Below are 288358 nucleotides of genomic sequence, written 5' to 3'. Positions count from 1 at the left end.
GGACATGTGCTGGTGCTGATCCAGTCTCTGGTTCTGGACGTAAGGCCACGAATGTGGCCTCTCTACAAGCACCCTGTATTAGACATGGCTTTGAATAAGGAAGTGGTGAAAATATAAGCCCTCTTAAACCCAAAAAAATCTTTGGATCACTCCAAATCACGCACCCCTGAACTGCAGAGACTGTCCCCTACAAGAGGACATGTGCTGGTGCTGATCCAGTCTCTGGTTCTGGACCTAAGTCCTCGAATGTGGCCTCTCTCCAAGCACCCAGTATTAGACATGGCTTTGAATAAGGAAGTGGTGAAAATATAAGCCCTCTGAAACCCAAAACAATCTTTGAATCACCCCAAATCACACACCCCTGAACTGCAGAGACTGTCTCCTACAAGAGGACATGTGCTGGTGCTGATCCAGTCTCTGGTTCTGGACCTTAATCCTCGAATGTGGCCTCCCTCCAAGCACCTTGTATTAGACATGGCTTTGAATAAGGAAGTGGTGAAAATATAAGCCCTCTGAAACCCAAAAAAAACCTTGGATCACCCCAACTCACACACCCCTGAATTCCAGAGACTGTCCCCTACAAGAGGACATGTGCTCGTGCTGATCCAGTCTCTGGTTCTGGACCTAAGGCCACGAATGTGGCCTCTCTCCAAGCACCCTGTATTAGACATGGCTTTGAATAAGGAAGTGGTGAAAATATGAGCCCTCTGAAACCCAAAAAAATCTTTGGATCACTCCAAATCACGCACCCCTGAACTGCAGAGACTGTTCCCTACAAGAGGACATGTGCTGGTGCTGATCCAGTCTCTGGTTCTGGACCTAAGTCCTCGAATGTGGCCTCTCTCCAAGCACCCAGTATTAGACATGGCTTTGAATAAGGAAGTGGTGAAAATATAAGCCCTCTGAAACCCAAAACAATCTTTGGATCACCCCAAATCAAACACCCCTGAACTGCAGAGACTGTCCCCTACAAGAGGACATGTGCTGGTGTTGATCCAGTCTCTGGTTCTGGACCTAAGTCCTCGAATGAGGCCTCTCTCCAAGCACCCAGTATTAGACATGGCTTTGAATAAGGAAGTGGTGAAAATATAAGCCCTTTGAAACCCAAAACAATCTTTGGATCACTCCAAATCACGCAGCCCTGAACTGCAGAGACTGTCCCCTACAAGAGGACATGTGCTGGTGCTGATACAGTCTCTGGTTCTGGACCTAAGTCCTCGAATGAGCCCTCTCTCCAAGCACCCAGTATTAGACATGGCTTTGAATAAGGAAGTGGTGAAAATATAAGCCCTCTGAAACCCAAAACAATCTTTGGATCACCCCGAATCACACACCCCTGATCTGCAGAGACTGTCCCCTACAAGAGGACATGTGCTGATGCTGATCCAGTCCTTGGTTCTGGACCTAAGGCCTCAAATGTGGCTTCGTTCCAAGCACCCTATATTAGACATGGCTTTGAATAAGGAAGTGGTGAAAATATAAGCCCTCTGAAACCCAAAACAATCTTTGGATCACCCCAAATCACACACCCCAGAACTCCAGAGACTGTCCCCTTCAAGAGGACATGTGCTGGTGCTGATCCAGCCTCTGGTTCTGGACCTAAGTCCTCGAATGTGGCCTCTCTCCAAGCACCCTGTATTAGACATGGCTTTGAATAAGTAAGTGGTGAAAATATAACACCTCTGAAACCCAAAACGATCTTTGGATCACTCCAAATCACGCACCCCTGAACTCCAGAGACTGTCCCCTACAAGAGGGCATGTGCTGGTGCTGATCCAGTCTCTGGTTCTGGACCTAAGTCCTCGAATGTGGCCCCCCTCCAAGCACCCAGTATTAGACATGGCTTTGAATAAGGAAGTGGTGAAAATATAAGCCCTCTGAAACCCCAAAAAATCTTTGGATCACCCCAAATCACACACCCCTGAACTCCAGAGACTGTCCCCTACAAGAGGACATGTGCTGGTGCTGATCCAGTCTCCGGTTCTGGACCTAAGTCCTCGAATGTGGCCTCTCTCCAAGCACCCTGTATTAGACATGGCTTTGAATAAGGAAGTGGTGAAAATATAAGCCCTCTGAAACCCAAAACAATCTTTGAATCACCCCAAATCACACACCCCTGAACTGCAGAGACTGTCTCCTACAAGAGGACATGGGCTGGTGCTGATCCAGTCTCTGGTTCTGGACCTAAGTCCTCGAATGTGGCCTCTCTCCAACCACCCTGTATTAGACATGGCTTTGAATAAGGAAGTGGTGAAAATATAAGCCCTTTGAAACCCAAAACAATCTTTGGATCACCCCAAATCACACACCCCTGAACTCAAGAGACTGTCTCCTACAAGAGGACATGTGCTGGTGCTGATCCAGTCTCTGGTTCTGGACCTAAGTCCTCGAATGTGGCCTCTCTCCAACCACCCTGTATTAGACATGGCTTTGAATACGGAAGTGGTGAAAATATGAGCCTTCTGAAACCCAAAACAATCTTTGGATCACCCCAAATCACACACTACCGAACTCCAGAGAATGTCCCCTACAAGAGGACATGTGCTGGTGCTGATCCAGTCTCTGGTTCTGGACCTAAGTCCTCGAATGTGGCCTCTCTCCAACCACCCTGTATTAGACATGGCTTTGAATAAGGAAGTGGTGAAAATATGAGCCTTCTGAAACCCAAAACAATCTTTGGATCACCCCAACTCACACACCCCTGAATTCCAGAGACTGTCCCCTACAAGAGGACATGTGCTGGTGCTGATCCAGTCTCTGGTTCTGGACGTAAGGCCACGAATGTGGCCTCTCTACAAGCACCCTGTATTAGACATGGCTTTGAATAAGGAAGTGGTGAAAATATAAGCCCTCTTAAACCCAAAAAAATCTTTGGATCACTCCAAATCACGCACCCCTGAACTGCAGAGACTGTCCCCTACAAGAGGACATGTGCTGGTGCTGATCCAGTCTCTGGTTCTGGACCTAAGTCCTCGAATGTGGCCTCTCTCCAACCACCCAGTATTAGACATGGCTTTGAATAAGGAAGTGGTGAAAATATAAGCCCTCTGAAACCCAAAACAATCTTTGAATCACCCCAAATCACACACCCCTGAACTGCAGAGACTGTCTCCTACAAGAGGACATGTGCTGGTGCTGATCCAGTCTCTGGTTCTGGACCTTAATCCTCGAATGTGGCCTCCCTCCAAGCACCCTGTATTAGACATGGCTTTGAATAAGGAAGTGGTGAAAATATAAGCCCTCTGAAACCCAAAAAAAACTTTGGATCACCCCAACTCACACACCCCTGAATTCCAGAGACTGTCCCCTACAAGAGGACATGTGCTCGTGCTGATCCAGTCTCTGGTTCTGGACCTAAGGCCACGAATGTGGCCTCTCTCCAAGCACCCTGTATTAGACATGGCTTTGAATAAGGAAGTGGTGAAAATATGAGCCCTCTGAAACCCAAAAAAATCTTTGGATCACTCCAAATCACGCACCCCTGAACTGCAGAGACTGTTCCCTACAAGAGGACATGTGCTGGTGCTGATCCAGTCTCTGGTTCTGGACCTAAGTCCTCGAATGTGGCCTCTCTCCAAGCACCCAGTATTAGACATGGCTTTGAATAAGGAAGTGGTGAAAATATAAGCCCTCTGAAACCCAAAACAATCTTTGGATCACCCCAAATCAAACACCCCTGAACTGCAGAGACTGTCCCCTACAAGAGGACATGTGCTGGTGTTGATCCAGTCTCTGGTTCTGGACCTAAGTCCTCGAATGAGGCCTCTCTCCAAGCACCCAGTATTAGACATGGCTTTGAATAATGAAGTGGTGAAAATATAAGCCCTTTGAAACCCAAAACAATCTTTGGATCACCCGAAATCACACACCCCTGAACTCCAGAGACTGTCTCCTACAAGAGGACATGTGCTGGTGCTGATCCAGTCTCTGGTTCTGGACCTAAGTCCTCGAATGTGGCCTCTCTCCAACCACCCTGTATTAGACATGTTTTGAATAAGGAAGTGGTGAAAATATGAGCCTTCTAAAACCCAAAACAATCTTTGGATCACCCCAAATCACACACTCCCGAACTCGAGAGACTGTCCCCTACAAGAGGACATGTGTTGGTGCTGATCCAGTCTCTGGTTCTGGACCTAAGTCTTCGAATGTGGCCTCCCTCCAAGCACCCTGTATTAGACATGGCTTTGAATAAGGAAGTGGTGAAAATATAAACCCTCTGAAACCCAAGACAATCTTTGGATCACCCCAAATAACACACCCCTGAACTCCAGAGACTGTCCCCTACAAGAGGACATGTGCTGGTGCTGATCCAGTCTCTGGTTCTGGACCTAAGTCTTCGAATGTGGCCTCCCTCCAAGCACCCTGTATTAGACATGTTTTTGAATAAGGAAGTGGTGAAAATATAAGACCTCTGAAACCCAAAACGATCTTTGGATCACTCCAAATCACGCACCCCTGAACTGCAGAGACTGTCCCCTACAAGAGGACATGTGCTGGTGCTGATACAGTCTCTGGTTCTGGACCTAAGTCCTCGAATGAGCCCTCTCTGCAAGCGCCCAGTATTAGACATGGCTTTGAATAAGGAAGTGGTGAAAATATAAGCCCTCTGAAACCCAAGACAATCTTTGGATCACCCCAAATCACACACCCCTGAACTCCAGAGACTGTCCCCTACAAGAGGGCATGTGCTGATGCTGATCCAGTCTCTGGTTCTGGACCTAAGGCCTCAAATGTGGCTTCTTTCCAAGCACCCTATATTAGACATGGCTTTGAATATGGATGTGGTGAAAATATAAGCCCTCTGAAACCCAAAACAATCTTTGGATCACCCCAAATCACACACCCCTGAACTCCAGAGACTGTCCCCTACAAGAGGACATGTGCTGGTGCTGATCCAGTCTCTGGTTCTGGACCTAAGTCCTCGAATGTGGCCTCCCTCCAAGCACCCTGTATTAGACATGGCTTTGAATAAGGAAGTGGTGAAAATATAAGCCCTCTGAAACCCAAAAAAAACTTTGGATCACCCCAACTCAGACGCCCCTGAATTCCAGAGACTGTCCCCTACAAGAGGACATGTGCTGGTGCTGATCCAGTCTCTGGTTCTGGACCTAAGGCCACGAATGTGGCCTCTCTCCAAGCACCCTGTATTAGACATGGCTTTGAATAAGGAAGTGGTGAAAATATAAGCCCTCTGAAACCCAAAAAAATCTTTGGATCACTCCAAATCACGCACCCCTGAACTGCAGAGACTGTCCCCTACAAGAGGACATGTGCTGGTGCTGATCCAGTCTCTGGTTCTGGACCTAAGTCCTCGAATGTGGCCTCTCTCCAAGCACCCAGTATTAGACATGGCTTTGAATAAGGAAGTGGTGAAAATATAAGCCCTCTCAAACCCAAAACAATCTTTGGATCACCCCAAATCAAACACCCCTGAACTGCAGAGACTGTCCCCTACAAGAGGACATGTGCTGGTGTTGATCCAGTCTCTGGTTCTGGACCTAAGTCCTCGAATGAGGCCTCTCTCCAAGCACCCAGTATTAGACATGGCTTTGAATAAGGAAGTGGTGAAAATATAAGCCCTTTGAAACCAAAAACAATCTTTGGATCACCCCAAATCACACACCCCTGAACTCCAGAGACTGTCTCCTACAAGAGGACATGTGCTGGTGCTGATCCAGTCTCTGGTTCTGGACCTAAGTCCTCGAATGTGGCCTCTCTCCAACCACCCTGTATTAGACATGGCTCTGAATAAGGAAGTGGTGAAAATATGAGCCTTCTGAAACCCAAAACAATCTTTGAATCACCCCAAATCACACACTACCGAACTCCAAAGAATGTCCCCTACAAGAGGACATGTGCTGGTGCTGATCCAGTCTCTGGTTCTGGACCTAAGTCCTTGAATGTGGCCTCTCTCCAAGCACCCTGTATTAGACATGGCTTTGAATAAGGAAGTGGTGAAAATATAAGCCCTCTTAAACCCAAAAAAATCTTTGGATCACTCCAAATCACGCACCCCTGAACTGCAGAGACTGTCCCCTACAAGAGGACATGTGCTGGTGCTGATCCAGTCTCTGGTTCTGGACCTAAGTCCTCGAATGTGGCCTCTCTCCAAGCACCCAGTATTAGACATGGCTTTGAATAAGGAAGTGGTGAAAATATAAGCCCTCTGAAACCCAAAACAATCTTTGAATCACCCCAAATCACACACCCCTGAACTGCAGAGACTGTCTTCTACAAGAGGACATGTGCTGGTGCTGATCCAGTCTCTGGTTCTGGACCTAAGTCCTCGAATGTGGCCTCTCTCCAACCACCCTGTATTAGACATGGCTTTGAATAAGGAAGTGGTGAAAATATAAGCCCTCTTAAACCCAAAAAAATCTTTGGATCACTCCAAATCACGCACCCCTGAACTGCAGAGACTGTCCCCTATAAGAGGACATGTGCTGGTGCTGATCCAGTCTCTGGTTCTGGACCTAAGTCCTCGAATGTGGCCTCTCTCCAACCACCCAGTATTAGACATGGCTTTGAATAAGGAAGTGGTGAAAATATAAGCCCTCTGAAACCCAAAACAATCTTTGAATCACCCCAAATCACACACCCCTGAACTGCAGAGACTGTCTCCTACAAGAGGACATGTGCTGGTGCTGATCCAGTCTCTGGTTCTGGACCTAAGTCCTCGAATGTGGCCTCTCTCCAACCACCCTGTATTAGACATGGCTTTGAATAAGGAAGTGGTGAAAATATGAGCCTTCTGAAACCCAAAACAATCTTTGGATCACTCCAAATCACGCAGCCCTGAACTGCAGAGACTGTCCCCTACAAGAGGACATGTGCTGGTGCTGATCCAGTCTCTGGTTCTGGACCTAAGTCCTCGAATGTGGCCTCTCTCCAAGCACCCAGTATTAGACATGGCTTTGAATAAGGAAGTGGTGAAAATATAAGCCCTCTGAAACCCAAAACAATCTTTGAATCACCCCAAATCACACACCCCTGAACTGCAGATACTGTCTCCTACAAGAGGACATGTGCTGGTGCTGATCCAGTCTCTGGTTCTGGACCTAAGTCCTCGAATGTGGCCTCTCTCCAACCACCCTGTATTAGACATGTTTTGAATAAGGAAGTGGTGAAAATATGAGCCTTCTAAAACCCAAAACAATCTTTGGATCACCCCAAATCACACACTCCCGAACTCGAGAGACTGTCCCCTACAAGAGGACATGTGTTGGTGCTGATCCAGTCTCTGGTTCTGGACCTAAGTCTTCGAATGTGGCCTCCCTCCAAGCACCCTGTATTAGACATGGCTTTGAATAAGGAAGTGGTGAAAATATAAACCCTCTGAAACCCAAGACAATCTTTGGATCACCCCAAATAACACACCCCTGAACTCCAGAGACTGTCCCCTACAAGAGGACATGTGCTGGTGCTGATCCAGTCTCTGGTTCTGGACCTAAGTCTTCGAATGTGGCCTCCCTCCAAGCACCCTGTATTAGACATGTTTTTGAATAAGGAAGTGGTGAAAATATAAGACCTCTGAAACCCAAAACGATCTTTGGATCACTCCAAATCACGCACCCCTGAACTGCAGAGACTGTCCCCTACAAGAGGACATGTGCTGGTGCTGATACAGTCTCTGGTTCTGGACCTAAGTCCTCGAATGAGCCCTCTCTGCAAGCGCCCAGTATTAGACATGGCTTTGAATAAGGAAGTGGTGAAAATATAAGCCCTCTGAAACCCAAGACAATCTTTGGATCACCCCAAATCACACACCTCTGAACTCCAGAGACTGTCCCCTACAAGAGGGCATGTGCTGATGCTGATCCAGTCTCTGGTTCTGGACCTAAGGCCTCAAATGTGGCTTCTTTCCAAGCACCCTATATTAGACATGGCTTTGAATATGGATGTGGTGAAAATATAAGCCCTCTGAAACCCAAAACAATCTTTGGATCACCCCAAATCACACACCCCTGAACTCCAGAGACTGTCCCCTACAAGAGGACATGTGCTGGTGCTGATCCAGTCTCTGGTTCTGGACCTAAGTCCTCGAATGTGGCCTCCCTCCAAGCACCCTGTATTAGACATGGCTTTGAATAAGGAAGTGGTGAAAATATAAGCCCTCTGAAACCCAAAAAAAACTTTGGATCACCCCAACTCAGACGCCCCTGAATTCCAGAGACTGTCCCCTACAAGAGGACATGTGCTGGTGCTGATCCAGTCTCTGGTTCTGGACCTAAGGCCACGAATGTGGCCTCTCTCCAAGCACCCTGTATTAGACATGGCTTTGAATAAGGAAGTGGTGAAAATATAAGGCCTCTGAAACCCAAAAAAATCTTTGGATCACTCCAAATCACGCACCCCTGAACTGCAGAGACTGTCCCCTACAAGAGGACATGTGCTGGTGCTGATCCAGTCTCTGGTTCTGGACCTAAGTCCTCGAATGTGGCCTCTCTCCAAGCACCCAGTATTAGACATGGCTTTGAATAAGGAAGTGGTGAAAATATAAGCCCTCTCAAACCCAAAACAATCTTTGGATCACCCCAAATCAAACACCCCTGAACTGCAGAGACTGTCCCCTACAAGAGGACATGTGCTGGTGTTGATCCAGTCTCTGGTTCTGGACCTAAGTCCTCGAATGAGGCCTCTCTCCAAGCACCCAGTATTAGACATGGCTTTGAATAAGGAAGTGGTGAAAATATAAGCCCTTTGAAACCAAAAACAATCTTTGGATCACCCCAAATCACACACCCCTGAACTCCAGAGACTGTCTCCTACAAGAGGACATGTGCTGGTGCTGATCCAGTCTCTGGTTCTGGACCTAAGTCCTCGAATGTGGCCTCTCTCCAACCACCCTGTATTAGACATGGCTCTGAATAAGGAAGTGGTGAAAATATGAGCCTTCTGAAACCCAAAACAATCTTTGGATCACCCCAAATCACACACTACCGAACTCCAAAGAATGTCCCCTACAAGAGGACATGTGCTGGTGCTGATCCAGTCTCTGGTTCTGGACCTAAGTCCTCGAATGTGGCCTCTCTCCAAGCACCCTGTATGAGACATGGCTTTGAATAAGGAAGTGGTGAAAATATAAGCCCTCTTAAACCCAAAAAAATCTTTGGATCACCCCAACTCAGACGCCCCTGAATTCCAGAGACTGTCCCCTACAAGAGGACATGTGCTGGTGCTGATCCAGTCTCTGGTTCTGGACCTAAGGCCACGAATGTGGCCTCTCTCCAAGCACCCTGTATTAGACATGGCTTTGAATAAGGAAGTGGTGAAAATATAAGCCCTCTGAAACCCAAAAAAATCTTTGGATCACTCCAAATCACGCACCCCTGAACTGCAGAGACTGTCCCCTACAAGAGGACATGTGCTGGTGCTGATCCAGTCTCTGGTTCTGGACCTAAGTCCTCGAATGTGGCCTCTCTCCAAGCACCCAGTATTAGACATGGCTTTGAATAAGGAAGTGGTGAAAATATAAGCCCTCTCAAACCCAAAACAATCTTTGGATCACCCCAAATCAAACACCCCTGAACTGCAGAGACTGTCCCCTACAAGAGGACATGTGCTGGTGTTGATCCAGTCTCTGGTTCTGGACCTAAGTCCTCGAATGAGGCCTCTCTCCAAGCACCCAGTATTAGACATGGCTTTGAATAAGGAAGTGGTGAAAATATAAGCCCTTTGAAACCAAAAACAATCTTTGGATCACCCCAAATCACACACCCCTGAACTCCAGAGACTGTCTCCTACAAGAGGACATGTGCTGGTGCTGATCCAGTCTCTGGTTCTGGACCTAAGTCCTCGAATGTGGCCTCTCTCCAACCACCCTGTATTAGACATGGCTCTGAATAAGGAAGTGGTGAAAATATGAGCCTTCTGAAACCCAAAACAATCTTTGGATCACCCCAAATCACACACTACCGAACTCCAAAGAATGTCCCCTACAAGAGGACATGTGCTGGTGCTGATCCAGTCTCTGGTTCTGGACCTAAGTCCTCGAATGTGGCCTCTCTCCAAGCACCCTGTATTAGACATGGCTTTGAATAAGGAAGTGGTGAAAATATAAGCCCTCTTAAACCCAAAAAAATCTTTGGATCACTCCAAATCACGCACCCCTGAACTGCAGAGACTGTCCCCTACAAGAGGACATGTGCTGGTGCTGATCCAGTCTCTGGTTCTGGACCTAAGTCCTCGAATGTGGCCTCTCTCCAAGCACCCAGTATTAGACATGGCTTTGAATAAGGAAGTGGTGAAAATATAAGCCCTCTGAAACCCAAAACAATCTTTGAATCACCCCAAATCACACACCCCTGAACTGCAGAGACTGTCTCCTACAAGAGGACATGTGCTGGTGCTGATCCAGTCTCTGGTTCTGGACCTAAGTCCTCGAATGTGGCCTCTCTCCAACCACCCTGTATTAGACATGGCTTTGAATAAGGAAGTGGTGAAAATATAAGCCCTCTTAAACCCAAAAAAATCTTTGGATCACTCCAAATCACGCACCCCTGAACTGCAGACACTGTCCCCTACAAGAGGACATGTGCTGGTGCTGATCCAGTCTCTGGTTCTGGACCTAAGTCCTCGAATGTGGCCTCTCTCCAACCACCCAGTATTAGACATGGCTTTGAATAAGGAAGTGGTGAAAATATAAGCCCTCTGAAACCCAAAACAATCTTTGAATCACCCCAAATCACACACCCCTGAACTGCAGAGACTGTCTCCTACAAGAGGACATGTGCTGGTGCTGATCCAGTCTCTGGTTCTGGACCTAAGTCCTCGAATGTGGCCTCTCTCCAACCACCCTGTATTAGACATGGCTTTGAATAAGGAAGTGGTGAAAATATGAGCCTTCTGAAACCCAAAACAATCTTTGGATCACTCCAAATCACGCAGCCCTGAACTGCAGAGACTGTCCCCTACAAGAGGACATGTGCTGGTGCTGATCCAGTCTCTGGTTCTGGACCTAAGTCCTCGAATGTGGCCTCTCTCCAAGCACCCAGTATTAGACATGGCTTTGAATAAGGAAGTGGTGAAAATATAAGCCCTCTGAAACCCAAAACAATCTTTGAATCACCCCAAATCACACACCCCTGAACTGCAGATACTGTCTCCTACAAGAGGACATGTGCTGGTGCTGATCCAGTCTCTGGTTCTGGACCTAAGTCCTCGAATGTGGCCTCTCTCCAACCACCCTGTATTAGACATGTTTTGAATAAGGAAGTGGTGAAAATATGAGCCTTCTAAAACCCAAAACAATCTTTGGATCTCTCCAAATCACGCAGCCCTGAACTGCAGAGTCTGTCCCCTACAAGAGGACAGGTGCTGGTGCTGATACAGTCTCTGGTTCTGGACCTAAGTCCTCGAATGAGCCCTCTCTCCAAGCACCCAGTATTAGACATGGCTTTGAATAAGGAAGTGGTGAAAATATAAGCCCTCTGAAACCCAAAACAATCTTTGGATCACCCCGAATCACACACCCCTGATCTGCAGAGACTGTCCCCTACAAGAGGACATGTGCTGGTGCTGATCCAGTCTCTGGTTCTGGACCTAAGGCCGCGAATGTGACCTCTCTCCAAGCTCCCAGTATTAGACATGGCTTTGAAGAAGGAAGTGGTGAAAATATAAGCCCTCTGAAACCCAAAAAAATCTTTGGCTCACTCCAAATCACGCACCCCTGAACTGCAGAGACTGTCCCCTACAAGAGGACATGTGCTGGTGTTGATCCAGTCTCTGGTTCTGGACCTAAGTCCTCGAATGTGGCCTCTCTCCAACCACCCTGTATTAGACATGGCTTTGAATAAGGAAGTGGTGAAAATATGAGCCCTCTGAAACCCAAAACAATCTTTGGATCACCCCAAATCACACACTACCGAACTCCAGAGACTGTCCCCTACAAGAGGACATGTGCTGGTGCTGATCCAGTCTCTGGTTCTGGACCTAAGTTCTCGAATGTAGCCTCCCTCCAAGCACCCTGTATTAGACATGGCTTTGAATAAGGAAGTGGTGAAAATATAAGCTCTCTGAAACCCAAAACAATCTTTGGATCACCCGAAATCACACACCCCTGAACTCCAGAGACTGTCCCCTACAAGAGGACATGTGCTGGTGCTGATCCAGTCTCTGGTTCTGGACCTTAATCCTCGAATGTGGCCTCCCTCCAAGCACCCTGTATTAGACATGGCTTTGAATAAGGAAGTGGTGAAAATATAAGCCCTCTGAAACCCAAAAAAAACTTTGGATCACCCAAACTCACACACCCCTGAATTCCAGAGACTGTCCCCTACAAGAGGACATGTGCTCGTGCTGATCCAGTCTCTGGTTCTGGACCTAAGGCCACGAATGTGGCCTCTCTCCAAGCACCCTGTATTAGACATGGCTTTGAATAAGGAAGTGGTGAAAATATGAGCCCTCTGAAACCCAAAAAAATCTTTGGATCACTCCAAATCACGCACCCCTGAACTGCAGAGACTGTCCCCTACAAGAGGACATGTGCTGGTGCTGATCCAGTCTCTGGTTCTGGACCTAAGTCCTCGAATGTGGCCTCTCTCCAAGCACCCAGTATTAGACATGGCTTTGAATAAGGAAGTGGTGAAAATATAAGCCCTCTGAAACCCAAAACAATCTTTGGATCACCCCAAATCAAACACCCCTGAACTGCAGAGACTGTCCCCTACAAGAGGACATGTGCTGGTGTTGATCCAGTCTCTGGTTCTGGACCTAAGTCCTCGAATGAGGCCTCTCTCCAAGCACCCAGTATTAGACATGGCTTTGAATAAGGAAGTGGTGAAAATATAAGCCCTTTGAAACCCAAAACAATCTTTGGATCACCCGAAATCACACACCCCTGAACTCCAGAGACTGTCTCCTACAAGAGGACATGTGCTGGTGCTGATCCAGTCTCTTGTTCTGGACCTAAGTCCTCGAATGTGGCCTCTCTCCAACCACCCTGTATTAGACATGTTTTGAATAAGGAAGTGGTGAAAATATGAGCCTTCTGAAACCCAAAACAATCTTTGGATCACCCCAAATCACACACTCCCGAACTCGAGAGACTGTCCCCTACAAGAGGACATGTGTTGGTGCTGATCCAGTCTCTGGTTCTGGACCTAAGTCCTCGAATGTGGCTTCTTTCCAAGCACCCTATATTAGACATGGCTTTGAATATGGAAGTGGTGAAAATATAAGCCCTCTGAAACCCAAAACAATCTTTGGATCACCCCAAATCACACACCCCTGAACTCCAGAGACTGTCCCCTACAAGAGGACATGTGCTGGTGCTGATCCAGTCTCTGGTTCGGGACCTAAGGCCACAAATGTGGCCTCTCTCCAAGCACCCTGTATTAGACATGGCTTTGAATAAGGAAGCGGTGAAAATATAAGCCGTCTGAAACCCAAAAAAATCTTTGGCTCACTCCAAATCACGCACCCCTGAACTGCAGAGACTGTCCCCTACAAGAGGACATGTGCTGGTGTTGATCCAGTCTCTGGTTCTGGACCTAAGTCCTCGAATGTGGCCTCTCTCCAACCACCCTGTATTAGACATGGCTTTGAAGAAGGAAGTGGTGAAAATATGAGCCCTCTGAAACCCAAAACAATCTTTGGATCACCCCAAATCACACACTACCGAACTCCAGAGACTGTCCCCTACAAGAGGACATGTGCTGGTGCTGATCCAGTCTCTGGTTCTGGACCTAAGTTCTCGAATGTGGCCTCCCTCCAAGCACCCTGTATTAGACATGGCTTTGAATAAGGAAGTGGTGAAAATATAAGCTCTCTGAAACCCAAAACAATCTTTGGATCACCCGAAATCACACACCCCTGAACTCCAGAGACTGTCCCCTACAAGAGGACATGTGCTGGTGCTGATCCAGTCTCTGGTTCTGGACCTTAATCCTCGAATGTGGCCTCCCTCCAAGCACCCTGTATTAGACATGGCTTTGAATAAGGAAGTGGTGAAAATATAAGCCCTCTGAAACCAAAAAAAAACTTTGGATCACCCAAACTCACACACCCCTGAATTCCAGAGACTGTCCCCTACAAGAGGACATGTGCTCGTGCTGATCCAGTCTCTGGTTCTGGACCTAAGGCCACGAATGTGGCCTCTCTCCAAGCACCCAGTATTAGACATGGCTTTGAATAAGGAAGTGGTGAAAATATGAGCCCTCTGAAACCCAAAAAAATCTTTGGATCACTCCAAATCACGCACCCCTGAACTGCAGAGACTGTCCCCTACAAGAGGACATGTGCTGGTGCTGATCCAGTCTCTGGTTCTGGACCTAAGTCCTCGAATGTGGCCTCTCTCCAAGCACCTAGTATTAGACATGGCTTTGAATAAGGAAGTGGTGAAAATATAAGCCCTCTGAAACCCAAAACAATCTTTGGATCACCCCAAATCAAACACCCCTGAACTGCAGAGACTGTCCCCTACAAGAGGACATGTGCTGGTGTTGATCCAGTCTCTGGTTCTGGACCTAAGTCCTCGAATGAGGCCTCTCTCCAACCACCCTGTATTAGACATGGCTTTGAATAAGGAAGTGGTGAAAATATAAGCCCTTTGAAACCCAAAACAGTCTTTGGATCACCCGAAATCACACACCCCTGAACTCCAGAGACTGTCTCCTACAAGAGGACATGTGCTGGTGCTGATCCAGTCTCTTGTTCTGGACCTAAGTCCTCGAATGTGGCCTCTCTCCAACCACCCTGTATTAGACATGTTTTGAATAAGGAAGTGGTGAAAATATGAGCCTTCTGAAACCCAAAACAATCTTTGGATCACCCCAAATCACACACTCCCGAACTCGAGAGACTGTCCCCTACAAGAGGACATGTGTTGGTGCTGATCCAGTCTCTGGTTCTGGACCTAAGTCCTCGAATGTGGCTTCTTTCCAAGCACCCTATATTAGACATGGCTTTGAATATGGAAGTGGTGAAAATATAAGCCCTCTGAAACCCAAAACAATCTTTGGATCACCCCAAATCACACACCCCTGAACTCCAGAGACTGTCCCCTACAAGAGGACATGTGCTGGTGCTGATCCAGTCTCTGGTTCGGGACCTAAGGCCACAAATGTGGCCTCTCTCCAAGCACTCTGTATTAGACATGGCTTTGAATAAGGAAGCGGTGAAAATATAAGCCGTCTGAAACCCAAAAAAATCTTTGGCTCACTCCAAATCACGCACCCCTGAACTGCAGAGACTGTCCCCTACAAGAGGACATGTGCTGGTGTTGATCCAGTCTCTGGTTCTGGACCTAAGTCCTCGAATGTGGCCTCTCTCCAACCACCCTGTATTAGACATGGCTTTGAATAAGGAAGTGGTGAAAATATGAGCCCTCTGAAACCCAAAACAATCTTTGGATCACCCCAAATCACACACTACCGAACTCCAGAGACTGTCCCCTACAAGAGGACATGTGCTGGTGCTGATCCAGTCTCTGGTTCTGGACCTAAGTTCTCGAATGTGGCCTCCCTCCAAGCACCCTGTATTAGACATGGCTTTGAATAAGGAAGTGGTGAAAATATAAGCTCTCTGAAACCCAAAACAATCTTTGGATCACCCGAAATCACACACCCCTGAACTCCAGAGACTGTCCCCTACAAGAGGACATGTGCTGGTGCTGATCCAGTCTCTGGTTCTGGACCTTAATCCTCGAATGTGGCCTCCCTCCAAGCACCCTGTATTAGACATGGCTTTGAATAAGGAAGTGGTGAAAATATAAGCCCTCTGAAACCCAAAAAAAACTTTGGATCACCCAAACTCACACACCCCTGAATTCCAGAGACTGTCCCCTACAAGAGGACATGTGCTCGTGCTGATCCAGTCTCTGGTTCTGGACCTAAGGCCACGAATGTGGCCTCTCTCCAAGCACCCTGTATTAGACATGGCTTTGAATAAGGAAGTGGTGAAAATATGAGCCCTCTGAAACCCAAAAAAATCTTTGGATCACTCCAAATCACGCACCCCTGAACTGCAGAGACTGTCCCCTACAAGAGGACATGTGCTGGTGCTGATCCAGTCTCTGGTTCTGGACCTAAGTCCTCGAATGTGGCCTCTCTCCAAGCACCCAGTATTAGACATGGCTTTGAATAAGGAAGTGGTGAAAATATAAGCCCTCTGAAACCCAAAACAATCTTTGGATCACCCCAAATCAAACACCCCTGAACTGCAGAGACTGTCCCCTACAAGAGGACATGTGCTGGTGTTGATCCAGTCTCTGGTTCTGGACCTAAGTCCTCGAATGTGGCCCCCCTCCAAGCACCCAGTATTAGACATGGCTTTGAATAAGGAAGTGGTGAAAATATAAGCCCTCTGAAACCCCAAAAAATCTTTGGATCACCCCAAATCACACACCCCTGAACTCCAGAGACTGTCCCCTACAAGAGGACATGTGCTGGTGCTGATCCAGTCTCTGGTTCTGGACCTAAGTCCTCGAATGTGGCCCCCCTCTAAGCACCCTGTATTAGATATGGCTTTGAATATGGAAGTGGGGAAAATATAAGCCCTCTGAAACCCAAAACAATCTTTGGATTACCCCAAATCACACACCCCTGAACTCCAGAGACTGTCCCCTACAAGAGGACATGTGCTGTTGCTGATCCAGTCTCCGGTTCTGGACCTAAGTCCTCGAATGTGGCCCTCCTCTAAGCACCCTATATTAGATATGGCTTTGAATATGGAAGTGGGGAAAATATAAGTCCTCTGAAACCCAAAACAATCTTTGGATCACTCCAAATCACACACCCCTGAACTCCAGAGACTGTCCCCTACAAGAGGACATGTGCTGGTGCTGATCCAGTCTCTGGTTCTGGACCTAAGTCCTCGAATGTGGCCTCTCTCCAACCACCCTGTATTAGACATGGCTTTGAATAAGGAAGTGGTGAAAATATAAGACCTCTGAAACTGTTGCCAAGTAGGCCCCCTCTCCTGCTTTAAGGCCTGCCATGAATTGTGTTCAAGTTTCCTGCATTGCTGTTTTATTGCTACACAAAGATTGCTTTGCACGTGTGTGCTCTGATACACGTGCCAGTTTCCTGCCTGCGTGTCAATTACCTTGCTGCTGCAACAGACTGTGTAGTTTACTGACTCCATGTTTGGTTAACTGCACAAAGGACTCTTTTCCTGGGCAACCCTGCCCTGACCTGTATCTGGACTTCCCAGTGTGTGTTTGGACTGTGTTACAAGTGTGCCCCGTGCCTGCATTGCCATCTGCCGCGGACCGTGCCTGTTCCCTGCTTTGGACTGTGTTTTAAGTGCTGTTACCCCTGCCTCCATGGAAGCCTGCCTCATATGGGCCCAAGCCGCTGCTAGCAGCCGGGCACCTGCCGGGGAAACCTCCAGCGAGCCTGGCTAGGCGCTCCCTGGTCAGTTCCCGCCTGGAGCCTCCCGCGGGTCGATCCCCAAGCTTGCCCTCGCTACCGGGCAACCTGCAAACCAGCCCCAGCTATGCCCAGCCGGCATCCATGTTCTCAGGCAGCCAGAAGACCTAGGGAAGAAGCCTGCTTTGGGAAGCCATTTCGGCGAAGCGGGCACACCACGTCCGCAGCGAGAGTACCTCGCCCCGCTCTGCATATCTTAGGAGCTGCCCCGGAGAAGGAACTAAGTGCCGACCATCCCAGGCACTTAGAGAATGCATCTCAAAGAAACCTCCGCATTCCAGAGCTGATGACATCAGGACAAGCCCTGTCCGCTGGAACATCCATTCAGCCCACTCGGATTTCCCCCTCCCTCTTTTGTCCCCTCTTCCTGAGGTGTCATTTATCACAATCTGATTACCAAAGTGGCCCATCTAAGCCATTCAGTAACCCATTAGAACCTTTGTTTTAAACTGTGAGAACCACCAAGTACAGCACCAGCCCCAGGGTACGTTTTGGGGTATTTAAGCTGGTCTCTCAGACCACACGGTGCTTAGGCCATTCCTATCCAGACCCCCCCCTTGCTGTCCGTGGCTCAGGCCATCCTATCCAGAACCCCTTGCTGTCCGTCTGTGGTCCCAGTGCTGGCATTGGGCCACCCTCGCTGTCATGTCTCTGCTTCGCTCCAGGATTGTGAGTATTTCCCTAACCATCGTTGGGAACCAGCTAATGCGAAAGTCTCTATATTTCCTACTCTGTATTTCTTAGATCTTGTGTGTTCTCTTGTATGCTTGTGCAAGTTTAGGCTTACGCCACACTAAATACACGTGTTTGGAACTTATTTGTAGTCTGCCTCTTTTTCACTAGAGTGTCTGGAATCGGGACCTCCGTAGACATAGGTTAAGATCCGCGCTAATTTTAAGTTACAGACTGCTAAAGCTAATTTCCCCCTTATAATAAAAAGCAGTTCTGGTAACAGTTTACTGGTGGAGAATGCGGGCATGACCCAGTTCGTGTGAATCCACGTGAGTCGACACGCGTGTTTTCAGCGAACTGACGTAGAGGAAAATTTTCCAGACCTCTGTGTAAGGAGCGCAATTTAGCTCAGGGAATTAAAAGTGTGAGTGTGTGTGGCTCTAGCGAGCATTTCTATCTTGTGGGTTGGCTTTCCCCCCGTTTCCTCCTTCAGCCAGCTTTGGACTACTTGCCTTTTGTGGTGCACCGCGAGGCCCTCCAGCCGTTATAACCGGTGTACTGTGGGTGAGGACCTCTGAACTGGTGAAGTTTCTGGCCACCTTCCGGGCCGCCTAAACGCGTCTATGTGGGTGGGATCCCAGAAGTAGGCTATAGATATATATACTTCCTGAAGCAGCACATATAAAAATCTTTTCCACCCTCCCCCGTCTCTCCTAAGTCCATCCCAACCCCGTTCCTGCCAGCACTTAGGCTTCAATCCCCGCTCCGGAGGAAACGTGAAGGGATCGATAGTCCGTTTGTTCAGTCAGTTTAGCTTTGGGAATCTAAAGCCAGGTTCCTGAAGCCCCGCGGCAGCCGGCCGCACTGTGCTTAAGAGTTTTAAGTTAGACTCTTGGGCGCCTTTCGCTTGGGAGTTTGAAGGCAGACTCTTGGGCGCACCTCGCTTGAGAGTTAGTAGGACTCTTGGGCACTTTTGCTTGGGAGTTGTTTGAACTCTTGAGCGCTTTTCCGCTTGGGAGTACAGTAAGTTTTACTCCTGGGCACTTTTGCTTGGGGACTTGCAGAGGCAGTCCTTGAGCGCTTTTTGTCTTTTGGTCGAGGCTTGGAGACAGTTTAACCGTTTGTCTCTGAGCACGAGGCCTGGGGACACTTTGAGTTTAGTTTTTGGGCAGAGAGCTTGAGAGCATTGTAGCTTCTGAGCAGAGGCTTGGGAGCATTTCTGGTTGCCTGAGCAGAGGCTTGGGAGACCCCTTAGTTGCAGTTTCTGAGCAGAGGCTTGGGAACACTTTTTGGTTTTCTGAGCGCATAGGCTTGGGAGACCCCTGAGCTTTGGCTTCTGAGCAGAGGCTTGGGAGCACTGAGCATTTTTGTTCTTGGGCTTAGAGAGCTTGAGAGCACCCTCTGAGCCAGTAAGCTTTCCTGGTCCCGTGGCTTGTAGGCAAGCTTGAAACGGGAATAGGAATTTTCCTTCTCCCCCGGTGGAGAAGAACCGAGTGTAGGACCCTTAAAAATACCCTTGTAAACCTAAAAGTAGGACCCTTAAAACCCACCCCTGGCAAAAACCTGTGTAGAACCCAGTTTAAAAATCCTTGAGGACCGGAGGGAAGGATAAACCTCCCAAAGGAACATAGAGAGGAAAAAGTTGTTAAAACCCCTGAGTAGCTTCAATCGCCCCACCCCTGGTGTCGCTGATCCACTCTTTAACCTCCCCCGAGATCAGCCTTAAACGAAGGAAAAGGAAAATGTACCGGGCAGCCCCCACCGTGCCCCGCCTGGAGAAGTGGCTAGTTAAGAAGGGAGATTGCCCTTGGGAAGCAGGTTCCTTCAAGGGACCCGACCCGCTCCAGATAGTTAGAAGCGCCTTCCAGGATTTCTGTGACAAGGAGAAACCTAGGTCTAGCAAGAAAGATAGATATGGAGCTTGGGCACTTTTCACTGCCCTACAGGACAGCGTGTCCCTAATTAGTAAGTTGCAAACAGCACAGGAGGAGCTAGAGGAGAGGTCAGAGCGAGAGCAGGACGCCTTGCGCCTAGAAATCCAGACTCTCAGGACTAAGCTCACCGAACAGGAAAAAGAGTACGAGAGAAGAGCAGTTGAGTGGCATGCCGAACGCGTCAATTTAACTGAGGGACAAGAGGAGATTACTAAGCTCACCCATGCCGCCCGGTTCATGGCGGACCACAACCAGTCTAAAACCGCAGCCGCGGATCATTCAGCTTGTAAGAGGGAGCTAGAGGCCCTGAAGCGACACTTGGGGATGCAACAGGCCGTAATTTCCGCCGTGCACCCCTCAGCCCTCTTGGCCCTCCCAGAAGATAGTAAGGATAGCTGGGCATCTCAGTCGCTCCAGCCCGAGGAAGCCCCACAGCCCCTCCATCCGATAGCTACTAAAGAAATAGTATCCATGGACGAGGACGGCAAGAAGACAGACCGGGTCGTTAAGGAAACCCGCAATTGGAGGCCCGATGAGCTCCAAGCCATAGCCGATCACATGGGGCCCCTAAACCGAGACACGGCTATCCAGTGGTTCACCCATGTGACCACCTCCCAGCCCTCCGCTAGTGGTTCCGATGTGGCCCAACTGGCCCACCACTGCGCCAGCCTCGAAATAGTCACAGCCCTTAATGCTTACGTGTCCAACCGGGCTAGCCACCCGCAGCCAGTACGGAGCCATTAAAGAACTGTGCGCATTCCTATGGCCCACCAAGAGTTTAAAGGCCCTGTACATTGCAGAGTCCCAAAAGCCCGGAGAGGACCCAGAGGCATACTTAGCTAGGAAGCAGCTTCTCGCTGAGCTAGCAGACGAAGTGGACCTAGATGCCAGCGATGTACCCGATTTCGATGAGCTAGAATTCAGAAGGGCAGTCATAGATGGTCTCAACAGCACTACCCGCCTAGCCCTGGCAGGAGTAGAGCCCGGGAGCATCTCATGGGGAGACCTGGAAGCTCGCATCAGGAGCATTGCTGGCCTGTTGCGAGAGACCGGCGCCATCCGCCATGTGAAATCCCTGGCCTCCCATAGGAAAGAGAGTGAGCCCATCAACACAGTCACGTATGCCAACCATGGTCCCCACTCCCAATATCGGCCCCAAGGGCATAGCTCGTACTCAGAGCCTAGAGGTGGAATCTTGCGTGGGAGAAGTGGTAGCTTCACTCGGGGCCGCAGCCAGAGGGACTCCCGTCCAGGAATGACCTTTGCGCCCACCCCCAGTCACTACCCTTCCTCCCCACAGGGACCCTCTGAGCCCTGGAGACCTGCGCTGCCCTCGGCACCCCCGCCCCCTCGGGCACCTCACCCCTACAATCACCAGGTCTACCCTCCCCCAAGTCAGGCTGACTCCTGGAGACCGCAGCCAAAGGACCATGAGGAGCCCTCTGACATAGGAGAACCGCCACCAGCTGGGAACCCCTTTTTCCAATAGGGATGCCCGGGGGTCACACATTATTCTCCCCACTTAACTGCCCGTGGGAGAAAACCAAAGGTTGAGGCTAGCCTTCGACCTCCGGGAACTAAAAATAGCTTGGAACTTAAAAGAGAGAAGGAAAGATTCCAAAGGGTGATTCGAACCCAGAACCCAGCACCAACTTTGCCAGACACCTCTGAAAGAAACCTGGCAGAGCTGCAAAATAAAATTCAGGAGCTCATAAGTGTAAATAGGGAACAGAATTTAAAAATAAATGATCTTAATAAAGAGAATGAGGAATTAAAAGAAAAATTAAAAGCTTGCACAATAGAGAAAGAGCAGCTCCACAATAAATGCCTTAACATGCAGACTTTGCTGGAGAACCAGAATAATGAAACTGCCACTTTAAAAACCCTGATGCAAAATCTCCTGGAATCCCAGAGACTCACTGAGGCCAGATTAAAGACTTTAGAGGAACAATCAGTGATTGAATCAGCACCCCGCCCCGCCAAAGGCAGCAAAACATGTAGCCAGTCACCTTTGCCTCCAATTTCTGCCTCAGCCCCCATGCCCAAGAAGCCAGAATTCACTTTAGCCTCTGAGCATGTGCAGAGTTTAAAAGTCATTCCCCAAGAAATTGTCTTGGCTCCCATAGAATGCCCCCAGCCAAGCTATACACAGCCCACCGTGACTGTGCCCTCTTGCAATGATCCCAAGAACCAGATAAACAGGAGTAAAAATGCAGATCCTTTAAAAGATTTAAAATGCTTTGAAAATCCAGTGCTTGCAACTACATACCAAATAGCTTTCTGTCAGCCTTCCCTGACTAACACCCCTGAAGAAAACCTCATGTTGGGCCTGTGTGGTTTAGTAGTGCTTGAGCTAATTCAAAGACATTTGTGTATCTGTTTCCACGTTTTAAAAGGCTCAAGCCCAAAACTTAATGAAAAGGTAGAGACTCCAGCAGTAAGTGCAGTCAGGAATGTAATAAGGCAAGTGAGCAAATTCCAGAAAGACTCCCAGTTGCTAGCAGCATCTAAAACAGACTGTTTCCACTCAGCGCTACACCCCCACCCCTCATTGAAATGGAAAGACTGGTCAGACCAGGAATCCGACCTCCTCCCAGTTCTTCCTTTTGTCCTCTCCCAGGCTGAAGTGAGCCTAAATAAATGTAATCACTGGTTCCCTGTCAGAATTTGGAAGGGATTGGAACCAGGAGTGGAAAAGCCACCTTGAGGAGACTTGAGTTCAAGTCCCCGCAGCCCCCGTCCCTTTTCGTTGTGCAGTCTTAACTTTATGTGTGTGGTTACCTGAAGCCCAATTCCCTTTTGAATTTAGATGTAAAAAGCCAACTTAGCTTCCTATAATCATTTAGTGTTTTTGTTATTTCTTGTCAGCTCTATCCTTTAACTTTCTTAGGCAGGCCCCACAGTTGGGACCCTGAGTATAGGGGAAACACGGCAGCCAAAGCCAAATAGGACCACCACCGAAAGTGATTCTTAATTGGATTTAAGCCGCATGTTCGGAAAAAAATTGCACAGGCAAAAGAGATTTGCTGTGTGTGAAAGTGTTTGGAGAGGCTTTAGCCCAAAAGTGAATGCAGTCTTCCAACGTTGAAACCACCAAATAAGGTGATTTCTTTGTTTGAAAACATTTCACAGCCGTGCTGGTGAAGATCTCGCATCTACGTAGATTCGGGGTCTCACCTGCCAGACCCACGCTTTCGCATGATGGTCGGCTTTGGCTTTGAGGGCCGTGCCTCCCCTGAAGGAAACCCCCATCCAGCCCGCCAACCCCCTCTTTTACTAATGTTCATATTCGTCATGGTGAGTTGCTATACGGCGCCACCATCTAGTACGCTTTAGTACAAAGGTAAAAGACCCGCCAGTATTTTGTAAATATGTGCCCTCTGGAATGTGTTATTGAGGTGCGCTCGCTACGCACAAAGGGCAGCGTACCTCATTTACATAGCCAGGATCCCCCGCGCCAAGATGACCCCCGAACAACCCAGACTCAGCGGCGCCGAAAAGATTTCCGCCGTCTTCGCCGCTTTTCGATAAACGCCGCCGAGCGCCCTCGGCTCCACTTCGGCCCTTTCCGCCAGCAGCCGCCAACCCCGCCTAATGTTATCTTTTCCCTTGCCCGTCCCGTATAAGGGAAAAGAAGGGGGGGAGACATATTGAAGTTATAATGAAGCCCTGCCAGGCCCTCCAAGTGAGGGCAACCTTAAAAATATCCCACACCCGTGTGCTTTTGCTTTGTGTGTTTTTCTTTCTTTTAACATGAAATTGGGGCCTCCCGAGGGAGTCCCTCCAAAAATTGATCCCAGGAAAAAATGGTCCGCTGAAATACATACATGAGGTCCTGCAAAAAAGCAGAGGGAAAAAGGCAAAGCAAAAGCAAACCATCATAAAACATACCTTCAACCCTAACCTCATCTACTTAAAAATTATTTTAGAAAAATAGAACGAAGGTCTCCTTTAGCAGCAACCCTTATAGTTGCTGGATACCGCTCTCTAGTTTTTTCCTTTTAAAGCGGCAAGGCCAGGCCGAGCCGGACCGATAGCTCTCAGCCCGCAAAATAAAAGCAGCCCGCCACCGAGCAAGGGGCACCTGAAGGCCACATAGTCCAGGCACCCAGGGACCCCTGGGGCGAGTTTGCATAATCCCGCCTAACGCACAGCCGACCCCTGCCTGACGCAAAGACGTTACCCTCTGAAATATACATGCTTTAGGAAGAAGCCTCCGCATAGGAGTCCCCCAGAGCAACAAGCTGGAAGGCTCGCTTAATGCTCCGGGACTTCTCGTTCGAACCCCGCTTAACAGACAGTGCTGGCAGAAAAACACCCTCCCTTTTACCCCGCTTCACTTCATTTATTTTGCTGCAACAAACTCAGGGAACCTGTACTTATATCCGCAGGTCTCCCCAGGATATTTTCACTACAGAAAGGAAAAGAAGGCCAGGAGATGAGGCACCTGGCTACTCTGTGTTTGCTCGTGCTGGCAGGCACCCTAACAGAGGGACGCCCGTCCAAATTAATGCCCTACCCCCACTGGAGATGTATTAATACACTAGCAGGAAATGAAATGATGGTCTCCAAGGTTGTGCAGCAGAGCAATATGACCACCCCCACGGATCGCACTAACTTCCGCAGTTGTGAAGAGCAGTGGATCCAACCTCCAGAGCTTGTTATTTTATGTGTGGGAGTAAAAACTATGTCCCAGGAGCTAGTATGCTACTCGCCTACCGATACGGTTTCACCACTTGCTCCAATTCCATGTATGTTCCTTCCCCGCATCAGGCCAGCCCCCACCGCAGTCCCGGTGGTAGACAAATATACCACCCCTGCCAACTTCGAAACCTTGCCATTTGTCACTGAGGCTTTCGGACCATACTGTGAAGTTATCTTAGTGTCGGCCGCAGTATGGAAGGCAGGAGACCCCTTTAGAATGACCATCCTACTAGGCACTACTACCACTGAATCCGCATCAGTCACCATCATGCCCCCTTCAGGCGCAGTTCTCTCCTTTGCTATAGAGCGCTGGGAGAACCTGACCTGGATTGTAAAAGAGGAAGACCTAGCCAAACACGGCCCACCCGATTGGATACTGGTTCAGCAGACGCCCGAATGCCAAACCAAGCCCCTAGTAGAAAAATTTCACCGGCTTGGACTGCTCTTTGTAAATTTGACTCACGAACCAGGCAATTATTCCCTGCTGATCCGGACCCAGGAGACCCACACCATCCAAATTGACCCCTTGATTGCTAGCAATGAACAATTAAGCCAAGGCGGCACGCATATAGTGGGCTCCCATGTTTTGAAAACTGACATTCGAGAGAGAGTTCTAGTCCGCCCGCAAATGTCTTTAAAAGAGATCCGCATAGACTTAGCTGAGCTAAACATAACCCAGAGGCTGCCGCAGTCCGCTCCCTATCTGGAGGCCGGTAGCAAGGGTTGGAATGCATGGCTACAACTGTGGATCGATCCCTCCCCCTCTCTCTCACGTGCCAGACGAAGCATTGCCGACTGGACTGCTCCTGCAGCCGGAGGCTTAGCGATCATGGATTCGGTCAATATTGAGACTCTCGCTAATAAGTTTGCCCATGTCACGACTAGCATCTCCGACTTAGGTAAACCGGTGGTGCAGTCCCTAAATTCCATTTCAAATGGGCAACATGAGATCAGCTCCATTTTAGTTAACTGGGAGAGTCAAATTGAAAGAGATTTTTCTCTGCTGCTCAAAGGAACGCAGTCTTTTGAACGCAACGTGTCAATAGCCATGGCATGTATGCAGGCCCAACAATTAAACCAGGCTGTGGCCATGGGGCTAATTCGGCAAGCCACGGACGGGCACTTGCCCCTGGAAATTAAAAGATTGATTATGCCCAAATTGTCACCCATAGAACTGGAGCTTGAATCCTGGTGGTCTCTTGTAAATTCCTCATTCTCACCGACCACCCAGGAGCTTAAATTATTTTTATTAACGGCCAGTGCACACGAGTCATTCCATGTGTATCCAGTCGTGCCTCTGGGACTCCAAGTCAGCGACACCGAAGTCCTCTACGCCAGACACCCCGACCATTGGGCTCGCTTCACCCCGAACGGATGGCAGCTCGTCAGCCTCCAAGGGTGCCAGCATCGAGACCAGACCGGCTTCATTTGCCAAGACCAAGCCTTTGCACCTGTGTAGCCCCGCAAGTCGACGCCTTCAACGAATGCCCTTTCGAGGTCGTCCGGGAGAACAGCTCTGCTGTGGTCTACCTTGGGAAAGGATGTGCCTGCGTGCGAACGGCCTGCGACTTTGTGATCCTGAACTCGTTCCAGCTCAAGCCCGTGATCCCAGGAGTCAATCGCTGCTTCTGCAACCTGTCTTCGGTGGCAGCCTGCGACTTCACCTACATGGTACCGGTCTGGACCCAAGAAGAGATCCTGGTGGCGCCCTCCATCTATCGGTATGTGAAGCCAGTTTCCCTTGGCATCAGTCTGGAGCTAATCCACGAGCTCCTGGCCCACCCGCAGCTCCACCGCACCCTCCAGAGCATCCAGAGGGATGGAGATACTACTGCTTTGGTCGTGTCCCACAACGGCAAGGAAATCTTGGACCTTGCCCAGCGGATCAAGACCACCGGTGAGCATTCATGGTGGGAAACCCTCTTTGGTTGGAGCCCCACTGCCACTGGAATTTACAATTTGGCCTTGCACCCGATCATTGTTATTTTGGCCTTCCAAGTTTTGTTATGTGCCTCACTACTTTATTTGGGCTGTTGGAGCCGCCGACAGCTCCAGCAACTCCAGATGTCTCACCGCTTGGATCGTTATAATCCCGACCTCCTTTTGCCTTAATGGTTGTTCTTGGCGCCCTCTTTTAACCCTTGTTCATTCTGTTGTTCATGGTGTTATGAACTATGCTTGTGTTTTCATGATTATGTGTACGGATCCTGAACCAGCCCCCATGGACGCTCTGCTGCTGGACACCGCTCCGAGGCCCTCTTGTGGACTAGGGGGGGACATATTTCTCTGCCTCCCAGCCCACGGCCCGCCTACGACCGACCAACAGCCGCGCTACCTCCATGAGGACTAGAACTGTGTACCTGAAACCCTTCTTGCCGCCAGCCGACCCTGCTCTGCGGATTGACACAGACAGCAAGGGGGGGTGGAAGTGTGTTTTGGAACACATGGACTAAGCTTGCTTGTTCTTGTAAATATGCAACCCAGTCTAGCAGCTATACTGCGGACTGAGCCGTCTGTGATCTTTGCTGCTCCATTGTTTTAAGCTCTCTATGAATTTCTTGCCATTGCCTTCATGAATTTCACCCCTATGAATTTAGCCCCGAATTAATCCCTCACTCTATCTATTGCAAGTGCGCCCATGATCCTCCCATGAACTGGGATCTTTTAATCACCCCCTATCAATTTTATTCCTATGAATTTGCTTTTAACCTTATGAGTTGCCTTTTAACCTGACTCCCTCCGCCGAAGTGATTTTAGCCTATTTTTCTATGAATTGAGTTTTAACCGGGACCCCTTCTGAACGGTCTCTTTTATTGGGTATTTAAACATTGGTTTTAAACTCTATGAATTTGGTTTTAATCTGGCTGCATGAGTTGGCCTTTTTAATTGCGAAGTTTATTTTTCTGACCCCTTATGAGCCCTTCCGCCGTTTGCCCCTCATGAATTATTTCCTCGCACTTGCTTTTATCACTGCTGCTTTATCTATGAATTGGTTTTAACTTCCTGAATTATTGTTTTAATCCTATATATATATGTATTTATGGTTTTAATCACCTGTGAATTGTTCCACCCTCGATGAATTGGTCTATGCCTTGCTTGCACTTTTCACTTGTATGAATTATTCCTTGCTTTTATTACCCATCTATGAATTGCTTACCTGTATATGAATTTGCCCACTTTTAATCCGGCATTCATGAATTGGCTCATGAATTGCCTCTGCTATGAACTTTATGCCCATGAATTCATCGCTATAATGCTCATTGCTATGAATTGTTACTGCCTATGAATTACTCACTACTGCCTATGTAACTATGAATTATTGCTACGTATTCTGACGGTTGCACTTAGCACACCTCCTGGTGTGAACCCAGAGACCTGCAGCCCATTGGCTGATCTAAATTGCACTTATTTGGTTAGGTGGTTCTCCAAACTAAATTTTTGAGTGACGCCTCCCCCTCCTTCCCTTCCCACTCCTTCTTCGCTCGAAGCTCGACCACCGGACATTGCCGACCACCTCGCCTTTGAAGTCAAGTTCGGAGACCCACGCGCCTGACGTCACGTGGTCTCCGAGGGGGGGAATTGTTGCCAAGTAGGCCCCCTCTCCTGCTTTAAGGCCTGCCATGAACTGTGTTCAAGTTTCCTGCATTGCTGTTTTATTGCTACACAAAGATTGCTTTGCACGTGTGTGCTCTGATACACGTGCCAGTTTCCTGCCTGCGTGTCAATTACCTTGCTGCTGCAATAGACTGTGTAGTTTACTGACTCCATGTTTGGTTAACTGCACAAAGGACTCTTTTCCTGGGCAACCCTGCCCTGACCTGTATCTGGACTTCCCAGTGTGTGTTTGGACTGTGTTACAAGTGTGCCCTGTGCCTGCATTGCCATCTGCCACGGACCATGCCTGTTCCCTGCTTTGGACTGTGTTTTAAGTGCTGTTACCCCTGCCTCCATGGAAGCCTGCCTCATATGGGCCCAAGCCGCTGCTAGCAGCCGGGCACCTGCCGGGGAAACCTCCAGCGAGCCTGGCTAGGCGCTCCCTGGTCAGTTCCCGCCTGGAGCCTCCCGCAGGTCGATCCCCAAGCTTGCCCTCGCTACCGGGCAACCTGCAAACCAGCCCCAGCTATGCCCAGCCGGCATCCATGTTCTCAGGCAGCCAGAAGACCTAGGGAAGAAGCCTGCTTTGGGAAGCCATTTCAGCGAAGCGGGCACACCACGTCCGCAGCGAGAGTACCTCGCCCCGCTCTGCATATCTTAGGAGCTGCCCCGGAGAAGGAACTAAGTGCCGACCATCCCAGGCACTTAGAGAATGCATCTCAAAGAAACCTCCGCATTCCAGAGCTGATGACATCAGGACAAGCCCTGTCCGCTGGAACATCCATTCAGCCCACTCGGATTTCCCCCTCCCTCTTTTGTCCCCTCTTCCTGAGGTGTCATTTATCACAATCTGATTACCAAAGTGGCCCATCTAAGCCATTCAGTAACCCATTAGAACCTTTGTTTTAAACTGTGAGAACCACCAAGTACAGCACCAGCCCCAGGGTACGTTTTGGGGTATTTAAGCTGGTCTCTCAGACCACACGGTGCTTAGGCCATTCCTATCCAGACCCCCCCCTTGCTGTCCGTGGCTCAGGCCATCCTATCCAGAACCCCTTGCTGTCCGTCTGTGGTCCCAGTGCTGGCATTGGGCCACCCTCGCTGTCGTGTCTCTGCTTCGCTCCAGGATTGTGAGTATTTCCCTTACCATCGTTGGGAACCAGCTAATGCGAAAGTCTCTATATTTCCTACTCTGTATTTCTTAGATCTTGTGTGTTCTCTTGTATGCTTGTGCAAGTTTAGGCTTACGCCACACTAAATACACGTGTTTGGAACTTATTTGTAGTCTGCCTCTTTTTCACTAGAGTGTCTGGAATCGGGACCTCCGTAGACATAGGTTAAGATCCGCGCTAATTTTAAGTTACAGACTGCTAAAGCTAATTTCCCCCTTATAATAAAAAGCAGTTCTGGTAACAAAACCCAAAACAATCTTTGGATCACCCCAAATCACACACCCCTGAACTGCAGAGACTGTCCCCTACAAGAGGACATGTGCTGGTGCTGATCCAGTCTCTGGTTCTGGACCTAAGGCCGCGAATGTGGCCTCTCTCCAAGCACCCAGTATTAGACATGTCTTTGAAGAAGGAAGCGGTGAAAATATAAGCCCTCTGAAACCCCAAAAAATCTTTGGATCACCCCAAATCACACACCCCTGAACTCCAGAGACTGTCCCCTACAAGAGGACATGTGCTGGTGCTGATCCAGTCTCTGGTTCTGGACCTAAGTCCTCGAATGTGGCCCCCCTCTAAGCACCCTGTATTAGATATGGCTTTGAATATGGAAGTGGGGAAAATATAAGCCCTCTGAAACCCAAAACAATCTTTGGATCACCCCAAATCACACACCCCTGAACTCCAGAGACTGTCCCCTACAAGAGGACGTGCTGGTGCTGATCCAGTCTCTGGTTCTGGACCTAAGTCCTCGAATGTGGCCTTTCTCCAAGCATCCTGTATTAGACATGGCTTTGAATAAGGAAGTGGTGAAAATATAAGCCCTCTGAAACCCAAAACAATCTTTGGATCACCCCAAATAACACACCTCTGAACTCCAGAGACTGTCCCCTACAAGAGGACATGTGCTGGTGCTGATCCAGTCTCTGGTTCTGGACCTAAGCCCTACTATGTGGCCTCCCTCGAAGCACCCTGTATTAGACATGGCTTTGAATAAGGAAGTGGTGAAAATATAAACACTCTGAAACACAAAACAATCTTTAGATCACCCCAAATCATACACCCCTGAACTCCAGAGACTGTCCCCCACAAGAGGACATGTGCTGGTGCTGATCCAGTCTCTGGTTCTGGACCTAAGTCCTCGAATGTGGCCTCTCTCCAAGCACCCAGTATTAGACATGGCTTTGAATAAGGAAGTGGTGAAAATATAAGCCCTCTGAAACCCAAAACAATCTTTGGATCACCCCAAATAACACACCCCTGAACTCCAGAGACTGTCCCCTACAAGAGGACATGTGCTGGTGCTGATCCAGTCTCTGGTTCTGGACCTAAGTCCTCGAATGTGGCCTCCCTCCAAGCACCCTGTATTAGAAATGGCTTTGAGTAAGCAAGTGGTGGTAATATAAGCTCTCTGAAACCCAAAAAAATCTTTGGATCACCCCAAATCATACACCCCTGAACTCCAGAGATTGTCCCCTACAAGAGGACATGTGCTGGTGCTGATCCAGTCTCTGTTTCTGGACCTAAGCCCTACTATGTGGCCTCCCTCGAAGCACCCTGTATTAGACATGGCTTTGAATAAGGAAGTGGTGAAAATATAAGCACTCTGAAACCCAAAACAATCTTTGGATCACCCCAAATCATACACCCCTGAACTCCAGAGATTGTCCCCTACAAGAGGACATGTGCTGGTGCTGATCCAGTCTCTGGTTCTGGACCTAAGCCCTACTATGTGGCCTCCCTCGAAGCACCCTGTATTAGACATGGCTTTGAATAAGGAAGTGGTGAAAATATAAGCCCTCTGAAACCCAAAACAATCTTTGGATCACCCCAAATCACACACCCCTGAACTCCAGAGACTGTCCCCTACAAGAGGACATGTGCTGGTGCTGATCCAGTCTCTGGTTCTGGACCTAAGTCCTCGAATGTGGCCTCTCTCCAAGCACCCAGTATTAGACATGGCTTTGAATAAGGAAGTGGTGAAAATATAAGCCCTCTGAAACCCAAAACAATCTTTGGATCACCCCAAATAACACACCCCTGAACTCCAGAGACTGTCCCCTACAAGAGGACATGTGCTGGTGCTGATCCAGTCTCTGGTTCTGGACCTAAGTCCTCGAATGTGGCCTCCCTCCAAGCACCCTGTATTAGAAATGGCTTTGAGTAAGCAAGTGGTGGTAATATAAGCTCTCTGAAACCCAAAAAAATCTTTGGATCACCCCAAATCATACACCCCTGAAGTCCAGAGATTGTCCCCTACAAGAGGACATGTGCTGGTGCTGATCCAGTCTCTGGTTCTGGACCTAAGCCCTACTATGTGGCCTCCCTCGAAGCACCCTGTATTAGACATGGCTTTGAATAAGGAAGTGGTGAAAATATAAGCACTCTGAAACCCAAAACAATCTTTGGATCACCCCAAATCATACACCCCTGAACTCCAGAGATTGTCCCCTACAAGAGGACATGTGCTGGTGCTGATCCAGTCTCTGGTTCTGGACCTAAGCCCTACTATGTGGCCTCCCTCGAAGCACCCTGTATTAGACATGGCTTTGAATAAGGAAGTGGTGAAAATATAAGCCCTCTGAAACCCAAAACAATCTTTGAATCACCCCAAATCACACACCCCTGAACTCCAGAGACTGTCCCCTACAAGAGGACATGTGCTGGTGCTGATACAGTCTCTGGTTCTGGACCTAAGTCCTCGAATGAGCCCTCTCTCCAAGCACCCAGTATTAGACATGGCTTTGAATAAGGAAGTGGTGAAAATATAAGCCCTCTGAAACCCAAAACAATCTTTGGATCACCCCAAATCACACACCCCTGAACTCCAGAGACTGTCCCGTACAAGAGGACATGTGCTGGTGCTGATCCATTCTCTGGTTCTGGACCTAAGTCCTCGAATGTGGCCTCCCTCCAAGCACCCTGTATTAGACATGGCTTTGAATATGGAAGTGGGGAAAATATAAGCCCTCTGAAACCCAAAACAATCTTTGGATCACCCCGAATCACACACCCCTTAACTCCAGAGACTGTCCCCTACAAGAGGACATGTGCTGGTGCTGATCCAGTCTCTGGTTCTGGACCTAAGGCCGCGAATGTGGCCTCTCTCCAAGCACCCAGTATTAGACATGGCTTTGAAGAAGGAAGTGGTGAAAATATAAGCCCTCTGAAACCCAAGACAATCTTTGGATCACCCCAAATAACACACCCCTAAACTCCAGAGACTGTCCCCTACAAGAGGACATGTGCTGGTGCTGATCCAGTCTCTGGTTCTGGACCTAAGTCCTCGAATGTGGCCTCCCTCCAAGCACCCTGTATTAGACATGGCTTTGAATAAGGAAGTGGTGAAAATATAAGCCCCCTGTAACCCCAAGTTGGCAAGTACTGTAAGGAGGTGCTTCAGACACCCCAGTTGCCAATACCCAATACCACCATTGTCTCCAATTTAGGTAAAATAGGACATATGAAGTTCAGCTGAAATGGAGGGAGATCTCCAGGTACGGCAATCATAATATGGAGGGTCCTCAGTGGGGTATAATTCCACAGGAGCCACACTCCAAAGACACCATTGTGTTTGAGATAATTTAAACTTGTCATTTGAAAGTCATTTGTAAGTCTCAGAGTGCTCTAGGTTGGTTGACATCAATTGTCAGGTAGTTCCTATGTGGGGTATAATTCCACATAGGCCAGCCTAAGAAGCCTCCATGTCTTGGAGAATGTTAAAATCTGTCATTTGGAGATCAGTTGTAATTTGTGGGGATCTCCAGGAGGGTTGGCAACCACAGTGTCATCAAGACAGGTGGCCTTAGCATGGACCTGCCTGCTGCCAGACCTGCCACTGTCTCCCAAAGAACCCCAGGAGCAGCAAAGGCTGAGGGTAAGGGCAGAGGCATGGACCAAGCACAGGAGCGCATGCCTGGCAGCCCACAGCCTTCCCCCTGCTGAGGAAATGTCAGGAGAGCCATTATAGGATCTGATCTACTCCTCCTGAGTAGCAGAGATGAGCCAGCTTGGAGAAAGAAGCTTAATGAACCCAGCCTCACCTGTAGGAGAAACTCCCTTTATAAGGCCGCAGCTAGCATGGGATTAGCTAGTCACAATTGTGGTATTCTGGACTTGGTTGTTGGTGAGTTCTTAGGTTCTGGCTGCCTGAGCCTTGGTGGGTCACAGTCTTTGATTTTGGAATCTGTTACTTGACCATGGAGTTTGACCTGAGAATCTTTTTTGTTGGCCCTGTTGTTGTCAGAACTTGCCTCCAACCTAGTGAGCAGGATATTTTTAATCCTTCTGTTTCTATTTGTTGCTTTCCATTATACTCTTAGATTATGTTGCTGCTCTTTCTGTGGGTTTGTCATGAAAATATGGTTTAAAGCACATTATACTAAGTGATACATGCGTATTCTAATGAACTTTGTTTTAGAATTTCATTAGGCTGTCTTGGCTTGGGGCATAAATTTAGCCAAATGTGTAAGTTTGGTTTTCTGTAGTGCCTTTAATAAATATGAATCTGCATTTTGGATCTCTTAGTGTATCTTTATGTTGGAAGGGTAAATATTTTTATTTTGCCCTTCCAACATAAATCTTAAATTTCAGGCATGGGAGAGATGGAGCTCTTTCTTTTTTTTTTTTAAACTTTTTATTTTGCATTTTTATATAACTTTTTCCAAAACTACAAATAACCAAATTAAACAACAGCATAATGGGCAATACATGGAAGAGATGAAAACCTTGATGTTTTAACAAACAGCCAATATTAACATTGAAAACAATACACTGAGTATAAGAAGTCACATTATAGCAAAGAAGCTAAGTGTATGTAAATCTACGTTAGGTAACTGATTGGTATTATGACAATAGGTTAAAAATGGTAGCCATTGTACAAGAAAGCATGATTGATATTGTGGATTATCTAAGCCTTTAAGGTGATCCGCTATTTTTTCCATTATGAAAATGTCCCATAGTTTTCTGAGCCATTGTGATACACTTGGAGTTTTTTCCTGTCTCCAGGTTGAGGCTAAAAGCAATTTTGCCGCAGCAATCAATAAAAATATCAGATTTTTCCTAGTAGATGGGACCGTCTGATCCTCCCAGAGTCCTAGCAGGATTACTTCAGGGCACTTGGGAATTGCATAGTTTGTTATTGTTTTAATTTTTTGTATGATTCGATCCCAGAACAACTGAATGTTAGGACAAGACCACCATAGATGAATATAGTCTCCATTTTGTCCACACTGTTTCCAGCATAGTGGATTCGTTTCATGATTAATGTGGTGGAGAAGAGTGGGAGACAGGTACCACCTCGCCATTATTTTAAAGGATGTCATTCTGATGCTCACTGCTTTAGATTGCAAGCAGTTTCCTGACCAGATGGAAGACCACTGAGCATCAGATAAGATTGTATTACAGTCTCTGCTCCAGTTTGCTTGGTATTTCAATGTGAGCTGATCATTCCTTGAGTTTAAAATAGCATATATTTTAGCTATTAAACCTTTCCTATGAGATTGTGTTAATTTAAGTAAATATTCAAAGTCAGTTAGTTCACGCTTTAATGAGGTTACAAGTGGCTGACTTTCTAGTAGGTGTCTGATTTGGAGGTATTGAAACCATGGGATCGTAACATTTGTATCCTTTTCTATTTGAGCCTTGTTCAGGATAATCCCATGTTTGGTTATATCAATAATCCTGTTTTGTTTAATTACTTTCCATAATTTAAAAGAATTTAAGTCCATGCCAGGTGGGAACCAATTCTGATCTATAAAAGATGATAATGGCGAGATGGTTGGAGCAAGATGTTGCCTTAACTTGTCCCATATGTCTAAGGTGGTTCTTAGAAAGGGGTTAGTATGAATTTGAGGTGGTCTATTCTTAGGTTCAGCCCATATCACATCCTGTAAGTCGTGTGGGTAGATGTGTGATGATTCAATTTGTGGCCAACCTGAACCTTCTACAGTATTTAATAGTATTACGATGTTTGCTAGTTGGGCAGCTATGTAGTATTGTTTTAAGTCTGGGACTGATAATCCACCTTTCTTAGCAGACCGTTTCATGGTTAAATAGTTTATCCTAGGGCGTTTGCCATCCCATATAAAACTGTTTATAATTTTTTGCCAATGTTGGAAATCTTGATCTGTAAGTTTAATTGGTAGCATGCGGAAATTAAATAAAAATTGTGGGAGAATCATAGATTTTACCAGATTAATCTTTTCTGCCCACGACAACTTCATTTCCGCCCACTCTTTAATTTTGTCTTTTATCTTTTTTTGTAACGGTTTAAAGTTAGCTTCTTTTATATCCAGTAAATCAACTGGTATCTTAATGCCTAAATAAGTCCATTGCTTATGGGTCCATTGATATGTAAAATTAGAAGCCATCTCTGACCTAATGATTGGAGTTAGGTGAATAGGGTAAATTTCTGATTTGGTTTTATTAATTTTAAGACCTGAAATGTAACCAAAATCATGCAGGGTTTTTTCCAGGGCTGGTAATGAGGTGCATGGATGTGCAAGGTAAAGGACCATGTCGTCCGCAAACAGGGAAATTTTATAAACGCGTTTTCCAATAGTGATGCCACTAATGGCGTTGTTTTGCCGTATAGCCTCAGCCAGAGGTTCTATGGATAAGGCAAATAATAATGGGGAAAGCGGGCATCCCTGTCTGGTTCCTCTTGTGAGCTCAAAGTCTTTTGATTTCAATCCATTGAGTTTTATTTGGGCCTTAGGAGAAGCATATAATAGTTTGATAATCTGAATAAAAGAATGGCCAAATCCCATCCTAGAGAGCAATCTTATTAAATAATTTGTTTCTAAGCTGTCAAAGGCTTTTTCAGCATCTAATGAGAGCAGGATCGACTCTATTTGATTGGTTTTACAGTGATTGATAATGTTTAGAGTTTTTCTTACATTATCTGTAATACTCCTGTTTGGTATGAAGCCAGTTTGATCAGATTGTATGTAATGACTTATGATTTTATTCAGACAATTAGCCAGTACTGCTGTAAATATCTTTGCGTCCTGATTTAGTAATGATATGGGACGGTAAGAAGATGGGAGGGTGGCATCCTTCCCTGGCTTAGGGATTACAATAATTGTAGCTTCATACCATGTTTTTGGGAAGTTGCCTTTTAAAAGGATTGCATTGCAAGTTTGGCGAAGGGGTTCTGTCAGAATGTGTATAAACTTTTTATAAAATTCGGCAGGGAAGCCATCTCTGCCGGGAGTTTTATTTAGTTTGAGATTTTTGATGACTTCAGTGATTTCCTGAGAGGAGATCGGTAGATCTAGGGAAGCTTTATGCTCTGGAGTAATTTGTTTCAAGGTTGTAAGAGAGCTTAGGAAGTCCTCAATACCAGATGGTGTTGGATTCTTTGATTTATATAAAGTAGAATAAAAGTCACGAAATATATCTAGGATTTCCTTATTATTGGAAGTGTGAGATTTACCATTTCTTTTAATTAAAGAAATTTGGTTGGAAGAGGATTTCTTTTTAACTTTCCAAGCTAGGAGGCGTAACGTTTTAGGGGTTTTGTGCCAGTACCTCTGTTTTAAAAACAGTAGATTCTTTTGTATGGAAGATGTCTCAAGTGCCTCCAGCTTTTTCCTTTCTAAAGTCAATTGATTATAGTCTTTCTTATTGCAGTATTTTTTGTGTTTGTTTTCAAGAGCATGGATTTTGGATATAATTTCTGATCTAGTCTTCTCTCTCTCTTTTTTATAGAATGAGGCTAATGATATGATTTTACCTCTGACTACAGCCTTCATTGCTTCCCAAATTATTGCTTGAGAGACTTCACCTTCTGTATTCTCTTTGAAATAATTTTCCAGTTCTAATTCAATTTCTTTTTTAATTGTTGGGTGTAATAAAAGAGATTTGTTCAGTATCCAGTGAGTGTCTTGTTTTATTTTTTCCGGAAAGGTCAAAAAACAGTCTACCCAGTCATGGTCCGTCCAGATTTTACTGCCTATGGTGGAAGAGATTATATTATGATAAATTTTGGGGGAAGCCAATATGTAATCTATTCTAGTATGGATTTGATGACGGGCAGAAAAATAGGTAAAGTCTTTCTCTAGGCCGTGCTGTGAGCGCCACACATCCTTAAACTCAAATTTGTCAAATAGTAAATTGAGGTTTGATCGATTTACTTTGTTTCTCTGACGTACCCTGTTGTTTTGGGATCGATCCAGGTTTGAATCTGCTATGCAGTTAAAATCCCCCCCTGCCAAAATTTCACCATCCGCATACAACCTTAAATTAGATAGAGTTTCATGAAGAAATTCAATTTGCTTGTCATTTGGAGCGTAAATAGATGCCAAGGTTATTTTTGTTTCTTCCAGAACCCCTTTGACAAAAATAAAGCGTCCCCTAGGATCTATTTTTGAGTCTTCACATTGGAATCTAACATTCTTTGAGATTAAGATTGCAACACCCCTGGCACTGGATGAGCCTGGGGCTTGAAAGTGCACATTGAAACGATTAGACTTTAATACCTGAGGCATTTCTTTCCTATAATGGGTTTCTTGCAAAAACAGTATGTCTACCCCTTGCTTCACTAAAGCTGTAGTAACACGTTTAAGTTTTATAGGATTGTTTAATCCTCTGCAATTTAGAGTAATAATTTTGATTCTATCTGTCATTAGTTATGTGTTAAATAGAATGATATAACGGACAGATAAAACTCTGTGAGCATGAGGAAATAAGGCATCCTCTGAGTCTTTGATAACCTATTTTCAGCTACTCTGTATGGTTCCTCCAATATTGCATAATATATGTTGTCAAACAGAACTGTAACATTAATACAATAACCCCATCCCACCCCCTTGAACAAAAACAAAACACCAGTTAACATAATACTGCTCCTTCGTGTGAAGGAGCAATCTCTCCAGAGGCACAGGTCTAAACTGCCTGTGTTAGCACAAATAAGGAGAATGGTTAGGTTCTCCCCTTTTCTGGAGGATCCTATACAACTGGGAACTAAAATGAGTACCAGGTTTAGCCCCCCTCCCCCCCCCCCCGACTGAAGAAGTAGAAAAGAGATGAGGACTACAGTTACAGAAAGGTCTGAAGCTACAGATAGAGAAGAAGAAGAAATGTTAGGGGCAAGAACAATATTGACAGACAGAAACGCTAGAGAAAAACTCTAAGAAATGATGGTTGCTTGCATGCATTTTCTCCCTCAGGCAGTTGTTTTCATCGGTATCGTGGCCCATCCCGTCATAGTGGAGGATTTCTGTGCGACAGTAGAGCTTTTGTTCAGATCCGGTGAGGATAAGTTCAGTTCCTTAAGAAGAGATGTGCCAGATAACAGATCCGTTGCTTGAAGAGTTCTTCCCTGATGTACTACTTGGAGTTTAGAGGAGGCCACCCATTTGTATCTGATGTTTGCGCTGTTTAGTTGAGTGGTTATGGGTTTAAGCTCTCTTCTCTGCAAAAGGGTTTCGCTTGACAAGTCCTGGAAAACTTGAATTCTCTGCCCTTGAAAAAGGAAAAAGCCTCTTTTTCTAGCCTCTTGAAGGATTTTCTCTTTAGTACGTGAGTCCATAAACGTAACAATAATATCTCTGTTAGTGTTTTTTCTTAAGTTGCGGAGGGAGCCCATCCTATACGCAGCTACAATATTTGGTGCCACACCGTCTTCCAATTGTAGTTCCTGAGCCAGCCATCCTGAAAGGAAGACTATTAACTCAGTTGAGCCTTCTTCTGATTCTGAGAATCCGCGAAATTTTAAATTATTTGATTTCCATTTATTTTCCAGGTCCATGATTTTATTTCTCATCCAGCTCTCGCTAGCCTGCAGAGTGCGTGTTTCTTTTTGCAAGGACAAGCTAAGCTCTAAAGCAGAGTCTGCAGTGCGAGTTACTTGCTGGAGAGACTCAGATATTGCAGTCAATTGATCCTTCATAGGTTTCAGAAGTCTCTCCATTCTATTGGCAATTTTATCTTCCAGTTGATCTATTTTAATACTTAGGTTTGTTTCTTGTACCTGGGTTTCTGTGTCAGTTATTTCCTCAGCAATGACGGAGGCCATTTTGGCTGTAGAGTGGGGTTCAGCTGCAGCGCTGTTTCTGTGCTCTCCCGCCGAAAAAAAGGTTTTTACTGATTGTGAAATCGGCTCTGAAGATTTATTTTTATTTCCTCCTGTCTTGCCCATAGTTGTAGCTTGTTAGGATCACTTTAAGGAGCTAATAATTCAGTCGGGGGAAGGGAAGATCCAGGAGCCTGAAACTCACGCGTCTAGCATACACGCTGACGCCCCGCCCCCTCTCGGAGCTCTTTCAATGTGCTATCATTCTCTTCAACACCGACACCACACCCTCCGCTTTTCTCCATTTCTCAGCTTCTTCTGGTGGTAGCTAGGATAATTCACCCCATGAAGTAGGTTCAGGTATTTCTGCTGTTCTTAGTGCAGAGGTAGTCAAGTCAAGTTTATTATTACAGTCTGTGACCAGTACATATAAAACCATTTGCAAATCAGTTTAAAAACAGTCGAGACTGGATACAGGGGAAGAACGATGAATAAATATAAGAGTAAAAAAATAAGATCATCATAAATTAGTTGTTTAAAAGGTTAAAATACATTCAGTCTGCCTTATGCGATTTATGTTGCTTGTAGACCTGGCCACAGAATCTTGCTACTTGATGTGTTGTCTGGTGATTCCGATCAGACAAAAGATAATCAAGTTTGATTTTATTTGAACTTCCAGGGCATCTTTCTACTAATGGACTGATGGTTTCCGCTCTAATTTTACTATGACTTGGGCAGTTAAAGAAGATGTGCTCCATTGAGTCAATTTCTCTTAGGGGATAGGAGCAAAGCCTAAGAGAGTAATGGACAGCTTTAAACTTTCCTTCCAGAATGGCAGAGGGTAGATTTGAACTTCTAGCCCTTCTGAAGTTACTGGATTCAAGAAAGTAAAAATAGGCTGCAGGAGTGGCAATATATTTAGTAGTATCTGAAGAAATAAAACCTGGTGCTCTAAGTAAATCTGTTTGTCTTTCAATGTCTGTCGCTCTCTGCTTAACGAGTGATTTTGCTCCGTCTAACCCCATGACTAGCAAACTTTGAGGGGAAAGACCCAATTTTCCCAGGGATTTCAGAGTCGCCTTTTGCCAATTAGATTGAAATTTGTCTTGGAATAACAGAGGGAGCAGACCTTGCGGGTTTAGACGTCCTGACAGCCATTTGAAAATTGAAAGGATGGTGATTCTGGCCTCTACCCTTAACATTCCTGTTTCCAGTCTAACCCATGAGTTAGGCATGCATTTGGGCACTTGTAATAGGGCTCTAAGGAATTTGGACTGCACTCTCTCAAGTTGAGAGAAAGTGGAGGATGGCAGCCCTAAGAATGATCCGTATACTAATTGGGCCAATGGTTTGGCTTTAAACAATCTGAGTGCAGCCGGTACATACTGCCCCCCTTGTGATCGATAGAATTTCAGTATACTGTGTGCTGTTTTTTCTCCCACATCAGCAATGAAGCTGCTATGTGTTATTTTGGTACCTGAGGCTTGCAAAACTACACCCAAATATTTGAAGCTGGTAACTTGTTCTAACTGATGCCTCTGAAGCTCCCATTGTCTGATCTTTGGATTTTTATCGAAAGCCAGGATCTTAGTTTTTTGGTAATTAGTTAGAAGTTGTTCAGTATCAGAGAATTGGGAGAATTTTTTTAGGGCTCGTTTCAGCCCTATGGGGGTCCTAGAAAGTAATACAGCATCATCTGCATAGAGCAGTACGTGAATGTGCCTATTTGATCATTTGGGAGGGTGCAATCCAGGGTCATTCAAAAGGTTTACCAAATTGTTGATGTAGAAGATAAACAGAAAGGGGGCTAGAAGGCACACCTGCCTGTAAATTTGAATGGGGTCAGTCAAATGCCCAATTCGGCTGCACCTTACTCAGGGCAGTTTGCTTGTGCATAGCCCCAAAAAGGAACAGCAGTCGCCTATCAATAGAGGAGGCCTGCAGTTTCCTCCAAAGTCTATTTCTAGAGACTGTGTCAAAAGCTGCTTTTAAATCAACAAATGCCTGGTAAAGTGATGCTTGGTCTCCTGTAGCGTATTTCTCTACAAGGTGTTGCATTACTAGGCAGTGATCTATTGTTGACCTGCCAGCTCTAAACCCAGCTTGCTCATCAGCAATTATATCCTCCTGTTCTAGCCAGTCTGAAAATTTCTCCAGCAGATGTTTTGTAGACAATTTGCTTACAATGCTTAGTAAGCTGATGGGCCTATAATTGGATGGATCCTCCTTCTTTCCCTTCTTATGGAAGGGGACTACTATAGCCATTCCCCAATCATTGGGGATGTAGCCGGTTTCATCAATATAAGTAAATAGGGAGGCTAGGAAAGTTGCCCACCAGTCCTTATTTGTTTTTAGTAATTCTGGAGATATTCCATCAAGCCCAGGGGCTTTTGCATTCTTTAACTGGCTAATATAAGCTTTTACCTCTTCGGCATGAACTGGGGGGCATTTGGCCAGATTTTCTATTGTTAGGGCAGGAGGGGGTTGAATAGGATCATCATACATTTTTTGGAAAAAAGAAGTCCATTTATCTGGGGGGATACAGGAAGCCAAGGAGGAGGCGGCTGTGGAGGCGCGGTTTGACACTAGTTTCCAGAACACCACTGAGTTTTTGCTCGTAGCTGCTTCAATTATATTGGCCCACAGTTTTCTGGTATGTTCTTTCTTACAGCGGGCAACCAGTGATTTATATTTCTTTTTTAAAAATGAACGAGAACGATATGCATCCTGTCTGGTCTTTTCATCAGCTCTCAGTGCTAGCTTATAGGCATAGATTAAAGCATTTTTAGCACAAATACAGCTTTGATCAAACCAAGGTTTAGATGACAAATTGGTCTTGACCAGTTTTCCCTCTCAAGCACCTACCGAAAGTGGCCTTAAGGATTGGATGAGGTCATCATAACTCTTTAAAGGATTTTCAGATTTTGAGGAAACCTTAAAAGCTTGACTATATAGTTGTAGGTTCTAGTGCAGAGGTATTTTTCCCTGCACTTGTTCCTCTGCAGCAAGTATGCTCTGTGCATTGCTACAGTAGAATTTCTCTACTTTCCTCCCTTTTATTGCAGCCATGAAGCTGACTTTCTGCCCATTTCTTTCCAGACACAGCAGAATAGCTGTGAAGATTTAGTGTTTTCCACTCTGCCGCTTCTCTTGGTATTGCTGGGATACAGTTTGCTGTATGAAGTGGGGTTTTTTCTTAGCTCTGGAGGCAGTTTCCCACCTTTTCCCTTTTGTTTTCCTTCTCACTTCTTGCTTGGCTTCCTCAAGTTGCTGAAAAGTTTCTTTTTCTAGCATTGGAAGCTATTTCCCCACCTTTTTCCTGGCTGGCACAACAGAGTGTCTTCTACTCCCACCCCCTTCTCATGTTTGCTGTGAGACAATGAGAGAGAGAATTATGTTGTACTTGAAAAGGAGATACTTTTGTCTGCAGTTACTTTGTTTGTTTGCTTTCTTCTTTTTAGCTGGCTCTCTGGAGAGCTAAAAAGGAGTAGTTTCAGTAAGGATTGTTCCTCTCAAGTTGACTGAGACTTCTGAGATAACTTTGAGTCTCCTAGACTATTTTGAGATGCAGCAATGACTGGCAGTATTATCTGAAAGCAGGATGATATAACTCATAAGGTTTGCCTTTTTTGAGAGTTAATGATCTCATATTGCCTATCCAAAGCCATACCATACTGCTGTTATTCAAAGAACAATATACACGAATCGCTAGCATCTTTTTCACCTTAATAATTACTTCAACTGGTCCACTTGGTTGGGGAAAAAGGTTAAAAAATAGCTTTTCTTCAGAGGTGCAATGGATCTTGAATCAATAGAGAGTCAGCACACGAGTTTAGCTTTTAAAATCATTTACTTCTAAAGGAAAAAGGTTAACAGGATTGCCTACAAAATAACAAATGCCTGGAGCTACATTCTCACTACTGGTTACAAACAAAGAGCTGGGATAACTGAATGGAGAATCTTCTTATTTCTCTGTCTTCTTGACCCTGAAAGAAAATCACCTGACCTGTTGACCAATAACAGTTTACAAACACTCTCAAGTTTTCCGGGCTTGCAGATTATTGACTTTGAGCCAGGTTCCCCTTCCAGGTCAATCTAAACGATAGCATGGTAGGTAAACACATTAACCCCATAATGACTGAATCTCAGACCTTGCAACACACATATATTCCAACACATTTATGGTACAGGTTTCTCATATTTGTTTTACATATTGGGAAATGTCTTGTTGGGGTAGAGGTGCTCATTCGAGAGTCTTTCTCCATCAGGCTGCTCCCCTTGCCAAAGATTGCTGGCATTGATTGTGTGGGCCTGGTGTGGGATGCCGAGGAGAGTATAGCCATCTGTCTGGCGTACCGATCGCTCAGCGCACCAGCAGATGCTGTGCCAGGCCTGTTAGAGGCGGTGGCTGGCTGGGCCTTGGAGTACCTCAGGCTTCTGGTCTTAGGGGACATCAGTGTCTATACTGATGATGCTACCTTCTCACAGGCCATGGACATGATAGCCTCCATGGCAGCATTAGGACTCTCCCAGTTTGTATCAATGCCCACACATCGAGCAGGACACACACTGGATTTGATCTTTGGGTTCGGGATACAGGTGGATCTGGATGAAGCTATAGCAGTGCCATAGTCAGACCATCTCATCCTGAGGGCTTGTCTGGGCACCATGACCGCCTCCTGCTTGGGCAACAAGCTGATTTATGCTCGCCCGTGGAGTCAAATGGATCCAATTGAATTGCAGAACGCTCTGCAGGATCCGATGCCCCCTGGTGGCTCATTGGATGAGCTGATAGAGGACTGGAATGCCCGTTTCTCTGAAGCTATTGATGAGATCGCTCCCCGTCGCTCTCTCCACCCCCGAACTAGAGTAGCTCCTTGGTATACTGATGAGGTACAACAAATCAAATGGGAGCTGAGACGGCTAGAGCGAGTGTGGCGGCGACTTCATGATGAAATGACAAGAACATTTTATAGGACGTTTATGAAGGCCTATGAGATGGCACTGAAAGCTGCAAAGAGAGACTACTATGCAGCTTCCACTGCGTCCACTAGTTCTCGCCTGGCACAACTCTTCAGAGTGATTTGGTCTTTAACGTCCCTCACGCATGGGACAAATAAAAATGTAAATTTGGTAATAAGCTGTGAGGCTTTTGGAGACTATTTTGCGGATAAGATCTTGTCACTCCGCCGGGATCTGTCCACCACAGTTGATGCAGTATATGTACTGGAGGCCCCTTGGTTGTCCTCAGGGTTGATATTAGATCAATTCAGGCCACTCTCCCAGGAGGAGGTGGGCAGGGTCCTGCATGCTGTGAAACCTACCATGTGCCCACTGGACCCATGCCCATCATGGCTGGTGAAAAGTGGTGGTGATGGGATTTGGGCACCATTAGCTGACATCATTAATCTTTCTCTGAGTTCTGGGTTTTTTCCAGACTCACTGAAAGAGGCAGTGGTGCAGTCCTTATTAAAGAGCCCATCACTGGATCCTGCTGATCCAGCCAATTATCACCCAGTTTCGAATATTCCATTCCTGGGTAAGGTAATTGAGAGGGCAGTAGCGGAACAGCTGCAGGTATACCTGGGTGATGCCTCTATCCTGGATCCATTCCAGTCCAGCTTCAGGCCTGGCCATGGTACAGAGACGGCTCTGGTTGCCCTCACAGATGATCTGCGGCGACACCTGGATCGGAGTGGGTCAGCACTGCTGATTTTTAGATCTTACAGCAGCATTTGACATGGTCAATCATAATCTTCTGACCCACTGCCTTGCCGATGTGGGGATTCGTGGAACAGCCCTGCAATGGCTGAACTCCTTCCTTCACAATCTAGGACAGAGGGTGGCACTCAGGAAACAGATGTCTGCTTACCATTCTTTGGTATGTGGCATCCCTCAGGGGGCGATTCTTTCCCTGATGCTATTTAACATCTATATGTGCCCCCTTGCCCGGTTAGCCCGCAGCTTTGGGCTAGGTTGTCACCGGTATGCGGATGACACTCAGCTCTATCTGCTGATGGCTGGTGTTATGACTTTTACTTTCTTTAGGGTAGATTTTTCTTTTAATCTATCCCTTAACCCTCTGGGTAGTCTGCTGCCACCAGGAATATTTTATTCCAAAATATTTTATTTAAATTTTCCCTTTGGTAACGTTCCTAAGCGTCAGGCTCCTTCGTGATTCTATGTGGCCCTGAAGATAGGAATGGGATATAGCAATAACAGCTACACTGGGATATAACAAAACAAAAAAACCCTTTTATTTAGTCAAGAAGCGTATCGGTTTCATAAACGTAGTTCTCGGTTCTTAAAGTTACTTCATTTACTCTCATTCACACAGCTGGCCTCTCTTTCCCTGACTGAGTGTCCTTTCACAAACATGCTCAGTTCAGGTTCCACACAGGTTATATTTCTCTCATAAACACTTCAACATATTCAGGCAGCACACAGCTAGCCTGTTTTCTTCTGACTAAAAATTTTCTCTCTACTCTCAGTCTCAAACTGCATTCACTCCACCCACCCTCTCAGTCCTCAACCAATCATATCACTCACTCATCCATCTCCTTCACCCCCCACTCTTCACCTATCTCATCAAGCATTTAAAGATACATTTACTTGGAATCATTACAGATGGCCAGTCCGATCTTGCTTTGGATTCCTTGGTCAAGGGTCTTGAGGCTGTGACGGTATGGTTACATCAGAGTCACCTGAAATTGAATCCCCTGAAGACAGAGGTTTTGTGTCTGGATCATGGGGCAATCGAGCTGGGAACCGGCTCCCAGCCATTGATGGGGTACAATTGAAACCTTCGCTGATGGTGAGGAGTCTGGGTTTGACCTTGGATGCTACACTTTCAATGGAGGCCCAGGTCATGACTGTTGCCAGGTCTGCCTTTTTCCATCTTCGACAGGGCAGGCAACTGGCGCCCTATCTTTCACCACAGGACCTGGCCACAGTAATCCATGCAACGGTCACCTCCAGGCTAGACTACTGCAACTCACTCTATCCTGGACTGCCCTTGGGCCTGACCTGGAAGTTACAGCTGATCCAGAATGCAGCGGCACGCATCCTTACTGGAACGCCCATCCAAGCGCACATTCATCATGTGCTGTGCCAGCTGCACTGGCTTCCAGTGGAGTTCCAGATCTGGTTCAAGGTGTTAACCTTGGTATTTAAAGCCCTTCATGGACTGGGACCTCCATACCTGCGGGACCGCCTCTTCCATTACGTCCCCTGCAGGGTGTTGTGCTCTGCAGACAAGCAACTCCTGGTGGTCCCTGGCCCAAAGGACATCCATCTGGCCTCAACCAGGGCGAGTGCTTTTTCTGCCCTGGCCCTGGCCTGGTGGAATGCTCTCCCGCTGGAGATCTGGGCCCTGTGGGACCTGTTACAGTTTTGCAGGGCTTGTAAAACGGAGATGTACTGCTGGGCCTTTGGCTGAGTGCCAGCGAGTGTCCTTCTTCTTCCATCTAAGACCACCATTTCTTCCGGAGCTGCCCTCAGCCATCTGCCATGCCTGTATACAGACTCCCAATATTTGTTTAAATAGCCTGCTCCTGGGCTATTTTAATCATTTTTTAAAAAATATTATTGATTTTATGTTTCTGTGATTTTAATGTATTTTTTAATGTTGTTAGCAACCCTTAGCCCATCTGTGGGGAGGGCAGGGTATACATCAAATAAATAAATAAATAAATAAAGTTACGGTGAGCTTTTGAGCTGCTTGATGTCAGGACCATTTAGGGGGTGCTCAATAGGTTTTCTCAGTTGCATTTTTTTCAAGAAAGTAATTTGTATAAAACTATGCCCCTCTTGAGGTCTGTGCCTAAGGCGGCTGCCTAGTTGGTCTAATGGTAGCACCGTCCCTATCTATAGTTATGGCAAACAGAAATGGGGAAAGGGGACAGCCTTGTCTAGTTCCCCTTGCTATATGGATATCTATCGAATGTACATTGTTAGTCCTAACTGTAGCTTTTGGAGAAAGATAAAGAGCATTAATGGCATTTTAGAATTGGTCGCCAAAACCCATTTTTTGAAGTAAAAGTTTTAGATATGGTATTTCCACTTAATCAAATGCCTTCTCTATATCAAAGGTCAGAAGTAATGCAGGGGTTTTGTATGCTACACAGAAATTAATTATAGTTAAAGTGTTACGTGTATTGTCAAAAAGATTCCTTATTGGCATAAAGCCAGTCTGGTCAAGGTGAATGTAGTTGGTTATTTAAATTTAGACAATGTTTTGGCAAATATGCTTGTAAAGATCTTTTGGTCTTGATTCAGTAAGGGTATTGGTTGAGAAGATTTAGTATTTGTAATATCGTTGTCCTTTTTTGGAGTAACTACTATTTCAGCCTCTGACCAAGATAGAGGGATGCTACCTCCTATCATAACAGAGCTGCATGTGGCAGTTAGTGGAGTTGAAAGTAGGTGAATGTATTTTTTTGTAAAAATTTGGCAGGGAATCCATCCCTGTCTGAAGCTTTGTTATTTTTTTCAAGGATTTGATAGTGACTGTAACATCTTCTGTTGTGACTGGCTGGTCCAGATATTGTTTATGTTCTTGTGAGTTTTTTTCCAAATTTCCTGTGATGATAAAAAAATTAAAATATAATTAGTGTCAGGATTGTCTGATGTACAAATGGTTTGGTAGTATTCAGCAAATACATCGGCTAATTTTACAGAATTAGTTTGGGTTTTTCCTGGGTGCCTTTAATAGCTTGTATAGAATGTGAGGAGGTTTTTCCCTCTAATTTTATGCAAGTAAGTTTATAGATTGGGTGGCCTTTTTTGTGTTCATATTCTAGTTTTCTTATTCTAGATATCATTTCATTTCTAATGTTTTCTTTTTGCTCTTCATGACAGGAGGCAACGGAGATTAATTTCCCTCTAAGTACCACTTCCATAGCATCCTACACATGGATTTGAGGAATGCCACATAGTTTGTTTCTATTGTTTAATTTCTAAAGAGACTTCAGAAGAAATTTATTTGTTAAATAAAAGTGATTTATTTAGTTTCCAATTTGTTTGATGTCATTTAATCTCAGTGTACATTCTGTCCAAGCATAATCTGTCCACAACTTGTCACCAATCGTTGATGTAAGAGTTTGACTAATTAATTTAGGAGATAAGAATATGTCATTTAAATATGTAATTTAGAAGATAAGAATATGTAATCAATCCTTGTGTATATAATGTGGATAGAAGAGAAGTATGTATAGTCTGTTACCAGTGGGTTTTGAAGATGTCACTAGATCAATAAATAAAGCCTAAGAGCCATTAATTGATCTTAGCAGCTTAGTAACTGTATTGTTAATTTTAATCGCTTTGACACGATAGGCAGTAAAATTTAAAAGGTCATTCAGAGAGGAGTGATACAAATGTTTACTGCTGACACATTGATTTACCCATGCTGAACGAAAGCAGAATTGAAAGCCAAGAGAATCAAGTGCGCTCTACATGAAGACAGCTCGCCAGGTTGTTTTGATCTACAAGCAGTTCTCCACACTGAAAGCAGTGAAAGCAGCTTTCTCAGTAATCATGCTTTGCAGTATTATCCAATACAATTTTTAAAGTTTGTATATGTACAGTCACACATTATGCAATGCATTTATATTTTGTATCACTTTCATCTTTATCAAAATACTTAATTTCACAGGTCAAGGGATGGTGTCATGGAAATATAAATAATAATAACTGTGCTTATATACCGCTCTTTTACACATATTAGCGCCTCACCCAGAGCAGTGAACAAGTTAGTGTTATTCTTATCCCCACTATGGAGCTGGGGCTGAGAGGAGTGGCTGACCCAAGGCCACCTACTGAGCTCATGTCAGTAGTGGGATTCAAACCAGTAGACTGCTGATTATGGTTTAGAACACATACTTAGTGAAACATATGCATTCTAAATAATGCTGTATGAACTTCACTGTAGTTCTTTTTCTAGTATGGTGTATAACTGGTGCTTCTTTATCTTTGACAGCCAATTAAAAATAGTGAACAGTATCAAATACATGTTCTTTAATTGTTAGCAGAGACCAAGGATGATCTGGTCATGTAACTTTTCCTGTCATTTTTACTATCCATATCTCTTATCTTGCAGCTGGGCATAGTGGTACTTTTGGCTAGGTAGAATGTCACATGATTGGAAATAGTAAATAGTGGTTTGATATTTATCTATGTTATCATATGAAAAGATGTAAGATTTCTGCATAAAATAATATATAAAAATGGTAATCCAAATAGCAGATTAGGGTTTTGGCCAAAAGAAATCTCATGAAGATCTAGGCAGGAAACTTACACTTGTAATATGTGCTACGGTAACTTGAATGCATTTCATCGTTAATCTGACTGAGTTAGATTTCATTAAGAAATGTTAGGAAACTTAATTCTTGTTGTGTTCATCTGTTCTATTTTTCTGTTTCATTTAAATGAACATTGATATTTTGATACCTCACTTAATGAAAACAACTAGTGTTTGTTAATGAAAGAAGCCATTAAACTCTTAGGAGCAGTCTGTCTCCTGGTTGGGAGCAGTCTGTCTCCTGGTTGGGAGAGTGCAACAAAAACATAAATCCCATATATTTTGTACTGAAAAACAGTTTCTCTAAAACAGAGAAACGTGTTTTCAGTTCTCACTTGAAGGTTTCAAGCTGTTCAGGATTTAAGATAAAACCTTCAACCCATCTCTACCGAGTATTTAATACTTTTTACTTAATGTTTAAAAGTTAAGTTTAATATTTATGCATAATATGATTATAGAAGCAATACTGTTTGAATTATCTATATACTTATTTGAGATGGATTGTTAGTAAATTTACAATTTTATGAAGTTTTTACCATTTTATAACATTACAACTTTGTACCACAAAAGTTTTGCTTGTAAAAATATAATAAAATAAAATCCCCCATCCCCCGGAGGGGCGGACGAAGACGAAGACGAAGACGAAGACGAAGACGAAGACGAAGACGAAGACGAAGACGAAGACGAAGACGAAGACGAAGACGAAGACGAAGACGAAGACGAAGACGAAGACGAAGACGAAGACGAAGACGAAGACGAAGACGAAGACGAAGACGAAGACGAAGACGAAGACGAAGACGAAGACGAAGACGAAGACGAAGACGAAGACGAAGACGAAGACGAAGACGAAGACGAAGACGAAGACGAAGACGAAGACGAAGACGAAGACGAAGACGAAGACGAAGACGAAGACGAAGACGAAGACGAAGACGAAGACGAAGACGAAGACGAAGACGAAGACGAAGACGAAGACGAAGACGAAGACGAAGACGAAGACGAAGACGAAGACGAAGACGAAGACGAAGACGAAGACGAAGACGAAGACGAAGACGAAGACGAAGACGAAGACGAAGACGAAGACGAAGACGAAGACGAAGACGAAGACGAAGACGAAGACGAAGACAAAGACAAAGACAAAGACAAAGACAAAGACAAAGACAAAGACAAAGACAAAGACAAAGACAAAGACAAAGACAAAGACAAAGACAAAGACAAAGACAAAGACAAAGACAAAGACAAAGACAAAGACAAAGACAAAGACAAAGACAAAGACAAAGACAAAGACAAAGACAAAGACAAAGACAAAGACAAAGACAAAGACAAAGACAAAGACAAAGACAAAGACAAAGACAAAGACAAAGACAAAGACAAAGACAAAGACAAAGACAAAGACAAAGACAAAGACAAAGACAAAGACAAAGACAAAGACAAAGACAAAGACAAAGACAAAGACAAAGACAAAGACAAAGACAAAGACAAAGACAAAGACAAAGACAAAGACAAAGACAAAGACAAAGACAAAGACAAAGACAAAGACAAAGACAAAGACAAAGACAAAGACAAAGACAAAGACAAAGACAAAGACAAAGACAAAGACAAAGACAAAGACAAAGACAAAGACAAAGACAAAGACAAAGACAAAGACAAAGACAAAGACAAAGACAAAGACAAAGACAAAGACAAAGACAAAGACAAAGACAAAGACAAAGACAAAGACAAAGACAAAGACAAAGACAAAGACAAAGACAAAGACAAAGACAAAGACAAAGACAAAGACAAAGACAAAGACAAAGACAAAGACAAAGACAAAGACAAAGACAAAGACAAAGACAAAGACAAAGACAAAGACAAAGACAAAGACAAAGACAAAGACAAAGACAAAGACAAAGACAAAGACAAAGACAAAGACAAAGACAAAGACAAAGACAAAGACAAAGACAAAGACAAAGACAAAGACAAAGACAGCCAGGCCCCCGGGGGTCGCGGCTGCGCCGCTCCCCCCGACGCCCCCCGCCCCGCCTGCGGCGGGCCGGGGGCCCCCGGGGGTCGCGGCTGCGCCGCTCCCCCCGACGCCCCCCGCCCCGCCTGCGGCGGGCCGGGGGCCCCCGGGGGTCGCGGCTGCGCCGCTCCCCCCGACGCCCCCCGCCCCGCCTGCGGCGGGCCGGGGGCCCCCGGGGGTCGCGGCTGCGCCGCTCCCCCCGACGCCCCCCGCCCCGCCTGCGGCGGGCCGGGGGCCCCCGGGGGTCGCGGCTGCGCCGCTCCCCCCGACGCCCCCCGCCCCGCCTGCGGCGGGCCGGGGGCCCCCGGGGGTCGCGGCTGCGCCGCTCCCCCCGACGCCCCCCGCCCCGCCTGCGGCGGGCCGGGGGCCCCCGGGGGTCGCGGCTGCGCCGCTCCCCCCGACGCCCCCCGCCCCGCCTGCGGCGGGCCGGGGGCCCCCGGGGGTCGCGGCTGCGCCGCTCCCCCCGACGCCCCCCGCCCCGCCTGCGGCGGGCCGGGGGCCCCCGGGGGTCGCGGCTGCGCCGCTCCCCCCGACGCCCCCCGCCCCGCCTGCGGCGGGCCGGGGGCCCCCGGGGGTCGCGGCTGCGCCGCTCCCCCCGACGCCCCCCGCCCCGCCTGCGGCGGGCCGGGGGCCCCCGGGGGTCGCGGCTGCGCCGCTCCCCCCGACGCCCCCCGCCCCGCCTGCGGCGGGCCGGGGGCCCCCGGGGGTCGCGGCTGCGCCGCTCCCCCCGACGCCCCCCGCCCCGCCTGCGGCGGGCCGGGGGCCCCCGGGGGTCGCGGCTGCGCCGCTCCCCCCGACGCCCCCCGCCCCGCCTGCGGCGGGCCGGGGGCCCCCGGGGGTCGCGGCTGCGCCGCTCCCCCCGACGCCCCCCGCCCCGCCTGCGGCGGGCCGGGGGCCCCCGGGGGTCGCGGCTGCGCCGCTCCCCCCGACGCCCCCCGCCCCGCCTGCGGCGGGCCGGGGGCCCCCGGGGGTCGCGGCTGCGCCGCTCCCCCCGACGCCCCCCGCCCCGCCTGCGGCGGGCCGGGGGCCCCCGGGGGTCGCGGCTGCGCCGCTCCCCCCGACGCCCCCCGCCCCGCCTGCGGCGGGCCGGGGGCCCCCGGGGGTCGCGGCTGCGCCGCTCCCCCCGACGCCCCCCGCCCCGCCTGCGGCGGGCCGGGGGCCCCCGGGGGTCGCGGCTGCGCCGCTCCCCCCGACGCCCCCCGCCCCGCCTGCGGCGGGCCGGGGGCCCCCGGGGGTCGCGGCTGCGCCGCTCCCCCCGACGCCCCCCGCCCCGCCTGCGGCGGGCCGGGGGCCCCCGGGGGTCGCGGCTGCGCCGCTCCCCCCGACGCCCCCCGCCCCGCCTGCGGCGGGCCGGGGGCCCCCGGGGGTCGCGGCTGCGCCGCTCCCCCCGACGCCCCCCGCCCCGCCTGCGGCGGGCCGGGGGCCCCCGGGGGTCGCGGCTGCGCCGCTCCCCCCGACGCCCCCCGCCCCGCCTGCGGCGGGCCGGGGGCCCCCGGGGGTCGCGGCTGCGCCGCTCCCCCCGACGCCCCCCGCCCCGCCTGCGGCGGGCCGGGGGCCCCCGGGGGTCGCGGCTGCGCCGCTCCCCCCGACGCCCCCCGCCCCGCCTGCGGCGGGCCGGGGGCCCCCGGGGGTCGCGGCTGCGCCGCTCCCCCCGACGCCCCCCGCCCCGCCTGCGGCGGGCCGGGGGCCCCCGGGGGTCGCGGCTGCGCCGCTCCCCCCCGACGCCCCCCCGCCCCGCCTGCGGCGGGCCGGGGGCCCCCGGGGGTCGCGGCTGCGCCGCTCCCCCCGACGCCCCCCCGCCCCGCCTGCGGCGGGCCGGGGGCCCCCGGGGGTCGCGGCTGCGCCGCTCCCCCCGACGCCCCCCGCCCCGCCTGCGGCGGGCCGGGGGCCCCCGGGGGTCGCGGCTGCGCCGCTCCCCCCGACGCCCCCCGCCCCGCCTGCGGCGGGCCGGGGGCCCCCGGGGGTCGCGGCTGCGCCGCTCCCCCCGACGCCCCCCCGCCCCGCCTGCGGCGGGCCGGGGGCCCCCGGGGGTCGCGGCGCCCCACGGGGGCTCCGGGGGAGAAATTATAAGCCCCCTGTAACCCCAAATCATCTTTGGATCACCCCGAATCACATACCCCTGAACTCCAGAGACTGTCCCCCACAAGAGGACATGTGCTGGTGCTGATCCAGTCTCTGCTTCTGGACCTAAGGCCTTGCATGTGGCCTGCTTCCAAGCACCCATTATTACACATGGCATTGACTATGGAACTGGTGAAAATATAAGCCCCCTGCAACCCCAAATAATCTTTGGATCACCCCAAATCACACACCCCTGAACTCCAGAGACTGTCCCCCACAAGAGGACATGTGCTGGTGCTGATCCAGGCTCTGGTTCTGGACCTAAGGCCTCGAATGTGGCCCCCCTCCAAGCACCCAGTATTAGACATGGCTTTGAATAAGGAAGTGGTGAAAATATAAGCCCTCTGAAACCCCAAAAAATCTTTGGATCACCTCAAATCACACACTCCTGAACTCCAGAGACTGTCCCCTACAAGAGGACATGTGCTGGTGCTGATCCAGTCTCTGGTTCTGGACCTAAGTCCTCGAATGTGGCCTCCCTCCAAGCACCCTGTATTAGACATGGCTTTGAATAAGGAAGTGGTGAAAATATAAGCCCTCTGAAACGCAAAAAAAACTTTGGATCACCCCAAATCACACACCCCTGAATTCCAGAGACTGTCCCCTACAAGAGGACGTGCTGGTGCTGATCCAGTCTCTGCTTCTGGACCTAAGGCCTTGCATGTGGCCTGCTTCCAAGCACCCATTATTACACATGGCATTGACTATGGAACTGGTGAAAATATAAGCCCCCTGCAACCCCAAATAATCTTTGGATCACCCCAAATCACACACCCCTGAACTCCAGAGTCTGTCCCCCACAAGAGGACATGTGCTGGTGCTGATCCAGGCTCTGGTTTTGGACCTAAGGCCTCGCATGCGGCCTGCTTCCAAGCACCCAATATTAGACTTTTTTTGAATAAGGAAATGGAGAAATTATAAGCCCCCTGCAACCCCAAATCATCTTTGGATCACCCCGAATCACATACCCCTGAACTCCAGAGACTGTCCCCCACAAGAGGACATGTGCTGGTGCTGATCCAGTCTCTGGTTCTGGACCTAAGGCCTCGCATGTGGCCTGCTTCCAAGCACCCAATATTAGACTTTTTTTGAATAAGGAAATGGTGAAATTATAAGCCCCCTGCAACCCCAAATAATCTTTGCTTCACCCCAAATCACATATCCCTGAACTCCAGAGACTGTCCCCCACAGGAGGACATGTGCTGCTGCTGATCCAGTCTCTGGTTCTGGACCTAAGGCCTCGCATGTGGCCTGCTTCCAAGCACCCATTATTACACATGGCATTGACTATGGAACTGGTGAAAATATAAGCCCCCTGCAACCCCACATAATCTTTGGATCACCCCAAATCACACACCCCTGAACTCCAGAGACTGTCCCCCACAAGAGGACATGTGCTGGTGCTGATCCAGGCTCTGGTTTTGGACCTAAGGCCTTGCATGTGGCCTGCTTCCAAGCACCCATTATTACACATGGCATTGACTATGGAACTGGTGAAAATATAAGCCCCCTGCAACCCCAAATAATCTTTGGATCACCCCAAATCACACACCCCTGAACTCCAGAGACTGTCCCCCACAAGAGGACATGTGCTGGTGCTGATCCAGGCTCTGGTATTGGACCTAAGGCCTCGCATGCGGCCTGCTTCCAAGCACCCAATATTAGACTTTTTTTTAAAAAGGAAATGGTGAAATTATAAGCCCCCTGCAACCCCAAATAATCTTTGGACCACCCCAAATCACATACCCCTGAACTCCAGAGCCTGTCCCCCTCAAGAGGACATGTGCTGGTGCTGATCCAGTCTCTGCTTCTGGACCTAAGGCCTTGCATGTGGCCTACTTCCAAGCACCCATTATTACACATGGCATTGACTATGGAACTGGTGAAAATATAAGCCCCCTGCAACCCCAAATAATCTTTGGATCACCCCAAATCACACACCCCTGAACTCCAGAGACTGTCTCCCACAAGAGGACATGTGCTGGTGCTGATCCAGTCTTTGGTTCTGGACCTCAGGCCTCGCATGTGGCCTGCTTCCAAGCACCCAGTATTACACCTTTTTTTTAATAGGGAAATGGGGAAAATATAAGCCCCCTGCAACCCCTAATAATCTTTGGATCACCCCAAATCACACACCCTTGAACTCCAGAGACTGTCCCCCACAAGAGGACATGTGCTGGTGCTGATCCAGGCTCTGGTTTTGGACCTAAGGCCTCGCATGCGGCCTGCTTCCAAGCACCCAATATTAGACTTTTTTTGAATAAGGAAATGGAGAAATTATAAGCCCCCTGCAACCCCAAATCATCTTTGGATCACCCCGAATCACATACCCCTGAACTCCAGAGACTGTCCCCCACAAGAGGACATGTGCTGGTGCTGATCCAGTCTCTGGTTCTGGACCTAAGGCCTCGCATGTGGCCTGCTTCCAAGCACCCAATATTAGACTTTTTAAAAAAAGGAAATGGTGAAATTTTAAGCCCCCTGCAACCCCAAATAATCTTTGCTTCACCCCAAATCACATATCCCTGAACTCCAGAGACTGTCCCCCACAGGAGGACATGTGCTGCTGCTGATCCAGTCTCTGGTTCTGGACCTAAGGCCTCGCATGTGGCCTGCTTCCAAGCACCCAATATTAGACTTTTTTTAAAAAAGGAAATGGTGAAATTATAAGCCCCCTGCAACCCCAAATAATCTTTGGATCACCCCAAATCACATACCCCTGAACTCCAGAGCCTGTCCCCCACAAGAGGACATGTGCTGGTGCTGATCCAGTCTCTGCTTCTGGACCTAAGGCCTTGCATGTGGCCTGCTTCCAAGCACCCATTATTACACATGGCATTGACTATGGAACGGGTGAAAATATAAGCCCCCTGCAACCCCAAATAATCTTTGGATCACCCCAAATCACACACCCCTGAACTCCAGAGACTGTCTCCCACAAGAGGACATGTGCTGGTGCTGATCCAGTCTTTGGTTCTGGACCTCAGGCCTCGCATGTGGCCTGCTTCCAAGCACCCAGTATTACACCTTTTTTTGAATAGGGAAATGGGGAAAATATAAGCCCCCTGCAACCCCAAATAATCTTTGGATCACCCCAAATCACACACCCTTGAACTCCAGAGCCTGTCCCCCACAAGAGGACATGTGCTGGTGCTGATCCAGTCTCTGGTTCTGGACCTCAGGCCTCACATGTGGCCTGCTTCCAAGCACACAATATTAGACTAATACAAGGTTCTTGCCAGCATGCCACATAGGAGGGCTCAGCTCCAAAACTAGAGAATGGATCAGAAACAGCATATGAGCTGCGGCGGGGTCTCTGGAGTTCAGATCTGTGTGATTTGATCCAAAGATTATTTGGGGTTGCAGGGGGCTTATATTTTCACCAGTTCCTTATTCAAAGAAAGTCTAACATTGGGTGCTTGGAAGCAGGCCGCATGCTTAACATCCTGGAGATGTTAAGGGTGAAGCCTTGCGAGGGCAGGGTTCAGGGAGGCGAGGGAACTCAGGGAGGTAGAATGCAGCAGAGTGCACCTTCCAAAACAGCCATTTTCTCCCAGTGAACTGACCTAGGCACTTCTAAAATGGCTGAAATTCTTAATGAGCATCTCCTCCGATATATAACTGCACCCCTCAACACTGGATTTGTTTCAAACCCCCACTGCCACCCGTATCCGAAACCTCTTCTCTCATGTCTCTTCAAAAAGAGTCCAGTAGCACCTTTAAGACTAACCAATTTTATTGTAGCATAAGCCTTCGAGAATCACAGTTCTCTTCGTCAGATGCATGGAGAGCCAAAAGAAACTGGTCAGATATAGAGGAGGGGGGGGGGAGGGCGGGGTAGATGCAAACATCTCCTGATATGCTACTACAGACTAACACGGCTAACTCCGCTGGAGCTCATGTCTCTTGTTGCTGGACGGTTGCCATTAATAGCGGCACCTCTGCTCCCTCAAGTTTGACGGACGCCCTTTCTCCATGCACAACAGTCAGGCGAGAGAAAGCGCTTGGGAAAGGGCGACTCCGCCGGGATTTGAAGGCGGGGCCAGGGGGGAAGGAGAGACACTAGATGGCCCGATAACCAATGAAAGTTTCCTTAGCGTCACTGGTAACCAATGAGCTGTCGGGGGTACGACGGTGGGAGGAGGGCTGAAGAGGTTGCCAAGGAAGGAAAGGGAAGGGAAGAAGCTGCGAGTGAGGTGAGGGCGCCTTAAAAAAAAGGGGGGGGGGTTATAAAGAGGGGAGGTATGTGGGGAGAATATACTTAAGGAAGGGGAATGGCCTTTGGGGTGGGGCCTTCAAAGCATAATTTATTTTATGTTCCCATGCTGTACAGCGCCGAGCACAGATAATGCACCAGCAACGGGAGAAAGCAAGTACTTTGCGCCAAAAAACCCCTATCCATCCACACTAGAGTTGCCAACCTCCAGGTGATGCCTGGAGATCTCCGGGAATTACCACTCATCTCCACCCTATAAAGTTCAGGCTCCCTGGAGAAAATGGCTGCTTTGGAGGATGGACTCTAATGCATGATGGCCCGCTGAAGTCCCTTCCCTCCCCAATACCCCCTCCCCAGGCTCCATCCTCCGGATCCCCAGGAATTTCCCAACCCAGAATGGGCAACCCTAATCCACACCCTTAATTATGGCAAAAATCTAATATTGATAATAAAGCTTTAATAAGAATATGGAGGAAATTAAGGAGGGGAGATCAGAAATTGGGGTCTGAAAGGGAGGGGTAAGATAACTGAAACTTGTCTTGAAGGATGTCGTCCAATGTTGTTGCTGTTGTTTGTTTATAGTATTTCTCACTGAGATCCAAGGTGGATTATATACGCAAGTGAAAACAATAGAATCAATAGCTAGGACATTCACAGAGCAAAAATACGATATGATCAACAGTTAGGAAATTATAGTGAAAGAGCCACTTCTGTGGCACCTGAGGTGCATTTCTGTGAAGGCTTTAACATGTCTGTATCGCTCTGTGTCTATGTAAAACGTGTGCTGCAATAAATCTATTAATATTTTAAGGTCCTGTAAGACACATCCTCTTTCTCTCCATTTTTGGTGTGAGCCAAAACTGGGTGTGCTTCCAATGTAGCTGAAGATAGATTCGGGGCTGAGGGAGATTGTAGCAGCAAAAACACAACACAGCAAAGTTTTTTCTCCTTGCGCCTTTTAAAAACTAACAGAATTAGTGTGGTAAAAGCTTTTTGTGGTCGTGAATATGCCCTTCGTGAACCCTGTGGCAACAATCTGCATTTGGCAACTATATGCATACTTGGGCATAGAGGGAAAATGGTGAACGCTGTAAAGGCTCCTTTACTGAGCACGACTACGGTAACATCAAACTTGCAAATGACATCAGACTTGGATTTAAGAGAGAGTGGGAATGTTTATAAGCTCATTTCAGAAAGTGATTGTATGCTGTTTCTCAGCCCCCTTGGCTGCTGGAATCCTTTCTGTGCTCTGCTGAATACATCTTCTAAAGCCTTTTGGCCTTGCTTGGAAAAAAACTCCCATCTTCTCCTGTCTTTGCTCAATGTTGTTGTGTATTTACACATTTATGTGCCTTCTGTGTAATGGATAATTAGATCCATACCACTATTTAGCATTAAACAGATTTTTTTTTAGAAAAATGTTATGCCACCTGTTCAGGGAACCGGTCTGAGGCGACCTACAAAATAAAACATAAAAGAGACATGAAACATGAAAATATATTAATTAAAATCCAGCATTAAAAGCCCAGCTAGAGCATATAACCACCAGCAGCTTAAAATGAAAATAACATCCAGGCAAAAAGCACACTGTAAAAAGGTGTTTTGCATTATACATAAACAAGAGATTCTCTTATTATGTTCAAGGACCTTAATAATAATGACAAAAATGTTTATTGCCTGTTTTTCTGTAATGCATAGTCCTAAAATGTGTTACTGCTCCATTAAAACAAAATAAAGAGAGAATAAAAATGAGTATGCACATTGTAATTTTAAAACTGTCTTCACCTTGAAATATCTTCTAATATACCAAGGTCTTGTGTGTATGCCATCAAGTTGCAGCTGATCTATAGGGACTCCTGCTGGGGTTTTCAAGGCAAGAGACATCCAGAGGTCCCTCCACCAAAAAAAGTCACATTTATTTCCATCCCTAGTATGAGACTGTCAAGAGGACAGTCGTTTTCTGAAGCGAGCTTACAAACACTCCCAATCTCTGAGAGTTGAAGCCTGGTGGAATCCTATGTATGTGAGGAATGGTGGAATAAAAATGAGAAGGTTGTTGTGGATTTTCCGGGCTATACAGCCCAGAAAATCCACAACAACCATCGTTCTCCGGCTGTGAAAGCCTTTGACAATATAAAAATGAGGACCATTGGTTCTCCTGCCGTACTGTCTACACTACTCTCAGTATGTGATATTTCAACTGAGGGCTTGTAGCTCAATGGTTAAGCACCTGCTTTGCATGTAGAAGGTCCTAGGTTCAGTCCCTGGCATCCCCAGTTAAAGGCTGTGGAGATCAGCTAGCTGGGATATATTGAGCAAGACTGCTGGTCTATCTAAGCTTCATTTGTCGATGAGAATAGTCAAACAATTTTTTTAATATCCTTTCTAGCTCTCCATGGGTTTCTACAGACTTCAGCTATTTGGGCGCCTGCAATTGTAATGAATTCTGTCGACTGAAGAGCACCCAAATCACCCCGTTTGGTCCCAGCCCTTCCACAGCACCCTTCTTCAGCACAACAAAGATGAAGGTGCTGCTAGCCAAGGTGCTCTGCCTGCTAGGGGTGTTTGTGCTCATGCTGGGAGGCTCCCTCTTGCCAGTGAAGCTCATCGAGGCCGACTATGAGAAGGCCCATCGCTCCAGGAGGGCCCTGGCCCTTTGCAATTCCTTTGGAGGGGGTGTCTTCCTGGCTACCTGTTTTAATGCACTGCTTCCTGCCGTGAGAGAGAAGGTAGGCTGGGGTAGGGTCTGGCGGGGGGGGGGGGATCTGGCTGCTGTTCCCTGAGGGGAAACATTTGGTTTGACTGTCAAAAGTGTAGGGGAATCGGATTGGATGTGCTTGCAGCCGTATGACTGATCCTCTTCAAAGATTGTTGTGACAGTTTTGCAGAGGAGGGTTTCGCTTGCACTATTAGCCACGATTGTGAAAAGGAACCTCCATGTTTAGAGGCAGTCTGCCAGGGTCTGGAGACATAGAACGGCCATCACGTCCTGCTTGGGGCTTCTGTTGATTGATCAAGACTGCCTTGACAGGTCACCTGCCCAAGAATGCCCTGGCCGGCCACCTTTTCCTCATGACTTGGCACTATTGGTTCTGTGGGTCAGCTGAGGCCACAAGAGTGTTTCGAAAGATGATGGGCAGCCTGCAGTACCAGCCAACTCCCTCTGCTTGTTCTGAGTAGCTTTCCGATTAGGTCTTTCCATCATTACTGGTTAAGTGGTTGGGTTGCAAGTCAGCGTTCTGCTGGTTCGACTTCCACAACTACCATGAGCACAGCAGGTGGCCTTAGGTCAGCCAGTCCTCTCAGCCCCTGCTGTATTGGGATAATTATAACGCTGACTTTGTTCACTGCTCTGAGTTGGGCACTAATCTATCTAGAAGAGCAGTATATAAGCGCACTGTTGTTGTTGTTATTATTCTCTGACCCCTTTCTGTAACCTGGCCAATCACTCACATGAGGTTTGCATATGTACCGGCCAAAACTGGAACCTCTGGGTCTGCAGTAAAAGAGCAAGATTCGAGTCCAGTTGCACTTTAAAGACCAACAAGATGTCCAGGGTATAAACTGTCAAAAGTCACACTCCGTTTGTCGACACTTGAAAGCTTATACCCTGGAACTCTTGTTGGTCTTTAAGGTGCTACTGGACTCGAATCTTGCTCTGGGTTTATTAAAAACTAGAGAGAATTACGGAAAGACCAGCAGAAAGAAGCACAAGCACCGTGAAAAACCTACTACAAAGTATATCAATGTATATGCAGTGAAACCGTATATCCAAAAGTATCAATAAACATTCCAAAATAACAGGCTTGTATTACAATCATTTACAAATCATGTACGTATTATATGGCTGCACTAAAAAACCTCAGAGGCAATCTCATACATGTATATCATTTAGGTCACATAACATTTAAGAATATCTTATGAAAGAATAATACAATGAGCTCAAAAAACATAGACCTAAAGTGACCCGTGCTTCCAATACAAAGTGTCAATGCCTCGAGTTACAAAAAAGACAAGTCAATATAAGAGAAACGTCTTCATGAGGAATTTCCCCATGCATTCAAAGGAGGAAATGTTCCACGGTGGTGGTGTGACTGCAACGGGGTGCCAGTATTGCCTTCCCGTTTCTGTAATCCTTCTTCTGGCAGTTATCACGAAAACCACTATTCCAAAAGAGAACATTTCCAAAACGACTCCTGGCTGCTGCGATCGACACAGGAGTTGTGTAACTCGAGGCATTGGCACTTTGTATTGGAAGCACTGGTCACTTTAGGTCTATGTCTACTGTTATTGAGCTCATTGTATTATTCATTCATGAGACGTTCTTAAATGTTATGTGACCTATATGATATACATGTATGAGATTGCCTCTGAGGTTTTTTTGCGCAGCCATATGATACATATGTGATTTGTAAATGATTGTAATCAGGGCTCATTTTGAGGGGGAACGCACTGGAATGCAGTTCCAGCAGTTCTCCAAAGAGGTCACATGTCAGGTGGCCCTGCCCACCTGATGGTCGGCCATTTGGGGCCTGTTTTGGCCAGGATTGGTCCCGAAACGGCCAGGATTGGGCCTCTGACGGGTGGTGGATCACTCTCCTGCTCAGCAGCAGCCTGATCCTGACCACTCTGGGCCCTTTTTTCGGCTGTTTTCAGCCCCTTTTTGCCATTTTGGGCCCAGTTTCGACCCTGAATGGCCAGGATTGGTTCCAAAACAGCCAGGATAGGTGATGTCAGGGGGTGTGGCATGTGCAATTCAGTTATACTAATGACACACTTCTAGTGATGGCAAGGGGCATGGCATATGCTAATGAGTTATGCTAATGAGTTCCTGCAGCTCTTTTTCTACAAAATGACCCCTGATTGTAATACAAGCCTGTTGTTATGGAATGTTTATTGATACTTTTGGATATACATTGATATACTTTGTAGTAAGTTTTTCACGGTGCTTGTGCTTCTTTCTGCTGGGTTTATTAAAGTCTGCAGAGATGATAAAGGGGAACAAGCCAATTTTAAAAGAGAATTGAAAGGCTCAAGCTGTCCTGCCTCCTATAATGGACAAATATTCAATGGAGTCCAGGTGTCAGCATCTAAGGTTCCAAAAAGGTGACAGTTTTCTTAAGCAGAAAGCTTGCTTTTCAAACCCTGAGGAGAAGAGCTTGTGGATCAGTCAGCTGCTAGGAGGTGGGGAGAAGTTGTTTCCATCAGGTGGCCCAATGAGACAAACCTAACCCAGGGTCAGCTGGGCCTACCTCTTGGAGTGGGGGGGGATCATATTAAAAAAGTGTACTGCCTCTGGCTCCCATGTCCTAACCACCTCTTGCTCCCACTGTTGCAGCTCTGGACCTAGACATTTAGCAGATCAGTGAGATTCAGAGGGAATCCGTGTGACTCTCTCTGTTTGGGGGTGAGGAGGGGAAAGAGTTTCATCTAGATAACTTAACTAAGATATCTCAGGAAAGAGCTTTGTGTGCAAAAATTCAGTTGCTAGCTCAGCTGTGTTTGGCATAGCGTGGACCTCTCAGCCCTAATGAATAAGCCAATGAGCTGTTATCCAAAGAAAATCTCTTTGCTGGCTCCGTAAGTCCTTATCATGAAAATAACGCTACAGCACCACCAAGAGATGATTTACAAGCACTACATAATCTCACAAGTGAAATGCAATAACAAAGCGCAGAAGGGAAAAAGAGGCACCTCTGAGCAGAAGCCCCCACCTAACCTAGATAAAGATGCCACAGAAAACCGGCCAGATGGCTGGATCGTGTCAACACACAGGTTAAATGGTTTATTATTATAAAATGTGTGACACAGGGACGCCTCCCAGTCAACTCGATCACAAGGTCTGCCTTGCTAGTATGTCATAAGACAGACCAGAACTGTTTTCATACGTCCCCCAGCTTATATTTCTGTTTCCAGAAGTTTACAATCCGTCACCCTGTTTCCACAAATAACTGAATGGTGTTTTTCCATTCATGTATTCGCATGGAATACTCATTGGCCAAGGTACTCGGGGCAGACCACCTGCTTTGCATGTAGGACACCCTTGGCTCTGTCTCCAGCATCACTTAAAGGGCCTCAGGCAGCAGATGCCAGAAAGGACATCATAGCGGGAGGCTCTGAGGAGCTTCCATCTGTTGCACCATAAAAGCAGGGGAAGGCAGTGTTGTGGCTTCTTGAGGAAACCTCTTTTGCTGTGGTTGTTCTGCTTTTAGCCAGCACGTGGCATAGTTCTGTTGCAGAGTTCATGGCATGCATATGTGATCCCCGGGGACCATTCCCTTGCATTTCTAATTGAAAACCCAAGCAGCAGCTTCTAGGAAAGATCTTCCTCTGACAGACACAGGCTAGATGGAGCAGAGGGCAGGCTCAGTACTGGACAGCTTTGCATGTCTCCTGGCTAAAAAAGATTGATTTTACTTTGGTAGCAGACAAGAGACAGAGCAGATGAGGTGCAGCCCTTTCCTTGGATGTACTTATTTATTTACTCGAAGAGGCTTTCACGGTTCTTTTCTATGAAGGCTGGAGGGGCTTCTAAAGAGAAGCTTTACCCATGTTTCAGGAATCGTGTCTGAGAAGAACAGTGCGATCCAAAGGAGAGTTACACCCATCTAAGCCCGTTGACTTCAATGGTTTTAAAGGGGTGTAACTTTACTGAGGATTGTCCTGTGAGAATACTGGAATGAGCAGGCTGGAGTCAAACCAGAGGGTCCATCAGAACCCCCCAAGCAGGGCTAGGTAGAGATAATCTGCCCAGCCCTGCTGGTTTGCTTTGTGCTAGGCAGTACTTGCCTTCTTCATAGCCATGGCCTTTTCCTTTAAGGAATCCAGACTTTCTAAACAGCCGTCTGTCTAGAGGGCTGTGAATTTCCCAGTCCTTGTGTGAAGAAGGCATCTCTTTCACTCGCTCAGTGGCTTGGATGGATTCTGAGTTGTTTTTTGTTTTGAGGGAGAAAATAACGTTCTGCCTTTTGACTTTATTCCACCTCTGGCATCTGGTGCCTCTGTAGTTCCAGCTACTTAAGGAAGCACTGCTCTGCTGTCCTTCTCTTTTCTGTACCCCTCTTCCTAATTTTGCCGTGTCTCTTTCATGACAAAATGGCACAGACAGATCCAAATCCAGGCACATGGTGGAATATTTCTCCACTTCTGAGGATTGCGTTGCAGAGATGAGATGCATTGTAGCGTGGACTGAGGTAGAAGAGTAGTAAATAGGGAGGCATGGCATCAGAGGTGTTTCAGGGCAGGACAAGCCAAGAAGGCCTCTTACCTTTGACTCCCTGGGAGACAGTGAGGTGTTCTGGCTGGTGGGTTTGCCTGGGTTTGTGTTTGAAATCCTTGCACGCCCTGAAAAACGTGTAGGGTGGCCTTGGGCTTTCCCTACCTCACAGAGTTGTTGTGAGGGTTAAATGGAGGAGGAGGAAACAGCATATGCCACTCTGCCCTCTTTACGGGCAGGACAGGCTTGAAATGTAATACAGCAGTGAAGATCTTGTTTGCGGGCTTACCGGATCGGCTCCAGACCAGCCACCGTGAGGAACCAGATGCTGGGTTGAATGGTCTGCTCCAGCAAAGCTCTTCGTATGTTCTCGGACTGTGTGGGGCGGTGAAGTATTATGTGGGTCAGGGCCCCTTCTGGTTTCTGAGCTTTCACCAAAAACAGGCACTGCGAGGGCTAGAAACTTGGCATTTGAAAAGTGACGTAAAGGGCTGGCTCTGTTGCCGCATCTTGATTTGGCGCCTTTTGCTGCTTTGTCTTTCCAGCTCAAAGGAGTCCTGGCAGGTGGGAGCGTGACTACGGACTACCCTCTGGCTGAAACCATCATGCTGATGGGCTTCTTCCTGACAGTCTTTTTGGAGCAGCTGATCCTGACTTTTCGGAAGGAAAAACCATCCTTCATCGACCTGGAGACCTTCAACGCTGGGTCGGACGTTGGCAGCGACTCCGAGTATGAGAGCCCCTTCATCGAGACTTCCTGGGGGCGGAACCACCCCGGTGAGCATGGCCACCACTCCCACAGCCACGGCTTGAACGTCCAGGAGCTGTCCAGATCCAGCCCCCTTCGCCTCTTCAGCCTGGTCTTTGCCTTGTCGGCCCACTCCATTTTCGAGGGCCTGGCTCTGGGCCTGCAGGAGGAAGGCGACAAGGTGATCAGCCTTTTTCTGGGCGTGGCCATCCATGAGACGCTCGTGGCGGTGGCCCTGGGCATCAACATGGCCAAGGCCTCCCTGGCAATGAACGATGCGGCCAAACTGGCCATCGTCGTCAGCTTGATGATCCCAGTGGGCATTGGAATCGGCATGGGCATTGAAAGCGCCCAGAACGTGGCCAGCAACGTGGCATCGGTGGTTTTGCAGGGCATTGCGGCAGGCACCTTCCTCTTCGTCACTTTCTTTGAGATCCTGGGCAAGGAACTCGAAGACAAGAGCGACCGTCTGCTCAAAGTCCTCTTCCTGGTCCTGGGGTACACGGTCTTAGCGGGACTTGTCTTTTTCAAGTGGTGAGGAGCGGTCTGCTGGCCCCCTCCTCGCAAGCAGGGTGAAAAATGGGACCCTGTTCCAGAATACACAGAAGCATCAATCCAGATGGAACAGGAGACTGTGGAGGAACCGTTGCATACCAGGCCCGTGTGGTTTACATGCGGTGCCTCCTTCTGTTGGGCCTGGTGCCATTGGGACACTGGCCAAGATGATTGGAAGCAATGTTTCTACAGCCACCTCTAATGCCCTCAGGGAGACATACTGATTACATCTCTTCCTTTCATTCACACCAGAGAATACCTGAAAAAAAACGAAGCCACCAGGCAGCGCTGATGTATCTTGGAGTAACACGCCAGTTCCACAATCCTCTTTCACTTTGCCGATGGCCAAAGGAATCTGCCGTTCTGCAGTTAAAGACAAGCAACTTCTTAAATTTTTGCTCAGGACCAGTGAGCACAAGGCTGTTCCCCTCTTTTTCTGGCTGAACTTTTTTCTCTTAGGCAACAACCCAGTTCTAGCTTTTTGAAATCTGACAAAAACAGCACGGGGCAGTTTGAAAACCCTCTCCCTGCACATACCCACTTTGATGTAGGTTGCACTTAGACAAGGATTTTAGGAACTCTGCCCCCTGCCCCCCCCCACAACCCTTGCTGTGCCAAACTGACCCTGCATCTCACAGCCCTCAAAGCTGTCACAGTTCTCAGCCCTACAACATTTTGCTGGTGTGGCCAGATGTTGCTAAAGTGTGTTCTAGGCTGGGGCCCAGTCCATGAAGGGTGCAAAAATGGCTTGTTGGCTGGGGGAGGTTTTCCTTCCCAAAAGTCATTGAATGTCCACTTGCTTATGCTGAAAAAGATCTGAAAGTTTGCTTTTTGTAGTGTCCACTGAGGCTTTTGCTGCTGCATCTTGAGGCTGGGCTGTGTGTTTGCCTTGGGACAAAGCTGAGCCTCCCCCCCCCCAGCAGAATTCACAGCGTCCTCTCGAGATGACTTTGCTCCGAAGTTTGCATACCAAGATCTCATGTGCAAAACTCTCCTAGAACATCATTCTGATTTGCTCCCAGTTTGGAACTTCCTGGTTTGGGCCTGGATGTATAAGAAAGAGAGGGTGGGGGGACAGCAAGCTGTTGAAGATTGCAGCGTTAGTGTCTTGGTTTTGCGGGGGTCAACGTCACCTGAAGACTTTCCAGGATTCTGCTTCCTTTTTAATTCAGCACATCTGTGGGGGGTGGGTGGTGGGTGGTGGGTGGGGACGACCTGTTTTCCTTGAAAATCCATTGCAAGCCAGCAGAGAGGAGAACAGCTATCTGCAGTGTTCTCTCTTCTGTTCCTTGCTGATGCAGGCCTCGGGGGAGAGCCATATGGGAGCAGGGCCAAAGTGTGACTCCCACAGCATCTGCGCCATCTCACCGTGACGGGTTCTAGCTCTGGGAAAGTGCTGTGGAAGCCCCAGATAGCACATGCTTTCCTTGAAGGAAAAAAACAAAACAGAAGTGGGAGGTGTGCGTGCGTCTGTGGGTGTAGCTTGGCTCTGAAAACAGCCGAGAGATTGGAACAGAAATAAGCAAAGAGCACTGCCTGTTAGTCCCAAATGTTGGGAATCTGCCGGCCCTTCCTCCTCCTTTCGGCTTTTTTAAAATGATAACTGCCAAAGTAGTCAGCGATGCGTAATTGGAAGGATGAGCCCTTCTGTTGTCCATCCAGTGAGCAGTCAAGTGATGCAAGCTGCAAAGTTCAACCAGGCTCTTCCTCCCCTCAGCCTTTGCCCCAGGACAGAGGGAAAAGCTAATTTACAAGTAATCTCCAATGTTCTTAGTGGTTCTCATACATCTCTAAACAACAGCCAACACTTCCTGTTTGACTTCTTCACATTTTAAGCCTATTCCACGGCTAGTGATCCAGGGATGACACTTAGCTGATTCTGCGTCTCTCCAGAGTCTTTTATATATAGTTTCTCAGCTAGCCTGTTAATACGGGCATTAGCGAGCTTCTGTCTTTTCCTCCAAAGAAAATCTCTGTTCCTTCCAAATTTTTTTCTGACTCAAATCCTAGCTGCTGCAAGGAAATCTCCTGTCAATTTCCGATGTTTTCTTCCTTCACAACATCTGTAGAATTATCCTAACCTGGCAAAATGAGCATCTTTATATGGACCTATAAATAATCTAAATGAAGGCATATTTGGAACCCAGGATTGAAAGAAGCTCTTGGGCAGAGTTTTAGATGCCACAAAGGGGTTTCCTGCTCCATGTTAATCTTGTAGTGCTAAGGCAGGAGTTGGGTGAAGATAGCACGGAACAATCCACGAGTGTGTTTAACATTTCTTCTGAACATTGACTCCCTCCTCTGCGTGCACACAACATCATTTGTCTCACAGTTGGTTGAGCAGGGTGGGGGGAATCAAGGAATGAGGAAAGAGTTTAGCCAGCAGTCGCCCAAAAGTATCTAACCCTGGATTGGTGATTGACAGGCATGTTTTCTGGCTTAAGGTGCAGTTCTGTTCTTAGTCTTTGCCTATATCTAATTAGGCTTGGCTGCTAATTAGACTTAATTTCAGTAGGGTGTGGCCCTTCTCCCAGAGCTGCAAGGCTCTAAGGACTGTACAACGCCTGACCTCTGTCAGAGGCCTCCTTGTGCCTGATGAAGAGTTTGGTGTAACTTGGAAGCTTGCATCATCTTTCAGTTCCCATTTGGTCTCATGCGTGCTGATCTTGCTGTGACTAACACAGCATGTGCCATCTTGGCCTCTAAGCCAACACAACCTGGGACTAGCACTCGCTCTTAAAACAGCCTCAGTAGCCGCTCCCACAGTCTACATTGTTTTCTGTCCCCTTTGTACCCGCAAAAACAAACCACAGTGTCAGCCTGGTCGCTGGGTGCCTTTGGGAGGAAGTGTGTGGAAGTCTGTTGCATCAGGCAGATTTCTGGGAAATGTTCTCTGTGCATAGAGCTTATGGATCATCTTGGAGTCAGACCTGGATCTTTGAGTTTTGGTTTTTAAATTAAAACCAACATCTTTCCTATGTCTTTAAGTTTAGCATGGGGAACCTGTGTGTGCGTGTGCATAACTGTATGTTATTTATTACATTCCTGGATTGGGGTGGACATTTTTTTGACACCGTAGTTCCAAAGGATCTATGGTATCTCCATTGTACTAGAAGCTGGCTAGCATTTTGGTCAGCAGTATTTAAATAAAGCACTTTTTAAAAAATAAATAAATAAATCCCCTTTCTTGGCAGCCTGTTTGAGAAAAGCTGCAAGTGAAATCTGCCTGTATTTCAGACCCAGGGCTGTCAGTGAGAATACTAAACAGAGCTTTTAGTCACGAACTTGGCAGAACTGGAGCAAGTGTGTATCCTGAGCCGCTAGCAGAGCCGGCGGACCTTCCAAAGGGAGAGGTTTCCGGGTGAGTACATTGCTTTGTTTAAGATACCGCTTTTCTCCTTCTCTGCTCCTGGGTTTTCTCCTTAATATTGAGACACTCCTGAGTCCTGCTGAGGGTGGCAGCAGCTCAGAGCTGACCAGAAATTCACTAAAGATTGTAATCTTGAATTTTCTTTTTCCTATTCTGGCCTATAGAATTTTAATGACCTGACAGACCACAAGCTAGGTGGGTTGATGGCCTGATTTGGCCAACGGTGGCTTCCTCCATTCACTTGTCCACTTGAGAGCGCAAATTCTAATCCCTGACCTGTTTGCAGTAACAGAGGCTGGCAGAACGCTTTTGATTGACAGCAGGCGCCTTTGCTCTTGCTGCTCGCCCGGCATGGTTAATGATGCCTCGTGGGGAGCCAGGTGCTGTGATAAACAAGCCACCCTGCCTGTTGTGCCCAGCCGCCCTTGCCAGTCCTTCCTGCTGCCTTTGATCATCCCTCGTCTAACCAGGGGATGCTCAGAGTCCTATGAGCGAAGCAGCACGACACCCTGTTTGCCTCAATGGCAAACACGCTTGTGGCTTGTGTGTGTGCCACACAGCCGCCTTCCCTCCCATCATCGCTGTTCATGCCGCTTTCTGGCAGCTCTATTAATAACCACCCTAGATATTAATTTGCTGGGTGAGTCATCCTGCCTCTGGCCACGCGTGGGGAATTCTCCAAAGAAGCAAGGCAACCCCTGTTCCAGAGAGCTCAGAAGTGCCACAGTGAGGTGTGTGGGGCGCAGGAGGTCTGGGAAGGGACCCAGCACTTGCTGTGGGTTAGAGCCGAGCTAACCATGTTCATTCTACTCCCCCTAAGAGCAAACCTTTGCAAAGTAACCAGAGGTGGAGAAATCTGATGGGGGTGAGTAGGCAGGAGTCCAAACTGATCCCATGAGGTTTCCTTTACTGCTAGAGGTTTGCAACATTGGGGGCAGGAAAGGATTTCCCTTTGAATGACATGACTGGCGATGGCTGTGGTTGGTAATTTTGGGCACACACCCCCAGATTGTGTGTGCCTTCTGTGAAATGTAGCTGAGTTCCCTGGACTGAATTTCTTGGAGCTCTGCCTGTTCAGCAGGCAACTGTGAGACACGTGCACCTTATAGTAACAACATAACATTTGATTTATATACTGTCCTTCAGAACAACAACATCCATTCAGAGTAGTTTACAAAGTATGTTATTATCCCCACAACAATCACCTTGTGAGGTGGGTGGGGCTGAGAGAGCTCTGGGAGAGCTGTGATTGACCCCAAATCACCCAGCTGGCTTCAAGGGGAGAAGTGGGGAATCAAACCCAGTTCTCCAGATTAGAGTCCTGCTGCTCTTAACCATTGCACCAAACTGGCTCTCTTGTGCATGGCAGCATCACGTGGAGGGAGGTGGGCTGTCTTTGTGGCTGTCTTAAAATCCCTATGTTTGAGTGGAGCCCCCTAACAATTGGGGATGGGCAACACTTCTTCATCCCACTCAGATTGTCCTTCTGTCCTCCCACCTCCAATGGCGCATGAATTTTTCTCCTTTTGCCTTTACAGAACCCAAAATATCTCTCATGTTTGTGTGTGCTTCCCCCTCTTCTTTTTAAAGCCCAGAAGAGTCAAGTGTTTGTATTAAGGGAGTGAGAGGAAAAGCTCTTCCAAATCTCCCCCTTCCTGCACTGTGCATGATTTTACGTCTCCCATAGTGGAAGAGTTCCTGGCTGTTAACAGCCTAGGCCTTAAATCCCTTCCTTTAATCTGATAAATCGGTAATCCCTCCCAGATGGAATTGCCAGGTTTATGCTGCTAGAGGAGGCATTTTAGACAATGGGAAGCAGAGCAGACAAGGGCCTCCCGGAAAAGGGGAGATGACAGTGCTGACGGGTATCACCAACTGCCACCACCTGCCCTGCTCGTTGCAACCCTCTTATTTGGTATCTAGCACGGCTGCATGGTTCTTCTGATGTCTTGCTACATTCTGGCTGGATTTAAGACTGTGCGTGAAACTCATTGCCACAAGATAACCAGAAAACTAAGAATTTTCCTCCAATTTTGAATACAGATCCAAACACATGGCAAATGGACAGGGATTGGAAGAGATGCCAGTTTCTTGGGCCCATTTCTTTTCTAGAAATACCGCAAGATGTATCTAGTACGATTCATAACATGCCGACTTTTGAACGCTGAAATCACCTAGACCGTAGGGAGGACTCAGACGCCACAGGAATGGTGCTAGGATCTGCATTCATAGTTTAAAATACTTGTACTTCACTTGACCTGACATCCAAAACGGCATACAATACCATGGCCAATGTTTGAAATCCAGGATATTTTGAATCTCTCTCCTTCATTTGGCATTTGACTAGCCCCCAGATTATCGATCCTCAATTTCATGATGGAAGTGAAGCCAACAGAAGGCTATTAAATTTCCTTAAACAGCAAAACCTGGGGTTGCTGTGAGGTTTCTCCTTCCTCCATTTTGCCCCCACAACAGTCCTGTGAGGTGGATTCAGTTACAAGTGACTGGCTCAAGGTCACTCTTATAAGCTTCATGGAGGAGTAGGGATTTGAACCTGGGTCACCCCAATAGTACTAATAATTGTGCTTACATACTGCTCTTCTAGACAGATTAGTGCCTCACACGGAACGGTGAACAAGTTAGCATTATTATCCCCACAATACAGCTGGAGAGCTGGGGCTGAGAGGAGTGGCTGACCCAAGGCCAGCTGCTGAGCTCATAGCAGTATGTATCAGCCCCAAACCTAATGGCTCGAGAGTTATGCAGCACAATTCGATGTTTCCTAAGCATTAAGTTTCTTTGGGTTCAGTGAGGCATGTATAGGGCTGCAGTTTTATTTGATCAACTGTATAATAGTTAAGGGATCAACTATATCTGCATGTATCAGCATATGAATAAATAATTTTGATGGAAAAATACCTTTCGGTGATTTTCACCCACTACACATTTCAAAAGAGGCATTTCCTGTGCTGTAGGAGAGAGGGGAGAATGCATCTTCTAAAGCTGGTGCCGCCAACCCCCCCCCCCCTTTTTTTGTAAATTTTTGTAATCAAAAAGTGTTAACTTGTTAAAATCCTGTTGCATGATTGCTTGGGCCACCTTTTTAGTCTGTTAAAATATTTCTGAGTAAACAAATGCAGGTTAAAGAGGCAAGTAAACTATTTACTGCTTTTTCTGATTTGCAGTGAAATTCTTGCAAGGCCAAATCTACTTCGTTGCAAGTTGCAAAGTAGTTCTTGGAAGGACTAAGAAAGCCGCTCTTGAAATCCTCTCTTAAAGGAACGCCAGGCAACACGGAGTCCAGAAGACATCAAAAGAATGCCTCCGGACCACCAAGAAGGCAGACTGGCAACGTACCCTCCATAGAGGCTGAGAGATCTGTGCTTTAGAAATTTGCTCCTCTGAAACAGAACAAAGAATTACAGCAAATGTCTAAGTAATCTGAGGCCAGAGGTGGTGTGATGGCACTAACACAAGGCTTGTATCTGGAGGGCGGGGAGACCAAGGAACAAGAAGCTTCGCTACAGAATTATTGTTTGGTCTTGTACTTCCCTTGGCCCCAGTGGTTTCCATCTGTGAAACAGGAATAAACACGCCCAAGTGGAAGGAGGATCACAACGTGGACTTCGCAACACTCGGGGAAAAAACTGTGTCTGTGGTCTGAAGAACTGTGTTTGTGTCCGTCTGATGGCCTCTTCTGCTCCCATTTTAAGCCCAGGACAAAGTGCAGCTTAGCCTCTTTCATCAGGCCCAGCACCATTCTCCCTCGCCTCACTTTTGCTTTTCCAGCCTGAAGATTTCAGTGCAACTCAAAAGATTGTTTGCACCTTTGAGACTTTTTAAGTTGGCCCTGATAAAGAGATTCAACCACAACTGCTTTTCGTTTGTTTTTCCTTCAAAGAATGAATGAACCTGCTACCTGCAGTTTTTTCATGATTCTCGTGTAAGGCACCTTGATTAGAGGTGCGTAGAGATCAGGGCCCAAGCAAGTATTTGTAAAACACACACACCCTGCAAATATAGCAATAAAATCTCATTCTAATCTGATCAATTGGGTAAATCAGGAAAGAGAGGAAAAACCCCTTTTTTGAAGACTAGATCAGATAATGGCAGTGGGGTTGAAAGCGGCCCCTCCCCAGGCTTAGGAAACCCATTTCCACCAATGTTTGGTGAGTCAGTCGTTTTTGTGTGTTACAGTCCTAAACATTATTTATATTTATTTATATACTTCATTTCTACCCAGCCTTTCTCCTAGAGGGAACCCATAGTAGCTTACCTCTTCTCCATTTTATGCTTACAACTAACCTATGAAGTAGGTTAGGCTGAGAGTGGGTGACTAGCCCAAGGACCCCCAGCCAGCTTCTGTGGCAGAGCCTGGATTTGAATTTCTGTTTCCCGATTCTAGCTAACCAGTGCATTCACTGGCTCTCGCTGCCCATGCGGTTCTGACCCCCTTTATGTTCCTCTGGGTTGGATCAACACAGTATGCCCCAAGGATGTAGGTAGTGTTCGGTGGGTAGTCCTGTCGGTCTGCAGTCAAATGGCAGGATTTGAGCCCAGTGGCACTTTGGAGACCAAGAAGATTGTCCAGGTGTAAGCTTTTGAGAGTCAAAACTCCCCTTTCCGGATAGGGGTCAATATAAGTCTGAAGAAGGGACCTTTGACTATGCTGAAAATGTTGTTGGTCTCTAAGGTGCCACTGGACTCATATCCTGCCGTTTCCCTAGGTGCGTGCACTGGGGCTTACAGGCATGAAGTGGGAGTGTGTGCTGGCGTTCACACACGCACCGTCGTGGCCATGATGACTTGCAAGGGTAGATCAGAGATCCTCTGCGATCCCCTACCAACAAGCGAGCTTCGTCATCCCCGCCGGGTCTTCGAGTGAGCCCGCACGCAGGCTGGGCCGCCAACCCGCAGGTGCGCTCAGCAAAAGGGAAAGGGAAGGCGAGGGACCGGGGCGGGGAGAAGGGGAGGGGAGGCAAAAAGAATGAATGAAGGCGAGTGGGGGGCAGGGACTGCGAGCGAGCGCCGGAGCGAATGAATGGAGAGGAGCACGCAGGGCCGCGGGAGGGGCCTCCCCCTCGGCAGCTGCAGCGCCGCGCCCCCGCCCTCCCCCGCGTTCCGCCTCGTGTCAGCGACGTTCACACGTGACGCGCCCCCGCCCGGTGCCTTCTCCTCCCCACTAGCGGCGCTTCCCGGCTCGCCCTCCGATGGCCGCTCCTGAGCGTCCCTGGCAGGCTGCGCGCCGGGGCTGAAGCCGACAGCCGGAGCCCGAGCAGGTAAGGCGCGCCCGGGCCGCCCCGGGGAAGGGGCGCGCAGAGGTGTGGCTGCCGAGCGGCCGCCGGGGAAGCGGAGAGGCTGCGGGGTCCGGCCCTGGCCGGAGGGCTTCGGCTGGAGAGAGCGGCGGGAGGCGAGGCTGGCCTCTTCCTGCGGGCAGCGGGGGACGCTTGGCGGCTTCCCACTGCAGAAGCCCCCCACCCCACCCCCGCCGGGCCGCTTCGTCCCCGAGGGGAGAAGCCTGCGCCGGGCTCCCGACGTGAAAGCCGGGGATGACGTGTGTGGTGCAGGGAACGGAGGGGGCGGGGGTGGCCAGGCCGGGCCGCCGAGAGCCGAGCCCGGCGGGGGGCCCTACGCGAGCAGCGGAGCGCCGAGCCTGCCGTGCGCCCCCGGCCCAGCCGGGGAGCGCCGCCGTCAAGGTGTCTTTGTGCACGTGCGGACGTGCCCCGAGCGGGTGGGCGCGCGCGCGCGTGTCGGTGGCCGAGGCCGGGCGCCTGCGACACGGATGCGTTGGAGGGGCGAGAAGGAGCCCCAGGCAGAGGCGGGGGCGAGCCGGGATTTGCTGGCATCCCCGAGGGTCAGGAACGAGAAGACGCGGCGAAGGAGGGCCGCTTCTTAGGACAGGATGGATCAAACTGGAACCTCCTCCTGCCCGGACTCGCTCTAAGGCGAGGGCTTTTTCGTAGAGGCTTTCTGGTTTTGGTGAAACTCGAGCAAGCCCAGGTGATGGTAAAGGTCTTGGAACCGGGACTTCTGGAGAGCTAGGATCGGGACCGCTGCCTGGCAAGAATTAGGGTAGGTTTGTTTCCCTGGAGCGATGAATTTAAAAAAGCAGTGCCATTGGCATGGGTGTTGGGTGAAGTGTGGGTAGGACGGGAGCTGCTGTGAAGAGCCCCACTGGATCAAGGTGGATCCTTCTGGTGTTCAGTGTCCTGTTTCCAAAGGTGACTGGGCAGATCCTCCCAGGAAGTCTGCAAGATGGGCATGATAAAGATAGCAGAGTATCTTGCAATTCATTTTGGTATTCAGAGGTAGACGATCTCTGTACGTGGAGGTTCCATTCAGCTTGCATGGTGGTATCCTTAAGCCTTCTAGGGACCAGACCAGATGTGTACAGGGAGTTCAATGTCCTGAGTTCCCAGTATTTTTTTTTAAAAAAAACCTTTTCTTGTACAGGTGATTCATGCGGTGATGGAATCTGCCGTGAAGTCATAGCTGATTTATGGCCACCCCTGGTAGGGTTTTCATGGCAAGAGACTAACAGAGGTGGTTTGCCATTGCCTACCTCTGCAACCCTGGTCTTCCTTGGAGATCTCCCATCCAATTACTAACCAAGGCCCAACTCTGCTTAGCTTCTGAGATCTGACAAGCTCAGGTTTACCTGGGCTACCCTGAACACCTGAAAACTGTTTAATGGAAATCACTGAGAGTTTTGGACACGGAACAGCCAGCATATGTCTATCTTGGTTCTCTCTCAGTGACCATCAACCAAATCCTGTGGTAGCAGATTCCCTAGATGAATTCTTTTAGTCTGTCCTAAATCAGTTGAACCCCCTTCCCCAACCTCCAATATTATGGAAAAGGAAGAAAATGTTTCCTCCATTTTCTCAATTTTTCCTCTACTTTCTCCAGTCTTTCTTGTGCCTTCCCCATCTCCCCAGTTGTTGCTTTTGTAAACTGATATGTTCTTCATAGGGAAGGTGCCTCGATTGCACCTTTTGCAGCTCTACAATTTCCTCTTTGAGGTGCAGCGGCCAGAACCATGAAGCCCTAGGATGAGTCCCAAGCCAGATCATTGGAGGATGTGCGGACATATATATCGCCTTATACTGAGTCAGGCCAATATCTCAGCATTGCTTTCCAAGCTCTCCAGCTTCCCAAATGGTGAAGGGTCTTTCCCAAGACCTGAAATCCTTTAATTGGAGAGGCTGCCAAGGATTGAACCCACGGCTTCCTGCATGCGAAGCAGGTTCTGGAAAGTTGTTCAGTCGAGCCTTAATTTTTTAAATAAGCTTGGAGGGAACTCACAACCGCTGCTTGCGTTCCTGTATATCAAAAGATCAAGAGTTGTTGTACTGACTTGGTGGTGGAGGAAAGGTCCTCCGCTCATGATCAGAAGCACCCTTTACTGTTCTTGCTTCCATGGCTAAAGTGTGATTTAGTAACTGCGTCTCTTTTCTCCTACCCCAGTGAGAGGTTGTTTGCTCCCTATTGTTTATCTCGGGCTTGCTTCCTGTTGCCCCAGTTGCAGTAACAATTTTATGTCAACAGGTCACCTGGAAGGAAACAGTTAATATTTTAACAAGCGCCTAGAGAGTCTCTTAGCATTTCCCCAAGGCAAATCTATTGGCTTCTGTCTAGTTTCCAAAACTTCTCTCCCGCCCCCTCCCCCACAACTTAGCAATTGGTAGCAAACTTTTCAATAATTAATCGGTACGTTTTTGAATGGTATCCAAGATTTTCATTCTGAGACTCAACAGGATGGATTCTTGCACGTGTTGCAATGCAGCGATTGGAGGCGTGGTCCCATCCTGTCAACCTCCATGGTTCCTTCTGAGCCTTGGCAACGTTTACTTCTAGCTTGGTCTCCAGGGTTGGAAAGTAGCCGATTAAAGCATGCTGTCAAGGGACTTGCTGGTTACCTTGGCACAAATGTCTGGATAACATCTCCATCCCAAATGGGTTGTGGAGGGGGGGGGGCGAGTAGAGGGAGAGGAGAGTTTGTATACATTTGCAGCCTGATGTAAATAACTTGACTCCATTCATAGAAACACTTTCCGATCTCTCTGCAGCTGGAACTAACTCAGGATGGGGTGGAGTTTGCATGCAATCAGTGGCAGTTCCACGTGTTGTAGACTGGTTATGGCTAAAAAGATCTCGCAGCGAGAGATTGGCATGTACCAGGGAAGCCACATGAAATGGGTGATGCACCTAGTTCAGGGGGACACCTTCCTCCAGGCTTAGTGAGATGCGTTGGCTTTCCCAGCAGAAGATGGTTCTCCTCCGCAGAAGGAGAAGATCCTGGAGTGGGACTCCAGCACTGCCTCCCAATCCCGCCAAAGATCCAACAACTGGTTACAATGGAGGAATATAGGGTGGCTGTTGTCTGTGCGTCTTGTATCGTAGAAGGTCTGGAAGGAATTGCTCCTGGACGCAAGAGAAGCCTGAGAGTGCTGACACGAGGCAGAAGTGGGGCCCTGTTGTCTCAACTGAAGTTGACACTAGCAAGGAGGGGCTTCTGTCAATAGCCCTTCAGGGCATGGCTGTGTCATAGACAGGAGGGTAAGAAGGCCTATGGACAGTGACAGGGAAGCCAAAGTCCTGGAATGCAAGGAAAACACTGCTGGATCAAGTCTAGTATCGTGTTTCCTACAGCCACCCCCAGAAGACCCACAAGCAGAGCACAGAGGCTTAAGTCTCCCCTAGTTATTGCCCCAGAGGTACACTGCCTTTGAATATGGAGGTTCTATTTTGCCATCATGATAAATAGCCATTGATGAACTTCTCCATAAATTTGGCTAGTATTATTTTAAAGCTTTTTTGTTTGTTCTGACTCGATGGCTGAGGCACTTCCTGTCTTCTGGAAAACCTGGGAGGTTGTTTGTCTGTGTGTGATTTAGATGCTTCTCCTTTTCTGCACCAGGATGTCTTCCCGCTTGAAGGGACAGAGCTTTCCTGCTTTATTTCCCTCATTAACATACAATGTGTCGACAATGAACTTTTTCAAAGGCAGTCCAAAGATGATAAAACTTACAAATAAGACCACATCAAGCAGTTCAAGCCAGTTTTCAGAACGGTCAAAAAGTGTGCTTGTGGGTGGATCCCTGAAGTCCTGGGGGAAGAACGTGGATGTTTTGGCTTGGCTCTAAAAAGATCCCAGAAAAAGAGACCTCAGCACTTGTTTGGAGGATTCCACAGCACTGGAGCTGCAATGGAAATGATCCTGGGATCGCCTTCCTTTCCTCAGGAGCGAAGAATCGTCTGCCGCGTTGTCTCTTCATTTATGGCGGGAGAACATGAGAGCAATCAAAATGCTGCTGAGTGTTGTGCTCTAGTCATTGCATGAAGGCTTTTCCAGCTTCAGGCAGGTGACGATGAAATTAACAAGCCCTCTGAAGAGCCCTCTCCACCTGCTCTGCCTTTTAAAACTACCCTCCCGTAGAGAGGTGAAATGTAAACCACGCTTCCCAGCTAACATGACGTCTCTCCACAGTTGAGCGTCCTCGTGTAAGATGTCTCCTGTAGAGAGACTCTTAGATTCTTGCTGTGAAGCAACTTCTTCTCAAATCAAGCCATTGGTCCGTCTCTCCCATTTTCATCTCTCCAAGCAGAACATTGCTATTTCTGGTCTGCTTCTTAAGATCTGGAGACCAAACCTGGGAACTTCATCAAGCAAAGCATGTGCTGAAAGCAGAACTCTCTTCTCTTTGTGTGTGTGCGCGCGCTCAACAACATACGAAACAGTCTTCTACAGAGTCAAACCTCTGTTCCGTCTAGCTTGGTGGTGTCTCCTCAGACTTAGAGCAACACTCCAGAAGTTTGGGCTGTGACTGGTCTTTCCCAGCCCCACTTGTGCTCCACCCACTAAGTTATGGGCCCCACAGCCATTGGTTATTTTTAAGCACCAAATTTTATTTTGCCGCCCTCCCAACCTGTGCCTTTTGGTGGTATAATTTGGGACTGGGAAGAGCAGTTGAGTTGGTCTCCCTGCCTCTTGTGCTTTATTGGGGGGGAAGCCAGAAGCTGGAAGAAGAGAACAGACCTGACCTTCCTACCATCAGCACTTCTCAGTCTGAAGTATCCGGAATAGAGGGGGTGTGTATGTTTGAATTCCACGAGGTTTGCAAGCAATGCTGTCCACTTAGGATAAGCCCTGTAAGCTTATCTTAATTATTGTTTGCTAAGTTAGTGCAGGAACTCTGGCAGGATGACATCGGAATCACTGCGGCTTAATTTACATTGGCCAGCACTCGTTCAAAACATCAGTGGTCTTTGCTCCTGAGATGCGTGAAGTGATAATCGCTTAATACATTGTTTAAAAAGGTATACCGCTGCATCTACAGAGATAATAGTTCTAAGGGAAAAGATTTGTGCCTCCGCCCCCTTGGTTCCATAAACTAATGCTCAAGGCCCTCTATCCTATGTTCAGAATAATCAGTTTGCACGACCCACTAAGGAAGATAATAACAATACATTTCAAAACAGTAACAGTTAATTGCACATTTATTCAAAATCCAATTAAAACTTTTTAGTTAAATTCAACAAAATTGATAAACTTGATCCAGTAATACCAGCTTTTCAAAGTCTGATAGTCATTTAGCAAGATTCTTAGAGATGGCATTGAGTATCTTCATGTTCAGTAAATTCTTGATGTGATGAATGGGCTTGAAGAAGTGATACCAGTTTCCCAGTGATACCAGTTTCCACCAGATTTCAGCACCACGCAGAGGCAGAAACTTGAAGCGAGGAAGGTGTTTTGCTTTAGGCCTTAGCCCCCTGCCAGCCCTTTGCCTCTTAGCAGCCCCCCAGGTAAACCCACTGCCCCTCCAGCGGGCGGTACTACTGGTTTAGATAATTCCTGTGCATTAAGTGCCTTTAGAAGAGGCATTCCTTCTGAGAGGAATGCCTCTTCTAAGACTGTGCTGGCAATCCAAGGGTTTTAGAAGTTCTATTCAAAGTTTTGCTGCCTTTTAGAGTTGCAAAAAAGTTGTTAAACCTCATGATAGACTTAAGTGTTACCATTTACTTGGAGGGAGGGTCTTGTACCATCCACAATGAGAGCAGCTGTCTTTCTTGCCTGTGTACCTCCTGATTTTCAGGGACATTGCTGATTTGTGTCCCTTTAAAAAATTTCTCTTGCAAAATTGCTGATGCTTCTCATATCTCTTGCTGTGCCACAACACATCCAGATACACTTTCTTCTCAAGTAGTAAAAAGTCTAGTAGCACCTTTAAGACTAACCAACTGTATTGTAGCATAAGCTTTCGAGAACCACAGCTCTCTTGGTCAGATGCATCTCACAGAGAGAGCTATGGTTCTCAAAAGCTTATGCCTCAATAAAGTTGGTTAGTCTTAAAGGTGCTACTGGACTCTTTACTATTTTGCAACTACAGACTAACGCAGCTAACTCCTCTGAATCTGTGACCAAGGAAAGCATCTTTCTTCTCAAGGCTGCTAGAAGTTATACTGTATAAAATAATTGCGAACTGTTTTTGCTCATCTGCCCCCTCTTCTGTTGAGCACGGCTAGGGGAGCAGTAACCTTTTGCCCCTTCGTTGCTTGTGAAGCAGCCACGCTGTCTCCTCCCAATGCTCTGTTCATTTTGATTCTGAGACCCATTTCGGTGTTCATCTCTGATTCTGAGACCCTTAAATGGGTTTGTGGGGACAATTTCAGTTGCTGGAACAGCAGGGGAGGAAGCTCCATTCATCTCTCTCTCTCTCTCTCTCTCTCTCTCTCTCTCTCTCGCTCCCTCTCTCTCTCACACACACACACACAGGAGGGGCAGCCCCGGTCCAAACGCAAGCGGAAGGAAAAAAGAAAACCGAAGCCTCAAAATGAAAAGCATACAATGAGCACACAATGAAGCCACAGAAACAGAAATATATCAGAAGTGTGAATATAATAAATATCACAATTGGAGTATACTAATTAAACGTCAAATTGTATATACATAAACTACAACCATGCCAATAAATACAAGTCCAATGAACACCAAGGTGCTCACAGGCACCAAAAGGGGTAGTACCAGTATAAGGGTGCACACAGGCACTTCCTCACAAGTAAACCCAAAAATACAATGACAGAAACAGTGTCAGGGTGCACACAGGCTTGAAAACAAGCAGAAATCCGATACAGAGCTGAAACAATGCTGAAACACGATATACGCAATTTAACATGACATACTAAATGACGCAGAAATTACTCACTGGGATCATACTTGCAGCAGCATACAGTACGCAGTAGAATAGTCTACGGTACCTATCCCTTTACCAGAGCATCTTTCTGAACCATTTCCTTACAGCACAGCTTTCTTAGATGTGAAAAAGCCCTGCTGAATAATTCAGTTTTGAATAGTTTGCAGAAGGACAGGAGAGTGAGAGCTTTCCTAATCTCTTCAAGAAGGCCATTCTTCAAGCAGGGGACACTACAGAGAGAGTATTTTTATGGCAGCTATTGATTTTGACCACTTGCAGCATTGCATCTGCAGGAAGCCATGTTCAGATGAGTGAAGCTGTTGTGGTTGGTCCTGTATGTGTGAGGGATCAAAGCCACGAAGGGCTTTTTATGTGCCAGTTAAAACCTTGAATTGAGCCCAATTACTGATGGGTAGCCAATGAAATGACTGTAGAATGGGAGTAATGGGCATGCTGTGCTTAGCTCTGGATAATCGAGCTGCAGCGTTCTGTACTAACTAGAGTCTCCGAGTTGACTTTTAGGGAAGACCTGTGTAGAACACATTACAGTAGTCTAATCTCAATGTTACGATGGGGGGATCCAAGTGTCCGGATTGGCTACGCCAAGGTAGATAGCTGTCTTCCCGACTAGACTGAGTTTGAAAAAGGCCCCTTTTTTGCAGGTACGTTAACTTGCTTCTCTAGCAACAATGCTAAATCCAGTTAACCCCTAGACTCTTAACCAAGGGTCAACTGAATCCCAACAAAAGTGGGGAGCACAAAGTTCTTCAATACCTCTTCCTCCTCGACCAGCATCACTTCCGTCTTGCCTGGATTCAGTTTCAATTTATTCCCTTTCAGCCATTTGACCACAGCTGTCAAGCAGCGACCCGAAACCTCTACTGCATCACCAGGAGAGTTGGAGTGAGATATAGAGCTCTGTGTAATCCACATTTTGATGAGATCTACTTCCATAGCTATAAAGGATTTCTCCTAAAAGCTTTACATAGAGGTTGAATAAAATGGGGGGTAAGATTGCGCCCGGTGGAACCCTGCAAGATAATCCCCACGCTGAAGATAATGGGTCTCCAATAGCAACCCTTTGAGTCCATTCCCTGAGGAATGATTTAAACCAGTCCAAGGCACATCTCCTGATACCTACTTCTGCCTCCAAAAGCCTCAACAGGATCTACTTTGTCAAAGGCTGCAGATAGATCCAGGAGGAGCAACACAGAAACTACGTTCAGACAGAAGTCATCAACTAAATACATTGAAGCTATCTCCATCTCGTAGCGCCTGAAACCAAACTGAAAAGGATCCAAAAGCACCAGACTTATCTAAGACCTGGAATTGGTTAGCTACTGCTCTCTTAATCACTTTGCCTAGAAAGGGCTGATAAGAGATTGGGCAATTGGCCACATTGTTTCTGTCTAGGGATGGTTTTTAAGTAGTGGGCAGATAACTACCTCTTGGAATGGCCAGGGGAAGATGCCTTGAGTTAGTGATCGATTTATAATAGACATCAAGGGCTCATTGATGTCATCTTTACATGTTTTTAGCCATCAGAATGGGCTAGAATCCAGGGCACAAGTAGTGTCCTTCACAGATGCAAGGATCCTGTCGATATCCGTCGCTGTAACTGGGTCAAAAAGGTCCATAGGCAGACCAGATTTCTTCTGCCTTGCCTGTATTACAGCTTGCGTCGAGATCAGAGTGTATTTGTGCTGTTTTTATCTGCAAAAAAAATTGTGCAAACGCGTTACAGCTAATTTTCTGTTCCTGAGACTGTAAAGGTTCAGATGTAGGTAGCCGAAGATGTTGAGATACCTTAAACAATTGGGCTGGTTGTGAATTAGCTGGTGTAGCGGTTGTAGTGAAATAAGGTTTCTTTGCTGCTATCATTGCCACTTCATAGGTTTTCCAATGGGGCTCTATAGCATACTCTGTCAGATTCAGTGTGAGTTTTCCATCAGCGTCTTTCTAGATGCTTTCCATCCCTCTTCAGGTTTCTGAACTCCATGGTAAACCATAGGGCTGGCTTCTGCACCAAGGGCAAGAGAGATCGACAAGGAGTAATCTTATCAATAGCTTTGAGGAGCTTCACATTCAAGGCTCCTACTGCAGCCTCAGCAGAGCATGTGTTTTGGAAATCTAAACCCCTCTAGAGCATTTTGAAATCCAGAAGGATCCTTGAGCCTCTGTGGGTAGACCATTTTAACGGGTCCCCCCTTTTTGCGGGGTGTGGAGGCCATATTCACCTTTGTCTTCAGTAGATAATGATCAGACCATGGTTCAGGCTAAATCTCCGATCTCGAAAAAAGACCTCCCTTCAAAAGCTCGGTGCAAAAGATTTAATTTCAAGTTGTGGCCTCTTTCGTGTGTTGGGTGTGCCGCAATTTGAGAGGCCCAGGACAGCCAAAGAAGCTATAAAATCCTGGGCTGGCCTTCATGAAAAGCATTCACCATGAATGTTCAGGTCCTCCAGAACAATCTGCTAAGGTGTCAGCATCACGCCTGAGAGCATCTCTGCTGGTTCAGAAAGGGTGCTTACAGGAGGTGGCTGGTAAATAGGCAGAATATCTAAGAACTAGCAACCAGGCCCGTTGTAAAAACGATGGGCTCTAGAAAACAGCCTCCAGAGGGCTGCGTCGCAGTGCCAGGCCTTCCCACCACTATGCCTTCCCGGGCCTCTGGAGGGCCGTGCCCCTTACTAGGCCTTCCTGCCGGTGCTCTGGGCCTTCCTGGGTCTCCAGAGGGCCGCGCTGGTGCTCCAGGCCTCCCTGCTGCCTCCATGGCCGTGGAGGCGGCAGGGAGGCCTGGCAGCAACAGAGAAGGCTGCCACACTGGTGTGGCCCTCTGGAGGCCTCTTTGGGACAGCCGTGCCATGGAGGCCTTGGCTGCTGCTTCTCCAGGCTTATCCTGGCGCAGGCACAGTGTTGTCAACAACTCACTATGCCTGTGCCAGTCTAAAAACTGAGTCATCAGCAACACGGTTTGCCTTTTATATCTTAGAACAGTTCCCAAAATAAGGAGCATACAGTCAATACCGGGAGTCTATGGAAATTGAAGGACTCATGGAAGATAACAGCAACACCTCCTCCCAAGCTATCTGCGCGGATTGGTGGAGCACTGTATAAGCTGGCAGAGTTAGTTGGGACAGACACACCTTGTCATTTTCTTCCAACCACATCTTAGTTATGCAAGTCTGATCAATTCCTTCTTTCTGCAGCATCCCGGCAAGAAGTCGTTTTGTGCCTCACTGATCTGGTTTTGCATAGTATTAGAGAAGAGGTGGGGGAAATAGGGGACCCTTCATTGTCAACTCCCAGGATGCTACGGAGATCAGATCCAAAATTATATTCGATCCAAAGGCCCCAAATGTTGGAAACGAGTGCAGTTGCAAAAGCGGGGGGGGGGGGGGACGGGGACGGGGACACTTCTCGCCATGTCCCTGCAATGCCACTGAAACTGCCTTGCTGGTGAGGCCGGGATGGCCATATGGCTGTGTTGAAGAGGCATCCAGAAATAGAACACGCTGATCCTATTATTGGGAAGTCCACCTGGGGCGGTGAAGCAGAGTCTGCGTTGTGCTCCATCAAGGCCGGCCAGCTGGAGGGGAGGGATCCTGAAAAGGGACACGCAGCCAGTCTGGATTTTGATGGAAATGGGGCTGTATCTCAGCGTCTTTGCTGGAGGGTCTGATGCGATCAACTCTTTAAGGTTTCCAGAAGGAGTAGCATCTTGAGGGGTGGGGGTTAGGGATACTTGAGTTCAGGGAAGCAGATTCAGTCGTGTTTCTGAGCAGGAAGATGATACGGTTTGGGGGAGAACAGATAGCAAGGCAACTGAGAGAGCAGCAAAGTAACAAGGACTGGATGTGGGTGCCCTTCATTTGAATAGGGTGCACCAGTGTGGTGTAGCGCTTAGAGTGTTGGACTAGGGTCTGGGAAACCGAGGTTTGAATCCTCACTCTGCCATGGGAGGTTGCTGGGTGACCTTGGGTCAGTTCCATACTCTCAGCCTAACCTACCTCACAGGATTGTTGTAATGATAAAATAGAGGAGAGAAGATCGATTTAAGTTATTTGGGGGGGGCCTTCGGGGGAGAAAGGCAGTGCATAACTTTAAGTAAGTAAATAAGGAGATATGGGAAATCTAGCAAAGTGAAGATTCCAGGTTTTACTCCCTGTGGGGAAATAATTTGGGATGTGGCATCCTGTGCATAGTTGTAGCTCAAAATTATGCTCTTTGAGAAGACTGTAGAAGGTGGGATTTAAAGAATAGCTATTGGGACCATCCAGGGTCAGAAGTCAAGACCTGAAAATAGAGGCTGAATGTTTGTTCTAGACTATAGAAGATTATTAGAGGGAGGTGGTGGGGAGAAGAAGGCTTTCTCCACAATATTGATGAAAATATAACAAAAAGGAATGATTTGTAATTGGAGGAGAGAAACTTTAGTTTAAATGTGTGTATGGGGGAGAGGGCAGTTCCAGACCCTTTAAGAGCAGCCCCTTGATGCAAATTCAGATCACTGCAAAAGAAACTGTGGGCTAACTTCCTACATTACAAAGTGACAGGTGTGAACCAGTTATTCCTTAAGCATGCTTTACAGTCATGTACCTGATTGAACGGGAAGGGAAGGTGGCATGGTATAGTCAGAAGCTAAGCAGGGTCAGCACTTGGATGGGAGACCACCAAGGAAGACTCTGCAGAGGAAGGCAATGGCAAATCCCCTCTGCTTCTAACTTGCCTTGAAAGTAAGTCACCTGATTGGGGAGGGGCAGGAAGGTGACTTTTTAAGAAATGTTTATGGGGAGAGGGCAGAATTTAGTGATGGAGCCTTGGCATCTCCAGCTAAAAGGGTCTCGGGTTACAGATGTTGGAGAGCTGTCATCCCTTCCAAAGACCTCGAAGAATTCCTGCCAGCCAGAGGAGGAATACTGTGTTAGATGGACCCATATTCTGACCCTATAAAAGGCAGCTCGGTATGATCATCAGGGACTGGAGAATCTCCTTCATAGGGACACTCAAAAAAAGCCCAGGTGGGCTCCAGAATGCCCTGCTTTTAGCTACCTAGCAATACTTATAGAGTTCCTTCCAGCTTTAAGGTTCTGCTTTTGAGATTTTGCTTCCCATAAGGGTGACCCTCATCACAAGCTTGGGTAGCTTTAAAAGGGACTAGACGAATGCATGGAGGAACAGGAGAGATCAAGTCAATGGCAGATAGCTGTGATGGCTGCATTGAGCCTCCCTCGTTCAGAGGACGTTTGGAGCAACATCAAATTGAATGCAACTGCAGAGTCACCCACTATTTCACAACTTTGCGTGGGCTGGGGAAGGGGGGGGAATCTGTTTGGGAAGGTGGAGGGCTAAGCTGGAAGAAGAGAAAAGTGAAAACACTTCTGGTATTATTTTACTGACAAGGAGTTTAGTACGAGGTATGTTTTTAACCAGGCCTTGAAAGTTTCCCAGGGCAAAAGAAGGTAAAGACAAATGCCAGTAGAGCGGTGAGTGGAAAAGTGAAAATTTATTGATGGAATAATAAAAAGCTTCTATACTTTTCACCATAGCTTCGCCAGGGGATCTGAAACATGATAGTAAAGGAACATAAAATCATATGAAAAAGCAGTCAAAATACAAGGTGTTAAAAACACATTAGAAGAAACCTGAATGAATGAGCACAAGGGAGAATGTTAAGTAAGTTGAAAAATCCCAGTGACTATAAATATTATCATATTGCAGACAACAAAACATACACACCCTAACAAAGCAATACAGAGCTTTGTTTACCGGTGTGCACAGCTAAAATCATTTATTTGTTTACTTCATTTGTACTCTGCCTTTGTCCCCGACGGGAACCCATCATTCTCTCCTCCTCCATTTTATCCTCACAACAACCCTGTGAGGTAGGTTAGGCTGGGAGTATGTGACTGGCCCAAGGTCAACCTGCAAACTTCCATGCCAGAGTGAGGATTTAAACGTATGTTTTCCAGATCTTAGTCTGATATTTTAGCCACTATACCACAAGCATAAATTATCACACGGGCCAACAAGAATGAAAAAATATATAAAATACAACTACAGATGGGAGATACTGATGGTTCTTTAAAATGGTGGGCAGGCAATTCATGCTAGCCACAGAAGGTGTTCAAATTAGGAGGTGGATTTTGACTCTGGTGTTAGCAAGTGTTTTCTTATGAGCCAAAGGTCATGCCACTCAGAGAGAAAATCCAGGTAGAGGTATGTCCATGACTTTAAAGGGAGACAGCCAGAAAGAGTAAAAGAAAGAAATTGCAGGTTGTGTGGGTAGGCGGAGGATAGGCCACTAGGATAATTAGTAGGCTAGTGTAATTGGCAGGCTGTCCCCCCCCCCCCAAAATGCTGGAGTGCAGCAAAATGCATGAGGCTGATTGGTAACACTCCCCTTTTAAAATACCAGCATCTGCAATAAGTCACCGTACCTCTGAAGGAAGATCTCAGAACAGGGAGCTGCAGTAGAAGTTAAACACGGAATTCATGTTCGTATTCTTCTGCAAGGGAGGCAGGGGAGGGACCATCCTCTTCCTTTTGATGTGCTAACACGGAATTCATGTTAGCACATCAAAAGGAAGAGGATGGTCCCTCCCCTGCCTCCCTTGCAGAAGAATACGAAGATGCTCTTCATGTTCTCTGATGTATAACAAGGAATGCCTCCCTTCGCCTTGATGCTGCATTGGTTGTGTGGACTGAATTGAGCTCCCTTTGGCTGGAAACCACTCCAGGGGAAGGGATCGAACTAGCTTGGGCACCCTGACAGTCAGCTGCTTTCTCAGTTGACCGGAGGGCTACTAAGAAAGGCAGGAGGCAGAGAGGGAAGCTGCAAGAGAGGCCAGAGGAGAAATGATGAGTACAGGCCATAAGCGGAGAGATGTGCAAGCAGTATTTCTAGTGTGGCCAGGCCACAAAGGACTGGTGGTGGGTTGCTTGCAAGAAAAAGGAGGTGGTATCGGGGCAGGGCTTGTCCAGCGTTCCTTGGCACAGTTTACAGGTTCTTCGTTCATTTCTTCAGTTCCAACTAAATCAAAGTTGCAAAGAGCAGGAGGGTTATTTCCTCTTCAGAGAGATTTCACACATGCCACTTTCACATCTGCATGTGTGTGAAAAGCAGAAATGCAGCTTGAATTGGGTTATCCAGGTGATTTGATGATGGGGGCGGGGCACAATCACACAGTGATTTCTGAATTGTTGTGAAGGGAGATGTGCTCTCCAAAGTATGCTTTCAATCCTTCTCCTGCCTATCTGCCCTTTTTTTTATTACCCCACAGACATTATGAAATTCTGCCCCCCCCCCCAATATACACACACACACACACAATGCAGCCACTCCTTCCTACGTGGAAGGAGACTGACCCTGATAAATGTAAAAGCCATAAGAGAGAGAGAGAACTGGTCTGCATCCTGTGGCAATGAGTTCCACCAGCCACTGCAGTCCCTTAGCTCTGCGAGAACCAGGTTTGAGCTGGTGCCCTCGTGTTCTTGAATGAATGATTCTAAAAATTATTCTCTTCTGCAATGCGGTTTTTTTTCTAGAAACTGAGCCTCTTCTTTTTGCACACAAATGATTAAGCACCTCTAGTGAACTTTCTTTCTTTACCCCGCCCCCTCCCAAACTGCTAAAGGATGACAAATGCAGCTCTTTTCTCATGCATTTCCTTGCCTCCCCAAGAGAGAAAAAACAGCTGATGAGCCACTCTGAAATCCTGCCAGCACCTCCCTTGATTAGTCAGTGTGGCTTTAGCAGGAAGATTTAAAGGCCTTCTGCCACTCACCTCCCCAGCTGCTCCCACTGCAGCTGGAGCAACAGAGCACTGGTCTCAGCAGAAGGATCTGTCCTGGGCCCCAGTGCAGAGCGGAAATGCAGCTGATGGTGGTGGAGGTGCGGAATCACTCCAATCTGTTCTGTTAGCCTTGTTTTTCCAATATGCGAAGAAAGAAATTTGGAGGAAGGAACTTTTGTTGCCATGAACAGAGGTCCCCTTTTTTCAGCTCTGTGTGTGTGTGTGTGTGTGTTTTACTTCTACAACATTGCCACGAAAGCCTAGGTTTTGGAATGGAATGCATATTCAGCATTAAGTGTGTCTCTGTGTATGCACCTTGAGAAGGTGTGTGTGTGGGGGGGGGGAGAGTGTAAATGTAGCCATGGGGGCTGTGATGATTAAAGTTTCTGGGAAACAGGTAACCTTCTGCCCCTGCAAAGTATATAGGCCAGAAATGCTGCTATGTCAAATAGATCTCTACTAGTATGCGAGGGCTGGACAGCAACCTCTAGTGATGACTTACATGTGTTGAATAAGCCACTGCAGATTAACCACCTTTCCAAAGAACGTCCAGGTTATACTGTGGACGTGGGGTTTTAAAAACTAAAATAAGTAAATTTCTATGGCAGCATCCATTCAGTTCCATGTCACCACCTCCTTCCTTTGCCTGACTACCTTTCTCTTTTTCTCCTTCTTCCCAGGTGTGATAACTGCCACTCTTGTTCAAGATGCCAGAACAAAGTAATGATTACCGTGTGGTGGTCTTCGGTGCTGGAGGTGTGGGGAAGAGCTCTCTGGTCTTGCGCTTTGTTAAGGGCACTTTCCGAGACACTTATATCCCGACGATCGAGGACACCTACAGGCAGGTCATCAGCTGCGACAAGAGCGTCTGTACCTTGCAGATCACGGACACCACCGGGAGCCACCAGTTCCCGGCTATGCAGCGCCTCTCCATCTCCAAAGGCCATGCCTTCATTCTGGTCTTCTCCATCACCAGCAAGCAATCCCTGGAGGAGCTAAAGCCCATCTACCAGCAGATTGTGCAGATCAAAGGCACTGTGGAGAGCATCCCTATTATGCTGGTGGGAAACAAGTGCGACGAGACGCAGCGTGAGGTGGAGACGAAAGAGGGCGAGGCAGTGGCCAAGGAGTGGAAGTGCGCCTTCATGGAGACGTCAGCCAAGATGAACTACAATGTCAAAGAGCTCTTCCAAGAGCTGCTCAACCTAGAGAAGAGAAGGAACATGAGCCTCAATATCGACGGCAAGAGGTCCAACAAGCAGAAGAGGACAGACAAAATCAAGGGGAAGTGCAGTCTTATGTGAAACACGCCCCTCTTCTACATTCTCCTCCTCCTCCTCCTCTTCATTGTTGGTGTCCACGCTCCAGACTCTCATTCACATTCCTCCTCTTCCTCTCTCCCTCTTTGCATCTAAACGCTGTGACGGCATTAGGGATGCTGAAACACCTCGAGCTCACTTGCCGATTCTTTCTCCTGTTTGCTCCTTCCGTCCAGTAAGGAGTGACGCAATATTGCATGGGAGAGGCACTCCTTCTTGCAGCTGGAGATGAAACTGTCTCTTTCCCCCAGCCCCTCCTTTGCTTTTTGCTCCTGAACTGTCCCGAGTGGAGGAGGATAAACTTTGGAGCCTGGCCATATTGGGGCAGGGGGGAGGTCTTCTCCACCTGAGGCAATGCTGCTCTGTGAAGGCGGTCTGCAGTCAGAGCAGAGGAGGATCCCGCTGTTCGAGAAACACATCTCCATGTTGCATGGTGGGTCCAAATAATAGATCAGCACTGCACAGCAGGGAGTATGGATCGGTCCACAGAGACACACTTGCTGCATTGTGTGTGTGGGGAAAAGGACTCTTCTCAAACTCCAAATCTTGCAAGGGGGCTCTTTCTGCCCCCTTCTCCCCTGATCTTTTGCCTATGGGCTGCACAAAATCAGAAATGCACAATTCCCAGGCGGGTTGGCTTCGTCCTCTCATCCCCACTCCGCTTTTTTCCCCTTTAATTTTTTTTTTTTGTCAAGAAGGATGTTTAACAAGCAACGTTTGGAGGTTCCTTCGGTTGTCGCAACCCTGTTGGGTAGACGGGGCTCTCTCAGGGAGTCTGCACAAGCTCAGAAGGACTCCTGAGCAATTAGTTAGTGAAAATGTCAAATGTCTAAGCCCTGGAGCTGTTCCCGTATTTGAACTCGAGGACTCATCTGGGCGAGGACTTCCAAGTGGCGTGGGCAGCGCTTACATCGGACAAGGGGGAAGGTGCAGGGCTGAAGAGGTTCAGTGGCTCCAACTCTGCCGAGAGAGAACTTTGCATTCACCTCTGAAAAATGAATATTCTCACCCGTTGCACAAGACACAGCGGGCAGGAGCAAAGCAGTAAAAAGGGGACAGAATTAAGAAGCCTAACTAAAGCAGGTCTTCAGGTGTTAAACCTTTCTTCCTCCCTCCCCCCTCTTTTTTTCCTTACCAATATGCCAAACTCTGAACATTTCCACTTAAGACTTCTTATTTTGCTTTTTCTAAAAAATACGTGTCTTATTTTTAAAGCAACTGAAAACAAAACAGCACATTTTTAGGGAGGAGGTAAGTATTCAGTTTATGTAGAAAGAAGAGGAAAGGGATGGAATCTGGGAAGGCAAGGTGAAACCAGCCAGCCTAGCGAAAGAACAAACGAGGCAGTGGCCTGACTGATTATTTTAAATTGTATCCCACGCTAGCCAGAGGGCTCGAGAGGTTATACACCTAAAAGTATACAATATTTAAAAGAGAGTGAAGTTCAGTAGCAAATCTTGTAGTGGACCGGACACCAATTTGGCTTTGCAGTTTTGCCAGGTCAACTCGTGCCAGTTGCAGAACAGAGTTGTAAAAGCACATAGTCCCCAGAGAATATCCAGAATTAAATACCTTTAATCATATTCTTTCAAGAAGCTCAGGACAGCATATATAGGATTAACCCTTACCACAACCCTGCAAGGTAGGGTAGGCAGAGAGAGTGATTTTTTACCCGAGTAAGCTTCAGGATTGAACATGGTTTCACAACTTAGGTCATCTCTGGTCTGGGACCCAACAGCCACTCCAGGATCTTAGGTAGGAAAGTCACGTTTACCCCCCTTCCCTTTGTGTACATCGCACTTACAGAGCTTTTCATGTGTGCTGAAATCCTCAAGGCAATTAGCCCCCCCCCCCATTTACTCTTAAAATGTTATGCAGAAGTTCATTAAAATGGAAGGAAGGAGGGGGTACAGCAGTGGGAGATGTCATAATGGGGTTTGTTTTTGTATAGAGAGAGAGGTAGAAATATTGGCCTGCCCATGCAAGCCCTCCAGATGGGACAAAATCAGTATCCGCCGCATGTCCGTTCCTAGCTTCACTCATTGGGCGTACATCTCAGCTGCAGGCAGAAACTCCAGAGCAACCTAATTTTATGCAACTCCTTGCCGACAGGATTTCACTTGGAACAGAACCTGGAGATTCTGGAATCTCTACTGTTCTGTTTAAAAAAAAAAAAAAAGAGCAAACTGCCCGGCACTCGTGACTGCAAAGATAAGTTTTGAAACTACTGCCGGCAGAGGGTTGGGTCCTGCAGATTTGTTCCAGTAGTGGTGGTGCTTTCCTCCAAAACAAGGAGTCTTCCTTGACACAAGAGGCTGTTGCCTCAAGGGAATGCCTCTCGCACTGGGAGAATGTGCCACTGTTAGCAAATAGATTTGTACATCTCCATCCAGCCTGGCCAAAGGTTCTTGAATTGGGGGCGGGGTGGGGGATGTGGGGTTGCTTCTCTGCTTTGATTTTCGTCTCTCTTATCTTTCCATTCTGTCTGTGCCATTTTTTCTTCCTGCCTTCCACTTGCCATATCACTTTTTTTTTTTTGCCTTAACTATTTGCAAACTCTTGGGTCTAAACACAAGAGTAATTCTATATAAAGCTGCTGGCATTTAAGCTTAGTCTGTGTAAAAAATCCGAAGGGAGGAAGAACCTATCCTGATTTGGTTTTGACTGCCTGGTTGATGATCTGCAAAAGGACAGAGGGGGAAAAACGGGCTGTTTTGGTGAAGATGCTCCTTTTTATAGGATTTTGAGTGAGGAAATGTGGAAAGGGGGGGGGTCAGTGGTGGTTTGAACAGAGGGGTGAGCTGTGGTTTGCTAAAGAAAACGTCTCAGTGGAGCTTCGTTTGCTGTTGCCTGACACCATTGAACTTCTCTTTTAAAGGAAAGAAGGAGGTATACATTTTAAAATGCAGTTTCTAGCACTGTGGATGTCTCAGCAGCCCCAGGGCCTGGGAGATGGGGAAACCCCTTTTAAGATGCCCCAGTTTTTCTCCCTTGCCAGCCAAAGCACAACAACTCAAGCTCCTCATAAAGTTGACTTTTAGCACAATTGCAGCTGCAGGGTGGTGGTGGAAAACGGATCCCAGACTCTACATCTGTGGACAGAAGCATTTGGAAACTCGAATGGGATGCTGGGCTGGGCCAGAGTGACTTTTGTACTTGGATGCAGACATGTTGTGGGAAAGAAGGGCGAGGTGGACAGGCAGAAGTACATCTGGATATTCTGAAATTGACTCCTATACATCAGAAACATTTAGGGTCTCCAGATGGAAGGCGGGATGACTGGCTGAACAACATTACTGAACTCAAAAGAGCATAATTACACTGCTTTGCCAACATCCCTGGCGCTGTTCTGCCACCCTCTGTTGGGTTTTTGTCTCCTTCTGGTTATCCTTTCCTGAACTCGAGCAACACTTTGGGTGTTTTCTGTCCTATCCAGTTTTAGCCCTCAGGATTACAGCTTTCCTTCCTCGGGGAGGGGTAGATAAAATTAAAATGCTGGTTAACTTTAGCTGTATTATTAAAAACACCAAGCAACCTCTCTCACAATGCCAAACAAAATTAAAATGCCGCATTCTTAGAGTCCAAGATGCTGGAAGATTCTTGATGAGCTCTCCAGTGGTGGCAGTTGGTGTGAACTTCTGAGGGACCCTAATTTGAATCAGGGCTGTGATGCAACAGAAGTGGGGTGGATTTTTCTCCTTCCCGATGCCAAATTCTCCCCTCCTTTGCAGAGCTGCCTTTGGCCCCCTTTGTGGGGGAATGTTGAGGCAACATTTTGGCAACCTTTTTACTGCATATGACCTTGGAAGTGGGTGAGTTGATGATCTTGGAAGATGAGTGATGGTGGAGGCTAAAGGTTTTGTGGAGTTCGGGCAGAGTTTCTGGTTGCTGTAACTCCTCCCTGCTCATCTCTCCCTCCCTCAGTGACACTAGGAGAAGACGACCAAATAATGCAAAAATTTGCTCATATGAAAAATCTACTTAATTGGCACCATCCATACTAGTGATCTCTTTTTAAAAAGCACCTGTGGTGGCCCTTGGCGCAGAAGTTAGATTGACTTGGCCCCGAGTGCATGGCCCCGGCCCTACTATGCCCCAGTCTCATTGTGTGTGTATATATATAAAAAGTGTGCGTGTGTGCGTGGGGGGGAGAGATGCCTCCCCAAGACCAGCACAAGGGCTGTAATGTCTTGTTAATTCTACAGTTCCTTGTGCAGGACCAGCACAATGCAGTAAGGGATAACTTCAAGGGTTCTCTCCCCCACCCCTTTATGGGACATTTGTTTGTACGTTCTTACTTTACAGCAGCAGTCACTTGTTTGCTGATAGGTCTACTTATTTGTTCTTGGGAGAGGGGTGCATACAGCCTTGGCTCAGGGCTTTAATGAAACCCCACTCGCATGACCTTGTGCAACAAGAGAGAATTTTGTGCAACGCCAGAATTTCGTGCTTTCCTTTTACATGAGCATCCCTTGTGATTGAGGTTTGGGCTGCTTTTTAAAGTAGTACAGAGGTTCAAATCACATTGAAAGGAAAGCTGCAATGTTTTTTAATAAGAAACTGTGGTTTACATATGTGGTATAATCCAACCAGTCTGAGGATACAAAAGATCTCTTCATCTTCCCAGCTAAGATAAACATGTCTTGAATAATGTATGGTGCTTCAAAAACTCCTTTAAAAAAACAAAAACACGGAAAGGCAACGTTTGCATTGTAAATAAACCGTCCTTATTACACATCCTCTCAGTGCCAGCATGACAATATTAGCTACTGTGCATAACTGGCTTTTTAAAGAGAAAGATGAGAAATATAATAATAATATTAATAATAATATAACAATGTAATAAAATGAAAACAAACCAATGGTACAATGTAGCCTTTATTCTAGAACTAGTCTTCCTTGAATGAATGAATGAATAAAAAAATGAATTTATCCCATGTCCACCCATGATTGGCTTGGTTCTTCAGTTCACCATGAGGTAAAGTGGAATCTTTTGGATAATCTTATTCCAATTCCTCCTCCTGAGAAAGAATGTTGCAGGTCACAGCCGTCTCCCCAAGGTGCCTGCCAAGGGAGGAGGGACAACGCTTCTGCCGCTTGGTTGCCCTCACAGGTAGGTTAATCTCTCTGGACTTCCCAGGAAGCCTCCCATCCTCATTGTGGCTGCCTCCTATGCAATCCAGGTCGAGGGTTGAACAACAGTTCCACTCCAGGCTGCTTTGCAATGTTTGAAAACCATCAGCATCTCTTCCCTTGAGTGTTCTGCCCCTCTGCTGTACTTGCTCACAAACCCCTTCACTTTTTCGTCAAATGATGTACCTTCAGAACCCTCCATCATCCAGGGTGGACTGGTTGTTTAACTTACCCAGATAATGGCTACAGCCATTGGTGGCCAGGAGGACACAGCTAACTGGCCCTGGTGGTGCTGGCCAGTTCTGTGGGGCTTGTTCAGAACACGATACAGGCTTGTTCCATTCCAGGGCTGTTTTGACATCCCTATGAACTCTGCTCCATCATCTTTGCATCTCTACCCCTGAGCCCTTTCAGTATTACCTATATCATCTGTGGTGCAAAAAGCCCAGAACACAATGTTCTCTCAGGGGGGTCCTGCTGCCAAGCAAACTAACATAAGAATAGGTCAAGTCCTCCAAATGTTGCTTCTGTTGACATAACTTCCATCATGGAACTCAAAAGTGGTGATATGGGCGAGGGGCTTCCCAGGAAGTCTGTTCCAGGAACTGACCTGCTCCAGAGCTGCTTAATTTAAGCAAGGCTCCTGCATCAAACTCCTTCAGGTGGTACCCTGGGAAGTCCTTGCATACAGCCCTGTGGTTCAGCTGCGGAAAACTCTTGTAATGGAAGGGGGGCACAGAGGATTTTAAATAAGGAGGGGTAAGTGGTGGCAGACCTGACCTGGATAGCCCAGGTTAACCCATACTCATTGGATCTTGGGAGCTATGCATGGATGGCCCTAGTTAGTACTTGGGTGGGAGACCACCAAAGAAGTCCAGGGTTGCTCTGCAGAGGCAGGCAGTGACAAACCATCTCTGAATGTCTCTTGCCTTAAAAACTATATGGGGTTTGCGATAGGCCAGTGGCAACTTGATGGCACTTTCCACCATTTGTAAGAACAACCACCCCTTTCCTCCCATGAGAGTGCAATCCTAAACAATTAAACCCTTCTAAGCCCATTGACTGCCATGTACTCGGGTGTAACCCCGCTAAAGATGGCATTGTAAAATAACTGCTCCCCAAGTGTCACTTTTCAAAAAAACCCGGAATTTTGATCTATGTGCTTGTGTGTTACTGAGCAGAGATGTTTGCTTACCTTCTGGCCCAAGATCATTCATTAGATAAGGATACTGGCAATTGAACGTGGGACTTTCTGTGTGCAAAATACATGCCTGTCAAACATTCCTCTCCAACAGGAATGTTTCCTGTGATGGAATCAAACCTGAATTGTGGTAACAAGCGCATCAAATCACGACCATACCACGACTTTCACAGTGAGTCACTGGAGATACGTATCTGTCCTTGACAATGAAGTGGCCCATTTGTTTTTGGGTGCACAAGAAAGTGACTTTTACCAAGTTAGACTGCTGGTTGGTGTTTCCTGCTCTTACAGGCGGCAGCTTTCCCCGGGCCTAAGCAGAGATGGGTCTTTCTCAACACTTGGGATACTTTTAACTGGAGGCTCTGGAGACAGAACCTGCGATTTTCTGCATGCAACATGGGAGCCGTGCAGCCCTCTAGCTGTTGCGCAGTACTTGTACGCTGTTTGTGTTCTGCTGTGTAAGAGATGCTGAGTGCAAGAATGACCTATTAAAGGGGTCTATGGCAGTGTTGCTTGTGCTGTCTCGATGTACTACTCTTTATATTTTGATCATGTGTTTAAAAGTACATTTAATGTTTTACTGCTGGCCTCTCTGCTGCCTTTTTGTTAAAGGGGGGGAAATGCACCAATTTTTAAAGGCTTGTGTGTTTGTGTGACCCTGAAGTGAGAGCAAGAGAGAGAGTATATATATATCACTGGATGTTTCTATTGCATTAAGTCAATACAAGGCTACGCTCTGTTTGCGCACTGTCTTTCTCTCGCCTTCTTCTGCCACTTCTTTCACTATTCCACCCCAAATCAGAAATGGCAAGTCCCCCTTAGGCCTTTGGTTGGCAAATCTCAAAATGCGTCATTCGGAAGGTTGCTGTGGAAACCATCTGCTCTCTTGACGTTTAGGAGCCAGCTGCTTTGGGGATGGAAGGGATGGTGATGGGAGGCAGGGAGAGAGATGGCAATGGGGGGGGCACAGACCTCTGTTGGGGTGTCCCCACACAAGCACTAAATACTTGAGAAAGGTTTGCCTTTTACCTCCAAGCTTCCTGGAAATTGAAGGGCCAAGAACCCACTCGTTCCCCCAACGGCTTGCAGCCCTACAGCTGTGTAACTTACTGAACAGGGGAGCAGCCAGGCTTGGAGAGAGAGAGCAAGACACCTCTCTCTTCATCCATGACATTTTGGAGGAAGTTGCAAAGCATTAGTGGCAAGGTCTTGGTCTAATGAAGTCTTGGCCCCTTTTAAAAAATGATTCGCCAGCAGGGCAAGTCAGCTACATACTTTCATTTCCATATGGCATCACCTATATTTGAACAAAATCCCTACTGTTGAAATGAAGCTTACTTTAAAAAGAAAGACTTGAAACCCAAAATGGAGGTGAAGACATTAAGGATAGGGCACTGGACACCCTGGTGTCTTCTGCACCGTGTGAGCAGGCATTCCACGTTATTGCTTCCATTTATTAAAAAGCGATCCTTAATCACAGCAGCTGGTGGCTGATGGGTTTTTCAACCTGTCTCTGCGTTTCCCTTGATCTCAGAACTGCTTCATAGACCCCAAGACTTTTATTATGCTCAGTGCAGGTCGTTTTCTGAGTGGGAAACTGGATATTATCAAATAGTAACATGCGTCATAGAAACCACAGCCGTTTTGCTTTGGGTTCGTGAGTTGGGTAGCCATGGCCAATCACAGCTTCCTAGCATATGTCCATGGAACAAAATAATCAAGGGTGTGATCGTCACACAACAATCTCTGCTTATACATATTGCACCTGAACAGGTTTTGTAATGTGCACAGGGGTTCTTTGTTAATGAAAAACAAAAATCCACAGCTCCCTATTAATTCTCCTTGTCTGGATTTGGCACTTGGAAACTGTTTCAAGTAGCTAATACATTTGCCTTTGGTGAGACAGTTGATTTCAGTGAACACACAAAGTTTTTTTCTCTTTTATTGGTGGTTCCTAGATTGTGGATTTCCTGCCCAAGGAAATTTGCTTCACCCCTTCACTTTTGACTTTCTGGAAAATGGTCAAAATCACTTTGGACTGGAAGGCATATGTTTTTATTTCCTGACCTATTGGTTTTTAATCTATGATCCCCCCCCCGCCACTGATTACTGATAAAATGCTGGGTTTTTTGAAAAATAGTTTTATTGACAGTTATTTTGCAAGTTGGTTTGTACTGCTGCTGTTTTATTCATCTGTTTTGATTAGCTGTAGCTGTGTTTTTTTTATTATTACAATTCTACTCGTGGCTCTTACTGCTTTAACTTTTATCTGTTTGGGGTGTTGTGAGCAGCCTCCAGAAAATTCACCTACCTTGCAGGGTTATTGTGAGGCTGGATATACATTTTCTAAAATAAAAGTAAATTAAATACTCAGGGTCCCCGAACAGTTAAGGCATAACTGATTTGTGTGAAGCAACCCTGAGCATTGCACACTGGTTTAGAAGTACAGAAAGTTGCATTGTTGGAGCACTCCACAGTTCAGGATCCTTTCACAAGAATTCCAGCAACCGGCAGGTGCTATATGGTCCACTGTGCATTGGCCAGTGGTCCATTGATATACAATGACTCTTCTGCCTACCTCTGCTGTTGGGTCTTTAAATTCCAGGTGGGGCTTAGATATTTCCTGGAATTACAACTGATTTCCAGACTACAGAGATCAGTTCCCCTGGATGAAATGACAGCTTCAGAGAGTGAACTCTATGGCATTATACCTTGCTGAGGTCCTGTCCCACCCCGCCCTTTGCAGGCTCCACCCCCAAATCTTCAAAAATTTCCCAGTCTGGAGTTGGCAACCCTACTGCTGTATTAAGTAACTCGGGAAATAGATGCCTTAGAAATTGTGTTCTAGTCTTCTGGCCCATAAAAGGCAAGGAGAGTTTTGGGCTGGATCCCACAAATGTGTGCAGCTTCCTCTTCCTCTTGAGTCACGGGAAGTCTTCTTGCACCAAAGAAAAGCACCAATGCTCGTGGAAATGATCGGCAGGATTCAGCCCAATGCGTTTGGGGGTTGAGGAGTAGCCCTATTCTAACCTTGACTAGATGGAGCTTTGCTAAGGGTATTGTGTTAGAGCCAACTTCGGCCAGCAGGGGGCGTGCCGCTCCTAAAAGCGAAACTGGACTTGCATAGCCTTTAAGAATGGGGAGGGTACTGTTAGCAGTTGCTTTTTCCAGCCAGCGCTTAATAGAAGGCCTTGGAAGACAGGGAGCCTTCCCACGCCTGCAGCTGCTCATTTACATAAGAACATAGGAAGAGCCCTGTTCCTGGATCAGATCTGGAGTCCAGCAACTAGTCCAGCATCTTGTTCCTATCACCGTAGCCAGACGGATGCTTCCGGGAAGCGGACAAGCAGGGTGTGAAGGGAACAGCCGTCCCCTCTCTCTCTGCCCCGCTCAAGCAATTCATATTCTAAGGCATGCTGTCCCTGAACATGGAGGTTCTGTTTAGCACTGCAGCCATAGTGAGCTCAGCAGTTAAGCTATAATTAAGACTTCCCCTTGCAAAGGCTGTTCCTTTGCTGTCAGGGTCTCTAGTCAACCTTCTCTCTCTTTAGATCTGAGACAGAGAGCGAGAGGTTATTGAGCTCTATGGCCAACTTGTGGCTACTGTCTGCTTGCGCTCCCCCCCCCCCATCTGTCTTCCCATGCTTTAAACATGCAGAAAACTGAGAAGTCGTGATTCTTCTTCTGCTTCTTCACTCCAAGCTGGGGAAATGCTTTGGCTGTAATGTTTGTGTGTGAGGCGGACTGCGCTGTGAAAAGGACAGGAGCGGAGCCAGTGTTCAAGGTGGCAATTGCAGTGCTGACATGTGATGTGTGAATGTTCATGTGGGGCAGTGGTGAGAGAGGTATTTTGGATCAATACTTGGATGATCTGAGTTCAAGTCCCCACTTGGCCACGACCTCATGGGTGGGTGGGAATAATCATGGACCTCACCCTGAGCCACTTGGAGGAAAGGCAGAATAAAATGGATGGGTAATTAGGTGCTTTTGCCTTTGCAAATGGATTTCACATAGAGCTGCGCATAGAGCTGGGATGAATCTGTGCCTGGCATGTGCAGGAGCAAACCAAGCCGAGAAATCTTGAGTATCTTCATCTGCACACACTTAAGGAACAATCCTGATTCATTTGCTGAGCCAATGTAGAATAGGCATTTGTGAATTGAGGCCACCACAGAGTGGGACTATTCGTGCATAACTTAGGAACAGATGCTTTACTGCAGGCCATAATAACAACAGAGCATAGATACAGTGATTTTGACTGCTGTGTGTCCTTCACGTACCTGATCGCAGCAGCAATCCCAGTAACAACCTTGTAAGGTCAGACAATATTATTATGGCCATATTGCAAAAAATAGGAGGAAGAGACTGAAACGGGAAAAATTATGTGCTACAAATTGGAGTTTGTGGTTGAAGAGGTGTGAGCTAGGAAATCCCTGCCACAAAACCTCATGTCCCTAGGCAATTGGGGTTACCAGCTTCTGAACAGTCCCTGCAGCTGGGCCTTAAGCAGCAGCTTGATTGACAGCAATAAGCAGGGGATCATCTTTAGCTTCATGTTCCCCCAAAGTTTTGCAGGCTGGTTTTCTACAGATCAAACATCCAATAAAAGCAGAGGAGCAGACAAGCCTCAGGTTTTTTCCTGTTTATCTGGCAACCCTTTAACCAGTACATTATATCAAGCCAGTGGCGTAGCGTGGAGGGGGGCAAAGGGATGGTTACCCTGGGCATAAAATTTGTAGGGGTGCAAGAGACTGCACCGTGCCCTTGGGGAGGCTGCCTGCACCACCTGTGTGCTGATGGGGCGGCCGGTTTGCTGAGCACCAAGCCAGTCTCCCTGCAGCGGCCCAGCTGGCTGCTGCGGAGGGGGGCGGCCGCGTCGTGTGTGATGATGTCACTGGAAGTGACGTCATCGCACAGGCCCAGGAGCACATGTGCGAAGGAGAGGGGGGGGAAAGGCGGGATACTTGCCTTGCCCAGGGCACTCAACCTATGCTACGCCACTGCATCAAGCCTTCAATAAAGTCCACTCTCCAAAGCAACCATTTTCTCCAGGGGAGCTGATCTTTGTGGTATGTGGATCAGTTGTAATTCAGCAGTGAAATCAGTTGCCTAGGGGTTGTGGCAGGTTCCCCTTCATTGGCAGTCTTCAAGAAGCTGCTGGACGAATACTTGTTGGATATGCTTTAGGCTGTTCCTGCGTTGGGCAGCAGGTTGGACTAGATGGTCTGTAAGGCCCCTTCCAACCCTATGGTTCTATGAGATCTAGCTACAATAGAGATGGGGGGCGGGGGCTGGCCTCCTCAGGCATATATTCCAAAATCTTCCCTGAAATTCTAGCTTTTCCTTTGAATAAAATTAGTCTACAAGAGAAAGCCTGCGAGCTTCCTTCGGGTGATTTGGCCAGTGGCTGGCAAATGCTATGTGCCCATCTTTACGTTTCACAAAATCAATGTTTAATTAATATTTAATACAGTTTTTAATTAATATAAATATTTAATACACTGCATTTAGATTCTGGCTGCTGTGCATCGATTTCCATTCTCTCCTCATCACAAAATGTCTGGCTACTCGCTTGATTTCCAGGCATCAAAACAGCTGCGTTGACAACAGTTGACACAATTCCTGCATTTGTCTAGGGCTGACTGCCTTAATTGTTTGAAATACTGGTATCTATTTATCTATCTACATGTCATCAAAACCACCACCCAAATATGCTTATAATGTCAGCAACCCTCAGCTGAAAATGGGAATATCTTTAAATAAACAAAACATCTTTGAATAAATATTTTATACTACTTTTCCTACGATATCAAAGTGCTTCTCTTTCTGATATTGTTGGAAGGGCTGTCAAGTCCTTGGAGAGAAAACTTGTCTTGTTCTTTTAATAGAGTCTTGATGGGATGTTACCAGGCAATGTTACTTACCTTTGTCACCTGTCAATTTCCACACATTAAGCTTGTATTAAAAGAATATGGCATTTTTCTCTAGACCTACTGGCAACCCTGCCTACTGTTTTTCTCTCTAATGGGGATCCAAAGCAGCTTATAACCCTGTTCTTCCCTCCTTCATTTTAGCCTTGCAACAATTCCTGCAGTTATCCTGCAGAGGAATTTCAAAAGAAGATTAGAAAGAGAGACTGCTGAACTGCAACTGATAACACAGCTCAAGACAATGCACCCACCTGGACTGAATCAAGACATTGACTTCCTCTCACTACCAGTGCTAATTTCTCCACACCCACTACCCCTCTGCATACCCCACCCTATTCAATCACGCCTGCCATTGTCACTCACCAGCTATTATCATTCGGCTTCTGTAATCACTCCACTCTCCAAGATATAAGGACAGATGGACTCACATTCTAGCTGTATTTGAAGAAGTGAGCTGTGGTTCACGAAAGCTCATACCCTACCACAAATTTTGTTAAGTCTTATAGGACTAACAAGGACTTTCACTTTTTCTACTGCTACAGACAGACTAACACAGCTATCCATCTTGATCTAACAACAATCCTGTGAGCTAGGTTAGGCTGAGAGAAAGTGATTGGTCCAAGGTCACCCAGCAAGCTTCTATGGCATAGTGAGGATTTGAACCTGGGTCTCCCAGATTCTAGACCAGGACTCTAATCACTATACCACACTGGCTGGCTAGGCTATACGATGTGAAAAGTATAGAATCAGGGCCAAGGGTGGTTTTGCCAACACATGGTCATAAATCCAGAGGAGTTAGCCGTGTTAGTCTGCAGTAGCAAAATAGAAAAGAGTCCAGTAGCACCTTTAAGACTAACCAACTTTACTGTTGCATAAGCTTTCGAGAACCACAGTTCTCTTCGTCAGATGCATCTAAGTGACGAAGAGAGCTGTGGTTCTTGAAAGCTTATGCTACAGTAAAGTTAGTTAGTCTTAAAGGCGCTACTGGACTCTTTTCTATTTTGCCAACACAGTCTCTCATGGTAGGGCACTGTACCAGGACAACCAGCCCTTGACATGGTACATCAGCATAATAACTGAGCTCCAGGCAATGCATCTGCACCCTCACAGCAGCATCCTCAGCAAAGGATAGTGTGACAGACAGTACAATCTTAAACAGAGTTGCACCTTTCTCAGATCATTGATTTCAATGGACTTAGAGAGGTGTTAACTCTACTTAGGATTTCATTGTAGATCTGTGGAAGATGTCATAGATCTGATGATGACGCCATGAAGGGGTGAGGAAGTCATTACCTGCCAAAATTCTCTCTTCATTTTCTATTTTAAAATATTATTTATGTCATCAAATAATCCATTCCACATTCCATTTCCGTCAGCATATTTCCCATAGTAAACAAGAGACAGACCTACTTAAGATATTGAAATTATAACTCTGTTTTGCAGAATACATTAAATACTGACTGATTTCTAGAAGGGGAAGCATTCGTTTTTATTTCATTATCCTATGCTTAATTTAATTTAGCCCCATTGGACCTTATTCAGTCTCCCCATGATTGCAGAAGTGCTGTTCTTTTTCTAGTATTTTACAGAATGAACTCTGTTCTAAACACAGCCATACTAGGCACTATTTCTCTATCTTGTATAAGAATTCAGTTTATTAAAAAAAACACCCTGATATTTACATTACATACGATTAAACATCATGGTTCTACACAGCCAAAATAAACACCACTTTGAAAGAAATGGAATTGTATATGGACAGTGGAAATATTGCAGTGTGCATCCATTTAATGCCCATGGGCTGATGTCCTACTACATTGCTCAGCTAATGGCAGCACTTTTGTCCAATGCATTAGATACCTCCTGTGTTGGAGAAAGGCTCCAGGCATTGGATGAAAATGTCACTGTTCACTGAGCAGAGTGGTACGATAACACTCATAATTTCAAACCTAACAACATTCAAGTAAAAATCAAATAAACAGTACATCTTGTGCAGAGTCACACCTTTCTAGTCAATGTGCTTATAAAGATGCAACTCTATTTAGGATGGAACTAAGTGACAGACATGTTCGTTATGCTAATTACAGGTTTTTCACTTGGTAATTTTTTTTTTGTAAGAAGGAGGCAAAGTCCTTTGCTGGTGTATCAAATTCCTAGTCTGTTTTTTACTTGTCCAATAAATCAGGTTTTTGCCAAAATCTTTATTTTTATTTAAACATTCTTAAATGCATTTTTAAACAAAAGCCTTAATAAGCCTTCAAGAAAATATTAAAAAACACAATGAAATATGCATATAAAATACATTACCTTCTGCGGCTAAAAGAACAGCTGTAGAGGGTCTTCTTGATAGGTGTCAACCGCCGCCTCTGGAACGCCCTCACTGGGAAGGTCTCCCTGGCATTGTCACTATTCTGGTCTGAGCACTGGCTGAAATTGGCATTCTCCCCCATCTCCAACCTTCTAATTGTAGTTCGTTTTTACAGTGTTACCAGGGTTGCCAGCCTCCAGGTGGTGGCTGGAGATCTCCCGGAATTACAACTGACCTCCAGACCATAGAGATCAGTTCCCCTGGAGAAAATGGCTGCTTTAGAGGGTGGACTTCATGGCATTATACGCTGCTGTGGTCCCACCCTTCCCCAAATCCTGTCCTCTCCATGCTCCACTCCTTAAATCTCCAGGAATTTTCCAAACTGGAGCTGGCAAACTTAAGTGTTACTGCTGCTGAAATTGGGTTTTTGTGGCTGGATTTTATAGTGCTGTCTCCCCTTCCCACTTCGGTTAATCTTATTGTTATGATTTATTACATGCATATAATGATTTTAGAAGAGCCCCGTGGCACAGAGTGGTAAAGTTGCAGTACTGCAGTCCAAGGTCTGTTCACGACTTGAGTTCGATCCCGGCAGAAGCTGGGTTTAGTTAGCCAGCTCAAGGTTGACTCAGCCTTCCATCCTTCCGAGGTCAGTAAAATGAGTACCCAGTTTCCTGGGGGGGTAAAGTGTAGATGACTGGGAAAGGCAATGACAAACCATCCTGTAAAAAGCCTGCCAAGAAAACATCGTGATGTGACGTCCCCCCATGGGTGAGTAATGACTTGATGCTTGCACAGGGGATTACCTTTACCTTACCTATAAAGATTTTAATTCGGGCAAGCCAACTTCTTCAAATTGGAAAAGCAGCACGTAATAAATTACAACTAGAGTTGCCAGCTCCAGATCAGGAAACCCCTGGAGATTTGGGGTGGGTTTGGAGAGGAGAGGGACCTCAGTGGGGTATAATGGAGGAGAGTCCACTCTCTAAAGCTGCTGTTTTCTCCAGGGGAAACTGATTTCTGTTTTCGGGAGATGTTGTAGTTCCAGGAGGTTTCCAGGCCCCACATGGAGGTTGGCTAACATTCTTTTAAAAAAGGAGAGGAGATATGAAAGAGTTAGGAATAATTTTCTTCATATGGCCATGATCCAGCTGTTAGGCCCTTTTAACTCTTAGTGATTAACTACACAAAAGAAGAACGATACAGGAAATCAAAGGAAAATTCAAACCACAGCTAGGGATGCTGAATGGTCAACACAGAAACACAGCATCTGATTAGGACAAAATAAAGAAAAGATGGAAACAATACACTGAAGAAGTATATAGAAGAGCTGAAAAGATGACGGATTCCTTGAAAGAAGAATCTTTTGATGAAGAACCTGACATTTTAGAAAGTGAAGTGAAAGCTGCACTTAAAGCAATTCGAAGAAACAAATCTGGAGTAAATGGGATAGCAATAGAGCTATTTCAAACTGCAGAAACTGATTCCATCAAAATCTTAACAAGAATATGTCAACAAATACGGAAAACAAAACAATGTCTCACAGAGTAGAAACGCTCCATCGAGGTTCAAATTTGGAAGACTGGAGATACAAAATACTGCAGCAATTATTGGACCATTGCATTAATTTCCCATGCAAGTGATTCTCAAGATTCTACATTTGCGTTTCATTTGCACTCGTGTTTTTACCTGGTTTTAAGATTGCTTTTACGTTTATTTTTAATCGTTTCATGAATTTCATTTTTTTTTTTTGCAAACCGCCTCAGTAGAGAAATAGAGAGGTGGCATACAAATATTTTAAAGATGCAAGCAAGTTAATTTAATAATATGAATGATAGACTAATATTAATATTCTGAAGCACGCCCTCGTTTTCCCGCCTTTTTCCCGTCGGGTCCCCTTACCTCAGAGCGAGCCTTATGAATAATTCAATTACCGCTCATGCATAGTCAAATAAACTCATATTTGCATAAGCCTCCAGGCCCCGCCTCTGCTTCGCCCTCTTCCTTAACCACGCACCCGGATTGGCTGCCTCCTGTGCTCTCCCCCCTCCCCTCAGCTCGAGGGCCCCATGTCTTAGCGAAGACGGGGGCTGCGCAACCTAACCCGCCGCTGATGCTGCGCTCCGCCTTTGCCGCTGAGGGGCGCCTGGCGCTGATTGGCTGAGATTGCCTGTCGGTCACTCCCTGACGGAGGAGGGGAGGGGGCTGCCCTGCCCGGTTCGGGGCTTGGCAGCAGGTTCAGTTGCGCCGCAGCGGCAGCAGCGAGAGAAGCTGTGAGGTGGCGGAGGCGGCCGGGAAGAAGGAGGGTGAGAGGCGGGTGGGGGGGTTGTTTGAAAAGAGGGGGGCGCTCCTGCCCCTGCGTCACGTGGTTGCCCTTGAGTGAAGGGGGGAGAAGGGGCCTGCTAAGGCCCCCTCCTCGCTCCCCCCTGTGCGCGTGGGGGGGTTGAGGGAAGTGTGAGAAGGTCACGTGGGGCACCTGGTCTCTCTCCACCCCCCCCCCCGCGTGTGTCCAATGAAAAAATAGCCGAGAACGAAACGGGCACTGGGCGGGGCCTCCATGACAATATGGGTGGAGCTTCAGTTGAACTGGGCGAGGCTTAAATGTTGGGGCGTGGCTGCTTGACACCCCAATGCAGCGTTAACCTGTCGAGGTCTGTGCTGCAGGATGGGCAAGGGGGGGGGTGCAGGGGAGAAGAATGAATAAGGGCTGTATGGAGGGGTATGACTGTTGAAGTGGGGGTGGGTTTAAATGTTTTGGAGGGAGTGTTAAGCTCTTTGCACCATAGATCTGGGGTTAACCTGTGGAATTTGCTGTGGCCAGGTATAATGGTGGTTGGCGTTGAGGTTGAGGAAGGAAAGCCAGGATCAGGCAAATCAGGGAGGGAGAATTCAATAGATTTTTGTTTGTTTAACAAAAGTTGTACCCTGTCTTATTGCCCTCACAAGGACCCACCCTGGTGGCTATAGATAGCTATAGCAGTGAATGGAGCTTCTGTCTTCAGAAGTGGTCTGTCTCTGAATGATAAGGTTGCCAATTGTTGGTTGAGAAATTCTTGGAGATTATCTCTAGTGGGTAGTTGTGTTGGTCTTCAGTAGAAGAGCAAGATTCGGTCCCAGTAGCACCTTAAAGACCAAGTAGATTTCCAGAGTATGAGCATCTCCCACTCATACTCTTGTCAATCTAGCTGGTCTTTAAGGTGCTACTGGACCTGAATCTTTCTTCCGGAGATTTGGAGGTGGAGCCTGTTAAGAGTGGGTTTAGGAAGGGGAGGGACAACAGTGGCCATAGAGCCTGTCCACCAAAGCTGCCATTTTCTCCAGGAGTACTGATCTTTGTAGTTTGAGGTCAGGTTCTAGAAAATCATCAGTCCTCACCTGGAGGTTGGCAATCCTGCAGAATGACCATATGTTAGGGACAGGAAATTGTCTGCCTTGGTTGCAATCTTCTGGCTGTGTTTGGAGGTGTCCTGTTATGGAGCATTTCTGTGGAATGTCTCCAGTTCCTTCCAGCAGTCCAGTAAGGCAGGTTGGAATTATTACCCCCCCCATTCCTTTTAGAAGGGACATTGAATAGTTAACAAATTGAACCCATGGCTTCTAGCCTCATATTATTAGTGGCTATGATGTGAAGAAGAGCTGGCTGGTGAGGCAATGCTGGGAGTCTGTGCATGGGAACTTGTGGGGGCATTGAGATATTAAGGTTGTACAATCTTGTACAATCTCTATCTGGTGAAGAAAAAGTTATGAGAATGTCAGAGGGGTTTGGGGGCAACACATGCCAAATATAACAAGGGTTGAAATATTTATGTGTGCAGGATCATGGTTGGCACATTGCTTGTATACTTACCCCCACTGGACCTTGGAATGGGGCAGGTAGGGGAATGAGTTGCTGCAATCAACTTTATATGTGTGAGGTAGTACAGGGTGCTAAGCTGTAATCCTTAGCCAGGTCTCTTCTGGGTAAAGTTATTCCGGGAGTGTGAAAGATATCTGTTTAAGTTAAAAGCTGGTTTGTTGGGGTAACCAAGGGGAGGAGGGGCAAGTAGATGGCAATCTGTTACACATATTGTGATTGTAAATTTCTTGGAGAAGAGACCTATTACCTTTTAAAAACAACTTGGATTTTTTCTCTCTAAAGCAGCCTGTACATTGATAATGATAGACGCAAAGAGAGTTAGTCTGCAGAATGGGTGAGTTAAGGAAACTTAATTAGCTAGCATCTAGTCTTAAGGTACCTTCAAATGTCATAATATGTAGTCTTATGGTACCTTCAGATGTAATTAATAGATCCTTAATATTTCAGTGCTTCATACGCATTATTGCAATCCTCCTCACAACAGTCCTGCGAAGTAGGTTGATATTGTGCTCCCCAAATGGGACAATTGAGAGAATGGCTTGCCAGAAGCAGGTTTGCTGTAGAGGTGTGATTTAAACCAGCAAGCTCCTGGACCTCACAGCACATTGTACTATACCAGTTGGCTCCTTCTTTTGTGGACTAGAGCCCCCTTTATTGGAAGTCCATAAAAGCTCTTGGGGTGCAGGGGAGTATGAGTGTGGAAGAGGGGGGCTGGGGCTTCTGAATCATCTTGTGAGGGCTGTTGTGATGGTCACTTGGGTTCATAGGTTTGGTTTGTTGCGCAGGTGAAGGACAGCAAAGGTGATCTTGGCATTGGGGGTCTGGCGCTGTTGTGGGTGTAAGGGGGGGGGGTTAAGCCTGGCTAGGCATGTCAGGTGTGCCAAATTGCTGGCAGGGAACAGGTGTGAGCTTTCCTATGGGAGTCTGAATTTGGTACCTATGTAGGTAAAACTTGGTAAGTTGATTTTGGTTATCACAGAGGATGGCCAGTCTATCGTATTTATCCCACCTTTCCTCCAGAGATCCCAGGATGGCAAACACAGTTCTTTATTTTTATTTTTCCTTCATTTATGCCCTACCTTTCTCCCCAAATGGGGGACCTGTTACCTTTTAAACGTAACATGGTTCTCCTCTCCTCCATTTATTGCTCACAACAACCCTGTGAAGTAGGTTAGGCTGAGAGTGTGGGACTGGCTCAAGGGCACCTGGTGAGCTTCCCTAGCAGAAGTGGGAATTGATCCTGGGTGAGCCAGATGCTAGTTTGTCACTCTGGCAAATTTGAACTTTGGTCTGCCAAACCCGTGTTTCACTACTATACCACACTAGCTCTCACAGCAGTGGCATCTTGGCTGTTTGTGTCTGATGTGAAGGGTGACTGCTCGGTGGCACATCTCATGTGTAACATTTTAAGGTTTACACTTAAAGCGCGTCTTATGTTCAGCCTTGCCCTCCCCTGTGCCTGAGGCACTATAAGAACCTTTGCCTGGGGGAAAGGATGGTGACCCATCTCACCTGTGGCATGTTGTCATGCCTTTTTAGGGTAATTGATGGTAAGCCTTTTTGAGTCTCACTTTGCAGAAGAAAGGCGGGGTAAAAGCATTTCAAAATAAATAAAAATCATGATGGGTTGCTTCTTTTCTGCCGTGTACAGTGGTGATCCATGTACAAGAGCGGGTCTTGGTGGTAGCTATCTTCTCAACTGTGATCAGATGGTACGGAAGAAGCAGTTAATGTTGTGTAATGTGCACTTCAGAAACACAATTTTTTTCTGCGAACAAGGAAGTTGTAGGGAATCCTTTACAAGGAAGGAAGCAGAGAGTGCCGGAGGGAAGAGGATATTAAGAAGTAAAAATGAAAGTTTCTAATATTTAGATCATCTGAGGTTATCAGATCTTCTGGAGTCAGTTGGGAGCTCCTTTCTTCTGAGGCTGTGGGATTATAATTGATTCTTGACCCCTCCTCCCACATGTTGAATAAAAATGCTTAAAATGTCTTAAATTGAAGATTTGAGTGTCTTTAGCATTGAAGTTGTGAGTGCAGCAGTTACATCGGGGAATGCATTGTGATCAGATCCAGGTTGGCCATTATTATTGTGTGTTCTTTATAGAGGCGTTAGATGGTCATTTAGAGAAATAGAGAGAGTTCTAATCTGTGAGTTGTTTGTATGTTCCAGGCTGTATCAACAAAGGGCTGTAGCTGGGGTGGCGATAGAGGGAGAGCCCGCAAAGTCAGGTGCTCAGCTCTCTGAACAAACATGCATGCATTAAACGGTTTTTCATTAAATAGGTTTTTCGACAGCATAATACTTTGCCTTCCAGGAGTTTTGGGCCAGCCAATTTTCCTTTATTTAAATCGGTAACTAGATATAATTCTGAGGTATTAAGAAAATGGATGAATAGCTAATTATAGATATTTGTTTACAGCATTTTCCTCATGCTCTCCTTAGTTCCTGGGCTGACGGGGTTTACAAGAGTTCCAAGTTATTGGTTTTACAATTCGCATAGGAAGCTGACCTAAATATAGTATATTCCTTTGTAACATCCGTTGTTTTTCCTTTTTGAGGATGTGTTTAGCACTCTGGCTTCAGAATGTTTTTGAAATATTGACTCTTTGATATAACAAAGGAAAAGGAGGCAGGTTTCCTCTTTTGGCCAGGCCTGCGGGAACGGAATCAGTATCATCACACCTTATTCTAGCAAGTGTTCTGGTCTGTTGTCTGTCACTAGAGTAACAGAACAGGGCTACCAGCTAGCAAGAAAGATTTCTGATTTCAAAGAAAATGGAAAGGGTTTTTCTTCTTCTTTCAATTATATAGCAGAAAATCAAGAACAAAATTAAATTAATACAGAGAATGATAGAAGGAAAGAGTTATGCTTATAATAAACATGCTATTTGTTGACAAAAATGTTATCAGATATGAAGATAGATGGAAAAGATAGAATAAAGATATTTAAGTAGAAGTGAAATTTTAAAAGTAAATTTAAGTTCCGTATAAATATATGGTACTGAATATTTTACGTTTGTATGTTTGTAAATTAAAATAATATATATATTAAAAAAGAAGAGATTTCTGCATGCACAGGGATTCACCAGATAGGCAGAAAACGATTATTTTGTTACTGTTATTCCTTTTAATAATTTTTTTAAAAAAAACTAAGAGCAGTCAGGTGAGAACTGAGCATGCTCATCTCTGAACCACAGATAATTGAAAGCAGTTGAGGATTGGTTCAAATAATAACAGGAAAAGGATAATGGATGGGGAAATTGGCCTGCTCGAGCTCTTGCAAGGCATGTATCTCCCTCCCCACAATTTCTTCTTTCCTGAAACAGCATGATGAGGTTGAAGCAAAAGCACCCTCCTCCGCACACTGCGCAGTATTGTTCGCCCTGAACCTCGGCAACCAGTGATACGGGCCAATTATGTTCTAAGATATCCTGTACTAGCCCGAGGAAGCTCATCTAGCCCCTGCCTCACGCTATAGGAAGAAAGGGAAATCTTCCAGATTTTAAAACCTGTCCTGATCCCTTGTGCATGCCCCCCCTCCGTTTAGGTTTTGAAACTTCTAGCATCTTATCAACAAGAATCAACACATCTTCAAGCTTTCCACAAGATTTAATTGCAATCACATTGGAGTGAAAACAAGCCCCCCCTCCCATTGACTAATAAAGGAGCCTCTCTATAAAACAAGTGGCATTACAGTTACGTCACCACCACCACCACTCGCGAGTTATTGAGGTGGCTAATTATGTAAAAAGATAAAGTAACGGAAAATACCGTGTTGTGAGGCAAATCGAGAAATTTAATTTGACTGAGGAAAGGACTAAGAGCTGGCTGTCTTATAGCAGTTCCCTGTCTGTTTGGTGCTTTCATAACACCCAGGGCTTTTTTTCAGGGGGAGCGCGGGGGAATGGAGTTCCGGAACCTCTTGAAAATGGTCACATGGCTGGTGGCCCCACCCCCTGATCTCCAGACAGAGGGGAGTTTAGTTTGCCCTCTGTACCACATGGCACGGAGGTCAATCTAAACTCCCCTCTGTCTGGAGATCAGGGAGCGAGGCCACCAGCCATGTGACCATTTTCTGTGAGGGCAACCCACTGAGTTCCACCACCTCTTTTCCCAGAAAAAAGCCCTGATAACACCCCTGTGAAGTAAAGCATGTGGCAAGAAAGTTAGTGCCTTAACGTGCCAGGTTAGTGCCCCCTTGCTGCTCAGCAAACCCTCTGTTTGGAAAAAGTCCTCGAGCAGGGATTGAACCTGGTTTATCGGCGCCGTATTTTTGTTTGGATGTCAGCTTTCCTCCCAAGGTGTTAATTTAACGTGGATCAAAGCAAAAGGAAGGCAACCGAGTTCTGGAAATTTTAATAATTGTATCGGGAGAGACCTGCCCCACTGCCTTTGTGTGCAAGTAATTTGTTGAATTTTGCATGGATTTTGTAAGCTAACTCATGGGCTATAAACAGTGGAAAGGCAAGGTGAAAAATAATAATCAAAGGGGGAATTCCAGGATGTGAGAATTTCCCCCTGCAGGTCAAGATGTGTGTCTGATGCATGTCCCCCTTCCATGCTGCTAAAAACCCAGCAGCCTCTCTAGTCTCTCACCTGAGCATCAGCCCCAAAGCAGGCTCTTGACTGTTTGAAGCTGGATACTTTCTTTTCTTGGAGTATTCCGGGCGAAACTGGAAGCGGCCATTTCTGTTGCTGTACGTGCCTCTGGAAAAGTGGGAAAACATTGTGCGATTAAATTGCTTTACGGGTGGAGGGGATGATAGTTATGAATGCATAGCCACCTCCCTTTTCCTACCATGTCTGCTCCCCCGTCTGTGGTTAAAAAATATTTAAATTCTGTCACCCAGAAGTTCAACCGGCATTCAGGGACGTGTCTTGTAATTTCCAAGTATACGAGAGTACTAAATTAAATTAGTTGCATCTCTTGTTTAATGGAATTTGCCACAACAGCGTGTGGTGTGAATTCTTAAGGTGCAGATGGTATCTTGACAGCTTGTTCGTTAAGATTATGGATGAGCAAATCTTTCCAGTGTTGTTTCTCCTTTCAATCTTTTGCTTTTTGCTCTTGATTCTTTAGATTCATTTGTAAAGTGTATGCTTGTTGTGTGGTTTGCACCTGCAATCTGTAGGGCATCTATAATACATGAAGAAGGCTGATTTATTAATGCACAAATAATGTTGAAAAATGCACAGTTTTGCTGGAAGAATTCAACATGAAGAAACAGGATGCATGGAAATAAAGAATTACAGGTTCAGACCACAGAACAGAGAAGCAAAATTGAAATGGGGGGAGGGTTTGTGGGGGTCAGAACGATTGGGGACAGAAATTGAGAATGATCCCAAGACAAGATCATGTCCTGGGGGAACTTAGGGTAAAATTTTCATGCTTGCTCCCTTCCCATTTTTCACCACTTCTCCTAACATTTGTTACCAAGGTGATACGTTGTTATGCCAATACCCTCATTTCTGGAGCCTCCTTATTTGAAGTCCAGAATATTAAGAGGAACTACAGAAGCCCGTTAGCATTTCTCTTCAGAGTAATTAAATAAATTTGTTAGAGGGTTGCTGACAGAATTTGATCTGTGGCATCCTCTTGAGCCTTGTAAAACTCCATTAAAATAAAAAATTAATTCTGGCCCCGTGGGATAGGTGGATGGGTTGTGAGGCTATTCGGTCTATTCCATGTTTCAGTGCTTTGTTTGTTGACTATTTAGAGACAGACTTTCAATGGAAAACCACCCATTGAGTCCACTTCAAACAATATAAAACTACTAGGAGAAGCAAATTGTATGAGCCCAGGTGTCCCAGATCTCACTCTCTAACCACTGCACTAGAATTTGTTTTCCTGCTAGAAGTTCTGAAGGTGGCATTTGGAAATTTTTTTTTTAAAAAAGCCAGCCATTAAGATAAAAAGTTAACAGCGCGTGTTAAAATCAGAGACATACAAGAGTGTTTTTTTTTAAAAAAATAAAAACGCTTGAGGAAGTCTTCGGGTGGGGGCTCTGTGATAGCAATCTCATAATTGTGGCACTGCTGTAGAGGAAGCCCTGCCTTTTGCTCACAAGTTTTCACTTTGTATAGGTAGGAGGAACTTGGAAGTGGATCTTAAGATGGAATAATTAACTCCCCCTCCCATGTTTTATTTGCTGAATTGCTAATGCATATCAGGTGCTACAGGCCACGTGGCACAAACTGGTTAACGCTTCACAGGTTCTGTCCAGCCTTCTGGCTACCCAAGCAAGATGGCTTTTTAAGTGGCGTCTTAAGGTGACTTTAGTAGCCCCATGGCACAGAGTGGTAAGCTGCAGTACTGCAGCCTAAGCTCTGCTCACAACTTGAGTTCAATCCTGGTCGAAGCCGGGTTCAGGTGGCCGGCTCAAGGTTTCCTCAGCTTTCCATCCTTCCGAGGTCGGTAAAATGAGTACCCAGTTTCCTGGGGGTAAAGTGTAGATGACCGGGGAAGGCAATGGCAAACCACCCCGTAAAAAGTCTGCCAAGAAAACGTCGTGATGCGACGTCCCCCCATGGGTCAGTAATGACTCAGTGCTTGCACAGGGGACTACCTTTACCTTTTTACCTAGGGTGACTTTAGCAACACTTTAGAAATGTTGCTCAAACTAACAGTCCTGCATTAATTTGCCTCTCTCCTTTCAGTCTCGGTTGTAGAGAAGCTCAGTCTCCACTAAATCCTTTAACAAGTTCTTAGAGTCTGGGAAAGTCCAGTGTTTGCTGATGTTTGACTTCATGGACTTGACAGTGGTTGAGGTATATTTGGGGCGGGACAGCATTAACTAATTAGCATCAAGTAACTTTAGGATGACCTCATGGATGTAATTTCTGGACAAAGCCACCACTGATTCATGTCCCCAGCTGTATGCTTGGATTAAAGGAGCCTTTGCTCAGAATGAGATGTATTCTTTGATCTTTAATGAACATAACATGATCCAACTTGCTTTTAGCAAACAAAGTACTGGACTGAAGCGATATGACAGAGGAGCTAGTGCAGTGCTGTCTTTTACACTCTGGGGAAAATTGCACTTTATTCCAAAACACTTTTGAAGTATTGGGGTGGTGGTGGTTTGAACTGTATTAGAACTTGAAGCGGGGTGTGTGGGGAAATCGTAGTTTTATTGCTTGGTTCAGATGCTGTTGGCAGCTATGTGAGTGGCGGGGGATGTCCAGCAAGCTCAGCCATTCACTCCTCTCCTTTTGCCTGGTAACTTTTGTGACGCTTTTGTGGCTGACCATCTTTGCTACTGCACCTAGTGTGGTAAACTGCGATTTGTCATTTTCCTGAAAACTAGAATTGAAACTGGAGTTTACAGTCACGGTTTTCAGAGAATGTGCAAATCGTAGTTGGCTGGTTTGGACTCACAAGGGAAGGAAGGGACATGCAATCTGACTCCCCCCTCACCACGTAAACCAGTTTCATGTTATGTGTGTAATGGTATTTTTCTGAGTTGCTGCCTAAGGTCTCTCCCCGGCACCCCTGTATTGAAAAGTAAAAACAACCTCTTTCTGAACACTGAGACACCAACTGAAAAATGTATCCTGCTCTGCTTAGCTAACAGCGGTGCCATCCTCCAGCAGAAGAGGCTTTCAAACCTTTTGCGTTGGAGGAAAGCTCCTTGTGTCGGAGGAAGGCGCTGCCTGGTATGGTAGGCTACAAGCCTTTGTTTCAGTTGTCCCAGTGTAAGGTCTAGGGGATGTGATTGAGTGTCACAAGTGTGCCTTGTTTTGATTTTCTGCATCTTCCTTTTGTGAATCAAACCCACTGTCTGCGATTTTGTACTAGTCTGTTTTTCTTTCACTAAATTCCTTGCCCCTCTCCCCCTTCCCCCCAAATTTGTGCATTTCTCAGTGGTGTTTGCTATTAAATTGGCATTACGTTGTCATTTGTATACATGACCCTTCCTTTGAAAATGTAAATGCAGTGTACATTGAGTTAAAAAAGCTTTGCAAGAAACAAACAAATCATAAATGACAGCCGTAAAAATGGATGGCTTGAAACCATTCATAACAACAGTGTGTAGAAACAAAAAGGCCATTTCATCAAGGATCCTAGCAAGGATTCAGTGTGAAAAGTTACATGTTGCATGCACTTCCAGTTAGCTTACCATCAGAAGAATTGACTTCTGATGGTTTGCTGCACAAGTTAAGATTATTTCACATTTGTATAGAGGGACAGACTGTGAGAAACAGGTTGGTTAGTAGTGTGTGCTGTTGGGAAGCAACACCCTCTCTGTTCCTTTTGCTTTTTTATTGATGGGATCCAAAGTCTTCCATCCTGAAGTCAGTGTTTGGATTATGGAGTCTATGGTAGCAGAAACCAATTCTTTATCAGTAAATACACAAGGACAAGGTTTAGCTAATGTAGAGGAAGAAGTCCTGAGAGCTCCTCTTAGAGGGAGGAGGCTGCGGTGGCTCTCAGCTCTTCCATTACGGCACACAAAAGTGTTATTTCTGTTGTATACTTCTCAGCAGTTTAACATCTGGAGAAGACATCACTGTTAGGATATGTGGTGTGTGGAACACTGGTGCCTGGCAGGCGTTTTGTGCATTATGTTTGGTCCATCTTCAGACTTTCTTTTTAAAATGGATTTGTTCCTAAGGCCATACTGTCTCCCTGCCCCCCCTCCCCTTCAAAGCCTTACAACAAAGTACTCTGTTAAAAACATAGCATGAGAATGAAATTGGCAGGACGGTTTTTAACAAAACAGAAACAGCAATTTATATTGACATTTTTCTCCTTTCGCATTAGCTAAACCTAGTCCTTGTGTATTTACTGACAAAACTAGGCTTGATCTGAAGCACTTTAGAGATTGACAAAGTAAAAGATGTATTGTCGAAGGCTTTCACGGCCGGAGAACGATGGTTGTTGTGGGTTTTCCGGGCTGTATTGCCGTGGTCTTGGCATTGTAGTTCCTGACGTTTCGCCAGCAGCTGTCACAGTGACACTGGGAGATCTCAGTCTTTTGGTGCTACACCTCTGAAGATGCCAGCCACAGCTGCTGGCGAAACGTCAGGAACTACAATGCCAAGACCACGGCAATACAGCCCGGAAAACCCACAACAACCAAAGTAAAAGATCTCTGCCCCTCTGCCCCACGTCTTGTTGATGGCTGATGCTGCATACAGGCGGGCGGGCTCTTTTTCCGAAAAATGTTTGTTTTGGTGGGTGGTAGATCAGAACCATTGGCGGACTGTTGGAAAGGAGAGCATGGTTTGTTTCCAAACACAGATTCATTAGTTCTGAAGTCTGCTGTTTCTTTCTGCATTAAGAAAAAGTGATGTCAGAGAGATGTTAAGACTTTTGGGGCGTTTCAGTATCTCTTAGCCACATTGATCAACAAAAAACAACACTGGAGATGAACAGTGGCTTTTAAGGATGTTGTTGGAGAGAGACTTCACCATACACCTGTTTCTGTGGCCTCATTGTTGCCTGTGGTCAGACAGGATTTGTAGGATTTAAAAAATACAAAAAGCCCACTGCACCTGTTTGTCCAATGGAAAGTTTAAACACCGTGAGCAGTGTACAAGTATTACTGATATATATGATCTGGAGAAAGTAGATAGGCACAAGAACTTTTTCTACACCTCTCCAAATGAAAGAACTTGAGCACTTACTGAAATTAATAGGCAGTAGATTCTAGATAGAGAAAAGGAAGTCCTTCGCCACATAGTGTGTATTTAATGTGTGGAACTTGATGTCACAAGATGTGATGGTAGTTAGCTTAGAGGACTTTATTAAAAGAACTGGACAGCTTCATGGTGAGGGAAGAGAAATTTATCAGTGGCTAGTAGTCTTGATGGCTGATTAGAACTTCTCTGTGCGGAAGTCACATATCTCTGAATACCCGTTACTGGTATTCAGAGATACTGATACTGGTGTTGGCCACTGTGTCTCTGCTATGGGCTTTCCAGGGCCTGTAGCTGTCCACTTTGGGAAATAGGCTGCAGGACTAGATGGACATCTGGTCTGATTCAGCGGCGCTCTTGGTCGGTTCTTGTATTTAGACTTTCTTCAGCTCTCTGAAAGTTTTCATCTGGAAGATTATCATAAAACCACCAGGAACTTGGGAGTTAAAATAGTTAAGTTTGAGCTGGTTTAACAGCAGATTATTTGGCCTGGCCGATTTCTCAGAGAGGATGAGAGCAATCTTGGGTTCATGTTGGTGAGCACTGCCATAGTGAGTCCTCTCTTGTATTTAGAAATCCATTTTCCTCTGCCTAATCCACTGAACATAACGTTCTTTAGGGATTCCTTTAGACTAAACACATCTCTGCTAGAAAAAGCTGTGACGGAGAGAGGGAGCACGTCCCCAAGCTGGGTCTCTCTCTGTCTCTCCTCCCACTTGCCTACGTTGAGAAATGCAGGGTGTGTTGGAGGCTAGAATTTTTTGTGAGCCTCTTCCCTTCCCTGCAGTTTGCCAGTGGCCGAATCCCCTGTGGTGGCATTCCACCAAGCCGTTACATCAGGCTAATATCGCTATGGATTTAATTGCTAACTATTCCAGATTCAGCCATGGACTCTCTGGGTAGAGCTGTGCTTGGAATCTGAATACCTCCAGGTGTCCTGTTGCAACATAGAGTTTGCAGAATGTTCTGCCTGCCTCTTGTGCACTGCCTGCAAAATCAAAAGCGGGGGGGGGGGGGCAGGATTGATGCATATCAAAGTGAAAGCAGTTGGGAGGAGTCGACTGAGGATAGGGTGGGCTTGTAAAATAAGAGTATGATATTTGGAAAAATTTTGACAGCTGCTCATCTTCGTAAAATGGAAGGCTTTGCAGTATTCTTCCTCGTGAGCTGCAGCGTTGTCCTTTTGCGATGTGTGTTGCAAGCACCTGGTGATGATGACACAGAGACCCAGCCTTGGCTAAACTTCTGAGCCAGCCCCTTGGCCTCCTGCTGGCTGAATCCAGAGGAAGAGCAAGCAGCTGCCCGTTCATTTTGGAGCCTCCTTGGCTGCAGGGGACATGTATATTGGCCATCTGCTTCCAGACGGGTCTTCCGCATTGCTGTGCAGGTCTTTCAAAACATGCATGTCTCTCTCACGCATTACGGCTTTAGCTTGCGTGCTGAGTATGTGTCGGATGACACGATGCGAAGCAGCCCTCAGCAAAATGGTAGCATCTGTATTGTTTCAAAAACAGATACTTGGGCAAAGGTAATAGAATGTGACATGAATGTTTTAGAGGCTAGAAATGGAGAAGTCAAGATCTCAGGGAGCGTATGTCTGGCTGTGGGGTTTCCACTGCTCCTTCCCATCCTTGAATTTGCCATGGATCGGTTTCCCCTTAGAACCAAGGGTATCTGTGTAAAGATGCTTTGGCCTTCACGTCTTGTGGACTAGTCGCTAGAACATCAAAGTGCTTCTGGTGCAGAGAACTGAAAGTGACTTTATATGTTGTCCTGTTCATATTGATCACCATAACATTGATGAAAATGGGAAATCTTTTTTATTTTAAGACATCTAATGATGCAAAAGCGGTGTGCAAAATGTACCTTGTTAGGATGTCCAGGTCAGAAGGAGCAAAGGCTTGGAGGCCTTTGGTGTGTTATGGTGTCGCCTTGGGAGCTATTTTGCCTTTCCGTGAGTTTATCCCATAGCGTTGCTGTAACATGTAAACATCGTAACAGTTAGGATTAGATGTTGGGCTGAGCTGGGGGAGGAAAATTCTCCCCTTCAAACAATTGAAGGTTCTGCGTGCGCATTTGCATTAGCAGCCAGGAGTTTCTTTTTGGGGCAGAATGTGAATGGTATGGATTATGATAAACGTGGACGTAGACGTCACATGTGGGTATGGCTACGTTGTAGGATAGTGGCAGCTCTGCTGGGTTAAATACATACTATATTTCTCGTAATTTTTAAAATAATGAAAGACTAACATTGCAGAAGGGAAGGGGAAATAGAGCTCTAAGCATCAGCTTACTGGTTAGAGTGGTAAGAGGGAGGCCCGCGGGTACTTTAGGGGAGTCATCCTGGGCCTCTGTGTGACCAAAGCATTCTCCTTCACTCCCTTCCCTAGCCTTGACAGTGTGGTGAAGGCTGTACTTCTGCCTTCCAGAGCTTTCCTCTGTTATCAAAAGGAATAGGAAAGGAATTGCACGTTAATATGATACCTAGGGGGAAGATCTCCGGGTCCAGTTCCTCCAGCATGAAGGGAGTACCATAGCATCAGTCCCTTGCCCACAAGCTCAGACTTGTGTGCATGCATTGCTGTGCACGGAGGAAGGATTGGATCATCCCCTAGGACATTGTTGTGGGTTGCGGGGTGGGGGAGTTTGTGTGTAACAGATTCTGCAGCAGAGTGCCTAGGTTGCGCTGAATGAACATTATATAGTAGCAGCCTGAGGCCAGGTAGGAACCCATTAGTCCCAGTGCAGCGACTTCCATTGCAATCAGTATGAACTGTGTGCGTCATGCAGGCTTCTGAGTTGGAGGTTCTGGGCTGCTCGTGGCTGCTGCGCCAAGAAAAGGGTCTCTCGGGCTTCTTTCCGAACTTCAGATCCTGCTGAAGCTGTTTTATACTGCCGCCGCGGCTGCACACTTGCAGAATTCCTAAGCAGGTGAATGGGAGTCATGCCAAGCTCTGCACAGGGTGTACCTGGTAGTTCCCCCTCCCCCCCGCCCCTTTCTGGAAGTTGATTTGCGGGAGTAATTATTTTGGAGCAGCCCTGTAGGGCACAAAGCAATTCTGTAGGTTTATGAGGGATGGGGAGAGACTTGCCTCAGACAATTAGCACAAAATTGTTGTGCCTTTGAGGAGCAGGTAAATGTGGTCGTCTCAGTCCCAGCTCTTTCAGGAAGCGGGAAAGGCGTTAGCTTCTGAACTTAGCAAGTACAGTATTAAAAGCGAACTATTTACTTTGATTAAAAGTAAAACTGAACTTCTTTGTGAACTGCCACAAAGAGCCTTGAAGGGTTTTCCAGAAGGCAGTTCTTTTACTTAAAGGGAACGGGGCTCACTGTATGTCAGAGACCTGGCTTTGAATCTCCTTTTAGGAGCTGAGGGAAAGGAAGATCCTAGGGGTGGGGTAAAACCACTTGAAGTTTATTAGAAGCATTTTGAGTCAGAAACTTGGGTGAAGAAATGAATGTTTTGCACGGAAGGAGCCACCCTTGTACGGCTGTGGAAGCAAAAAAAAAAAAATGCCGATAAAGTCAGTGCAGTGAGAGAATGGTCTGCCTTTGTGAAATGTATTCTTCCCCCCCCCCCAAGCTTTGGAGAACAAGTGGGGAGAAGCAGAGCAATAGAGAGAGGCCCCTGGTATTTCTGACCCCTTGGATCAGTGCTTTATGTACTTTTGAGGAGGTTCCTCCGGTCTTTTTTTTTTCTTTTTGCTTCCTAAATCGGTGTTCCCTAATCCTTATTCAATCGGGTTCCTCTTTGCATACTTCAGGTGTGGCATATGAACGGCAGTTTGTTTTGAAGTGTGTGCAGCAGAAAGCTCTTTATTTTGCTAGTGGTCCCTTTCCAGCATCATTGCTAAAGCCCTGGATATGCGGCGCTGTGTTTGTGCGTGTGTTTGTGCATGTTCGTAAGTTGTGCTGCTGCCCTGCCTCCACCTCTCCATTGACATGTTTCATAAGTCTTTTTAAAAGGTGGTTTTGCTCACTGCAAGCAATTTTCTTCATTGCTTGTATGTTAGCTTGCTGGGCGAGCGTGGCTTTAACTGATTAACATAAGCGGTCCTGATGTATTGTTGAAGGACCTATTTAAAGGACACTCCCATAGAAGCCTGCCTGTTGGCTAAGATCATTAGCAGAGCCTAATACTGCCTGTCTTCCACCAATTGGTAAATATTTAACAGCAGAGCCCCTGTTGTGGCCCTCAAGATTATGGCGTTCCTTCCTGGTTTTCTTTACTTGTTGAGATCCTCGATTTTATTGCTGGTTTTTAAAAAATTGGTTTGTTGCAGACTTTAAGTGATTGCCACTGTTGTCACATTTTTTTCCCCCTGGGAGCAAGCTCAAGAGCACTTTGCCAATAAATATTTATTTTAAAAGTTTAAATGAAGAGATGTTGCTTGATGACGGTCAAATATAGCCAAATATTCTGTGAAAGAAATAATGCAGACTTGGCAGGTAGAGGCTGCCCCTGTCTTGTTGTAGAGTAACTTGTTAGCCTTTAAAACTGGTGGCTGGGTTAAAAAAGAACTTGTTGCGGCTTTGGTTTTTCTGGTTTAATTAATTTTTAAAAAATGTATACAGGTGGACTGACCTTAGAGTTCTAAGATACTAAAATCCAGCATAAGGCCATTTCAGTGAATCTTTTATGTTTAACACTGTTAAAAACTGGAATGATTCATTATGATTTTCTAAGGATTTTATTAGGTTGGTAGGAAGGCTCTTTGTGTTGGAGGAAGATGCTTCTGTTGACTTGAGTGGAGTGGTAGGGTAAAACCTAGTGTATCACAAAGATTAATTTATTTTTTTGACTATGATTGAATTGTTCTTTTTATCCTCCTAAATAAAGTCAATGCTTTAAAAATACGTAACCTTATCGGTCAACATTTGATGGTCTGTTGTCTTTGATGGGTCAGTGGATTGACCAATATTTGACAGGTTCATTGACCAACTCACTGGCCAAATGTCCAATCCCCCTCCCCACATCTCTGGCCCTGATGATAATCTACGTTATAGGTGACCATGGGAAACCATCAAAAACGTTTCTGGTGTGGTCCATCTCCCTGCTGCGTTGGTTGTCTGGTGACCTAGCCATATGCTGCACCAGCGTCTCTGCTTGGTTGGAGAACAGCAACCTTTCTGAATGAACAAATTGTCTCTTTTTGACAGTTAGGTTGGAAATAGGTTAGCAAAGACTTGAGGTAGTGAGGACTTTAAAAAACTACTGATGAAGGCTAAGGGAGAAAGCGCCAAAGCAAGATTACAGCTGAACATCAAGTAGACAAAGGTGATGACTGCTGAGGAATTACACAATTTTAAAGGTGACAATGAGGAAATCGAAATGGTTCAAGATTTTCCATTCCTTAGCTCAGTCAGCAACCAAAAGGGAGATTGCAATGAAAAAATCAGAAGGAGATTGACATTTGGAAGACCAGCTGTGAGGGAACTAGAAAAGATCCTTAAAGATGTCTCTCTGGGGACCAAGATCAAGATAATCCAAACTATGGTATTCTCCATTACTATGTATAGATGTGAAAGTTGGACGGTAAAGAAAGCTGACAGGAAGAAAATTGATTCATTTGAAATGTGGAGCTGAAGGAGAGTTTTGCGGATACCATGGACAGCCAAAAAGACAAACAAGCGGGCACTAGATCAAATCAAGCCTGAATTCTCCCTAGACGCTAAAATGACAAAACTGAGGCTATCGTACAAGATTCTCTGGAAAAGTCAATAATATTAGGAAAAGTGAAAGGAAGTAGGAAAAGAGGAAGACCTAAAACGAGATGGCTTGACTCAATCAAAGAAACCATGTCGTCCAGTTTGCAGGATCTGGACAAGTCTGTTAATGATAGGACGTATTAGAGGTCTTTCCTTCATAGGGCCGCTATAGGTTGGAGGTGACTTAATGGCACATAACACAACAGGTAGGGAAAGTTCACCCTTCTAAGGATTGAGGATTTATGCACTTCCTACCGTTCATTAGCTTGCTTGTTGTGTCTTGGAAGTTGTTGGCATTTTGTAAATAAAAGCTTTCCATGTACCCATATGGAAAACACAAAATTTAATTGGAAGGAAGCAGGAGAAAATTGCTTGTGATTCTCATCTTGCGCTTGCTGTCAGGGTGATGCTGTTCAGCTCTGCAGGAAAACGCTGCTTGTTTTGCAGAATTAGATTTGGAAAGATCCATTGCTAATCTCCTTTCTAAATATTGGCTTTCTTAGTCCATAATCTGATGTTGATGGCTTATCTTATTAAGGGGCGGTTGGGCATCCGGCACATCAGAAAACTCACCCCAGTCTTCCAGTAACGGCTGTTGTGCCCATCTGCCTTTTTTCCTTTGGGGATTGTGCGCTTAATCAAGTTTTAACGGCCATCTCTCTTTCTCTTTTGGCATTTGCTGTCCTGATGTCCCTCTGAGGTGCTGGTAGGGGGGGGGTCATGGCCTGGTGGGAGAGAAACTGCTTTGCATGCCGAAAGTCCCCGCTTCAGTCACCTGCATCTTTTGGGTATCAGAGGCTGAGAAAGGCTTTTCTTGTCAGGAACTTCAGAGAACCAGTGCCAGTCTGAACGGGCAGAATGGGCCAGTGAACTGACGTGGTCTAAAGCAGCTTCATGTGGCAGAACGGATAGAGGAAGCTGCTAGCAGGAAGTGTCAAGGAAGGTTTGACCCTCAAAGCTTCCAACCTTGGTGAAAAGACTTAAGCCTCTTCCACCTCACCCCCCCCCCCTCCAATCTTACAACTGTTTTGCTCTCATTTGGTTTCCAAAGCAACTTGGATTGGGGCGGGTTGCCTGTGTTGGATGCTTGAAAGTCTCAACCAGCAGTTGCAAAGTATAGATGCTTCTGTCCCAGCCTCATCACAAAAGGAAGAGCAAGTGCCATGCGGTGGCTCCGTAGTAGGCTTTTAAGGGAAGGGGGAATCTCTTTGTAACATTGTAGAGTATTGAGCCTCTTGGGTTCCAGTCCTGATCAGTTAGTAATGGGGAAACGGAGTCTGTCGGAGATGAAAAGCTTGGTCGGCATCAAGCTGAGTTTCCAAAAGACACCGCAAGGCTGAGTTTTCGGGCAGAAATCACAGACAGGGAGTTTGAATGGCTAATCCGTAACCCTGGTTAAGAGGAGGACTGTAGCTCAGTGGTGGGGCACCTGCTTTTCGTGCAAAAGCTCCCCTGATTCAAACCCTGGTGCCTCCAATTCAAAGATCAGATGAAGCTGCCTCATACTCAGACCATTGGTTCGTCAAGGTCAGTATTGTCTACTCTGACTAGCAGTGGCTCTCCAGAATTTCCGGCTGAAGTTCTCCACATCACCTATTATTTGATTCCGATGATCATGGGATCTTTTGCGTGCAAAGCAACTGCTTTAGCACTGAGCCGTGCATGCGCCTGCCTCCTCCCACAGTGGTGGGGGAAAGGCTTTTCTCTGCCTGAGTTCTTGGAGAACCATTGCCAGGCAGTGTGGGTTAGGTGGACTTTCTTTTTATGTTTAGTTCCCTCACCTCTTGACCAGACGAGGGGAGAATCCCTGCCAGTTTGTATGCCCAGTGCCAGTGATCCATCAACTCTCCAGTTTGTATCCCTTGAAGTCCACCCCCTCTTTTGCAGCTCCTTGCCAAACCTTTCTGTGTAGCTAGCCACTTGCTTTGCACTCAAGGCTATAAATCCACCCCTCCAATTAACCTTGTCTGCTCTATTTCTAATTTGAGATAGTGTCGGTTCAACTGAACTCTTTTGAAAAAGACTTTCAACTGGGGCTTGGTAGTTGCTGGGAGGCAGGCAGGTAGGAAGAATAGGCCGTTGTGCTTGGTTGCAATGTGCCTGGAGTGTGGCACAACGTGTCCTTGATACCAAAGGCAACACCCACCCACCCTCTCACTTTCAGAGATACCTGTTTACTAAAGGATGGCATTGGAGGGCAGCAAGCTCAAGAGATAGGATGGGAAGTTGACTGGCAGGCTGCTGTGTAATGCGTGGAAAGCATCCACCGCTCCCTATAAATCAGCAGGTTTCCTGCTTGTTACTCGACTCCTTTTTGCTATTGCTTCCTGTGAAACTTTTGCCCCTGCGGTGGAAACATGGAAAAAGAGGCTGAACAGGAAAGAATAAACATCCGGTACACTCTAGCAATAATGGCTAATAATTCTTTTGATCATATATTTTCCCTTGCATTAAAAAAAAACGCATCGCTTCTTTTTAAGTGTTTCAGGCTGCATCTCCAGGCCAGTGAGTGTTCTAGCGATCAAAGAGGTGGCAGTGATTTTGCAGCGCCTGGTTTATTTCTCTCCCTTCCCCAGCAGTTGCCATGAAGACAGACTAGAGAATCATAAATAAAGGTACTGCTAAGCTGCAGTCGGAGGCTGTTGACCAGAGGAGGAGGGGAGGGATTGGAGTGCTGCCGATGATTTAGGCCTGTGGAAAGAACTTGTGGCAGGAGCAGCTTCTGAATATTAAGTGGATGGCCTTCCCTCCTCTTAGCTTGTAGGAAAGAGGGCAGAAGTGATCAGGGGAGCTGGAGCACCTCCCGTAGGAGGAAAGGATGGGGAGCTTTTCAGTTTAAGAAAAAAGGTGATTCTGGGGGGGCGGGGTGTGCATGAAATGACACGATAGGTTGATTTTAAATTGTGCATTATGGGGTGGAGGGAGAGGAGAGTATATCCATCTAACATATTCTTACGCTTCTTTCCTCTGGACTTAGGGTGGCGTAGGTAGTTTTCCATTCGCCCTTCTATCCTCACGTGGAGCCTCTGAGGTGGCTTGGCCCGAGACAGTGTGACTGGCATGATGCCATCACGCAGAGGGGTTCCCCCCCCCCCAGATCTTGTTCCTATATTCTGACCGCTACATCTGCCCTGGATATCATGATTTTAGGCCACTTAGTCCCACAGTACTGGAACTCAGGGACAACCAATGAAGTTGATGGGCTGACGAAAGGAAAGAACTAAATTGTGGGATTCACTACCAGTGGACATAGTGATGGTCCCAAGTTTAAACAAAGGCACTTACGTTCATGGAGGAGAGGTTAACGGGTAGTGGCCTTGGTGATTAAAGGGATCCTCCATGTTCAGATGCAGTAAACGTTTGTGCCAGTGTTAGGAGGCAACGTCAGTGGGAAACCTTGGCCTCTGTGCCTATATGTTTGCCCTCCAGGGCAACTGGTTGGCCACTGTGTGAAGCAGGAATCTGGACTAGATGGACCACTGCCCTGATCCAGCTGGGCTCTTCTTAAGTTTTTATGCCCAGTGAAGATATGCTGAAGATCAAGAGCAGAGCAGACAGCTTGTGAAAGTCTGTCAGTGGATGTCATGATGACTATTGGCATAGGGTTTTTTGCTCGGGGATAAGACAGATACATGGATAAGTACGTCAGTGGCCAGGGTTCGGAGGTATGCCACTTGCTGGGAAGGACAACAACAGGAGAAGGCCCTTTGTGCCCCATGTTTAAGGCTTCCTGTGGCATCTGGCTAACCTCCGTGGGAATGAAATGTTGCATTAAGCTATATTTAGACTAATTCAGCAGGGCTCTTCAGATGTTCTTCTTAGCTTGTGTTTTCCCATACTTTCATCAAGATCCTTTATCCTAACCTCCTTTCTCTGCCCCCCTGCCTTTAGCTTCCTTGTCTCCTGGGACTGCTTCCCCGATTAACCTGTATACCTTGCCAGCACAACCCTTCCTACCTCTGTGCTCAAACTGGTGTGAGGTTTCAGTTCTTCCCCAAGTGACCTCGTCTTTCTTCTTCAGAGGAGACTGTTTGTGAACGTTCCATGCTGCCTGTTCCATCTGCTCAGCATTTAGGTTGTTGGATTGGCCGCAAATGCATTGCGTCTGCTCAGCTGCTGGAGCCCAGAGGCTTCTTTGCTGTTTCTGCTGTCCTCCAAAAAATCCTGTAGCATATTAAAAATGTCGATTCTGAAGAAGGGCAGTCTGTAAGGTACACAGGTGAGTATTAGCTATGGTAAGATCTGCTTGAGCAGTTACTTGACAGGGCTCTGAAGCAAATGAGAAAGCATCCCTTAATGTTAACCAATCAAACATCCTGTTTATCTAAACTTCTGTTTGATGCAAACTTTTGTTACAACCAGTGGAATCCTTCTCTTCCTCCAAGGAAGCTCAGGGCCAGGTCCCCTCTTCTTGCAGCAATCCTGTTTGATGCTAGTCTTTTCAAAGGCAGGTGAAGGCCTACTACGCTTTGGTAACAAATGCATTTCCATCGCTGCTGGGGTTTTGTGGTAGGTTTTATGGGTTTATTTCTGGTTTTAATTATTATTCTTTCATGTGCTGTGATAAGGTGGTGGTGGTTTTACAGCTTCTTGTATGCTGCTTTTGGAAACTCGCACTGAAAAATGATGTACACATTGTCTATTTGCTTATGAGATTTTTATCCTGCCTTTCTGCCCAAGAGTTCAAGGACACGTGGACCTCTGTTATTTTATCCTCGCAACAGCCCTCTAGGAAATAGGCTTGCTTGAGAGACAGTACGTTGGCCTACTGTGTCACATGACACCCTAATGAAGGGATTCTTAAGCTCATTGAATCCTGGGTGCTTTTGGAGTCTCGATAACAGGTAGTGGGTACTGCAGCAAAAGGGTTGCCCTGGGGGCTCGGTTCCATCTCAGAACATCCAGAAGTTCCAAGCCAATCAATCTCCTATGATGGAGACAACTCTTCCCAAATGAGCACTCCCTGCAGATACAAAAGCGATGCCTCCTGGGCTCTTCCTACCCCAGCAAAGTGGAGGAAAGTCAAGTTTGGTTCTTTGCTTTGAAGAAGAGATGGTTTGCAGAAGAAGGCAAGTAGGCACCAAAAAACATATAGGTGGGCACCGTATTGGGTGTCACTATTCTTGCAGGCTCTTCTTTTGGGGGATTAAATTTGTCAGTTGGACGGGAGAGTGTAATTGCTTCTGCTCTTCCGGTGTTCATCTTCCCATTTCAGAGTGGGTATGAGCAGGTGCATTGTGCTTGTCCCGTCCAGTGGTATGCTTTTATTCCCATGGGAGACTGTTGAGCCGTGTAAATGCAAGAGAAGATGGTCTTGCTGATCACTGTAGGCAATCTAGGTGCAGAATGGCAGTCTCTTGATTCTTTGAACTTCACAGCTGCCTTGCCTACTCCCCCCCTACCCAGCACAGCAGTTTTTAATCTCTGTCTATAGAAAAAGCATACCTGTATGGTGCTGATCCCAGATAATGAGAGGGGCAGTTTCTTTTGGGGATGGCAGTGGCGGTTAACATTGCCCCAGACATTTCAACTCCAGGTTCAGGTCTGCTCTGAGAAGCAGTGGGTCTTATTTGGCAATTCTGGTATCCCCTCCCCGCCATGCTTCAAATGATTCCCCTTCACAGGCAAAATACGTGGGCAGGTTTGCACCCTGCAAATTCTTGGTGCATTTCCCCCCCCCCCCCCATTCCAGTGTTTCCTCATACATTCATCCAGGGAAATCATTTCCTGTGGGAGGCAAAATCCTTGCAGAAGCCCTGGATTTCTGTTCCTGGGTTATAAGGCTGCGGCCGGAGGGGGAGGGTTTGCAAAAAGGTATGCGAGGACATCTGTAGGGAGGCAGATGCCAGGCACTGTTCTGCAGTTGTCACACTTTCTCTTTCTTGTTAGACAGCTTCTCCATGACGCATTAGAGATAGCTGGCAGGAGCATGAACAGGTGAGAAAACACACACTTCAGTCTGTGCTCCCAAGCTTAAAAAACAAGAGATGCAGAACTGGAGAATTTTCAGGATGTGTGACCTGTAGACGTAAAGTTGTTCAGTCTTGGAACGAAGACATTAACTCATCGACACACCGCTCATTTGTGGGGGTCAAACCCCCCTTCTGTTGAGTTCCCTGCATATTTGTTTGAATACAGTTTTTATTGCAATCGGAGGCCAGTTCTGCCTGAACAAGTTCCAGAAGTTGTTTACCCCTTAATTGCTTTAGCCTTTTAATTAGTTTCGTACCCCAGAGAGTAGCAGTGTTGTAAAGCAAACCAAAGAAAGGGCAAAAATACAGAACAGAATGCTCTTGTTTTGCACTCTAAAGTGCCATGGATCCTGAAGGGGCTATCCAGTCAAATAGTGAACTGGCTGCCCCCCGCCACCCGTGCAGATGAGGAAAGCAGCACAATCAGGTCACCTACAGATAAGGTCGAGGTCTCTTCCTGCTTGAAGGACTCCATGAGCATGCAGAAAAATAATCGCTTTGTAAATTAACCAAAAGAAGAAAAACTTAGCATAAACTGTCCTGATGAACACTGAGCAAGAATGCTTTAGAAAATGGGTTGAGAGCAGTCGAGAGTCAAAAGCGAAAAGGGGAAGGGAGAAATGATCTGAAAGGGTACAGGGGGAGGAAAGAGATTTTGAAGAGGAGGGCTGAATTTCCAAACTCTTCCTCCTACCTGTGCTTCCTTGTAGCCTCCCCAGATTGTCACTGTATTGAACAGCAAAAGGAATGTCCTCTGTGCCAGTCCTGAAAGCGTAAGAACATAAACCCTGCTGGATCATGCCATCAGTCCATCCAGGCCCGCACCCTGTTCCACACAGCAGCTAATTAGTCGCCTTGCAGAGCCAGCAAAAACGCTGAGACTCTTCCCTGCTGTTGCCTCCTAGCACTGGGGTTCGAAGGTTTAGTGCCTCTGAATATGGAGGTTCCCTTTTTCTCACCATGGCTAAGAGCTAGAGATGGACCTCTCCTCCATGGACCTATCCAAGCCCCTTTTAAAGCCAGCTGGGCTCATGGCTGTTGCTGCATCCACTGGAAGCAAATCCAACAATTTAATCACTGAGTAAAAAAAGTATTTTCTCCTGTCTGTTCTGTACCTATTGCTCATCAATTTCATTGGGGCCCCCAAGTTCTAGCATTATGGGAGAGGGAAGAAAAAGCTCCCTCTATCCACTTTCTCCACCCCATGCGTAATTTTATAAACATCTTATCATCCCCCCCCCCCCCCGCCCTTTAGCTGTTTCTTTTCCGGATTGAAAAGCCCTCATAGGAAAGGTGCTCCAACCCATGGCAACTCTTCGGCAGCAAAATAGCCAAACTCAGTCTTACTTGTGGGTGGCCTGAGTGTCTCTACAAACTGAAGGGACTTGCGGGTATGCTGCAAAAGTTCCTTGTTAAATTAACTCGAGGTGAAGGAACTGCAGAGGTATCTTCCTGCTTGGAAAGAGCCATGTATTACAGTGGCCGTTTTCCCACGTCTTACCTGCTGTGGAAAATAGCACAAAACTTCCGGAACGACGACGTCTTCCTGGCGCAATCTCCTGTCATGACTCTGGTTCATAGCGCGATGACATCAGAAATGACAGGAAATCGCGCCAGGAAGACGCTGTCATTCCGGGAGTTTTGCATGATTTTCCGCGGCCGGTAAGACATGTGAAAACGGCCAGTCTGACTGGACGTGCATCATCTATATGCAGCTGCTTACAAAAGAGTGCGTGTGTGTGTGTGTGGGGGGGGGGGTTGTAGGGTTGTTGCTGAGCAGTCATGTACAGGCTTTACAAATAGCTGTAGATTTTGTAGCAAGAGAGCCGTCTGCTGGCGTAGCTGGGGAGCTGCAGTTTGCTGCAGGGTTCTCTCTTGTCTTGGGAAGCAGAATCATGAGTCAGGCCAGCTGTTAGCTCTCCTCCGAGGTTAAGTTCAGAAGCCTCTTCCTTGTTGGGTGGGTGTATTTTAAAGTCACATCCCTCTTCTAATTCTCTCTGCATCTTGGCACCATGGGTGCCTTATGCCCAGTGTCTCTGGCGCTGTTCTTTTCTTGCTGCCCTTTCCCCTGTCTTGAGCAAGCTCGCTGTGATTTCCCTGGAGAATCCCTTTTGCCGAACTCCTTTGCAGATCCCTTCACAGAGCAGCTGACATCAGTCGATGAGGCGGTCTGTTTAGGTGGCCAGTGGTCCTGGGCGGCTTCGGGCCAGCCACCCAGTGGAGAGGAGGTGGGACCCAAGGGGCCTTGGTGAAGCAAAATGGCAGATGCAGTGAGTGATGCTGCTCTCTGCCCTCTACAAGGCCAAGACAAGGGCAATACCAGATCCTCTGGTCTTGACCCAAGAAATGTTGAAGAGGGACACCTTCCTCTCTTGGCAACATGTCTCAGCCTTTCTTGGAGGCACAAAGCTTCTCCAACCTTTTGCTTACTCTGCAAATTCTACCCGAGTGGCACTTTGCTCGTGTAAGAAGAACCTGCTGGATCAGATCAAAATGAGGCCTTTAATGCCCTAAGCAGCTTGGAATTAGGGTCCCTAAAAGGCTGTCTGCTCTTCTACTAACTTGTCTTTATAGCCCTGTGTTACGTTTGATGCAGATGCAAAACCAGTATTGCCAAGGGACAGGGCCCTCCCAGTTGAGGAACCTTCCCCACCTCCAGTCTTCTGAGATTTTGTTGGCAAGTTGAAATGAGTCTGTTTTCTGAGGACCAATGATTTGTTAGAGCTTTGTTTTGTTTTGGCGCTGATTGTGTGTGTGAGTTCCTTTGCTGCGTTTTATGTTAACAGTCTTCTATTGTTGTGGAGACTGCCAAGACTTACTTGCTTGTTATTGTAAGATTATTTTGGGATATTATCACCGAGATATTTTATGGGACCTCCTAATTTCCTATTCATTAGGAACTCCAACCCCGAATGTCTGGAGATTTCTGCCCGTTTCTTAAAATTTTGGAATTGTGTTGGTTGTTTTTAAAAAGTGTGTGTGTTTTATTAATTTAACTGTTAATGTTACTGACAGGCACTTCCAGAACCAATGTTCTTAAAATAGTTAAGATAATATGGCGGATCCGTCAAGTCCGGCATCTTGTTTCCCACAGGGGCCAACCAGATGCTTCCGGGATGCCCTCGAATAAGACATGAAAATAGTGATACCTCCCCCCCCCCCCACCGGCCAGCATCTGGAGTTCAGAGGGAAACTGTCTCTGAACACGGAGGCTTGTTCGACTTTGCTATCCTAGCTACTGCTACCCCCACCTTCCAAGAATTTGTCAGATTCCCCATTTAATGCTCTCTAAGCCTGTAACTGTTCTCCTATCATGTGGCAGTGAATTTTACAGGTTTAATATAATTGAATGTCTTGAAATTTTTTCCGCCCTGAGCCTGCTGGTGTGGGGAAGGTGGAACATAAATCTAATAAATTAAATTTGTATAATTTTAGCTGCTTTTTTTTTTGTTACTGTTCTAGGAAAGAAAGCATCAGCCACGCAGGGGAAAGCAGATCCCAAGTTCTTCGCCATCCACTTAACAGGTAAGTGTGGGGGAATGGGTGTTTGCTATAATCCCTCCTTTGGCGAGGCAGTACCCCCAGCAGCCCCGGGGAAGGGTGACTCCTGAGATTACTCTGGTTCTCTGGGCACCCTTCCTGAGTGAGGTTGATAGCAGGATTCTGGAGGAGCCAGCTTGAAGCTGGCCGGGAGTAGGAAGGGCATCGGAAGGTGATGCCCAATGGGGCTGAGTGTGTGTGTGTGTGTGTGTGGATGTTATAAGAACAGCCTGGGCAGGGGAGGGGGGACTACACACTTTCTGTGAAGGGGAAAGGATGAGTGGAACCTGACTGCGGCCCACAGAAGAGATGGATGTTACAGTGCAGAACCCTTTCCGTTCGACATCTGATGCGGGAGCACTGTTCATTTATTTACATTTTCTGATGCAGAGTCCCATGGCAAAGGAGCAAGAAGGCCAGTGCTGCACCTGCAGATAAGCTGTTTTTAGTACCACAGTGTGGGGCACATGATGATCGCAAAAGTGGTGCTCGGTGTACATGTCCCCACTGCTGAGTATTGTCCTTTTCCCCTGAAGGAGAGGTTTTGCTCGCCTGCTGTAGCTTACAGCAGCACGTTTCTGTGAGCAGTCTGTATCCCCCACCCCCCAATGATTTATAACTCATTGTGAGCTGCTGTTCTTGCAGGGGTGGCTGCTGTTGAGTTCCCGCCTCACACTTTAGGAGCTGTTCGTACAGCAAGCTGGTTTAAGGTTTGTTTGTTTTTTAAACTCAGAAAGCAGCATCAGACCCAGAAACTAGGAGCACTGAGTGGGTTTAAGCACCAGTTAACTCTTGAGACTGACCCTGGACTGACAGGCTGTTACTTGCATCCTGTTTTATTTGTAAGCAAAGCTGAGAGGCCACATTTCTATAATACTGAGTGCCTGCTTTGCATGCGGAAGATCCGAGGTTCAGTCCCACTACCTCCAGCTAAAAGATGTATCTAATTAAAGGTTTCTGGGTCTGGGACACTGACAGTCAGAGTAAACTGTCCTGGGCTTGATAGGGTCTGACCGTATAAGGCAGCTTCATATCTTTGAAGTGCTCTTAAACTGCAGTTTTCGGGTGCTGGATAAACCCAGTTGAAATCATGTGAGCTCTCCGCTTGGCTGTCTGTAGCATTTGTGAAAATGAAATACAAACCACATTTCTTAATCTGCAGCTTAAATAGAATTATTTTTGTTCTGGTCCTCTGACTCATAAGATTTCCAGTTAGTGGTAAGCAAGTTGTCTGTTAGCATCTGAATCCTTTCGGAAGCCTGTAATATTTTTAAGATGTGGGGGTTTTTCTCCTCCCTCTGCCTCCCGAGAGAGTTATTTTCTTTGGGGGCGTTTTAGAGTCCACTTAATATAGAGAACAACCTTGATGTGAAATATTAAGATGGAGTGGAGTGAGAACTTTGTACTCCTCTCACCACACTGAATTTCTCAGGGATAGAAACGCACACTGAGCTTTCTGTTATGCATATCCGACGCAAACTGGGGTCCCCCTGCCCCGGAATGGTTATTTCTGTGTAAATGAATCAATCTTTCCTTTTCTTTATTCTGGATGAGCAAATTTACTAGGTCTAATCTCTTGTGAGAATCATCAACCAGGAAGATGACTACTTCCCCTCATTCTGCTTACTAGCCCCCCATTTCCCCAATAACGCTTGCAGTGTGCAAATGTTTCATTATAATATCTTACAGAATATATGAGGGACATCCTAGCTGTATCCTGAAGACAGAGAAGCTGTCGTGTGCGGACAAGCTGTAGGGCTTCTCAACAAGCACGCATTATCATTCCTTACTTCACAAAAACTATTCTGCCTCAACCTCTTTCTAGGTTGTTAGTGTGCCTTGAACTCTTTCCCCTTTACAAAGACCAAACTGTGCCAGAAATTGTGTCCCTGATGCAATTTCTTGTCGGTTTCTCAGAGACAGGATCTTGCACCATGGAGAAGCAATGAAAAGGGAACACTGGGGTGACGTACCTTGTCGATGACGATGGCTGGTGATTTTATTTGAGAGGCCGATTCCTGCGTTTTGTCTTCTCCCAAATTTTGGTTATCTTCTGAACAATGGGGAGTTGACTAATCCATAGGCTGAGCTAATTCTGAGGACATCTGAGCATACAGGCTGAGCTCATTCTGAGCACATCTGATTGTAAATGTTCTGAGGAACTAGTGCTTGCTCACTCAGGTGCAGGCTGTTTTTTAATGAGGAAATCTATTAATAAATGGGTCTCAGGTGTCCACTCTCAGTGCTCTAGTCAAATCCAGACAGTTAACCGTTTGCCACAAGAGGGCAGCATATATCCATGTAGTTTTGTCCAAATGCAGCTGGCGGTGTCTTGATGGATGAAAACTGGTATTCTCTGGGCCAAGCTAGAAGTGACGAACTACACTTGAATGGCAAGTGATCACTGTGTCATCGAGTGGAGTGCAAGTGAACAAGGAGGAATACATGTGAGTCTGTTCACCTGCCATTCAAGTGTAATTCGTCACTTCTAGCTTGGCCCTCTGTTTTTAGGTGTACATCCAAGACTATTCTCTCTCAGGCACCAAACCGCATTGGACACTTCCTCTAGTAATGAACTTAATTAGGTTTGTATCTGATGGGCAGAAGTTCAGGCAGGGCTGGCGCACCCATTGAGGCCAGGTAGACGGTGGCCTCAGAGCGTGAGGGCACCGGAGGTGCGCTGGAGGGAGTGTTGGGGGCGGAGGCGCGTGCTGCGGAGCTGGTGTGGCTGGGCCGCAGCTGCTGCAGCCAGCCAGCTCCGTGCCGCCACTGCCACACGCCCCCAGCCGGGCACAGCAGCCACGAGCCACTGCTGGGGTGGTGTGTGGAGCGCGGAGCAGCCTCCGCCCGCCACCCCAGCCATCTGCCGGCCAATGCCCCCGGCTTGCGCTGCGTGATGATGTCATTGCATGATGATGTAATCACGCAGTTTGTGGTGCGCGCGCTGTGCGCACGCATGTGGGAGAGGGTGGCCGCAGGCGCCAGAAACCCTGGCGCCAGCAGTGAGTGCAGGAAGTGGTAATGAAGAAATTACTCAATAATGTTTTCGTGTTAAGGACAGGAAATAAATCATCTAGTATGAAGGTGTCCCCCCATGGGTCAGTAATGACTTGGTGCTTGCTCATGGAACTACCTTTACCTTTACTTTATGAGGACGTCTCCTAGGGAGGCTTTGAGTTCAAATCCATTATAACCCTGGACCAGCTGGTAGCTGTGGTTTCTCTGCATTTCACGTTTCCTTATCTCTCAACATAATACCATGATGGACCAGTGAAGCTAGTTCAGTGTAGGTTCAGGGCACACAAAAGGACGTTCTCCTTCATACAACACTTGATTTGTTTATAGAATCTGCTGCTTCAAGATGGGGAGATGACAGGTGTCTTAGATGGCTTTGAAGCAGGATTCGACTTTTATTTCATTTGTTTACAGAATTTATTTTCTGCCTAATCAGGGCCCTCAGGGCAGCTGACCATTAAAAGCAGAACATTATAAAGCAGCCACAAAACAAGTTTAAAACAAAAAAAAAGTAAAAGTGCATGTATAAAAATGCAGCCCCAGCAATTAAAAGATAGGGTAGGAAGGAAATCAGTTCTTGGAGGAGGAGAAAGTCCATCAGTAGCTATTGGGCATCCTGGCCGAATAGAACCTCCATGTTCAGAGGCAGCACAACTCTGAAGACCAGTTGTGGGAAGAAACTGCAAGGGGGATTTGTTGCCTTGTAGGCTTCCCAGAGGCAGCTGGCTGGCCGCTGCTCGAAACAGGACTCTGGGCTGGCTGGCTGGACCGCCTGAGTCTGATTCCTCTTACATCCTTATCTGCTGTTTCCTGCATGTGAAATGGGGCTTTTATTCACCAGCTCATTGTTGTGGCAAATGAGAGGGGGAGCAGCCATAAAATACTGTATGAATTTATAGCAGCTTTTTCACTATCGGTCTCTTTGCACGGCAGGGCAAAATTCAGTGCACGGACAAACCAGAAAGCGTTTAGCGTGTTTTGTGTCCCACCTCGCCTTTCACACCACATCTCTCGCACAGTGACCCAGAGAGGTTCGTCTCACTTTGAGGTCTCATTTTGAGCTTTGTAGATGGACTGGCAGCTCACAACCAAAGCTGTTAATTTGTGGTTGGTGCATGAAATTCATCCCCTCCCGCTGGCTTCTTGCTCCTTCCCACCTCTTTGATGATTGCAAGAAGATACTGCCATGTACATTTTGTAAACCTGCTTAATGATTTATTCTGTCCTGTACTTCTAATGAGTGTGAGCTCTTGCTAATTAGAATGCTGCTCTTGCCTGCAAAGTGGGGTTTGTAAGAACAGCTCCCTTCTTCTTTGCTCACTGCAGAAAGATGAGGATTTAAAAATAGCGCTAGGTGTCATATGGTAGCTGTCATGCAGCCAGTATCCCACGATGCCTTGGAAAGAAATCTTGGCAGGCAGACTGAGGTTTATAGGGAGTATGGTGGCCTATGCTGCTCTTTGACTCTCTGGAATATCTATGTATGTGTTCACACTCATGCTGTTTTCTCTCCTCCTCCTTTGCCATCAATTTTCAGAAACTTCACTTGGCTTTTGCAGTGTAATGAGGTGAGGAGCTTGTAGAACATGGCAGATAAACATGTGAAACTGCTGTATCGAGTAAGGTCTTTTTGACCTGTAGAGTCATTCCTTGGGCAGAGAAAGGACTTTCCCAGCACCTTTTAATTTGAGATCCTATGAACTGGAGATGCCGAGGATTGAACTTGGGACCATCAGCAAGCAAAACAGGTGCCCCGTCACTGAACACTGAACACCTAAAAGCAGGAAAACATAACTCCCTTAATAATAAGAAGAAGCAGATATAGATATAACAACAATGTATATACACGCATCCAAGTCAAATCACTGATCTACTAAGGCCAATATTGATCAGAGAAACATCTTTGCCAACACCAGAGATTCTTTAATTGGAGACCAAAACTCTGACCTTCCATGAGGAAAACAGATACTGAGCCAGTGCCCCTCCTCCTCTACATTTTTTGTAATCTTTTCAACAACCTTGTTAGGTAGGTCCGTATTATCAGCCTCCACATATTACAGATTATTGGGGGGGGGGTTGGAACAGTATGCAGCCGGGGGTGTCTGCTGCATTCCTGGAGGGTGAGTGTGTCTTTGTGCGCGTCACCCCTGCTCCACTGCAGCCGGGATCCCATGGGGAGAGTCATTCAGATGGCTCCAGAATGAGGGACCTTGGTGGGAGGGCTGCAACTACTTTGCATAGTTAGCGCAGAGATGCCCAAAGCATATCACAGCATGAAACAGCTCGGCAATGTCACTAACCCCAGGCTGTTGAACAGCCCCTTGGAATCCAGGTATGGGCTTAAAAGCCAGTAATTTCCATTGTTTGCAGACGGCTCTCGCTGGCTAGTCCTTAGTTAAAAAAATGGGGCCACGTGCTTCTCGGCGTTTGCTTTTTCTGCAAGAACTTCCATGCTGCAGAAGGCGATACCAGTCTTCTTCTACATCTCTTGAGTTTTGCTTGTGCAAATTCTGTGTAATCTGGCTTTAAATAGCTATATATATATATATAAAAATAACACGAGGAAGGAACGAGGACAGCAGGGCCCTAGAATGAGCACAGCTCCACTGCATAAATCAATATGTGTGGCCTGAATGGAAACAGGCCGTGCTGTCTCTGTGGTGGCTCTTTGTTCCACAAAAACCATCCCCTGCCGGCTGAGGGGTGGGCTCTGAACTCCCTGCCGCCTGAGAAGCAAGATGCCTTGCGTCAGCAGGCAGCGATCCCTTGTTGCCGACCGGGAAGGTTGTACGACCTTGTTCGCCTGAGTGCATGCACTTTAGCGTGGCCTCCCTGCCCTGCACTTGCTTGTTTATGCTTGGATGGAACCTGAGAGATGAGTCTGCGGGGAAAGGTCAATGGCGTGGTTCTGAAAACCGCTGTTGACTTCGGGGCAGAGGGGGTGCCCCATGAGCATTGGGGACGGACCATTCTCCTCTTGCGTGATTGTGTAGCTTTTCCTGCATCTGGGAGATGACCACCAGCCATTGAGGCTAGCTGAACTCAGCTTGGCCGAGATGCAATCCTGTCTGCAGCTTTCAAGTCTCTTGAATTTCCTTCTCTTCAAACCCCTCTCCCTTTCCTGCACTAAACAGAAACTAAGGGGCCACTCAGTCCGGCCTATCCTTATTTTTGCATTTTCAACTTTACCCGAAAGAGAGGGTGGGGTTGGAAATGGGAGAGCACTGGCTGTGAAGTACGTCAGGGAAGGGCCTCCCCCCATCAGCCTTGGGTTTTTTCTCTCTCTCTCTGAGTGGGAAATCCCCTTGTGGTGTTTCACCTCCCCCCCTTTTCTGGTCAAACTGACAGTAGCTCTATGTTTACTGCTGGATTTCTTTGAAATTGCCTTTTTTTAAAAAAAAGGTCTCCAAATGCTGCATGCTCTTTGACCCATATCTTTTTGTTTTGTTCTGTTCCACTAGATGCTTGTTTCTGGCTTCGATGGGACAGGAGAGGGATGTGACTGACCCCTCAGTTGTTCATCGGGCTCTGAAATGATTGCTCTATTTGCAGCATTGACCAGCCAGGGCTGGGGTGGCAATTGCAATAGACAGTTCTTACATGCTTGGCACATTCAAGCAGATTGTTGCAGGACCCATGAATGTGGAGGGTGGGGGAGGCAGGGAGCAGTTACCATCCGGTTCTCTCACCTCTGGGGGAGTTTTAACATGCCAAGAAATATTTTTAAGATGGACTGGAGGTTTCTTTAGCTTGGCCAATGGGGCCATTGCAGATTTGCTTTGGGGGGGGGGGTTGGCGGGGGTGCATCGGAAATCTTTGAGACTTGTCATCCTGACACATAATGTTGTTCATGCCAGTTCTGCGGGTGCTGCTATGGGGGGACCTATGGCTCAGAGGAAGGTGCACGAAGGGTGCCTAAACTGACTGTCATTTTCGTGCATTTGAATATGTAGCTCCTGCCTCTCCCCCCCCCCCCAATCTGCAAGGTGGCTCATGGGTTGCAGAACACCTACAACAGAAAATGTAAAATCTCACTGGATAATGAAACCAAAGAAACAGCCCAGGGGAATGAGAGCAGTCAGTAACGTGGCTCCCCTTCCCTGTACTCTTTAAAGTGCCTTGCACATCAGTGGCACTGAATAAATAAATAAATACTCTGCCAAGTATATAGGTGCTAAGATGGTCCTTCAGGTACTTTGGACCCATACCACTAGAAGGTCAGAAACCTTGGAACTGGGCCTGGCAACATGTTAGCAGGCAATGTGGCCGGTGTAAAATTGACAGAAGGTCCCTTCCTAAATCTGTAAGGAGATGGGTATTCTATCCCCTTCCTCCAAGAAGCTGAGCGTGCAATGTACATGAGTCTCCCATTCTGCTTATCCTTGCAACCACCCTTGAGGTAGGTCAAGCTGAGAGTGAATGACATGCCGAAGGTGACCTAGCCAGCTTCATGGAGGAAAGGCAGTTTGTACCTGGGTTTCCGTATAGTCCTAGTGAACATTGTGATAGGCAGCCGTTGCACCAGATTATGCACTAACTGAAGCTTCTGAGTCGTTTCCGGGGTAGCCCCACGCAGCTCACATCGCAGTAGTCAAGCCTAAGGTTCTGAAAGCTCCAGTCAATGCAGCACGTTCTCTTTTGGTGGAACTGACAGAATAAACTTAGCTGATTTTTCCCCAAAACCTCCTCTTGGCAACCATAGTCCCCCTAACAAAGAAGTAGAGCCGGAGCATTAAATATTTAGCCCTTGTAATATTCTTGGGAGATGAATTATCTGGGATAACTCTGGGGTGGGACTTTGCATAGAAGCCGAGACTTTCTTGCTCTGAAATGGCTTCAGCTTATGGTAGGCAGTGGATGTTCAGGAGCGCCCTTGGTCTGACATTGATCCATATCCATCTACAGGCGGGAGTTCTTGAACTAGAGTTCAACGAGGGAAACCTTCAGCGGGTTGAGCTGACTCCTTCGAACTTCTCCAGCATGTTACTTGCAGCAGAGATCAGGTTGGCTCTCTGAAGATGAGTTTAGGGTCGGCGAGTTCGAATGTGGCCAGCGTGGAACGTCCCATGTGTGGTTTGGAAGACTAGCTGGCCACTTTGGGAACTTGGCATTTGGCACCCCTAATTTAACTCCCAAAAGCATGTAAGCAATTGCGTGCATTTTGCAGAGTCAAAGGGATCGGCTGTTTTCAGAGCAGATGCTGGGTCTCCCCCCCCCCCCACCTCCCACTACGGTTCTGATGATGGGGGGGGGGTGCCTAAATTGCAACAAGTGAAGTGGTGCAAGTAAATGAGATCTCCTGCTTGTCTTAACCAGAAGACTTTATAAAAGCTGCAGAAAAGGACAAATCCATGTGGAGAAAGTCTGGAATAGCCATTGTGGTGTGAATGCAAGGGCAGGTGGCCCTGGGGGCATGATTGGGAGTGCCCCTAACATGGAGAGAGCACAGGGACCCTTTAAAAAATTTCACAGCTCAGAATAGCAGCACTTCATTGCTTACACAGTAAAGAGTGGTGGCCATATGGCGCTGCCTTTTATCAAGTTAATATTATCAGCCCATCCTGCCCATTGTTGTCCCATCTGACCCACAGTGGCTCTCTGGCCCTCAGATAGAGAAAGACCTTACCCTGGGCCCTTTCATGGGAGATTCCAGGGACTGAGCCTGGGACCTGCTACTAGCAAGACTGGTGGTCTTTCACTTAGCATCGCTTGATTGTTAATATTTATACACTGCCCGTCTTCCAAGGTACTCAGGGCAGCCTGTATAAGGATTAACTCATTTTGTTTCCACCAGAGCCTTCTTGCAGAGGGCAGTTGCTGATAAGGGGATAGTTGATTCGGTGTCTGGAAAGGCCATCCTAACTAGGCGTGGGAGAAAGAGAACATGATCTGCGAGTAATTTTTCACTGCTTGATTATTGAGTCTGCATGTGTGTGTGTGTGTAAAAAAAGAGAGAGAGAGATCAGACCCTGAAGCGGCCACTGAGGCCCAGCTGGTACTCTGAGAAGGGTACATGTGTGAACGTCATTCCATATTGTACAGAAATAGCTGCTGCGGGAGGGGGGAGCTCCCGCCGAGCAAATATCTGTCAGATTTAATTATCATTGTGGGAGGGAGGATAAGCTTTGCAAGATTGGAGCACCGCTTCAGGGAATGCCTCCTCAACGTGAAATGATGACTCCACGGGGGTCTGCTCTGTCGAGTGTGTCCGGAGGCATTGTTTGGGCTTACTCCCTGGGTGACTCCTGTCCTTGGTAACATTTTGCAGTGGCCGTGGCCGTGTGTTTACTGCTAGGCATGTGCTGCAGCCTGCCTGCACCAGCACAACCTTCTCAGAGGTGCACATTCCGATGCCAAGAAGCCCCTGCTGTCCAGCAAGAATTCCAGGCACCCACCCGAATGTTCCCGGCTCCTGTTTCCCTCAAGCAAGCATGAGGGGAATTCTAACCATCTGTTCCTCCCAGCTTAGCTCAAGGGCAATTTAAAATCCTGCAGGGAGGGGGGGGGAGAAGGTCAATGGGTCCAAGGTTGGCTTCTCAAGATAAGCACGTGACTGGTGTTGTGGAAAACTTCATGGAAGCTGGTAAGGGACAGAAGGAACAATCTGTATCTTGACTTTTTGGTCAGCTGTTAAAGCATATCTTGAAATGCTGGGCTGGTTCAGCAATAAAGGTGTGCAGAAGCACTTCCCCCTGTGCTGGTCATGCGAAGGCAGGAGCCCCCCTCTCTTCCCCAAAGATCTACACTATATAAGACAATAAAGAACATTTCCAGGCCCACTGTTGCCAGTGATCCTTTTTAGCTGCTGGGGATTGAACTGGGCCCCCTCTGGCGTACAAAGCCAGTGCTTGGCTGCTGAGCTCCAGCCCTTGACTAAAATCAAGATACGGAGCTGCCTTTTAGTGAGTCAGACCAACAATCCATCGAGCTCAGGATTGTCTCAGGAGGCGCGCATGCAATCCAACTGGCAGCAGCTCTCCAGGATCTCAGGCAGAGAGGGATTCCTCCAATACTTCTACTTTCTGTTAGCAGCAGCAGATTGAACCCAGGGCCTGCTGTGTGTTGTGCTGCTGAAACACAGCTCTCTTGGGCAGCCGAGTCGCTGCTGTACACGTATTAGCGGTCTTTGTCGAGTGGAGTTGGGGGCATGTGATTTTTGCTTACCAAAATCTGAAGGGGAAAACAAAATGCCAATCCAGTCATTGGCCCAGCCCATCTCACCGTTCAGAACAATATTTTTGTTTTTCCCCATTTGTGGTGAAAAGAGCTGGCTTGAATTTCAGCTCAGTTGGATTCTTGGAATCAGTCCACCCCCAATCGCCTCAGCTTTGCCTCTGATCAAGTGAGCATGGTGACTGGAAAAAACGGCTGGGCAACGTGGCCTTACTGGAAGTCAGGAAGCTGCTCTTCCTAAGGAGAGGTGCAAGAGAGTTCCTGCCGGTGGTGGGCTTCCCAAGAGATTTAACGCTAATGAGGCCTCTAATGTTTCCTGCTTCTCTTGAATTGCCTTTCTTTGCAGTGTGTGTTTGTAACCCGGGTCTCTACAGCCTGCCCTACGTGCTGGTTTTTTTTTGGGGGGGGGGGGTGTTTTGTGTTTAGCTTTGCTGATGGTTAGAACGGCAGCGGGTGGGAACCAATATATGACTCGGCTTCTCCAGGCCACTCCTGAAGTCTGTGGCTTTGTAAAGAAGTCACTGATCCACAGAAGCGTCTCCAAATGCCACTCACAAGCCCTGTCTGTCTCAGAAGCCTGCAAGGAAATACCACCTTCTTCTCTAAGTTGTGCATTGCTGCTTGTGCATCTTGTGGAGCATCGGCAGTAGATTTGAGGCAGACAAAAGGCAGTGAGTTCCACAAGATGGGGTGATGGCCATTGGCCTAGATTGCTTTGGAAGGGGACAATTTTACTGCCATGGATATTAGAAGGGGACAAGACAAATTTATAGAGGAAAAGAGGTCTGTCAGTGAGGCAGATGAGTGCCAGATGCTGGGGAGAGTAACAGCAGGGGGGGAGGGCTATCGCCTTCATACCCCTTTTAATGCGCTTCCTAAAGCATGTTTGGCCCATATGGGAAACAGAATGCTGAAGGACTCACCTTGGTCTAATCCAGAAAGGTGGTTCCTATTGGCTGTGATATGGAAATAGAATCTCCATGCTGAGTGATAGCCTACCTATGAATCCAGGATTTTACTCTCGTCTGTTTGTTGGGCTTCTTGGAGTGATCTGGCTGGTCTCTGTTAGAAACAGGATGCTGGGCAAGGTGGACTTTTGCTCTGATCTTTTTGTGTTCCAGTTTTCCATTTTCAAGGCTCCAAGCTGTGAATTTCCGTGGAAAAATCCACCAGCTGGTTCGAACTCTGGCCAGCTCCCTGTTGCACACCCATAGGTCTGCTTAGTCTTGGTTGTTCAAGGTCCGGCATGTTTTCAGCCTGCACGAGCCCACTGCATCATGAGCTCAGTCTTGTGCGTGTTTATTCCACACGAGGTTGCAGATGAATTTTTACAAACGGTACAGAGTGCAGGATGTGGTTCGAGGCCAGTGAGTCTGAGCGATGACCAAGATTGTGGATTGGCAAAGGAGAGCTATGTTGTGTGAGAATGCCCAGGGAGAATCCTGAGAAAACCAAGCAAGGTTTGGGGATCATGCTGAACATGTGAGGCTGATGGGGAAAGGTTGGCTGGTCCTACCTTGGTGTGAGCAGAGGACCACAGCAAATTTCCAGTAGTGTTATCTCTCAGCCCTAGTGGCTAAGTTATTGCAAGCATTCCATTAGACTGGGCCACCCTGGAGGAGTGATGGCCGTCAATTTAAATAGTTTTTTAAAAGGAATTGCATAAGTTCATAAAGGAGGAAGAGGTATTGGGCATGGGGAGGGCTGTTGTCTTCACATCCTGTTTGTTGGTTTCTCATTGGGGTATCTGGCTGGCCAGTGTGGGAAGTGGCATACTGGATTGTATGGGCTCAGCATGGTCTGAGCCAGCAGGATGTTGTTGGTTTTGTTATTGTTATTTATAGTCCCCCTTTCTCATGAGACTCAAGGTGGATTAAACAGTGTACATTAACATGATCAAAGGCCAGGACATTCCAATAGACAATACAATAAGGTATAGATTATAGAAAATGAAAACAAGCCAAAATTCCAATACAGAGCCAATAAAATGCTGAAACAAAACGTAAGCAATTTGACTTGGCCTGTTAAATAACGTGGGAACTACTCAGTAGGGACATACTTACAGCGACAGACAATACGCAGTAGTATAGTCTACAGTCCCTGTCCCTTTATCAGAGCATCTCTATGAACCATTTCTGTACAGCACAGCCTTATTATCCGTGTAAAAAAGCCTTCTTGAATAATTTGGTTTTGCACAGTTTGAGGAACAGTTCTTAAGCATGGTGCAGTGTCTGGGAGGCAGATAGAGGGTTGCATGGGTTGTTCTACTTCTGTGTAGGAGTGCCACTTGATCCTGCCACTTGTCATGCCAGTTTGAATCTTGAGAAGAGCTCACACCACCCTGTCACTGTATTTCGAGCAACTAGATCTGCCTGTTGCCACCGCAAATACCATTTTTTTTCTCATGTCCACTCATCTCATGCTCTCCTTTTGATTGTGCTGAAATCTAACCACATGTGCTATCTAATCAGGGATATGCCTACTTCAGGGTCAACATCACATATTAATTTTTTTAAAACTCTCTGGGCTTGTGCAGTGTGATAGAGTCACATGAGCAACCTCTTTAAAATTCAAAACAAATGAATGGAGCTGATTTTTCCCCCCTCTCAAAACGTTCCCCGGACTGAATGTACCTAGGAATGAAAATCATATCAAGATGTAAACAAGCTGTTTTGGATCCTCATGACAAACGAGTCATGACAGCCTCTTCATTTCCACTTTGTCAAAATATTGTTGTGATGAAATTGCTGTGAGGAAGGCACTTCACTCTTGGATAATCATGAATGTGTTCATTATGATGACATTCTCTAGGTTCCTTTGGGGCCCTAGAATTTTGGTTTTGATTCACAGTGATCCTCTTCTCCTGTCTGGGGTGTTGGTAGCTTTCCACTGACCTAGCAGTAGATGTCCAGTGGGCTCTTGGGCCCCCTGCTGTCTCCTGCCAACATGCTTCCATATCATGCAGGTGTACACTAAGCCACACAGTTGTCACATTTGTGGTGCAATCTTTCATGCACCCCTTGGGTAGGGCTAGTTTAGGCGATGGCTATGTTGGCCTGCAGTAAAACAGTAGGATTTGAGTCCAGTGGGAGACCAACAAGATTTTCAGTGTGTAAGCTTTGGAGAATCTGAGCTCTCATCTTCAGAACAGAGTTGGGTAGGTAGATTGATGGCATTGTGGGGGGGGGGGGGGGGCGGGGTCATTCGACAATAGACAGAAGTGGTCCTGGCATGTGGACAAAGCAGGTTCCAGTGCTGGGGCTAGGCAATTTCAGCATTGCCGGTTTGCCTGCTGGCAGTACCATGTGGGAGATCACAACCACTGGGTTTGTTTCCATTTTTAGTTGAGAGGATGAGCTTGGTCAGGGTTGTGGAGTCTTCCCCCGGCCCTGCAAATACTACCCTTGTCTCTGTCCTCTTGTCACACTACTTATGCCAGGACTGTTCAGTCATTGCCGGGGAGGAGTGTGCCAGCCACCGTGCCATCCTTCCACTGGATGTGGCTCGTGCTGCTTACCTTCCAGATACAGAATGTCCTGAAACAGTCCTGAGAACCAATTAAAGGGACATCTTGATGAGATGACGATTCTACTCTTCACACGTCTGTGGGAAGGAAATTCTTCCCTAGGCTGACTAAGAGGCATGGGTCGCTCTGGCCTGAGTGTCCTGTGATTTTTATGATATAATGGGGCAGTTTTCCTCTGTGAGATGGCAGAACCTTATTGGCCTGTAATTACCTGGGAAGGTGATGACTGTTTCTCATTATGTAACAGTAAAACCTTCTCTTTTGGCTCAGGCTTCCCGAATTGCAGTGATGGTTTTATTTTATCTTGGCTGTCTTTGACATCAAGCCCAAATGTGGTTTCTGTGGGGGCATGTTAATTATCGCTAATTATTTAGAAATAATTTCTACAATTTTGCAATTTAAAATACTCTCTCACTGACTTGGACAGACTGATGTTTTTGCAATTGCATGCATGGTGGTTTTTTTTTAACTAGCGGTAACTGGATTTTAAAAGTTCAGTATTTTTCAAGCGTGGTAACTAGCAGGTTATTCCTCCTCAAGGAGTGTCGACGCATCTTCCCTCAACCACCTGAAGCCTCTTAAAGACAGACACTCAATGTGCGTACTGGGGTTTGTAAGGGCCATGCTTGAACTAACTGTGTAAATGAGTATCACTTAACCAATTTTAACCCTATCCACTTGTACCTTCAGTCTGGGATGAGAGATGAGCCTGTCGAGCCTTGATAGCTGAACTTCTTTGTGCATTCTTGAGGCTGGGCTGGGGGTGGATCCTTAACTTCCAGTAACGATTGATGGGAATAATTCCAGAGGGGTAGCTGTCTTAATCTTTTGCAGCAAAATTAAACATGAGTCCCATAGCACCTTTCAAGTCTAGCAAAATTTATTCCGCCATAAACTTTTGAGTAAGAGCTCACTTCATCAGATGCATGGAGTGTCCCGACAAAGCAGCTAAATTTATACTCTGAATTCGAGCAACAGAAAAGGATGGGGGTGGGAGGGGAGAAGTGACATGGAGAGTCCAGTGTAAAACGAGAACCAATCAAAGTGGAACCAGCACATCTGTGGGTGAGACCCGCTCCCAGCTGTTGGTAGGTAGGCAGGTTAGGATCAGCATAGGACCTAATTAACTGAATTACATTGCGAGCATAAAAACAAAGCAGTGAAAGCAGGAATAATACATACCACAAACAGAAAATAAATAGTAAATACAGTAATATAGTTCACCGTCCCATTCTGTTTATAAAAACCCTTTCCCGGAACCATTTTGTTATAATATAGCCATATTTCCTTTATAAAAACGCCCTGTGGTTTTACAAAGCGTGTGGCATTCCAAAAACTTGATTTCCTGACATCTCAGGCAGGCTATTCCCCACCATGCGGGCCACAGCAGAGAATGCACCTGTATGGGGCGTTGTTGGTTTTTACGTGTTTGCAGGGTGGCACCTGCAGAAGGCCCTGCTCAGATAAATGGAGCTGTAGTGGTGGAGCATAGCAAGAGAGGTGGTCCTACAGATACGAGGGACCGTGAATTGCCTTGTATATTAATAGCCAGTTCCTTGAATTGAACCCATTAACTTACGGGCATCCAATGGAGTGACTGCAGAATGGGTATAATGTGCATGCTCTGGCATAGCTCCTTATAATAATGGAGCTTTCGCATTCTGTATCAACTGGAGTCTGTGAGCTGACTTTGTGTGCAGACCCATGTAGAGTGCATTGCAGTAGTCTAGTCTCGATGTTACTGTGGCATGGATCCAGGAGGCCAGATCAGCAGAGTTAAGGCAAGAGCCATCTTCCAGATTAAATGAAGTTGGAAGACCGTGCTTTTTGCAGCTGCATTAATTTGCTTCTCCGGCAGTAGTACTGGATCCCATATCACCCCTAAGCTTATTCAAGTAGTGCAGTATAGAGACCATGGAAAGATACAGCTGAATGAATGAACAGCTGTAATGGGTAAAGTCATGCTGAGACCTATAGCGAGGGAGGAAACGAAGGGCTTTATTCAAACCTGGCAGGGAGATAGTGCTAAACATCTTGGTGGAGGCTGTGCCATGTCAGAAATACAGAGCAAAGTCCTTGAACCAGTCACGCACTTGCAGCATAGCCTTCCTCGCAGGGTTGCTGTGAGTATAAAGTGGAGGAAAGGAGAACAATGTAAGGTGTTTTGGGTTCCCCGTTGGGGACAAAAGTGGGGTATAAATGAAGTGAAAAATGTAAGTTTGTTTCTTGACTTATGATACTGTGCGTACTGCTTTTCTACACAAGTATGTTTTGCAGCAGTTTACACTGGAAGAGAAAATAAAATGTCTCGGTGATAAAAGTCAGCAGTACACAAGAGCACATTGGGTGAAGGGGGCATGAGCAAGGCATGATAGAGGAGTGCGGGGCTTCTTGTTGCTTCATCTTGTGAGGTGAGTTGCCATTTTGGATCCAAAGAGCTCTTTTTCACCCTGTCGGACCATCTGGCCCAGTATTGTCTCCGCTGATCGGCAGCTTTTTCTGCATACACAGCAGCTGCTCAGCTACCAGGCTAAATTTTGGTCCATCTAACTCTGCATTGTCCTTTGACTGTCCTTCTCTTCTTGCCGTTGTCACCCAGGGGTGTGCAGAGCAGGGGACCACCCCATCAAGGCAGGTGTGAGGTCACAAAAAGTTACATGTGGGTGGAAGCAGTCCTTCAGGTTCCCAAGTCCTGAGCCATTCTGGGCTCCGGCATTTTAAATTGTAACCTGGCTGGACCCTCATAACCTTGTCGTTCATAGACAGACCCACAGCAAACACATTGCAGTAGTCCAGCCTGGATGTTACCGAGGTCCGTCTGACTGATCTGTCCAGAGATCCATCTTCTCCAGTGTGGTGCAGATGGAAAAAATACTTTGTCAAGAAGGCTACAAGCTGAGGAAGGGGGCTGTTGAAGGCAGCTTGGTGTGGAATGCTTTTCTTTTACCTGCATTTGGAGAGCCGTCTTGGAGGTGAGGGAGAGTTGGCGAGGCCTCTGAGTTGAGCATCTACTTTAGGGGGAATTGATGCTCAAGAAGAAGATTGCATAAATGGATGTGAATTCAATTACGTGGTGAGAGCTCTGCAGCTGCTGTGCTCTTTGCTTGCCTTGGAACATACAGACCCCCCCCCTCCCCATGAAAGGGTGCTGGAGAGGAAGAGAATGGGCGAGGGAATCAATAGTCCTCTAGTTACTGCCTGGTCTTGAACACTTGAAGGCCTCCTGCTAGCTTAAATGCCTGCTCTTTCTCGTTTCCCCTGAGGCCTGGAATTCCGCCCCAATGCCCCATATAGCTCTTACTCCCTTAAAAGAATTTACCCTCTTTACCTCGTTGCCCTATATGGCTGGAACTACCTTCCAGAACCCCATTGCGAAGCCATTCTCTCTTTTTATATACTTCATTTATTTACCTCTTTTCTCCCTACCCGTGACCCAGAGCAGCCTGTGTAATTCTCCTCTCCTCCATTTTACCCACGCAACCCCCCTGTGAAATAGGTTAGGCTGAGCGTTGTGTGACTGGCCCAAGGTCCCCTCGTGAGCTTCCATGGCAGAATGAGGATTTGAACCTGGGGTCTCCAGAGCTTAGGCTGATGCTCCTTACTGCTACATCCTACTGGCTCTCACGTTGCCCTTGAAAGCCCACCTTCCCAAGGAGCCTTTGGCATGATCCCTGGTCTGTTATTTGACAAAGGCCAAATGACGTTCTCCTCCACGAGAAACAACAAATGTGAAAAGGACATTTCGCTTTCACTTGGTCGTTTCCTTAGGAAGAGGGAGATAGCAACCAGGCCTTGGCTTGGGAGAGGGCAAATCTAGGCGTGCGGAGTGCAAGCAGGTTTGCTCAAAACTGCCCCAGGTGTTGTGCTTTGTGTACCAGAGGGGTTTATTGCAGGGTTATGGCCACAGCAACCAAAACACTTAAGTAAATCACCAACACTTCTTAAAAAGAGAATACTGTACACCAAAGTAATTCACTGAACTGGTACTGGAACATTCCCCACAAAGATTTAGTGAGGATAGTGATGTGCAAGTAAGTGCTACATTATAGTACATTTTATTTTACCTGTTTTTATTTGTTTAGATGGTTATACTCTGCTTTTCTCTCATTGGGGGCTTGAAGCTGCTTTATGCCATTGTTGTCCCCTCTACTATTTTATCCTTACAACAACAACCCTGCGAGACAGTGACAAGCCCAAGGTCATCCAGCAAGGCAAAAATGCGGTTCTCCTGGATCTTTCGTGCTAGTGCCTCTCCAGCTATTGAAAAGGCCCAGTTTGAAATGACCGGGCCCCAAATGCCATCCTCAGTGGGCCGGCTGTCAGCCGAAAAAATGAGTCTCAAATCTGTTGTCTTGTGAAAGCCTGGTTGCTTAAGAGAGTGATGAATGAACAGTGGGTGGCAGCATTACTCCTTTAATCTGTCCTTTGGAAGGAATGTTGTGTTGCTAAACAGCCTCTCTCAGCCGTCACCCACTGAGGCTGGTGCAAGTAGCTGTATGACTCAAAGAAGCAAAAGTGGGCATCAGCGAGAATTTCTGGGGCGCTAACTTCTCTCACTGTTAAGGTCATTTGGGCATGGAGCAGATTCGCTGTAGTCGGGTGCAATTTCTGAATGAGCGTCACATTGCGCAGCAGCATTTTTCAGTCTTGCCTCTGGAGCGCTTCCAGAGTCCCTTTAGATATATGCAAAACCTGCACAGCAAGCAACATTTCTCGTAAGTGCAGTCTCTAAGGAGGTTGGAGGAATGTACTAAAAATTCCTCAGAAACCGTTTGCAAATTTTTTAAAAAAAAAGTATCTGAGGACTTTTAAAAATCTGGCCGTTAGGAGGCAGTCATGGCGTTCCCATTGAATTGGCTGATGAAGTTTCCATTGTGTTATTTCTGGCCTGCAGATTTCCACAGTCCTACGGCTGCCTGATCACCACAGTCTAGACTGGCTGGCAAAATTAATTCTTCCTTGCTTAGGTAAGCGGGGTGTAGGCACCTGCAATGCCAGATCTCAGCCATAGAGAAGGAGGCTATCAAGCCATTCCCTGTCCCCACTCCCATCTCCAGTAAGGGATTTGCTGCTGTATACGGTGATACATTTTGCAAGCATCTCTGTGTTGGCATTGTATAAAGGTGCTCAACCTATCGCACTGGGTGGTGTGCTTTCCAGAGACGAAAATGCCTCCGAAACATCCAAAGGCGTTACGAATTGACCGGAGCAAGCTGACACCAACTTTGGTTAAAAACAAAAGGGAGACTTGTGGCTGCAAGGATCTTGTTTTTCATGGCAACAGATTGATCCAGCTACCCTGCTGGAACGTGCAACAGCTTTTCGCATGTTTATGTTCTCGAGAAGTTAAAGCCTAAGCAACTGACTATGTGTGGCTTGGAGGTGTAACTCCTCTCTCCCTAGAAGGGAGGCACAATGTGTGTTCAGCTCTCAGAACACATTGAGGAATTTTCTGTGAAATTGCTGTTGCATCCGATTGGTTTTGCTTGCATTTTTTTTTAAAGGAACTGCTGTGCGCTGAAAGATTGGAGCAGCCTCTATAAACCCTTATGCCTGCCTTTGGTTCTGCTGAGCAGAGTGTGATATAGGAACAAGCAGTCAGGCATCTTATGCACTCGGCAGACCTACAAGCAGGGCTTCCAGAAACCGCTGTCTCCCACCTATCCCTAGCAACTGGTATTCAGAGGTATGTTGCCTCTCAACATGGAGGTTCATTTCGCCATCATGGCTAATAGCCATTGATGGACCTACATTCCACAAATGCCTCTAATTCTATTATAAAGCCATCTAAACTGGCGATACCTTTACTAGCGTGTCAAATTAGGACCAAGGAAACCCAGGTTTTAATCCCCATTCGGCTTGCTGCTTGCCAGCTTACATACGCATTCGGCCTAACCTTCCTCACAGGGTTGTTGCTGAAGGATTAAATGGAGAACGGGGAGAACCCTGCATCCTGGGAGCAAGGGAGGGCTAAGATTCCACCAGGCTTCACAGGGCCATGGCAAGCAAGGACTGTGGTGACAGCTTGCTTCTAAGCCTTGCGGTGGAGCGATGGTCTTAACAGGCTTGATTTCTTGGAACAAGAATGTCTCTTGGCTGCCCGGAGAATGGAATCGGACGCCCCTTCCTCTGCTTGCTGCAGGTGTTCTCTGCTGCCATGCCAGTGGGAGGGAGAGACGAGTGAAGAGCACTCAGTCACACCCCTTCTTCCTTCAGCCTTCGGCTGCTGTTTGGCAAGGAGCAATTTCTAGTTCCGGTTGGCATCTCATGCCTGGGAAGCTTCCTGTAAACAAGGCTTTTGCTTTGCTTATTAGGCATGTGGCTTCTTCAGCACTGGGAAACCTGTTGGGTGCCACGCAGGATGTCAACTGTGAATCAACAGGCTGAGATCTGGGCCCCTGATAGGGTTGGAAAAGGCTGACAGAGCCATATAGCTGGCCAGGTCTGTTTGTCTGAGCTGCTGATGCAGCTGCTTCCTTTGCCTGGCTGCTCTCCCTCTCTGCATCTCACATCCCCCCTGCCTGCTTTGCACATAGAGGTGTAACCCCAGCAGCATTTGTTACATCCGTAATGGGAGGGGGGCTTTTTGGACTGTTTATGCATCCCCTGCCCCAGTTCTGCATAATGCTTCTCATGGGAAGTGGTTTATGGATGTGAATTTAGTCCTCTCTGACCACTGTGCAGATGGTTGGGTGGCTGAAAGACAGTTGAACTTGGGGTGTCTGCGTTTGAGCCTCACATGCCATTAGATCGCTTGCATCTGTCCAGTAGGACAGTTCATACTATTGTTCCTTTCAGGCTTCCCTGGCAGACTTCTGTTTAGCCTCCATGCCTGGCCAGCCATTCTTGAAAGGGATATCCTTGGCACAGGGAGGCGTGGAGAGTGTGCATGTGAATTTTATAAGCATTTCATGGAAAGGTGCACTAAAGCGTCAAGACAGGAAGGCTCACTTTGGAGACCAACTGGCCTTTGCACAAGAGGGCATTTTCAGGAGGGCTTTATTAGCAGATCTTAAATTGCAGGGTGGAGGTGGACTTTAATTCAGGGGCAGATGCTTCCTGCAGTTTTCAGGATCCATCCCTTTTAAGGCTTTATAGTCAAGCGAGACTGAGAAGCTACTTGTGTTTACAAGTTGGAGGAAACCAGAACCCAACTCCAATTAAGATGTCGCGAACAGATCGCTGATGCAGCCGGGAGAATTGACTTCGGCACTTAATTCTGGCCGACTGAGTCAGGTTTTGCAATTCAGCACCAGATGTCTGAGTTTCTGGGCTTGCTGGTTTTCTCTCTGCACCTGTGACAAGCTTGAATGCCTCTGAGCGCAGCCGTGGTTGGGCATTTGAGGCTGGCAGGGAGGGGCAGCCTTGCAGGTTTCAGGGCCGCATAAAAACCCCCTCCCCGTCCTTGCTGTGCACCAAAGATACTGTTTTGCACTCGCTAGAGTTTGTCGACAGCCATGCATAAAGCAGAGACTAGAGCACATCCACCCCTTTCAGAGATATTATATAAACTGCCTCCAGCTTCACTTTCTAATTTGCAAGTGTCTTTTTAACATCCCCACCAGATCTCAAGATAATGTGAGGGGGTGAACTTGGCTGAGTCAGCCCTCCCCGCACTCCAACGCATTCCTCCTCCTCCTCCATGCTGGCCTGACCTTTAGCAGCTGAGACCTTCTTTCTGCCATCGCCTCCTGGCAATCGGGCAAGCAGCTCCGAACTCTCCTTTTGTCCCTTCCTTGTTTTTTTGCTCTGCTCCTGTTTTTCATTGCTGAAACGAGATCTTGTCTCTGTTCCAAAAATATGAGTGGTTGTTCTGCAACTTGTTTTTGTTTTTGTGTTTGCTAGCCTGGGGGGAAATAGACAACGCTCCTTTCCAGATTTCCACACAGGATCTGCCATCAGCAGTGAGCGAGGCCTTCGCTTGAAGAAGGCTTCCGCTTGAGGAACAGGTCTGTAGGCCAATGCAGAAGCAACACAAATCCTAGGACCTGCAGTCCTAGGTTTTGTGGGTATCCTGAGTTCAACATCAGCAATAGTTTTATGTTGGCCAGACATATCACTGAGCCACGGTAAAGCAGGACAGATGTAGAGGACCTGTTTGGTATGCAGAAGGCCCCAAGTTCCATCTGTGGCACCTCCTGTTCAAGGGTCTCCAGTAGCAACTGTTGTCGAAGACCTTCACCTGCCTGAGACCTTTGGAGAGCCGTTGCCACTCGAAGCAGTTGATAACTGGGCCAGGGGGACCAACCTGGAAATGCTTCCTATGCTTGTATGAATTAGAGAGGGCAGTGCAGGTATGTTCATGCACCTCATAACTTAAATCCGTGACTGCAGGGTGCCATATCCATACCAGCTTTTCCCATGCTGCAAGACCGAGGTGGACGTGGGAACATCTCCCTTTGCACTGTGCATCTTGAGAGTGTTTGCTGCCATTTTGCTGTGGGGCTGGGCAGGTCAGATCTTGGAACGCTCTGAAGGCAATGCCTGGTGTGCTCATGTTCCGGTCCATTCTTAGAAAGGCCCACCCATGGGAAACAGTCATCCCATCCCATGTTCTCGCTATGGAACGAGTAGGGGTGTCAGATGCCTTGTGCAATCCCGCTTTGTCCACAGCAGAGGAAGCCACCTGGAATTGTAGTGATCTGTTCTCACCTGACCCAAAAAGTAGCTGGGAAACATGTGGCCCGTGGATGCATATAATCTCTTCTGTAATTTTTTTACAACTGCCCTGTTGTGTGCCATCTTCTTTATTTACTTCATTTTTTGCCTTTCACTTCAGTGGAGATCCCACCCTCAAAAGCAGCTTTCATTGTCCTTGCCTCTATTTTATCCTCATAACAGCCCTGTGAGGTTGAGAGACTTGAGAGATTGGCTGATGATCAGTCAGCACGCTTCCATGAGAGAGTTGGGGGGATTTGAACCTGGGTCTCCCAGTTCCTAGTCTGGTGCTCTAAACACTATATACCATGCTGACCGTCAGTGTGGTTGCTTTTTCAGTGGTAGCAACTCCTGCATAGTTGTTCCTTCCTGTGCAGATTTAATCAAGGCATAGTTTGTGACGCCTCTTACAAAACTGGGAGGGCCTGGAAATCTGAGTTTGAACCTGCAGGCACGGTGGAATTCAAGGAGAGAGCTCTCTTGGCTCCTCTTTAGCTGAGGCTTTTGTGTGAGGACTTGCCAGATACGCCAGTTCCCCAGGAGTTTAACTAATGGAAGCCCTCGCCCTGTGAAGAGTCTAGGGGCCTTCTAGGGGCCTTCCTCAGGTTGAAAACAATGCCTGACCCCTCGCTCTGTCTCCATGTCCCGCATCTGTGATGGAAGGGTGGGGTGGGGTCCCGCTGGCAGATTCCCTCGCCATGCAAAACGGTTTTGCTTGCCTCTGTGTCTAATCTTCAGCTCCTCCTGCAGAGTTATTTTCTCTTGTGGGTGGCCAGAGGTGGACCTTGTGTGCACTTCTTGAGATGCCAGTCGTGTGTTTTTAAACTTCCAGAAACGGTTTGCAAACTCCTTTCTTAACTCCCTAGACCTGCTGTGTTATGTTCTGTTCAAACTCCTCCCTTCTCTCCCCCCCCCTCCCTCCACCTCCTTGGCACTTACCAGTATGTCTCATTCCTCCTTTCTAAAAAGGGAGCTTGGCACCAACTGTCTGCATGTTGCTATAGTGTTTGGGGTGTGGGTTTAACTTGGAAACCCAAAATACCATCTGATTCAGAGCCGTGGTGGTGTTGCAGTTTGCTCATTAGGCAAACTGTGATTTCATTCTCTTAAGGCCTTAAGCTGGGTGGGTGATGAAGGGGGGGGGAGCGTCTGTGGGTTCTTTTAACATTATTTTTCTTGTTTAGCTGGCTGCGTTTGGCTGTTTTGTACTTGTCCTTCTTCAGTTCTGCATGGAGCGTTCCCTTCTTGGTGGAGGATGTTGCTTCTCAGCCAGTTCGAAGCAACTGGTACACCTTGCTTTGCCACAGGGGTCAGCCAGGGGCAAGTGGAAGGGCTGCATCTTTCTGGCTAGCAGGCACCTGGAGCAGTACCTTGGGGTGGTGCTTGCCCAGCGCTCAGCCATCCTCCTCCTGACCAAGCTCCCCTTACACTTCGCTTTGTCCAAAGCCAAACCGCTCCCAGTCTCCTCCCTCTGCTTGGCTTTGCAGTGTTGCGAGGTCAACTCAGTTTAAAAACTGGCCTCTGTCTTTCCACCATCGAGCTATTTCAGTACATCCCGTTCCTTTGGGTTTCCCTGAAGGTATCTTTAACAGCAAATATTCCTCGCCACCCCCACTCCGCCACCATCAGAGAGCTTGTAAGAAAAGGTTCCTAAGAAACAGTAAACTGTAGTTCTTCTACCCAAGAGGCGTAGGGGGGAAAAAATTAAGAAGTGCAGCCCAGTCAAGTCTAGGGGGTGGAGATCCCAGGTGCAATTGATGTGGTGTTCAGCCGTGGTGCCTGTGCACCCTGGGTAGTATCTCATCGTGCATTCAGAGGTGTGCCCCCCTGTCCCCTACACTTCCATTTCAAGGCTAAGCTCTTGGTTTTATTCTTTTATGTTCTTATTGGAGAGTCTATCTTCACATAAGGGCTCGTTAATCTGTGGAATTCATCTGTGGTGGTGGTGGTTATCTTAAAGAGGGGGATTTGACAAATACGTGAAGGTCTGGATAGGCCTTTCCATGGCTTTTGCGAATGGAACTGCCATTTTCAGGCGCACTGTACCTCTGAGTGCTAACTGCTGGGGGCAAGTTGGGCAGTTGCCTTCTTGCTTTGTTTTTTACTCTTTCAGTGCTGGTCCCTGCAGGAAAAGGGGCTGCATAATTGGATGCACCTTTGGGTCAGGTCCAGTAGGAATGCTCTGCCATGGGTGGGTGGGGAGGCAAAGTCTACCAACAGCTATTATGTTGAATAGCTAAATGGAGCCTCCATTTTCAGAGGCTGTTTACCCCTGGATACCAGAAAGCGGAGGGCGGGGGGAGAGAGAGATTTTGCCTTCATTCTCGGCAAATGGGGCTTCTGATTGGGCATTTGGCTGGCAACTGTTAGAAACTGGATGTTGGGGACACACACACATCCCCATCTTGCATTGGTGGAGTAGGGTGGACTGATTATCAGTGGGTCAGAAGGCACATAATTGCTTCCAAATAACTGGAAAACATTATTGGCATAGGTGGTGAGGCCAGGGAATGAAATGCTGGCATTTTTAGCTGCCCTGGTCATCTCAGGTGGCTTTCATGTTTTCCACCCCACCTCCTCCTCTCCTAAGGCCCGAAAGATCCTTCTCATAAACACTGTTTGAGAGTGTGTGCTATTTTATCCCTGTTCCAGTTCAATAAAACAGCCCTGGTCATCTTGTTTCCAAGCATCTCAGCTTGGTTTGCTCAGCTCAAATAGGCTTCAGCATATTCCAGCACTTCTTCCATTTTTTGAACGTTGCCTCTAAACCTCCTGTACTTTCCGTGGCACCTGCCTCAGCACCATTGGTTTGCCAGTCCTGAATGCATATCCATCCTTGCACGCAGCCACGTGGCTGCAGCCCACTGTCGAGAACCGTCCCAACTCTGGCATTAGAAGAAGAACAGGGGGAGCAGAGCAGACTCTTCCTGAGCTCAGTGGACAAAAATCTGACTTCATACAGGGCAGCATCTTACGTTCCGAGAAGGATCTTTCAAGCCAGGCAGGTCAAAGATCGGAAATTGGACTAATCCTGCCCATTTCCATAACACAGAAAAGTACAGATTGCAGAGATGATAAAGGTATCCCTTGAGGATGGGCCAGAGTTGGATCTCATCTCTGTGTTTGATGTAAATCTAGCCTGCCTTTCTTCTATCCTGGAATCCAAGTCAGCGTGCTTTGAAAGAGGAAGGGGGTCCCTAGGAGGTCCCCCTTCAGGACCGTGGCAAGATTTAAACCTGCTTAGGTTCCATCATGGTGCCTACTTCAAGTGCCACCTGAGCAGACCTAGGTATGTTAGTGACACCTCTTAATAAATGCCATGCAAATGCACCTTTCAAGATCTGTATCTGCAGCATGCGGCAGTCACTGCACATTTAAAATAACAAGCCACGTAAAGGGTACTGTCCAGGCACCTTTTGTGGATGGTATTGAAATTAAAAAAAACAACAACAACATTTGGCCAAAGAATGTATTAAGGTACTGAAGCAACGAATCTGAAGTTGAAAGAGAATACCGTGGGAGGCAGAATCGGTGGCCTTTGTTCTGCTGCTGCTGCATGGTTTGCTTCTTCCTGTGTGCGCAGTGATGTTTCGATTTGTAATCAAATGAAAAGTTCAGTGAAAACCTTCTGGCCTTTTTATCTCTGTGTGTGGTTTATGTAATTTGCCACCTGCGCCCCTCCCCTCCCGGAGTTCTGGAGAAGCACATCTTAGAGTCATAACTGGAAGACTCAGTGCCCCGAGGACGGTTAGAATATGCAGGAGCAACAGGTGCCCCCCGTTCTTGCTGTACTCCTGTACCTCTCCTCTGTGCTTTGTCTCCAGGGTCAATCCTGGGAGGTCTTGCAAGTGCTGAATGCAACATTTCTGCAGCTTGGTTGGGCTTCTCGGGGCATCTCTTTGGTAATGCAATCTCATATGGCCACATCTCATCCCCTCCTAGCGTGTGCTGTTTCACCCCTGTAATTGGCTGCATTGTTCAATCGCTGTTACTGTTAGCAGGCTTCTAATATTCATCCAAAACTTCCTCTCCTGTAGCTTTAGCCCGGATCTAGTCTTGTACTCTGGAACTGCAAGCAGAGTAATAACTGGAAGACTCAGTGCCCCCGAGTCTTCACCCTCTTCCATGGGATGGCCCTTCAGGTACTTGAAGAGGGTGATCATGTGCCCCCTCCCAGTCTCCCTGAGTCTCCTGTTCCTTAAACAAACCCTATTGAGTTTCTTCACCCTTCAACCTTTGCGAGGAAACTGTCAGAGAGCCCTAGCCTTCCACCACCATTTAGGAAATCCCAGGTGGAAATAAACTGCAGGTACTGCCTGGGGAGGCACCATGAATCTTGGCCTTACTGCACCTTACAGCCACCATGCAGAGGCAGAGAGTAGTCACCTGTAGTTATGGCTTCCTCCCCTTCCTAAGCGTTTGAGCGGCAGCCTAGTCCCCGGGTTTTCTGTTTCCATCTCTGTGATCTCTATCTTCTGGCCCAGTTCAAGGCCACCCAGTTGGCTCTCTCTGGAGGAGGACTAGGGGTGGCACCCACTCCTCTTTCAACAGATGCACACATCTGCTGGGGGGGGCACTTGGCGGTGCTGAGCAGGAACACTCTGTCTCTCCACAGGCGCTGGGAGAGTCTGGCAGGTTCTGTGGATCAGCAGGAGCCTGCTGTGACTGTCGGCATTGGCTCTATGAAGCTTGCTCAGGGCCCTGTTCCCCCTCTGATACAGCACAAGGGCGTCTGTTCCTCCTTCCTTGCTCTTGGAGCTCCCTGTTCACCGAGCACTTATCTAATTTTTTCCAGAGCAAACAAGCCACACGCATACAGTATGTCTGTACTGTCCGTGCTGAGCACACCCAGTAACACTTGCTTGCCAGGGGATTCTTGCTTTGTGTGTGTGTGTGAGAGAGAGAGAGAGAGTCAGAGAGTAAGGAAGAGAGAAACTGTGGCTGGAGAGAGAAACTGTTTGATCTTTCCATCTGCGCGCCCTGCTGGTGCCATTCTCTTCCCTTCATCAGCGTTGAAAGGGGCAGAAATCAGGTTTTGGCATCAGGAAAAGGAGCTGGAAGCACTCTGAGAATTGCCAGCTCCTTTGGAGGTGTGTGTGTTTGTGTGGTCCAGCTCCCCATCCCCAGATCAGACCTGTTAGGTCCCTGCTTTATTTTAATTGACTGACTGTTTCTGTCCCACTGTACAGCCTAAGTTCTTGAGGCTCAATGGAAGCCAAACAAAAAATTGAAAGCCGTAAGTGAAAACACGAGACCTTCCACTCTCAGGACTGGAATAAAAGCAGAAAAACTAATGGTGCCCGTGAGAGCTTGAGATGATATGTTCTTTACCCATAGCAAGCAGATGCTTAGTACAGCAATACATAATGAACTTGCGGAACTCATGGCCACACGATGGTGATGGCTGCTGGCTTAGGTGGCTTTTAAAAGGGGTTAGAAAAGTTCCTGGATGAGGAGAGGTCCATCAGTAGCTGTTCAGGGCAGTGTACCTCTGAATACCACAGGGAAGGGCGGCACAGGAGGTGGAGGATCTTCTAAGGCACCTGGATGGCCTCTTCTGGAAATGGCATGCTGGACTGGACAGGTTGCAGGACTCTTCTTGTGTTCTGCTTAAATCTGTAATTATTACAAGTTTTCCAGGGACTGGCTTCTACATCCCTGCTAACTCCCTTTCCACGTCTGCCTTTCTCACATCCATATGTTGAGTTCTCTTTGTTGCCAAGTGATGGCCGAACTGCTCCCTGCCTCTCCCCCCCCCCACTTCTGGCTCCCCTAAATTCCCTTCTCTTCCCTGTGCTGTCCCTCCACCTTCTGCAAGTATTCTTTGCTTAGACATCCAGCTTCTGTCCCCAAGAGGCTTGACTTGGAGGGCTGGCGCGATGCAGCAGCTGCTATGTTGTCTGACTCGAATCAGGGAGAGGCAGATTCAGATCCCTTCTTGGCCATGATGCTTGCTGGGCAACCTTGGGCCAGTTGCCCCCTCGCAGCTTGCCAGAGTGGTTGTAAAAATAAAATGAGGGAGGGGCAGAACCAGAGTTGCAGCCCTGTAAAGCGGCCAGTTAAAAATGTGATAGGTGCAGCAGGATCCTCAGGCAAATGGCTCCAAAAGGCCCCCTTACTGTTTTTGTTCTTTCAGTCTTTCTCTTGGCATCCTAACCCATCTTGAATCTTTACTGCAAACCTTTTCATGTCTCCCCCTTGCCCCCCATTTTTGTATGCCAGGAGCAAGTATCATGTTCTCTGAGACTCAGGTGTTTTCCAAGCAGTGGGCTTCCCTTCGAGAATAACGGAGGTACCTCCTGTGTTCGTTTCATGTACTTGTATTTCACTCTGGTTTCGGTTACAGATATGGGGGACAGCCACATGTGGCTGGCATCAGCTGATGCACTCTGCTTTCTGTGTACCGGGTGGCTGCTCCATATCCCCACTGGCAGCAAAAGGTGATCCTGTAACTGGTCAGAATGCTGCCTGTTCCACCAACCCCAGAGTTTGTGTGGTGTACTGAAAACAGACGCACTGTACATTTCTCACTGATCCAGTTGGAGGAAGCTTTGTTTCATTTTGTTTTCTGAAGGGTAGGAGGGAATCCAACCCATGCAGCTCTTGGACAGAGCACAGCAGTTCTTGTAACAAGGCTCCCAGCCCAGAAAGGCTGTCTGTTCTGGAAGCGCAGGCTGTTCTTGCCTGAGGAGCAGGGAGGACAATCGGTATTCAGTGCCAAGGAAACCCAGTTACCGTGCCTGAGAGTGAGGCACCATGTAAAATACCTATTGCCTTCATTTACATGTTGCCTCAGTTTACATGTTGGATTTACATATGTAGTTCTAGGTGGACTCTGATTGTCATAATCATTATGGTTGCTGTTATTGTTTTAATAATAGTTCACGTTACATTTTTATCTATCCCCCACGCATGAAGCCCCCTCGTTTTCATTTATGCCCCCAGAAAATGCCCAGGATCTGGAAGGGGGTAGCCCTGAAAAAAGATTAGGAATCTCCTGTTGGGGTTGCTTGAGGATTTGGACTGGCTGGATGATCTCTTGATCACCTCCCCCACGCACACATGCTCGCACACACACACTCCTGAACTCCTGATTCCTCAAGCTGCAGAATATAAAACATTTGGGTGATCACCCACAAAACCAGAATGATCCAAATGTCCTAGCCAAAATTTCATTTCTGCACATTTGATTGGTTTTAGAATTAGCAGTACAACTTTCAGGGAGGCTATGCTCTCCTGCTTCACATGCCCCATTGCAGCTTCCGTGGCCAGTGACATTTCCCCAAAGTTCCAGGAACCAGCCTTAAGCTGCTTGGGGCAGCTGATCACTTCCCCGTTTTTAGGAGCCCTGACATTTGCCAGGCACTTTATTGGCAGAGCTGATCAAGACCCTGATAAGACGAGCGTCTTGTTTCTCTTTTTGGCTCTCCCCAGCTGTCTTTGTTTCACAAGCGTGCAGCTATCTATTCTCCCCCTAAATGGAGAGAGTTTGCTTCTATCATCTTCCATCTGTGGCCCACAGCCTCTGACTCATGTGTTCTTTGAGCATGATGAAGAAACTGGGGACCGAAGGAAAACAAACCCCCATTGAGGATCACTGTCATTCTTTGGAAAGGGCTTCATATGACCGGGGCTGCCCTGCTGAAGTCTTTTCTTTTTAAACTCTCAGTCCTTGGAGATGATCACAGGCAGAGGTTTGTTTATAGGCCAGAGCAGGCAGGCTTTCCATGGAACCTGGGGTGTTTTCCAGTTTTCTCTCTACTACTGTTTTCTTCCTGCTGTTTTCTTCACCCTTCCAAAGAATCAAGAAAGGAGAATTGTGCCAATTCACAAGAAAAAGCTGGAGGGAAAAGTCAAGCTTGCATAGCAGTCCCAGAGACGCTCTTGTCCTTACTTGGGCTTGGATCCTGCAGGTTCCATTGGTAGTGGTGTGCTTTCCCGTTATGCAAGATCTACCCCAAATATTGTTAGGTAACAGGCCTAACATGATGCGCCTTAACACCAGCCTCACTATCTGATCTGTTCATCCTGTGATTTGAAATTTGCATGCAATTGATTGACTCGTGCTGTTTTTATTTATTTACTTACCCCATTTATAGTCCGCCTTTCTCATTAAGGCAGATTTAACGGTGTAAGTCCATACATTCAATACATCCTGAAGCTGAACATTAAAGTAAGGATTTCAGGAATTTGAAAAGAAGCAGAAATCCAATACAGTGCTGAAACAAGACTGAGATAAAACATACGCAAATTGACACGACGCATTAAACGTGGAAATATCCAGTAGAAGTGTACTTATAGCAAAAGACGGTACGCAGTAGTATAGTCTACAGTCCTTATCCCTTTACTAACACTTTTCTTTGAACCATTTCCTTGCAGCACAGTTGTATTACAGCACAGTTGTATAAAAGCCCCCCTGAATAATTGTTTTGTCTAGTTTGCAAAAACTCAGGAGGGTGTGAGCTTTCCTGACCTCTTCGGGCAGGTGCTGCTAATTTCCCCCCCTCCGGTACAGGTTCATCTTGCGGGCGTCAAAGATGGTGGTGAACTTGGACCACATGACCTCTCCATCCTCTGTGTGCAAAAGCGTCCAATAAATTTAATTCTTTGTAATAATGTATGTCCTCAAAGTGTTTCTGGAGAGTAAATCACAGGGCACAGTCGGGATTGAAAATTGCACATTCCCCACGTTCTGTTCTATGTGTAGTTAAGACGTTTGCGACTCCTCTTAGTTTCAGGGTGGGATGCTGAGGCTCCCAACTCCATCTTTGTGTTCACACTGCAGGAAGCGGGTGAGAGAGTGAGCAAAGTCAAGCACCAGCTTTCTAAGCAGCCATTCTTTGACTTGGTGCCAAGTTGGGAGACAGAAAGCCGGGATTGCTGAGAGAGCTCCTGAAGTCAGACTGTTTACTGCTTTTAATTACAGGGCTGAAGAGAGAGAGAGTCTGCTTTTTCCACCTCTGCACTTTTTTTTTTGGCTGAATTTCTTAGAAAGGGCCTGACCTCTGAAGAGCTGTGTCTACATGGCAGCAAGGCGATTCTCTAGTAGCAGTGGTAGTTTTAAGTAGAAAGCCGTCTGGATGTTCCTCCTTCATAGGTGAGACTTTAACTCAAGGAAAGGGCAGTGCCCACCTCCCATACGTCTCTGCTGTTCCACCCACCGTTGGACCATTTTGATTCTGAAAGACCGTCTGTTCTTTGGCACGCTCTAAGAAGGGAATAACTCCAAAGAGGCAACTACATTAATCTGTTGTAACAAAATTATGCAAGCGTCAAGTTGTGCCTTGTGCTGCCACATTGCAGCTGACTTGTGGCAACCCTGTAGGGTTTTCAAGACGAGAGTTCAGAAATGGTTTGCTAGTGCTTTCCTCTGCACAGCACCTCTGGTCTTCCTTGGTGGTCTCCCATCCAAGGCTGACCCTGCTTAGCTTGTGAGATCTGACAAGCTTGAACTAGCCTGGGCCACCCATGTCAGGGCAAGTTGCACCTTACAGACTAACAAATTCATTTCAGCATCGACTTTCATGAGTCAGAGCTTACTACTTCAGGTGAAACTCTCGAAAGCTCCTGCTGAAATAAATGGTTCGTCTTTAAGGTGCTGCTTAACTCCTCCATAATTTTACTACAAGAATGTACTGTTTAGGGCATTTCTGTCCATTCAAGGAGCTCAGGGTGGCGTACATGATGATTTCCCCCTTTCTCCATTTTATCCTCACAAGAACCCTGTGATGTAGGTTAGGCTGAGGTTGTGACTGGCCCAAGGTCACCCACTGAGTTTCATGGCAAGCGGGGACTTGGATCCTGGTTGGCCCCGTCCTAGTTGGACACATCCCACACTGACCAACACACCTAGCAAACTGGTAAGTAAAGAGGTTAAAATACCCAAACGCTGATGTCAGGAAGCCCTCTAAATTAGCCGAGGAAAAAGAACTGGTGCAAGTTTTGTGTGTTAACATCACATTTAGGTAGCAAATGCCGTCCCCTTGCATGTTGGGCGGCTTCCGTGTTCAGCAAGCAAAAATAAAATACTACTTACGCTGTCTAGGTGTGACCTTTTTTTGAACGGCTACATACGTGACTGAGAGCTGCTGTTTGGCAGGAGAACGGAAGGCTACGCATCCAGAGGGTTCAAGTTGCAGAAGTTTCAACTGTAGTTTGTGCCTTTTGCACAGAATTTGGTGGCTGGCATGGAGGAAAATTCTAAAAATGTCAATTCTCTTTCTGGTTATTTGGGTGAAACCGGTTCCAGCCATCATCAGATAAGGTATTATGAGAGCAGCAAACACTGACTCATTCATTTATACACCCCCCCTCCGAAATAAAAACCCGTATCCAGAAGATCCAGGCCAAAAGTTCAGGCTGACGAACGTAAAACAAACTCATTGCTATAGCTCACGTTTCTTTGGGCTCATTTCACTCATGAGTCCTTGGGAAGAGAACACTAACTGGCTACTGCCTATAAGCCGTGTTTCTGCTGCACTGCCAAATTGCTGTAAAACTGCTCGAAGTCCATAGCACTGGCCTGAAGTGTTCGTTTGCAGAGTGCATTTCTGGAATCTGCAAGACTTGTTATTTTGCTCTGGTTTTCCATGGAGGTCGAGCATAATCTGCATTATTTCAAGCCCTTCCATTGTGGCCTCTGTGCCCGTGTTGCCCGTCTGCTCTCCTGCCAATCAGAGCACAGCAATGATACTTCTCTTCCTGCACCCAAAAGCATAGGACTTGAGCCATTGCTTAGGCTGCAGACAGTGCATGTTTGAAATAGCATGCAGATCTACTGAGGAATGGTCTGTATTGTTTGTCTATTCCAGTCTTTCACATGTGTGTGTTTGGTGGGGTGGGAGGAGACCCGACAAAGCAGGCCCAAACAACTTCTTCCCAGGCAACAGAATTGAGACGGAAAGCAGGACACTGGTGCTGTCCTCTTCGTTCAACCGGCTTAGGACAATCTGTGTTCTTCTGGCTTCAGATCTAATCAAAAACCACCTCCCAGTGGCCTAATCCAAGTAAGCAATTGTGTGGCAATGAGAACTAATGTGGATAGCATGGGGGTTCCTATACTAATAGCAGGGGGATGCTGAGCCACAGCCTGTGTCTTTGAGCTTATTGCTCAGCACAGAAAACATTAGGGGTTTATCAAGGCTCCCGCGGCTCTCAGACTCTGTGGGTGTGGAGTTGGTAGTTACCAATTAGTGCCATGTGGCAAAAGTTTAACTAGGGGGGAGGGATGTTTGCGGAGAAAAAACCCGCAATGCAAATAATTTCTCCCCATATTTTGTAGGTTCAAGTGTTGGGAATATTCATATTCTGCCTTACGTAACTTGCTGAGGAATGCTGGGCATGCTTGTGGAAAACCGTCTTGTGGGAGGCAAACTGTGCTTCACTTGGCCGGATCCACAGCCCAGTGGCAAGGGAGGGGGGCAGGGTGTGCCCAACACTTCTCAGCAGCAGGGCCAGGGGGCATCTTCAAAAGTAACCCCTGCCTGCATATTTTATAAGGAAAGATTGGCACGGCCTCCACTCAGTTGCTGAGAAGGCTTGTCTGTTAAAGAAAGCTGTCTCTAGTTCTTTCAACACACCTCGCCTCTCTGCTATGAATTTGGCTGCAGCTGGTACTTCTCTCTGCCTCAGTGAGTTAGATCACGATTTCTGGAGGGGCAGCAATGTGGAAGCTGGCAGCCAACTGACCTTCCCTGGATCACTGAGCCAAGAGGCTTGGCTGCTGCCAGCACTTCTCGAAGGAGCACGTTTGACAGGTGGAGTCAGGACTGGGCTCTGAAATTTTGTCAAATGACCTTTGGTTTCTCTTGTCAAGTTGATAGGTTCGTCTTGGCAAGCTTTAAAGACAGAAAGAAGAACCTGCTTGCTCGTCTTCCCACATTCATTCTCCAAAGCAGAGTTGATTCTCCCAAGGAATGTAAATCCCCTTCTGTGTTGCGTCTCCTCTGTGGCTAGAATACTTTGGCATGGCAGAATGGAAAGCCGAAATGTGCAGAAACTATTTCTTTGCCACCATGGAAAAGATTGTTCAAGTTTTAGAACTTGATAAATCCTGGAAGGCCTGCTGATTGGTGATTTGCAGTGCAGTCCTAAATGGGAGTTAGGCCCCTTCTCAGTCCATTGATTTCAGTGGGCTCTGAAGGATATAACTGTGTTTAGGATTGTACAGTTTGAAGTATAGACCTTCTAAGCACACCTCCTTGTCTTTGCTTTCAGTGTCTTCCATGCCTTTGCGATGCTCATCAGGACAGAAGCCTGGACTCAGTACAGACTTGTGACATTACATGCCCACACCATCTGTACATAGTCTCATAAGTCTCGAAAAAGAAAATGTTTTTGAAATGACATAAATGAACCATGAATAAATAATCCAGGCCCTCTGGACTACCGGGCTCCAGTAAAGTGTGCCAGTTTTTGTCCTTGGACACAGACCTTGAGATTCATATACCAATACAGCCCGGCTCATGGTCTTCACTCCTCCAACTCTCTCACCCTTGCTGATGCAAAGGACTCCTGCTGCCTCAGTTCTGCCCTCTCTCCCTTGCTGCCCCTCGTGCCTCCTGGAACACCTGCAAGTGGCCGCCTCTCTCACTTCCTTCAATCCCTCATCCCCCCAACCCAGTATTTCCCATAGCCTTTGGCACAGCCCCTCCACCTCACTCCCTTCCCTTTGTTGTGGAAAGTGACCATGGCTCAGATACAGATCCCCTGCTTTGTATGCAGAAGTTCCCATGTCCGATCCTTGACATCTCCTCTTAAAAGGGCCAAGTGGCAAGATAGTCTGAAGGGCTTCTGCCTGAGACCTTGGCAAGCTGCTGCCAATCATAGTGGACAAGACTGGCCTTGATAGACCGCGAGTCTGGCTCGTGTCCGTGTGAGCATGGCTCAGTGGTAGAGCACATGCTTTGTGCACAGAAGGTCCCAAGTTCTGTTGCTAGCATCGCCAGTCAAAGAGTGTTAAGAAGGGTCCTTTCTGGAATGCCACCTCCAGTCAGAGTAGACAGCAGTGAGCTAGCTGAACCAATGGTCTGACTTGGTATAAGGCCACTTTATTATTATTATTTTATAGAAAAGAGTCCAGTAGCACCTTTAAGACTAACCAACTTTCGAGAACCTCAGTTCTCTTCGTCAGATGCTACAGTAAAGTTGGTTAGTCTTAAAGGTGCTACTGGACTCTTTTCTATTTTGCTAATACAGACTAACACGGCTAACTCCTCTGGACTTATTATTTTGTCATTTATACCCCGCCTTTCTCCCCAATGGGGAGCCAAAGTGTCTTAGATCATTCTCCTCTCCTCCATTTTTTCTTCACAACAACCCTGTGAGGTAGGTTAGGCTGAGAGTGTAGGACTGGCCCAAGGTCACCCAGCAAGCTGCCATGGCAGAGCAGAGAATCAAACCTGGGTCTCTTAATATGTTCATATGTTACCTCCCTCGTCTCAAAATATGGATTGCAGTCTGCTTGGAGCAGTCTTGTAGGCTTGTGCTGTGTAAAAACACACATTGATGGCACTGTGTAAATGAATCTAAAGAGATAAATGGCTTTTTAAAAAAGTTTATCATGGCCAGCATAAATGGGCTTACAGATCTGGCAGATTTCTTGTGGGTGTGATTTTATGAAATAAATTCTATCTTGCTGTGATATTTTCCTGGCTGGGAGTTGTAGCTTAGGAGTAGAGCCCCTGCTTTGGTTGTGCAAGGTCTTGGATTCAGTCTTTAGTTAAAAGATTCAGGTAGCCCTTGTTGGACAAGACTTTTCTCTGCCTGAGACTCTGGACAGCCAAATCAGACTGGAGTGCACCTGATAGGTTGATTTTGCTCACTATAAGGCAACTTGATATGCTCAGATCAGAAGAAGATCAAGAATTGTAGTTGGTTCGTTCATTCCATTGATTTGCTTAACTATCATTCCAGTAACTCCTTGCAACAGCGGACAAAGCCAGATGAGTACTGGAAGCTCAGTGTGCCAAGGAGGGATGTTGGCTCAGACAATTTGTGTGTGCTAAACATATTTAGGATCAAACTAGGTCTCTGCTGGGAATTCCATGTCTGAAGTTCCCGGTGTTTCTTTAAAAACTCTAATCTCAATGGGTCAGGGCCTCCCACCTGCCTGAGAATGGAGTTTTTAAAAAATCATTGGACGTGCCAGACATGGAATTCCAAGCAGACACCTGGTTTGGCCCTATATATGCGTGCTATAGATTTTGTCTATGCAATCGTCTCTCCCTCGTCTCATTGGTGAATGTTACCTGTAGCCCACTTTTGCCTGGAGTGCCAAGTGGGCAAAACATGCAGTGTTTCCCTGCCATTGGATTATTTTTAGGAGGTGCTTGGCAGCAAGAATCTCCCTACCATCAGCTTCCTTAAGGTTTTGAACAGTCCTTCTGCCCTTTGAGCTGGTTGTTGCAGTGCGCTGGGGCTCCGCTCTCTCCTGTCTCCTGTTCCTCTCTCAGTACCCCCCCCCCCTTTAGGCCCCCATGCTATGCCACTTTTGCCTGCACAGCCAGGTTTGCACTTGAATGAAAAGGCGAAATCCTTCACCTAGAGAAAGTCAGTGAAAGTGTGTTTGTGAAGGAAGAGGGATGGAGCGGATACCTTCACTAAATATACTACAAAGGTTATTGAAGGGTTGTTTCATTCCTTAGTGACTAATACACTTGTTCTCTCTTGGTCCTGCCTCTTTTCTCTCTCTCTCTTTCCTTCTCACTACTTGTATTAAAGTGAGAAGTGATACCTGGAAAGAGGGCTGTGCCATCTTTCTCTCCTAGTTGCTGAAACTTGGCATTGTGGCAGTTCTTTTGAATGCAGGCTTGGTGAGAGAATGAGACGCAGGCAGGGCTTCAATTGTTGGAAGCTGAGAATGGGGATGGAGGGGGGGAACCACCCTTTTGTGGAACTGTGCATTCATTGCAAGGGTGGCTTCTGACTTACTTACCAGCCAAAGAGGCCTGGGAGCAAGGTCTGTTACTGGCATTCTCATTTTAAAATATTTTATTTATTCTATTAAAATGTTTCTATATTGCCTTTCCAACCAATTCTAGGTCCCAAAGTAGTGTTTTGAGAAGTTGTACCGTGGCTGAAAAGTAAGAAAGGCTCAGCATCCTTTACTTTAGAGTTGTCCCTCCCACCCAGGTTTTTTTTCCCCCTGCTGGAACACAATGGAAATCAGTTCCGGCACCTCTCGGCACCAGGAGCTGGAGGAGGCAGTGGCGGTGACGGGTGGACGCCCACGTGGCCTCTCTGCTGGGCCTGCCGAGCAGCTTCTTCATCCCGGTGCTGGGAGCTAGAGGAGGTGGCGGTGGTGGGTGAGTGGCCCAGCGGCCCCTCTGCTGCGGCTACAGGTGCCGGAGGAGGCAGCGGCAGTGGGCAGGTGGCCGAGTACAGGCGGGCAGGTGGCTACGTGGTTCACCCTGGCCTCGGCTGGCTCACGTGCTTTAGGGTTGCCAGCTCCAGGTAGGAAAATTCCTGAGGATTTGGGGGCTGGCACCTGGAGAGGGTAGAGGTTGAGGGGATGTGCTTCCAGCTCCTGAAACTCAAGCTGTATTCTGCCCGCCCCCCTCCATCAAGTCTGCCCCACATTATTACCCTTGTATAAATGTCAAGGAAGGTCGGTTCTTGTTTCTTAACACTTTCAGCACTGTATCCAACTTCTAGTTGTTTTCAAATTTCTGCAACCCAGTCTCTGTTGTATTGTTTATTGAATGTCCCATTCTGTTGATTATATTGACTTACACTATGAAATGTGCCTTGAGTCTCAGTGAGAAAGGCTGGCTATAAATAGTGCAAACAAAATAAAGTAAATAGCAACCCTGCAAGGTTTTTAAGGCAAGAGATGTGCAGAGGTGGTTTGTCACTGCCTGCCTCTGCGAAGCATCCCTGGAGGGATCACCTACTTTGCTTCTGCGATCTAAGATCAGGCTAGCCTGGGTTGTCCTGGTCTGGGCTCAGGCGGTCTACTCCTCCTATATGTGAAGTATCCAATTAATTCTTATGCCAAAATAACTGAATAGACCTTTCATCCACATATTTCTCTAATCATTTTTCAAGTCCCTAATACCCTCTAGCAGTTGCCACATCATGTGGCAGTGAATTCCATGTATTACAGATGCACTCTTTAATATCCAAAGGTGTTAGCCATGTTAGTCTGTAATTGCAAAATTAGACCAACCAACTTTATTGAGGCATAAGCTTTTGAGAACCATGTGCATAAGTGGGTGTCCTCAACTTATTGATGGCACCCAATACCAGTGCCTCAGACAATCTAATTCAAAAGTCTTTTAATCAAATGGATTCTGGTTTTGGAAAAGACGTGCTCAGAACTTGCAGGTTGCTGCTCACAAAGTAAATTTCTGGCTCACAACACTGTTCCACTTAGAGGGAACGTTGCGTAAGGGATGGGGAGATGAGCAGGCCCAAATTGCAGGAGCGCTCCTGCAATGATGCCACTTCCTGGAAGTGACATCATCACACGGTCCTAGGAACGTGCGCACACACATGCGGTACCAGGGGCACCACCTCTTGCTGGGAGTTGCCCCGGGTGCTGGCAACCTATGCTGTGCCACTGAGTTCCATCACCTTTTTTCCCAGAAAAAAAGCCCAGCTCCCACCAGGACATCCAAAGTGGCTTATTTTCAGCAAACGAATAATCACAATAAACCATCCCAACTTAGGAAAATGGGGAAACCAAATCAATCAATTAAAAACATCAGAGACGTAAAAATGCACAACTGTGGCAGTCTAAAAGAACTTGGTGCAAGCAAAAGTGTCCGGAGATGTCAGAAGCCTTCTAGACTATGTGGTTTCGTTTTGCTTTTTATTCTGTTGGGAGTTTCAAATCCTACAATTGTGGGAACAGGTATCACTTGGGTGGGAAAGCAGTAGATCTCTATGGAGCCCCTGTTCATATGTAGCCGGCATATTTTGAAGAGCAGTAGGATGTACCTTTGCCTTATTGCTGCTTTGTATTAGCCATGATGTGGTGCTGTCGGGCACTGTGCATCTAGAAATCGGGGTTGGGCAATGATTTCTTCCTCTGTAGTCCACAAATATTTATTAATTTATTTGTTTGTGTTATTTATAGTCCTCCTTTCTCACTGAGACTCAAGGCAGCTCACACAGGATAAATCAATATAATCAACAGCTGGGACAGTCAATAAACAATACAATAGGCTATGGATTGCAGAAATTTGAAAACAAATACATCAATTCTGAATACAGAAACATTGCTGCAACCACAGATGCAACAATGCAGAAATCTACATCAGCAGACAGTACACAGTAGTAAAGTCCACAGTTCCCACCCCTCCACCAAAGGATCTCTCTGAGCCACTTCCCTCAGCACAGCCCTGTTATCTGAGTGAAAAAGCCCTCCTAAGTCATTCAGTTTTGCCAAGTTTTCAGAAAGTCAAGAGAGTGGGGAGTTCTCCTGAGCTCTTCAGGCAGGCCATTCCACAAGGTGGGGGCCATCACAGAGAATGCACGTGTATGGGCAGCAGCAACTGGTTTTGCCCAGTTGCAGGGTGGTCTCTGCTGAAGCCCCTGTTCAGATGAGTGAAGGTGCCATGGCAGAGTATAGGCAAGGGGGCAATCCTGCAGATATGAGGGGCCAAGGCCATGGAGGACTTTGTACGTGATAGCCAAAACCTTGTCTTGAGCCTGGTAACTGATAGGTAGCCAATGGAGTTACTGCAGAACGGAAGTAATATGCACGCTCTGCCGAGCTCCTGATAACAGTTGAGCTTCAGCCATCTGCTCCATTTGGAGCTTCCAAGTTGACTTTGAGGCATGAATCCCGGTGGCCAGATCAGCCATGTCAAGGTAGGGGGCCATCTTCCAGGCTAGACTGAGTTAGTAGAAAGCGTTTTTTTGTAGCTGCTTTAACTTGCGTCTTGTTGAGCTAGGTGAACCCTTGAGTGAACCCTTGAGGATCCCCCAGGGTTTCTTTCCTTACATCAGCAAAAACTACCATGATATAGTCATTAACTTAAGTCATTACAGGAAATTCATAAAACATCAAAATGTAGCCAGTAACTGAATGTTTCAGGCTGTACCAAGTTGGCGGTTTACAGCTGTCTCACAACCACAAAGGAAGCGGGACCCCTCTCCACCCTCCCATCCTCAAGCCTTAAAGGCTTATCGGGGTGTGTGTGTGTGTGTGTGTGTGTGTGTGTGTGTGTGTGTGTGTGTGTGTGTGTGTGTGTGTGTGTGTGTGTGTGTGTGTGTGTGTGTGTGTGTGTGTGTGTGTGTGTGTGTGTGTGTGTGTGTGTGTGTGTGTGTGTGTGTGTGTGTGTGTGTGTGTGTGTGTGTGTGTGTGTGTGTGTGTGTGTGTGTGTGAAAGGGTCCTCTTTATCTTTGGTGCATTGTAGCTGATCCTGGGAGGGAGGTGGATCAGTGCTTGGCTCCAGTCACAGGAGGTGGCAGCCTTCCCTCTTGTTCAGAAAGTGGCTCCCAAACGGAGCAGTCTGTGCAGTTCTTTTTAAAAGAATCAAAGGAGAGGCTCCGCAGGGGCCCCGTGGACGGAGCAAGCGTGCGTGTGATTCACTTTTGTCCTTTCCGTGTGGGTGCTCGCGATTCTCTTTGGCTCTGGCTTCTGTGTTCGCTGTGTGGGCAGCTCCGTCGCGTTGGAGGGTTCCCCAGCCCTTCTGATGCCATCGCCTGACGTGGTTTCCTCTGGCATTCAAGCCCAAGTTGCCTAGGTTGTCTCTTGTTTTGCTGCTGGAGCACTTATGTACAAAAGCTGTGAAAGGTGGAGATACATGTTTTAAAAGAATACTTGTAGCAGTACTTTCTCTGAAATACTCTACAGTACAGAAATACTCTTCTGCTTTTGTAGCAAGAATGTGTGTGTTTTTTTTAAAAGGCATTCTGTGCAGCCATTGTCAGTGAGCACAAGCTGTCCAGTTCCCTTGTCCTTCCTTGCAGCTGTCTCTGAGGCGAGTCTCCTGCAGCAAGAAATGTAGACTGTGAGGGAGTGTGGGTTGGGGTGGCGGCAGTATTGGCTTGCCTGGAGCTGTACAATGTGTCCCTGGGTGAGTTCTGTTTCATATCATTTGCCCTGCTCATTGTAAAAACCATATTCCTCCATTGGCGTCCCATCTGCTCCTAGATCGATCACAGACCTGGGTTCAAACGCCCACGTGGTCACAACTCACTAGATGACCCTAGGCCAGTCACTTTTTCCAGCCGAAATTATTTACAAGTTATGAGGACAGAGTGGTTGCAGGGGGAGGCATACTGTATGCTGTCCTCAGCAATTTGGTGAAGTACAGTTCTAATCAGAATGATAAAAGAGAGACCTCATCTGTGCTTTCAAACCCCTCCACGGACTTCTTCCTCTTATCTGGAGACCCAGGTTCGAATTCCCACTCAGACCTGAAAAGTCACTGGGTGCCTTTCGGCCAGTTACACCCTTTTCAGCCTAACCTATCTCACAGGGTTTTTGTGGAGGAGAGGATAATGAATGATGTGAGCCGTCCCCGTCAAGGAGAAAGGCCAGGTATAAATGAAGTAAATAAATCTTGCTGCTACATCACCCTCAGCTTGCCACAAGCCTCCTGCTCCTTTTTGAATTCTTTTGGAATACCTCGTCTTCCTCTTCCTTCCATTCTCTGCACAACCTCTTTTCCTGAAACAAAATATAAGTATGTCTAACTGGAACGAGTGTCAAATCTCCCCCCCCCCCAATTAACTTTGCATCAGCTTCTTTTTCTCCCTCTGTGGCCAGTTGGAGATTGCAAACTCCTAGGGCAGAGTCCTTCTCTTACTGCGTAAAGCCCCGAGTGCACTACCAGGTGCTTATGCATGTAACCTTCATAAGGTTGGACTTGAAATCACGTCCAGCCATCTGCTGAGGAATGCAGGTCTAATTCCATCATCAGAAGTGGATTCCTCGCTATAATGCAGTAAATAGGCCACCTTTGGGGCATGCTGGGTTTACCAAGGTGCTTTTTCTGTGGCATGCTTGAGTCCCCAGACGGCTCAGACCCCCCCCTCTTTCCTTCTGAAATGGAAGCCTCAGCACGCGCCCCCATTTTGCACATTTATTATCAAGATCGTCTGCCCCCACAATCCTGCATCCCACAAGTGTTGCAACTGTGAAGCAGCTGTTCTTATTCTGCTTGGGGGAATGGGGAATTCATTGTCAGATGAAACGTTCCAATCAGCAGCTCCACACTTGGACACTGTCCGCATAGTAGACTGCAGGAGTCTGAACTTGCTGCCAGAGGACAGACTCTCACCTTTTTTTTTTTAAGAGTAAAGGGGGGGGATCTGCTCCACAAAGGCAGTCTGAACGGCGGAGACAGTGCCTACCTCTGGCTCCGCTGCTTGTTGGGGGTTGGCTGTGTTTGTTCAGCACATTTTCGGTGGCGGCTGTAATTATGTTTTCAAAGCAATGTAAAGTTCGTGAGAAAAAGCCGGACTGTCTATATCTCCTTGTCTCCTATTTATTTATTTTTTAATTGACAAGAATCAGGGATGTATTCCAATGGCTGTAAAAAAACAAACAAATTTAGATTAACTCCTGGTGTTAGATTGCCTGGCACCCAGAAGTTTAATTCTTGGCCTTTTGTGTTTGGACTTGTTCGCTCAGGCAGCAGGGATTTGGGCGGTGGTTTTTTTGTTTTTTGTTTTTTGAAATTCTGTAACATTGCTGAATGCAACAGGAAAACCAATAACAGTGACGGGTGCTGTGCAAGCCTAATAGGCCAGAGAAACTAGAAAGGCTTGCATCACAGTCCATAATTTGACATGTGGAACTCATTGCTACAGGATGCAGGGATGGCCACAAGCATAGATGGCTATAAATGGAGATCGGACCGATTCAGGGAGGAGGGCTCTTTAGTCATGACAGCTAAAGTGAACCTCCATGTGGAATGGCAGTCTACCTCTGAATGCCAGTTATTGAGGAGAGTACAAAAAGAAGGGGAGAGCTGTTGCCTATATGCTTTCTACTTGTTTGTCATAAACATCTGGCTGACCTCTGTTGGAAACAGGATGCTGGTCTCAGACTTTTTTGTCTGATCCAGCAAGGCGGTTTTGGTGAGGCTGAATGAGAGAGCAGGTTGCAGCAGAGTCAGTAAAAGAGAGCATCAGCAGGGGCTTCTTTCTCAACAAGCTGTGTTGCCGAATTTGATCCAAAGCCCTTTAGATCAGGTGATCAAATCCTTTTCGCGTTGTGGCTCTTGGCGAGATGGTTGGCTGAGACTCCAATCCCAAGAATGCTTTTCTGGGAATGAGCCCCATGGAATAAAACAGATCTTTCTTCTGAATAGACTTGCTTAGGCTTGTTCCCTGAGTGCAGGAAGTTGGCTTGTGCTGGGGATGATGCAGTCTTGGGGAGCAGTGAACTGCAGGTGATGTGGAACTCAGATAAAGAGTCACTTTCAAGGAATGGTTTGGAGCGAAGTTCCACAGGTCGAGTCCTGCCCTTTCCTCCTAGCTCATTGCAAGCTGTTTGTCGGCCATCATGAGCTCTGGAATTCCTGTAAATCTTCCTTCTTTTCTGTTCAGAGGATCTGGCGCTCTAACAGCCCATCCTCCAGGCAGTCGGTATTTTTCCCATTCCAGGTGAACAGAAGAGAGGCGGGAACCACAGTTTTCCAGGGCTCTTGTTCTCCAAATTGTCCTAGTCACATGGGGAGGGGAGGGGGCGCTGTGGCTTGGTAGAAGAACCTCTCCTTTGCATGCAGAAGTTCTCAGATTCAGTCTTTGGTATCTCCACTTAAAAGGACCAGGTAGTAGGTAATGTGAAATACGCCCCCTGCCTGAGACCCTGGAGAGCCACTGCCAGACCTGATGGTCTGATTCAGTATAAGGCAACTTCATATGTTCCTCTGTTTTTACAGTTTCGAAAAAGAGAAAATCTTCTTTCAGATAATATCCTGCCTGTATGCACATACATATGTAATCATATGTACTACCCGTGCTTCATGTTGTCTAATGTCAGTCCTAGAACTGAATATGTTCTGTTTCCACATTTCTTCAACTCTGTATTGGATCCTTGCTAATGCTGTGTCTTTGTAAACTTGTATTTATTTATCCTATTGCATTGCTTATGGAAATGTCCTTAATACTGCGTGGAAATATCCTTGATACTGATGGTACTCATCTCACGCTATATAATTCACCTTGAGTTTCAGAGATAAAATGCAAAAATAAATACTTGTAGTTAATTAAATTAATGGTGGTGGATTTGAGAAATAATACCCCCAAAACTAATTTTGGTAGATAATAATGATTTTTTAAAAAAAAAAATGTTTGGCTGGTATCTAACTGCATAAATTGGACAGGATATATAATGTACCTATTGATGTATGTTGGAAGTGTCGATCCGGTTGTGCAGATTGTCGAGATTCAGAAGTTCTAGGGTGCTGAAATGAACTTAATATATGATATCATTGGCTATAATATCCCTTGGAACCTGAATTTTTTTTAATAAGGACTTCTTAAAAATTCAGTTCATAAAGTGGATCTCTAAATGATTTTGAATATACTAATTACTGCACAAACGTGTATAGCATCCTATTGGAAATGTGTAAGTATATCTACAATATCAGAATGGATGTCTAAAATTTGGAATATTGCATATTTGACTAAAATGACTTATAAACATACTCTGAGTAATAAGAACTTATTCTCTGCTACGTTTTTTGGAAGATGAACTTTTAAGTTTTGGAAGAATAAATATGGGGAGGGTGTTCAAACCTTTTTTTTTTTTGAGCCAGTGTAGCTGTTCATGTTTAAGATGTGTAAAGGTCCTAACAACTTAGGCATAGGTATTTATGTAATAAGGAATTAATATTGCTAGGAGTTCTGAATTGTGTAATATATTCAAGTAATGGTGCTGGAATTCAAAATAATAACAGCAATAATAATATAATAATTGACTATCTTTCCCGCTGTCCCCCTCCCTGCCTGGCTGTTGGGTAAATTATCATCATCATCATCATCATCACCATTATTATTTACATTTCTAACCCGCCCTTCCCGCAAGGGCGAGGTACAGCAGTTATAAAAATACAATACAAATAATAAAAACAATTAATAAAACAACAGTTCATCATAAAATCAACAAACAGATACTAACTGTCCCAAGATGGGGTCAATGACAGCTGCTTTGTGCCGGGAAGCATGCTTCTCGTGAAGGGGGAGGGCATATCTCCAGAAACGCAGTGCACAACTGCCACAGCAGCTCCGGGGAAAAGCACACGCTTTGCACACTGAAGGTTCCAGAGAGTTCAAGTGTGAAAGGACATGTCTGTGACACTAGGGCTTCAGGATCTTTGCAGTCCACAGTGGCCTCAATGGACCATAGGTTTGATTCTGCGTCAGGGAGCCCTACTGGTGCAGGTCCCTACCATGGTCTGGCTCTTGAGGAAGTGGTTTGGAGGTCCCTAGTGCAAAACTGCAATAAATATGACTAGAAGATGCTTGAGTTCAATTGCAGTTGACATCCCAGCACATGTGCATGACAGGAGTATTGCCTAGATTTTTTTTCCTTCCTCCTCTTCTTTTGGACAAGCTAATGGACCTTAGAGCTCACATCAGGGGCTGGAATGGTTGGGAGATGCTGGACCAGTCTCCTTACTGGTGGCAGCCGAGGAAGCAAAGTGCAACAGAGCCATGCACTCTGCTGCCTCCTCCAGAAAATGAGACCATTTCCTGGAAGGGGGAGTGCTGGAAAGAGGGGTGCCTCAATTCCATCATCCACCTCTGAGACCCACTGGCACTGCTGCAGCTAAAGGGGGAATGTGAAAATAGTACTTCACAGCTTCCAACATAGTCATATAACGGGGGGGGGGGGAGTCAATGGGTGCTTTGTGTCTAGGTCACTGCAAACCCTGCACCTTGGGCCCATAAAAGGTCACCTTCTCCCTCCCCTTTTCAATCATATTTTGGAACTTGTATGACATGGTGAACCAAGGTTACAAGAGGGTTCACACCCCATGTCAAGAAACTCCCTGGTTTGGTACAGGTCAAGATCCTTGCCCTCTGTAATGCACTGTCCCCAAGAGCAAAGCCTGGGTCCAGTAGCACCTTAAGGAGACCCACCACAGCACAACACAACACATTGTACCCAAGTTATCACAACACAACATATTGTACCCAAGTTACCACAACTCAACACACTGTACCCAAATTATCAGAGCAGGGTCAGAAAGAGAGCGGAATGCTGTTCCTTCCAGCATTGGGGCTCATGCAGGAGTTTTTTCCTTGGAGCCTGTGATAGTTTGACTCCTGAGGGCACTTGAGGTCTGACGGAAGCATCCTGCAGAGCCGCTTCCCTGCTTCGCTAATGCCATACAAGGCCAGCCGCGGGCTCACTTCCGCTCTTCCCCATGTGGGTAAACAGATGTGATTCATTCTCTCTCCTTTGTGTTGTAAAGCTTCGCAGACAGAGGAATGTGAGAGGCTGATGACGGCCCAGCAGAGGAATGCCAGCCATGTGAAGAATGTCCCCAAAAACGTCCTGAACTGCCGCTTGGGCGGGGCTAGCTGGGGTTTGCACCCAACCTCTTCCCACTTAGGGATTATCTCAGGATGGCCTTTGTTCAGCACTCCTCACATGCATACAGTTATTTCCTCACTCAAGTGTTTTGGCAAATTGCCCGCCCCTCCCCACCCTCACCCCAATAGCGAAAATCAGAACAGGACATTATGGTCTATGAGCGCTTGTGGTACACGGACACAGAGATCGAGTTGGAAACCAGCACGGCCTTGGTTTGAGTTTCATCTCTGCCGTGAAATTTAGGCACCAACCCCCTTCAACCTTCCCTGTAATTACTAAGGCGTTTCCCACACAGGGACAGGCATATGTAGTTTCCCTGTCGCTGCTGTGGCTGCCAATACAGCAGAGTGGCAGGGAGGCGTCCACATGGCAAGTTCTCCTGCAGTTTCCCTACTCCAGACCCCCCAGAAAGCACCAACTCCCCCCCCCCAAGGCCACTGGCACTTTATCAGATTTGTTTGTTTTTAATTGGCAATTGAATATTGTTATATCAGTGAAACATGATAGCAGTATGTGTAATGGGTTCTCTAAATTCCCAGCTTCCATTTTAAAAAGAAAGTAAGTCTGTAGCACCTTTTATTGTTATAAGCTGGGAATTCAGGGAACCTCCCACTATCTTGGAGGTGTGTTGTAAGGATCAAAACAGGATGTGAAGTGGTTTAGTAATTAAAGCAAGTAGAATTTATTGCTGTTCTTAGAACAGGTGATGTCGCCTCGGAACTAAGAGACAAAATTTTACTTCCTGCTCTGTCATGTATCCTTAGGTAAACCCCCTCTCTTTTAGCTTCCGTGCCCCCCCTCCCATACACACGCTGCCAATGCAGAGATAGTAATAAAAGCTTACTTTACGGGGCCAAACTCCAAACAGTACAAAATAGTGAGTGCAAGCTTTTGAGTCTCTCCAGAACTCTTTATCAGGCTGAATATGAAATACTAATAATGCAGGCGGTTAGAAGAAAAGTTTCAGGGGTTGGTGAAGCCCCCAAAACTGCAGGTTGTAGTTTCTCAAAATGGAAACCAGGGAGGTATGGCAAACCCTACTCAGATGCCCTGGTGCTTGTTGCAGCTGTGAAGGGCTGACAGGCTGTGCCCACCGGTGGAGAGGCCACGAGGTTGCCTGGATGGGTTCAGAGCTCTTGTCAGTATCTCAGAAAGATAAGTCAGTCCCTTTCTGCAGATGAGCCCTTCTCAATATTTTCCCCTTTGGAAATAAAGTTATTGGGAACCTTCATCTTCGAAATGCATTGCAGAGCCAAGAATCTCCCCAGAAGCCCCTAACTGGACTCTGCTTTGACTGTATGGCCCCAGCTGGCTGCTGCATTGCAAGGTTTTTATTCCCCAGCTCTTCCATGATGAGGGAACATGCTTTTGACTATCCTGCTTTTCTTCCCAATGGGGGTTCCAAGATGGCTTAGAATATCATGCTCCCCTCCTCCATTTTCTCACAACAACAACCCTGTGAGGTAGGTAAGGCAGAGAGAATGTGAGCCTCCATGGCAGGGTGGAGATTCAAACCCAGGTCTCCCAGGATCCTAGTCTGACACTTTATCCACTGTGCCCTGCCAGCTCTCTTGGACCTTGCGCTTGTCCTGTGTGACGCTATTCCATCCAGAAAGAAAGTAACCTTGCCCTTCTCCCTTTCTTTCAGGACTATCCCAAGAACAGTGGAAGGAAAGGTATGTACATGTAATAGGCTGGTTTATGCTTTCCTGTAACTCTCTCTCTCTCTCTCTCTCTCTTCCTTTTTCTCTCTGTCTGAACAAAACCTTTATTCTTCAGTTTGTTTTTCACAAGGTGATGGGAATTTGGTTTTTTTGTTTATCCCCGACTGGTTTCAAAAAGGAGCAGGGAGGGGAAGCGTGCCTTGGCCTGCTTTGGAAGCCAGCCTAGCCCTTCCATTCTCAGATCTGAGTTGCATGGCTTTGTATGTATGTTTGCAGGCACTCTAAACATGCTCAGAAGCATTCCATGTTATTGTCACTTCCCATATTCCGGAGATTTACTGTCAACCACTTTGGAGAGTAAAATGAAGCTTGCAATTCTTTGCTTTCTTAGGAGTGGAATGGCACCAACTCCTCCCATCTTCCTAAGGTGGAAAGAGGACTCGTGCAGGTACCAGGCATGCTCTCTATCCTCTCAAGAGCAAGAAGAGCAAAGAAGCACCTGGCCTGAGTTCTCCACCAGTCAGCATTCAGCATTCTGTATTGCCGACTTAAGTTTTCCCATTCTCCCAGCAGCCGTTTGCTCTTTAATGCTTTCATGGAGAGTCAGCAGAGTAAGAAGGGGTGAACCTCACGTAATCACCCGCAATGCTGCAGCATTTTGTAGTCCTTGTCTCCCTCCTGCCTCCTCCCTTATTCTGTTACATTTTGAGTCCAGCCTTCCCTCCAAGTACCTTGGGGCAGTGAACTTAGTTCTCCTCTTTTCCAATCAGTTGCACTGAGGAGAGGCCCAAGAGATCTCATGGCTGAATGGAGATTTGAATACAGGTCGATTCAGACCTGGTCCAGTGATCTAAGCCCTGCACCATGCTGTCCTTCTGTTAGAAGTAGCTTATCTAAATTAGTGAACATCCTCGCATCCTGTGGCAGTGAGTTCCATAAGCTAATTCTGTATTTTTTTCTGTCCTAGATCTGCTGTCCATCACTTTATGATAATAATAACTGCACTTACATACCACTCTTCTAGACAGATTAGTGCCCCGAGTTTTGTCTTTTCTGGTATTATATGCCATTTTTCATAAGAATGGTCAATAACTTATTTATTTATGTCATTTATAATCCAACTTTCTCACTGAGACTCAAGGCGGATTACACAGTATGAGAGTAGTACAATAATCATAGTAATCATAGAATCATAGAGTTGGAAGGGGCCATACAGACCATCTAGTCCAACCCCCTGCCCAGTGCAGGATCAGCCTAAAGCATCTCTGACAAGTATTCATCCAGCCTCTTCTTGAAAACTGCCAGTGAGAGGGAGCTCACCACCTCCCTAGGCAGCTGATTCCTCTTTTGAACTACTCTGACCATGAAAAAGTTTTTCCTAATATTCAGCCGGTACCTTTGTGCATGTAATTTAAGCCCATTGCTTTGGGTCCTACCCTCTGCTGCCAACTGGAACAGCTCCTTGCCCTCCTCCAAATGACAGCCTTTCAAATATTTAAAGAGAGCAATCATGTCCCCCCTCAACCTCCTCTTCTCCAAACTAAACATTCCCAAGGCCCTCGGCCTTTCCTCGTAGGGCTCAGTCTCCAGACCCCTGATCATTCTTGTCGCTCTCCTCTGCACCCTCTCGATTTTGTCCACATCCTTTTTGAAGTGAGGCCTCCAGAACTGCACACAATACTCCAGGTGCGGACTGACCAAGGCAGTATAGAGAGGGGCTATGACCTCCTGCGATTTCGATGCTATGGCCCCTATCAAGTACATTTCATTACAGTATCAAGGACATTTCCATAAATAATGCCATAGGGTAAATAGAAATAAGTTTAAAAGACACAGTATTAGCAAGAATCCAATACAGAGTAAAAAAAAAATACTGAAGCAGAACATAATCAGTTCTAGGACTAACATTAGACAACATGGAGCACTGGTGGTACATAGGAGTACATATTTAAAGCAGCAGATAATATATAAGGCAATACAGTGATGACGTCTATGGTCCCTAACTCATTAGCGAAGCATCTGGGACCCCATCCCTACAATACAGCCCTCCCATTTGAGTAAAAAGCCTTTTTGAATAGTTCGGTTTTGCATTGTTTGCGGAAAGCTAAGAGAGTAGGGGCTCTTCTGACTTCCTCAGGCAGGTCATTCCACAGGGTAGAGGCCACTACAGGGAGAGCCTGTGTTCAGGCTGCTGCTGGCTTCACCCGTGTGCAGTCTGGCACCTGCAGGAGACCCTATTCAGATGAGCGAAGCTGCCATGGAGGAACATAGGGAGGGAGGCAGTCCCGTTGGTATGCTGGACCAAAGCCGTGAAAAACTTTGTATGTAATAACTAATGCCTTGAACTAAGCACGGTAACTGATGGGTAGCCAATGGAGCAACTGTAGGATAAGAGTGATGTTCATGCTTCTGTTCGCTCCTGATAACAGTGGAGCTGCAGCATTTTGCACTAATTGGAGCCTCCTAGTTAACTTAGATGGGAGACCTATGTATAGAGCATTACAATAGTCAAGCCTTGACGTTGCCATAGCATGGATCCAAGTGGCCAGGTCAGCCGTGTCAAGAGAAGAAGCCATCTTCCAGGCTAGAGTGAGGTTGTAGAAAGCATTTTTTGTCGCTGCCTTAACTTGTTTTTCTAGTAATAATGCTGGATCTAGTATAATCCCTAAGCTCTTAACTTAGTCTGCAAGGGTCAGACGAACTCCATCGAAAGTGGGAAGTACAATGTCCTTCAAGACCTCTGCCTTCCCAACAAGCGTCACTTCAGTCTTGTCTGGGTTCAATTTCAATTTGTTGTTTTTCAACCATTTCACTATGGCTGTCAGGCAGCGATCTAAGATTTCTACTGCATTCTGCAACTATTTGCCCTTTGAAATGTAAATACCAACCAAGTTCCAGACTTTTGCTGCCATGAAACAAAATTGAAGGTTCTTTGGGTCTCAGCTGAGCTTGGTACTCTTTAATCTTCGGTGATCTGAACATGTGCTTTTCTTGGGCATTTTTTGAGCCTTGCAGAAATAGAACTCGAGAGAGGTAGTGCTTTATCTGGACTAGGGCTCCGAATTGTCCCAGAACAGGGGCCTCTCTGGGGCAAACCCAGCTTGTAATTTGGTCTAGAGCAAGCAGGGAGCTTCCATTTGGCTCAGCCAGGTATACGAGGCACATGGCGATTGACCAAGCCTGAGCCTTCATTGTTAGGGTATCATGCCTTGGGATTTCCGCCCCTCAAAAGGACTGCCTGGCACCATCCTTATCCACATTCAGATGCCCAGCAAAGACCTGTTTTATTCTCACGTCCTTCTGATGGATTCCTTCCTCACTTTGTTCTCTCTGTTTTGGCTTTAATTAGTTGTTGATTCCTGCTGTTTTTCCAGTACAAATCATGTTTTGTTGCCGATCTTTATAAGTTTCTGTGGAAAGTTTATAGCAAAGCAGCATAAATATTTGAGTGAAGAAATAAGTAAGTGAAAAGGCATCTGTAGGATCCTTTGGAGATGGTCGCAGTCACCTTCTTAAGGCTTCCTGGTTTTGCCCCGTGGCTGGGAGGTCAGTGAGTCCGTTAGAAAGCTGATTGCTCACCTTTTCTCACTTTCTCCCCCCCCCCTCTTGCACAAGAGTTTCCTTATTTAGCATCTGCTTCCTACTTCCATCTCGACATTGTTTCAGCTTCTGCAATCTCTTAGCTAAAGGCTTGAACCCTGGCCAGGCCAGCGTGACTGCTCTTCCTGTTCTCGAGATAAAGGATGGCCGAAATCTTTCTCTCCTGCTCCCCCTCCCCTGCAGCCCAGGGTTGGCTTTGCTCCCAGCTTGCGAATCCTCACATGATGTTGGAGTCACTGACTTTTACCGAAAAGGCTAATGAGAAAACACACTTGGCGTGGAGCCCCATAGGTCACATGCAGACATAGAAAGTGATTTATTTTTTTTTGCAGGATAATTGCTTTTGCTGCCCAAGACAAGTGCAGAGCAATCACTGCTTCCTCCAGATTGCCATACTCATCTCGTGGGCGGCTGAATGAAGCAAGGGGGGGGGGCAACTCTGTGGCCAGTCTATTTTGAGCTGTTTGCGGGCTGTTTGCCTCCCACCCCTCACCCCAAAATCAAGATTTCTGTGATGCAGACAAGAGCGCCACACATAAGGGAGAGAGGGAGCAGTCACAAGGCTGCCTTCCATGCACCCATGGCTTTTGTCCTCTGCACCCCTTCATCTCACAAAGGGTGAATGGTCACTTCGATGGCCTCATGTGATGGGCGACTTCAGAAGAAGGTCAGAGCAGGCAAGTGTCCACTCAGGGTGACGAGAGAAGCTGTTTTGAAATTGCAAACACTGTTCCTGGAATGGGTTTCATGCTCTGTGTGGTGCTGCATTAGGTTGAGTAGTCTGTCCTGGTAACAAACAAGAGAGCGTTTGATTCCGCACATGCACACTTGGCCCATCATACGTGACCACGATCAGTTCTTGTTCTCTGTACTCCTTCATATCTGGAGTCTCCCAGTCCTATGGTCAAGATGTAACACATTTACGGTGGCCCAGATGCCGCGTTTGGGGGTACAAGAATGGTTGCCCTCAGTTGTCGGCATGTACACACTGCTTGTTGTAAGCTGTCCTGAGGACGCCATGTACAGTGGCAGCTCGTCAAGAGGTGCTGCCTGAGGGCATCGCCGTTTGTGGCTGCTGCCTCTTGCTAGCAGGTCTGGGGATCTAGGTAGGCAGGTGTGTCTGTTACTCTGGCCCTGGAGCAGTGCAGGGGTGGAGACTGTGGAAGCAAAGCAGTGGCTCCCTCCCCAACATCTGCCATCCAAGTTCATCTCTTTTTGTTTCAGAGGTAGCCTTGCCTATATTGAATCAAAAGGCAGGGTAGAAACGTTTTCGCTAAACAACGAAGGGATTGCCCGCCAATAGGAACCATCATGCCTCTTACCCAGTATGCCACGCGAGCATCTGCCACTTTGAATTTGTTACGGGAATCCCAAGAGGCTCCATTGTGTTTTCTTCCCATAAATGTACAATTTTTTACTGTGCATCTAGAAATCATTGTCATATCTCATGCTTTTTCTTGGGCATCATCACCCATGGGCTCAGTGCTAGCTGGCGAAACAGTTTTCAGGGCCTGACAGCCAGCAAGAAACTGAACACCACAGTTCAGTCTTAAGCTTCGCTGAAATCTACCTAGGAAAATATCGGATTGTCCTGGTGGAATGCAAAGCCTGTAGAATAATCAGTCGTGCCTAGTTTTGTAGTGGAGTGGAGCGGGGGGGGGGGGTTAAGGCTGGAGGAGGGCAGCCCGGACATTTTCCACCATCACAGAGTTAAGAGCAGCCTCTGGGACTAAAGGCTGGCTGTCACTGCCTCAGCTGGAATTGGGCATCGTCAGAAAATGGGAGACACGGGGTGGATTTTAGCAAGAGTAATCTTAGCTTTGCCAGGCCTCCTTTCCACTTCTCTGTCCCCCTTTTTAGAATAACCAGTTTTACATCATTAACTCACTTCCTTTGTCTTGAGTCACAATTTCAGAAGCCTTAAAACCATCTTTATCCCACACTCACAGATACGGCTCTTAAGGCAGTTGGCGGTAATCCAGTATAAAGGTGCAGTAAAATATTATTGTGCAATTATAAATACCGTAAGGACAGTTGCAAACCGAAGCAGAAACTCTTGCCTCAGAAGAGGGTGCTGCCGTTAGCCGAGCTGAGTAGGATACAACCCACTGGATAAAAATCTGGCAAAGTTGCAGGGATCTGTAACTAGGAAAACATTGTCACCTGCCACCTGAAGCTCACCTTTCAGGTGGGATCGGGGCTTAGGAAGCAAATGCATCCCACGGTTTTACTGCATGGCAGATTAACTGTGGCATGGGAGGAACTGTGTAGAGGTGTAGGCAGATCCCAGCGATTGCATAGAAAGTGGCATTAACTCAGTTCTCTGTGCTCAGGGGGTCCAAAATCTCATGCTTAACAAAGGAGATAATAGACATCCACTTTTGTCTCTTCACAGGACCCCTGTTAGCTGGTCATTTGTCACACCCAGCCACACGCTGAAGTGACTTTTGAGACACAAATGGGGGATTTCCCTCGCCCCTTGGTCAGAGCAGCAAGCAGCCTTCCTAAAATGGTCCTCTGTAGCCACACAAGGGTGTTTGAATAATTTCCTGCCTCTCTGACTGGGCTCGGGGACCTTCCTTCCATTTCTTCAAGCGGTTGAGTTGAGGTGACTCATTCCCTGCAGAGAATGCTCTTCCTGTGGTGGTTGATTACCTTCAGCTGCTGAGTCGACACTTCCAGGTAGGGATGCATTGGGTGAAGAGGACTTCCCCTTTTCCTTCTGCTCCTCTTGAGCAGCATCAGCTGAGTTACTGCACCCAAAGTACCCATAAGAACATAAAGAGTTACTGTATTCCAGTGGTCCAGCATCTTATTTCCAACAGGGGCTAATAGTGCCCCCCCGCCAAAAGCCGGCAAGTAGGGCCTCACCCCACTGATGGTTCCCTGGCTTCTGACAACCAGAGGCATTCTGCCTCTGAACCCAGAGGTCTCATTCACCAGTCATGGCTATCAATAGGCCCGTCCTCCAGAAATCTTCCCAATCCTCTTTTAGATCCGTCTGAGCGAGTGGCCCTCTCTACATCTTGTGGCAATGAGTTCTACAGGTCCAACTATCCATCAGGTGAATTCCTTCTGTCTGTCATGAACCTATTCAGACTAGTTCCATTAGTATGAGTATTACGGAAGAGTGAGAACAACTTCTCTTTATCCATTTTCTCTACACAGTGCATGAGTTAGTAGACAACCCAAGGGATACCTCAGCCAGTCAGATCTAGAGACAGAACAGTGAAGTTCAATATGGCAGCCAGCCTCTGGTTTGCAGATTGTATCTTCTGAGTATAGTGGTTGGTATGTCATATCAGGATTAGGGAGTCCGGGATTCAAATCCCAGCTATAATGCGAAGCTCAGTTTGGGTCAGTCTCTCTCAGCCTAACCTACCTCGCAGGGTTGTTGTGAGGGCAAAATGAAGGAAGAGAGAGACGCATTTTGGAAGGGAAGGATAAAAATGAGAATAGGAACTGCCTTTATACCAAGACCTGCCTTTGGCACGTTTACCTTTGTATTGCCTACTTTCCAAGGAATCATGCTGGGAAAAGACGTTCCCATCCCTTTGGATGTGCCAGGGACAGAATGTCCCTTCTGTGTTCAAAGAAGGTGATCAGCCCCAGTGAGCTGTGGCTCCTCCCCTATAATACACAAAGCTACTTTGCCCCGAGTCTGGGCATTGCTCCACCTAGCTTAGAATTCTCTCCTTGATCCGGAACCATTTCTCAAGGGACTCAGGCATAGAAATGTCATGCAGGACAGCCTGTTTACAGTTGGCTTTCAACCTTCCTGGTATCTTGGGAACAGACATGTTCTTCCTGAAGCGCCTTGTTAGCCCTCCACCCACCTCCCTCAATACCTCTGTGCACAATTGCCTTTTTTGTGTATGTGTCAGGCTTTTTCCACGCGGTAACTGCTCCTCCCTACCTGGAGATACACTGGGAAACCTTGCCGGTTTCACCCAGTTCAGATTTCCTTCCTCTTCTAGGCTTTCTGCTGAAACTGGCAAGACTTTGGTCAGTTTCATGGAGGAGCAAAGGGTAGGATGGAGAAGGAAGATGGCTAGAGGTGATACCAATGGGTTTCCATCTGAGTCTAGCTGCAGGACAGTAATTGAGGCTACACAAGCAAGGCAGCATCCTCTCCCACACCACCCTGGAGGGGCTGGAGTGACAACTTAGAGCAAGAATAGTATAATTTGCACATGTGGTAGTACCTGTTAAGTAGGAAGGGCAATCCTTAACCCACTTTAAAATTCACATCCCACGCCCTGCTCTGACCCCTTGCTGTTTGGGGCTTCTCAGGTGGACTGTCCAGGCTAGCTCTGTCCTTCAGGTTGGAACAAGACAAGCAGGCGGATGGGGATTTTTGGCCCGTTCCAGTTGTTGTTTTCAACCTAAATTTTATCATAACAGCAGCTGCTGTCCAGCCAGTGAGATTGAAAGTCAGATAGGCAAAGGTCACCTTATGCAGATCAAAGCACAAAGCTTCCCTCTTGGGGGCAAGAGGGAGGGGATTATGATTTTTGCCTAAAGGGGGGGGGGATCTGCCATCCTTGCAGGAGCGCTTGCTGAGCCCTGATTGGCCTTCCTTTCTCTGTGCATACCAGTGAGTGTTTATTGCCTACGACACCAAAAATCCCCCCACAATACTGGATTTTCCACCAGGGAAAACCCAGATTCTGTGTGCGAGGCAGATTTTGAAAGTGAGGAACTTGATGGAATTCCCTCCCCTGAGAGATTCATCTGTTTATCGTCGTCTTCCACCAGCTGGTGAAGACCTTTCTGTTTCATTTGGCATTCCCTCATTGACTCTCCTTGCTGTTCGTGTTTTAATGGTTGTTTTATAACTGTGTATTGTTTTTAAAAGCTGGTTTTTAATTCTTTTTAATTACCTTTAGGGCTAAAATTGGGTGGAAAGGCGGCATACAAATATTTTGAATGAATAAAGCCTGGGATTTTTCCAGTTGTCGCTAAGCTATGAATATGGTTCATGCTCAGCCTTAGGTGGGTGCTAGATGAACCAGCTCTTTGCATGCATGCTTCCCGCTGTCCCTTCTGCCGCAATTCAGTGAGTGACTTCCAGGTTCATACGAACTGTAGTTTTCCACTACATCTTGACCAGCAAAGCTGGTGCTTCTCCTCTACAGCAGGCTTATAAACTAGCTTCAGACTCGCATAGACCGGGTGCTGGCATAGTCTAATGTTGTGCTTTTTTTCTGAATAAAAAAAGAAAGATACTCATACCCGTGATATTCACCACCTTGGGGGCCTTTGGAGGAAATGGCTACTTAGGAGGGTCGGTGCTATGGGTATTATATCCTGCTGAGGTCTCTCCCCTCCCCAAATCTGCCCCCCCCCCAGGGCCGGCACCTCCATTGAGGTGGTGAGGCGGGCACTGCGAGTGCCGGGGTGCCGGAGAGGGTGCCGGGGGTGGAGGCACGCCCCACAGAGCTGGCGTGCCTGGCCTGCGGCTGCTGCAGCCAGCCAGCCCCTCGCCGCCGCCACCGCCACACGCCCCTGGCTGGGCACAGCAGCCGCAGGCCAGGCATGGCAGGTGGCCAGGGCGGTGTGTGGAGCAGGAGCAGCCTCTGCATGCTGCCCCAGCCACCTGCCGGCCAGTGGGCTCAGCTTTGCTGCGTGATGATGTCATCATGTGATGATGTCATCACGCAGTTCGGGGGGCGCACGCGCACGTGCACATGGGGGTTGCTGCAGGCGCCAGAAACCCTGGCGCCGGAGGTGCCCCCCCCCACAGCTCTGCTCCCAAATCCCCAGGGATTTCACAACCTGGAATTGGCAGCCCTACTTGGTGGCCTCATTCCTGAAGTTCTCTCTCAGCCTCAGCCCCTCTCCCCACTCCCTTAATATGGCAATAAATATTCTGGTCTGCTTTGTTGGACTGTTACAGCAGGATTGTATGTGAGACACGCTTTGAACATTATCAAAATGCTGAGGGTTGTATTAAACCTGGTTTGCAACCTAGCTTGGAGAGGAAGCAGAAGTCACAGTTCGCAGGTTCATCTATAAAGGCAAAATACCATTTGCGTTCAATCAGAAATTGCCCATGACCAAAAGGTGGGAGGGTGGGATGAGCCACAAGGCTGGTTCGCAGAACTCAAAAACATGGTTTGGTTCTAAGAGCCCAAGAGCAGCTCTGCTGGATCAGACCAAGGTGGGGCCCTGCAGTCCAGCATCCTGTTTCCAATAGTAAACAGCAGGGCAAGAAGGCAGCTGCGCCCTCCCTGTTGTTGACCCCTCCCCCAGCAATTGAAATCGAGAAGTAAATTGCCCTTGAACATGGAGGCTCCATTTTATTATCATGATTGACAGCTGTTCACTTACTTACTTCATTTATACCTTGCCTTTCTCCCCAGTGGCTTACGTCATTCTCCTGTCCTCCGTTTTATCCTTAGAACATCCCTTGTAGGTAGGTTGGGCTGAGTGTGTGTGACTGGCCAAAGGTCACCCAGTGTGTATCCATGGCAGAGTGAGGATTTGTTCCTCGATCTCCCAGACATTCAACTAGTACACCACCTGCTATCAGTTCATGAGCCACTCCTCTCTGGACAGGTCATGTGTGAACTGTGCCTATGTGGCAGTAAGGATGAGAGGAACCACGTGTGTGTTGGAGACAGAGGAGAGGGCTAAGACTAACGGATTGGTCTTCAGATTTGGTGTCTTCCCTTTCTCACCCAAAACTCCAGGGTCTGGTTTGGCTTTTCCTTCCTAATCCCTCCCACTCAGCCTTACAAGTTCTATTCTGGAACCTTATTAAGTCATGTTCTCGTTCTCTCTCTCTTCCCACTTCCATTGGTAATGTTAATACACCCTTTTCCTCCCTCCTCCCTCCCCATTTTAATGGTAGTCTAGCTTTGGGGAAAAGCTGTAGAGGTTAATGTACTGGCTTGCTTGCTTCCCTTTTCCTAGAAGTGATCTCCAGATTCGTGCGCTTGCACACTCCCTTCCTTTGGGGAGGGCTCGTGGCTCTTTGGTAGACCCCGTGCTTGGTCCCTGGCATCTCCAGTCAGAAAGGAATCGGGGGTGCCAGGTGCTGAGAGAGCCTTTTCTGTGCCTGAGATCTTGGAGAATTATTTCTGGGTCAGCATAAATACTGGACTAGGTGGAGGACTGATCCGACTCAGCAAAAGCCAGATTTGTATGTCTGTGAGCAGAAATCCACAGCTGGGCACTTCTGCTTTTAGAGCTGCAGCTTTGGGGTTGAGCATTAGCAACATTTCAATTTATACCCTTTCTCACCGTTGGGGACCCAAAGCTGATTACAGCATTCTCCCCATCACCCCCATTTAATTCTCACAACAACCCTGTGAAGTAGGTGTGTGCCATGGAAGCTTCCTTGGGTGAACTTGAACCAGTCAGAGTGGGGATGTGAACCTGGCCGTAGTCCGACACTCTGACCGCTACACCGCACTGGCTCTCCGTGCATAGAAAGTCTCAGGTTCGGTCTCCAGTTCGAGGGTCTCAGGTGCTGTGAAAAGACCCATCCCTGCTTGAGAGCCTTGCCAGTCAGAAGAGACAGTGCTCGGCCAAACGGGCCAATGGCCTGGTTCTGCATAAGGCAGCTACGTGGCCCAGCTCCCGACTGCAGGAATCCTCGCCCTGACCTTGTTCTGTCTCTGTGCCTTCAGCACGAACAGCCTGCACGCTCTTTAGCCTCAGCAATGAGCGATTTGGCTGCCACAGCCATGTTGCAGAATGTCATGTACAGTCGGTCACAGACTTGTAGTCTGTGTCTATTTGGCTCCACCAGTGGGTGCTCTTAGAAAGCTCCCATCAGCCAAAGTACATGTTTTCTGACTCAGTCCCCTTGACAGCTGCTGCTGGCGGCTGCAACCAAGCAGGGAGATCCCTGCAAACAGCACTTTGCTGAGGGCTGCTCCGTTGAGCTGGCCTAATGAAGCTGTCCCGGCAGATGAATGCCAGTGGGGTGGCTTTGCTTCGCAGCCTTCGACAAGCACGCTGTGTGCTGCTTTGATAGATGCTCAGGCTGACCCTGGAAGGCAGATGCCCTGAAAGGGCTGGGGGTGGGTCACTGGAGGCAGGAGACCAGCTTCTGCTGTTTGGTCTCCAAGTGTCTGGACGTCTCATCCATGGCTTTGCAGCAGTGTCTGGCTTCGAAGTGCTGTTGCATCACTTGTTTAGCAGTTTGCGGTTTACTTTTAGCTGTAAACTCTGCCCAGCAAAGGTTGTTCTTTGGCTTGGGAATCTCTCCCATCCCACATCCTCAATCTATATGTGCTACCTTGAAGCTTGTGGCTTGCAGAGCGCTCCTTGTAGTCTCCCCCCGCCCTTTTCAGTCTTTGGTTCATCTAGTCTTGGTTTGATTGGAGCTGTGGTCAGAAGTTATCAGTCTATCTGAAGGACCTCCAGATGCTTCCCCCTCTCCCATCTGTGCCACATCCTGACATGCCCTAGTTCTCAGGTTTGTTTTTTCAGGAGGTTACTAGGAATTGCTCCTCCTATTTGGCTGAGAACCACAGGAAGAGCCCTGCCAGATCAGGCCTAACTGGCTGGCCCTTTTTTGTGGTGGGGCTTGGACAATGGGGCTCCCTCAGCTCTACAGCTTACCCTGCAGTAGCCAAATAAAAACTTGTTTTGAGTTAATATGAGGCCCAAACCAAATAGGTTCAGTGTCAAGAGCTCACAGGGATTAAATCAGCCTCAGTTCTTCAGTGCACATTTAGGCCCTAAGTGGGGTGTTTTGTTTTATTTTGCTTTTAAAAATGTTGTCTCTTTTTAAACTATTGGCTTTTAAAGTATTTGGTACTTTGTAATGTAAATGTTTTATTTTTGATTGGACATTGTTTTATAATTACTTTGTAGGCCACCTTGGGGTCTGATTGCCATTAATAAATTCATGAATATTATGCCGGAAAAACAGAATGTAATCTTTAAAAAAAAAAAAAAACACCACCATTTTTTGGGGGGGGGAGTGCAGTTACCTTGCCAAACCTAATTTAGAAGAATTTTTCCGCACCATTGTTTTGGAAATTGGTTTTCATCAATACAATTGCCTGGCTTGGCTTTTGGAGACGGAACAGAAAAATAACCTTATTGCTTCCGGCTTATAGTACTTGCAGTGGAACTTTACAACAACTCGCTACCAGCCTAACCCCTTTTCCCTGTTCCTCATGCATCTGTCCAAAGTCCTGACACACTCACTGCTCTGTTCCTGCTGGGTCGAAGGAGCAAAGTTCATTTGTCCCCCTTTCTATCTTCCTCTGTTGAAAGGATTATGGGATTAGGAGGAGCCAGACCCCAGCACCACTGGTCCTCTTGCAATAGGTTTGCACTCAGATAGTGAAACCAGTTTTGTCCTGTGACATTGAAACAGATTCCAAGGTCAAGGGAGTAGAGGTTGTTTTTTTACGTGCTGAATGTCTCAGAGAAAATCCAAAAACAGCCTTGATTCCCCTGTTACAGGGCTGAAGCTGCAGCCCCTGGGGAGTTAAAGATGTAAGAATTTCCTTGCTGGATTGACAAAATTGGGTCCATCTGGCCAAGCATCCTGTTTCTGACAGCAGCCAGTCAGAAGCCTTGGAGCAGAGGGTGATTCAACTTAATTTTATCCTCCCAGCAATCCAGTGAGGTAGGTTAGGCTGGGAGAGTGTGGCTGGCCGAAGGCCACCCAGTGAGTTTCCATAGCAGAGTGGGGATTCATACCTGATAGACTGCCTTAGGACAGGGAGGTTTAATTTAGTCATCATAACAGATAGCTGTCAATAGAGATTTCACATTAATCTTTTTTAAAAGCCCCTGAAATTAAAAAAAAAAAACTTGTGGTGGTGAATTCCCCTAATTAATTCTGATTTATGAGACAAAATGCTCTCTTTTATCTGTCCTGAGTCTCCCGCACATCAGATTCAGTGAGTGAAATTTTAGTATTATGGTGGAGTCAGAAAAAAAGTTCTTTCTGCACTCCCGTGCCTTGTTTTACGAACCTTTCCCTTGTCTCCTTTTTTTCTTGTCTTGGCTGTAAACAAAAAAGTACACCAATTCCGTAGCTTTTCCTCCTAAAGAATGTGGTTTGACTTTTGTTGGTTGCCCCTTTCTAATCTTTTACAGCTCTACAGTACCCTTCTTAGCCCACTGAATAATGAGATGGGCAGCCAGAGCAGCTTTTGTTAACCATCCGCAAGGTGATGAGATACTGGTAGGGTTCTAGGTGCAAAGCATAGCAGGGGTGTAGAACTATCCCCATGGTCTTGTTTGTTTAATTTCATTTATACCTCACCCTTTATCTTCAGTGGGCACCCAAAGTAACTTACGTGATTCTCCTTTCCTCTTACATCCTCATGACGACACAGTGAAGTCAGCCAGCAAGCTTCCATGGCAAAATGGGGATTTGAACCCGGGTCTCCCAGACCCTAGTCCCTCTAAACACTACATTACGCTGGCCTTCAGTCTTGCAGTCCTGGTGAGAAAACCACAGCCTTTGCTCAAGGAAAAAATCCTAGTCTGAGGCCAGAATGGGAAGCAGAAACTGCAGCTGCTTCGATGAATTTGAGCAAGATGAACCAACTTCACGTCACCTTCGCTAAAACCAGCAGACAGTTTCTGACCTGAGCGTGCAAGGGTCTGATCATCAAGAGTGTTCAGTAACAAAAGAAAACAGCGAACAAGATCTGTGAGAGTGGCCACTTTGGGGTCAGGAAGGAATTTTCCTCCAGGCTGTATTGGCCGGGGGATCCTGGAGGTTTTATGTCTTCCTCTGGGCATAGAGCAGAGGTCACCAGGGGGAGGTAGGGAGGGAGGGGAGATAGCTGTGATTTTCCTGGATTGTGCAGGAGATTGGCCCTTGGGATGCCTTCCAGCTCTATGTTTCTGTGTTTCCCCAGAGAATGTAAGGCAGAGTGGGAGGGGAGAATCTGGATTACCCCCTCGAGGCACATAGTGACATCCCTGGCTCTGGGGACCTGCGACAGCCTTTTTCACTGACTTAGGGACAAGCTTCAAGGAGGTATGATCCAATTTCCCCCTCTTAATATTTTTTTTCTTTCTTGCAGTATGGATGTATGAAATGCCTTGCATCATTAGATTTTTGGTCCACCCATTCCAGAAATTTCTCCTCTCCTTGGCAGAGGCTCTTGGGCAGAGGGAGGTCTTGTGTACCCGTGATCCTTTAAGTGGAGTTGCTGCCAGGGCTTGATCCCACGACTTTCTGCATGCAAGGCAGATGTTCTCCCACTGAGCCACGGTACCTATCATTCTTTAGGAGCATATCTGGGTCATACCAGCAGGTTTCTCCAAAACAAGCGTGCCTCTGGATTTTTAATATCTGTGTCAAGAAACAGGATGCAAGAGGATGCGGGAAGGCCTCTTATATAAAACGAGCTTCAGCTTGGCTCGGGCAAACGTCATCAGGTTACCATGTCTGCAGAGCTGGCAAGGTCTGCCTGTTTTAGCATCACTGCTGAGATTCTGGGAGCTTGTAAAACAGAGGATCTGTCCTTTGACAGGCAATGCTGTAATTCTCCCGTGGCAAATGAGGTGGAACGGTTCTGGCTCAGAAGTGGGGGGAATGGGGGCTGCTCCAGGCACTTACTGGAAAAACGAGTCTCCTTGGACTCGTCCTGGGAGATTGAAGGGACTGGGAAGAGTTCATGACTTCCCGCTGTGATAAAGCAGCTGAGTTTGCTCTTAAGAAAGGCCATTTCCCTTACTTTGCTCCCAGATTAAGACCTTGGGTTTTGGTTACTCTAGGATACCAGAAGGGGATACTCACCAGGATCCGAGGCAAAGACGGCCATTTCTGACATTCATAGACAAAAATCTACAGCTCTGTTAGCCATCCCTTGGGATGCAGAGGATCCTAAATTCAATCCCCAGTAACAGAATAAGCTCTCCAGTAGCAGGTGTGGGGAAAAGTCTCTCCCTCACTCTCTGGACTGGGATTTGTAGGTAGATAGATGGTCTGACTCAGCAGAAAGGAAACTTAGATGCTTTGGCTTTGAATTTCAAAGGAGAAAGGGCTATGACTCATATGTGGAAGGTCACAGCTTCAATCCCGCCCCCCCCCCCATTTAAAAAGAGGTGTTAGTGTTGTGGAGTAGTTAGAGTGCCAGACTGGGGCCCTAGGAGATCCAAGCTCAGGATCCCTGCTTGGCCATGAAGTTCAGAGAGTGACTTTGGGCCAGTCACCATCTCTCATCCTAGCCTGCCTCACAAGGTTGTAATGGGAAAAGAGATGCTTGGAGCAAGGACAGAATGAAAATGTGCTAGATAGTCAGACACTGGAAAAAGCTATTCTCTCTGGAGAGCAATTGTCAATTTAGATCTGGCACTCCTGAGCTAGATCAACCACTGAGGTAGCGTCTTTACGTTCATATTTTGGGCAGGGGCGTCTGCTCATTTTGCCCCCGGGTGATTGAAAGGTATGGCAGACGCATTCACTAGGAGCAAGTCTCACATTTGTCAGCATTTAAATTTCCATTGTTGCTACTCTGCAAATCAAGCCATGTTTAGGACAACAGCCTGTGCTCTCCCCCCCCCCCCCCCCGCTGCTCGGAAGTTGGTTTAGCTCTGCCGTGTGCAATTGTTTTAAAATGCTCGGCAGTCTCTGGCTTGCGAGAAAGGAGGCTGTGTTGTTCCCCTGCTGTGGCAGCAATTTCTTGTAATTGGGCTCAGGAGCAGCCACTTCCAGCTTCTCAGCAACGTAAAAACTGATTCTGAAAAGTGATGGATTACCGGGCACGGATGAGGCCATACAGCTGCCACTGTTGCCTTTGTGCTAACCAGAAACCCCCAAAGACTTGTGTGAGTGCCTGTGGAAAGCTCTCCTCCTCGGAGCCAGAAACGGGGGTAGAAGTGTCAACCATCCCAGCCTAGTTTTTTGAACTCCTGCCTTGTGGGTCAGCAGCCTGCGTCCACAGGGCTTTGAGAAGAGATCTGTTCCTCGGGGGTTATGGTGTCACGTCACCGGAGCACAAGGCATGAGTTATCTCATCCTGCACAGTGACCTACTTCTGCTGTTCCAAAGCCTGTGGGTCTCAGCTTGCGTAGTCCTTTCACAGATCAGGCCACTGATAGGGCATGATGCTAGAAGGAGGAAAGCTGCCGCGGCTTGCAAGCAAAGACTGGCTAGGCTGTTGCACAGTGGCGTAGCGTGGGTGGGTGGGTGACAGGGGCCGTTGCCCCGGGCGCAAAATTCTCAGGGGCGCACAACATTTCTCCAGCCCTGCCTCTATACTCTCACCAGGGCAGCCGAGGCGAGTCGCTTGTATCTATTGGGGAGACCCGTTCCTTACAACAATCCAGCCTCCCCTCCCCAAATGGCCACTCACACTGGATCTCCATGCCTTAGCACCAAACAGCCATGCACACACCCTCCTCCTCGCTGCGGCCTCCTCATGGGACACTGTGAGGGGCTGCTCGCTCCCATCGGCTGGAAGGCTGGCTGGGCCAGGAGCATGCTGGGAGATGTAGTCCCATGGCATTGTGATTGCAGGCGCGCTCAAGAGCAGCGATGGATGCCCAGTGCGGGAGCCAGTGGGCGCCTCGCTGCAGGGGAAGGATCCAAGTTGGCCAAGGGGAAGCGCTACAGCAGAAGCTCCGTGGCTGGGCAGGGGCACCCATTGCACCTGCCTCAAGTGGAAAGCATGCATGGCCACCCTCATGCATGTGGGAGGGGGGAGATGAGCATTTACCAGATCCTGCAGGGAGGGATGGGCAGGGGGTGAAAAAAGAGGCGTGAAAGGTAGGGTTGCCAGCTCCAGGTTGGGAAATTCTTGGAGATTTGAGGGATGAAGCCTGGAGAAGGCAGGCTTTGGGAAGGAAAGGACCTCACTGTAAGATAATTCTACAGAGTCCTCCCTCCAAAGCAGCCATTTTCTCCAGGGGAACAGATCTCTGGCCTGGAGAACCGTTGTAATTCCGGAAGATCTCCAGCCACCACCTGGAGGCTGGCAACCCTAACAGAGCAGGGGGAAGGATAGGCTAGCTGGCAATCCTGGTTCCAGGCAACTGAAGTGACTCAGGGAGTGCTAAGGGTCCACGGGTTAGGGGGGCTCAATACTTGCCTTGCCCCAGGCGCTGGCGACCCACGCGATGCCACTGCTGTTGCATCAGGCTAGTGCATCCCCATGTTGTTGTCTTTTAATCTCACCAGGGGCTTCAGCAGTACGGAGTTGGCCACAACACTACTGGGCGCCAACCAACCCCCCCCCCCCCCACACACACACACTTCTGTGCACCAATTGAAGAGATGCTGTTGGGGAAAGGGGGGATCAGGTTTTTGGTGGAAAACCATGGGAGTAGTTCAGAAAGCGACCAGAGGGCCATGCCATTTTATTAGTGGGGCAAGAATTCTCCAGGGCACTCGGGTCAGGTTGGATGTTGCAGTGAAAAGGAGATTTGCGGAGGGAAAGATATTTCAGGACATGGTAGGACCCCTGGTTTCATGATGCGGTGAGACAGAGAAGTAGGAAACAGTGGCTGCCCTCCCTTTGCCAGTATAAAAGCCAGTAGTAATATGCCTACCTTTAATATGCATCTCTCTCCAGCACTCGCTGGATCAGACAGGTCCCTTGGAAGGCAGACAGCAGAAGGAAAATGGGACAGTCCTTCCGTTAAAAAAGCTGGAGGTACTATTTAGGAGAGGCACTAGTTTGAGAGTCAACGGAAGCAAGGGTCAGTGGCGTGCGCTAGTGACTGGAGGGCAATTAGCTCCCAGAAGTGAAGCCTGTGCCAGAGGCCTCTTTGGCACCCAGCACAGTCTAAGCAAATAACTTCAGTGGATTTATTTCTCCCTCCCTCCCTCCCTCCCTCCCAGTGGGAACCCAGAACAACTCACATCATTCTCCTCCTGTTTATCCTCACAACACCCTTTGACATGGGTTAGGCTGAGACGGTCATGACATCAGGTAGAACCTTCATCTCCTGGGGCAGTCTACCAGCTGCATCAGGAAGGTCGTGCAGCAAGTTTCTGTGTCAGAACAGGAATTTAAACTTGGGTCTCCTTGTTTCTAGCCCAACACTCTAACCACTACACCACCCTGGCTCTTGGTAACCCCTTTACATAGGGGATGCCCTGTAAGTCTGCCAGCCTCTGCTGCAAGAAGGTAACAAGAGGCAGCCTTTAGACTCCTCCATCACGCCACGAAACAACTTTATTTCCCTCTTCCCTCACCCTTTTTATATTACGCGTTTGGCCTGTTGAGGAGCTCTGGGGGACTCTGATGTTTGCTTACCGCTTTCTGACAATATGGTTGATCCTTAGTAAGATGGGTATCACCCTATTGAGGTTCTGTTTTTTTCTCTTCTCTCCGATGCACAAACGGGGTCACGTCTGACCTTTGTTTTACTGCGAGGAGAGGCTTGCAAGAGATATTATTAAAAAGAAGAGGCGTAAACAGACTTGGCGTTTCCAGGAACTGTGCTGTATTAAGGAAGGTGAACAAAGGAATGTTGATGAATGGGGCATGCCGGGGCAAACTCCTGATGACCTGGGGGTTGCTAAGCAGGTACCCCTTGTGGAACAGAAGCCAGACCTAAGGTTGTACATCAGCCCAAGTTTTTAAAGCTGAGGTGGGTTGGCCAAAAGGGTGGGCATTTGGGGGGATGCTTTTTGTTCCATTATTTAAAAAAAAACGATTAAATCTACATTTCTTGTCTATTCCCTCTTGAGTTCCCAACCACCCCCCCCACTCTTTTTAACTCCAGCTTTGTTAAGCAGCATGAAAAAAATTGCTTCGCCTCAAACAAATGTTTCATAAATTTTTAATTTATATTTCGGATGTATAATTTGGGGGGTTTGCTATTATTTCAGCTTCCAGTTTCATTCTTGTAATTTTTTTTTAATACTTTGGATTAATGTTGAACTTGCAAACCAGCTTGAAATATGGGGTAATGTGGCAGTCTAAAAGGGCTCTGCATAAATAAATATGAAATAACATGTTTTTAAAAGGGGGTGAGGGGAATGAAGAAAAAAAGACCTTGGAAAAACATGGGGGTGTCCGACCTTTCTGCTGTTTTTTTCTCTGGACCTTCACATCCCCGCGGACCGGCTGCTTTCCTCCCTGATCTGTGTTCAGCAAGAGAGAAGGGCCATGCCCACAACACAGCCATTCCTGTGGCCTGGGCTCTGGTTTTGCGGGTCGGGCCTGAAAACCACAGCTCCAGTGCAAGGCTGAGGATCTGCAGCAGGACATTACAGGTGGCGGGGGATGATTTTACTTTGAAATCTCATTTTGTTAACCCACTGCAGCAAACTTAGCTCTTGAGATCAAGTTGCCAAGTCTCTTTTTAGGAAATGCAGAAGTAGCATGCATTGGAGAAGAGCTCGACTTGTCTCCTAGTGGGTATCGAGCAATGGAATTTGGGATTTAGTTGCTCTTGGTACATTGTATTAAGATATACTTACTTAACATGTGAGTATAGGAAGCTGCCTCATGCAGGGTCAGAGAGCTTTGCTGTGGCTGGCCCCATACTGTCTCCTCTGCCTGCCAGCGGCTTTCTAAGTTCTTAGGCAGAGAAGGGCCTTTCCCAGCACTGCTACTGGAGACGGTTTTGCTAGCGATTGATAGGACCTTCCATGTGCAAAACAGGTACTCTACCCCTGAGCTGCAGGCCCTTCCATATTTTTTATCATACGTGCTTTTTTGCTGGACTGTTGCAGTGTGTAGAGGTCTCAGTTCGGATAAGAGGCATTTTCATCTGTAGAGGCTTTGCATCCAACAACTCGGCTGAACCACCATACTAACGGCTGCACCTGCTGGCACAACAGCTTTGTCGAGTCATACACCGCCAAGAGTGGCATTGCCACCTGTCCTTCAGTAAGTGAGACCATCTCTGGTTTCACATCGACCCTTCCCTCTTTCCCCAGTGAGACTCTTTAACGGAGCGCCAGTTTTCCTCGTTTCGTAACAGTCCCCAGGGATTAGAGTTAAGCCGCTATTTTGTGTAACACCGTGGCCTATTTTCACAGCACACCTGAACCGCTGCAGTGCCCGTGAAGGAGGAGTAGTTCGGGGCCTTGTGATATTATGAATTAGGTCAAAGTCTGTACTGTTCTCCGGAGTGTGAAGATGTTGCTGAGTAGCTTTTTGAGATCTTACCTGCTGCTGGGTCATGGTTGCTGTCTAATACCCTGTGATCCGTAACAGCTCCGAGCTGTGTAAGATCTGAATTTGTATGAGGTGTGTGCCGTGCTGTCTCTGGCATCCCCAGTTCAAAGGATCTCAAGGGAAAAGTGTGGCAAAGGACCTTCCTCTTCCCAAGATCCTGGAGAGCTACAGCCAGTGTCAGGAGGCACCGCAGGGCTGTTGGACCAAGAGTCTGACTGAATATATTTTCATATATGTAAGGGAATCTGAGTCATCGTGACATCAGGTAGAACCTTCATCTGCTGAGGCAGTCTACCAGCTGCATTAGAGGGAGGACCTTTTGCTTTCACAGCCTGCTTGTGCCCTCACAGGTCTCTTAGCCCTTAAGCTGCCCCAAGGTGACTCTTCTGTAGTCTTGTGACAAAAGATTGCCACCACTACCTCTCTGGAAGCCCTGAACTTTGGTGCTGTCGGCAGAGACACTCTGCTCCCTTGTTAAAAAAAACAACGGCTGAGCCAAGGATGGGGGCACTGGGAGGGGTGTGTGTGTGAAGGAGTGCTTATTCTAGTCCACTTTTTTCAGTGGGAGAATCTTGAATTTGGAATAAATGAATGCTTGAGCATCAGAGTCAGGTGGCGCTTCTTGAACAGATTTTTTTGTGGCACAAGCTGGAAAATGTATTAATAAATCTGCCATCCTTTAAAGGTTGTTTTGTGTCTGCGTGCCTGCTGCAACAGACTTAACACAACTCTCTCTCTCTCTCTCTCTCTCTCTCTCTCTCTCTCTCTCTCTCTCTCTCTCTCTCTCTGTGTGTGTGTGTGTGTGTGTGTGTGTGTGTGTGTGTGTGTGTGTGTGTGTGTGTGTGTGTGTGTGTGTGTGTGTGTGTGTGTGAGAAAAAGAGAGAGAGAGAGAGAGAGATGCCTAACCGATCACCTCCCCATTGCCTGCCAGGAACAAGCCAGAGGCCTTCCCAAAAACTCCCCCATGATGCAATCAGCAGAGGTACCTGGGTTTGGTGACATTGTTGAGAGTCTTTGTCACTGAGATGACTTCACCTGTTCTGGCAGAATGATAAAAATCATCTTGGGGATAAATTGCAGCCACCCGCTGACATCAGCCAACAGGCAACCCCCTCTCCCCCCCCCTCCCGCCGCCAAGGTATTGTAATGCTGGTCAGGCATGATGTCATCCCAGCCCCTTGGCTGCTTCCTGCAATTGTAGGACCCTTTTGCTGCTTCCCTTCTCCAAACACAGCCTCTGTTGTGCAGGGGCTCTGTGTGTGCGCGTGCTTGTTCGTTACATTTGTGCAACCGGCTTGGCATTTATACAGGAGCTTCCAGTTTGAAGCTTAGCAACCGTGAGCTCAGAAAGCTATTTGTGTGTTGTTTGTTGTAATGGTTCAGTGGACAGGCCAAACTTGTGCAAATCTGCGCTAACGCTTTGAAAGCCAGGCACCCTTGAAAGGTCGCTTCTTTCCGCATGGCCCCGACTTTGCAAGGGCGGCATTAGTGTGGTCTGCAGCTCAGGCCTCAAGGGCACCTGGGGATTAGAGAAGCAGTCTGAAGGATCTTTCCATGGCAGTTCAGCACCCATTCTCACAAGTTTCACCAGAGCCCCGTACAGGCTGTTTATGAATGTAAAGGCATCTTATCCCTAGTGCAACCATTATTCCATCTAACTCTTCATCCTCAGAGCAACAACCTTGTGAGGTAGGAGAGGCTGAGAATGAGTTACTGGCCCGAGGCCATCCTGTGAGCTTCCATGGCGGTGTGGGGATTCGAAGCCGGGTCTCCTGGAGTCTAGTCAAAATATCAGCTTTCCAGGGTTTTAAGCCGAGGCAAGTCTCCAACTCTGAGACTTGGAATTCTTTAACTAGAGTTTGAAGCTGGAGCGCTCTTGCCTGCAAAGCAGGTACTCGGCCTCTGGACTAGGGCTAGAAGAGTGGAGCTGTCCATTTTTGCTCTTGAACTTACAAAGCCACCTTATTCTGAATTGGGCAACGTGTGTGCCCAGCGGTGGCTCTCCGAGGCCCAGAGGAGCCTTTCCTACCTGAAATCCCGTTAAGCTGCAAAAGGCTGACCCCTGAAGCTAGGTCCCTGGAGCTTTCATGATCCTCCCTCTCTTACGATTAATAAGTACAAGATTAATAAAAGCTCTTTTAACGTTTGTGTTGGGAGGTGGGGGACAGAAATTGTCTTTTAATCACGTACAAATGAAGATCTCCCCGCCATCCCATTGTGGACCAAGGGCAGAGAGATGCAAAATCTGATGCAGAAGCGGCAGCTGACACCTGCGTGGCCTTGAGTGGCCTTTTCTTTTGCAGTGCGTAGCTTTTTGCTGAGCAAGGCTTTTTTTCTGCAGGCCAAGCAGGGCAAACTGTATTAGTTGTCATATTTCAGATATTTGTGCCCCCCATACTTCATTTGGAATAATTTACCTCCTCTTGGGCTCCAAGATACAGGTAGGTGTATGTCCTAAAGCAGGGAGAGAATCCCCCACCCTGTCTCTTTGATTCATGGCATGTCCTTGTACTCCTTAAGTCACGTGCCTCTCTCTACTTGTAAACCTCTCCCCACCGCAGAACTTCCCTGACTTCTTTCTGTATTTTCTGCATCTGAATAAAAAGGGTAGGTTTGATTGTGGGTGGGGGGATCTCAAAATTAGAACAAGGGAATCCGCTTTCTTAGGCTACTTGAAAGTAGCAAGCTTTTTGGTGTTACAGAATTCCTTTTCAGGCTCAGTGTTAAACAAATCATTTGTGGGGGGGGGGGGGGTCTGGCCCTGCTAGGGAACACAAGATGCAGTGGTGGTGCTGTACAGCATGATAGAAAATGGATCACAAGCTGCACCAAAGGCCGCTGAAAGAAAGATGGGCTGCTCAATCTCCAGTTGAAAACATAAATGCCAGGTAGCCATTTCCTCTCTCCTGTGTCCGGGTGGGGTTCTGCAGCCAGGTAACTCCTCCCCACCCCGCTGCCTCCCCATTAGCGCGTGCATTTTCTTCTCCTCCTTGTTGTCACCCCTTCTTCTTTCCCTCCCTTATTCATTCTCCTCCCTCTGCATGGGGAAATTATGTGTTCTCCAAGTTCAGCAGCTGGTTGGTGCTATGAATTTTGGACTCGGAATAACTGGGGTATTTTTCCAATTTATTGGCAAGTGCACATTTTATTTCTGAGATGAACTGTGGCGAGGGGGGGCATTCACCATAATTTATGGGGATGGATCCAGACGTAGAGTCTCTCTACACGAGACACTTTACACGAGGATGGTCAAGTGTGGGGAGACACAATGTTAGCTGGGAAGCGCAGTTTCAAAAGACAGAGCCAAAGGCTCTGTCAATTTCACCTCTTTACACAGAGCAAGTGGAGATTGCTCCTCAGAGGGTTTGTTATTTCATCTTCACCTCTGAGATGGCTTTGTCAATTTCACCTCCGCAAAGATGACTTTAACAAACCCTCTGAGGAGCCTTCTCTACCAGCTCTGTGTAGAGAAGTGAAACTATGCTTCCTGGCTATCACTGCATCTCCCTACATTTGAGCGTCCTCGTGTAAGACGTCTCGTATAGAGAGAGACTTAAGTTTACCACTCATGCAAGGCACCTCTTTGAGTGGAACAGAATGTCCCTGCCTCCCTCTCTTCTGCAGCCTGCTAATCTCCCTGAAATGCTGCTTCTGGGGGTCAGGACACTTGGGAACAGCATGAAAGGTAAATGGGGGGCTACAGCAAGAAGATGAGATCAGTGGAAATTAGCCTGGCTCCAGCCCACTGTTTGCAAACACAATCCCCCCCCCCACTAAACCTGTGTTGAACACTTCAGTGGGAGGGGGGCTCAAAGTACAGAAGTGTCACCAAGAAACTGCTGTCTGACTGGACACAAAGGAGGATATGGGGGGGGGCGCTTGCTTGTTGAAATGTTCAGGAAGGAGCCAGCAGCCTTGGCTCTGAGCACCAAGTCCTTTGCCTTGGCTCCCCTCCCTCAGAGATGACCTCATGTTTGTAGGAACAGAGAGAGAGACTGTGAGGGGGAATGGGAGTTTTTTGCTTGTCTGGGGGAGAACAAAGCCGGCTCCATTTTGGGTTTACACTTCCTGCAACCAAAGCTTAACAACTGAATGAGCTATTGAATTCTTTCTTTCTCCCCCCTCCCTCCCCTCCAGAGCTGCAAATCCTCCCCAAAGAATTTTAAAAAGCCAATGTGTCTAGTGCAAAATGTGTGTCGTGCAAAATAATGTATGTGACAGAGACAGAGCAAATGTTAGTAATGCTAGACTGTTGGTAATGGGGCAGTAGATAAGCAGCCTTCCATTGACCACACCAGCTGACCCACACACACACACACACACACACACACACACACACACACCCTCCAAAACTGTCCCCTTTTCAGAGGCAAAGGAGGTCATCTAGTTGTAAACGTGCCACTCTGTTTATTCCATGATAGTGAAACATGCATTTATTACATGCACACGGGGAGCTGTGGTCACTCTCTGGCACCTGCCCGTGGAGCGTGCGTTTGAATATTTCCAAGCCAAAATTATACCCAAGAGTTGATGTTTCGTTTCAGCTCAGGGATATCTGAAATGGCAAAAGGCACTCCTGAAATTTTGGAATTGGAAGTTTAAACCCTGAATTCTTGGGGGCTTTTTCCAGGTTATTTCAGAGGGGGGTATACCCAGCATCTGAGTCTGGACACCAAGTCCACAAGCACCATGGCCGTAGATCTGCAGGCTGGACTCAGGAAGCCAGATTTACCAGCTGTGGCAGTAGAGCTGGACTCTAGCCAGGCCTACTGATAACCCCTACTGAGCCTGAAACAGATTCCCAAAATATCAACATTCCCACCATTTTGGGATAACAGTAATCATGCCCTTTCTGAAATACCTCAACTAAATTAAAACTGTGTTTTTAAAAGTGCACCCTCCTGCCTTGCAGCAGTATGACCCATGTGTTTGTTGGCAGGCTTTTTTGTTTTCCACACCACTTTAAACTGTGAACATGTGAAAGCTCAGTAGCCATGAGAATGGGCTTCAGGGCCAGACGGAACCTGTTCCAGTAGAAATGCCAGAGCAGAGTGATTCCTTTGCTTGGAAAAATGTGTCTTCTGTGTGACTTCACTGGACACAAGGAGGGAATGATTTCTCTAGCATCCTCCTTCTCCACCCCTGCTGTCAGGTCTGCTGCAGGTGCCATGTTCCAGATCCCTCAATGGTGTTTCGAGGTTGGGAGAGGGTTGCAGGATCACACACCCCTTGTCTGAGGTAGGATTCGAAATGGGTTAGCAAATGGTAGGCAGCAGCCATTGCGGCTGCTGAGTTTGTGCACACGCCAGTGGACTCGTTAAATAGTTACACAATTGTAAAGAAAACAACAGCCAGCCACCCAACATTCCACACAGGTTTATTAGCTGTAAAAAGCTGCCGTCTCCAGCTTGCCTGCGTAGGTTGTTGAACGAGTCCTTTTAATCTGGAGAAGGCTGGAGTGATTTGGTGCCAAGCTCTGTTTTCTTAATTTTAAATGCTGAGTCCCCCCTGCCCCAGGAAACACACACATACACACACTCTCTTTCTCAAAATGTACTGGGAATGTTGGAATCGGATGGAATAAGAGCAGATCCAGACCGGGGACCTGCTGACTATCTAAGCCATGCTGGAGGGCCCCAGTTTAAGTCTCACCTCTGCAATGATCGAATGAGATGATACAGCATCCCTGGGGCTGCAGCTGCCATTTTGCCTCTGGAATTCCCTCACTTTACAAATGCCGTGGGATCAGATCCTGCTTCGGACTGCAGCACAGGTTGAAGAGGGGCTTGTTTGGGCTCTTGAAAATAGCAGGGGGGGAAGACAGGAACCACCCCGCATGGCATAGTCTTGAGCCGGACTGCTCCCTGCCCCAGCATTTGTACAGTGAGGGAATTCTAGAGGTAAAATGGTGGCTGCATCCCTGGGGATGCTGTATCATCTAGGGGCCAAGCTACAAGTGACGGATGACACAGGTTGGACACTTGTCAGCTTCCCTCAAGTTTTGATGGGAAATGTAGGCGTCCTGGTCTCGCAGCTTGGCTCTCCAACAGCTGTCCAATGGACTTTTCAGCTGTCACTTGTCCAACATTCCGCCAAGCTGCCTACATTTCCCATCAAAACTTGAGGGAAGCTGACAAGTGTCCAATCTGTGTCATTTGTCACTTGTAGTTTGGCCCTAGTTTGGCTCTTAGTTTTATTCCCACTTCACTTGCAGTGCGTGGCGGGGCAGGGGGAATAAGGCAGCTGAATCGCCTTTTAGGCTTCTTATAAAGGTTGCACCCGTCCTTGGAAAAGGGACTGTGGGTCAGTGGTAGAGCATCTGCTATGGTTGCAGAAAGTCCCAGATTCAATCCCTGGCATCTACTATTGAAAGGCACAGGTAGGAGGCAACATGAAAGGCCTCTATCTAAGACCCTCCAGAGAGTTGCAGCCAGTTGGAGTAGACACTACCGACCTTGATGGATTATATTCCCACTCACCGCGTTTCATGGGTTCAAGAAAATGTATCGGAAGCACTTCAGGTATTTGAAAGTACCGTAGAGGGACAGCTTATTATAAGAAATCTTTCTTGCACTTCTAGGCTTTGCCTTTTCCTCAGTGTAATTTCTACCCGTACCAGCTGGAAAAAGGAGATACCCCCCTCTCCATGTATGGAGGATCAAGCACTTGGTGTCCAAGTGGAGCTTGGACTGGTTCTGAATTGAATTACACTGCCTTGGTTTTATTTGTCCTCAGAGGGAAAATATCATGTCGTTTTGCAAGTCTGATGCACAGGATCAGGGAATACGTTTTCTCCTGGTTAGGGTCATAAAAATAGAAGAGCCTAGAAATCCCAATTAAGGGCCTTGTTCTGATGGGTTTAGAGTGTGGCGCGGCGTGGGGGGGGGGCACCTCCTTACTGTGCCTGCTGCTGACTCATGCTTTCTCACAGCCCGCCGATGTCATCCCTGGATGGCCATGAGTCACCAAGCTGAAGCAATCTGACTATAAAAGGCGGAGATTCTTTGTGCTGTAAACGGCTCTGTCAGTCTGGAGGGGGGGGGGGCTGTCTCTCAAAGAGACAGAAGAACAGAGTTGTGAGAGAGACAGGCTGGGTCTCCCGCTGCAGAGGAACCAATGAGCTGAGTTGTAAAAATAGGACTGATCTGCTGTAATTTCTACTAGCAGCACATGTTTAGTACGAGACTCTGATTACTCAGTTGCCTCCTCCTTCATGGTTTCCTCTCCTGGTTAGAACAGAGCAGAGTGCAGTTAAGGTTCAATGAAGGGGGGGTTCCATACATATCTGAGAGCAAGCCCCATTGCCCAGCACAGGACTAGCTGCAGAGGAATCCTGGATAGGGTCATAGAATCATAGGGTTGGAAGGTACCCCCAGGGTCATCTAGTCCAACCCCCTGCCCAGATCTACTCCTATCCAGCATCCCTCCCCCTGTGACCCAGAAATAAGGAGCACCTTGCTGAACATTAACATGATAGAAAAATGCACAAGGTTTAAAAGTGAAGCAAAAAATGCACCAGGTCATGTTTTGGATGAATGATTGACAGCAAGCATGGCTTTGCTCCCCTTCCTCAAAAATGGCCTCTGGACTGGCTGCAACTGCAACACCAGACTTGTCTTCTCTGGGAAACACAGGCTACATGTCGGGCCCTTTCCCGGGTGAGGCTTTCCTCCTGAGAGTCCATCAGTAATTTTGCTTGATTTGTGGAGGAGGAGGAGGAGGATTGTACTGCCATTCTGGTAATTCTGAGCCAGCATGGCGTGTAGTGGCTAAAGTGTTGGAGACCCAGATTCAAATCCTTGCTCTGCTGTGGAAGCTTGTTGTGTGCTCTCAGCTTAACCCAGCTCACAGAGGTGTTGTGGGGATAAAATGGAGGAGAGGAGAAGAATGTAAGCTGCTTTGCATCTCCCCTTTGTAAGTCTATAAATAAAATATCTGGCCTAATGTATTGAACGTGTATTGAAGGACTTCTTTTTAAAGCACAGGGGCCTCGCAGTGTCCGCTGCTACTTCTTGACCTGGAAGCTTGCCGCCTCCTTATTTTACGAAGCAAGCCTCCACCAACTCTCTATTCCTGGCATTGCTGGGCATTGCTGGGCAGTGGCACAGTAGCCTCTGGTGTGCCCCCACCTCACCCTCTCTGCCATCTGCTGTCTTTCTCTGCCTGAAGGAGGAGAGTAGAGGCGGCGGCAGTGAGGGTGGCGATGTGCTTGTAAGGGGAGTGAACTGGAAAGCATCTTGCCCCACAAGCTGAAGCTGGCCCTGGGTTCTAGTGTTCTTGGTGTTTACAGATTTTGCCTTTCTAACAGACCACCTTGACTTCTGGGAAATGCTCAAGTTTCTGTGAGCTCTCTGCCCTCCTTGGCAAACCATTAGCGTGGCTCAATTCATCTTAGCTTGCTGCTGAGGCCAGAATTTGCTGTCATTTGCATAGAGCTCCCATTTCCTGCTGCCTGGTTCTCCCAGCTCTAGTTTTTGTTTGAGAGAGGCCAGGCAGCTGGTTCCTCGGAAAAAGGTTTCTAGTGCCAGAAAGGAGCCCATATTGTACTGTAAATAGCCCTATCTGCAATGTTTGCCATGCAAAACAGGACTGGCTTTTCCCCAAGCCTCCTTCCTGTTCCTCCCCCCTCTTGAGATTTTTTTGTGCCTTTCCCATCAGAAGAGTTCAAAATCTGGAGAAACTTACTTTCTGCAGCTGGGAAGTGGTGGGTGAGAAGGCCTGGACCAGTGGAGAAAAGTGCTGAGTCACAAAAGCAAAACTGCCGCGTCAGGCTGCCTCAGGAAGATGTGGATTGTCGTTGCAAGGAAATGAGGCGGAGAGATTGCAACAGGCAGGTCTCCCAAGGGCAGCAGACTTTGGCCTCAGTGGCTGGGACTTAAAAAACAAGCCAGCTTATCCTTCTCCAGTTCTGAGCAGCTCACTTAGATTTCATAAGCTGCGGCGAGATTCTTATTTGCACTGGACTTTCTTCTCCTCTCCCCACCAGACCTAGTCCTCTCCCTGTGTGTGTATGGCCAGCAGATTCTCTGGGCTGAGGCACGTGCTGGGGGGGATTCTGTGTCTCGAATTCCCAGAAGTTTTTAAAAGGCTATTCTCAAGTACTTCCAGTGTGAGTCTGGTTGGCCCTGCATTTCACACACATAGAAAGCAAAGCACAAGCCCCAGCAGGTTAGTAATGGAGAAGCTTCAGCTAGTGCTAGTCTCAGCCTACTACCACCCTAACCCTAGACTCATTTACTTGGCTACATGTTGGAACACTCAAAGCTCAGCGTTGTCTGCACCGAATGGGTTAACAGCCGCTTCGGATGCTCTGTGTTTAGGCACAGTGGGTGACGGGGTGCATGCTTGGCAGGGCCCAGGTTTGGTCTCCAGCGAAAATGATCTCAGCGAACTGGACTGGGAGGGACCGTTCTCAGGTTTAGGCCTTGGAGAACTGCCACCAGTCCGAGGAGACAGGGCTGATACAAGATGGATCCAGGGTCTGAATCCGCACAAGGCAGTCCAGAGCTCAATGGCAGAGCACCTATTTTGCAAGCAGAAGGTCCCCAGCATCTCTCACTCAAAGGGTATCGAGGACACCATGCTAGCCAGCATGGACAACCCTGAGCAAGGGCTTCCTCCCATGGTCAGTAAAAGGCAGCTCCGGCTGTTTCACTGGCGTGAGCATGGATCCCACTCACCCCAGCTAACCCAGTTCTTCTGCCCCAGCCTCCATTGCTTGCTTCTCTCTCTCCCAATCTGTTCCTGCCTGCCCAGTGATTTGTAAACCTGGGCTCCAAGCCACTTATTCAAAATGAGGTCCATCTGTGGGAGAGTCCCTGGGTAGTGGGGCTGTGCTCAGTGCAAACAGAGAGTCTCCAGCATGGTCCAGGTTGTTCACTTGCAGAGCAGAGCAGGAAAGCCATCTCCCCCCCCCCCCGCCCCGTGTGCCGCCCAAGGATGCTGGTACTCGGTGTTCCCAAGAGCTGTTTTGACTGATTTCACCAACCATTAACTAGGTTACAAGGACTTTAATGGGCCCTTTCTTAGAAATGAGAGCTCTGTTGCAAAGCAATGTTCAGCAGAGGCCACCAGGACACTGTTTACTACTCGTAGTTATTGGCCTTTCAGACAACTGGTTGGATCCTGAGCAGTTTTTGAATTCTAGTTTCTTAGTTTTGTGGGTAGGGGTCTTTGACCATCCATTCCAGTCCTACTCCAGTCCTTCCTGGCAGGCAGTTTGCACGGGTAGATCTATAAGGAGAGAAAAACCCTCAGGACATAGAAGCTGGGGTCTCTCGATTGCATTGTGAAGGGGCGAGGTGCAGAATGTGCCTCTGCCAGTCATCCAGAAAAAGCGTTGAAATTATTGGGATCTTCATGGCAGGAGTCACTAGCAAAGGCCACGCTGTTTGATGCCAAACACTTGAGAGGGCATCTTGGATAAGGTTATTGTGAGCTGTTCAAACAAACGGTGGGCTTTGCCAGCAGAAGTTCCCAGGCCAGGTTCATCCCCCCCAGGGTGTCTGGTGTTAGGAAAGACCTTTCTCTGTCCAGGACTCTGGTGAGCCACTGCCAGTGGAGGAGACGGCCTTAAGCTCGGCAACACTGGCTTGTCATTTTCTTCTGAAGGGGACAGGAAGAAACAGGTGCTCGTAGGCTTGTGGCCAATTCACAAGAGCTGAAAAATGAGGAAATTGGCAGGTCCTCAGTAGCAGCGTTGTCAGCCGGGAGTGGGGTGGGGGGGGGGGTGATTGCTGCACTTTGAAACTCAAGTTTCCTCCCTTGATTGTGCATTGGCTGGATTCCTCCTGGAGAAAGCCAAGAGATGCAGGGTGCTTCTAAGCTCAAAGTGGCCAGGGGACGGAGTTGCTCTGGCTTGGGGCTGCTGTTCCTTTAGGGCTGATGCTGCTGTCACCCCCACCAGTTCCCACTGGCCCGCTGAACTCCAGACAGAGGGGCGTTTAGATTGCCCTCGGCACCGCTGAAGCGGCACGGAGATCAGGGGGCGGGGCCACCGGCCATGTGACCATTTTCGCCGAGGGTGATATAAACTTTAAAAAACTCCCCCCTTGTTCCAGCTGACCCATTGTGTGGTCCTAAGAGTGTGCGCACACTTTGTGCGTGCGCATGTGGTACCAAGAGTTGCCCCCTGTGCTAACAACCCACTGAGTTCCACCACCTCTTTTCCCAGAAAAAAGCCCTGCACACACTCGTGCCCCACTGTTGCCCCAGAAACCTCCCCTCTTCTAAACACAGACAATAATAATACCCGCCTACCTTAAAAGACTGTCGTAAGGACTGCAGCAAGATAATGAATGTGAAATGCTTTGACTGCCCTTCAGTGTTACATAAATGGTAAGTTACTTTGGCAGAGGGAGGCCTGAAACGAATAGTTGGACACATTCCAGGGCTGAGTGCTGCAAAGAGGATTCACCCACTTAGTCCATAGATCCAGAGAAGTTAGCCGTGTTAGTCTGCAGTAGCAAAATAGTAAAGAGTCCGGTAGCACCTTTAAGACTAACCAACTTTATTGTAGCATAAGCTTTCAAGGTCCACAACTCTCTTCGTCAGATGCATCGGACAAAGAGAGCTGTGGCTCTCGAAAGCTTATGCTACAGTGAAGTTGGTTAGTCTTAAAGGTGCTACTGGACTCTCCGCTTAGTCCACTATCCTGTTTCCACCTGGGGGTGGCCAGATGCCCCAACTGGGAAAGCAGGGTGAGAAGTCAACAGCCCCCTCTCCCCATGCCTGTCGGCAGCATCTCACATTCAGTGGTATACTGCTTCTGCACATGGAGTTTCCATCAAGCAATGTAATTTTAGACCAGTCTGCCACAGGTTTATGTAAAAATATCAGAAGACCAAAGGGCCAGAATCCTGCAGGTCCAATCTTAGCTCAGCCTCTAAGCTGAGGCATTACTACCTCCCCCAGCTCTTAAATTGCTGTTAGGCAATAAAATAGGACAAATTAGCATTCCACAGAATTTTAAAAAAATAAGTCCTAAAGGAGAGAACAGATAAATCTAAAATGCTAAAAGTTGAGTTGTTTTTTTTTTTTAAAAATCAGCACATTTTGCCGCAAGCTAGAGGAAAGCTCAGGAAATTATATTTGCCGATGGCCAAAGTGTTAGGGATGGAGCCATGCATCCTGAGGAAACCTGCTCTGATCCAGGAGATGCCACTGCTGAGAAGGCCCTGCTGTGTACCCACTGGGGTATCAAAGGCACCCCCACCCTCTGGTTTTCTGCTGTGGTGTGCTTAGGGTTTATCTTTCAGATCTTTACCCCGTCTTTCAATCAGGAGCAGTTTTAATGGTTTTCCTTCCTTTTTCCTCCCTCTTCTTATTTTATTGCGTTCTCTTGTTGCAGTTACATCATCCTTTATTCTGTTGCAGTACTCAAGTGGAGAGACAGGGTAGAAATGTTTGAAATAAATATAGAGTGTGGGTGCCCCTGAGCATGTGCAGGCTGTGTTGGGCTCACTACCCATCCATGCAGGACCAAGAGGCATGGCGCTCCAGGGTTTAACACCATTGTGGTATTGTTTATAAAGGACCACCGCTGCCACCACACCTGGCCTCCTTTTCCTATCTGGTTACCTTTCTGTCTGTGGCATCTTTTTTTTTCTTTCATTTTGTTTGTTTGTTGCCATTCTGTTTCTATCAGCACGGGACTCAGGATCACCTCTTTCCGGCTTCTTAGCCTCTCATTCCCTCTCTTAATCACCCCCTTTCTTTCTACTCTCTTTCCCCTTTGGTTTTGTATTTCTCTCTTCTTCTGCTCAATATCACTTTTCGAGTAGGAGGGGCCTAATTTTAAAGCAGACTCCCTTTCCAAGGTGCACCAGGTGGGGCAGCCGCTTCCCCAAAGAGAGACAGAAAAGTAATCTGTTTCCTGTCTGTTTTTGTTCCAGAGTTTTCGGTGCTGGCTGGGCCTAGAACTGATGGCAGACAATGTCTACAACTAACAACATAGCCCAGGCCCGGAAGTTGGTCGAGCAGCTGCGCATTGAAGCTGGCATCGAGAGGATAAAGGTGAGAATCGGCAAATGGCAGCCATGAGCGTGCGATCATATGTGGCTCCATACCACAAAAAAAACACCACTGGCTGATTTTTCCCATATATCAGAACCACTGTTCAGTGCATGACAATAGTCAGGCTAGCTGGTTTTTTCCTCTCACTGGCTGGCAGCATTAAAAGAAAGCATGAACCCATGCAAATATAAGAATATGTTTCTTAGGCGTATTTGGAGGACATTAAACTAGGAAAATCCCATCCACTGAAACCACGTGGTGATATCTCTGCTCCCTCCAGTGTGGTTGAATGAGAACACCCCGGGAAGAGGAATTGCAGACTGGACATCTGAGGACAGACAACCCTTCTATTAAGTATCCTGCATTAGCACCACAGTCTCCAGGACTGGTCCCCAAAGAGTCCAGCCTGGCTCACTCTTGTCTTGTAATTTGTCGAAATTTGTGCCTGTACCTTCCGTCCCACCCTTGCGTCTTGGTTTCAGCCCGTCTCCTGAGGGTTTGGTTCCCAGAATAGATCTTTGAACTAAAATAAAACTCAAGCCTGAAGTCATTTCTCCCCGCCGGCTGCTTTGCTGTGGCTTCCAGGACTCTGTTTTTAGCAGCCGAGAGCAGCCACAATTCAGAGGTTCTCTCTTCCTGGAGGAAGAGGTGGAGGAGGAGGAGGCCAGCCCAGAGGAATCCTTATCCATGATTACATTTAAATTGTGCTCTTCTTTCTGTGACTCCTTCCGCACTCCCTTTCTCAACTTTCTGCTTTTTTCCACCGTGATCATTTTGTTAAATAAACAAGACTTGAAGTGCCTGTTTGAGATGGAAGCAAACAATCTATTTAAAGCAAGTTCTTGCAACCGTTCTTTTTTATTTTATCTAACCCTTTTTCCCCCTCCTTCCATTCTCAGGTCTCCAAAGCATCCTCCGAGTTAATGAATTATTGTGAGCAGCAGGCCAGGAACGACCCTCTGTTGGTTGGCGTTCCTGCTTCTGAGAACCCCTTCAAGGACAAGAAGCCATGCACCATCCTATAGCTTGGTCCTCGCCTGCATGTTTGCTCTCTGTCTCTCTGTCTGTCTCTCAGGCAAGGCGCCAGCCTGCACCGATTTAAAGCCGAGTCACGCAAACTTTCAAAACTGCGCAGAGGGGTAAGGACTGGGAGCTCAAGCTTAGCTGGCAGTCCACAAAACTTCTCTTTAAAAAAGAAAAATCTAAAAAGTGTTCACAAATCCAAGGTCCACCTCTGATCCCAAGAAGGGTTCCAATTTTAAAAACAAAGCCAAGGTTCTGCTTAAAGGGAGGGGGGAGCAGAGGAAAGGGGCATCTGTTTTTAATACAGCACTAACTTTTGGAGAGATGGGGCCAAGCCTGGATTCACAGCCACTGACTTCACTTTGACCTGGCCTCTGTCTTGAGAGATGAGACCAGAGCCGGGTGTGCGTGCGCATGTGTTTTATTGTATAAAACTAATATTTTCAAGTGTCGGAATACAGAATTTATGCCACGGGGTGCAGGCCAGTGGGAGACGGGGCACAAGATGTGCAGGAGCCATATTCTGCGGGGTCATTGTATGAAAATCATGAAACGTTCTGTCCATTCCCAGATGTGCCATGTGGCTGGGAAGCACCATGTTACTGTACAGTGTGTGTAAACAGCAGGGACCAAAGCTGTGTCCCTGCAATGTGGGGGGGATTGGCCAGTGACCTGTTCCATAGTAAACTCTTTAGCTTCATAGGAGAGCAGATTTCATTTCAAGGAGCAAAGAGATGGAAAAAAGGGTCCTTTGTTTGCCATCAGATCACCTTTGGAGAACACCTTTTCCCTGCCTCTTGCTCTAGTGCTGCTGGCTTTATTCCCCGTCCTCTCCCACATGTGGATGGTGCAGATAATTCTCTCTCACGGAGCCCTCGCTTTTAACTTCCCTTCCTTGTCCTCCTGTCATAAGAGCCCTTCCTTCGTTCCAGTAATCTTCATAGAGTTAAATTTGGAAGGCCCACTGTTTGTGTCCGTCTGCTATACCAAGCTCCCTTTCCAAGGAAGGGCATGCATGCGTACGCTAGCTGAACTCTGGAAAGACAAGCAAGTGGTAGAGAATGGAGATTCTTGGCCAGTCCATTCCTGCACAGAGGAAACAGCCGACGGACCAGCTGCTTGTTTGCTGAGGTCCAGCAGCTTCGAAAGCCCTCTCTGTTTATGGATGTGAGGAGCCTACCAGGGCCCACCTCCAGGGGGCCTTCTTTGCAAGAGCCCCCCTTGCTGCTCTCGCTGCTAGCTTGTGAGCAGTAGGCCTTTCTTTACCGTCCATTTCCTGTAGCGGCGAGAGGAGCCTGCATTTCCCACCTTCTGACCTGCGATTGGTGCTCTGGCTCATGGCTAGGTGACCAGCCTCAGATGAGGGAGTCTTGAGCCGGCTTCTTCGTTACCAAATAACACATTTCCAAACTGGGATAGGATGCCTACAGACAAAGTTGCAGGGGAGCCTTCCTTTAATAATTGGTGTGAAGTTATAGGAGGCCTGAAGGTTAGTGAAGGGTTGGAGACAGCCTGGTCTGCTTGGTGTCCCAAATGGGGAAGTGAGGGGTGACTGCAAAACCTTCACTTGCCTTCGTGGACCATCTTTGATTCCATTCTCCATCTGATTTTAATAGCAGGGCGTTCCTCCGTCCCGCAGTTAACCATGCTAAGCTGGGTGGGATGAGCTGAGCCCCTAGCCCAGATGTCCTAATGGTGGTAAGAGAAATGAGGGGCTTAAGATCTTAAGATGTGTGCAAGGTCCACGCTACAAAATCCTCAGTGGTTGAGTATGGCAAGAATGGGCAGGCTTGACTTCAGCTTGAAGCACCAGAGAATCTGCTTCCTCCAGTCAGAGGAGACAAAAAAAGCTCCTGACTTAGTGCTGTTGGGGGGGCGGGGGGCAGCTCGTTGCTGTCTGGTTTTGAACAGCTCTGTGGCCCTCTTTTATCTTTTTCGTGGCACAGGGATGTATATGCTGCTGACGGGTTGCATTTGATGCCTCACAAGGACATTTATATCGCTAGTGGACTAGAACAGCCCATGTACTTAACAAATATTCCCTGAAACCCATCATCTTGTGACATGAGCAGATGCTGCTTCCTCTCTCTCGCCTGCTAACAGCCTTTCAATCCACACCTGCCATTTCTAGCCAGCAGTCCTCAAGGAGGCCACCCCTCCAGTCAATTCATGTTTCCTCTGGAGCGAAACCTTTGGAACCGGCGAACGGCCTGTTTTCACTCTTGTCAGAGGGGAAGAGGAAGGCAGCTCGGTTGGGGGGTCGCATTCTTCCCTCTCCCGTGAGGTGCTCGTTGCCCCAGAAGAGGCTTTCTCTTCTTCCAGCCTTAACCTCTCTTCTGCCAGGCAAGGTGCTACCAGGGAAAGAGCCCACCAGCCCTTGAACTCCAGGCTGGCTTCCTCAGGGGTGCTGCGTTTGATCCACCCGGGGCTGGAGGGGAGGCTGCCAAAGCGGGATTGCCAGAAACTCCTTTGTAGGCCCATCTTTTCCGTCATCATTTCTTCCCAGGCTCTCTGCCACACTAGTTCCGACAGGCAGGTCACCTCTATAGGCTGAGGGCGCTGGGGTGCATTCCCCTGCCTGCCCCCTTTCGCGCTGCTGGAAAGAGGGTTTTAAGCAGTTGGGTGCTCAGCAGACATACAGGTGGTGCTGGGTGAACCTTGGCCTGTGTAATGAGAATGCCCCCTCCCCCCCCCCCCGAGTCATCAGGCCCCACTTTTCGGACGCGGGTAGGGTTCTTTGTGATCTTTTCCAGGCCCAGCTTGAGAAGGAGGTGGGGGTACTGGGCAAGGGCTGCAATATGAGGAGGGGAGAATGAGAAAGTAGGAGCACATTGGAGGGGAACACGTGCCAAATAATTCATCACATGTGTCCTTTGAACTTGCCCTTCTTCGGCTGAGCTATGCAAAAGGACTGTGAAAGAGATGGGGGCCAAGGGAGACAGAACCTCCCCGTATCACTGGCACAGGGCAGCTGGGCTCAGTGTGCTGAATTTGCAGCAAAGCAGCGTCCCCGTCCCCCCCCCCCCAACCACCAGATGTGTAGAACCGAAGGCAACAGCCTCCTTGTAGCGAACCAGTTGGCCTGGGTTGCTCATGACTTGGGGGAGCAGGGATGTTGAGGGGCCAGGCAGGGCTTGCAAATCCTTGACTCGCTTGTTTTTTTAATTAACTCTCCTTATCTGAATTCAATGGGTGACTGTGACTTGTGGGTGGTTTTTTCTTTTTCTTTTATAGAGCATCAGTATACGTGTAGATTTACCGGTAGCAGCTTCGTACTTTGTGTGTCTCTCCAAAACAACACAGAGAACTAAGAACCCTTTTGTGGACTTTTTAAAGTGCTGTATAAGGTAGAAAGGCAAGGGCAGGTGTCTGTGCGAGTCCCAGGAGATGGGAGTTCCGTGCCTGGCATTCTTGGTATCGAGCTTTCTTCGGAGGGCTCCTTAGTTTGGATGTCAACACCCTCCCACTTAGGAACTTCTGAATTTGTTCTGAAAGAGAGAGAGAGAAAACTAAACTGGCTGACCGACATCTTCCCCCTTTCAGATGAGGGGGAGCCATTTTGCACACAAGACTTTCATAACTTGGATTGGGGTGTGCACCAATCCTCTGAAAATCCTGGGGATGGCTTGGAAACTCATCCCTGCAGCCAGCCAAAATGGTTGCATCTCTCTCTCTCTCTCTCTCTCTCTCTCTCTCTCTCTCTCTCTCTCTCTGCTGCAAGACAGCTTGGCCTCACTTATGGAGCAGCCCAATACAAAAGGGGGAAACGTTAATAATCGTGGAGAAGTAGACGATGTTTTTTGGCAGGCTGGTCGGAAAGACCCTGCGCCTCTTAACATTTTCTGTTCTCCACAGTCGTCCAAGGTAACAGGAACCTCACTGTCGTCTTTTTCATCCAGCCATATAGCTCGCTTAGCTATGAATTATCCTTTGAGCTGCTTTGTTGCTTTCTTAAGGAAAAGAGGCCAAGTCTCCCCACCCTGGTGATACACACAAAAATAGAGCAGGAGCTCCCCCCCCCCTATCCTAGCTGAGCAAGGCTACTTCTGTTCCATGTCTTTTTTACCTGCAGGACTCTTTCAGGACGCCCTCCACAGACACCAACTGCTCCTTCTCTTTTGCCAAAACTTTATTTCAATGAGTACTTAAAAAGTTGATCTTTTTTTTTTAATTTAATAAGGTTTTTTTTAAAAAAAACACACATTTATTTCATATTTTTTTGTAAAAGAAAAGAAATTCCCAGCTTCATGTTGGATATTTTGTGCTTTTAATTTCTCTCTTTCTGGTTTATTGTTCTCATTTGCCAAATCCTGATATCATTGCCAAAAGCAAATGGAAGTTCGTAAAGACTTTTAGGAAAGTTTTTAAAAAAAATCTGTGTATGTAATTGTAGGCTTGATCACCTTTCTCTCTAATTTCTCCTCCTTTTTAATTTTGTAATTTCTTCATATTTCCAGTGTGCCATAGACCAATTTCTTGCACAGTGTTTAATATTTTGTGGAATTGCTGTTTTAAGGGGGGAAAGTGAATTGATAACACACCGAATTAAAAAAAGCCCTCACTTTTGCTGGACGTTCTGTCATTCTTCCAACTCTGAAGCTGAGTCCATAGGAGCACAAATTTGGTAGGATCCATAGTAACGTGGAGGTTTCACTCCGGCTAGGCTAGGCTGCTGCCCCTGCTTTCAGCCTTCCCCTCCTTCAGCAGGAGAGGCCACCACCCCTGCAAACACCTGGAAGCAGAGATCAGTCAGGAGAGGTTTGTATCATGTGGCCTGTTTGCACCCAAGCCTGGCAGGGCTGACTGATAGAAATAGCACCCCCTCCCCAAAAGTTCAGAGCAGTTTGCCTAGGGGAGAAGGAGAATCCAATCCTGTTTTCTTGCGAACCCCCTCCCTTCCCCTTGGAGCCCTGGCATGAGTTGGGTAGGGCACCAGGAGAGGTGCTTTCCGATCAGCTCGGCTGTGTCACCCACATGAGAGTGCCATGCTGCTCATAAGACCTGCAGCGAAATCCCCCTGAGAAACTGTTTTTAGCTGGAGGGGCCAAGAAGCCAACACGACGCCAGCGGCATGCCAACCACGTGTCCAACAGCTCAGTTGCAGCCCTGCCCCAAACAGCCGCAAAAAGCACACGTGGCCAGTGCTGTCCCTTCAGGGACATTTTTCTCTTAGCCTTCCCTTTTGCTTTTTGAACACCACACACACACATATACCCTTCCTGCCTGCATAACTGATGACCCAGAAGTCTTTGGAGGTGCTGGCCTGATCTGCACATGGCCCGTTGTCCCTCGTGACTGGCGTAACAGCCAAAAACTGGCAAAACATCTTGGTTTCCTGGAACGAGAGAAGAGCCATGTGGAATGGGGCGGGGGGAGGACTTTGGAGCAGTTTAAGTGGAATGCAAGCAACAGCCAGAGTGTCTGGAGAACAGGAGCTTCCTCGACATTCCTGGAATAATCCTTACTTTTTTATTTATTTTGCTGGTGTCTGCCTTGAGGCTTTGAGCTGGAAATGTTTTTCAGAGGAAGCCAGCGCCATGTGGCCCGCGGAAGGGGCACAGCCCTGGCTTCTGAGCCATGCCTCTGCGCTTCCAAATAAGGGATGATTATTACTACCTGGAGATAGATCTATAAATGGTGCAGAGAGACTTAACCTGCTAAATTGACCTGCCAGGAAATCACAACTGCATTCCCAGTCCTAATCAGAAATGCGCACACACTGCATGCTCATTCATACTCCTTGCAAGAAAAAAATAGCCTGGGTTTGAGCTGGGTTTCCCCATGCCTGTGCATTATGCTCTTCCTGCAGGCTAGATGGAGAAGAGAATCACTCTGACCACGTGCAGAGTTTCCGAAGACAAAGCCTTCATGCAGCACAGTTTCCAACTTTCCCTGCTTGGCTTGGTTAGATTTCTGTTTTTTCCAATTACTGGCGAAAGGAGCCACGGGGACTAGACAGAGAGAGATGCTGACTGGAAAGTCTTGTTTTTCCACCCTCCTTTTTCCTGTTGGGAGAAAGGTATCTTTTCTTCCTCCCTCCCCCCTCTCTTTTTTTAAGGAGACATTTAAAACAAGGGCCAGGGCCAGGTTCTTGGAAAGCCCAGCCTGGACACTCTCCAATCTCCTCTGTGGCTGGAAGTTGCTTTCTGCAAAGGAAACCTCAGTCTAAGCCACGCGCAAAAGGCCGTGTGGTGCGGGAGGAGAGAGAACTTGCAGATACGCTTGTGCACCCACAAATGATGCAAGTAGGAATTAGAAGAACCGCACATGCTCCAAAGCCCATCCAGTCCAGCATCCTGTTCCCGCCAGTGGCCAGAGGCTGGTGTTTTCTGGGAAGGTCACAAGCCAGGCTCAAAGATGGCACCCACCTCTTCTTGTTCTTGGCACTCTGGGGTACGCTGCCTCTGAACATGGAGGTTCCATGGAGTTACTCAAACCAATTGCAGTTTGTTGCTTAATTGATAGCCTCTGGGAATGCCTCTTAACCACCTTTTAACAAGAACACCAGAGCAGTCCTGCTGTGCAGGAGCGAAGTGACTGGCAAGATGGGACGTTCCAAAGCAGGCATGAATGTAACTAATAACCCTCCACTGCTTTCCTGCCCAATTGCTAGTATTCAGAGATAGACTGCCTCCGAACATGGATTTTCCATCAAGTTCTCGCCGCTAATAACCTTTGCTAGACCTCCACCCACATCACGAGTTTGCCTAATCCCTCTTTCAAAATCCAGTGGCCATCACATGTTGCGGCCACAAGTTCCACCAGTTAATTCTTTCAAACAGAACTTTTATTTTTTCTCTCTGCTTTGAATTTATTACTCTCCCCCCACCGCCCCCGCCAGGTGTAGGTTCATGAAAGAGAGCTTCCTCTTTCCACACCATGCAAAGTCTGCTTTTGTCATCCTGGCCTTAGGCATGTGGTTGGAGCTGGAAGTCCAGCCGTTGGCCCTCGAGTGTTTGCATCGCTTTCCAGTCTCCATCTCCCACCCTGGAAAGTGGCTGGCAGAACAAAGCTCCTATCGCCCCGGCTATAAATAGCCTGCCCTTGTTCCCGCTAAAGCTATTTTTAGCTCCTCTTGAGCTATAATTATCTTCTGCCGCTGGCTGTGCTGTGTCGGAGGCCAGGAAACAGAAGCTTGGCACCACAACCAGCCTTGGGAAAGGGGCCTTTGCCGGGCGCCAGCCAGGTTGCTGCACCAGTCACTCTGCCGTGTCGGGTCTTCATGCCTGGGCATGTGGCAAGCCAAAGAAAAGAAGCAGCCGGTGCCACCAGGGTGTCAGGTGGACCGCCTGGCTTGCCCAGTGCATTCCCCTGGCCAAGCCTAGCTGTGCAGGCTGCTGCATGGGACTGAGTCACTCGTAGTCTAGCATCTCAGCTGACGGATGAAAAATATATTAAGATCGCCCTGGGATGTTACGACAGGCTGTAAATGACTTGAACCCACGCAGGTGGGTCCATCTATCCCAGTACCCTGTTTCCAGCAGTGGCCAGCTAGGTCCCTAAGTGAGGACCAGTCAAGAAGGACATACAAATGAAGCACTTGTCCATGGTTTTCGTCCCAGCAAGTGTCCTTTAAAGGTAGACTGCTTTTATACCTGGAGGCTCACCATTGCTTATGGTGCTTGATAATGACACGTGTCTGTCCTTAAGTTATCTTTTGTAGGAATCTTAAGCGGATCTGTTTCCTGGTCATTCCCCCTCCCCCCAGAAAGCTCACACGTGAACATGTATGAAGCTGCCTTATATTGTATCAGACCATTGGTCCGTCCTGGTCAGTATTGTTTACTCAGACTGGCATTAGCTCTCCAAGGTCTCAAGTGGACGTCTTTCACATCACCTCCAATCTGGTCCTTTTAACTGGAGATGCCGTGGATTGAACCTGGGACCTTTTGCGTGCAAAGCAGAAACTTTTCTACTGAGCCAAAGTTCCTCCCCAAGCTCAGAAACAGAGGAAACTCCTTTCCCTGGCTCTTCATTCCCAGTATCTGGTATTTAGAGATAAACAGCCTCTGAACGTGGAGGTTCCATTTAGCTGTCATGATAGCTCTCTCCTCCTCCATGTTTTTTTCTTTGCCTATTTAAAGCCACCTGAGTCACACTGTATCCTGTGGCAGGGAATTCCATAATTAAGAATTGAGTTAAAAATGGATTGCACACAAGATCCATGAAGCAGACACAGTGAGTGGGTGTGAACTGGCCCTTTACACAACTGTGGACATTTGCCAGATGTAACGGGGACAAAATAGTATCCCCAACTCTCCATCTTCTCTCCTGCTCCTTGTTCCTGGAGTAGAGCGGCTCAGAGCTCCCCTTGGAGAACACCAGACAGCAAACCTTGATCAGTTAGTTCTGGACACAAGCGTAGAGAGTGGACATGATTCCAATGATGCAGAATTTTATGTAGGTGCAGCTGCACTACCACAATTAGGAAGAGACTTGGGGTCTCTCTCTTTCCCTTTCATCTTTCTCTACAATGAATGGGTCTCCGTCCACACAAGCCCAGTTTCATATGGTACCTGCAGGATTCTTTTCTTTGTAACGCACAATGTGCTCCCCATCTTTCATCTTTATGGAATTTTTAAAAATCTGGTACTTGGTTTTATATGTTTTCAGTCTGCGTTTGCATGCCCGCAATTAGCAATCTCCACTTTTTCTCGACACGTTTTCCCATAATTTTTGTGCAACTCCACATATTTATTCATTTGCGTAGCAATTTAATTTATTTGATACATTTTAAAGCTGCCCTTCCTCCAAAGAGCCCCGGGCAATCTATGTTGCTCTCTTCTCTATTTTATCCTCACAACAACCCTGCGGGGTAGGTAAACCTGTGAGACAGGGACTGATCCAAGGACGCACAGCAAGCTTCATGGAAGAGTTGGAAATGGAGCCTGGGCCCTGCTGGATTTTGGAGCAGGTCACACAGTGAGATTTCGAGGCTCCTTGCAGTAAGCTGAAAACAGTCAAATATGTAGAAACTACAGGATCTAAGCAGAGCCTCTTCATTAACCCAGCAGGAGGAGGAAGACGTAACTTTGCTATGCAGAGAACCTGGTGGAAGTTTATAAAACACTGCATGGTGTAAAGAAAGTGGAGACAGTATTCACCTACCTTCTCTATACTAGAATTCGGGGTCACCCAACAAAAAGGATCAGCAATAGATTCAGGACAAACCAACAACAAAACACTTAAACTTATGGAACTCACTGCCACAAGGTGGTCACCGTATTAGAGGGCTTTTAAAGAGGATTAAACAAATTAATGGAGGATGTTTCCAAAAATAGCTATTAGCCACAATGGCTAAGCAAAACCTCCATGTGCAAAGGCAGTTTACCTCTCAGCGTGTGTACCTGGGGTAAAAACAATGGGATCCTTCTCACGTTTATGCCTTCATGCCCGTCTTGAGGCTAGCCACTGACGGAAAGAGGATGCTGTATGATCGTGCAAGGCAATACTCCCATTCGAACGGGGGATTTAAAAAAAACCCAGCGTTTTGTAGACAATTGGGCAGCTCTTTGATGTCTATGGTAAAAAAAATACTTTGGTAAATCATTATATTTACAGTTTTTTCCATCACCCTTCTGTGCACAGACCTTTTGAGCTTTCACAATTTGGTTTGGGGAATGGGTGGGGAACGGTGTTAAATCCAGCCTGCCCTTTGTCCCCTCTCAGCACAAGACTGAAAATCTTGCCCCTTCCTCTGGAAATCCCCTCCCTGGCTACCATCATGTGCCTTCCATGGAAAATGGCCAGGGGTCCACGTGCTAGGTTCGCCACTTGGGTGGAGCAGCCCTGGGGGAGCACTGCCTCTCCCTGATGCAGCCCTGCCCGGAGTTGGGCAGGGAGGCCAAGCAGCACACTTCCCACCCCACCCTCGGGTGCTCAGGCCCCCGTTTCCCTTTCATCTGAACGGCTTTGCTGGAAAAATACTGGATCGTGCTCCCAACTGTATTTGTTTGCTTTTAATCCACACCCCCTGTCAGTCAGCAATTGGTGCCCAGCCATGATTGGGAGGAGAGCTGGAAAGCTGGGGCCTGGGCCAGAAAAATGGGTGAGGGTTGGCCGGGAAGATCATTCCCCAGAGCGGAAAATCGTAGCCCTGAAGCATCGGATCCCCCAGAATTACAACTACAGAGATCAGTTTTCCTGGAGAAAATGGCAGCTTAGGGGAGGGTACCCTGCAGAGACCCTTCCCAAATTCCACCCTCCTCAGACTCTACCCCCAAATCAGGAAATTCCCAACCCAGACTTGCAACATTATGACTTATTCATACTACTACAAGCATTCCAGTGCCCAGGCTAGCCCAATCATGGAAGCTAAGCAGGATCGGTCTTGGTTAGTACTAAGAATCATAGAGACATAGAGTTGGAGGGGACCTCCAGGGTCATCTAGTCCAACCCCCTGCACAATGCAGGAAATTCACAATTACCTCCCCCCCACACACACACACACCCAGTGACCCCAGCTCCATGATTAGAAAATGGCAAAAAAAACCCTCCAGAATCCCTAGCCAAAGTGGCCTGGAGAAAATTGCTTCTTGCCTCCAAAGTGGCTATCGGCATTATCCTGGACGTGTAAGAAGGGGCCACGAGAGCTATGCACTGATATAACCCTACTTGGATGAGAGACAATCAAGGAAGTCCAAGATTAGTACGCAGAGGCGGGCAATGGCGTACCACCTTTGAACGTCTCCGGCTTGGTTTGCAATAAGTCAGCTGTGACCTGATGGCACTTTCCACCACCAATAATAACCTCGGACGCTCTGTGTTTCTCCTAATCCTCTATTCCCCCTGCTGCTTCCTGCTAATCCGAACTTCTAGGGGTTATCCATTGAGCTTCTGCCCTTTTTTATGTCCTTACAAATTACTGCAAATTATACATATAACAACAGAATGCATGTAAACATAAACGCCCTTCTTGGGAAAAGTGGGCTTTTTGTTCTATCATGGTGGGACCCAGATTCTTCACAGAGTGATTGGTGGGACATAGGATACGAAAGGTCCAGAACCACTCTGCCGGACCATATACTGGGCTCTGTGTCTAGTTCGGGGACTCACATGCCGGTGCCTTCAGATAGCACGTTACCGGCAGGTTTGTTTGTTTAAAGTTGGCAGTGGGCGTTGCCTGCAAGCAGAGAATTTCAGCATCTTGACAATCTCAGGTATATGATTTATAAAGTTTTAGCACGACTCTGGGCAATGGTTGAGTAAGAACAGCATGTTTATGGTATGAAAAAGGAGGACAGTCACCCGAATAAAGAAATCTTAGTCGACTCATCGTATGAGTTTTTGTTTATGTATTTGAATGGCCTGCTCCACCCTTCGACCAAGAATGATTTTCGGGGCAGCTTGCAAAACCCGGTCAGAACATTGACAAATAGAACAGGTAACCAGATCTGTAACAAGTCAGCCAGCAAATGAAACAGCTGGAGGGGGGGGCATGTAAATCAGTATGAATGAAACCAAGATAAGAAAAAAAGTTTTCTAGTTTTAGGTGATTAATTGAACATGCATACATTTGGTCAATGGGGGAAAAGCATTTTTAATTTGTTTTTAAATGATGGGTGCATGTGTCAATAGCAGGCAACGTTCCAGAAGATGCATTCCCTATTATGACATTGGGGAATGCCTTTTCCATGGGCAGGTGCTCTCTTAGAAAAGGTATTTCCCTGTGTGGGTGATAAGGAGGAATGCCTTTTGCACAGGTGGCAGAGATGCCTTCATAGCAAAGGCATTCCTTTTCACTTGTGAGAAAAGGGGGAATTCCTCTTCCATGAATGGCAGGTTCCTTTTTAGAAGCATTCTCTCCTCTGTGTATGAGAACTGAGAATGTCTCTTCTGAGAAAGCATCTGCCACCTGAGAATTTTGCATGTTCTTTTAGTTTAAAATGTTTAATTGTTTTAAAAAATATGTTGCCTGATTAACTTGGGGGGGGTGCTTTTCACCAATGAACTTTCTTTTGATTGAGCATTGCAACCCGTGAATTAATGCTATTACAAACTGATTCTCCAGAAGAGCCCTTGGAGAGAAAAGGCACATGTTTAAGCAACGTTTTTGGGCAGCTAAGTCTCCAGTGATAATTTCCGCCAGACTCACGGAATGAGACGAGACACAGAAAGAGGGAGGGGGAGAAAGCGCCATCCTGGGAGTAGCCCATGTAAAGTTCTTCTTGAAACCCAACCAGCCACGGTTTGAGGAACTCAGCCTGCTGGAACCCAGTGTTTTCCTGCCCTTGCCGTCCCCAGTCAACACAACGCAGGAAGTCAAAAGCCCCCCTCTCCTTTCTCTCCAGGCCAGATAAAAGTGCTCCGTTGACACACTGTGAGACTCCAGGTTTGTTGTTTTGAATCTGTATCCTTCTGGGAAGCAGTCGGGACTTTTTGTCTGTGATTCATGCACAGCTGTGACAGCAACAGGTCTCCTGGAAGCAGACAGCAACGTGTGATGGGAAGGACGCACAAACGTGAGCTGTGGTTCACACCACGCAGCGTTTGTGCACTATCGGAGGCAGAATCCTGGGCCCAGAGGGATGCAACGGGCAGCGGATTCATCTATGCGGCCACAGTTGGGAGTTGGATGCTGTGATCTTTGTTAGCTGTGGCAGCTAGCAGTAGAACCTCCATGTGCAGAGGCAGTCTAGCCCTGAATACTGGCTGCTGGGGAGAAACAGCATGAGATGAGGCATATGTTCAGAGGCAGTTTTCCTCTGGGCACCAAATAACGGAAAACAGAAAACGGCAGCAACAGGGGGTGCATGCTTTTGTATTCATGCCCTGCACGTGGGCTTCCTGGAGGCATTAGGCAGGCCGCCATGGGGAGCTGGATGCAAATAGGTCACTAAATGGAACCTCCGCGTGCAGAGGAAGTCTACTGTGGAGTTGCCAGCTGTCCAGGAGGGACAGCACGAGGGGAAAGCGGATTCTTTTCTTCCCTGCTCGTTGGCTTCCCCTCAGCACATTTGGCTGACCTCCATTGGAAACCTGACACTGGGCCAGAAGGGTCATTTGGGAGCGCATGTGCAGGGAGAGAAGAGGGTTTTGAATCCGAAGGCGTTTTGCTGTCACCAGAGATGGTGCCAAACTGAAACTGAAAGTCAGAACCTGTTTTCGGGGAAGGGAAGGGGGAATGGATGTAAGTTTCCAGTCCTACTCCAGAAAATTACCCTGACAGCACAATGGGGGCGGTGGCTGTCTTGTGGCTCACAGCTGGCCTTGCATTCCTCACTGTTGGGACTCAACAAGACCTCCAATGCAGAGGCGAAACCCCCTCCTCCAACTAGGGTTGCCAACCTCCAGATGAGGCCTGGAGATCTCTAGAATTACAACTGATCTCCAGACTACAGAGATCAGTTCCCCTGGAGGAAAAGTCAACTTCAGAGGGTAGACTAGACACTACGGCATTATATCCCCCACTGAGGCCCCTCCCCAAGCCCTGCCCACCTCATCCCCCAAATCTCCAGGAATTTCCCATCCTGGAGTTGGCAACAGGGGCACAGAGAAAGCAAGAGAACTGAATGCAGTTCAGGTTTGGGTGGACAACAAGGGACGGAGAGGGCCAACAGTGACACCCCTTGGGGTGGGGTGCAGGACTTTGCTGTCCCTCTCGCTGGAGGTCTGGTGCAGCATAGAAGATCTGCCCCCTAGCAGAAATGCTTCCTCACCTCCCTTGGATTCTAGGAAGCAAACGTGACAATACCAAGTTTCCAGTGTGCTCTTGCTGTGAGGAAATGCAACCAGGCGGCACGGCCCCTGCTGTGTTTCAAGGAAATAGGGAGCACACAGAGTTGCTAACCTCCAGGTGAGGCCTGCAGTTCACCCAGTATTACAACTGATCTCCCGTCTACAGAGATCAGATCCCCTGGAGAAAACAGCAGCTTTGGAAGGGGGGACTCTATGGCATTATACCCCATTGAGGTCCCTCCCCTCTCAAAACCCTGCCCTTCCCATTGTCCGCCCCCAAATCTCCAGGAATCCTCCAACCCAGAATTGGCAATCCTACAAGATAGAACAAACGGACATTTCTCCTACTCTGCATAGCTTGGTGGGGGCCCTCTTTTTTCTGCTGTTGTGGAAAGCACCCAGGATGTGCCTCTCAGGAATAACAACAACAACAACATTCGATTTATATACCATCCTTCAGGGCAACTTAACGCCCACTCTGAGCGTTTTACAAAGTGTGTTATTATTATCCTCATGACAATCACCCTGTGAGGTGGGTGGGGCTGAGAGAGCTGTGACTAACCCAAGATCTCCCAGCTGGCTTCAAGTGGAGGAGTGGGGAATCAAACTCAGCTCTCCAGATTAGAGTCCCGCACTCTTAACCACTACACCAACCTAGATCTGGGCTGCTTCCCTGTATCTGCAGCTTCATAAACAGTGGCAGAAAAGCCCTGGTATGTGATCTGCAGAAATCAAAAGAGAAGCCCAGTGGCAACTTTAACAGTATTCATTCCAGCATGAGTGAAAGAAAGCTAATACTGGAATGCACACTGCTGTTAGTGTTGAAGGTCACTCTGGACTTCTGTGTCATTTTGCTACAGTAGAGGGGCACGGCCACCTCTCTGGAACTGCAGGAACCAGCTCCTGGTGCTCTTTGGTGGTGATGGTGGAGTGTCCTCAGGTCATAGCTGACTTACAGCAACCCCTGGTGGGGTTTTCAAGGCAAGAGACTAACAAAAGTGGTTCGCCATTGCCTGCCTCTGGTCTTCGTTGGAGGTCTCCCATCCAATTACTAACCAAGGCCGACCCTGCTTAGCTTCTGAGATCTGACGAGATGACTTTGGGCTAAATGTGGCCATTTGCTCAGATGGCTGGGTGAAGGCAGAACTACAGGCCCTGGCCTCCACATTGGCAAGCCCCCGGCCCCCTTTTCCCCCCCATGCCCACACGCGAATGCAACAGGAGAATTTTGCAGGGTTCGCTGCCCTTCCTGCTCATTCAGCTGACTGCTGACTCAGCTGCCGCCTGGTTTCGGCCAAGCTTGATCAGCAGGCAGATGAAGGCTCACCTCCTCCTCCCAGGTGACAGGGCAGATTCGGCGCCCGGGGCGGGACAAAAGGGCTTGCCCAGATATCCATCAACGGACCCCGCCTCCCCAACAACAAAAACAAAGCCGCCTTCCCTTTTCCTGTCCAAAGTGGAACTTTCATTGACTCTCAAGCGAACCAAACAGCCAGAGACTGCCGCAGGGCCAAAGGTGATATGTGTCAAGGGTGAGGGGCCTGTGGCTCAGTGGGGAGAGCCCCTGCTTTGCATGCAGAAGTCCCAGGCTCCTCCTCCCCCGCACTGAGGATTTCGGGCAGCAGCTGTCAGGCTGGGAAAGGCTGCATTCCTGCTGGAATGCTCCGGCCAGTTGGAGGAGACAAGACCAGTTGTCAAGCACAGTAGAAAGCAGTGATTTTGTGAGGGATCGTGGCTCATTGGGCATCGTTCATTCACTCACTTACATTTTTATACTCCATTTTTCTCACTGAGACTCAAAGTGGCTCACACCGTGTAAGTCAATACAATGCAAAGTTGGGACATTCAATAAACAGTGCAATAGGGCACGGATTGCAGAAATTAGAAAACAAGCCAAAATCCGAATACGGAGCTGAAATGCCAAAACAGAACACAAGCAATTTAACAGGATCTATTAAATGTCATGGGAACTACCCAGCAGGGGCATACTTACAGCTACAGACAGTACACAGTAGTAAAGTCTACAGTCCCTAGTCCTGTACCAAAGCATCTTTCTGAACAGGATAAAGGACTTGCTTTGCATGCAGAATATCTCTGTTTCCACTTCCAGCTACTAAATGATCTTCAGTTCTGCCAGCAGCAATGCAAGGCTGTGGTTCTATGGTCTGATTAGGCATATGGCAGCTTCACATGTTTCTAAGCAAAAATCTACAGTATAGTAAAGAGTCCAGTAGCACCTTTAAGATAACCAACTTTATTATAGCATAAGCTTTCAAGAACTGCAAATGCATCTTTTCATCAGATGCATCTGACAAAGAGAGCTACTTAAAAGCTTATGCTACAATAAAGTTGGTTAGTCTGTGCTACTGGACTCTTTACTATTTTGCAACTACAGACTAACACGGCTAACTCTTCAAAATCTATAGTGACATTCATTTCTTTTTTAATCCAAGAGACAGTAGCACAGTGGTGCTTTTGCTTTGCTTACGGAAAGTCTCTGGTTCAAGCTCACTTTCTGCTCCTTGTTCAAAAGGATCTATTTTCTTCCAAGGTCAAGCAGGGATTGGGGGCACTGTTTTACAAAGTGTACCAGAAGCGAGCTGTGTGCAGCACTGGTAGGTAGTTGCAACATCAGAAACTCTCAGCTTCTTCGCCTCCAGTCAGTTTTGCAATTATTTGTGAAGAAGGAATCTTCAGTTGAATAATAGCTGTGATTTCCTTTAGCGGGTTAGAGTGCCGGCCTAAGAACTGGGCGACTCCAGGTTCGAATCCCCATGATGTTATGGAAGCCTGCTGAGTGACCTTGGGCCAGTCACACACCCAGCCTAACCTACCTCACAGGGTTGTTGTGAGGCTAAATTGGAGGAGAAGAGAATGGTATACGCTGCATTGGGTAGAAAGGCAAGGTATAAATGAAACGAATACATAAATAATCTTTTCTCAGTTACAAAGGATAATAATGAATGAATGTAAAATGATGTGGATAACCATGCAAACTACATATTTAAGAATAATTTTAGAATGTGGACATACCTGGGGGAAGGGGAACATGCCAATGAATGAACCTATGTCTGATTCAGTGGTACATACATCAGCCATTTCTTTCACTGAAGCTGAGCTCCAAGATAACAACAACAACATTTGATTTATATACCGCCCTTCAGGACAATTTAACATCCAGAGCAGTTTACAAAGTATTATCCCCACAACAATCACCCTGTGAGGTGGGTGATCAATTGCAGCCCTCCCCGTTCTAAAACCGTCCTTGGAAAGGACTTCCCACCACTTGTGTTTCTTTTTTCAGTTCACAGTGTGACTAGCTTCTAATTTTCCTTTCTCTTAAAGGTGTCAGGAATGGTCACCGGCGTTCTGATGTCACTTCCTCCTTCCTCCAAAACACCCCTTAAGTATCCTTTCTCCACCAAAAGGGTGTGACCAGATTCTATGGTCCCTGTTCTGATGATGATGACCTTAGGGAACTCCTGTGGAAAGAAAATCCACCTTGCAACTGCTTGGCACCTGCAACTGGGCTCATAGCAGCCTTGGGTGTTTGCATTGCACAAATAGTTGCTTTGTTCCGGAAGCTTTCATCATCCGGGCAAGAATGCTGTTTTTTTTTTTTAATTAGTAGGCTGTTTCAGTGTTATGTTCTTGTACGCTTGACTATTCTGTCCTCTTGGTGTTACCTAAATTAACCTTCTTTGCTTTGCTTAATAGCACCAAGTTTTGTCCTGGGTTCACCCTGAGAAGGCTAAAACCCTGACACCTCAGGTCAGGCCCTGAGAACCTGCAGCCCAACACCTTTGAAACATTTTGTGTATGTCATCAGGGACGCCGGGGCTGAGCTGTCTATCTGACCATGGGGGAAGCAGAGCTTGTCAAAGGCAGCAAAATGGATGCCACTCTATCCTCAAGGCCATGCTCGCTTTGTGCGTTTCTCCCACCCAATTTATGACCGCATCCTAAGCAGCCAAGGCTTCAGTTATCATCTTCAAGGTCCCTAGCATCCACCTGGCCCAGCAATCCTTAGCAACTCACTTCCAAATTGAGTCTTTGAGTTTCTCATGCCCTGCAACTGATCTCTTGCAATGCTTACCCTGCGCATTAACAATACATTAATAATCAGTATATGAAGTTCTGTAAACCGGAGTCTCTGTTGACACACAGTGGATCTTTTGCAAAACCTATTTTATATGTAATTAATGTAAGGGGGAGTTTAATTCCTGGAAATTAAAATGTGTACCTTGGAGTCTTAACTGCTGTGCAGCTAAACTCTTGCAAAGCTTACCCTAATTGCTGAGGAAGTTTCAAGGAACAAACACAGTGAGGTAAAAAGGTGGTAAACTTTCAGAATGTGGACAACAGGGAGGGTAGCCTCCCATTTGTTCATATGAACATCCATCAAGCAAGGTGGCCTTACCCTGAGGAAAACAGAAGTGCTTAATCACTTAAGAGCAGGGAAATTGGAGACAGAGAGATCAGTGTAATGAAGGCTAACCTACCTGGACATTCTGTTGTTCACTGGAAAGCAACTGTTCATATCAGTCAAGCTTCCCAGGCAATTGAGTTCCATATTAATTAGCATTAGGGTTGTCAACGTCCAGGTGGGGGCTGGAGTTCTCTGCAACTGCTCTCCAGACCACAAACATGAGTTCCCCTAGAGAAAATGACAGCTTTGGAGGATGGACTGTATGACATCACTTCCCTGCAGAGATCTCCCCAAATTCAGCCCTTCCCAGGCTCCGCCCCAGTTCTCCAGGAATTGCTCAACTTGGAGTTGGCAACCCTAATTAGTAGCAGAGTGAGGCTTTAACGCAGCACTGAAATTATGAGGGAATTGGTACAGGAGCTCTTAATAAAAACCACACGCCCCCTTTCGCCCCCTGGAATACAGCCAAGGTCCATATCTTGCCTACATGGAACCCTGTAAAAATAGTATCTAGGGGGGCATTACAGAAAGTAAAGGGGTGGGTCCCCTCTTAGCCCCTCCCCCAACAATACAAGGCTTGTTTTAAATCCAAATTAAATTGGACAGATTACATGCCGACATTCCCAGAAGAGGCAGTTTGGCTTAGCAATGGGATTTGGAGAGAAATGAGCTTATAAAATGAGCATACTTGAAAATTATTTATTTATTATTTATTTTGGATTTTTATTCCGCCCTCCCCGTAAATGGGCTCAGGGCAGATTACAACAATTTTAAAACATACAAAAATTTATGCAATTATAAAAACAATAAAGCATCTAAAAACTTGCAAACATTCAGTACAAGAAGTTAATACATTAATAATTGCATTATAATGCAATTAAAATGCATTATAATGAGATAAGGATAAGCAATGCCCTCAGCTCTTGTGAGTTCAGCTCACATCCTGACCATCGGTCACGATTAGGCCACTGATCACTGACCAGTATGTGGCTATTTGCTGAGTGGCTGCGCATAAAGCATAACCCCATACACACATGATTGGCTTTCACGCGTGTGCGTTGTCCCATTCACCCAGATAGTGCCATCATCTGTGTTATTGTTGTTTAGCAACCCCCTCACAGACCCTGCGAAAGCGGGAAGGGTGGAATATAAATACAATAAATTAAATTAAATTTAAATTTAAATCGATCATAAACTTTAATATGCTGCAAAATGAATTTGTTCTAGAGGGCAAGATTCGGGTTCCAGTAGCACCTTAAAGACCAACTAGACTTCCAAGTAATGAGCTTTTGAGAGTCAGAGCTCCCTTTATCCTTTCTGGTCTCATTAATCATTTTCAATTGTGTGTATTCTGTACTGTCAAGTCACTTCTGACTCACGGCAGCTATGAATTAACAACCTCCAAAACATTAACAGCCTTGCTCAGGTCTTGCAAACTGGAGGCTGTGATTTTCTTTATGGAGTCAAGCCATCTCATTTTAGGTCTTCCTCTTTTCCTACTGCCTTCCACTTTTCCTAGCGTTATTGACTTTTCCAGAGAATCTCAGCTTCTCATAATGTGACCAAAGTATGATAGCTTTAGTCTTGTCATTTTAGCTTCTGAGGAGAATTCAGGCTCAATTTGATCTAGAACCTATTTATTTGTCTTTTGGGCCTTCTATGGTATCCGCAAAACTTTCCTCCAGCACCACATTTCCAATGAATCAACTTTCCTCCTATCAGCTTTCTTCATTGTTCAGCTTTGGCATCCATACATAGTAACGGAATACCATCATGTGGATTATCTTGATCTTGGTCCCCAGAGAGATGTCCTTAATCTTTAAGGATCTTTTCTAGTTCCTTCATGGCTGTCCTTCCCAGTCTCAATCTCCTTCTGATTTCTTGGTTGCAGTCTCCCTTTTGGTTGATGATTGAGCTAAGCCTTAGCCTAAGGAATAGAAATGATTTAACAACTTCAATTTCTTCATTGTCGACCTTAACATTGTCTAATTCCTTGGTAGTAATTACTTTTGTCTTCTTGATATTCAGCTGTAATCCTGCTTTGGCATTTTCTCCTTTAACTTACATCAATAGTTGTTTCAAGTCTTCCCTATTTTCTGCCAGTAATGTGGTGTGTCACCTGCATATCTCAAATTGTTCATGTTTCTTCCACCAGTTTTCAATACATCTTCATCTAAATCTAATCCTGCCTTACTTGTAATATGTTCTGCATACAGATTGAACAGATAGGGAGATAATATACACCTTTGCTAACTGGAAACCATTCTGTTTCCCCATATCGTATCCTAACAGTAGTCTCTTGACCAAAGTACAGATTATCAACACAATCAGATGTTGTGGCACCCCCATTTCTTTTAACACCACCCATAGATTTTCATGATCCACACATTAGAAAGCTTTGCTGTAATCTATAAAACAAGAGCTAGTTTTCTTCTGAAACTTTCTGGCATACTTCATTAACCATCATAAATTTGCAATATGATCTCCAGTGCTTCTTATTTTTCTGAAACCAGCTTGTTCATCTGGCATTTTTCATTCCATATATGGTAAGAGTCATTGTCATAAAATCTTTCCTTCCATGGGAAATTGCTGCAATCTTTGACATCTCCTTTTTTGGAACTGGGTGTAAATTGAAAGTTTCCAGTCTGTGGTTCATTCTTTTGGTTTCCATATTTGTTAAGATTTTGATGGACTCAGTTTCTGTAGCTTGAAATAGCTCTATTGGTATTCCATCGACTCCTGGTATTTGGTTTCTCCCAATTGCTTTGAGTGTAGCTTTTGCTTCACTTTCTAAAATTGCAGGTTCTTTTTTGAAGGAATCTGTCATCCTTTCATCTTTTCTGTATAGTTCATCAGAGTATTGTTTCCATCTTTTCTTTATTTTATCTGGATTATCATTGCCTGCTTTGTTGATCTTTCAGCATCTCTAGTTGCCATTTGAATTTTCCTGTGATTTCCTGGATCTTTTGGAATGGATCGGTTGTTTTTTCTTTTTTGTTGTTCTCTTTTCGTTCTCTGCACTGGTTATTATAATAATTCTGTTTGTCTCTGCTTGCAAGTTGCTGAAAAGCTGCATTTAGTATTCTGACTCTATTTCGGTCACTTTCACTTTTGCTTCTTGTCTATCTTTAGCCATTTTAAGAGTTTCATCAGTCATCCTTCTAGACTTCTCCTTTCTTTTGCCTACCAGAATAGTTTTTGCACAATCTTCTTTGATAAAGCCTCTGATTTCAGCCCACCACTCTTCCAGTTCCTGATCAATTAAACTCAGTAATGCAAACCTGTTTTTAACATGGTCTTTAAATTCTTCAGGAATGTCATTTAGATTATATTTGGAAACTATTTTAGTGTTCAGCTTTATTCTAATTTTTGATATTAACAGTTGGTGATCTGTACCATAATCAGCTTCTGGTCTTATTTTAGCAGAGAAAATAGAGCTTCTCCATCTTCTGCTTCCAGTTATGCAATTTATTTTATTCCTATATTGGCCATTTGATTATTTCCACATATACAATCATCTATTCGGTTGCCTGAAACACGTGTTTGCAGTGAAGAAATTGTTGGTTTCACAACATTTTATAAGTTGCACTCCTGCTTCATTTCTTAATCTTAATCCAAATTTTCTGACAATGTTTGATTCTGCTTTGTCTTCCACGTTTGCATTCCAGTTACCTACGATGATCAGTGCATCTTGTTTAGGTGTATGATCAATTTCTTCCTGGATACTTGCATAAAAGCTTTCCATTTCTTCTTCTTCAGCATAAACGTGAGTGATGTTTATTTTGATAGGCCCTCCATGAAATCTAAGTGATATTATTTGGTCAAATAGTAAAGAGTCCAGTAGCACCTTTAAAACGAACCAACTTTATTGTAGCATAAGCTTTCGAGAGCCACAGCGGTATATAAACCACAGCTGTGCCTCTCGAAAGCTTATGCTGCAATAAAGTTGGTTAGTCTTAAAGGTGCTAGTGGACTCTTTACATTTTGCTACTACAGATTAACACAGCTAACTCCTTTGGATCTATTATTCGGTCAGGCTTTGCATTATAGCTCTTAACTGCTTGTGATACGTCTCCCCTCACTATAAAAGCAACACCATTTCTGCTGAGTTTGTCATTTCCACCATAAAACACTTTGTAATTTTCTGACTGAATCAATCTCAATCCATTCCCCTTTAGTTCATGCACACCCAGGATTACAATGTTTATAAATTGTAATCCTGGAATGTTCCAGTTCTCATTTTACAATTTCAAGCTTACTGGGATTCACACATCTCACATTCCATGTTCCTATTACATGTGTCACACATCATCTTTGGACATTCCTTTTGGATCTATTCACATCAATAACTGGATGTCCTTTGGGCTTTAATGCAGTCCTGTTGTAGCACTGTGGTTAAGGGGTTTGGCTGCAAATCAGCTCTCTACTGGTTCAAATCCCACTCCTGCCATGAGCTCAGCAGGTGGCCTTGGGTAAGCCACTCCTCTCAGCCCCAGCTCCCCAGCTGTATTGTGGGGGTAATAATAACACTAGCTTTTTCACCACTCTGGGTGAGGCACTAATCTGTCTAGAAGAGTGGTATATAAGCACAGTTATTGCTGTTGTTGTTTTCGCTGTCGTCATCATTGTCGTTGTTATTAAGAACGGTGATATTTGTACTCGTCTGCTGCTTGTCCCGGTAACCAGTTGAGTGCCTTCCAACCTGGAGGGTCCTGTCTTCCAGCACTGTATCTTCTTTCATTTTGGTTTGTCTCATTATAGGGCTTTCGAGGTAAGAAATTCTCAGAAGTGGTTTACCATTGCCTTCTTTGTGCAGTACTAACTAGGGTTAGCTGAAATATCACCGCTGTTGTCTGTGAAACACCCTTCTCCGTTGTCACCTCCCACTACTGCTGCTGCCCAGTTATTATCCCCATTGGAACTCTCCGTTCTCTTCTGCTGATTCGACCATTGATTCCCGAAGAGGTTGAATATTTCTAGTCTCATGTCTCAGCATTGGCCATTCTGCCTGGAATGACTCTGCTAGGAGTTTAGACTCTTGACCGTATCCAAACTCCTGATAGTATGGATCTCAGCTTCACTGACACACTCAAACCTGTTCACACCCAAACTCATTCACAACACTGTTGTGTATCCAGAATGTTCCAAGAGAATATATAGGCATTATGCTTTGAATCCTAGAGGATTCAATTATCCCCACTGATATGTGTAATTCAGCAGAGTTTTTGTGCATGTGTGGTTTTGCAAAGGACCACGAGAGTTGTAGTTCACCCTCCCTTTTTGCTACTCCACCCCTCCTTCCCCCACTAGCATGGATTCACTGTTCCCCAGCTTGTTCTTTCTGGTAATCAAGGAACCAGTAAGAATTTAATCAAATAATAAATAATACAAAAATGCGGTTAAAAACAATAACAGTGTGATTCAACATATTAGTACCGTATCATTGTATATTAAAATGAACAGGTAAAGGTAGTCCCCTGTGCAAGCACTGAGTCATTACTGACACATGGGGGGATGTCACATCATGACGTTTTCTTGGCAGACTTTTTTTTGTTATGGGGTGGTTTGCCATTGCCTTCTCCAGTCATCTGCACTTTACCCCCAGGAAACTAGGTACTCATTTTACCATCCTCAGAAGGATAGAAGGCTGAGTAAACCTTGAGTCGGCTATCTGAACCCGGCTTCCACCAGGATCGAACTCAGGTCATGAGCAGAGCTTGGGCTGCAGTACCACAGCTTTACCAGTCTGCGCCACGGGGCGTATTACTGTACAATTATTACCATACATGCCATGACCTGAATAGCCCTGATGAGCCTGATCTTGTCAGATCTCAGAAGCTAAGCAGGGTCAGCCTTGGTTAATAAGATGGGGGACCTTCAACGAAGACCAGGGTTGCAGAAGCAGGCAACGGCAGACCACCTCTGTAGTCTCTTGCCATGAAAACCCCACCAGGGGTCGCCATAAGTCAGCTATGACTTGAGGGCACTCTCTATCACCACCATTACCATACATATAGAACCAAATGCAAATGCCTTGAGGTCTTCCTCTGTGGTATAATTTCCTGCAATGTGCCCCATAAAAAGTGCCTGACCATGCAACAAAGTGAACCTGGAAGAAGAAAATGAATCTCTGTAAGTATTGTGTACTTATTTCATGGGAGACCAAATGAATTTTAAGTATTAAGCTTATTAAAAAGATTTTAATTAAGTTGCACACATATAAAGATATTATAAACTCTAGTGGAAGTGATACAATGCAATCGTCCCACAGAAAAAAACTTTGAATCCAGTGTGGGTAACTCATAGAGGTAGTTCTTTTGCCCATGAATCTGAAATGCACGTACAAGGAAGTGCCCAGTAAGAGAGTGCCCACCACTGTACTTTAGCTCTATGCAGGGGAAGAAGGGAATAACCCTGAGGTATCCTTTGCTATTAATGACCAAGCGGCCAGAGCTTTGCTGCAGTAGCACAAAAACAGCCCAGCGCTCCTTTGCCATTGGATGCAGGTGAGACCTTCTTTGCAGCTTCTGTTCCGGCAGGTGCCCTCATTTGCATACCTGAGCTGTTTCAGGATTCCCCCTCCACACACTCTTCTTTGAACTGAAATTACCTGGATCATCAGGACACCAGGTCTGTTTGTTAATAAGGCACAGCTATCAAGCGACTACAGCACCGCTGCCAACCTGTGCAGAAGTAGTCCAGGACGCTTGCTGCACAAACAAATTAACCCGGGCATCAACTCACTGGAATCCCTACCATCGAATAATGGGAAATGTGTCTGGTGGACTCGGCCGCAGTAAAGATCGCAGCATCCCGAGCAAGGAGGGAAAGGAGTCTTCTTCCGTTGCTTCTAAGGGCCAAGGGAACAGACTCACGTGTATTCCTCCCTGTACACTTGCACTCCACTTGCACTCCACTCGATCACGTAGTGGAGTGCAAGTGAACAGGGAGGAATACACGCGAGTCTGTTCCCTTGCCATTCAAGTGTAATTCGTCACTTCTAGCTTGGCCCTAACTTTCTGAATTAAAAGGTTGGTGGAATTTGGCTTTTTTGCCTCAGGCACAATGCCTTGGCAGCCATTATCAAAATGTCACCTCAGACGTTAAGATCTGAGGCCATTCCTCTTCTCCTTTTCAGGGTGGGGAGATGCCCCAATGCTGACATCCCTCATTCCTTCCTATTTCATGTGCCAGTGTTTGCAAGATCCTGGTAACTATTCGTCATTGTTTTCCATCCACCTTCTCTGCTTCCTCTTGCACAACCCGGCTGTGCCTCAACGCCTCCAAGATTCAGCAGCTTGCTGAGTTGGTGAGCCCCACCTGACCCCCAGGCCGAGGGCCAGATCTGTGTCACGAGACAACGCCTCCTTTCCCCCCTGTTCCCTCCCAGGTTCTCCTTGCTCTTCACACAATGTCCTCGAATACATTCCTCCTAAACCTGCTCATCTCAGGACTGTCAGCTGTCCCGAGTTGACATCACATGCTCAGGGGATGGGGAACCACCCATACCTGAGACTTGACCAATTGGTGACTCAGTTAGAAAAGTGCCTCTTATTCTACCTTTCTTGGCTATTACCTATTTTGGTGGGAAAGGGTCCCCAACAATGGTCACTGTGGAGGACAGAAGTTACACTTCCAAGATTTGGGGGTACCCCATAACTTGGAAGCTCTGAGGTGTGCGGAACAAAAGTCTTCTCTCTCATGGCTTCTTCCCTTTTGAGGTTCCTCACAATGGAACAGAACCGTCTTGATGTTTGAGTAACGGGCCAATGGCGTCTTCTTGGGGTCTGGCAGACACCCACCTTTTCTTGTCTTGGTCCTCATTATATGAGACCCTGGACTAACTCTGTGTCTGAGGTGAGCGTTGTTCACCAAGGTCATCAAAATTGGAGACACATAGCATTGCCAGCTGCAGTAAGCAGACTGTTGACTGACCCTTAGGTTGCCTTTTTTGGGGGGATCTGGATTCTGTTTCCCATTTCAGCTCTTCTTGCATAGGCCACAGATGCCGGAATGAGGTTCCTGTGATGGGTTGGCGTGACCATTGCCTCATGTACATGGGTAAGGTTCACCTCCTCTGTGACCTTTTATAATCACTCGTGATGGAAGGAACTGGAGACCCTTTCCCACCAATTTGTCCCTGATTCCCCTCTTCCTCATTATCAATTGCCAGAGATGCTCACAGTCACATGGACAGAAGAACACATGAAACTGTCTTGTAGTCCACTGGTCCATCAAAGTCAGTTTTATCTACTCAGACCACCAGTGGCTCTCGGGGGTCTCAAGTGCAGGTCTTTCATACCACCTACTGCCCGGTCCTTTTTATCTGGAGATGCTGGAGATTGAACCTGGGACCTTCTACATGTAAAGCAGAAGCTCTGACACTGAACCACCCCCACCACCCCCCACAAAATGCCCTGGGATCCCTCTCCCCTGTTGCAATGCTTGCTGTTAAAGACTGTGAGCTCCTTGGGGCAGCTCCCTCTATTTCCCATATGGTTTTCGATAAGTGCTACGCAAATTTGTAGTGCTCTAGCCATTGTGACAACGACAAGGGTAGTGTTTTACTGATAGGCCTCTTTGTTTAAGAACACGTTGAGCATTGTGGGCGGTGAGGAGGCCCTACAACGAGGCCTGGGCAAAGGGCCAATGCAGGAGCAGGATCTGGTTAAGGCCTATCATGGGGTGATGATAGTGAGGCAAGAGCTGGGAAAGGAATGCTGCACCACAGTGGCCCTGCCAGGGCCGGCGCACCCATTGAGGCAGGTCTGGCCCCTGCCTCAAGCGCAGAGGCACTGAAGGGGGCGCTGGAGGGGGCACCAGGGGTGGGGGTGCATGCTGCGGAGCTGGCGGCGGCGGAGCTGGCGGCTGAGCAGCAGGAGGGATGGGAAGCCCTTTGCATGCCACCCTGGCTGCCTGCCATGCCTGGCCCACAGCTGCTGCAGCCTGCCAGCCCTCCTGTCCTGCGCTGCTGCTGCTGCCACCAACACACAACCCCGGCCGGGCGCAGCAGCTGTGGGCCAGGCACAGCAGGCGTCCAGGGTGGCGTGCGGAACAACAGAGCGGGAAGGCTGGGAAGACACACATACACCTCCCCAGCCACCCGCCGCAACCGACTGGGAGCCCGGGCAGCCTCCACGCACTGTCCCAGCCGCCCGCCACACCAATGGGGCCTGCTTGCTGCGTGATGATGTTACACACAGTGATGTCATCACACGGTCGGGGGGTGCGCGTGTGTCCACGCAGTCTGTGCATGCATGTAGGGGCAGCCTTGGGCACCAGAAACCCTGGCACTGCCCCTGGGCCCTGCAACCCTGCATCAGCAGACAGGGACAGAGTGGTTTAACATGGAAAGTACCATTGGGGGATTGCCATTGTAATGGTATCTGACCGCAAATAAATTCATTCATTCATTCATTCATTCATTCATTCATTCATACCACTGGCGGGGGCGGGGGGAGGAAATGCCCTAGGTCTGCCATGAGGTTTGCAGGTGGAGAGTTGGGGCAAATGGGCCGGACTGACCTGGGAGGAGTCCTGTGCTTTCACGGGCATAACTTGGAAAGGGCAGTTTGGTGCCGTCTGGGAGGGAGGGAGAGTAAAAACTGCTCCCCGGGGGTACAGTCTATGGGGAAAGGGTTGCCATCTCTATCTTGGGAAGTTCCTGGAAATCTGGATGGAGTGCCTGGAGGGGGACTTCACTTTCCACCCTTTGAAGCTTTGATTTTCTCCAGGGGAACTGATCTCTATGGTACTGCTCATACGGCTATCACCTTAAGCAGAAATTAAAATGGGAAGAACCTTACTTGATATCACGTCCCTGATGTTTAATTATTGCTGCTATATATTTTGCCACAGAAAGCGTAACGGAATCATTTGTGTTCAATAATAACCACGTCACCTGCGCTCTCATATTAGGTAGTTCCATATTTTTAAGTAGAGAGATGATTAAGCTAGCCCTCAACTCATTAAATATGGGACACTCTGTAATAATGTGTTCCGTGCTTTCAATTTTATCATATGGGCATCTGCATGTTGCATTAGCATAAATTCTGTTAGAGATTAGCTGTAATTCCTGGAGACCTCCAGGTCCCGCCTGGAGGATGGTAACCATACATAGGAGGAGATACAAGGTGGCTGCATTGGTTTTCTCCATGCGCTTAGTCAAGGGAGCAGGCGGACAGTGGAGCAGCAATCCCCTTTCCAGCCTGCTGATGCCAGCCACTCTCCGGCATCCCAGTCCCGGTTGTTGCAACTGGTGCTTCTAATTCATTAGGCAGCAATTTTTATATAGTTTTGGTATAACGTTTTTAACACAAGAGTGTATAAAAACTGCAGTGGGCAAGCACCATCTCAGAAGAATCACTTCCTCCTATGAGAGAGGAAGAGGAATGCTTCATCTGTGAACTATGGATGCCATCTTAGAAGAGGCATTCCCTCCTGTGTGAGAGCAGGAGGGAGATTGAGTCTTCCACATGTGACAGATGCCATCAGCATTCTCTCCCATGCTCAAAGAAAGGGAATGCAGGTGGCAATTGCATTCATACAAGAAGCATTCCCTCATGTGCATGAAGGAAATGGGAATGCCTCTTCCATGGACTTCATCTTAGAAGATACGTTCTTTCTACATGACAAAACAGAATGCCTCTTTCATGGGTGGCTGCCTTCTGAGAAGAGGCATTCTCTGTGCAAGAGAAGGGGAAGCGCCTCTTTTAAGACTATGTCCGTTCTGTCATATTATGTAAAAAGCATTGCCTCCCCACTACCCTTAGCAGCAATCAATTTCTCGTATGTGACTGAATACAGATTTGATTGCTTTATTAATTGACTGAAGAATTGACTGATAATATCTATTAATCATGGTGCTATGCACCCCATGTGCTGCTTGTGGTACCTGGGAACAGGATGTCTTCTGAACCCAGCCCGCATTCCTTTGCGAGCAAGAAGCACTCCTTGGGCCTGGTTCAAGACAGGAGGTTCCCATGCCTGTGTGTTCCCCCCTCCCTGACACACACATTCTGTCAGTCTCTCTCTCACACACACATATTAACCATTCCTGTCTGCCTTTATGGGCTGGCTGGCTGGCACGAGGCCCAGCGGCAAGGAGTTTAGACAAGCCAAGCGCTGTGTGAGCCGCGCCATTTATAGACAGCCGTCTGGATCCCTCCTCTTTGCTTCTGTGCCAAGTCTGGAGAGGTGGGGGGGGGAAGAGATTTTCAGTTGCAGCCCATGGCGGCTGTGGGAGGGGGGGTTCTAGCTCCAGCCTCCCTAGAGTACCCCGGCGTGTCTGCAAGGAGACACCCTTGCTGGCCGGCAGAGGGGTGCAATTACCCGGTTGGCTCCTGTTCCGAGGCCCGACCAGCCTTGGCTGTCTGAAGGCCAAGCTGCAACCAGACAGGGTGGGGGTTATACGAGGACTCGGCCCTCGCAAAGGGGCGAGACTGGCGGCAGGCAGCAAAACGGGACAGCTCAGCCTCAGGCCCAGATTGGCACTGAAAAAGCCACCCGAAGCAGGGAGCAGACTGTGGTCAGTTTAACCAGTGGCAGAGAGTCTTCAGACAAAGGGAAAGGACAGGAGGTGGGGTGTTGGCAGGCACAGGAAACTGTTACGACTCATCCATAGGTATACCAATCAGCTCCCCAGGGTCCCCTCTTTGCAGGCTGGTGTGTGTGTGTATTTTAAAGGACTGCACCTCCTCCAAGGTTCAGATACTCTCTGGCCCCAAATGCTTCTGAATGCCTCTTCCCTGCATTTCCGCTTACATCTCTTTTGTAAAAATCCACACACACACACCCGTGATTCTGTATTTTCACCCCCATTCTAAGCGCTGCATGATTCCTGCGAAACATAGGCATTTTCCCATGTTAGTTCTGTGCCAATAAATCAATAGTGACCCTTTTTGATTGCACTGCACATCTGCATGCAATGAGATCAACAAAACCGACAGCTAGGAGCTGGGGCCTGGAGTCGTCCTGGGGAAAACCAGAAACGAATGTAAAAAAGAAAGGAGGCTCTTCCCTAGAAACACTTTGATGTAGGGAAGTCTCAGGGTGACGTCGGAGCCTTTGTAGGTCGGCACAAATCAGGAAGGAAGGACTCCAGCCCAAGCAAGGAGTGGAATGTGATTTCCTTTCATTTATTTTTGAGTAAAATTAAAAGGAACATAAGATCCAAGAGCTTGTTGTGAGTGAGGCTTTTACGTTCATGGATCAGAGGTTGCGAGGCAGGTCCAGGGTAGTTCGTAAAGATTTGCAGGCTCATGCTTCTTCTCTGGCTCTCTGGAGTCAACTCCGGTGAAAAAAAGTGTTGTGGCTAACGTGACATCAGAGATCTGTAAGACTAATCAACTTTATTGTAGCATAAGCTTTCGAGAACCACAGCTCTCTTCATCAGATGCACCGGACAAAGAGAGCCGTGGTTCTCAAAAGCTTATGCTACAATAAAGTTGGTTAGTCTGAAAGGTGCTGTTGGACTCTTTACTATTTTGCAACTACAGACTAACACGGCTAATTCCTCTGGATCAGAGATCTGAGAAATCTCCATTCACATGTGCCAGTCATAACTAGAGGCTGCAATACTATCAGGATGCTACAAGGCGTAAATGTGCCAATATGAACCGTCCCTTTGGAAGTAACAGGGCTGCGTTTGGTTTGCATCTTTTCCTTTTCCTTCTGTATTGGACTAGAGACATCAAAAACGAGATAAAACATTTGGGGGAAGGGTCCTGGAAAGATCAGTTCTACTCCCCTACGTACAATAGCACTCATTGCTTCTCCTATGAACTGAACAACCAATTCTCCCTTCTTTCCTCTGTCGCAGTTTAGGTACAGTAAGAAGCACTTAGGGGCCTCGAAGACCAAGAGCTGCCCTGCGCACCAAATTCAGTGCGCATTACATTTTTCAGACTGTCCAGGGTGACTTTTTTCAGACTGCCCCCCCCCATCTTTGCCAAAAGTGAAAGCCGACTTCGCCCAGACACACTGAGTCAGGCTGAGCCACAGCAAGACCAGGGAGGTGGGCGACCTGTCGGTGGAGCCCTGAGTAGGCAGTGCATTTCCTCTTGACTGGCGGGACTTAAAAGCCGGCCCCATAAAACCTGGCCAGAGGACAAGAGGCTCGGAAGGTCCCCAAATGTTTCTCTCTGTTGCATGAGAAAGAGAAGAGCTGGAAACACATGGTTCTGTTTAGCAGTTTGGAACGGCTAGGTCAAATGGAGGCGGGTGGGGCGGCTGCTTCCCCTAGTCTGCTACACCCTGAAGCAAGCAGGAAAAAACAATCTCCGCATTGACCAGATCAAAACAACAACGCTTGGAAAAGCTGACGGGGGTCCCAAGCATTCAAAGGAGGGTGTCTCTTGTTTTTAAGGCTACGTTGCAATGACAGGACATGCTGAGCATGTTTGCATTGCCCAATACTCAGCAAAGCGCAAGGAGCCAAGGGACACACTGCCTCTCTGTTGCCTGATTTGGGCAGCCCAGGAAAACTACATTTCCCAGGGTCCTTGGCAACTGAGATCTAGCCTTTGCAATGTTCAAGGGTCCAAGGAGGAACAGAAAAAGGCTATGATTACCATCCAAGCCAGATAAATGGGCCCTTGATTGGAAATGCAAGTGAACATTACAAGCCGTCAAAGTTCATTCACTGAGAGTAAAAGTAAAGGTAAAAGTCCCCTGTGCAAGCACTGAGTCATTACTGATTCATGGGGGGACGTCACATCACGATGTTCTCTTGGCAGACTTTTAACGGGGTGGTTTGCCATTGCCTTCCTCAGTCACCTACACTTTACCCCCAGGAAATTGGGTACTCATTTTACCGACCTCGTAAGGATGGAAGGCGGAGTCAACCTTGAGCCGGCTATCTGAACCCGGCTTCCGCTGGGATTGAACTCAGGTCATGAGCAGAGCTTGGGCTGCAGTACTGCAGCTTACCACTCTGCGCCACTGAGAGTGGGTTAAGGCAAATTTCAGCGTCATCATTAGGTTTGAGGGAGCCTCCTGGAGCGCCACACTTAGGTCCTTCTTTCTTTTTCTCCGCCAGCCCCCCCCCCATTCTCTCCAACTGGAACGCAAAGAGGCTCAGGTCCTTCTCCTTTCCATTTTATTTTCATAATACCCCTGTGAGGTAGGCTAGCTTGAGAAAGCGGTCCAAGTCCACCCAGTGGGCTGCCATGGCAGAGTGAGGATTCGAACCTGTCTCTCCAAGGCCCTAGTCTGACACTCTAACCACTACACTGGCACGTAAGAGCTGGCAGCTCCATTGCATAAAGCTCTCCTAATAGGGAATAAGGTGGCGCTTGAACGGGGAAACTGTCAAAGACCAGCCCTCGGAGGGGGGCGGGGCAGACAGAACAGCCCAAGAGGTTTCCGGTCCTGCCAAGTGATACAAGAGACGCATCCCAGAATCTGCTCACAACTGCAGTGCAATGCTTGGCTCTTGCCGTCTTTTTTTTGAGAACCTCAAGCTTTGCATCTTTTGCAACGATCTTGCAAGGGATTTACCTCTTTTCCCATGAGCTTACCACTAAGCAGAGCCTTGCAGAATCAGACCAAAGATCCGTATAGGCCACCAGCCCATTTCCCCTCTGTGGCCAACCAACCAGATACCCATGGAAAGCCTACTGGCAGGGCATCCCCTTCTTGTTGCTCTCCGTCTCCTGGTTTTCAGAGGTAGACTGCCTCTGAACCTGGAGGTTCCATCCAGCCATTCTAACTAGCGCCTCTCCTCCATGAATGTGTCTAATCTTCCTTAAAATCACTGGGTCCTGAGGCATTGAGTTCCGCATGTTAATGACACATCCTGGGAAGAAGGACTTTCTTTTGCCTGCTTCTTTTGTTGGCCACTTGGGAGGTCACATCAGCCTCAGGCCAGGGAGAACTATGACAGCCCTCTTCCTGTTCAGAGGAATTGTATGGAAGTCTGACTGCTCCCAGGGTGTTCCTGGACTCTCCCAGCTACTCACCCCCATTCCTGTGACCAGTCGGTCCTTCCTAAAGCCAGGGTGTCTCCCAGTGTGTCTGCTGCTTATACAATGAAATCACAAACAATGGCTTTGAGAAAGGGCAGGCGGTTTAGGCCCCCAGGTCTGGCTTCTCTGGGGTGGGGAGACTTGCAGCCCGGATTAAAAGATAAAAAATCTACTCCCAGGAGAGGAGCGCAGACTCCCAGCATCTCCACCCTGGGCCTGAGCGAGATCTGTGCTTGAGACTGCCGTATTGTATGTAAAGAAGTGGTTTCAAAGATACATTGGTAAAGGGATAGGGAAGGTCTGTCTGATCCCTACTGGTAATTTCTACGTTCTTTAATACGTCAGGTTGAGAATTGCTTATGCTCTGTTCAGCATTGTTTCAGCTCTGTATTGGATTTTTGCTTGCCTTCAAATCACTGGGCGTGGTGGCGCGCGCCTGTAATCCCAGTCTAACCACGGGAGGCTGAGGCCGGCGGATCGCTTGAGGTCGGGAGTTCGGGACTGCAGTCAGCATATAACGTCAGAAGACGGCTGTATAGGTGAGCTGAAAGGGCCCAGGAGAAGTGGCCCGGCTCATACTTGCGGAGCGCGAAAAGCTCCAAGGATCATAAGGATCGCACTATGAGCCAAAACACACGTTAAGAAATACCCAGGTTCAGCACGTGTTCTCTTACCTCAAGGTTTTCCGGGATCTGTAGGAGTCCTGGAAGCTTAAAGTTTAGCATTTACAGAGCAGCAAAAAGGGGAAGGGAAATACAGGCGCCTGTATTTTAAGCTTTAAGCTTCCAGGACGCCTTTAAGCTTCCAGGACGCTTACAGATCCTTTAAGCTTCCAGGACTTTAAGCTTCCAGGACCCCTACAGATCTTTAAGCTTCCAGGACGCCTACAGATCCTGGCAAACCTTGAGGTAAGAGAACACGTGCTGAACCTAGGTATTTCTTAACGTGTGTTTTGGCTCTATGAATTGCCTTCAAATCACGACAAACTTGTGTTTTGCAAAAATTTGCATTTTGCATTATTTGTTGAACGTCCCTGCTGTTGATGGTATCAATTTACACTGTGTGATTTGCCTTGAGTCTCAGTGAGAAAGGCAGACTAGAAAGAACATGAATGAACGAAAGAATGAATATTCTTTTCTGATTGGGCAGAAATTCCACAGGTGAAGTTCCCAGGGGAAGGGGACAACTGGAAGAAACAGGGAAGAAGAGAAGAAAGTCTCAGCCTCTGCCAGTATCCTGAGCTAAGATTTCATGAGGTGGAGAAAGTAGACCAACTTTTCCTCTCTCTGTCATACTATTAGAAGTTGCAGACACCCAATGAAGTGGATGGGAGGAAGATTCAGAGCAGACGAGGAAGTACTTTTTCTCACAGTGCACAATGAGCTTGTAGACTCTGTCACTGGATGTAGTGATAGCTGTTAGCTTAGCTGGCTTTTAAAAAGGGCTAGACAAATCCATAAAGGAGAGGTCCAGCAATGGCAAAATGGAACCTCCATGCTCAGAGGCAGTATATCTTTGAATACGAGCTGCAACTTTGGCCTGCTTGTGGGCCTTCCAGGGGTACCTGCTTGGCCACTCTGAGAAATAAGATGTTGGACTAGACGGACTTTTGGTCTAATCTAACAGGGCACATTTTGCACTCTTAGAAAGAATCCTCCTCCCCCAAATAATCTTTTGGGGTTTCCCTTCTGTTTTGGCGCCATAGATTTCTGTTGCCGTTTTCTGACTTAGCAATTGACATGCGCACGAAATGGAAAAAAACAAAACGAGAGTTTCGTGTTTCATCACGATCCACGAATTGCGAATCATGAAATTTCATGAAATTGACGTTTGCCAAACCGATTAGTTAGTTTCGTGATTCGTCAGAGCCCAGGGCATTTCAACAGCCTCCCTCATGCCTGGAGATGCCAAACTCACAGGGAGACTTCAGCTGGCTCTCCTCCACCCACCCTCCCAGTCTGCAATACGTTGATTGGGAAGGTCAACGGGAAGGGTGGGAAGTGCTGCCAGAGTGCATGACTGAAACGGGGACCAGGAGTTGCTGGATCAGAGAAGGATGAAGGACTGGCTGTGATGTGGAGCTGGGCCGAGAAGACGGAGTGAGGGGTGGACAGCAGGCAAGGACAGTCCCAAAACCCCACCATTCATCCCAAGAATAGGAGGCTGGTGGTTGGCCGACAGACCTGCCTAACAGGGTTTGGAGGGGTGAGATTGGTATGCCCATGGCTACAGAAGGCCCACCTCCTTGGTTGCCTAGGGGATTGACCCCCAGCTCCTGGCTGTATAGGGCAGAATGGAAGCTCTCCAGACGGCTGCGAGAGCTGCCAATCAAGGGTAAGTGGGCTATGATTGGGGTTTCCAATGGCAACAAAAGTCATGCATTTCATGATAATTTCGTGATAACTGCAGCCCCACAAAACGCTGTTTCGCGATACACGAAACGGCCCATTTTGTGATGAAATTTGCTTCGTATTTCGATTTGTGCCCATGTCTACTTAGCAAGACTGACAAACAAAGGAAAAATTAAAAGGAGTCTTGTGACACCGTAAAGCCTAACAAGTTTTATAGTAGTAGTATTCTTTATTACAGCACTTAGCCAGTACACAAGGTTATTATAGCAGAAGCTTGAATGGACTAGAACCCACTTTGACAAATGCATGAAGTGTTACCTTCAGTCCACTGATATATGTAGACCCATGGGTGTAGAGATAAAAGTCATAAACAGAGCATCCAAAAAGCAACGAAATGCCACTTCTGTACAAATATGTAAAAGAGAAGCACAATGGCAATGGCAGTAACTGGCAACAATCTAATTGTAAATGTAGTGGGTGAGAAAATCTTAATCTTGATTAAGGCCGAGGTGTGATCAAATCTCCCAATAAATTGTGCTTAGAGCAGACGGGCTCCAGCCCACCCACTGTGTCTCTCCTCAGGGTGGTTCTTGCTGGAGGCAGGGGATGGGGGGGGGACATACCAAATACTGGCTGCGAGTTTTTCTAAACTTCACGGGGATAATGCGGCTCCCTCTGGGGGATTCTTGTGCTGGAATCCATCCAGGATATTATACTTGTGTGCTCTCATGACCTGACGTAAGCTTGCAAGGATCCCTTTGGGAACTGCCTTCTCTATTGCTCCATCATAGTTCCCCCCCCCACACACACACACTGTCTTTCCCTCCCCAGGGCTTTTTGCAGTAAGTCAGCTGCAGGATTTATGTAAGGTGAATTATAAGGCACCAGGTCATCCTCACATGACTGGGCCTGGTGTAATCTCCTGAGAAAACCTGGGGCTCCTGAATTACTTTGGCATGAGAAAGGAATTGGACATCCCAATATTTGGGATATTTGGGAAAGCAAATCAGTCCTTCGTGGTTAATCACCTGGTCGGCTGAACATGTTGTGACTTATTAACCGCCCCCACTGGAGCAGGCATTTTGTCATCTTTGTCATCTTTGTTTTCAGTGATGCTACAAAAAATGTTACATAACATGTTACTGATAACTCATTCTGTTCAAAAACCTGATGGGTAAGATCAGAATCTTACCCCTTTCAGTCCTTCTGAAAGTTGTTCGGTGAGATCAGGCACTATTATACCCATTTTGCAGACTGAGAAACTGATAATGCCCTAGGTCGATTTAAGGTGTGGCCATATTTGGGATACGATGATATCTTATAAAGGATATCATAGTGGTGGAAACGGTGCAGAAAACGGCAACCAAACTGATCCAGGGGCTGGAACACCTTCCCTAACTAAGGACAACTAAGGCGTTTGAGGGCTCCTTTTGTTTATTGGGGAGGGGGGATTATTGGGGAGGGGAGATGAGAGACATTTTAAAATGATGAATGGGGATGGAGAAAGTGGCAAGAGCTCTCCCATAATGCTAGAACTTGGGGACACCCAATGAAGTTGTCGAGTAGTAGACTGAACCTCGAACAAGAGGAAGTACACTCAATCAGGTTGGGGAACTCACTGCCACAGGATGCGGTGATGGCCACAAGTTTATATGGTTTTAAAAGAGGATTAATCAGATACATGAAGCAGAAGGACGGATCCAGCAGTGGCTGTTACCTATGATGGCTAAGTAGAACCTGCATGTTTAGGGGCAGGTGCCTCTGAATGCCAGTTGCTGGGAAAGAAAAAGGAGGGGGTGCTGCTTTTGTGCTCTTCATCTGGGGACAGCTCATCAGGCCACTGTAGGAAACAGTAATGAAATCTTGGTCCAGTACAATAGGGTAGTTCAGACTGTTGGAAGAGGAGGATTCAGCTCTGTCCCTTTCCTCAGGTTTCAGAAGGGGACAAACAAAAGAGTTAGAGAAAGATAGAGAGGTCAGGGCACTCTGTCTACTGTTTACTGTTTGCTGCTCTAACTGACCTTTGATATGTAGATTGCTATTCTCAGAATTTCCTCTTCCTGACTTCCTCCCTCTCACTTCTTCTCTTCCTGGCATTGTTCCAGGCAACATCCCTCTCTCCTCTCCTCCCTCTATCTTCGCAGCATGGATGCAGGCCTTGCCCTGCCATCCATGTCCATCCTTAGACAAGGTAGGTAGTTATGATCTGTCTCTTCTCCTTTCCTGTCAGAGTATGGAGTTCCTACAATAAAGAATTCTTATTTCCTTTCTAAATATAAATCAAGTGGGGATTCGGTTTCATTTTCTCGGCCATGTCGGACGGTCCTCTCCGCAGGTCCGAGAGGAAGCGCCCGAGCAGCCTGACCGGGCGGCTGATCTGCGAAGATTAGCCCCCAGGACTCCCAGTGAGGGAGACAGGGTCCGGGACGCGGCGGGAAGAGCCCCCTGAAATCGATGCAGGGGGTAAATTGCCCATTTGTCCCTATGGAGGCCAGCAGACGTGCGCGGCACCTCGAGTGCTGCCGGGCCATGGAAAACGGCAAAGAGCAGAACTAGGCGGAAGCCTGTAAGTAAGCGAATCCCTTCTGTTATTACAAGTGCACGCGAAGGAGTGGTGGGATCTGAAGCTAAGAAGGCTTGTTCTTCCCCCTCGCTGAGTTTCAGAATTTGGTCGGCGGTCCCCCCCCCCTAAAATGGCAGCGAAAAAGCAGAGTCCCGCTTTGGGCAAGTCAATCTCAGCTGCCCTGCAGGGGAAAGGAGAGTCGCTCGAGGACTTGGTGAAGAGGTCGGTTATCGAAGCCATAAAGCCCTTTGTTGACAAGCTGAATGAAACAGATCAAAGGGTGGGCTTAATTGAGAGCGAAGTGAAAACCATTAAGGAAGCAGTGGGGGGGGCAGAGAAGTCTGCTCGGGAAAATGCGTCACTCGTGAGGGCAACGAATAAAGAGTTAAAGCTGGTGGAGAACCAGCTGATCAGGCTACAAGTGGAACGAACACAGACAATTTTGCGCCTTCAGAATGTGAAAGAGGAGGAAAATGAGGATTTATGGGGTCTGGCCTCGGAACTATTGGCGACACCCGCGAGGGCAACTAAAGAAGAGGTAAAAAGCGCCATTTTGGAAGTCCGTCGGGCTTCCAACGAAGCGTCAGCTACCTCGCGAGATCATCATCGATTTTTCATCTAAGAGGATCCGAGACACTATCCTATACAACTCATACAATGCGGATCTGGACTTTCTGGGTAATAAAGTTAAGATACTGAAGGACGTCCCATTTTTAGTTCGGAAAAGAAGATTTAAGTATAAAAAGTTGGCAGCTCTTCTGAGGGAACGTGGAATAAAGTATAAATGGCTATTTCCGGAAGGTATCTGGTTTAGTTATAAAGATCAAGCTTACAAGATAATATCAGAAGATCAACTAAGGGATTTTGAGGACAAAAATCAAGAATTTCAGCAAGACACCAAGCAAGAAGAAAAGGATTTGAAGTCTGAAGGAGGGGGGGAGGGAACGAGCACTGCGGTTGCAGTTGCTCAGAGAGAACTGCGTCCCAGGCCCGGGGGGGGGGGAGGAAGACTTAATTTGGATTGTAATCTGTATTTTGCAAGGTCAACCACTCCATCAATATCTTACAAAGTTTTAATTTTTTAATAATGGCAGTATGAAGGGAAAGCATTATTTGTAGTGTAGTGTTGTTATATGTTGCTATTTTTTTTCTTTCCTTCCCCTGCCCCCCTTCTTTCCCTCTGTATTGTTAGTTAATGTAGGATATAAAAAAATTAAAAAAATAAAAAAAAATATAAATCAAGTGTATGTTTTGTTATTTTTCTCTCCTGCACACACACCACCAGCAGAACGAACTCACATCCACCTATAATCATGCTTCCTATGCAGAACGATAGACCTCTGCTAACAGCCCAAACATGGGATACTTTAATTAGGTTTCTGGGGCCTACATAACAATTTATTTATCACAGACTTGTATAATGTCGTAGAGGTAGGTAGCCATGGTGGTGCTTGAGACCGAACAGCACGGGGAGGAAGATTGCAGAAGCGCCTCCCCCAATAAAGCCTCTTCTCTGCACACTGTCTCCCTTTGAAATTGTCACCGATACTCTCATCAGGTTAAATCCCGCTCAGAACCCATTTCAAGGATTGGGCTATTTCTCCTATATGCAGGGGTCATTTCATAGAAAAAGAGCTGGAGGAACTCATTAGCATACCTCATTAGCATAACTCAGCATATGCCACACCCCTTGCCAGCACCAGAAGTGTGTCATTGGCATAACTGATTTGCATATGCCACACCCCCTGACATCACCTATCCTGGCTGTTTTGGACCCAATCCTGGCCATTCAGGGCCAAAATTGGGCCCAAAATGGCAAAAAGGGGCTGAAAATGGCTGAAAAGGGGCCCAAAATGGTAGGATAGGGTCGTTGCTGAGCGGGAGAATGATCCACCACTCGTCAGAGGCCCAATCTGGGCCGTTTTGGCCCCAATCCAGGCCAAAACAGGCCCAAAATGGCTGAGTCGGGGGGGGCACCTGTCATGTGACCTCTTTCGGGACTTGCCGGAACTGCGTTCCCCCTCAAAATGAGCCCTGCCTATATGGAATGTATCCCTCTGTTCCTGGAGAGGAGGGTGCATCTGGGCATGCGCAGAGGGTCTCATTAGTGAGCCCACTCAACACCTCTGGAACTACGGCCAGAATGGGCCTGCCTGGGCTAGAGTTGTCAGGCACACAAGGGGAGTATATTCAAGTTCCACCTCTTATGGTTCTCTCCAGTTTGGAGAACCCGATCTTTTCCAGCTTCCCCCTCCTGCTTCTGGGTTAAAGATGTACCAGCCAGGGGCCATGCCCTCTTGGCAAGCATCTCCGCTGGTGATCTTTCCCCTCTTCGCCAACCCGAGAGGATCACCTGCCTTGCCAGTTAAAACCCATGAGCGCCTTCAAGGAATTTGCTGTTGCTATTTATAACTCTGGCCCCTGAGCCTGGGAACCAGCTTGGCAGCAGCTGTGACTCAGGCATGCTTGGTGAGAAAATCATGGCACGAGGCAGGCACACTGATCTTGTGCCCCGACTATCACTGGACCGTTTTCCCAGCCAGCGTGAGCAAGAAGGAAGGAATGGCTGAGCTAAGGAGGGCCAGGGAAGTTCGTGGACTCTGGTCCTTAGTGGGGGAAGAAGCTCCAGTCTTTCATAGGCCCCGACATGCCTCGTGCTCATAAAGGGAAGGCGTTCTAATAGTTCATTGGCCACAGTGAAAACGGCCTGTGCACTTGCAACTGTGGCCCATATTGTCTGGGGCACAGACAATTTGCAGTAATGAAACGGCATTGGCTGTCTTCAAGGCAATAGTTTAGGCTCCTTGGAAGTAAACAGATAATTTCTGCTGCTCCCCCTCCCTGAAGGAAAAACTGTCTGCAACTGACCATTCCATAGCTTGTGCGAGGAAGAACATGCAGCAAAATATTCTTGGTTTGGTTGTAAGACAGGCTGCACCAGGGCTCACCATGATGCAATGCTATGATGCCTCTCAGTTGCCAGCTTTTAAAGTGGAACCTCCATGAGCAGAGGCAGTCCACCTTTAAATGCCTCTGGAGGGCAAACTGAACAGAAGGGCTGTTGCCTTCATGTACTGAGGGAGAGCTTCTTGGGCTGGAAACAGGATACTGGATCCATCTGCAGTGTAGGCCTTAATGGCAATTTCATGACCTGCAATAATGAAGTTGTGTTCCAGTTTTGCTCCCAAGACACACACACACACACAAATCCCCAGCTTACCACGCCTCCATGCAAAGCACAGGAGCTGACTGGTCTGGATCTTTTTCCCTTGCCAGTTTGACAGCACTTGCTTCTGAGCATGGGCAGAGTGCCTTTCCCTTACCATCAATGAAAATCCTGGCCAAAACAGCCTTACTTGTTTAAGATCCAGCAGATGTGAATAGCACTAGCACAAGGTCTGGTATTAAATAGTGGGTTCAGACTTGAGGTAAATCAACAGCTCTTTATTTAGTAGGAACACACACAACACAAACTGAACAGAACCCCTCAATATATACACAGCAGCTCCGCCCCCAGAATAACTGATAGCCAATGAGAACACATACTTTACAATACCATCGTTTGCATAACCCATCTACAATGTAACTTATTTACAGCTCAGTGATTGGTCTTTATCTTGTCACCCTGATTGGCTGCTATCCGTAATTAGTAACCAATGATAGCATAGCCTTGAGTTCTTTTGCAAGCTAGAGTTCCACCAATACATTACATCTGGTTCAAAAGCTGGCACCCTCTTCTTTTCAAAAATAAACACTGAATGGTACAATCATGCAGAAGGCGGCGGGGGGGGGGGGGGGCATCTCCAGTTAAAAAGTAGGCAGGCTGGGCAGAGGGCTGCTCCTAGAGGAGGAGTGCTCTATCAGCAGCTATTGGCCACAATGATAGCTAAATAGAACTTCCATGTGCATAGGCAGTTTACCTCTACATGCAGGTTCCTGGTGTGTGTGTGTGTGCGTGTGAAACTGCAGAGGAAGGCTGTTCACCTTTGTGCATCACAGGAGAGCTTGCCCAACCAGAAATGCGTTTGGAGGTTGGTTTGATTAAGGAAAATCCAAAAAGTCAAGAACCCAATCTGCATAATACTTTTTGTTAACATCAGCCCAATGGTGCAAAGTGTGGAGGCTTTAGAGTTCACTAGAACTCTTCATCAGGCCCGATGTTATAATTTTTTTAAAAAATAGAAAAAGAAAAAAGCCAATATTCTCAGGTCATGATTTTTAGACCTAGTCATGTCTGTATATGGTGTGCTCACCAGTGGAAGCGATTCCAAGAGAGCGGGTTCTAAGCAATTCTTAATTTGCTGGAATTTGTATTTTTATTTACTTTATTTATATTACTTATAGTCTGCCTTTCTCAACGACACTCAAAGCAAATTACAGAATACAAGTGGGTGCAATCAACAGAAGACTTCTAATAACCAATGTAATAGGACCAGGACAATAAATGAGGCTGGGGGAGGTGGTTTTATGTTCTGCGGTTTTTAGCAAATCGTTTCTTTTTCTTGGTCTTGTAGTTTTATATTCTCTCACACACACAAATGCACATTTTGTTTCCAACTTTCCTGATCTGTTCTCTACACATGCATGCCAAAGGCCATATCTGGTGCTACCAGGAGTGCGTACTTCTCACAGATAATGGCTAGGACAGGCAAGACACGTTCGTCATGTGCCTGTCATGTCCTCATATGTTCCAGTCCTCATTCTTGTGGTATGCTCAGCGGGCGGGGCAGACCTTTCTGTACCTTCAGTGGAATCCATTTTTCTCCTGTGTCCAGTCAGCCGTCATTGTAGGACTTTTGGATGAGAGCATTAGCTAACAGTTCAGTCCTAACACTTTCCTAGGAATAAGCCCCATTGAATAGACTTATTTATTTTATTTATGTATCTCTATTTGTACCTCATCTTTCTCCTCAATGGAGACCCAAAGCAGCTTACACAGCTCTCCTCCGCTTTTCCTCACAACAGCCCTATGAGGTAGGTGAGGTTGAGAGTGTGTGACTGGCCTAAGGTCACCCCCATGCTTCCATGGCAGAGCAGAGATTCATAACTGGGTCTCTACAACTTCAGTATGGCATTTAGCCACCAGGCTACACTTGAGCATGACTCTGAGTAGACTTGCTTAGCATAGTTTTGGAAAGTATGAATCAGAAGGCCTGCCGTTCAAATCTTGCCTCGGTCACAAACACGCTTGGCTGCTTCAGTCAAGCGGCTTAGTTCCTACCACTCTGAAACATGGGGATCATAATACTGGCCTACCCTAGAGGGCTGTCATGAGGAAGACTGTGATGGGGCTGGAACACTCTAAAGCACTATTGCAATACACTTTTTAAAAATAGTCATGTATTAACCGCTTCATCGTGTGGTATAGCTTATGAGAAAATAATAAATACAAGTAAAACTGTATTTTGAAAAACAACAATAAAAAGCAGGCTAAGAACCAACTTTTTAAAAAAGCAATGATGAGCAGGATTAATTCATATCTGTAATATTAATCAAAGAGCAATATATGCCACCTGGCACTCCTTGAAGGAAGGGTGCGGTAAAAATGCACTCTAGATAGATACATGCAACTATTAATCAGGAAGTCTCAGGTGCGAATCTCACCTTTACTATCAAACAGAAGGATAATACTACTGAGCTGTTATACAGGCCGACCTCCAGGCATTCTGTGTGATATGCCTCAAACACCCACAGAGCTTTACAGCCATGCTAAATAATATTTCTCGGGGTGGGAGCATTCGGGTTGTTTGCTTCTCCCCAATTTATAAGATGCAGCTTGGCTCACTTGCTCAAGCTTTCTGGAGTGTTTTGCTTTTCTTCTGCACATGGTCACATGAGATGGGTACATGGGAGGGGGAATGGTTTGAGGGGGAGGAACCTGAGCCAAGAAGCAAGGGCTTGCTCTCCTCTGTGAAGTCACTGACTCTCTTCCTAATCTAACTCAGAGGATTAAAACGTAGGAGTGGAGAATGATGTTGGAAGCAACTTTGAGCTGCCACTGGAGAAACATAGGGGTGTCTGGATGTATAACTCTACTCATGAATGGATGGATGGATGCCATGCAAAACGTTGGGTTGCCAAACTGCAGGTGGGCCCTGGAGATCTCCTGGAACGACAAATGATCTCCAGCCTACATACCACCCCTGGAGAAAATGGTTGCCTTGGAGGGTGGACTCTGTGGTGTTATACTCTGCTGAGGTCCCTCCCGTCTGCAAGCCCTGCCCTCCCCTGGCTCTGCCCCCAAATCTCTAGGAATTTCCCAACCCAGAGTTGGCAACCCTAGCAAAACACTATGCCTGTTCCCCTGGCACCTTCCTCAACATCCAGTGAAAAGTGCTCCTTTTCCCCACTGCGTGTGTGCGCGCGCACACACACTCTGAAGCCCAGTTGTGGCCATTGCTGGTCTTCATTGATTAACTGTGATCGTTGCGGCTGTGTGGCTCATTCAGGGCTGTGCATGAACTGGTTGCTGTGCTGCTTTTCTGCATTCCCCACATGCTGCCTCCAAGGCGACGGAGGGGATATAATTTTTAAAACAAATCAGAAAAGGAAAGCCTGCCAAGATCCATCGTGGTTGCCTCTGCCTTTCTTGGAAAAGGAGCACCCACTCCTGATCTGCAAGGTTCCCACAAGGGCAAAGCACCTTTTCCCATAGGGATGCCCCCCCACCCTACCCTAAGGCTCATGATTAGCCACAAGAAGACAAAGCACCAGGCACCATTTTTCCAGGGACTGAGCGTGACTGCCAAGAAGGATCAAGGCCTCTCCTCAGGTGCGGGTCTGGAGCCGCAAAATGCCTCCCTCCGCTCCAGATTGTCTTTCATGTCTTTTAGGAGATATGTAAAAACTTGTCTTGTTTGCCAGGCTTCCGGGAATTAGTTGGAATCCACTACAAGTACATGTGTGTATATATACATATATATAGCAATGTAATTGTATTGTGTTGTCATTCAAATGGGGATTATATATATACATTTTGCTAAGGTAACTTGGGGCACTTTTCTTTACTAATTATTGATAGGGTTGGTATCTCAGTGTTTGATCCCACTTTCCACGCACAGGTGAGATCTTATCTCTCTACCCATCTATCCCTATAGATTTACATATACATAAATACATGTGAATTTTGCTTACTCTGAATTTTTGTTTGTAGATTGCTACTATATTTGTGTGTGTGTGTGTGTGTGTGTGTGTGTGTGTGTGTGTGTGTGTGTGTGTTTAAGATCTACCAACCTCCTGGTTATACATGTTGGTATCCTTGTTGTTAAAAAGCCATATATATCAAAACCCCAAATCAAGAAATTACATCTTAGTAACGACTATATAACGTGTTCAGTCCTTCCCTGCTTCAAAAGGAAAGGCAAAACCCGGAGCCGGACAGTTTTCCATGCCAAGATCTGCAGAGTGGATGTCCAAGGGTCAGCGGGGAAAACTGCTGAGTCACTGTTTACGTCCAGATGGAGAGCGTGGCCAAGCAAGTCAGCGAGAGTCCGAGGTGGGCCTGCGTCAGGAGGAAAAGGGCCCCTAGAGGAGCTGGTCTCCATGAGAAAAGAAACATTGCTGCATGCACATCGAGAAAACATTGACCCCAATATTATGGGATTTGCTAAGGGAGGGGAGGAAACCAAGTTGCATCTTCCCCTCAGCCCTGGCTTTGTTGATTTGACCCTAGCGTATCCTCGTGACTGCAGGAAGAGAGGCCAATGGTGACGTTCGACTTGTTCTCAGGCTGACGAGGGCTGTAGCAGCAACCTGTAAATTGACGTCGGCCAGTGAGCAGGACTGGAAGCAGAAGAACAACCCCAGCTGGCCGCATCAGTGCTTTGAGGGTGGCTGCTAGGGTTGCCAACCTCCAGGTGAGGCCTGGAGATCCCCTGGAATGACATCTGCTCTCCAGACAACAGGGAAAATAGCAGCTTTGGAGGGTGGACTCTATGGCTGAGGTCCCTCCCTCCCCAAATCCTGCCCTTCCCTGCTCCACCCCCAAATCTCCAAGGGTTTCCCAAACCAGAGATGGCAACTGCTACTGCTAATGTGACCGCAGCACCTGCAAAGGAGATGGTTCAAGGTTCTGTCATCCAGCACTGAAAACTACAGAGATGTTGGGCAAAGGTGTCCAGGAGCAAAGCATCTTCTGCATGGAGACTGAAATGTCTTGCTTCCTTAATTTTGGCATGGCAGGCCGAGGAGCGGGGCCAGAGAGAAAAACATGGCCATCATAACCTTGGGCAGGAGGACCAATCCCGGCTTGGCAGAAATTTTGATGAGTAAGAGCCGCTCTTCTATTAATCTCAGTAGGTCGTACATGATGTGTGAGAAGACCCAACAGCTGCTTTCCTTTAAATATATAAAAAGCCAGGAGTTGTTTGGCTCTGTCTTCAGCCCCAATCAAACATAGGGATTTGTTGTGAGGCAGATGTCAAGTACAAAGTGGTGGCCCTTATTTTAGCAAAGCCACAGATGAATTTCCAAATTAGGGGAATCAACAAGCCCTCCAACCACTAAACAACACTGCTTAGTCGGGTTGCTCTTGACTCAGTACCTAGAATGTCGCTGGAAAAACTCATCCCCATCTTTGCTAAGATAAAGACTGTCATGCTATTTGTGACAGTCCCTTGGTTCTGATTAGAGCTGGAGACAGAGCCAAACAACTGCTGCTGATTTTCAAAGGGGCAACAGCTGGAATGTCTTTCTCTCCACAGTCTTGGGTGCAACCGGGATCTTTCTGCACAGAGCACGAGCTACCCTAATTAACACAAGGTGCCTCCTATTATGATTCTTCCTAAATAGGACTTTGTCATCAGGACTTTGACATCCCTTTCTTCCTCCTGCTGCCCTTGGGTTGTTTGTTTGGTTTAGCACCCAGCAGGATGAGACATCTTGCTGAACTTCAAGGCTGGCTTGCTCCCTTGTAAGCTCTGTAATTAGTTCCCGTCAACATTTTGCCCTATTGTGAAAACAGCTTCCCTCTTGGCTAACGATGCATCTAAAATTCTCCTCATTCTCCAACTTCTCCCTGGATTTGGAGTTCGGAATTCCCAAGTCTGGTTTCCGAAACACATCCTATTAATTAAGAACCCTCTGTTATTTCTCTGTTTAAACTTTCCTGAAATTCCTCAGACCTCTATGCATGTGCAGCTTGCAATAGCCTTCAAGGGAATGCCTCTTCCATGGATGGAAAGAGCCTTCCTGGGAGAGCCAGTCTCCCTTGCCTCCTACCCAGGAGGGAATGCCTCTTTTTAAGGCACCTACCACAAATGATCTCTTTGGTACCGAGTTTGAAATAATGAACTATTTTCAAACCATCCCCTGCTTGGTTAACTGTGGTAGCGGGAGGCACATTCTTCATTGATCCTAAAGATGCTGACTTGCTTATTCTTGTTAATTAATTAGCTGAATATCTCTGCCCTCCTTCACGTAGGCCTGCAACAGCTCAACACCTCTCCTTAACAGCTACAAGTCTTGCACGAGATACGTTTTGCACACTCATTAGCAGACTAGTTCGTCTCTGCATGCGGATGTGCAAAGGTTCGGGTCTCCATCAGCCAGTGTTTCCATTTCAGCTTGGGAAATTCCTGGGGTCAGTGCCGAGGGAGAACGGAGTTTGGGGGCTAGAGACAGCGCAGCAGGAATGTGATGCCACAGAATTCACCATTCAAAGCTGCCATTTTCTGCAGGGGAACTGATAAAGACTGTAGTCTGGAGGTTTGTTGCAATTCTGGGAGAACTCCAGATCTCACCTGGAAGTTGGTAATCCTAATCCAGCATCAACCAAGTGGCTGGATCCCAAAGGGGGCAAAGGACTTAACCAGGGTCTCACTGCAGGGCAACATAGTGGTGGGCAGGGCAGAGTTTGCCCCTCCCTCCTCGATGGGCTTCCTGTCCTTTCGGGGCTGCTCTCCGCCTCTTGCTTTCCTCCCAGGGCAGGAGCTCTGGAGCAAAACCAAGCAGTGAGTGAAAGCTGCCTGTTTTGTGGAAGTTCATTCCAGACCTCAGGCTGGGCCTGGCTCATTATGCAACATTTCCCCATGTAATTATGAAGATGGAGCCAGTCCCCGGCGTCTTATGGGGCAGTCTGAAATGAACATTATTGCTCCTGGGGAAAGCATGTGTTCGTCTCTTGTCCAGCCCCCTCTGAGGGTGCAGCACCCACAAGAAGGAGGAGGGAGGGAGCTGTCAGTCCTTCATGTCTGGGGCCAGTCTTTGTCTCAGCGTCCGCCCTCCTTTCCTTCAGCGCCCACATTTATAAAATTATGTACTGGGAGGAGCAAATGGGGATGAGAGAACTTTCCCTCCGTCTCCCATAATACTAGAACTCGGGGGCATCCAATGAAGTTGATGAGCAATAGGTACAGGACAGAGAAAAGGAAACACTTCTTCAACTAACCAGTAATTAAACTGTGGGATTCACTGCCGGTGGACATACTGATGGCCACTGTTAAAATGGCTTTAGAAAGAAGATTACAGATCCGTGGAGGAGGAGAGGTCCAGTGATGGCTACTAGCCATGGTGTTGAAAGGGAACCTCCCCATGCAGAAGCAGAATATCTCTGAATACCGGTGCTAGGTGGGAACTGGAAGGGAAGGCCTTGGCTTCTTTGACCCTCCAGGCAACCGGTTGGCCGCTGTGTAAAGCAGGTTGCTGGACCGGATGGACGCTCTGATCCATCAGGCCTCTTCTTACGATCCTAATTCAGGCTTCTGTCCCTATGCTGCTGCCTCTGTGTTCACAGGACAAAGGCAAAACAAGATCCTCGTCCTCACCAAGGTGGAAAACAAAGAGGTGGGGGGGGGGATCTCGGAGGCATGCTCCTCCATGCAAAAACAAAAGTAGCTGGATATTTAAAAAATGAGGAGGGAGAAAGGTCCCAGCCTCCCCCTGTCCCTGATATGCTCGTTTCCCATGCACGAGGCCGTTTTGTGTGCATGTACGTGAAAGCATCTGAGAAGAGTTGCAACCTCATTTTTCTGCAACTGAGAGTCGGTTCATTGGGCCACAGTGGTCAGCCCATGGTACCAAAGCATTTGTGTCTCCGGCAGCATTATGGGAAGAAAAGGGCCCTTTGAGGCCCCAGATACAGAAGGTGCCCCAAGACAGGAGGGCAGGGGGAAGTTAACCTTTGCATTAAATTAGAGGTCTCTCTTGACTCCCAGAGCCATCTGTCAAGACAGCAATCGGGGAGGTACACAGCTGATTATGTCTTGTGAAACTCATTACCACAAGGTGCTGTGATGGCTATTAGTTCTCAGGTGGACAAGGTGCAGTGAAGGAGGGTTGCTCTGCAAACAGCTGTCGGCCCCGCTACCCAAATGGAGCTTCCGTGTGCAGAGGCAGTATACCTCTAAGTTCAAGCGGCTAGAACAGCCCCTTGGGCAGAGGATGAGCATGTGGGCTGATCTGCCAGGTGACCCCAAAGGTGCGGGAAGGTGATTGAACCTGGGACTCCCTGCATTCAAAGCTAATGCTCTAGCTCTGAGCCACCCACACCCCTCACCTGCATGTCTCTCTTCCACACCTCACTCTCTTTCCAGGGAGCCGACCATTCCCACTGCACCTGGCACGGGCTTCCATTGCCCTGAACATCTGGGTGGCGGGCAGAAAGCCACCATGTCCAGCTTCCTCTGCAACCATCTTCAGGGTGGGCACCTGAGCCTCACTGGAGCATGTCCAGCCAGGAGGGCAACAGTGTAAGTCTTCCCAGCTGAGGAGGGAGCCTGGGAGTGCTTTGTTTGCTGTGCACAGACACCTGCTTTTGCATGTGAGGCTCCCACAGCCTTGGTGCAGCTGCCGACGTCGTGTCCGTGCTTGTGGGGCTTGCGTGTTTACGCCTGGGCAAAGTGGCTCGCTTGCAGTCGGAGGTTGTTTGTGCAGCTCGTGGGGGAAGGCAGGGGGGAACTAGAGAGCACTCACAGCCTTTGGAGGCCTGTTTATGGCCACTCTTTCCCATGTGACTGGCGCATTTCTGGGTGCAGGAGGCACCCGGCCTCGCTCAGACACCTCCGTGACTCCCTCCTGTCACCTGGCATTGCAAGTGGGATAAACAAGTTGCCTGGCTGTGCCTAGGCAGCACGGCACCTCCGGCTGGGCAGTGTGCCAGCTCAGAGCAAGGAAACAGCACCCAGAGGCAATGCCTCTGGCGTCATCTTGAACCAGAGACTGGCCTGAGGGCTGCATCTCCCCAAGGGGGCCAGTCAGTGGGAGGATCCATTTCCCTGTATGCCTGGCAGGTAGCTTGTAGCTTAGTCTTTTCCTTGGGATGCCGGAGCCTTCAGATTGCCTTCATGTAGAAAGTTAGCCCAGCCTCTACCCTGACAAGCTAGGTTTCTTTATGCAGGGATAATTTTTTAAATAGGAAAGAGGAGCTTCAAATTCCCTGTACACAGGAAAGAAGCATGTTATTTAGGACAGTGCTAGCCTTGGCCTCTCCCTGAATTGTGGCCATCTGCTGCAAAAGCATCCAAGTCCTCTTGGTTCTCCCCCCTCCAAACAGGCCCATCCCAGCCATGTTTACTCAGGAGTAAGCCCCCAAGGCCAGCCTTCGTGACTCTGGTGGGGCCCTGGACGTAAGTCCAGGATGGGGCCGCAGAATCACTGCCACTCTCTGCCGGGACCACCCTCTCCCACACGAGCCCCACCCCCGGCTCAAGAAAGTGGCTTCCCTCACCCCATATCAAGCACGTATTTGTGCGTAGGGGCCACTGAGCCAGCAGCAGCCCAAGCCCCAGAGGGGGCATGGATGGGCACACATGGTGACACCACACTGGCTGTCTGCTGCCCAAGCTTCCTCATTTTCTCTCCTTGTTAGGGACGGGCAGGACCCTGGGCAGTTGGAGGGGCCCAGCCCAAAGGAAGGGACAGCTGTCCTTTTTGCCAACCTCCAGGCGGTGACTGGAGATCTCCCAGAATTACAGTTGACCTCAGATGGCAGAGATCAGTTCCCCTGGAGGAAACGGCAGCTTTGGAGTGTGGGCTGTATGGCATTATACCCCGCTGAGGTCCCTTCCCCAAACCCTGCCCTCCAAATCTTCAGGAATTTCCCAACCAAAACCTGGCAACCTTACTTGATGCCCTGAGTCTAGGGTTGCCAGCCTCCAGGTAATGGCTGGAGATCTCCCGGAATTGCAACTGGTCTCCAGGCCACAGAGATCAGTTCACTTGGAGAAAATGGCTACTTAGGGGGGTGGACACTATGGAATTATGCCATGCCAAAGTCTTTTCCCTCCCCAAACCCCACTTTCTCAGGTTTCTCCAGGTTTCACCCCCCAGATCTCCAGGAATTTCCCAACTTGGAGCTGGCAACACTACCTGAGGCTAAGACCACCCCTGCCCCCCTCCCAGCACCCAGAGTCTTTTTACCCAAATAACAGCATCCTGGATACCAACCTGTAAGAATCTATTATTTTTTCCCCTTTTATCAAACGGTGGGAAAGTTCATCAATGGAGATTTCCCTGGAATGTTGTGGGCTCGCCACGTCATTGGCCATGCATTAGCAAACATCACCCTGGTTTGCATAGCGATTCTAAGTGCCGTTTCTTCCGTGTGGAATTGCAAGCGGGTGGAAGACAAGGCCTCGAGCTCAGCAAACGCCATCTGTTTGGGCAGTCTGGCTCTTGCAAAGCTTATCTTGCCGAGCTTAGCTTTTGCAAGGCCCTTGTGCAGTGGTTAACTGCTCTGCTGCTCTGATCTTGTGAGAGCTAATTTTAATTGTCAGCAACATGGCTTGGGAAGAAAAAAGCGTTGTAGATGACGCTGATTAGAAGCCACTTGCCAAGCGGGCTACTGTCAGCCTGGCACCCTGGTGCCCAGAAAAGTTCAGTCAGCAGATCTGGAACTAAAGCTTTAGGTGCCTCACCCACATCTTAATGTTCTTCCCTCAGGCAGGCTCGGGGCCTCGATGTCTCCTTGGATTCACTTCAAAAGCAGGATTTAAGACACCAACAACCTGTCCTGCCTGCTGCCATGGCTGGGGGAAAGCCAGGCCTCTACCCTCAAGAATGGAGGAGGTCTGGTAACCACAACTGGGCAAGAGAGCTAAATAGACCCTCCAGAGACTTTGTATGAATATCTTTATCTCTGAATGGCAGTTACTGGACTGGGGTGGGTGGGAATCAAGCAATGGAGCTGTTGATTTGGTGCCTTGCTTGTGGGCTTATCGGTGGCTGCCATAAGCTTGCCAGCCCCTAGGTGATAGATGGAGATGTACAACTGATCTCCAGGCAACAGAGATCAGTTCCCCTGGAGAAAATGGCTGCTTCGAAGGGTGAATTCTATGGAATTATAGCCCACCGAGGCCCCTCCCCTCCACAAACCCCACCCTCTTCAGGCTCCACCCCCGAAATCTCCAGGAATTTCCCAACCTGAACCTGGCAACCCTATGCTTTGGTCCGATCCAGCAGGGCTCTTCCATATTTTTATTAAAGTGTTACACATATTAATGGAGAAGAAGCTTGTCATCATTTATGGGACACAATAGCCCAGCGGAACCTCCAGGTTAGCCTAACCTACCTTACAAGGTTGTTGTGAGGAAACAGATGGTGGAAAGGAGAATGTTGTAAGCTGCTTTAGACTGGCTAGCCATATTAAGTCTGCAATAGAACAGCAGGATTTTAATCCAGTCTGGCTGAGAGACCAACAAGTAGGGTTGCCAGCCTCCAGGTGGTAGCTGGAGATCTCCTGGAATTACAACTAATCTCCAGCCAACAGAAATCAGTTCCCCTGGAGAAAATGGCTGCTTTGGAGGGTAGACTCTATGGCATGATACCCTGCTGAGCTTGCTCCCCACCTTCTCCAAGCTCCACCCCCAAATCTCCAGGAATTTCCCAACCTGGAGCTGGCAACCCTACCAACAAGATATTCAGGGTGCAAGCTTTCAGGACTCAGAGCGCCCTTCCTCAGCACTGTTTTGGGTTCCCCACTAGGGAGAAAGGTGGTATATAAATGAAGTTAAATAACTAACTAAATTTTTTATAAACAGAGTGTGTGTGTTATGTGCCATCAAGTCTCCTCCGACCTATGGCGACCCTATGAATGAGAGACCTCCAAAACGTTCTATCATTAACAGACTTGCTCAGATCCTGCAAACTGGAGGATGTGGCTTCCTTTATGGAGTCAAGCCGTCTCGTTTTAGGTCTTCCTCTTATCCTACTGCCTTCTACTTTTCCTAGCATTATTAACGTTTCCAGAGAAAATAACGTGACCAAAGTATGATAGCCTCAGAGTATATGTGTGTGTGTGGGGGGGGGAACCCAGTCGACATGGGATGGACATAACAACTGGTGCCCTGAGGCCCTGTTTGTGGCTTCTCATTGGTTGTCCAACTGGCTATCATTGGAAAAAGGATGTCAGGCTGTGGACCTTTGGTCTGATCCTGCAGGGTGACTTGGCGCATGTTCTTTGGCTGAGCTAATCCTCTGATCAGGAACAAATCTAATGCATGTATGTGTCCTCGGAAGGTGCCCCTTTCCGCTCAGTGGATCTTGCTCCTGAGGAAACCTGCATAGACTTCCAAGAAAACGCATGCACAGGATAAGGTCCCACTCACAGACAAGGAAGAAAGGAGTATTGCTGGCAAACGCCGGCATGTAAGAACAAAAGGCCCCTGCCTGGAAGGCGCCCAGGTTTCAGCGCCTTGGTCGTGTGGGAACCGGTTCAAGACTGCCTTGAAAATAAAATACTTTCCCGGAGTCCCGGGGGCGCATTAGTCAGCGTTTCGTCTGGGAAAGCTTTCGCCTGGATGAGGAGCCCCGGCGATCGTGCGTGAATGAAGATGACTCCCAGGAAGTGGCAAGGGGTACCGAAGGCCCCCACCCTCCCCGAACATTTCCCGCTCACTGCACACCCAAAGCAGCAAGCAAAACAACAGGCCGAACTCTTGCGCAAGCCTGCTTGCAATTAACTTCTGCTGAAACCGGCTGGCTTTGCAGCCCAGGAAAACAGCACTGAGGGCAGCAGCTTTGTACTCAGTTATTTCGGTGCTTAGAGAAAATCTGAAATGGTCGTTCGTGTTCTCAGCCCTGGAGGGACAAGTCTCATTCCCAGCCTGGCACTTACGCAGGGGCAGAAGCTGGCACTGCTTGAGTTATCCCGAAGCACTCCCGGCCCCCTATGAGAGCCCCTGCCTGTGTGGGAAGCTTAGCTGTGGCCCCCGGCTTTGTTTCAAAATGATTTGCTTTCAAGCATCGTGCCCCAAGGGCCGCACATTTGAATAAGGAACTGGGTATTCCCCTCCTCTTCAAATAAGCTTTGCATCGCTCCAAATCATGTCTCTGTCCCCGCTGAGAGACTGTGGCCCATCAAGGTCTGTCTTGTCTACCCTGAATGGCAAAGGGTCTCCATTCTCAGGCTGAAGTCTTTCGCATCACCTATTACCCGAACATTTTTTACCTGGAGATGCCAAGGATAGAACCTGGCACCTTCTGCATGCAAAGCGAACGTTCTCTCACTAAGCCATGCCCCCTCCCTATCACCGGCTGATTCCGCACACGTTGGGTAATGCACTTCCAATCCTCTTTAGAGATCATTTGGAGCTGAATTTTTCAAGTGTGAAACAAAAAATCCACTTCCAAACGATAGCTAAAGTGCATTGAAAGTGCATTATCCAACGTGTGCGGAATCAGCCACCCTTGCCCGTTTTTGCAAAAACAAAACAAAAACCCGTCTCGTGTGATATCCCCCCACCCGCTTGCCCAGAGTTGCATGATTTTGCCCAAAGCAACATGACTTTCCAAAACTTTCTAATTCCACTTTTGATAAGACACTCCGTCATTCCATCTTAATGATTCAGTCAGTCCTAATAAAAAGATTAATTTGCTGTCGGCTTTTGAGGAAGGGGCGAGCTGTATAGAGCAAATCAGAGCTCCCATTTCTGCCTTTATGACCCTGAAGACGTTGGAAAGGGTGCAGAAGGAGTTCAGTTTTCAAAAGGCTCTTAATTTGGCATACTGCAGAGATGACCAAAACACACCAGGGTATTTCCACCTCCTCATGCTGCTGAAAGCTACCCACCTGGATCTAGGGTTGCCAGCTTCAAGTTGGGAAATTCCTGGAGATCTGGGGGGTGAAACCTGGAGAAACCTGAGAAAGTGGGGTTTGGGGAGGGAAAGGGCCTTGGCATGGCATAATTCCATAGAGTCCACCCCAGAAGTAGCCATTTTCTCCAGGTGAACTGATCTCTGTGGCCTGGAGACCAGTTGTAATTCCGGGAGATCTCCAGCCACTACCTGGAGGCTGGCAACCCTACCTTGATCTGAATCTTGCCAAATAGGTATGATGCTGGCCCTGCCAAGATGCACAACCCAGCGAGGACTGCCTGTAGCCCTGTGCCAGGCCTGTCACCGTCAGCTTTCCAACCTGGGCTTGTTTTTCTCTGGCTGACGCCCTGAGCCTCACACGTTTCCCAGTCACCCTGCCCTCACCCAAGCGGAAATCCGGTAGCGTGCCCTGGCCCCCGGCAGCCAGTCCTGCCACCTGCTCTTGCCAAGGGGAACCAGGCCACCCAACCGGCTGTGCAGGGAAAGGAGGCAGTGGCGCGTTGCCAGCTCAACAGATGAGCATGGCTTTTTGGCCCCTATCCCAGTTTCTCCACCTCACCTTTCACCAGAGGAAGGCCCTGTTGGTGCAATCTGAAAGCCCGAGCTTTAACTCTGTGCAACTTTTGATCTATTTACGAGGCTTTGTGCATTCGCTGAGAAGGGAGGGATTTTTTTTTTCAGTGTTGGGATTCGTAAGGCGCACAAATGATGCAAATGAGGAAGATTTGCATCTGCTTTGCATCACTTAGCTGGCTTCTGTTAGTAGCTGGGAATTGTTAGGCACTGGGCCAAAGCTCTTCGCCACACTGGAAATCTTATTTGTCCCATCCTTCTGACTTCTGGGTTGCAACAAGCCACGTTGCTTTGCACTCTTTCAAGCCTCCCCACAGCCACGAGGACTAGAAGTTTGGGGTTTGGTTTCCGTGTTTTAAACGTAAACTGATACTCCCTTGAGACGGCATATGACACATAATTAAGAATGCAGATTATATTGCTGTTCATAACCTGCCCTTAAACGACTTCTAAAAAATTGGTTTCGCTGTTACTTGATTTGTGAGTTTTCTAGGTGCTTTTCTGCAACTGACATTTATTTGATGAACTCAAGGTTGGTTTTTATTGCTGCTTTGGAAATGTGGGGTAGCAGTTTGAATGAATGAATGAATGAATGAATGAATGAATGAATGAACGAACGAACGAACGAGCGAGCGAACAAACGAATGAACGAACCAACGAACGAACACACACACGAATGCATGAACGAACAAACGAACGAATGAACTGGGGTAATGAAATAGCCTCTGGTGATCTCCTGTGACACCCAAAAGGCCTTTGAAGGCTAACACCATGTTTTGGAGGTCTGGCTACATCCTTTGAAACTTGTTTACCAGGCACAGGTAAGAAGGCAACCCATCTCAAATCAGGAGTCATCCTAAATGGATGGGGTTCTAAAGTATACTGCTGCTGAACATGGAAGTTCTATTTAGGCCAGGAGCCAGAAGTAAACCTCCCCTCCTTCACAGAGGTTGATCTCTTTATAAGAATGTAAGAAGAGTCTCATAAACTTTCTCAGCCGGTAAACAGAGCAACTACAGCCAACCTTCTACCTCGCCCTCCATTGTGAAGCGTTTGGGGACGTCTTCTGTGGTCGGAAAGGAGAACTGGGTGAGGGGTCAGAGCAATGCGGCAGAGAGGGGCTGCCGCATGATGCCCCCACCAGAGAGTCCCTTCCCCACCTTGATATGTGCGAATGGATGCTACTCAACATTTCACCTGGGAGGTGGGAATCAGGGCACTTTTAGATTGTGAACTTTCATGGAGGTGGAGGGGAGGTGGAGCTCTGGCATTTTGCATGCATTTCCTTGCACCTGCACTGGAGTAAGAGATGCACCTGACCTCTAGCACTCAGGTCTTTGAAGCCTGGGAGAGGCAGCTACAACCTGGAAAATTTAAGCACATTTGCGCACAGGCAGCTACAATCTGCCCACCCTCCAAGGCAACACGGGTGGGGATTTTCCAGGGAAAAGGTCGAGAATACAGGGACTGCCCCTGCAACATGGAGATATTTTGGAGTGTGTGGATCCCAACAAAGGAAAACAAAACCATGTAGCTGCAAAAGAGAGTTGTGTACCCGACTGGGAGCCATCCACTGCCTCCAAGTCTTTCTCTGGTGATGAGGAAGCCTTGGAGATGTCCCCAAAACACAGTTTCCAGCCAGCAGGTGAGGTGTGGTGGGAGCTCACCCTGACTCCCAGCAGTGCAGCAGACCCAAATCTAATCGATGCTGCCCCTTGAACATGTGCATGCACATGTATATGTGTGGGTAATATCCCCTTTTGAATCTATGCCCATAAGGGTAAAGGCAAAAAAGGAACAACTCGCAACCCTAACTGAGCTGACATGTGAGCATAGGAAGGTAGTCAGCTTCTGAGTCACACAGAGCCCTTCTTTGATCAGAAGATCTCCAACAGCTCTGTACAAGCCAGACCTGCTGTGTTGGCCTTGGTCAGTAAAGTTGTTTTCGGGCTGCACAGAACTCTGCCCTGTTTGCATAGCACTCCTCTTTGAACAGGCTTTGGAAGGAAGGAAGGAAGAATACAATCCCCACTCAAATTATGTAACTGGCAAGCAAAACTGATTACCCCAACGTGCCTAACCACAGTGTATGGGGTAGGGGGTGGAGTTACACCCAATATCCTTTGGGGGACATTTGCTGCAGAACTTTGACTCACTTGAGGGTCACCATAAGTCAGCTATGACTCGCGGGCACTCTCCACCACCACCGTATTTGAGGTCAAGAAAGCCTTTTCCTTCGGGCTGAGAATGGATCATGTCCCTGTTGTAGGTGGACAATGACTAGCCCACACTCAAGGAGAATATGGACAGCACCCTGCTGGACTAGACCATGGAGAGCTCATTTGTCCCAGCATCCTGTTTTCAACAGTGGACAGCCACATGCCCCAGTGCGAAGCCCATAAATAGGACTCAAAAGCAAGCTCTTTGTTGCATATCCTTTCGGGCCTAATATTCCGGAACAGACGGCCTCTGAACAGGGAGGTTCCATCTCATTATCATAGCCAGTAGTGGTTTTTAGACCCTCCATGTTGCTGCCCTCCTTACGAAGCCAGCTATATGAACCCCAGGCCACCCTGCTGAGCAACCGTAAAGCTACAAGGACCCTTTCTGAATCTGGGCCTGGCTGCTTGGGAGTGGAAGGTTTGGTCTTGTAATGGGGGGGCCACAATCCAATGCTCTCTTGCTCACCGCCGAGTGAACCTTTGGCCATAACAAATTGGCTAGTCCATAAGGGGCTCCAAGGTGCTGCTTTTCCTGCAACAGCTTTGAACAGCTCTCTGGAAAGGGCGACTCCCTGATTCGGTGTGATGAATCATGAATCCTGTATGAATTCCAGAGAGAGGACCTGTTTTTCTTCCTTCCATACAACGTTCCTGGCCTTTTGTGCTGGGCCCGGTGTTAAGGCCTGACAGTACAAAAATGGGAGGAAAAATTTCAGCACCACGGGCTGCCCCTAGAGTTGCCAACCTCCAGGTGGTGGCTGGAGATCTCCAGGAATTACAACTGATCTCCGAGCCGTAGAGATCAGTTCCCCTGGAGAAAATGGCTGCTTTGGAGGGCGGTCTCTATGGCACTGTGTCCCACTGAGGTCCGTCCCCTCCCTGGGGTCCACCCCCCAAATCGCCAGGAATTTCCCAGCTAGGAGCTGTGCCCCTGGCATTGCCCGACCACTTAGCCCTCCTCTAACAATTTCTCTCCCTGACTTCACTGACAAACGGCAGCCCAAGGAATGACTATCACTTCCAAACCTCTTTTGGAGTTAATTCTCATGCCAAGGCCAGAAATGTTGCTGGAAGTTCGAGATCTGGAGCTCCTAGAGCTTTTTTTTTTTAATTGCTGGGAGCTCTGGACATGGAGCTCCAGGACACATGTTTGAAGTGATACTCTCTAATTGTAGACTGCCACTTGGAATGCTCAGACAAGTGGGATGCTAATGTTTTCATTAAATAAAGGTCTCTTGCATCTACGGAGCTCTACCATTGTTTGTATTGCTTGTTTCAGGCCGATCTATGCAAGAGTGAGGGTTTCTCTCGCACACCTCCAGTGCAGTTCATGCATCTGACAAAGAGAACAGTGATTCTCGAAAGCTTATGCTACAGTAAAGTTGGTTAGTCTTAAAGGTGCTACTGGACTCTTTTCTATTTTGCTACTACCAGGGGTCATTTCGTAGAAAAAGAGCTGGAGGAACTCATTAGCATAACTCATTCACATATGCCACGCCCCTTGACATCACTGGAAATGTGTCATTAGCATAACTGATGTGCATGTGCCACACCCCCTGGCATCACCTATTCTGACTGTTTTGGACCCAATCCTGGCCATTCAGGACTGAAATTGGGCCCAAAATGGCAAAAAGGGACTGAAAATGGCCGAAAAGGGGCCCAAAATGGTCAGGATCGGGCCACTGCTGAACAGGAGAGTGATCCACCACCCGTCCAAAGGCCCGATCCAGGCCATTTCGGCCCCAATCCAGGACGAAACTGGCCTAAAATGGCCGAGAGTCAGGTGGGCAGGGCCACCTGACATGTGACTTCTTTGGGGAACTGCCGGAACTGTGTTCCGGCACGTTCCCCCTCGAAATGAGCCCTGGCTACTACAGACTAATGTAGCTAACTCCTCTGGATCAATTCAATGAAAATGCTTAAATTAACAGGTCTAATCAGGTGTCTGTTAAAGCAATGTCCTTTTGGTCCCATTGTTGATCCTTGGACGTCTTATACTGCTCGCTGGACGTTCTGTTCCATCATGTCTTCCATGCTGGATTTCCCTCGTATCCATCCATCCCAGTTTTTGCACAACAGGCTGTGCATTCACTCTGCCAATGACACCCCCAGAGTGACCTTGGGCCAATCAGTCTCCTTCGCCTAACCTACCTCACTGGGTGGTTTGAAGATAAAAAGGAGGAGGGGAGAAACACATTTTCCAGGGGAAGAATGAAATAAGAATAGAATTTATTTCCCTCTGATGACCGAGGGTGCCTCTGACAAAGCAGCCTCTATCCCAGGGTGCTGCAATTAGGTGCCTCCAAGACCTTCTTTCAATTTCCCACTTGATTCTCAAATCAGAGTGGATGAAGAAAACATCTAATTCTTATCATGCCTCCTTTATGTGCCAAAAACCTGATTTGAGGAGGTCGGCCTGTCTGGCCACATATGCTGGAAGCTCATACATCTTTCTGCCAAGCCATCATACTTGGAAAGAACGAAGTGAGGGCCAAAAGCCTACAGGCTAACTAGTTCCTTTTCTATGTCACGGGAGAGCCTCAAATGTCCTCTCTGGCTCAACACCTCTGAATGGTGGAGATAAAGCCTCTGAGATTGGGTCAAGACATGGGAGAGAGCGAGGCCCACTCATTCTGGCTTCTTTTTTGGGTTTATCTCTTGGCTGCCTGGGCTGCTTCTCAGACGGTTCCGAGAGCCTCCCAGACTCCGGGCTGCTGTTTTTAGCTGCTCCCACCTGGCCAGTCTCCTGTGTTTGTTTGGCTTTGGGTCTGTTCTGACACAAGTCCTGTAAAAGACCATTGCTTTTGGAGCAGGAAGCAGATAAGGAGCGGTGGAAAAGCTCGTAAAATTCTCCTTGAGTGCTTCCAAGCTATTTATACCCTGGGCTATCTTGAGAGAGGGGAATTCTCTCATTGAATTCAGTCTCCAAAAGCCAGCTGTTGTGTGTCTCTTACAGACAGGAGAGGAAGAAAACCAGGAGGCGATGGGTGTGCCCCCCAGCTCCTGCCTAGGGTTGTCAACCTCCAGGTAGCACCTGGAGATCTCCTGGAATTACATATCATCTCCGAACTACGGAGATCAGTTCCTGGGGGAAAAAAATGTCAACTTTGGATGGTGGACTGTATGGCACTAGGCCCGTCTGAGGCCCCTCCCCTCCCCAAACTCTGCCCTCCCTAGGCTCCACCCCCAAATATCCAGGAATTTCTCAACCCGGACCTGGCAACCATAAAGTGGAGCCCAGAGACTTCAGAATTACAACTCATCTCCAAGCTAAAGAGATTGGTTCTCCTGGGAAAAACGGTTGCTTTGGGGAGTGGACGCTATGGCCTTATACCCCACTGATGCCCCACCCCAAACTCCGCCTTCCCCAGGATCCAGCCCCCACATCTCCTGGAATTTCCCAACCCAGAGTTAGCAACCCTACTTCCTGCCCCATGGGCTAAATAGTTCAAAATGGGATCCACTGGGGATGAACATTTGCCTCTATTGGCGGAAGCCCTTCCACACACAACCTGTGTATGTGCAATCTTCTTTAACATGATTTCGTACTGAAATCTTGTGTACAGAAGAGGAGATGACTGCAGGAGCCTGGAAGAACAAATTGTGGCTTTGCCTCTAATAGTAAGCAGGACACGAAGGAATTTGGCACTAAAAAGAGAATGTGGTCACCTGCTTAAGATTCTGTGTATTAAGTAGATGCTAATAGCACGGGAGCATGTCAATTATATTTTATTTATTTACTTCATTGATACTGTGCTTTTCTCCCCAATGGAGACCTAAATTAGCTTATAGCGTTCTCATTTCCTCCATTTCTCCTCACAACAACCCTGTAAGGTAGGTTAGGCTGAGACTGGCCCAAGGACACCCAGTGAGTTTTCATGGCAGAGTAAAATAGTATAGAGTTCAGTAGCACCTTTAAGACTAACCAACTTTATTGTAGCATAAGCTTTCGAGAACCACAGCTCTCCTTGTCAGATCCCTACTCATGGCAGAGTAGGGATTCGAACTTGGGTCTCACAGATCCTAGTCCAAACTCGATATGAACATCAACCCTTCCACATTCTCATTCCGATCTCCCCACAATATTCTTTTATTTCAGCTAACTGTTCAACTTCATGGCAATATTACCTGTAAAGATCTGATTGCGTCGTTCAACTTGTAGGGAAGGAGGAGGCCTTTTTTGGGGGGGGGGGGCTCTGGAAAAAATTAGAAAGAGTTTGGCAACTTGACTAAGTTATATCTGGTGAGTGAAAAGCAGTGTTGTTGGGACAAGGAAAGCATTACACGTCCGCTCATGATAAAAGTCTTTTCACTTTTTGCTTTATTAGAACTGGATTGTAATGCCATTCTGCGGGTATCAAACACAAGAGCAAAAGAAGAATCCTGCAGAATCAAACCAAGAAAAGTCCACCCAGTCCAGTATCCTGTTTACAATAGCTAGTTGCCCCACTGTGAAGCCCATGAGCAGGGCATGAATGGTACAGTCCTCCCCTGTTGTACATCCCCAACCCTTGGTATTCAAAGGTATACTGTCCCTGAACATGGAGGTTCCAATTAGCTACCAGGGCTAACTGCTGTTGACAGAGCTCTATGAATCTGAGAACTGGCGTGATGTCATGATTAGAGTGTCAGACTAGGACTTGAGGAAACCAGGTTCAAATCCTGCTGTACCATGGAAGCTCGCCAGGTGACCTTGGGCCCATCAGAGTATCTCAGCTTTACCTACCTCATAGGGCTGTTGTTGTGAGGATAAAGTGGAAGAGGGGAGAATGATTTGATAAGCTCCTTTGGTTCCTCATTAAGGAGCAAAGGAGAAATACAACTTTGATCAGAGATAAAACATGGTCTATTTTTATGGTTAACTGGAAACCCCTTATTGACTTTCTGCATGAAACAAGGAAAAATGATTTGATGATTTGTGGGTTTGATTTTTAAGAAGACAAATTTGGGGGAAAATAAATAGAAGGGGGACAGACATTAAAATTTAAAGTATGTTAAAATATGATCGGTGTTGTAAGGAAAAATGGAAAATGAAACATGTATTATTGTTTTCTGTTATTTCTAATTTCTGTCTTTTCTTTTTCAGTATGCTCTTTTCTTTCTTTCTTTTATTTCTTTGCCCTTTTTAATGGGCTTTTAATTCTATTAATAAAATAAAAACTTCTTGGAAAAAAAGAGAAATAATAATGTATTTATATATTTTTATTTCAAATATTTATATGCTGCTTTTCAATAATAATAATAATAATAATAATAATAATAATAATAATAATAATAATATAATTTGTTTGATGCCCTTTGGAAGCCTTCTGTGTAAGAGGTCTCACCACACTGATGCAAAAGAAGTAACAACAGGTGCACAGATTTACTGAACCGCACAAACGTTATGCAATTTGGCCTGTCCTACATGTGAAATAATTTGTTCTGACTTCAATGTTTGGACCTCAGAAGAGACAGGCACTCCTATGCAGAGACCATTTGGTACGTTCTGCACATTTGTTTCCTGTCCCTGCTTCACCTTCCTGACGGACTGGCTGACTCTGTGTCCTTGCCTTACCTTCCAGGTAGATAAACACACACCTGGCCAGCCCTAGAACTTGCTTTCATCCTAAGAGCTGCAGATACAGCACAAAAGTCCCCCTGCCTGGTCTTCTCATCCTCCAAGCACACAGAATCCCACACTCAATACACAGTGAGAAATCAAAGAGAGGGATGCACAACCCCAACTTTCTCAGCGACAAGTGCACAACTCAAGACTACTTACAAGACCTTAATAACCATGCACGAAAAAGCATTGAATACATCTCGAACCTTGTGCTTTCTTCTTAACCTGTTCCCTGTTACTTCTCCCTTTCTTCTACTCCTCCTTACTGAATTTGGTGGTGACAACACACAAGGCTTTCACTCTACCAGCAACTCACACACTGAGGGAATTCAGACTTCAGCAGGCCATGCAGCAGAGATGGCTGGACAAATGTGTCTGAAATCTAGTCGGCGACTCTAAGCCCTGAAGCCAAAGATGAAAACATGGCACGGTGTATGCAGCCTGCAAACAGTCTGCAAACAGTCAAGGAGGAGGCCACCTTGGGGCTTATGTTGTGCAGGCTTGAACTAGAGTAACTGTTTTACAAAGGAAACTATGCTAAATTGCTGCTAAAGCCACAGTTTTTAGTTGGTGAACTGGGTAAATTAATTGAATAAGGCTGCTCAGCAGGCTAAAAAGGTTCCCCTGAGGATTGAACAGCATATTTCAATACAGCTTCAAATTGGTTCTAATATATACACTTATACAAAGTTCAATTGACAAGCACTGTCTTAAAAGAAACATTGGACACTTACCTTCACACAAATGGGAATGCCTCTTCTAAGGGCCAAGCTACAAGTGACGAATGACACTTGAACGGCAATTGTATTTCTCCCTGTTCACTTGCCCTCCACTTGCGCTCTACTCAATCCACTTGCCGTTCAAGTGTCATTCGTCACTTGTAGCTTGGCCCTAAGATGTCCCCCATTACCACTTCTATGCAGGAAGGAATACTTCTTCTAAGAAAGCTGCTGTCACCTATGGAAAAAAGGAAGAGGCATGCCCATTTATGCATGCACTTTTAAAAACTGCCTTATTGTAGAAGAAAAGTTTGCCCTTCTCCCTCAAGTAGGAAGCAATTCCTCTTAAGAAAGCTCTTGTCATTCATGGAAGAGGCATTTCCCTTTCCCCCTCACACAGGAGAAAATACCTCTTCTAGCAAGAAACCCAGGAAAGAGGCATTCCGACTTCTCTCTCTTCTAAACTGGGGCCTGGTACAGCATGCCTGGCAATAATCTCAAAACAAAGCTGCCCATTTGCTTGAGAATGATTGTTTATCCATCCATCCATATATGCAGATTTAGTTGATGAATTAATTAATTTGTTTAAAATCATACAGCCATTCAACCGTGGCTGCAATTATATGCCTCCTCATGGGATGTCCAGGAAGTAACTTTTCATGTAAATGTGGATAGGTGCAATCTTACACACATTTCCTTGGGAGCAAGACTCACTAAACACAATGGACTTACAGCTGAGTAAGTATGGATAAAATTTAGCGATAAGGTTTCTGCCGTCAAATCTGACATTCTGCTTTTTGTCCTCTGTTCAGCGTGAAAAATTGTTCTTTACCTTTAAAAAAAATATCTGAAACCAGCCTCTATTGCGTGAGAGTTTCTCTTGTATAAGTTACCTCCATGTTATGATTCCTCAGCCTTCTGGCCTCTCAATAGAATTGCCAACCTCCAGGTTGGGCCTGGAGATTTCTGGGAATTACATCTCCAGCCTATAAAGATCAGCTCCCCAAGAGGAAATACCAGCTTCGAAGGGTGAACTGCATTATATTCTGCTGAGGTTCCCCCTCCCCTTCCCAACTTCCCAGGCTCCACTGCCAAATCTCCAGGAATTTCCCAACCCAGGGTTGGCAACCGTACCCCTCAGGTGTTGTCAGCCCCCTGAAGTTTTCCTCTAAGTTTGTTGTGCGTAGTAGTTAGGGTATTGGAGTTCATATCTGCGCTGGGCCATGGAAGCTCACTGGATGACCTTTGCCTAGTCGCTCTGTCAACCTAACCTACCTCATAGGGTTGTCGCTGTGAAGATAAAATGGAGAAGTGTGAAGAATGATGCCGTAAGCTATTTTGGGTCTCCATTGGGAAGAAAAACAGCGTATAAAAATCACACACAAATAAATAAAAATAATATGCTGAGCTGAAACACCCACATTGGAGGAAGCCACAAAAATTGAGACTCTTGCAATCTCCTGGCCTCGCCTGGTGACGTGTGGGCCTCTAGCTTTTCACTGGGCTAACTTATCGGGAACAAAGCAAAACCAAAAACCCATTTCAAGGACCCAGTCGCTAAAAACTGAGGATGATTTAGCCAAGCCAGGGCAACATTTATCGCTTCAGATTGAAAGCCAGATGGAAAGTAAATAAACGAGTAAGAACCTGGAAATGGCTGCTCTCTCCTCTTCCAAGCTAAATATTCTGCCATTTGTACTCTTGCTTGTTTCCCTTCTGTCTTGTTTTGGAAAAAAAAAACCTGTTACCAGACTTCTTTCTTTTGCTTGGCATGGCCTGCTTTTCTCATGTGCCTCTTCTTGTAGTGGAAGAAGAAATATTGCAATGTTTTCTTTCCTTCAAGACCCAGTTAATAGTCATAGTTTGCACTTAAAAAAAAATCTAGCAATTTGCATTTTGCATGTTCCACCGTGCCCCCTGCCCCGTCCTATCAGTTTGGACCCAACCAGTCCTTTTGCAAACTGTCAGGTGAGAGAACAAGCCAAGAATTGCTGCTTGCAGGCGCAGAGGCTGTTCTAGGGCAGGAACATGCAGAACCTTTGCAGGCTGAGAGAGCTGCCAAAGGCAGAAAGAGACATTGACAAAGGCCCCGGGGCTGAGAACACAACAGCCCTTTCTGTGTCCTCGGTTCCCCTTGCTTCCTGGCCTCAGTGCCTGCAGGAACCCAATATGGGGCTCAGTATAGGCAGGTGCTTTAAATCCCAGAGAACCCCAAACTGACACGCTCAAGGCCTGCCTCTGGTGGTTGGTGCAAGCTTTCACGTTACACAGAACTCTTTGAGGACCACTGCGGGTATGGCTGCAAGGTCCACAGTTTGGATCGCTGATGCTTCTTTTTCCCTTTGGGAAATAGCCATTACAGAGTGGTGGTTTAACTTTTCCTTTCACACTCTCCTGACCTTAGTCGGCCTTTTCGAGTTGCTCTTTGCCTCACTGAGGAAAACACCCAAACCATCTGCAAACAGCAACTTTGGGGGGGCATCTTTGACAACCTGCGAGCAGCACTCGATTGTCAGTGCTGCTCGGACATGGGGAGAACATGCCAATTGGGAGAGGGGGGCTGTAAGATTCAAGGGGACGAGGGATGATTGAACCCTCTGGGTCACCTGGAATGCACCTGGGGAGGCAGAGACTTCTCTGGAAGCCACCCCCACCCCTGGAAAGAGTTTGTCGATGAGCTGCAACTTCTGTGGACAGCCACACTGGCCTGTGACCCTGTCATACCTACACTGTCTGGGTGTTTGTAAATGCATTAGCATTCCACACCCTGGGAAACGCTTACAGGATGACTCAGCCCAAACCCACCTTCCTGAGTAGATATAAATTACCTGCTAACATCTTCTCCACAGTTTGACACTGAGAGATCTCTGTCTTTCGGTGCTACACCTCTGAAGATGCCAGCCACAGCTGCTGGCAAAACGTCAGGAACTACAATGCCAAGTCCACGGCGATACAGCCCGGAAAATCCACAACAACCATCGTTCTCCGGCCATGAAAGCCTTCGAGAATATAATGCAGTGATTGTTTGGTGTCCTGTATGTTCTCCAAAGGTCACTTCTGGCCTTGCTACTTCTGGGGAAGAAGGTGTCCCCGACAGACAAGCCACACATAGGTGTGGTGTGATGGCATATGCTATGATCTGGATGGTGTGGGTTATTTTTATCTATTTATCTATTTATTTATTTGTAGTCCTCCTTTCTCGCTGAGACTCAAGGCAGATTACACAGTGCGAGATTAGTACAATCAGTATCAAGGACATTTCCATACAGTGTCAAGGACATTTCCATAAACAAATAAATACAAGTTTACAAAGACATTGCATTAGCAAGGATCCAATACAGAGTTGAAGAAATGCTGAAACAGAACATAATCAATTAGACAACATGGAGCACAGGTAGTACATAGGAGGACATATTAAAAGCAACGTACGTCAACGTAAGTCAACGTACTGGTGAAGTCTATGGTTCCTAACTTGTTAGCGAAGCATCTGAGACCCCCTCTCTACAATACAGTCCTCCTATCTGATTAAAATGCCTTTTTGAATCATTCGTTTTTGCATCGTTTGTGGAAAGCCAGGAGAGTTCGTGTGTTTGGGGGGTGGGTGGGTGGGTATGGATGGAGCATGTTGCCTCAGGCAATGGCCCGGATAAGACATTAGGTGGACCCTGTCCAGCCCTGCAATTCCCAGAGCAACTTTGCACTTTGGGCTGTGCTAGCCAGAATTCTGAAAAATCAGACACGTGCTCCAGGGAGGGCATTTCATGTGCGTGCAAGTCCTTATCAGGCCTACAGAGAGTGACTGGAACTTGAGACCTGACATTTCCTTGGGTAAAGGTGAAATCTTTAGCTGGGATGAAGATGATGTTGGGCAGTGTGTGTGTATTTTAATTACAATGTATGCAGTGGCCGTTGCAGAGTTCTTTTTTTAGAAGCAATTTAGCTTGTCACAAGGCAGCAAGTGAGCCTGTGAATCCCACAGAACTCCTCTTCAGCCTAGATACAAAAAAAGTGAGGGGGGCGGGAAAGAAAGACATTTCAAGGCAGACTAAAGAAGTATATACCTCAGGGACCTACATGGTTTTGTTCATCCTGGGCTACTTCCACAAAAGCTTGTTCTCTGCCTTGGTTTCCAAACTGGAGAAAAGGTCTTTGGAACATCCACATGCTGTCATCTGCTTTCCACGTTGTCTCTGTCCTCAAGGCACTCTTTCTCAAACCTGCTTTGCTCTAATCTTCTCCAGAAAAAAAACAGGCCAAGTGTCCTTTGGACTGCACTGTGTTTATTTTTTGAGGACCCACCCACATCGGCACTGCCATTTTCCTTCCACCAACCTCTTGTGGCTACCATTTCCCCAACTATACCACGGCCGGGTTTTTTGAGAGCTTTAAAACAATTAGTAATAATTGCAATGTCAGAAATCTCCAAGATGAATGTCTCTGTACCCACAGTGGTGGTGATGAATGCAAAAACTGGAAAACCCTTGCTGTGTGGTGCTATTGCTTGTTTTGGTTTACAAGTGGATTCCTGCTTCTTACCAGGCCACGCTGTTTTTCTAAGCAAAAAACATGAGCTCTGCTGTTGTGCTTTAGGCCCTCCCAGAAGAGGTTTTACTGCTTTGGGTGCTTTTTAGAAAGCCGGTTTGGTTTTATTGCTGCTGACACTTTTTAATTGCTGCTTATTGTGCTTTTGCATTGTGTTGCTGTTGTTTTTTAAAATGATATTCATGTTTCCCCCCCACACCACCTTCCAGTGGCAGAAAGGTGAGGTAGAGCGAATGGCCTTTGAAAAACATCACCTATTTCTGGCCGAGGGATGAGTACCTCAAGGAGCTGCCCAGCAGGCATGCATGCAGTGGGTGTGGCTCTCCCTGTTCCCGCCCCTTCCTGTTTTGCAGCAGCATACCTCATGCCCATTTTTAGAAAGCCAGCCGCCCCAGTGGTTTAGAGAATGCTGAGAGCTGGCACTCCCGGGCTTCTCTTCCCTGCTCTGCCAGCGACTCATGGCTCAGCCACGTGCCAGTCACCTTGCCTCTTTCCTCTGCCTTCCAGGAAGTTGGCCTAATTAAAAATCAGCTTCTTGTTTGTTGTTTTCCAAATGCTGACAGTGAAGGTGCTTAACCGAGAAGAAGGGTGTGTGTGTGGGGGTGGAATTACAACAGCAGCACCCCACACACATCCAGCCGTTCTCTTCCTCCCATACAACCAGCCTGGGAGGCCAGGAGACTGAGAGCCAAGCTACAAGTGATGCCTGACACAGGTCGGACACTTGTCAGATTCCCTCAAGTTTTGATGGGAATTGTAGGCATCCTGGTCTTGTAGCTTGGCTCTCCGACTGCTGTCCAATGGACTTTTCAGCTGTCACTTGTCCAACATTCCACCAAGCTGCCTACATTTCCCATCAAAACTTGAGGGAAGCTGACAAGTGTCCAACTAGTGTCAGGCGTCACTTGTAGTTTGGCTCTGACTTCAAAGCGAGGTTGCTGGAGAGAGGAAGGGTGCAGGATGCTTGCTGAGGCACCAAGCAGGATATGCTCCAGAGAATGTGTCGGCATGTGCGGTAGAGCAATAATTTACCCAGCAGCTGCCCTCTGGTAAAGCTTATCTTGCTGTTGTGTCGTTGTTACTGTTAAGCACACAGAAGGAAACTCTTCTATAGTGCTCTGGTTGGATTTGGCAACTCAGTTCTCGCTGACACTTGTTTTAATTGTTTAACAATACTAACCCTCCTCAAGAAATGGATACTGGAGCAACATTTTTGCATAAACTGACAAGAGCAAAAGATTGTAGGATGTAGATGTATAAATCAAATGAATGTTCAGCTCAGCTATTACAGGTGATCTGGATAAATGCTGGCTTTTCGGTTTCCAAACGTGAAACAGACATCACCTAGTAGATATTTTTTTCTACCCAGCATGTCCTCATGCCCAGTTAAGCCTGCTTCATTCATTTAAAGCCTTTTACAGATTGAAGACTTGGGATTTTCCTACTGAGTCCAGTTGCATCACTTCCCATTCTCATCCCACCCACTCCTTTATTTTGTTTTGCTGCTTAACATTAATCTTTAAGAAGATTTCTGTTGAACCCAAAGTTTTGCACATTACACCCTGATTCTTTCATTGATTCTAAAATAAACGTATAACGTTAGAGTTTGGATTTTGTCTCATGGGCTAGCATGGCTGCCTGCAACTTTTATTTTCCTCTTGATTCTATCTTTCCTCCCTCCTTTGCTTCACAATAGCAATTCTCTTCTCCACCCACAAAAAAAATAACAAAAGTTTGTGCAACTGTGCTCAGGATCTTAGCCAGTCTTCCAACAAATTGCTGCCACCGACAAAACAACTGCTAATTTCCTTGCAAAATCCAAAGAAGCCTCAGGGAAACAG

At 47.3% G+C, this 288358-nt stretch overlaps 3 protein-coding genes across 3 annotated transcripts; all 3 read left to right on the top strand.

Annotated features, from left to right (window-relative positions):
- Positions 1–58013: 58013 nt before the first annotated feature.
- SLC39A3 (solute carrier family 39 member 3) lies at positions 58014–73855 on the top strand. Its single transcript, XM_054979408.1, has 4 exons — positions 58014–58073; positions 60483–60822; positions 65855–69973; positions 73168–73855. Exons 2-3 carry the CDS (start codon positions 60616–60618, stop codon positions 66593–66595), a joined length of 948 nt encoding a protein of 315 aa, XP_054835383.1. The 5' UTR covers positions 58014–58073; positions 60483–60615; the 3' UTR covers positions 66596–69973; positions 73168–73855.
- A 16823-nt stretch (positions 73856–90678) lies between these two features.
- Positions 90679–91275, top strand: DIRAS1 (DIRAS family GTPase 1). Its single transcript, XM_054979409.1, has one exon. It carries the CDS (start codon positions 90679–90681, stop codon positions 91273–91275), a length of 597 nt encoding a protein of 198 aa, XP_054835384.1.
- Positions 91276–107982: 16707 nt separating this feature from the next.
- GNG7 (G protein subunit gamma 7) lies at positions 107983–222405 on the top strand. The gene is made up of 5 exons (XM_054979410.1): positions 107983–108168; positions 134509–134571; positions 183115–183142; positions 216696–216816; positions 217716–222405. The coding sequence occupies exons 4-5, from the start codon at positions 216736–216738 to the stop codon at positions 217839–217841; spliced, it is 207 nt and encodes a 68-aa protein (XP_054835385.1). The 5' UTR covers positions 107983–108168; positions 134509–134571; positions 183115–183142; positions 216696–216735; the 3' UTR covers positions 217842–222405.
- The last annotated feature ends 65953 nt before the right edge of the window (positions 222406–288358 follow it).

The sequence above is a fragment of the Eublepharis macularius genome, chromosome 5 (genome assembly GCF_028583425.1).
Source record: "Eublepharis macularius isolate TG4126 chromosome 5, MPM_Emac_v1.0, whole genome shotgun sequence".
In the NCBI taxonomy this organism is placed as follows: Eukaryota; Metazoa; Chordata; class Lepidosauria; order Squamata; family Eublepharidae; genus Eublepharis; species Eublepharis macularius.
The sequence above is the reverse complement of the archived record's forward strand: the minus strand, read 5'-3'. Positions and strand labels throughout refer to the sequence as shown.

Coding starts and splice junctions, on each gene's coding strand:
- SLC39A3 (XM_054979408.1), top strand. CDS start 60,616: ATGAAGGTGCTGCTAGCCAAGGTGCTCTGCCTGCTAGGGGTGTTTGTG. Junction 60,823..65,854: donor TTCCTGCCGTGAGAGAGAAG/GTAGGCTGGGGT, acceptor TTGTCTTTCCAG/CTCAAAGGAGTCCTGGCAGG.
- DIRAS1 (XM_054979409.1), top strand. CDS start 90,679: ATGCCAGAACAAAGTAATGATTACCGTGTGGTGGTCTTCGGTGCTGGA.
- GNG7 (XM_054979410.1), top strand. CDS start 216,736: ATGTCTACAACTAACAACATAGCCCAGGCCCGGAAGTTGGTCGAGCAG. Junction 216,817..217,715: donor CTGGCATCGAGAGGATAAAG/GTGAGAATCGGC, acceptor TTCCATTCTCAG/GTCTCCAAAGCATCCTCCGA.